Source organism: Musca autumnalis, unplaced genomic scaffold, assembly GCF_047663935.1.
Source record: "Musca autumnalis isolate F117 unplaced genomic scaffold, ASM4766393v1 scaffold_1, whole genome shotgun sequence".
In the NCBI taxonomy this organism is placed as follows: domain Eukaryota; kingdom Metazoa; phylum Arthropoda; class Insecta; order Diptera; family Muscidae; genus Musca; species Musca autumnalis.
In genome coordinates this window covers 35,337,004-35,615,102 of record NW_027411644.1, presented here as the reverse complement: position 1 = coordinate 35,615,102, position 278,099 = coordinate 35,337,004, and the positions used below count along the sequence as shown (strand labels likewise).

The following is a 278,099-nucleotide window of genomic DNA, read 5'->3' as shown; positions in this document are numbered from 1 at the left end:
TTTATCATATTTTCTACCTGAGGATAACGCGGATAGCATATTTTCATCCTTCGGATAACGTAGATAATATGTTTACGACCTTAGGATAACGTGGATAACATACTTTCAGCTTTCGGATAACGTGTTTATCATATTTGCTACCTGAGGATAACGCGGATAGCATATTTTCAACCTTCGAATAACGTAGATAATATTTGTATAACCTTAGAATAACGTGGACTACATATTTGTCAGCCCTTGGATAACGCGGATAACATATTTCCGAACTTCGGATAACGTGGATAACATATTTTCAACCTGAGGATAACGTGAAAAAAACATTTTTAACTTTCGGGTAACGTGGATGACATATTTTCAATCTTGCCATACCGTGGATAACACAGGATAAAGTTAATAACGTATTTGAAGTATTGTGGCGTTTTTTTATTGGGATAGCGTTTGCAATTTTGTTTTTTCAAAATAGTCTGGCTTAATCCCATTGTTGTTGTTTTAATATTTTAAAACAACTATTTTATTAGTGGAAAAGATTTGGCATTGTTCGCCAAGGGGTAAGGCAGGGAATACTATAGTTTCGATCCACGCCACTGGATCTCATCAGTTCCCTTGTTTCTTGTTTGTGGATATTCTCCACCGAAGTTATTTTTCAATAACTTCTTCAACAAGAAACTTTTTATACCCGAACATCAATCGTCAGCTCGAAGTATAAAGGTAAGCAAAGAAAAAAGTTCAATGAGAAGTTTTTTCTTGGCAACCTCATACAACTCCGACGAAAGTGTCTGCGAAACAATTCAAACCTCTTCCACTTGTATGTGTCGTCGAATTTTGACGAATGCACACACCAAAACAAACAAGGGAACTGATGAGATCCAGTGGCGTGGATCGAAACTATAGTATTCCCTGCCTTACCCCTTGGCGAACAATGCCAAATCTTTTCCACTAATAAAATAGTTGTTTTAAAATATTAAAACAACAACAATGGGTTAATAACGTATTTACAACCTTCGGGTAACGAGGATAACATGTTTTCAACCTTCGTATAAAGTAAATGTAATATTTCCAACATTCCGACAATGTGAATAACATATTTTGAACCTTCAGATAGCGTGGATAACAAAGATTATGATTCGGATAATGTTGATAACATAAAACATAGGTTGTAAAACCTTCGGATAAGGTGAATAATTTAGCAACAAAACCCGGATAACGTGGATAATATATTTACAAGCTCCGGATAACAATTTTATAAACCTCCGGATAACTTGGATACAATATTTCCACCTTCGGATATAGGATAAGGATACAGGACTTTCGGATAATGTGGAAAACATATTTGCTAATCTTCGGATACCGTATTTTAAACCTTAGGATAATGTGGGTAAAACAGTTTAGCTTCGGATAAAGTAATTAACGTATTTCTATCCTTCAGATAGAGAGGATAACATATTCTCAACCTTCGGTGAAAGTAGATACCATATTTATAACTTTCGGATAACGTGGATAACATATTTTGAACCTTCACATACCGTAGATAACACAGTTTAACCTTCGCATAAAGCTGATAACGTATTTTCAACATCCGGATAATGCAAATAATTTGGCTACAGCATCCGGATAATGTGGATAAAATAATTTCAACCTTCGGATAACGTGGATAATATATTTACATCCTCTGGATAAGGTGGATATACTATTTTCAACCTTCCGGTAACTTGGATAAAATATTTTTAACCTTCGGATAACGTAGATAACACGTTTTTGACTTTGAGATAACGTAGATAACATATTTCCAACCTCCGGATAATGTGGATAACACAGTTTTACCTTCGGATAAATTTAATAATGTATTTACAAACTTCGGATAGCGAGGATAACACGTTTTCAACCTACGGATAAAATATACATATAACGTAATTCCAACCTTCTGATAACGGGGATAACATATTTTGAACCTTCGCATAAAGCTGATAACGTATTTACAACCTTCAGATAACATGTTTTCAAGCTTCGGATAACGTAGATAACATATTTGCAACCTTCGGATAACGTGGATAACACAGTTTTACATTTGAATGACGAATATAACATTTTTCAACATATTTGCAACCTTCAGATAACGTGGATAAGATATTTTGAACCTTCGGATACCGTGGATAACACAGTTTGGCCCTCGAATAACGAGTTAACGCGGATAACATATTTTTAACCTTTACATGAAGTTGATAACATATTTACAACATTCGGATAACATGTTTTCTACCTTCTTACAATGTTATCCACACATATTGTGAACCTTCGGATACCATGGATAAAACAGTTTCAGCTTCGAATAACGAGGATAACATTTTTCAACCATCGGATAAGTTAGACGACATATTTGCAACCTTCGGATAACAGGTATGACTTATTTTTAACCTTCGGATAACGAGAATAACATGTTCATTAGCATTCGGATAACGTGGATAACATATTTGAACCTTCGGATACCGTCGAGAATACAGTTTGACATTAGGACAAATTTGAAATAGTATTTACAATTTTTGGAAAGCGGGGATAGCATGTTTTCGAACTTCGGATAACGTGGATAACATATTTTGAACCTTCGATTATCATGGATAACACAGCTTGATTTTCGTATAAAGGTGATAACGAAGATTATAACCTTCGGATAACGTGGATAATATATTTACAATATTTGGATAACGCAAAGAAATTATTTTTAAGCTTCGGATAACGTGGATGCAACCTTCGGATAACGGGTATAACTTACTTTTAACCTTCGTATAACGAGAATAACATGTTCTTTAGCATTCGAATAGCGTGGATAACATATTTGAACCTTCGGATACCGTCGAGAATACAGTTTGACATTAGGATAAATTTGAAATAGTATTTACAATTTTTGGAAAGCGAGTATAACATGTGTTCGAACTCCGGATAACGTGGATAACACAGTTTGACTTTCGGATAATCCGGATAACATATTTACAACCTTTGTATAACGTAAATAACTATTTTTAACTTCCGCATAACGTGTATAAAATGTTTTCCACCTTCGGATAACGTGGATAACATCTTTGCAGCATTCGGATAACGTGGGTAACACCGTTGCAACCTTCCGATAGCGCGGGTAACATCTTTGCAAACTCCGGATAATGTGAATAAAATATTTTCAACTTTCGGATAATGTGAATAACATATGTTTGGCTTTCGGATAACATAGATAAACTATTTACAACTTCCGGATAACGCGGAAAACATATTGTTAATCTTCGGATAATGTGGATAACATATTTCAAATCTCCGGATAACGTGAATAAAATTTTTTCAACATTCAGATAACGTGGATAACATATTTACAATCTCCGGATAACGTGAATAAAATATTTTCAACCTTCGGATACCGTTGAGAATACAGTTTGACATTAGGATAAATTTTAAATAGTATTTACAATTTTTGGAAAGCGAGGATAACATGTTTTCAAACTTCGGATAACGTGGATAAAACAGTTTGACTTTCGGATAACCCGGATAACATATTTACAACCTTTGTATAACGTAAATAACTATTTTCAACTTTCGGAAAAAGTGTATACAATGTTTTCCACTTTCGGATAACGTAGATAACATCTTTGCAACCTTCGGATGACGTAGATAACATCTTTACAATCTCCGGATAACGTGAATAAAATATTTTCAATCTTCGGATAATGTGGATAACATATGTTTGGCTTTCGGATAACGTGGATAAAATATTTACAACTTCCGGATAACGTAGATAACATATTTACAATCTCCGGATAACGTGAATAAAATATTTTCAACCTTCGGATAACGTCGAGGATACAGTTTGAAATAAGATTAACTTTTATATAGTACTTACAATTTCTGGAAAGCGAGGATAACATGTTTTCAAACTTCGGATAACGTGGATGACACAGTTTGACTTTCGGATAACCCGGATAACATATTTACAACCTTTGTATAACGTAAATAACTATTTTCAACTTCGGGATAACGTGTATAAAATGTTTTCAACCATCGGATAACGTGGATAACATCTTTGCAGCCTTCGAATAACGTGGGTAACACCTTTGCAACCTTCGGATGACGTGGATAACATTTTGCAACCTCCGGATAATGTAAATAAAATATGTTCAACCTTCGGATAACGTGGATAACATACTTACAATCTCCGGATAACGTGAATAAAATATTTTCAACCTTCGGATAACGTGGATAGCATATTTACAATCCGAATAACGTGAATAAAATATTTTCAACCTTCGGATATCGTCGAGAATACAGTTTGAAATAAGGTTAAATTTTATATAGTACTTACAATTTCTGGAAAGCGAGGATAACATGTTTTCAAACTTCGGATAACGTGGATGACACAGTTTGACTTTCGGATAACCCGGATAACATATTTACAACCTTTGTATAACGTAAATAACTATTTTCAACTTCGGGATAACGTGTATAAAATGTTTTTAACCATCGGATAACGTGGATAACATCTTTGCAGCCTTCGAATAACGTGGGTAACACATTTGCAACCTTCGGATGACGTGGATAACATTTTGCAACCTCCGGATAATGTAAATAAAATATGTTCAACCTTCGGATAACGTGGATAACATATTTACAATCTCCGGATAATGTGAATAAAATATTTTCAACCTTCGGATACCGTCGAGGATATAGTTTGAAATTAGGATACATTTTATATAGTATTTACAATTTTTGGAAAGCGAGGATAACATGTTTTCAAACTTCGGATAACGTGGATAACACAGTTTGGCTTTCGGATAACCCGGATAACATATTTACAACCTTTGTATAAAGTAAATAACTATTTTCAACTTTCGGATAACGTGTATAACATGTTTTCAACCTTCGGATAACGTGGATAACATCTTTGCAGCCTTCGGATAACGTGGGTAACACCGGATAATGTGAATAAAATATTTTCAACCTTCGGATAACGTAGATAACATATGTTTGGCATTCGGATAATGTGGATAAAATATTTAAAACTTCCGGATAACACGAAAACATATCGACAATCTCCGGATAATGTGAATAAAGTATTTTCAACCTTCGGATAACGTGAATAACATATTTACAATCTCCGGATAACGCGAATAAAATATGTTCAACCTTCGGGTACCGTCGAGAATACAGTTTGAAATTAGGATAAATTTGATATAGTATTTAAAATTTTCGGAAAGCGAGGATAACATGTTTTCGAACTTCGGATAACGTGGATAACACAGTATGACTTTCGGATAACCCGGATAAGGTATTTACAACCTTTGTATAACGTAAATAACTATTTTCAACTTCCGGATAACGCGTATAAAATGTTTTCAACCTTCGGATAACGTGGATAACATCTTTGCAGCCTTCGGATAACGTGGGTAACACCTTTGCAACCTTCGGATAACGTGGATAACATCTTTGCAACCCCCGCATAATGTGAATAAAATATTTTCAACCTTCGGATAATGTGAATAACATATGTTTGGCTTTCGGATAACGTAGATAAAATATTTACAACTTCCGAATAACGCAGAAATCATATCTACAATCTCCGGATAACGTGAATAAAATATTTTAAAAATTCGGATAACGTGGATAATATTTTTTTGGATTTCGGATAATGTGGAACATTTTTTGACATTCGGATAAAATCTTGCAACCTTCGGATAACGCGATAAAATATTTAGAACTTCCGGACAACGTAAATAACATTTACAACCTCCGGATAAAATAGATAACATATTTTTGGCGTTCGGATAACGTGAATAATTTTTTTTGTCATTCGGATAACGTGGATAAAATGTTTTGACTTTTGTATTACGTGGATAACATCTTTGCAACCTCCGGATAATGTGAATAAAATATTTTCAAACTTCGAATAATGTGGATAACATATGTTTGGCTTTCGGATAACGTGGATAAAATATTTCCAACTTCCGGATAACGTATATAACATATTTAAAATATCCGGATAACGTGGTTAAATATATACAATCTCTGTATAACGTGAATAAAATATTTTCAAACTTCGGATAACGTGGATAAAATTTTTTTGACTTTCGGATAAAATCTTGCAACCTTCGGATAACGCGATAAAATGTTTACAACTTCCGGACAACGTAGATAACATTTACAACCTCCGGATAACGTGAATAAAATATTTCAACCTTCGGATAACGTGGATAACATATTTACAGTCTCCGGATAACGTGAATAAAATATTTTCAACCTTCGGATAACGTGGATAACATATTATTGGCATTCGGTTAACGTGGATACAACCTTCGGATAACGCGATAAAATATTTACAACTTCCGGGCAACGTAGATAACATTTACAAGCTCCGGATAAAATGGACAAAATATTTTTGGTGTTCGGATAACGTGAATAATTTTTTGTTTGTCATTCGGATAACGTGGATAACATTTTTTGACTTTCGGATAACGTGGATAACATCTTTGCAACCTTCGGATAGCGCATATAACATATTTTGAACCTTCGGATAAAGTATATAATATATTTATATCTTTCGAATAAAGTGGGTAACATATTTCAGTCCTCCGAAGGGAAGAGATCCCTAAAATGTCAATATGGTGGATCAACAGATCGTTTATTTTTTTCGTTCTGTATTCCAAGGGTCATGGCCGCTCAAAATACCTTCCACTCCCAATTTTGGTGGCTATTAAAATATACATTCCTATTACGCCTTTCGGGTATATTTCAAACCAAGAATACTATTTTAACAACAAAATATAGGAGACCAAGAATTCCAAATGGTTTATTTACGTTATGAAGAAGTCAGGAGGGAGGAGGAGGACGAGGAACAAAAATTCCAATAAAAATAAATAAATAATTTAACGGTGTCATTCATTCGTAAAGTGTCTGCGCATATTAAACGACAAAATATTGCAAAAATAATCCGCCAAGAACAACAAAAACAAAACGCTGAATGACATCGATGCAAACATTTTGAACGTTTCAAGAGACCGATTGATTTATGCCACCGGCAAGTTATAAGAGTCGCGAAAAAGAAACCCACATTGATGTCAACGGTTGAACAAACATGGTCACCATCGAACGCTACACGGCTGGCTAGCAGCTAGCTACTCACTCCGTCATTCATTTACTCATTCAATTCAATTCAATCAGTTTTAGTTATGGACTGGGTGTTCGTTTGCTGTTCTACGAAGAAAAAAACGGACCAACAACTCCAGTTAATCTCCCCGGTGTTTGGTTGGTTGGTAGGTTGGCTGGACATGATAAATTCATTCATTTATTTAGTCATTGTATGGCGCATGCGGTCGATGTCCACATATTTTATGTTGGCCGGGCCACAGAAAAACCTCACCGAAAAAATATGATATTTCAATGATCTATGGGGGGACAAGTTAATTCCTTAAGAGAGCATGGGGTGGGGAAGTAGAGAGAGAGAATGAAGAAACATACATATGTTCAACAACTGCATACATGTATTATGGGCTATTACGCAACAGATATGAGGTATTTTTTTATGGAAGGCCATAAGAAACATTTATGTAGTAACTTATAGGACTCTTCCCCGGGCACCTCCTTCGTAATAGCCAATTGTGTTAAACATCAGACGCCGTTTGTGTTAATGTAAATTGTGTGGTGTCTTATCCAACAACATCTTCGATATCATTTAACACCAACCAACCAACCATCCACAATTTCACTGCCCTCAGAACAACAAGATCAAGAAGATCTTCGCACTTGTCTTCCATTGCCAAGCAGCCAAGTCCCTCCTCTACCACTCGCTGCTAATCGTAGGCCATACTTTCGTGATTAATAAACATTAAAACTGTTGTAATTTCAATTAATTTCCATGCTGCATCCTCTCAGCATAACACCTCATCCTCTAGGAGCGACTTCAAAAGATTGTGCGAAGACCCGACTACAGGCAGAGACGCGATGGTGCCTGCCTTCCATCGTCGCCGCATCGCATCGTATCTGTTGAACATCTGCATCTGTGTGAAATCTAACACGCACTAATCATTATAATGTTACGATTACGATTGCCAATAGGCCGAATGTCTCTCAGGTCTAGGCCAAGGAAGGGGGAGAGAGAGCGAGATCTACAATCACACACCGCACAAACAGACAAATAGTTGCGAAGACCTACAGACAGACAATCATTGGCACTGCTGGTTCTAGCCATATCGACATGAGCAACATGGCACCTGGCACCCTGCTGTTCCTTAAAGATCAATAAACAATGTTTAGCCGAAGTGTAGAAGACATCCTGCAGTGGTGGATGACGATTTCTTGGGGATAAGCAATGATACGTAAAGATACGAGGTACAATACAAAGGGAAGGGGATGAGGTTCTAACTTTAACCGAGTGTTGTCAGTATGTTATCCAAGTCGTTTCCCGAATGTTGCAAATATGTTATCCACATAATCCGAAGAGAGAGAATAGATTATCCACATTATCCGAAGATTATAAACTTGTTATCCACATTAGCCGAGTGTTGTAAAATTGTTATCCGAAGTTTTTTCCTATGTTATCTACATTATCCGAATGTTGTAAAAGTATTAACGACGTTATCCGAAGGTTGTATATATGTTATCCACATTATCCGAGTTGTAAAATTGTTATCCGAAGGTTTCACCATTATTATCTACATTATCCGAATGTTGTAAAAATATTAACCACGTTATCCGAAGGTTGTAAATATGTTATCCAGTTATCCATGTTATCCGAAGGTTGCATATACATATGTATCTTATCCACAATTTTATCCACGTTACCCGAATGTTGGAAATATGTTTTCCACATTATCCTCCGAGTATTGTAAACATGTTATCCACGTTATCCGAAGTTTTTAAATATGTTATCCACATTTTCCGAATGTTGGAAATATGTTATCCACATTATCCGAGTATTTTAAACATGCTATTCACCTTATCCGAAGGTTTTACATATGTTATGCACATTATCCGAATGTTATCCACGTTATCCGAGTATTGTAAACATGTTATCCACGTTATCCGATGGTTTTAAACAAGTTATCCACATTATCCGAATATTGTAAAAATGTTATCCACGTAATCCAAAGGTTGTAGATATGTTTTCCACATTATCCGAATGTTGTAAAAATTATACGAATGGTGTATAAAAGTTATCCACATTATCCGAGTAAAGTAAAATGTCATCCACGTTGTCCGAAGGTTGTTATCCATGTTATGCTAAGATTATAAATATGTTATCCACAATATCCGAGCGTTGTAAATATGTTATCCACGTTATCCGAAGGTTGTAAATAAGTTATCCACGTTATCCGAGTAAAGCAAAAATGTTATCCACGTTAACTGAAGAGTGTAGAGATATTATCCACATTATCCGAGTATTGTAAAAAGGTTATCCACGTTATCTAAAGATTGTAAATATGTTATCCACATTATCCGAGTATTGTAAACATGCTACCCACCTTATCCGAAGGTTTTAAATATGTTATCCACATTATCCGAATGTTGGAAATATGTTATCCACATTATCCGAGTATTGTAAACATGCTATCCACCTTATCCGAAGGTTTTACATATGTTATCTACATTATCCGACTGTTGTAAAAATGTTATCCAAGTTATCCGAGTATTGTAAACATCCAAGTGCTGTAAAATGTTATCCAGGCTATCCGTAGATTGTTAGTATGTTATCCACGTTATCCGAGTAAAGTAAAAATGTTATTCACATTGTTCGAAGGTTGTAAATATATTATCCACATTATCCGAAGGTTGTAAAAATGTTATCTACATTATCCGAGTAAAGTAAAAAGGTTATCCACATTATCCGAGTAAAGTAAAAATGTCATCCACGTTGTCTGAGGGTTGTAAACATATTATCCACATAATCCGAGTATTGTTAAAATGTTATCCACATTATCCGAAGGTTGTAAATAAGTTATCCATCTTATCCGAGTAAAGTAAAAATTTATCCACGCGAAGATTGTAAAGATATTATCCACTTTATCGGAGTGTTGTAAAAATTTATCCGAAGGCCGTAAATATATTATCCCCGTTATTCGAGTAAAGTAAAAATGTTATCCACGTTATCCGAAGGTTATAAATAAGATATCCACATTATACAAAGGTCATAAATATGATATCCACGTTATCCGAGTGTTGTTAATATTTTATCCACGTTATCCGAAGGTTTTAAATATGTTATCCACATTATCCGGATGTTGGAAATATGTTAACCACATTATCCGAATGTTGTAAAAATGATATCCACGCTATCCGAGCTTTGGAAACATGTTATCCACGTTATCCGAAGGGTTTAAATATATTATCCACATTATCCGAATATTGTAAAAATGTTATCCACGTTATCCGAGTATTGTGAACATGTTATCCACGTTCTAAGAAGGTCTTAAACATGTTATCCACATTATCCGAATATTGTAAAATTGTTATACACGTTATCCGAAGGTTGTAAATATGTTTTCCACATTATCCGAATGTTGTAAAAATGTTATCCGAAGGTTGGAAATAGTTTATACACATTATACGAAAGTTGTAAAAATGTTATCCACATTATCCATGTTATCCGAAGGTTATAAATATGTTATCCACATTATCCGAGTGTTGTAAATATGTTATTCACGTTATCCGAAGGTTGTAGATAAGTTATCCACGTTATCCGAGTAAAGTAAAAATGTTATTCACGTTAACTGAAGATTGTAAAGATATTATCCACACTATCCGAGTATTGTGAAAAGGTTATCCACGTTATCTAAAGATTGTAAATATGTTATCCACATTATCCGAGTACTGTAAAAGTGTAATCCACGTTATCCGAGTGCTGAAAAATGTAATGCACGTTATCCGTAGAGTGTTAGTATGTTATCCACGTTATCCGAGTAAAGTAAAAATGTTATCCACGTTGTTCGAAGGTTGTAAATATATTATCCACATTATCCAAAGGTTGTAAAAATGTTATCCACATTATCAGAGTAAAGTAAAAATGTCATCCGCGTTCTCTGAGTGTTGTAAATATATTATCCACATAATCCGAGTATTGTTAAAATGTTATCCACATTATCCGAAGGTTGTAAATATGTTATCCATGTTATCCGAAGGTTGTAAATAAATTATCTACCTTATCCGAGTAAAGTAAAAATTTATCCACGCGAAGATTGTACAGATATTATCCGCATTATCCGAGTGTTTTAAAAATTGTATCCGAAGGTTGTAAATATATTATCCACGTTATCCGAGTAAAGTAAAAAATGTTATCTACGTTATCCGAGTATAGCAAAAATGTATAAGAATGTTGTAAAAATGTTATCCACGTTATCCCAAGGTTATAAATATGATATCCACATTATCCAAAGGTTATAAATATGATATCCATGTTATTCGAATGTTGTTAATATTTTACCTACGTTATCCGAAGGTAATAAATATGTTATCCACATTATCCGAGTGTTGTAAATATGTTATTCACGTTATCCAAAGGTTGTAAATAAGTTATCCACGTTATCCGAGAAAAGTAAAAATGTTATCCACGTTAACTGAAGATTGTAAAGATAATATCCACATATGTTATCTACATTATCCGACTGTTGTAAAAATGTTATCCAAGTTATCCGAGTATTGTAAACATCTTATCCACGTTATCCGAAGGTTTTTAATAAGCTATTCACATTATGCGAATGTTGTAAAAATGTTACTCACGTTATCCGAAGGTTTTAAATATGTTTTCCACATTATCCGAATGTTGTAAAAATGTTATCCTCGTTATCCGAAGGTTCGAAATATGTTATCTACATTATACGAATGTTGTATACTTGTTATCCACATTATCTGAGTAAAGTAAAAATGTCATCTACGTTGTCCGAAGGTTGTAAATATAGTATCCACGTAATCCGAGTATTGTTAAAATGTTATCCACATTATCCGAAGGTTGTAAATATGTTATCCACGTTATCCGAAGGTTGTAAATAAGTTATCCACTTTATCCGAGTAAAGTAAAAATTTATTCATGCGAAGATTGTTAAGATATTATCCATATTATCCGAGAGCTGTAAAAATTTTATCCGAAGGTTGTAAATATATTATCCACGTTATCCGAGTAAAGTAAAAATGTTATTCACGTTATCCGAGTATAGCAAAAATGTGTACGAATGTTGTAAAAATGTTATCCACATTATCCGAAGGTTTTAAATATGTGATCCACATTATCCGGATGTTGTAAATGTGTTATCCACATTATTCGAAAATTGTAAACATGTTATGAACTTTATCCGAATATTTTAAATATGTTATCCAAATTATCCGAATGGTGTAGAAATAATATCCACGTTATCCGAAGATTGTAAATATGTTATCCACGTTATCCGAAGGTTTTAAATATATTGTCCACATAATTCGAATGTTGTAGAAATGATATCCACGTTATCCGAAGATTATAAATAGGTTATTCGCATTATCCAAATATTGTAAAAATATTATCCACGTTATCCTAAGGTTGGAAATATGTTATCCACGTTATCCGAAGGTTGTAAATAAGTTATCCACGTTATCCGAGTAAAGTAAAAATGTTATCCACTTTATGCGAGTATAGCAAAAATGTATCCGAATGTTGTAAAAATGTTATCTACGTTATCCGAAGGTTATAAATATCCACATTATCCTAATATTGGAAATATGTTGTCCACATTATCCGAGTATTGTAAACATGTTATGCACATTATCCGAATGTGTTAAATATGTTATCCACATTATCCAACTGTTGTAGAAATGTTATCCGAGTTTTGAAAACATGTTATCCACGTTATCCGAAGTTTTTAAATATATTATCCACATTATCCGAATGTTGTAAAAGTATTATCCACGTTATACGAAGGTTGGAAATATGTTATCCACATATCCCAGTATTGTAAATATATTATCCACGTTATCCGAAGGTTGTAAATATGTTATCCACATGGCCCGAATGTTGTAAAAATGTTATCCTCGTTATCCGAAGGTTGGAAATATGTTATACACATTATAGAACATTATGCGAGTAAAGTAAAAATGTCATCCACGTTGTCCGAGGGTTGTAAATATATTATCCACATAATCCAAGTATTTTTAAAATGTTATCCATGTTATCCGAAGGTTATAAATATGTTATCCACATTATCCGAGTGTTGTAAATATGTTATCCACTTTATCCGAAGGATGTAAATAAGTTATCCACGTGATCCGAGTAAAGTAAAAATGTTGTCGACGTTAACTGAAGATTGTAAAGATATTATCCACATTATCCGAGTATTGTATAAAGGTTATCCACGTTATCTAAAGATTGTAAATATGTTATTTACATTATCGAAGTACTGTTAAAATGTTATCCACGTTATACGAGTGCTGTAAAATGTAATCCACTTTATACGCAGATTGTTAGTATGTTATACACGTTATCCTAGTGAAGTAAAAATGTTATCCACGTTGTTCGAAGGTTGTAAATATTTTATCCACATTATCCGAGTGTTGTAAAGATGTAGTCCACGTTATAAGAGTGATGAAAACATTTTATTCTCGTTGTACAAAGGTTTTAAATATATTGTATACAATATCCAAATGCTGTACACATGTTATCCACTTTATCCGAATACCTTTAAATGTTATCCAAAGGTTGTATGTATGCTATCCACATTACTCGAGAGTTGTACAGATGATATCCACTTTACCCTAATACGTTTATATCTTATAGGAAGGTTATGTTGTAAAAATGCTTTCCTAACTACCTTCGTATGGATTCTGCAACAACTCTTTCCTGTTGACTCCTCCAACTATTTGTTCTTCTTCTGTGGCAAATAATTTCACTACGTTTTAGCATAAATGCCGTCATTGAAACCGTCTCCTTCAACAAAAGCACAGGGCGACAGAGGTCCAGCGAAGAGGGAAGATAAGTTGAACAAAAATCAATTAAAATTACAATAATCTTTAAATTATGAGTTAATCATTAGTGAAGTTCGTACAATGTTCATACATTTGTCTGTGACACATAGACGATATTCAGACGTACATACATACACATGTATGTATGTTTTCAAGTGTGTGCCTTGTTATCAGACCAAAAAAAGTTTCTGTTTCAAATAAATGGAAATTGAAATTTTACGGGCGGGGGGATAAAACTAATCGACAGGTGAATTTTTTATGTTTTCTTTGTTTATTTTTTTATTATTTTTTAAATGAGGAAGGAGATGAAAAAATTGTGGGTCTCCCTTAACCTTTTTCTTTCGAACTAATCGTTTGATTAGTCATAGTTCAAATTCCAAAATTGGTTTTTTTTTCATTGATTGAATTTTCTTTCTTTGTTTTGTTTTGGTTGAGTAACTAAAATAGTTAATGATTGAGTTTGAGTCTACTGTGGTGGCAGACAAGACCAGAAGTGTTGTGGCGCTAAGTTGGCTATTTGGTGGGTCACCATCCATGAGTCATAGAAAACTATTTTGTTGATGTAATATTATTTCCGTTTGGTGATAAGAAAGAGAGGTGGATGGAGGGAGGCTGTTACTAAATACAGCTGTTAATCACTGTCCGGTTATGGTAGTGATGGGGAGGAGGGTAGGGGAAGAGTTACATTGGTTGCAGCTTCGATGTAAAGAAGCTAAATAATTCTCTTAAGTGGTTTTGGGTTCGGTTCAAAGTCCATAGGTGTGGAAATAAATGTAAATTAACTTACAGAACAAAAAAACAGATGCAGCATATGTAACGTAGTTTTCTCGTCGGCTGGGGTAAGTCCAGTCCCGTCCAGGGTCTCCATAAGGACCCACTAAACCTTACAAAGTTAGGGACCAGTTCTATCCCTTCTATGGGTTCAATCGGATGTTTATTGATCTAAATACTAGTATGTACTAATTCAATGAAATGCGATATTGATAGGCTTGAGAATGCTTGTAGTAAGGCCGGTGATAAGGTAGGCTAGCTGCTAGCGGTGGTCGGGAATGATGATGTTGATTGATGTTTCAGTACTTACGATGTTCGTCAATGACGAACTGCGTTGATGATCGGGTTCTACGCTGATCGGGAACGACGAGCCTCATTGACAATCGGATACCGCACTGGTCGTGGAAACGAAGCTAGTTGGCATTCGGGTTCTACGATTTAACAATGATCGGGAAGGACGTGTAGATTGCTGATCATTCGGTTGACGACAACATAATGGGATTTTATGATGATCACAATGGACCTCAAGATCTCCGAGTGGAGTGGTTGCCAGCACATCAGTTTCGCATCCTAAAACCTAACCTAACTCGGCCGACGATGGCGTAAACTCGACTGATGATAATCGGGAACGACTGTATGATGGAGTTCGGGAACGACGATGATCGATGAGAGTTGTCAATGAACGGGAGACGAAGTTGGTTAATTCCACGATTAAGTGATGATCGCAAACTTGTAGATTGATGATTTCGAGAGCTCGGCTGATGACGAACGGGCACGATGATGTAATAACTAACTAACGCTACTATAGTTACTGCTACGACCTCGCAAAAACTACTACTTATCTCTATAGACAGGGAACCGACGTTCCTGCGAGGGACAGACTACCGAAGTATCAGTGTGGAACGGAAAGCCGACGCTTCCGTGTGGGGCAGAAAACCGAAATCTCTGTTTGGGACAAAAAGGCGAAAGACAGAAGACCGAAGTCTCTATGTGGGTCGGAAAGCCGTAGCTTCTGTGTGGGACAGGAAACCAAAGTATCTGTGTGGGACAGGAAACCGAAGTCTCTGTGTGGAACAATAAACAAGAATTCACTGTGTGCAATGTATCAATGGGACAGCTACAATGGATAGTCCCTACAGCAAGGAAATGACTGCCGTGGATGGAGCAGCTGCTGTGCGCATATAGACTTATTGCTACTACGATGGCATGCGAAGACCCTAGGTGTTGTTGCATATATGTGACACACGTTATACATATCGTGCGGTTTCAGTTTATATGAGGGCATATGGTGGGTAACGTGCTGTTAATCTGAGCCCAATACAAATTGAGGAGGCTGCACCGTCCGGACCAAAACCACTCGTTTTTGTCTTGGTAGCTGTACGAGTACGGCCTTCACACTATCGGGTATGTTCTGAGACACACTTGACTTCTTACTTCAAGCCTCAAGTATTTTGTTCACTTCATTTACTCCTTTTTATACCCTCAGCCTTTAGGCTAAGGAGGGTATATACACTTTGATACGATGAAAATGTGCCTCATCGAAATAATGGTTTTAGACCCCAAGTATGTTTGGAAGAAATGTGTTTCAGACAATTTGGAGTCGATCTAGCCATGTCTGTCCGTCTGTCTGTCTGTCCTGCTGGCTGGAGCGCACGATAACTCTCGAACGGATGAACCGATTCGGTTCAAATTTTGGCTTTCGTAATATTTTGCCCAAACTTAGTTTTAGTTCAAAGATGAGTTACATCGGTCCACTCCTTCCGGTACCTCCCCCACAAAAGTTCGAAAATGTTCGGAAAATTTATGCGCACGATAACTCTTGAAGGGAGTGACCGATTTGATCCATACTTTGCACATCGTAAAATTTCTACTAAACATAGATGACGTTCCAAAATGGACTCAATCGGTCCACTCCTTCGAGTACCTCCCACACAAAATTTCAGAAAAGTTCAGTTTAGGGCCATTTCTCGTATCGCTTTTATTTTTGTTTTAGCAACTTGTATTCACTGCCCTCCATACGACGGTATAAGTTTCATCAGGGGCAAGTCCATACTTCCTGAGAAAATAGCATGAAAGTTGCAAAAAACCCCTATGACACCGTGTGAGGTGGTTGGAGCGCAAGATAACTCTCGAAAGGATCTGCCGATTCGGTCCAAAATATGGCCTTAGTAATATTTTGTCCAAACATAGTTTAAGTTTGAAGATAAGCCAGATCGGTCCACTCCTGCAGGTACCTCCCCCACAAAAGTTCAAAAATGTTCGGAAAAATTGTTCGTACGGTAACTCTTGAAGGGAGTGGCCGAATTGGTCTACACTTTACACATCCTAATATATTTACTAGATATAGATCAGGTTCAAATATGGACTATATTTGTCCAATCCATCCGGTACCTCCCACACAAAATTTCGGATAAGTTCACTTTAAGACCTAATACCGAATCACTTTGATTTTTGTTGAACCAACTTGCTTTCGCTGCCTCAATTACGATGATAAAAGTTTTTTTAGGGGCAAGTCCATACTTCTTGAGCAAACAGCCTGAAGAGTGTAAAAACCCCCTATTGCATCATATGTTGTGCCTGGAGATCCACTTCCATAACGGTCAATGTCGATCCATTCCTTTTAGTATCTCCTCCGCAAAACTTTTGATCTTTAATCCTAATCAACGTTTTTGTCGGTTCAAACGCCCAACATTTTTAAAACCCCCTAAATACAGAAGTATTTTGGGAAAAAATTGCTTCAATATACAAAAGCTGAGGGTATATCTCTGTCGGCAAAGCCGACTGATACTTTTTTACTTGTTTCAAACTTCTTGGGTCTACGATTCATTTGGGTATTTAAAAAGAAGAGTAGACCCTACCTAGTCCTTCCATAAAATACTCGAAAAATAAGCGTAAATGGGGTGAACAAAGTGCTTGAGGCGTGAAGTTAGAGGTGAAGTGTGTTTCAGAACATTCCCGTATATCTTTGTACTGCCAGTGTGAATTCTACAAGCCTGGTTGATAGGCTCGTTGATTTAGAGGTTACAGTTTTGTGCCTGTGGGGGGTAGCCTGTCCACAAGATTGTGGCATGGACGTTCATGGCGACAACACCACCACCATGGCGATAACATCATAAAATGGTTACCTCCTAATGCAGATGGTGCCAGTCCTCAGGGTGGCATTATTGCAGGGCGGCATTACGCAATCTGTTCCCGTATATAAATAATTATCTGACGTTTCAAACAGGGCCGGAGTGTCTTCTCACTGTCCTCAAACAGCGTAGAGCGCTTGACGCCCGTTAGAAGTAAAGCAGAGAAAAACAATGATTCTCACGTGAGTGTAAATTTACTCTCGCTCACCATCAGTTAGAGCATCCACAAGTTATGAGCGAGAGTAAATTTACGCTCACGAAAGACCCATTGCCTTACTCTAAAGTAAAGCCTCAGGCGTCTTTGCTAGGGGCGGAAGAATTGAAATCGGTCTGTACGATTCACCTTTTCTGCCATCCTATCTTAGCTTCTGTGGCGGGAGCATCCTGCCCACAATGTGGCTGGCTAGCGACAGGTTGAGAACTTTAGTGAGATACTCAACTCCCTGTTCATTCAGCTGTTTCAGCATTATCATACATATTTTTTGATGATTTAGCGTTCCTGATGACATTGACAGGTTGGTCGGTCAGCATAAACGGAACAAGTGGCTAAATCATCTGAAGAGTTGCAAAATTGGAGCCGGAATAATAGAATTGTGGACAATGGTTAAGTCTTTTCCGAGCCCTGGGAGGAAGAAAAATAGAACCTCAGTAATGTTTAGCAACGTTACGCCGGCTGATCCAAAGAGGTACGGAAGTTATTTTAATAGACGGTGTTTCGAGCAGACCCGGTTGTGACAGGGCGAAGAGAGGAGTACTACGTCACATTAGATCTCTTCCTGCCCTGGGTGCCCGGGGGACCCAGCACAATTTACAATGCATGATCTGCTCGAAAAACCGTCTACTAAACTAACTTGCGTACCTCTTTGAATCAGCCGGCGTAACATTGCTAAACGTTACTGAGGCCCTATTTTTCTTCCTCCTAGGGTTTTGGAGTGACTTAACCATTGTTCACAATTCAATTATTCTGGCTCCAATGTTGCAACTCTTCAGATGATTTAGCCACTTGTTCCGCTTATGTTCACCGACCAACCTGTGTCAATTTCCAGTGTCATCTCCCAGACTCTGGGGTCACTGGGGTTGGCTCGACGAATGTCATCACTTTCATTTGCTAATCCAATTGCCTCTGATGGGAAGTTTGGTCTCACATCGGGTATTCGACCAGCAGGTATATATCCCCATAGATTCCATGTACGGGTCAAGAGTAAGGCTCAACATACTGGTGCAATAGGAAAGCTAGTCCCCAAGCAAATATAGTTGTAGCAACGCAAATATATTCGCTGGTTCTGGTTCCTCTGGATCCAGATTCAAAAATGCTGCAATCTGGATTGACTGCGCCCATAAATAATAAGGAGACAGGTGAGTGATGTTAGCTGGGCAGCTAAACAAATGCAGCGTGTCGTGTGGTCCCAACCCGCATGCAGGGCAGATTCAAAATTGCCAGAATGCTGCACTGAGGACTGAAACAGGTTGCCTCCTCATGACACCAGTGGACCATCTTCATGAGAAGGCGAAAATTTTACCGGAACACCAAGACAACAAGATGTTGTCGATGCAGTAGTGGAGTGGTTTTTATACCCTCCACCATAATATGGTCCGTTTATAACACATCGAAATATTCGTCGGAGACCCTATATAGTATATATTCTTGATCAGCATAAAATTCTAAGTCGATATAACCATGTCCGTATGTCCATCCGTCCGACATCAAGATACAGCTCACATTTTTTAAGATAGAGCTTTATAATTTGGTATAGACGTTTTTATTACTTCTAGAATGTTTTGAAGGTTGTGGCCTCAATATCCCAATATGGCAGAAATTTGGTACTTTGTCCTCGTTGAGGTTATAAAACTTTCCAACTGAAATTTGACGGTATAGGGCCACGTCTGCATATAGCCCCCATAGAACGGTACCTCCTGATTTTCGGTATTTTTAAGGTTGTTGCCTCAATATTACACCGAAATGGTTGTAGGCCTCCAAAGGTTTGAGGCTTTCGTGTAAAAAGGGGTCATTTTTCTAGACTATATCTTTAAAACCGTTAGGAATTTTGAATTTAGGAATTTAGGAATTTTGAATTAAGGAACAAAAATTGTGAACACATATAATCCATCAAACTTCATCTGCAAGGTCAAAATTGCCAAGGTCAAATTTCTTTTAATCCGATTAAATTTGAAGCAAACAACCAACTAGAAAAATGTACTTCAGATCCCAATAAACATCTTTCTACAACATATGAACTCTGTATAGACGGTTCTTAAAGGTCAAATGGGATTTTTATCCTGTTTTCTCTGGTTCTGATCCACAGATACTAAACCGTTCAATATTAAAGAAACCAACCAACTGCAATAATGTAGCAACGACATCAATAAACAACTTTCTGGAACATGCGAAATGTCTATGAACGGTTCTTAAAGGTGAAAATAGCAAAAAACTTTTGATAATATTCAATTTTTACACTTTTTTCTCCAATTCTGGTCCAAAGATACCACACCGCCAAAAAATTAAGGATATTGACGGTATCCTTAATTTTTTGGCGGTGTGGTATCTTTGGACCAGAATTGGAGAAAAAAGTGTAAAAATTGAATATTATCAAAAGTTTTTTGCTATTTTCACCTTGAGATCTGAGGTACATTTTTGTAGTTGGTTGTTTGCTTCAAATTTGATCGGTTTGATGGCTGTAGACCAAAACTTGAGAAAAAATTTTAAAAGAAATTTGACCATGGCGATTTTGACCTTGTAGATGAAGTTTGATGGATTATATGTGTTCACAATTTTTGTTCTTTAAGACAAGAGCTACAACTTTGCCTCCGAGATAAATTCAAATTTCCTAACGGTTTGGAAGATATAGTCCTGACTAAATGACCCTTTCTACATCAAAGCCTCAAACCTTTGGAGGCCTATAACCGCGAAAGTTGATGAGATAGGGAAAAACGGCGAGACACGTGTCTTCTCATTTTTCGTGTTCTATCACACTGCTGTGTCAGAATATGGTTAATAATTTTCGTGTTGCACAGTGTTATAGGACCTCCGGAAAAATATAAGTTTTCAATTTGAAAATTGTTTCCTATTAGGGCGAAGACCATTTTTAATATTAATTTTAATTAATTTCTTGCTGGAATCGAGCTTAATAGCCGTTTATTATTTTTGCAAGTGAAAAAGGAAAGCCGAAGATTCGAACCCACACAACCACCACTATGTGACATGCATGTTTCGCCCTTGGTAGAGCGGCTCCTCAGACATATCGTCTGTGGAATGACTCCTCTGTCATTGAACTTTCCTTCTTTCAAATGCAATTTTTTGTTTTTTACAACATTAATGGGTATTTGCCCATTCAGTTGTGCTTTCATGACTTTGAAAGTTATGTGTTTGGCTCTGAACGCTAGCACGCCGTGACAACATATTTTTTCCTGCGTCCTTCAATGACGTGGGTTCAAACCCCACAAAATTGCATTTGAAAGAAGACAAGTTCAATGAGGGAGAAGCCATTCCACAGCCGAATTAAAAGTAATATAAGTTTTCATTTGAAACTTCCGAAAACAAAAATTATTTTAGAGAAAAAACGTAGTTCTTTGTTTCAATACAAAGAACTAAGGGAACAAGTGGCGTTGGACGAAACTTGTCTTCTCTGCCCTTCCCTAAAGTAAATCAATTTGACTACACCCACTTTTAAAAACTTGCTGTTTTTAAAATTTGAAAACAACAAATTAAAAATAAGAAAAAACGTAATAATATGTTAAAGTAGCTCAAAACAAGTAAAAAAGTATCAGTCGGCTTTGCCGACAGAGATATACCCTCAGTTCGTTCAAGAGGTATCGTGCATAGCATTTTAGTGACATTTTTTAAATGTTGGGGGGAAGTACCGGAAGTTGTGGACCGGTATTGCCTATCTCCGAACTGAAACTAAGTTTGGACAAAATATGACGAAGGCCAAAATCGTGCCATAGGAGTTTTTTACACCTTTCGGGCTGTTTTCACAAGAAGTATGGACTTGCCCCTGAAAAAACTTTTACCGTTGTAATGGAGGCAGCGAATGCAAGTTTCTTCCACAAAAATCAAAGTTATTCGGAGCAGGTCTTAAAGTGAATTTATCTGAAATTTTGTGTGGGAGGTTCAAGAAGAATGCACAAATATAGTCCATATTCGAACCTGATCTATATCTGGTAGATATATTGGGATGTGTAAAGTATGGACCAAATCGGACACTCCCTTCAAGACTTATCATTCGCACAAGTTTTCCGAACATTCCTGAATTTTTGTGGAGGAGTTACCTGTAGCATTGGACCGATATGGCTTATCTTCGAACTTAAACAAAGTTTGAACAAAATATTACGAAGGTCAAATTTTGGACCGAATCGGCAGATCCGTTCCAGAGCTATCTTGCGCTCCAACCACTACACACGGTGTCATGATGGTTGTTTTTGCACCTTTCAGTCTATTTTCTCAGGAAGTATGGACTTGCCCCCGATGAAACTTGTACCGTCGTATTAGGGGCAGTGAATACAAGTTGTTACAGCAAAAATCAAAGCGATTCAAGAGCAGGTCCTAAACTGCACTTTTCGGAAATTTTGTGTGGGAGGTACCCGAAGGAGTGGACCGATTGGATTCATATTGGAACCTCATCCAAGTCTGGTAGAAATTTCATGATGTGCAAAGTATGGATATGCAAAGTTTTGATCCACAGATCCACTGGAGTTAAATGAGTAGGTTTGGCGGGGCAGTTGAATAGGTGCTTAGTATAGTGCGGGCCCATTCCGAATACTTGGCAGATGTCTTGCATGGTGCGATAAATTCCCGCCCAATAATAATTTTGGCGACTGCAATATCCTGAGCGTAGATGAGCCAAAACTACTCTGGTTTGTCGTGGCAGCTGACGCTCCTCAGCCGCGATAGATGGGAGATGTACTCTGATAACTTTATTCACGCTAAATTTGCTTATGGCCTTGGCAACTGCATCCGTGTAAATACTATTTAAACCTGCTTGATATGCCTGTTAATCTAGGGGTTCTCTCCTATATTTTTTGGACCTCCCTCTCTAGAGCATGAATATCCTTCCTCATATGCCTGAATGTGTCGGGCCTAACCAGCTGATGGTGATTGGGATGGCTATCACGGTAACATCCAAGCAAGTACTGCAACGAAAGCATCTCATTATGTTGCTTTACTGGAAGAATCTTTGGAAAAGGTGGTAAAATCGGTTAAATAGGTGTTCAGTCTCTCACAGATGCCATCAGGGAAGGTACCTGACGCCAGTATCGTGCAATTATCCGCATACGTTACGATCTCGATGCCGTCTGGCGGGGGCGGAATACAAGGGAAGGTAGAGGTTAAACAGTTCCGGAGGTATCACCCCACCTTGGGGAACTCCCTGTCTCACTCTACGGGGTTTGGACTTCTTATTCCTGAATTCCACGTACGACTGGCGTTCACACATATAGTTGACTATCCAACGTTTCAAGCTTGGCCGGAGGATTGTCTGCTCAATGTCCTCAAACAGCGTGGAGTGCCTGACTGTATCAAAGGCTTTTGATAAGTCAAGCGCCACCATCACTGTTCTATCGCACGGCCGTCTCTGGTTGAGTCCTTTACAGATATATGTGGCAATGGCGTGCAGCGCTGTTGTCGTGCTGTGCTGCTTACGGAATCCATGTTGATGATCGGCAACTTGATAGCTATTTCTGATACTGGGGAGGAGCAAGGCCTCAAGTGTCTTTGCTACGGGCGATAAAAGCGAAATCGGTCTGTACGATTCACTTTTGCAGGCATCCTTGCCTGGCTTCCGTAGTGGGACCACCCTGCCCATTTTCCAGACTTCGGGAACAACGAGGGTGGCTAGCGACAAGTTGAAGACTTTGGTGAGATACTCGACTCCCGGCTCATCCAGCTGCTTCAAAATTACCATGGAGATTCCATCAGGGCCCAACGCTTTGGATGATTTAGCGTTCCTGATGGCATTGGCAACATCATCCATTGTAAATTGTGGTGGTTCATCCTCGGCAGGAAGAGATCTGATGCGACGTAATACTCTTCTCTTCGCCTGTCACTCTCGACAAACTGTCGATTGAAATTACTTGTGCACCTCTTCGGGTCAGTCAACGTAACGTCGCCAAACGTGACTGAGGTCCTATCTTCCCTTCTTCCAGGGTTCGAGAGTAACTTAACCGTTGCCCACAATTCACCTATACCGGCTCCAATTTTGCAACTTTTCAGATGACTTAACCACTTGTTCTGCTTGTGCTCGCCGACCAGCCAGTTAACCTCCAGTGTCAGTTCCCTGACTCTGGGGCCATTGGCCCCTCGCCTCTGCTGGGAAGTTTGGTCTCACTTCGGGTATTAAACCAGCAGGAATATGGCGTGCGGCTGCAACAGTGATGATGTCTCGGTACGTTCTTTCCGCTACCCGAACATCAGAAGGATTGGACAGTTCTCTGAAGCGGTGATTGGTGAACTCTCTGAAACTCGGCCAATCAGCTTTCTTATGATTGACAAATGTGCGGCGTTTAGAGGTGATGAAATCGGGTGGTCGGCTAATGGAGACAATTATGGGGAGATGGTCTGATCCAAGGGAAATGGCGGGTTACAATGTAACGTCATTTGTCAGACCATGTTACACTCTCCTCTAATTCTGGTAGGTGCGTCCTCATTGACCGTGCAAAACGTAGAGCTATCAATCTGCTCACAGCGCTGGCTGGTCGTTTCCGAGGGCCGAATGCCACATCTCGTGATGCTCATTAAAGTCCCCCAGCACCAGACGATTATGACCTTTCAAAAGCGGGCTAATGTCGGGCTCGTAATCCGAGAGACAGCTATTGCTTGGCGGGATGTATACGTTCAGCAACTCTATTTTGGGCAGTTCTACACCTGACTGCTACCCCCAAATATTGCATGTACAGGCCATTAGAGACAAGCGATATAGGTCTGTATTGGACAGACTGGTGCAACAGGAAAGCTAATCCCCCACCTCCACTTCTGGTGCGATCCTTCCTTAGCACATTGTAACCATCACAATCACCGCAGCGACCTTAGTATTCCTCCGACTCATGAAATCTACTATTTCCTCGATCTTACCTCGGAGTCCATTGCAATTAAATTGCAAAATGGATGCATTTTCCGGGATTGGGACAACAACGGCTGGTGTTAAAGGCTGCATGTGCGGTTGTTGTCGAGGGTACTGCGGGGGAGTCTCATAATCAGACGACGAGGGAGTTTCGTAATCCGACGACGACTCACTGGGGTCTGTATTCACGCAGCATGCAGCAACATAGTCCCTGTCGTAGTCCCTCACGTGGACAAGTCCAGAGCAACCCTATAGATGTACCCACTCCTGACATTTTTTGCATCTCACCGAAGGGTGGATGTGGATGAAGTTTCGGATGTGGCAAACCGAGCACAAATATATGTATTTGTCCTGGTTTTCCTCCGTCCCGGCATGGACCAAAAGAATTCGAAGCAGGCATTCCGGGATATGCTGCTCCCAACACGGAAAAACGAAACAAATACAAACATATGTACACTGAGGTGGCTGGCCGGAACGTTGATGTTGTGTGCTTCCGGGTCAATCCGGTACGAAAGAACCGGCTGCCGTGGTATTAGTAACGTTTTGGTAACGTTTCACACTGGAATGACTGTAATTTGGATTTTGTATTATCACTGGGTAGATAACAGCGAGGTAAACTTAACAGCCTAGTAAATATATTCTACATTTTGAGTGGTGGAATTTATTTTCAGAGTCGACTTCGGAGTTGGAGTCGAAGTCGTGAAAAAAATTGTACTGGAGTCGGAGTCTGGCCAAAAATGGATCGACTCCGAAGCCCTGGATAAAGGTTTACGTTTTCATATAGCCCCCGTAGAAGGCCAACTCCTGATTCAGAAAATTTTAAAGTTTCAGACACTCAATTAAACGAAATCGTTGAAATCTGGTTTCAATTGCTTCAATTATTCCCGATTTTAAACGGGTGTTGTGTGTTTCCGGTGCAATCCGGTATCAATGAACGCGCCACCGCAGGTTTGGACGGCCCCTGGTTGAAGATTCTCCCGAGTCATTTCGGTGCATTGAGCCCCTACTGAGGTAGCGCCTTAAGATGATGAAATACTTATTCAAAAGACTTAAGACACAAACTTGACTGTGGTTCTGAGATTGTAGAATGCAGGACTCAAAGAATTTTTTAAGTTCTTCAAGTTATACGTTGATAAGTAGTGTCCTGATTGTATTGATAAATATACTTTAGCAATTAAGGAATTTTGCCCTGTAAAAAAAAATTGAAACAAAAAAATTAAATATGTAAAAAGAAGATCTGGCATCCACCATAAATATCACTGAGCGTACTCAGGCTTGGTGAACATGACTTCCTTTCCCCTTTCATATTAACCAACTTTACTACATAATTTATATTAAGTTGAGTACACATTGTTTAATTTCTTTTAAAAGAAGATTACTTTTTAGCTCATTGTGGCAAAGAACAACAACAACAATAATATGATTTTAGAAGCTTGAGATTCATTTCAAACTAAAAGACAACAGTAACACCGTCACCATCACCACCTTTTGAGAGGAGGCTCTAAACAATGGCCTCCCAAAGAAAAAAAAAAATAAGAAAAAAATTACAAATCCAAAGGCGACGAGACGGCGTCAGTATTAAAACTGATTGTCTCGTTGTCTCCAACAACAAAACTCCCCCAACATCTTCACCCTCAGCTATGGAGCAAAATTTTGGGTGAAAAAAAAAACAAAAACGAATAACAACAAAAAGGATTCTAAGAATGTAACACAACAGGCTGCAAGAAAACTTTGTGGCTTTGTAAAGTTCCTGGGAGGAAAACAAAACAAAAAAAAAGAAGTGGCCCAACGCTCTGGGAGAACTGCAATGGCCCAACCAAGGAACTTGTTAAACATTTGCTGGTGTTGTTGCTGTTGTTGTTGTTATTCTTGTTGCTGGTGTTGCTGTGGAAACAAACAAAATAAGTGTGCAATAATTTGTTATTTACAACAGCACATTAATTTCCTCTTTTGCTTTCACAATTAGCAATGCAAGTAACAGGAACAGTAACAGCAGCAACAGCAACAACAACAAACAGCATCATCAGCCGGAACAACGACGGCGGCGACGGTGGCGGCAATAGCGCCAGCTATGGCAACAATTTGGTTAATGTCCCTTAAAAGTGTTTGTGGTGTTGGGTCGGATTGGCATGGTTTGTCTAGCTGGCTGGCTGTCTGGTTGCTGGTGTTGCTGTAGTTGTTGTTGTTGTCAGTATCATTGCCATGATACTGTTTGTTGCTGTTGTTGTTCTTAATGTCTGGGGTGACGATGATGATGATGCTGCTGTTGCTGCTACTTTTGACGGTGTTGATGCCGTAGGATTTTTGCATGCCCCGTAAAGTTTGGGCATTGTTAGGAATTCTCTCATTGTGATCTCATAAAAAGAAACACCTTTTGCTTTTTTTTGGGGGCTCGGTTTTTTTTGGGGGCTTCTACAGTAGCTGGTATTTCTGGCAGCTTAATTTTTTTTGGGTGACGTAGGGGATGGAAGATACCAAGGAACGGTCCTGACCGGTTTTAACATGGCAAAGCCCAGGATTTATCTTGGTCCCTCTTTCATCCCAAGTGGACACTGACCTCCCCGTGGTGTCACCTGGGGAACTGCCTTTAACACCCGTTAAAGGTAGTGAGCTAACATGTGCCGCGCGTTCACCCATAAGAACGTTAAAAACTTGGGTTTGGGCGTCGGGTTAGTAACCCTCCCCTAGAAAAAACAGCCTACTATGAAAAAACGAAAGAAAAGAAAAACAAACCCCTCTAAAGTTGACGAACCCCGCAAACGTTTTAAGGACCATGATCTGCGAATCTGCACCTGGAATGTTCGCACTCTTTATAGAGAAGGTGCAGTCTTCGCATTGGCAGACGTACTTGAAAAGTACAAGACCGATATTACTGCCATACAGGAAATACGATGGATTGGGAAAGGCGTCACAACAACACCTAAAGGTGACGCACTGTATTATAGCTGCCATGACGTAAAGCATGAGTTTGGTTGTGGATTCGTAGTTAGTCGGAGACTAAAACATCTGGTATCCAGCTTCACCCCAGTGAATGAAAGACTTGCTGCAATTCGAATAAAAGCTAAATTCTTCAACATCAGCTTTATTTGCGCTCATGCTCCCACTGAAGAAAAGGACGAACAGACCAAAGATATATTTTACGAGTGCTTAGAAGAAACATATGACCGTTGCCCTGCCCATGACATTAAAATCATTCTAGGCGATTTTAATGCCAAAATTGGAAAGGAGAATATCTTTGGCCCAACAGTCGGGAAATTCAGTCTCCACAGTGAAACATCTGACAATGGTATGAGACTGATAGACTTTGCAGCTGAAAAAAACATGGTAGTTAGCAGTACCAGATTTAATCATCTCGATATTCATAAGGGCACCTGGCTGTCTCCAGATCAGAAAACAAGAAACCAAATTGATCATGTTGTGATAGATGGAAGACATTCATCGAGCGTGTTGGATGTACGATCGTTCCGAGGCGCAAACATTGATTCGGACCACTACCTTGTTGCAGCAAAGGTACGCACCCGCTTAAACGTAGCAAACAAAGTACGAGCAGACACAACACGAAAGTTAGACATCGGTAAGCTGCAATCACAACAGATAGCCACAGCATATTCCACTCAACTAGCCCAATTGCTTAATCAAAGCCCTCCTCATCCCGATAACATATCAGCGCAATGGCAAAGCATTGCCCACTCCATGCAAACAGCCGCAAAATCCATACTTGGATACCAGAGACCTCCACCAAGGAATCCATGGTATGATGAGGAGTGTCGTGCTGCCACCGAAGAGAAAAATGCGGCATATAAGGCTACTTTACAATCCGTAGCAACGCGTAGCGCACGAGAGAGATACAGGGAGAAAAGGAGAGAGGAGAAACGTCTTTTCCGCAGGAAAAAGAGAGAGATGGAAAAGCGGGAGTGTGAAAAAATCGAGATGTACAGGAGCCAGAATGAAGTCCGAAAATTCTACCAAAGAGTCAAGCATCAAACTGATGGCTTTGGTACAGGCACATCCTCCTGTAGAGACCAGCAAGGTAATTTGGTAACTGATACAGATAGTATACTCAGGATATGGAAAGAACATTTTTCAAATCTGTTGGTATCCAATAGCAGCGAAGAAGACGAAGATACCACAGTCCCAATCCCAGAAGATGGTATTGAATGTATACTGCCCAGCCAAGATGAGGTAAAGACAGCAATAAATCGGCTGAAGAATAATAAGGCAGCAGGGGCCGATGGCTTACCAGCCGAGCTGTTCAAAACCGGAGGCGACACGCTGATAAGGTGTATTCATCAGCTAGTTAGCACCATCTGGCAGGAAGAACGAGTACCCGACGATTGGAACCTGAGTATCCTGTGCCCCGTCCACAAGAAGGGAGATAAGACTGTATGCTCTAACTATAGGGGCATAAGTCTACTCCCTATTGCCTACAAGATCGTGTCAGGGATATTGTGCGAACGACTAAAGCCAATGGTCAACGAGATTATTGGACCATACCAATGCGGCTTTAGACCTGGCAAGTCCACCATTGACCAGATATTTACCCTGCGGCAAATCCTGGAGAAGACCCAAGAGATGCAGATCGACACCTACCACCTTTTTGTCGATTATAAAGCAGCCTTCGACAGTCCGCTGCGCTCAAAGGTATTCCAAGCCATGTCTGAATTTGGTATTCCCGCAAAGCTCATCCGGCTTTGTAAAATGACTTTAACTGACACGAGGTCCTCAGTTAAAATAGGAAAGAACCTCTCCGAAGAGTTTGGTACCAAAAGAGGTTTCAGACAAGGAGACAGCCTTTCGTGTGACCTCTTCAACATCCTGCTAGAAAAGGTTATACGAGAGGCAAACGTCAAAAGAAGTGGCACAATCTACACCAATAGTCACATGTTACTTGCTTATGCTGATGATATAGACATCATGGGTCGATCAGTAAAAGAAGTAACTGATACCTTTATAAAGGTCGAAGGAGAATCTGCTAAAGTGGGTCTGGCGGTAAACGGTGAGAAGACCAAGTTGATGGTGTCGACGCGCAATGCGTCCATTGAGCTCGGACCGACTGTGGAAGTTGGTTCCTATAATATTGAGGTAGTAAAAGACTTCGTCTACCTCGGCACCTCCGTCAACACAACAAACGACATCAGTTGTGAAATAAAAAGAAGAATTGTATTGGCCAACAGATGCTACTTTGGATTAAGTAAGCAGTTTAAAAACAAAGCCACATCTCGTCAAACAAAAATAACGCTCTACAAAACACTGATACTACCCGTGCTGATGTATGGCTCCGAAGCCTGGGTACTTGCGCAAGCAGACATGGCAGTGCTTGGTGTGTTTGAGAGAAAAATTCTTCGAAAGATCTACGGACCAATCTGCGTTGACGGTGAATATCGACGTCGCATGAACCACGAGCTGTATCTGCTATACAACGACATGAATATTGTTAAACGTATCGAGATGCAGCGATTGCGTTGGCTAGGCCATATCATAAGAATGAGCGATGATGAACCCGCTAAAAAGGCGTATGAATACATGCCACATGGCGGTGCACGCAGAATTGGCAGGCCAAGGAATAGATGGCGCAAACAAGTGGATGTTGAGATGAAAAGGCGCGGTATTCCAGAGAGCAAAGCAACAAATAGAGAGGAATGGAGATCTCTTCTTAGTTCGGCCTATAGAACAAATGTTCTGTAATGGGCCAGCTAAGTAAGTAAGTAAGTAATTTTTTTTGGTTATAAAATTGTCTGTTTTGCTGCTGCTTTTGTTTTGTACAATTGTTAGTTGTCACTGAATAAAATGAAATAAAATCAAAACACAATACCACATAAAAACAAACAAACAAACCCACAATCATACATACATAGATACTCGTACATGCAACACTGTTTGTTGTTGTTTGTGTTTGGTGTCTTGTCCATTTATGTGTTTTGTTTCTATCCTGGTGTCGTCTGCATTTTATGTTTTTTTTTCTACCGGTCTGTCCCTATGTCTTGGCTGAGAATGTTGCATGTTTAACAAAACTGTTAAAAAACGAGGCTACTGTTTTATGTGTTGTTGATCGTGGTATTCAAAACCCTAAACAGACACACACGCCGCTACAGAAACAACAACTACATTTTCCAGTTAGATTACATAAATATGTCGACGCTTTGGTTAATCTCGAATATCCAGGAGAGCAAATGATTCATTTGAATATTATTTGAATGCCGACGGAAAATGTTAAAATCAAATTTGGAGCAGAGGAGTGAAATTCCAAGTGGCGAAATGTGAGATTTACTTCAAGTAACCTTGCAACATTTTGACAATAAGTATTGGAACCTTCTACCTTTTGTTGTCTTTAGGCAAATTAGACGATCGAAAATGTGGCTCATCGAAATAATGGTTATGGACGAAACTAGTTTCAAACAATTTTTTGTCGATTTCGTACGGTCCATCTGTCTGTCTAGTGCTCACGATAGCTCTTGAACACATCAACCGATTTGTTCCAACCTTTGCACCTTGTAATACTTTGTCAAAACTTAGATCAATTCTGAATCGGTCCAATCCTTCTGGTAAAGGTGTAACTATAAAATTAGATAATCCCATCTTTACAATGATGCAAAGTAGATTGGCGTAGGTGTCCAAATAACGGAGATATTGCGAAATTTTGGTGGTTAATGGGGGTCCCAGAGAGGAAACGTGCTAGGCTATTTGAGGATATGGACAGTACTGCACTCAGGCCTTGTCTGAAACGCTGGGTCATCAACTATTTGTGTGGTCGCCAGTCATACGTGGAATTCGGAGACAGGAAGTCCAAACCCAGTAGAATGAAGCAGGGAGTTCCCCAATGAGGGGTGATATCTCCGGAACTGTTTAACCTCTACCTCTCTGCAATTCCACGCCCTCCCGATGGCATTGAGTTAATCACGTACGCGGATGATTGTACACTCATGGCGTCAGGTCCCAACATCGGCAACATTTGTTACAGTCTAAACGCCTCTCATTGATCTTGATGAGTTTTTCCATGCGAGGAATATGAAAATATCCACCACTTAGTTAACAGCCACACTGCTCACCACATGGAGGGCGCAAATGAAGCTATCACAGAATGTGCATGTCGATGGTTCAATTATTCTTATCACAAACTACCCGAAAGTCCTAGGGGCCACATTCGATAGCATGTGTGGGTCGTTCGAGCATGCTACTGTTATCTGTGATAAGTTGAGAAACAGGAACAAGGTCCTCAAGTCCCTAGCCGGCAGCACTTGGGGTGCGGATAAAGAAAACTTGTTAACCACATACAACGGGGTAAGTCGGCCCGTGGTAAGCTATGCGGCGCCAGCGTGGTTTGCTAACGTAAGTGATACGCAATGGGATAACATAAAAATCAGCCAGAATGCTGATCTGAGAACAGCTACAGGGTGTCACCTGATGTCTTCAGTGGACCATTTACAAGAGGACACCAAGATCCTGCCGGTGCGTCGACACAACAGGGTATTGACGATGCAGTACTTGCTTGGATGCAATAGGCAAGACCACCCAAATCACCATCTGGTGGATATGCCCGAAACCCCCCCTAGGCAAGTCAGGGTGGACTATCGTGATCGGGAAAGGGAGGTCCAGAGATATAAAAGAGAACCCCTAGATCAACGTTCTTATTAGGCAGTTTAGGGAGATGTTCACACTGATGCGGTCGCTGAGGCTCTAGAAGCCTGTAGTGCGAATATCGTCCTCGAAGATCATCCACCACCCATGGCAGTGGAGGAGCAACAGCTGCCATTTGCCTTGGCAGTCGTGTTGGCACAACTAAGATCTGGTTGGTGCAGCCGCCTCAATTCTTATTGGGCAAAGAATGATGGCACGCAGAACATCTGCCCAGCATGCGACACCTGTTCGCAGCATCTTTTTAACTGCCGAGCCAATCCAACTAACCTGACTCCACTCTTACTTTGGACTGATCCTATTCAGGTGGCGTCCTTTCTGAACATGGAGCTGGATGCAGAGCCGAATCAATAAAATGAAGACATACACATACATGTAGAAGCTGCTACAACAACATTCCATCAAATGGAACGATGACGTTGCTGACTACTGCTGATACTGTGAGGACGAAGAAGAGATGGAGACGATTGAGCATCTCCCTGAACACTTTTCCAATCATCACTACCCAAACTTATTTTTTCCTTAAATGTCTCCTTTTCAAAGTGACTTAGGGGTCGGTTATGGATAGCAACATACAATTAAAATAAGAGAAACGATAGAAATTTTTGTCAAATTTATTCAATATCAGAGTTTGGAACCATCGGCTATTAGTTTAACTGTAAATAAAAAAATAATTTAAAAAAAATTAAGTTTCAGTGTTTAATTTAAAAGTGCACTTAAAACTAGAAAATAATTTGTCGCTTAGCCTCAATAAATATATTCTTTCTCATAGTGGAATCTCTCAAATAAAACGCTTGCCGTTTAATTATGCCGCCATTTATAATTTACATCCAAGCGTTCTATTTGAGAGAATTTATAAAAATCATTAAAAACTGTCTTCGCCCCAACAGAGCAAAATTTCAAAAAAATTATAGTCAATTTATTCTGAAAATTTAGATAAAAACTTTAAAATGCCTGAAATAGTGGAGTACCGTTATATAAAGTCTATACTAAAACCTGGACATTTGTCCATAATTTTTGGTGGGGAAGTTTCTGTACCATTGGGAACTCCAAATGCCAAGTTACAGCCAATTCTGGCTAAAAATAAAGATAAAACTCTTAAAACACTTGAAATCGGGTGGTACCACTATATGGGGGCTATACCAAAACCTGGACCTATGTCAACAATTTTTGGTGGAGAAGTTTCTATACCATTGGGGACTCCAAATGTCAAGTTACAGCCAATTCGGCCTAAAAATGAAGATAAAATCCTTAAAACACTTGAAATCGGGGCGTACCGCTATATGGGTGCTATACCAAAACCTGGACCTATGTCCACTATTTTTGGTGGGGAAGTTTCAGTACCATTGGGAACCCCAAATGCCTAATGACAGCTAATTTGGGCAAAATAAAATCCTCAAAATATCTGAAATCGGGTGGTATCGGTCCACTCCTTCCGGTACCTCCCCAAAAAAAATCGAAAATTTTCGGAAAATTTGTACGTACAATAACTCTTGAAGGGAGTAACCGATTTGGTCCGTACTTTGCAAATCGTGAAATGTCTAACAGACTTAGATGTGGTTCCAATATGGAATCAATCGACCCACTTCTTCTGGTACCTCCCACACAAAATTTCGGATAAGTTCAGTTTAGGACCTGCTCTCGAATCTCTTTGATTTTTATTTTAGCAACTTGTATTCAACGCCCCCTACACGACGGTAAAAGTTTCATCAGGGGCAAGTCCATACTTCTTGAGAAAATAGCATGAAAGTTGCAAAAAAAAACCGTTTGAGGTGGTTGGAACGCAAGATAACTCTAGAACGGATGTGCCGATTCGGTCCAAAATTTGGCCTTAGTAGTATTTTGTCCAAACATAGTTTAAGTTCGAAGATATGCCATATCGGTCTACTCCTTCAGGTACCTCCCCCACAAAAGTTCAAAAATATTCGGAAAAATTGTTGGTACGGCAACTCTTGAAGGGAGTGGCCGAACTGGTCCATACTTCACACATCCTAATATATCTACCAGATATAGATCAGGTTAAAATATGGACTATATTTGTCCACTCATCCGGTACCTCCCACACAAAATTTCGAATAAGTTCACTTTAAGACCTGCTATCGAATTACTTTGATTTTTGTTGAAGCAACTTGCATTCCCTGCCTCAATTACGATGGTAAACATTTTTTCAGGGGCAAGTCCATACTTCTTGATAAAATAGTCCAAAAGGTGTAAAAATGCCTATGGCACCATATGTAGTGGCTGAAGAGCACTATTACCGATTTGGTCCAAATTTCAGTTCGAATTGGCCCAACTTTGGATCTTTTAATATTTTATCCAAATTTAGTTTAATTTCTTAAATGGCCCATATCGGTCCTCTCCTTAGGGTACCTCCCGCAAAAAAGTTCAACATTTTGACCTATGTACTGTTTAGGATCTGTTCGAAGAACCTTCGGACGTTGTGGTCCTATTTAAAGCGATATTATGTTTTTCGTGGACAAGTCCATGCTTCCAGGCATACTGGTCCAAAAGTTATACGATGACACACTGAAATGACTAGTGGGCTCGATATCTATCGAAAAGATATGACTCTCAAAATAAGATTCACTTCCAGAATGGACTATGTTCGGCAAGTTCAAATGTCACGCATGCTGAGGGTATATCTATGTGAGCAAAGCCGACTGATACTTTTTTACTTGTTTTAATTAAAATCACAAACATGAAAAGTTGTTTGATCACCTACGAGAACCTACTTTACATCATTAGGTGATATTTTCTATTTTCATTGTCAGGTTTTGCTTTTGGTATACCCCATACAGAAGCTGAGATATTCGCTTTGGAAGAAAACGTTTTTTGCCCATTCAATTAGTATCCGACCATGACCAAAATCAATATGCTTCTTCCCCTCCGGGACCCCCATCAACATCCAAAATTTCGTGACGATCCGATCAAAATTGCGACCTGTAGCGTGATTACAAGGTTTAGATGGACAGACGGACAGACGGACGGACACAAATAGCCAGATCGACTCACTCGTCCAGACATTCATTTTGGTATATATAAGTATGGGTCTACGATCCGTTACAAACTTTTGGGCCAAAACCAACTTATAATACCCTCCCCACATAGTGGTGAGGGTATAATAATTGTTCTACAAACATCCCAGATAGGACAAGGGATACTTCTCTCATATCAATGAGTGCACCCCGATTCATATTAGCTCAATGATATGGGACCTACTGTTTATCGCCGAGTCCGAACGGCGTGTCTTAAGACATCACTTGTAGAGAAGTTTTACATGGCTGAAATACTCAGGAAATGTCGCCAACATTACTGCATACCATTGCACCACTGTGGCACCCCAATTTACAGCAGTGTACAGGTAATAGTTTCTTCTTCCATTGACAGGCTTTGCCGTTGAAATACCCCTACTAGAAACCGACATATTCACAAAGAATAAAACTTTGAATTTGTCTCCACATGAGTTTTTCTCCATACCCAATACGACTATCACCAAAATCAATAGGCTTCTTCATCTGTGGGGCCGCCATCAACCTCCAACATTTCGTAACTATCCGATCAAAATTCCAACCTGTAGCGTGATTAGAAAAATAGAAAATTGGATATATTACGGACTTTTGCGATATCTCGGTTATTTGCCCACTTACGCCAACATACTTTGCATCAATATAAAGGAGATCTTTGCTTCTTCCATTGACGGGCTTTTCTTTTGGAATCTCCTACCAGAAGCGGAGATATTGGCGTAAGAAAAAAACGTTGACTTTTCTCCACATAAGCTTTTTGCTTATTCCGACTCCTGAATATTATCCGACCATCACCAAACTTAATAGGCTTCTTCCTCTGTGGGACCCGCAACAACTCCCAAAAAATTCGTGACGATCCGATCAAACTTGCGACCTGTAGCGTGATTACAAAAAAAAATCGGAAAATGGGATGCATTACCGATTATTGCGATATCTCTGTTGTTTGACCACCTACGACAGCCTACTTAACATCGTTGTAAAGGCGATATTTTCTACTTTCCTTGCCAGGTTTTGCTTTTGATATACCTCTTAAAGAAACAGAGATATTGACTTTAAAATTAAACGTTGACCTTTTCTCCAAATAAGTTTCTACCCATTCCGACCCCTGAATATTATCCGACCATCATTGAAATTAATAGGCTTCTTCTGCTGTGCGACCCCCATTAACTCCCAAAATGTTGTGACGATCCGATCAAAATTGCGACCTGTAGGAGGTTTTGCTTTTGATATATCCCTTATAGATGCAGAGATATTCGCTTTGAAATAAAACGTTGACTTTTTCTCCAAATAAGTCTTTTGCCCATTCCAACCCCTGAATATTATCCGACCATCACCAAAATCAATAGGCTTCTTCCCCTCCGGGATCCTCATCAACACCCAAAATTTGGTGACGATCCGATCAAAATTGTGACCTGTAGCGTGATTACAAGGTTTAGATGGACAGACGGACGGACACACATAGCCAGATCGACTCACTCGTCGAGACATTCATTTTGGTATATGGTAAATTTCAAATTTCTTTTGCAATTCCATTGGAAGAAATGTTTAAAATTTTTTTGCGAGCGCATCCGCAATTTTTGAGTGATAGATTAAGAAAAAAGTCGTGGTTTCAAATCTGTTCGTGTTCAAAAAATTGGATGCTGCGCTCCAAAGTTATGGGGGGTTTTATTCCCTTATAAAGGAAAAATATTTAAAAATTCCATTTTTGCTGTAATAAGAAAATGTATATATAAAGCGTTAACAGCATTTAATATCTATCCGTAGATGCCTAAATATTTACTAAATGAATTTTCGCGGAAAATCAAGAAATACTGAAAAAAATCTTGGAGTAAATTTAATTTATTCTAATTTAGAGTCCAAATAAAACTCGAAAAAATAAATTAAAAATATGAGACCAAAATTTTAAAGAAAGGATTTATAACTGCCATATTACAGCAACAACAAAAGACGAAAACTTATTGTTGGAATATTATTTCAAAAATGAATTTTTTTGTTCAATACAAAAAATAGAAAAACATTTTTGGGAGTTATTCTACTACTTCGCTAAATTTCGATGCAAGGACTGACGGACTTTGCTGAAACTTCTTCAGGGAAAATGCGATGACAAACCCGAAAGTGTATTTGCTTACTTTGATAAACAATACGATTATGAAATAGAAAGTAATATTAAAATTACAACAAAAGAAAAAACATAAAAGTTAAAAAACGTATAATTCGCGAATTCGTTAAAATCAGTTAAGGCGCATGCGCTTTTCAGATACAGCGAGTGCATCTCTATCAATATGTAGCGATTTTTCCACTTTTTATTCAGCGGCCAAAGTGTGCCGTCAGCTGCATCTTACTGTTCAAAAAACCTTTATGTGGGTAAAAATTGCGCGATGTACATAAGATTATAAGGCGCAACCGATTTCAGTGACCGCCTATAAAAAATACGTCATTATAACAAATTTTAAACAAATTCGTCAAGAACCGCGGATGTGCTACCAAATTCTATTTTATACGAAATACGAATATTACTCCAGAATCTCGGTAATTTATGCCACACGGTTTTGGAAAATAATATCATCGCGTATAAAGGATTCCATTTATGTAAAAATAACCAAAGAGAATCGCGGTTCAATTCGCGGAATTGTCAAAATATATTTTTGCAGATTTTCCTACTTTCAAGGTATCTATATCCGGCGTTTTAGTGGATGGATTCGAACGCGGAAGGGCTTATTAGATCCGGCACGTAAAAAAAACTAAAATCACGCGGGGTTCAGGTGTACCTGTACGACAGTTGTAAATTTTAAAGCCAAAAAATAGTTTTTTCAGAAAATTTACGCACCAAATTTTCGCCTTTGGACTCCTATTATTAGGAAGCTGTACGGAGCACACTCATGAGATATACATCAAACGACGTGGAATCGCGAGTTCTACAATCCTATATACTAGTTTCGATAATTATCTAGTTGCACCCTCTAATTATATGAAAAATTCGAAAAACACTGAAATCAAAACTTCAAAATGTCAGCATCGATTTTAGGGGGATGCAGTGTATATATCCAAAAGTCATACACTAGAACCATGTTGCCCAAGGGGTATTGTTTAGTTCTTTCTTTGAGTACAGGTTCGAATTTTGCGTGGTTTGGCCAGAAATCAAGAAAGAACACAAAAAAACTTGTTTACTTCAACACATTTTTCCCATTTTTATACCCTCAGCCTTTAGGCTAAAGAGGGTATTTACACTTTGATACGACCAAAAATGTGCCTCATCGAAATAATGGTTTTAGACCCCAAGTATGTTTGTACGATATCCGTTTCAGACAATTTTGAGTAGATCTAGCAATGTCCGTCCGTCTGTCTGTCTGTCCGTCTGTCTGTCTGGCTGGCTGGTGCGCACGATAACTCTCGAACGGATCAATTGATTCGGTTAAAATTTTGGATATCGAAATATTTTGTCCAGATTCGATTTAAGTTCGAAGATGAGCCATATAGGTCCACTCCTTCAGGTACCTCCCCCACAAATGTTCAAAAATTGTCGCAAAACTTGTGCGCACGATAACTCTTGTAGGGAATAACCGATTTGGTCCATACTTTGCACATCGTGTAATTTTTAACAAACTTAGATTAGGTTCCAATATGGACTCAATCGGCCCACTCCTTCGGGTACCTCCCACACAAAATTTCGGGAAAACTTCAGTTTACGACCTGGTCTCGAATCACTTTGATTTTTGTTTACGCAAGTTGTATTCGCTGTCCTCTATACGACGCTGTAAGTTTCATTAGGAGCAAGTCCATACTTCCTGAGAAAATAGCCTAAAAGTTACAAAAAACCCTATGACACCGTGTGTAGTGGTTGGAGCGCAAGATAACTCTCGAACGGATCTGCCGATTCGGTTCAAAATTTGGCTTTCGTAATATTTTGTTCAAACTAAGTTCAAGTTCAAAGATGGATTATATCGGTCCACTCCTTCCGGTACCTCCTCCACAAAAGTTCGAAAATGTTCGGAAAATTTGTGCGTACGATAACTCTTGAAGGAAGTAACCGATTTGGTCCATACTTTGCACATTATGAAATTTCTACCGGACTTAGATGAGGTTCCAATATGGACTTAATCGGTAAACTCCTTCAAGTACCTCCCACACAATATTTCGGAAAAGTTCAGTTTAGGACCGGCTCTCGAATCGCCTTGGTTTATGTTGTAATATCTTGTATTCACTGTCCCCTATACGAAGGTACAAGTTTCCTCAGGGGCAAGTCCATACTTCCTGAAAAAATAGCCTGAAAGTTGAAAAACAAACCCTATGACACCATGTTTATGGGTGGAAGTGCAAGATAATTCTCGAACGGAAATGCCGATTCCGGCCAAAATTTGGCCTTCTTAATATTGTTTCCAAACTTAGTTTAAGTTCGTAGATAAGCCATATCGGTCCACTCCTTCAGGTACCTACCCCACAAAAGTTCAAAACTATTCGGAAAAAATGTGCGCACGATAACTCTTGATGGGAGTGACCGATTTGGTCCATACTTTACACATTCTCATAATATCTACCAGATATAGATCAGGTTCGAATATGGACTATATTTGTCCACTCCATCCCGTACCTCCCACACAAAATTTTGGATAAATTCACTTTAAGACCTGCTATTGAATCGCTTTAATTTTTGTTGAAGCAACTTACATTCGCTGCCTCAATTACGATGGCAAAAGTTGTTTCAGGGGCAAGTCCATACTTCTTGAGAAAACAGCCCGAATGGTGTAAATACCCCCTGTTTAATTACGAATAGTTTCATTCTCTTTTCAAATTATGATGTTTCAATTCTTCCGTTAGAACTTGACAATTTAGCAGAAGTGCAACTTTGTGTTTTCGCACAAAGTGAAAGATGTCAAATTCTAATGAGAATGTACTAAAAATTGGCGCCACTTTGCAGTGTCCATCGTTTGTTTTTATTCTCACTTTGGCTAAATAAAGAGTGGTCATTCGATTTTCGTCGATTGAAGTAATATCTTGGATTTTCGTCCACCTACTATTGGATATTCGTCCACAACAACTTTGTAAACAAAAGGTACAGATATTGTTTATACGAACAATATTTCTTAAATAAAGGATTGAATCATTTTTATTATAACGAAATTGATACTGCTGTTGTTTTGTTTTTCTTTTTGGTTTTTTTTCTTTTTATTGCTCCGCAAACATTGGTCCAATCGAGCCGAATACATTGCTTCCAGCAAAAGGAAATTCGACTGGGGAAGCAACAGCACTTGGTTTTTCGTTGTTTTACAAAGGCGCTCTGACTCCGTCAGCTACCAACAAAGTCATAAATAACCATCATTATTCCTCATATTAATTGTCATCAACAACTTCATTATTTTAAGTAAGGTGAGTACCGTCAAGTAAGTGAGCATTCGCGAGTGTTTCTGTTCTCCAACAAATGTAATAGTGTTTTATTTTTTTCTAACATTCGTCCTACAACGCCGTCGCGACGTTATAGTTTTTGTTGTTATTCTCTCCAAGAATAACTACATTTCTTTTTCGGGTACTCAAAATAATTAAAGTGCAGTGATTCGTATTTGTTGGCATTATTTTCTATTCGAGAAAAAAACATTCATATCGTTGTTAGTGTTTCTTCAATGCATATTCAAATTGTCAAATAAAAGAAATAAAGAAAGAAGAAAAAACACTAACAACTCTACTAGCCACTATCCGTTGAGTTGTAACAACAAATACCCATCATTGCAGTCATCTGTTCTGTTGATCGTTCGATTGATATACACATATGTACACGTGTTATTAATATACGAGGTCCGCGCCAAAAGGTAAATATACGAGGGGTGCGTGAAAAGTTTTATTATTCATTCGGAATATTTTAATGACATTTCTTTTCGATTATTTTTTACAAAATAATTGTTTTTCTTGTTATTGTTGGTAATTAGTGTGCATCTTACAGTCCGTGCACCCTACATTAGGTCAACATAATTGAACATTTTAGGATTTTCGTCCATTTTTGAAATTTTTGGAAAGTTTGTGGTTTTTCATTTGGTTTTCAATTCAGAAATAATTTGTTTGCGTATTATTCGATACGCACAGCCGAAATTTATTGCACTGAGAGAAATTTTTGAAGGTCTTCAGTACACAGCGAAAAATAAAAATTTTACGTTTCTTGCCAATTTTGTTCTTTTTATTGTATTTTTCGGTACAATAAAATAAAAATAGTGTATTTTCGATACATTTGATGTACTAAACAAAATTTAGTGACTTTTCGATACACTTGGAAAAGAATATTTTGCAGTTTTTTTGGATTTTGGTGTATTTTTCGATACATTAAAAATAAAGTTGGGTATTTTTCGATACCGATTTTCACAATTCTTGGATTATTTCAAATTTTTTTCACTATTTTTCGTTTTACATTGATAATTTGGTACGTTTTATTGTATTTTTCGGTACATTAAGATAAAAAAGAGTGTATTTTTCGATACAAATTCAAAAATCAACACTGATTTCCGACGTTGGCTTGATAAACTTTAGTTGACAAGTTAATATATTATAGCATTTTCGTGCATTGTGAACTACTTCTTCAAGTCAGGTTGTTTTGGTCCATTTTAGAAAGGACATTTTTCAATTTCATTCAAATTTTATTTCGATTTTCATCGTTATGTCGGTTACTCCTCTAGACAGATTCATCAGAGCTACAGATGCTCTCATTACGTTTGATTCCAACTTCACTTCTCTCCGAGATGAAGATCTGGATATCTATATTCTTGAAGCTCGGGCAGCCGAATTGAAAGTAATGTGGAAAAAAGTAAAAGAGATGTTTGACGAATGTCTTAATTTCCTAAATACTGCTGATAAACCTGATCCCAATGACATTACATCAGCAGAGTGTAAATATCAGGTAGCTTTCAAGGCGTATATAAATACAATTGCAATGATCAATCGGAAAATTGATGAACATAGAGCTAGGTCGATGAATTCTTCTCCTACTTCTGGCGAAAGATTTTCTGTTCCTGAAGGTTTGAATATAACTAGATCATCAGCTGAAGTATCCGCTTCATACAGTGATATTGTTTTCCATAGTTTAAACCTTCCACCATGTGATATTGACATTTTCAATGGCGATTTTCTTTCATGGCCTAAGTTTAGGGATCTTTTTTCTGCATTGTTTATTGACAACAAGCGCATGAGTGACATAGAAAGGCTATGTCACTTATTGAAGAAAACTAGTGGCGAAGCGAAAGATATTGTTTCAAAATTCCCTTTGACGAATAGGAGTTTTAATTTGGCTTGGAATGCTTTGAAGGAGACGTACGACAATGTACGAATTCTGGTGAATAACCAATTAAAGTTATTGTTCGACCTTCCGGTCCTTGATATAGAATCATGTTCAGGATTGAAACAATTACAGCGGGGTATAAATAGTTGCATTTCTGCTATTGAAATTTATGATGTTTCGACCAACGATTGGGATCCGATTCTTGTTTTCAGTTGCATACAAAGATTACCCACAAACACTGTTCAATTGTGGGAACAAAATGTTCAAAATAAATCGGTCCTATCTTCATGGAAAGATTTAGATTCCTTTCTTACAGAAAGAATTCAGACACTTACGTGTCTTCGTGACATTAGGGGAATTGAATCCAATAATAAACATGAAAGCAAGTTTTCCAAACGGAGTCTTTCCATTTCCTCATCCACCTCTTCAGGTCGATTTTGTATTATGTGCCCTAAGTTAGTTCATCCCTTAAGATTCTGTCCCAAATTCTTAAAATGCTCGATCGATAGTCGCTTTTCGGCACTTCGACGTCATCATTGTTGTATGAATTGTCTAGCTACAGGTCATGAAGCATATAAATGCCACAGTAAACATAACTGTTCCAAATGTAACAGGCGACATCACACGCTGTTACATCGTGAAATGTCTTCACAAATAGGTTCTTCAAAATCTACGACTTCGTCACATTCTAGTTCGAGCACACCTGTATCCTCGCGGTATTCTTCAGTTCGGAACCAAGATACTTCCACTTCTTCGTCTGGTACGTCTTCGACAAATAGACAAGTGTTTCATGTTGCAGAAAATAGGAATGTCGTGCTAGGAACGGCTATGGTGAATATCGTTCACCAGGGAGTTTCACACCCAGTTCGTGCCCTTATTGACCCAGCATCCGAAGCTTCCTTCATTACTGAGGAGTTACAACAAAAAATTGGTATTTCTACCACATCAACAGCGGTTACTATTTCAGGGGTTGATCAAACTATTTCCGCCAGATCCAACAAGTGCTGTTTATTCTGTATTGGTTCCTCAAACGAGAATACATTTTGCATAGAGCTTACGGCTTTGGTAGTCCCTAGAATTGCCGAAAATCTGCCTTCCACTTCCATCGGTACTGGATTATATTCGCGTCTTCCAAATATTCGTTTGGCGGACCCACAGTTATTCGACTGTAGGCCAGTAGATATTCTAATTGGTGCTGATCTATATCCACAAATTCTTTTACAAGGAATTATGTTTAATATTTTGGGTTCTTTGGTTGCTCAAAATACAGTTTTCGGTTGGATCATTACTGGTCCACTTTCTCCAAGTATAAGAGTATATTCTGCAGTAGTGAGATATGCAAATCATGAGGAAAATAAAAGTTCGAAATGCAATTCTTATAGGAAATGAAATATTTGAATTCATTTTCTCAGACGTTCATGTGAAGCATTCGCCGTTTTTTGAATTTAGTGCTATTGACTACGTCAAAGTACTTTGCTACAAATCTTCTTCAACATAATCTTGAATCTCCTTGTCTGTCGTTTACCAATTTCACAACTGAAAACATTCATGCTGTTATACCAATACTATCTCCTAGAGGTGGAATAGTATTTGAATGAAATATTCAAAAGGACATACAGTTGTTATCGGTACACGATATTCAAATGGACGATTTCGTGGTTCTTCTGATCGGACAATTCTCGCACTTCGTGTAAATGAGTCGTTTAATATAAAACGTTTTTTCGGGCGTTAACCGTGGTCTTCAATTCGTGCAAAAGTAACACGGTGTTGTAGGACGACGAAGAAATTAGTTAATCATTCTAATTAAAATGAATTGTTCGTGATGAACATAAATTGGTTTCTTTCTTTTTTCATATAGTAGAAAAATTGTATAAGACAACCTACTCTCAGCTATTACTAGTCTGACGAGTAAAAATGTACGAATATTTATAAACCACATGTAGTTGGAAGCAGATTCTTAGTAGTGGCTCCTATTCGGGAGTTTAGAATTTGCTGGTCGATAGCGCCCTTCAGGCGAAATAAAACGAAGACTTTCCTATCCGGGATATTTAACAATTCTTCGTTTTTGATTTTTATTTAGCTGGTCGGTAGCGCCCTTCTGGCGAAATAGAACGAAGAGGCTCCTATCCGGGAGATTTAACAACCTTTCGTTTCTTTCAGTTACAAAAAAATGTTATTGTATCGAATCGCTCCTATCCGGGAGGTTTAACAACGCTTCGGTACTAAGTAGTAGTGGATGTAGCGCCAATGGAAATTGGCATGGGTCCTCCGGACCACATGGGCTTTCCGAGCCATTTATATTATAAGAAATGTACAAAAAGGAAAGAAATTGCTAAAATGCTCACTATTGACGGTTCCGCCGTTTAATGTAAAATATGTATTCATAAATATGTACTCATAACTAAAGAACTAGAAATTAAGTTGAAACATCGCTGGATATTTCAAGGTGGCCGGCAATGTTTAATTACGAATAGTTTCATTCTCTTTTCAAATTATGATGTTTCAATTCTTCCGTTAGAACTTGACAATTTAGCAGAAGTGCAACTTTGTGTTTTCGCACAAAGTGAAAGATGTCAAATTCTAATGAGAATGTACTAAAAATTGGCGCCACTTTGCAGTGTCCATCGTTTGTTTTTATTCTCTCTTTGGCTAAATAAAGAGTGGTCATTCGATTTTCGTCGATTGAAGTAATATCTTGGATTTTCGTCCACCTACTATTGGATATTCGTCCACAACAACTTTGTAAACAAAAGGTACAGATATTGTTTATACGAACAATATTTCTTAAATAAAGGATTGAATCATTTTTATTATAACGAAATTGATACTGCTGTTGTTTTGTTTTTCTTTTTGGTTTTTTTTCTTTTTATTGCTCCGCAAACACCCCCTATGGCACCCCCATGGCCTATGTCGGTCCATTCCTTTAAGTACCTTTTCCACAAAATTTTTGAACTTTAATCGTAATCAATATTTTTGTCGGTTCATACGACCAAAATTTTGAAACCCCCTAAATACATAAGTTTTTTGTGAAAAAAGTGTTTAAATTTGCACAGGCTGAGGGTATATCTCTGTCGGCAAAGCCGACTGATACTTTCTTACTTGTTTGAAATCACATGGGTATAATAAATTTGTGTTTTTTCCATACCGTTTCCCATATAAATTATAGCTTTTTTTATAAAAATGGGCATTTTTTTAATATATGAGTTTTTGTAAGAGTTATATGAGTTTTATGAAAACCCAAGGAGGATTTTTTTTAATTTTGGAAAAAAATTTAATTTTTAAAAAAATTGTTGTCAAAAACAATAAAAAATAATTGTTTGTATTTAATGTTTGTTTATTGGCGTTTGACCTCGTTTAAATAATTAGAATATATGAAAAACTCAAAAACACTCATATTTTGATGCAAAATATTAAAAAACTCAATTTTTTAATATTGAACTTGAATTCCTCTGCAACTAATAGACCTAATTCGAAGGTTTTTAATGCATCTGAAAGCTGATTATGTTATCTGTCCAACAAAGAATTATGAAAATATCTCTATCCGTTCAAATGTTACAGAGTTTTGACCAGGAAGAACACAATTCTGAACCACTGTGCGACGTAAAGATCACAATCGATTATGCACTGTATTATTGCTGCCATGTAACGAAACAAGAGCTGGGTGTTGCATTTATGGCAAATTAGAGGCATAAAACTTGATCTCCAGATATGATATCTTCGGTATATGAGAGAATTGCCACAATCCGTATAAAGCAACGTTCTTTAACATCAGTTTCATCTGCGCCCATGCCCCGACCAAAGAGAAAGATAAACAGACCATGTATATGTTCTACTAGCGCCTAGAGAGCTGCTATGTCCCGTGCATATGAAAGGAGACAACTACAGAGGCATATAGGTGACCCATCGCATATAAAGTACTGTCGGAAGTGTTGTGTGAACAGATAAAAAAACTAAAAATCGGGTCTCACCAAAATCATCGGGTCGTATCAAATCTTTACTCTACGCCAAATCCTAGAGAAGACCCATAAAAAGCAGATCGACACATGTCACTTATTCGTCGACTATAAAGCCGACCTTCGACATTCCAATAAGGTCAAAGGTGTTTCAAGTCATGTTTGTGTTTGGTATTCCTGCAAAATTAATACGACTCTGCAGAATAACATTACCAGACACAAAATCAGCAGTTAAAATAGGAAAGAACCTCTCCGAGACTTTTCATATATAACGAGGTATCACACAAGGTGACCTATTTTAATTATTGCTGTAAAATGTCATACGAGACGCAAAATGACATGGGACCTACGGTTTATCGCCGAGTACGAACGGCGTGTCCTATGATACCACTTGTTAAGAAGTTGTACATGACTGCAATACTCAGAAAATGTCGCCAACATTGCTGAGGGGTTAAACAATTAATGTTACCTGGCCAGGAAATGTTTGAGCAACAATTATATATATCATACATTTCTATTAAATACTCATGGTACAATCATTACAAGGTAGGACACAGCAAACATATGATTACAATTTTTTCCTGAGGTCCTCTTATTGTGTCAAAACTGTTTTGACAAACGACAAAATAAATTGATTGAATATAAATAAAATCAAAATATAAATAAAAACAGAAGGCAATACACACATTTTTCGAAAACAAACGTGACTTCAACATTAGCGAGGAATGCTTTTAAGTAATTGTGGCAGTTCAGTGGAGGAATACATATGCTGTGGCTATCAATTGTGGCAGTTCAGTGGAGGAATACATATGCTGTGGCTATCTTTTGTGATTGCAATTTAACGATGTCTAACCAGACCGTCAGATGCCCTTATGACGTGAAGATGCTTGAATCTGGTGCTGTTATCGTGTGTTCTGTCGATGCGAAGTCTATCAGCCTAATCCGTATTCAGATGTATCATTGTGGAAACTGAATTTCCAGATTATTGGGTCGAAAATATTCAGCTATTAAATTTTGGCATTAAAATGCTGGTCATATTTTTTTTCTAAGCCCTCGTAAAATATAACGTTGGTCCATGATAAGTCATGGGCATTATCATGTTAAAGCCGGTTAAAACCGTTGCTTTTAACTTTCTCTCCTTCGTCACTCTTACCATACAATCGTTTTTAACACCTAGAAACACTAATGCCACCTTCAATATTCCTAAAAGCGATAAGTCGCGTTATATTGTGGCTATACCAAAACGTGGACTTATGTATATAGCCAATTTTCAATACAATATACATAGTTGACCAACATTTTATCCACAACATCAATCCGTTCGGACACTAGAGTGATCTCCGCAGACAGACGGACGGACATGGCTATGTACATACATACACATATGTATGTTTATTTCATGTGGGAGCGTCAATAAATGAAAAAATAAATTATATTTAAAATTAAATGTAAACAAAACAAACTTTGACATTATTTCAAATAAACAAAACTTGTTGCTTTTGTTATTAGTAATTTTGAAGTTATAAGCAAACTGGCTTCAGAGTTGTTTTTTAAAAATTTAATCAACCTGCCCAACCTTCTAATAATTGAACCATGTTAAATACTCTCAAATTGGAAAATTGACATTGTTTAGCCCCTTCTGCTACATCATTAAATTTTCTTTGAATATCAGGTTCCTTTCTGGAATACAAATATTCCCACATTGAAGCTAACGAGGTTTTCTACGTTGCTATTCGATTGCTGGTTAAACCATTCAAATGACGGACATCTGTCCAAAGTAAAAGTAGAAGAATACAAAGTGAAGATTACGTTGCATCCACCTTTTAATAGTGTTGACATTTTGAGTTTAGGTGTTTTTATTCTATTTTTAATTAAACTGGGACGCGCATTCGGGTATTTCAAAAAACCAATAATAGGATTACGCATAATTTGATATGTGCTGCCAAAACCAACATTTAGTGCAATATTTAGGTACAGTATTTACAATATTCTTTTGAGTATGCTGGTACCCCGCGATATTTTAGTTCCGGATCATATAAATCATAGATCTCGAAAATCTATCCACTAGAGCGGCGGAAACGGCTACTGCAAAAATTAAAAAATGCGAAAAATGATTTTGAAACAAGTTAAAAAGTATCAGTCGGCTTTGCCGACAGAGATATACCCTCAGCCTGTGCAAATTGAAACACTTTTTCACAAAAAACTTATGTATTTAGGGGGTTTCAAAATTTTGGTTGTATGAACCGACAAAAATGTTGATTAGGATTAAAGTTCAACAATTTTGCGGAAAACGTACTTAAAGGAATGGACCGTCATAGACCATGCGGGTGCCATGGGGGTTTTTACACCCTTCGGGCTGTTTTCTCAAGAAGTATGGACTTGCCCCTGAAACAACTTTTACCATCGTATTTGAGGCAGCTAATGCAAGTTGCTTCAACAAAAATCAAAGTGATTCAATAGCAGGTCTTAAAGTGAACTTATCCAAAATTTTGTGTGAGAGGTACGGGATGGAGTGGACAAATATAGTCCATATTCGAACCTTATCTATATCTGGTAGATATTATGAGAATGTGTAAAGTATGGACCAAATCGGTCACTCCCATCAAGAGTTATCATGCGCACAATTTTTCCGAATATTTTTGAAGTTTTGTGGGGTAGGCACGTGAAGGAGTGGACCGATATGGCTTATCTACGAACTTAAACTAAGTTTGGAAACAATATTACGAATTTTGGCCGGAATCGGAATTTCAGTTCGAAAATTATCTTGCGCTTCCACCCATAAACATGGTGTCATTGGGTTTGTTTTTCAACTTTCAGGCTATTTTTCAGGAAGTATGGACTTGCCCCTAAGGAAACTTGTACCTTCGTATAGGGGGCAGTGACTACAAGATGTTACAACAAAAACCAAGGCGATTCGAGAGCAGGCCCTAAACTGAACTTTTCCGAAATTTTGTGTGGGAGGTACTCCAAGGAGTTTACCGATTGAGTCCATATTGGAACTTCATCTAATTCTGGTAGAAATTTCATAATGTGCAAAGTATGGACCAAATCGGTTACTTCCTTCAAGAGTTTTCGTTCGCACAAATTTTCCGAACATTTTCGAACTTTTGTGGGGGAGGTACCGGAAGGAGTGGACCGATATAATCCATCTTTGAACTTGAACTAAGTTTGGACAAAATATTATGAGAGCCAAATTTTGGACCGAAACGGCAGATCCGTTCGAGAGTTATCTTGCGCTCCAACCACTAACACGGTGTCATAGTGTTTTTTGTAACTTTCAGGTCCATTTTCTCAGGAAGTATGGACTTGCCCCTAATGAAACATACAGCGTCGTATAGAGGACAGCGAATACAACTTGCGTAAACAAAAATCAAAGCGATTCGAGACCAGGTCCTAAACTGAACTTTTCCGAAATTTTGTGTGGGAGGTACCCGAAGGAGTGGACCGATTGAGTCCATATTGGAACCTCATCTAAGTTCGGTAGAAATTACACGATGTGCAAAGTGTGGACCAAATCGGTTATTCCCTACAAGAGTTATCGTGCGCACAAATTTTGCGACAATTTTTGAACATTTGTGGGGGAGGTACCTGAAGGAGTGGACCTATATGGCCCATCTTCGAACTTAAATCGAATCTGGACAAAATATTTCGATACCCAAAATTTGAACCGAATCGATTGATCCGTTCGAGAGTTATCGTGCGCACCAGCCAGCCAGACAGACAGACAGACGGACGGACATTGCTAGATCTACTCAAAAATGTCTGAAACGGATATCGTACAAACATACTTGGGGTCTAAAACCATTATTTCGATGAGGCACATTTTTGGTCGTATCAAAGTGTAAATACCCTCTTTAGCCTAAAGGCTGAGGGTATAAATAGCGCGGATTAATTTGCGTTTTCTGTGGATCATTTCTTTTTCAGTTACGGAACCGTTACATCACTCGCGATTTGGGGAAACAGAGTTTTAAATAGTTTGGCGGTATGGAAGCTGTATCCGATTTATCCCAAAAATTGATTGTGAATGTACATCCATGGTTCTTGATAGATTTTATTAAAATACCTTCCCCAAAATTACTACTTCCAAAAAACTTTAACGGTAGCGACATCGAAAATATTTTAAAAAAAAAGGTGGCGAAGCGACCATATGCTGTAATATACATATGTATAAAAAATTCAATTGGACAATATGGCTCCACGTAAATTGCAATAATGCAAAAACTGGACTTTCTCTGTCATGATAGGGACAATTGTGGCATGGGAGGAAAATGTAATTCTCTATAAAAAAAACCATTATATATTAGGCAGCAGGCCAGTTATCTAGCAGAGATTACCCTCCAAGAATTCAAATATGTACAAAAAATATTTTTTTTAAATTTTTCATACAAAAATAATGGTCTATGTCAACCGCTAAATAATATCATAGCATCATCCAAAATTGTAGGCATCTTCTTCTACCTAAACTCTTGCCTCGTTCAAGATTTCGTGACTACTGCGCTACAATTGCGACCTCTAGCTTGTTTATGATTACACTACAAACAAATAATTGGATATATTAGGCTGTGTCTCTGTTATCTGACCATGTACACCAACACAATTGGCATCAATAGAAAGGTTAAGAGTTTCTTTTCCCAGTATAGCTTACTTACCCAAAATGTGTCTTCCAGAAATAACGTTTTAAGCTGTATATTAAAAATTTTCACAATTTTCACCCAAAAGTTGTGGTCCATTTAACCCTCTAAATATTATCTGATCATCATCTCAATATGCAACCGTCTTCTTTGTTGTATACTCTTACCTTATTTAAAATTTCGAGGCGATCGGCGATCGCTTCAAATTTGGATAACAATTATGTTTTTGGTCCATTTCACCCGCTAAATATTTCACGATCGTCACCAATTACAATAGGTGTCTATTCTGGTCTGAACCCGACCTCTATGTAAAATGTCGTGACGATCGGTCCACAATTGCGGCCTGGAGTTTGATTACAATTTATAATGGACAGACGGACGGACGGATACATATCTCAAAATCGCTTTATCTCGTCGAGATATGAGATTGGTATATCACATTGGGGATCTCCGACGAATATTTCGCGGGGTTACATGCATTTTTGCCAAAACAAACTTATAATAGGGTATAAATAGGATTGCATTTCACAATACGTTTGTTTCTTAAGTCTTTCGTTTTCTCGTCATAATTTTGGCGGTTATTGTTGCATTTATAAAGAGTAGTGAATTTTTTTTCGCAACAGTAACTAATACTTTATTTTTTTATACACTCAGCCTTTAGGCTAGAACGGGTATATATACTTTGATACGACCAAAAATGTGCTCATCGAAATAACGGTTTTAAAAACCAAGTATGTTTGGACGAAATTCGTTTCAGACAATTTGGAATCGATTTAGCCATGTCTGTCTGTCTGCCTGGCTGGTGCGCACGATAACTCTCGAACGGATCAACCGATTCGAACCAAATTTTGAGTATCATAATATTTTGTCCAAACTGGTGGTCCCAGTCTACTCTTTCGGGTACCTCCGCCACAAAAGTTCAAAATGTGTCTATGAAATGGTGTTAACCATAACTCTGGAGAGGGAACAGTTGATGTGTTCCAAACTTTGCACATCGTATTATTCTTTCTAGATATAGGTAGGTTTCGAATATGGATTATATTGGTACACTCCTTCTTCGGGTACCTCTCACACAAAATTCGGATAAAGTGACGTTTAAGAGCTCCTCCTGGATCGTTTTGAATTTTTTTCAGTAGGTTCCCTTTACGGATTTTTTTTCTTGCGCAAGTCCATACTTCCTGAGATATTGGCCTAAAAGCTCCAAGATATCCTGACGGCACCAACTCGCAGGGAGTTTCTGTTCGGTGCAGACTTTGCACATCGTATTATTTCATCCAGTCATGTATGATGTTGGAATATATACTATATCGGTCCACTCGAAGCGAAGCGAAGCGAAGTTTAAGAGCTCCTCTCGCATCGTTTTGATTCGTTTTGCAGTAGGTGGTTCTAGCTGCCTCATTTACTATGGTACGATTTTTTTCGGAGTAAGTCAATACTTCCTGAGATAATGACCCAAAAGCTCCAAAACCCTGCAGGCACATACTAAAATGGCTATTGTGCAAGATAACTCTCAAACCTTATCAATAATTTCTTTCAAACCTAGTTTAACCAAATTTTATATTTCGAGTCCTTTATGAAGAAGTTTGGTTAATAAAAATGTTTGGTATAGCCCCACATTACGGTACGTACAGATTTTAAAGCAAGCTCGTGATACAAAATCAATATATTTTATATAGGTATAATTATTGTGTTTGGTTTTATTGTTGTTTTTCCTTTTTTTGACAGTGGCTGTGCCTCTGTTATATCTTTGTCGGCACAGTTGACTGATACTTTCTTACTTGTTTTTAATTTCTTTAGAACCAATATTCGTTTAAGATAAAGCAAAATGGGTAATCCGGAAAAAAAAACTTTTTCTTTGAATAACAGGTATTTTCAAATAATAAAACTTGTATAATCGGCATCAGTATGTATGTTCGAAACCAGGGTTTGAACTAGATTTTTGCTTAATTATTGAGTACTTTTGTGATAGGGGCCTAAAGATTCCAGATCGATCATCAAGACTATCTGTTGTAAATATGTCCGAGATCAGGACTTAAACTGAACATAAGCGAAAATGTGTTGGAAAGGTACCAGAAAGAGTGGCTCAGTATAGAAGAACACCAGGATTTCCCATAGAAAACCAGTACGTCTTCTGAACAAAAAGTGAAATAGTTTTTCCATTAGAAGAACCTTTGATTAACACATATAGGAGATATAGATATCTTCATAAAATGGTCCTCCAAAAGGACTTATTTAAGAAGGCAAAATATTTTCTGATGGTAGTAAAACAGATAGTAGTAAAACAGATAGTAGTAAAACAGAAGAAGCCCTCACCTACCCCTTCGAAGATATTTGTTGAAATTAGCCTTTTCTCATGCTGTTCACCTTTGAAACTAACATTTCTAAAAATCCTTTAAATCATTACCTTAAGTTTTAATTGTTGTTATTTTTTTAAATATTGACATGACTTAATGTGAACCTTACTAACCTCATTTATACCTATTTAAATTATGTACTTCCAAACAGAAAATGATTAATGGCTCTATTCAAATGTTGGATATTCTAATTTCTCACAAAGCCAGCGATCGTGTAATGGAATTTAAACTAACAAACATTCACATTTTTTTTGCAGATTTTTATCACCAATTTACGTAAGAAACACAATTTACAATGAAACATTTGTTACAACTTCGTACCTTTGTGTCATCCCTCCACGTGTTGCAAAACTGTTGAATATTCAAATCCATTTCAAAATACATAAGTTGGCATTTTAATTAATTCGAAATCAAATCGAAAATCATTTAAACGATTGTATGAAATCATTAATTGGCGGCAATGATTAATACAAAATATTGAGGCGGCCATGAGGATAATTTCCAGCGAGGAGAGGGGGGGCACAACAAGAGAGGAACACCAAACAAGTTGCCAACATTAATAGCCATTGGCTAAGCAATGTTTAGGCCATTACATCCCAAAAACCAACACAAACTTCTCTACAATAAATTCCAATTCAAATCTGGTGATCTTAGATTGGCCATTTGTGTAGAAAATTCTCTCATGAGATACCTCAGTAACAACAACACAAACATTACAACATATTAACAATTAATTGTTAATATTTTAATAGTTTTTGATATGCCTACTTGTTGTTGTTGTCTTTGTATTTGTGTTGTTGGCTGTGATTTGTTTTGTTATTTGCCATCAAGAGTTCATTATGGCTAATAAGTTTGGTGATCTATTCGCACACACACACACAAACGCAGTTAACTACAGATACCTGTATGAAATACATACTCGTTGTATATACTCCCGATATAGGTTCTCTGATTGGTTGTTTGGTCTTAAGGTGTTTATCCACACAATGAAGAGTTGATGTTCACACACACACAGAGAGCTCAAAACCAACAGAGTGTGAAGAGGCGTTTTTACCAAAATGAGAGTTTATTGCTCTGTGATTGGTGTAGTGAGAAGATTTCTACAAAATAGAGATGCCACATTTTTAAAGGTAAGGGGTACTTTAAATTATGACCAGTGGAAATTCCTAATGTGGACCATTTGCACTTCAAGAAGAAAGACCCTAGGGACTTTTCAAGGAAGACCAAAAGGTATTCTAATAGAAGACCAAAAAGTCTTCTAATAGAAGACCTAAAGGTCTTCTCAAGGAAGACATATAGCTCTTCACAAAAAGACCAGAAAGTCTCCTCAAATAATACTAGAAAGAATTCTTATAGAATATTAAAAAGAATTCTTATCAAAGACCAGATGGTCTTCTCGAAAAACCCTAAGGTATTATTAAGGAAGACCAAAAAGGGGGTTTCTCATTGAAGGAGAGATCGTTTCTCCAGAAAAAGAAACTCCTGATAGAGGAACGAATGGTCTTTTCATATGAATGTCTTTTCATTAAACACCCCAAGATCACCCTCCATTAAGACCCCAATGTCTTTTTAAGTCTACGAAGGAAAACTATAATGTTTTTTCTAGAAATAACCTAAGGCCTTCCCAGGGAAGAACTGAAGGTCTTCTTAAGGAAGACGGGAAAGTCTTTTCAAGGAAGACTAGAAGGTTTTCCCAAGGAAAATCAGAAACGAAAACTAGAAAGTTTTCTCAAGGAAAAACAGAAGATCTTCTAAAGGGAGAACATAAGGTCCTCTCAAGGAAGAAGGAAGGAAGGCTAGATAGTCTCTCAAAGAAGGCAAGAAAAATCTTCACATAGAAGACTAAAAGTTATTCTCAGGAAAGACTAGAAAGTTTTTTAATAGAACACCAGAAGATCTTCTCTAGGAATAGCAGAAATTCTTGTCAAGAAAGACTAGAAAGTCTTTTCAAGGGGGACTAGAAGGTCTTCATACAGAAGACCACACGGTCTTGGTATAGACGACAAAAAGTCTTCGTCCAGAAGGTCTTCGTATAGAAGACCAGAAGGTCTTCCTATAGAAGACCAGAAGATCTTCGTATAGAAGACCAGAAGGTCTTCGTATAGACGTCCAGAAGGTCTTCTTTTAGAAGACCAGAAGTTCTTCTCATAGAAGACCAGAAGGTCTTCGTATAGAAGACCAGATGGTCTTCGTATTAAAGACCAGAAGGTCTTCGTATAGAAGTCCAGAAGATCTTCGTATAGAAGACCGAAAAGGTCTTCTTATAGAAGACCAAAAAGGTCATCGTATAGAAGACCAAAAGGTGGTCGTACTTAAGATAAGAAAGTCTTCGTATAGAAGACCAAATGTTCTTTTATACGTAGACCTTCTGGTCTTCTATTGGAAGACCAAAGGTCTGGTCTTCTATTGGAAGACCAAATAGGTCTTCTATTGGAAGACCAAATAGGTCTTCGTATAGAAGACCAAAAAGGTCTTCCAATAGAAGACCAGAAGGTCTTCGTATAAAAGAACAGAACGTTTTCCTATAGAAGACCAGAAGGTCTTCATACAGAATACCCAAATGTCTTTCTACAGAAGGCCAGAAAACCTTCGTATAGAAGACCAGAAGGTCTGCGAATGGAAGATCAGAAGGTCTTCGAATAGAAGACCCGAAGGTCTTCGTATAGAAGACCAGAAGGTCTTCGTATTGAAGACCAGAAGGTCTTCGTATAGAAGACCAGAAGGTCTTCGTATAGAAGACCAGAAGGTCTTCGTATAGAAGACTAAAAGGTCTTCGTATAGAAGACCAGAATATCCAGAAGGTCTTCGTATAGAAGACCAGAAGGTCTTCGTATAGAAGACCAGAAGGTCTTTGTATAGAAGTCCAGAAGGTCTTCGTATAGAAGACCAGAAGATCTTCGTATAGAAGACCAGAAGGTCTTCGTATGGATGATCAGAAGGTCTTCGTGTGGAAGATCAGAAGGTCTTCGTGTAGAAGACCAGAAGGTCTTCGTATGGAAGACAAGATGGTCTTCGTACAGAAGGCTAGAAGGTCTTAATATAGAAGGCAAGAAGGTCTTCGTTTAGAAGACCAGAAGGCATTCGTATAGAAGACCAGAAGGTCTTCGTATAGAAGACCAGAAAGTCTTCGTATAGAAGACCAGAAAGTCTTCGTATAGAAGACCAGAAGGTCTTCGTATGGAAGACAAGGTGGTCTTCGTACAGAAGGCTAGAAGGTCTTAATATAGAAGGCAAGAAGGTCTTTGTATAGAAGACAAAGAGGTCTTCGTTAGAAGACAAGAAGGTTTTCATATAGAAGACTAGAAGTTCTTCGTATAGAAGACCAGAAGGTCTTCGTATAGAAGACCAGGAAGTCTTCGTATAGAAGACCAGGAAGTCTTCGTGTAGAAGACAAGAATGTCTTCGTGTAGAAGACAAGAATGTCTTCGTAGAGAAGACCAGAAGGTCTTCGTAGAGAAGACCAGAAGGTCTTCGTAGAGAAGACCAGAATGTCTTCGTAGAGAAGACGGAAGGTCTTCGTACAGAAGACCAGAAGGTCTTTATAAAGAAGACCAGAAGGTCCTCGTTGAGAAGACCAGAAGGTCTTTGTATAGAAGACCAGAAGGTCTTCGTAGAGAAGACCAGAAGGTCTTCGTATAAAAGACGAGAAGGTCTTAGTGTAGAAGAGATAAGGTCTTCGTATAGAAGACCAGGAGGTCTTCGTATAAAAGGCCAGAAGGTCTCCGCATAGAAGACCAGAAGATCTTCGTATAGAAGACCAGAAGGTCTTCGCATAGAGACTTGAAGGCCTTCGTATAGAAGACCAGAAGGCCATAAGGTCTTCGTATAGAAGACCAGAAGGTTTTCGTAGAGAAGACCAGAAGGTCTTCGTAGAGAAGACCAGAAGGTCTTCGTATAGAAAAGCAGAAGGTCTTCGTATAGAAGAACAGAAGGTCTTCGTATAGAAGGCCAGAATGTCTTCGTATAAAAGACGAGAAGGTCTTCGCGTAGAAGACCGGAAGGTTTTCGTATAGAAGACCAGAAAGTCTTCGTGTAGAAGACCAGAAGTTCTTCGTATAGAAGACCAGAAGGCCTTCGTATAGCAGACCAGATGGTCTTCGTATAGAAGGCCAGAAGGTATTCGAATGGAAGACCAGAAGGTCTTCGAATGGAACAACAGAAGGTCTTCGTAATGAAGACTAGAAGGTCTTCATATAGAAGACCAGAAGGTCTTCGCGTAGAAGACCGGAAGGTTTTCGTATAGAAGACCAGAAAGTCTTCGTGTAGAAGACCAGAAGTTCTTCGTATAGAAGACCGGATGGTTTTCGTATAGAAGACCAGAAGGTCTTCGTATAGAAGACCAGAAGGTCTTCGTATAGAAGACCAGAAGGTCTTCGTATAGAAGGCCAGAAGGTATTCGAATGGAAGACCAGAAGGTCTTCGAATGGAACAACAGAAGGTCTTCGTAATGAAGACTAGAAGGTCTTCATATAGAAGACCAGAAGGTCTTTGCGTAGAAGACCGGAAGGTTTTCGTATAGAAGACCAGAAGGTCTTCGTGTAGAAGACCAGAAGTTCTTCGTATAGAAGACCGGAAGGTTTTCGTATAGAAGAGCAGAAGGTCTTTGTATAGAGGACCAGAAAGTCTTCGTATAGAAGAGCAGAAGGTCTTCGTATAGAAGAGCAGAGGGTCTTCGCATAGAAGAGCAGAAGGTCTTCGTATAGAAGAGCAGAGGGTCTTCGTATAGAAGAGCAGAAGGTCTTCGTATAGAAGAGCAGAGGGTCTTCGTATAGAAGAGCAGAAGGTCTTCGTATAGAAGAGCAGAAGGTCTTCGTATAGAAGAGCAGAAGGTCTTCGTATAGAAGAGCAGAAGGTCTTCGTATAGAAGAGCAGAAGTTCTTCGTATAGAAGACCGGAAGGTTTTCGTATAGAAGACCAGAAAGTCTTCGTATGGAAGACCAGAAGGTCTTCGTATGGAAGACCAGAAGGTCTTCGTATAGAAGACCAGAAGTTTTTTGTGTAGAAGACAAGAATGTCTTCGGGTAGGAGACACGAATGTCTTCGGGTAGGAGACACGAATGTCTTCGTATAGAAGACCAGAAGGTCTTCGTATAGAAGACCAGAAAACCTTCGTATAGCAGACCAGAAGGTCTTCGCATAGAAGACCAGAAGGTCTTCGTATAGAAGACCAGAAGGCCTTCGTATAGAAGGCCATAAGGTCTTCGTATAGAAGGCCATAAGGTCTTCGTATAGAAGGCCATAAGGTCTTCGTATAGAAGACCAGAAGGTCTTCGTATAGAAGACCCGAAGGTCTTCGTATAGAAGACCCGAAGGTCTTCGTATAGAAGACGCGAAGGTCTTCGTATAGAAGACCCGAAGGTCTTCGTATAGAAGACCCGAAGGTCTTCGTATAGAAGACCAGAAGGACTTCTCAAAAAAGCCCACGCGGACTTCTCATAGAAGACCAGAAGGTTTTCTTTTTCATGGAATCCCTGGTGGTCTTTTGTTAGAAAACCAGAAGGTTAGACAATCTTCTCATAAAAAGTCCAAGCCTCAGTGATCCTGGTCCGCCCTTCTGCATACGGTAGATTATCTTTGAAGGCCAGATGGTCTTCCTCAAGAAATCCACAAAATCATATTGTGGAGAATCAGGTCATAAGCTCTTTCCCTTGGTAAATCTGTTATAACAATCTGGCATTGCCAATTTTAAACGATATTACACACACACCTTCACAGCTAAGTGTAAAACCACAAAGAGGCGTAACTTTTCTCTTAACTTGGTGTTGAGTGGGAAAACAAGTTTTAACATGTTTTGGGCTTACAACTCCCGCTACTAAGGCAGTTAAGAATAATGCTTACGTATGTGTACGAGTATTGAAGCTCATCACATACCAAGTCAAACCGTATAACCAAAACGGCACACTCACACTCTTTGAAAAATAAACTAAACTTCTCTGATCACATTATGGCCTGTAATCCCGGTAAAGCACATTTAGTTTCCATTTGAAACGCTCTTAGATCATAACAAACAACAAATTCGTGCGATTAGCGGGCGATCGCTTCTCTGAAACTTGAATCGATGCGTTTGGTAGATCTTTTGTAACAACAGTATATGGCTCGTCGTTTGCCGTCGGTAAGAGTCGTTGTGTTCGTGTGAAACTATAACGTGGTCGTCGTGTGTCTTTAGGTGTGTGTGTGAATTGAAGGAGGCCAAAACTTATGCAGCCAAGAAGGGCAGTCGATGGCTTAAAAGGGTTTTCTGTTCTTTGACGGCAGCAGCAGCAGAGGCAACTGCAGCAACAGAACACCAAAGGGTTCTAAACGTTTTGTTTTGATTCTTTAGTATTGCGCAAGACGCCAAACGTAAAAGTATTACCTTTTGTGAAGGTCGCGGTGCGTGTGTGCGCCTCGTAAGAAACGAAGAACAACAACAACCGAAAAACGGATAAACGCCAAAGTGGATTATTTTACAAGAGATCAATCGGAATTGTTCGACAGAACAATCGGAATTAAATCAAAAGGAATTAGCAGTGAAGTGTGGATATAACGAAAATGTGTGAATTTTTAATCAGACCCATGACAAGAGGAAAATTATGACAACATAAAAAAATTGATCAACAATTGCTAAATAAAAAAATAATTATTAAAAAGAAAATAAAATTGATTACAAGGAAGTGAAAAAGAGAATTAGTTTTTTTAATTAAAAATTTCTTACAATTTACGTTACGTTACAAAAATTTGAATTTATAAGTGATTTTTATATAACACAAATGTGAGCTTATGAGTAAAGAGTTATAGAAATTCTGAAAATAAATAAAGAAAAATAAAAAGAAAATTAATTTATTTATTAAAACACAATATTGGATATTATTTTTTACTGGCTTGCTGCATAAGGAATTGACTCCTGATATTTGTAATTTGCAAATTGTAAGTAATGTTATGGACATTAGTATTTCGTTAAATAACACATATTTCTGCATAGTAAAACGAATAATTGCCACAGTGTTGTGTAGGGTATTGATTCATTGATATTGTTATATTTTAATAAAGAACTTCGATTTGGACTAATTGGAAATTATTGTTCTAAATATTACAATGCGTTTGTTGCTTAAGTCTTTCGATTTCCCGCACATAAACAGAGGAAAAAAATTGTTGGTCACAAGAGTTGGTCATTGGTGCATTTACAATAAGCAAAGTAAAAATTGTTGCTGTCAAAAAAACAACAACAAATAGAGAATACCATGCTAGAACAATATAAGGTATCAGCAATACCCAGCTGACTGAACTAGGCTGAAACGTTAGTGTCAAATTCCATACGACATTTAATTTATTTATTCTTATTTTCGATGTACATTAGGGATATACATATATTTTTTGAGGAAATAATATATCATTCCGAAAAAAACTATTTTTCATAAAGACTTCTTCATATCAATAACATGTAACCTCCTCCAAGTCCAAACGACGTGCCGCACACTAAAAACCGCTTATAGAGGCGATACAACATTTGTTAATATGTGTTATATTTTGTTAAATTTGAAAAAAATAAAGCCCTAATTAAAATGTGTCTCTATGATTTCAAAAACAAAAGGTTGAAACAGCTTCTCCTTTTTCAATGAATTTCCAGTGATCCCAAACATATTCGCAAGAATTCTACTATCTGTGAGAAATTATGCATTTAGTGGAATGATATGGAAACATTCAAATTGAAAATGTAACGAATTTTCATTCATGTTTTCCAAAATAGTCAATCAAATGTGAAAAATTATTAGTTTTTATACCCTCAGAATTTATGCTAACGAGGGTATATACACTTTCATACGGACAAAATGTGCCTCATGGAAATAATGGTTTTAGACCCCAAGTATGTTTGGACGAAATGTGTTTCAGACAATTTGGAGTTGATTTAGCCATGTCCGTCCGTCCGTCTGTCTGTCTGTCCGTCTGTCTGTCTGGCTGGCTGGTGCGCACGATAACTCTCGAACGGAGCAACCGATTCGGTTCAAAATTTGGCTTTCGTAATATTTTACCCAAACTTAGATTAAGTTCGAAGATGGGCCATATATGTAGGTCCACTCCTTCATGTACCTCCCCAACAAAAGTTCGAAAATGTTCGGAAAATTTGTGGGCACGATAACTCTTGAAGGGAGTAACCGATTTGGTCCATACTTTGCACATCGTGAAATTTCTACCAGACTTAGATAAGGTTTTAATATGGACTCAATCTTCCCAATCCTTCGGGTGCCTCCCACACAAAATTTCGGATAAGTTCAGATTGGAACCTGCTCTCGAATCGCTTTGATTTTGTTGTAGCATCTTGTATTCACTGCCCTCCATACGACGGTACAATTTTTATCTTTCTGAGAAAATAGCCTAAAAGTTGCAAAAAAAACCCCTATGACACCGTGTGAGGTGGTTGGAGCGCAAGATAACTCTCGAACGGATCTGCCGATTCGGTCCAAAATTTGGCCTTAGTAATATTTTGTCCAAACATAGTTTAAGTTTGAAGATAAGCCATATCTTTCGTAATATTTTACCCAAACTTAGTTTAAGTTCAAAGATGGGCCATATAGGTCCACTCCTTCCGGTACCTCCCCCACAAAAGTTCAAAAATGTTCGGAAAAATTGTGCGCACGATAACTTTTGAAGGGAGTGACCGATGTAATCCATACTTTGCACATCCTAATATATCTACCAGATATAGATCAGGTTCGAATATGGACTATATTTGTCTCCTCCTTCTCCTACCTCTCAGACAAAATTTCGGATAAGTTCACTTTAAGACCTGGGCCCTATTCCACGAAACAACTTATCAACTTTTTATTTTGCACTTAGCAATATTTTTGACAATTCTCAAATGTGGGCGTTCCACAGAACCCTTATTTTCGATAAGTGATAAGTTTTCAAAAAAATGTAGCTCTCTTTTTGATTTCTGTTCCACAAACGTTCTTTCTGCAAAGTGAAAAGTTGTAACGGCAAAGTGTATTTTGCTAAGATTTTGCAAAAAAATGTGCTCTTTCGTTCCACAGAAAACTCTGCATTTTGATTTTGCAGATCAAATTTTGATAAGTTTGCCTTAAATTTGCGAGGTAAACGTTCTCCTTGCCAATGTACATTGTTAATGCAAGTAAAGTTTTAAAAACGTTGCGACGGGAGATTTTGTTAGGAAATAGTAAAAACACGGTTATGAAAAGAAATTGTAAGGATTTTTCCGACTTCGACCCTCCGAACCTCCCCTTCTGAATCAACCATCCTTCTTCGAACTCTCACTTTCCGAAATTCCACCCTGCGAACAACCCCATTCCGAACTTCCACCCTGTGAACAACCTCACAAATCGATGTTTCTCGATTTTATTTGAGAGACTATTTTTATTTATTATTATACCCTCCATACCCACCATAATATGGAGGTTATATTAGGTTTGTCATTTCGTTTGTAACTCATCGAAATAATCATGCGACCCTATAAGGTATATACATATATTTTTGATCAACGTAAAATTCTAAGTCGATTTAACCATATCCGTCCGTCCGTCTGTTGTAATCACGCTCTCTTCCGAACGAGTTGAGATAGGGGGTTGAAATTTTGTACACACGTGTCAAGTTTGAAGATGAGCTTTGGTATAGCCCCCCTATAGCAGTGCCGTCCGATTTCAGCTATTTAAAGGTTTTTAGCTAAATTTTCAGAACGAATTAGTTATAATTTGGCGTTTAGGTTTCCTAGTGACCGAGAAACTTCTCCTCCAAAACTTACCGACATATGTCCACCTTATTTCCGCTATTTTAAGGGTTTTAGATACATTTCCAGAACGAATTAGTTATAATAGGACAAGTAACTTCTCCATCTTGTGGAGAAAGAAAACTAGTTACTCTATGTTAGCTCATGGCCCTGCCGAACACTTTTTTGCTTGTTTTATTTCGCTTTATTTTGTTTTAATTTATTGCATTTCATTTTATTTTTATTTCACTTCACTTCATTTTATTTTGTTTTATTTTAGATTAGTTTATTTCACTTAATTTTATTTGGTTTTACTTTATTTTATTTATTTATTTTTTACTTTATCTTATTTCAATTTATTTTACTTTATTTCACTTCATTTTATATTGTGTTATTTTTATTTATTTTTTTTTATTTTATTTTATTTTTTATTTTATTTTACTTCATTTGATTTATTTTGATCTTATTTTACTTTAATTTTATTTTATTGTTTTTATTTTATTTTTATTAAGTGTAAGTGCAAAATGAAAAGCGATAAGTTGTTTCGTGGAATAGGGCCCTTCTCGAATCACTTTGATTTTTGTTGAAGCGATTTGCATTTGCTACCTCCATTACGACAGTAAAAGTTTTTTCAGGGGCAAGCCAATATTTATTGGGAAAACAGCCCGAAAGGTGTAAAAAAACCCCTATGTCACCATATGTGGCGGACGGAGAACACGATAGCTCTCGAACTGTTCAACCGATTTGATCCAACATTTGGTCTTCGTCATATTATACCCAAAATTAGTTTCATGGGTCCACAACTTCCGGTACTTCTCCCCAATATTTAAAAAATGTAACTAAAATACTAGGACAATATGACTTGAATGAGGCAACCAATTTGGTCCAAACTTTGGATCTCCTAATATTTTGTCAAAATTTAGTTTTACTTGTAAAATGACCCATATCGGTCCTCACTAAGGGTACCTACCCTACAAAAGTTCAACATTTGTGCCTTAATGCAGTTAATTCCTAATCCACATTTTTGTCGGCAAGTTCAAATGACCAAAAAGGGCCACAAAATTCTGAAGAAATCTTAAATACATTCGATCTGTCCGGAGGTGAAAATCTCGCTTCACATTGGCTGAGGGTATATATCTGTCGGCAAAGCCGACTGATACTTTTTTTACTTGTTTCCTTTTCAGGTCCGTATTTACAGACCTGTAGTGCGATCCTCTAACTCATTTTTTCAGTTACCGACAAAAATCGGTAAAATTAAAATGCTTATTATTTCGGTAATCAAATATATTATTCGGTAAGTAAGCGACCAATAAAAAGTAGTCGTAAAGTTCTACCGACAGCAACAGTGTTCTTAACTTTTATTTGGCTTTTCTGTCATAATTTTGCGTTTTAATGTTACCGATTTTTGTGGGTAACTCAAAAAATGAGTTAGAGAATCGCACTACTGAGTAAGGGAACATGTTAAAAATAATTGATTAGTTTGTGAATTTCAGCTAAAAGCGTTATTCCTACAATGTTGATATTTTCTGGAAAGTTGTGGATTTTGGAGGATTTGGTATTTATGGACCAGAATCGGAGAAAAAAAGTGAAAAAGTTGATTATTTTCTGAAGTGTTTTTGTATGTTGACTTTAAAAACTTTTCACAGACAGTTGGTATGTTCCAGAAAGTTGTTTACTGATATCTTTGCTACATTATTGTAGTTGATTGCTCTCTTGAATTTTCAACGGTTTAGAATCTGTGGACCCGAACCAGAGAAAACAGGACAAAAATCCCATTTGCTTTCCTATTTTGACCTTTAAGAACCGTTTATACAGAGTTCGCATGTTTTAAAAATGTTTATTATGATCTAAGGAACATTTTTGTCGTTGGTTGTTTGCTTTAAATTGTATCGGTTTGATATCTGTAGAACAAAACCCGAGAAAAAATGTAAAAGGAAATTACATCTTGACGATTATGACCTAAAAGATAAAGTTTGATGGAGTTTATGTGTTCATAATTTTTGTTCATTTGAGATGTGCTACAACTTTGCCTCTGATATGAATTCGAATTTCCTAACGGTTTGGAAGATATAGTCCTGACAAAATTACCCCCTTTTGACATTAAAGCCTCAAACTTTTGAATGCCAATAACCGCGAACGTTGATGAGATAGGAAAAAACGTGTCGTATGTCTTTTGGTCTTCTATCACGCTGCGGTGTCAGGTTAATCATTTTCGTGTTGCATAGTGTTATTTTCGAATTTAGTGCATCGTAATATTTCATCCAAACTTATATCGGAGATGAATTGTTTCTTCCAAACACAAAAGTAAATTTTTTTCAATTAAGATAGTTTAAGGGCTGTTCGAAGATCGCTTGGAATATTCCATCGGATGTAATCCTTGTGGTTCTCATTACAACTATATAAATTTTTTCGTGAGCCAGTCAATGCTTACCGCCTTAATGGCCCAAAACTGTAATTAACTCAAATAAGTGATGCGCAGGATAACTTACGAATAGAATATCCTATTTGTCTGAAACTTTGCTAATATTTATCTTCCGCTTAAGAGTTACATATTTTCGTTTAAATGAAGTTTAAGGGCTCTTCGAGGATCAGTTTGACGTTCGCATCATAATGTTTTTCTCAAATCGGTCTTCTCCGATACAGTCCATATTCACACCTGATACCAAACTGGATGAAATAATACGATGTGAAAAGATTGAACCAATCAGAAACACCCTGCGAACGTTATCTTGCAGATTTCTGTTGGTGCGGTTAGGGTTTCTTTGAGCTTTTAGACCATTATCTCACGTAGTATGGACTTGCCCCCTAAAAAAATTATATCGTCGTAAAGGGAGCAGCAAGTACAACCTACTGAAGAAAATTTCAAAACAATCAGAGAGGCGCTCTTAAACTTCACTTTTTCCGATTTTTTTTTTTGGTGGGAGGTACCCGAAGGAGTGGACCGATAGCCAGACAGACGGGCATGGCTAAATCGACTCCAAATTGTCTGAAACGAATTTCGTCCAAACATACTAGGGGTCTAAAACCGTAATTTCGATACGCTTTCCAGCCTAAAGGCTGAGGGTATAAAAATTATATTTTTAGAACAGTTGAGGATGAATTTATTTTCAATTTCAACACACTTCATATTTTTATTTAATTGCATTTCATTATACCATCCACCATAATACATCGAAATATTCATCGGAGGTAAAATTCTAAGTCGATATAACCATGTCCGTCTCTCCGATATAACCACGACCGTCTCTCGTCCGTCCGTCTGTTGAAATCAAGATACAGCTCACAATTTTTAAGAAAGAGCTTTGTAATTTGGTATAGAAGTATCTATTACTCCTAAGGTGTTTGGTATTACAAATGGGCTATATCGGTCCACGTTTTGATATAGCCCCCATAGAACGGTACCACCCGATTTTCGGTATTTTGAAGGTTTTAGCTTCATTATCACACCGAACTGACTGAAATTTTGTACTTAATCTTCGTTGAGGGTATAAAACTTTCCCCCAGAATTTTGTCGGTATAGGTCCACGCCTTCACATGGCCCCCATAGAACGGTACCTCCCGATTTTCGGTATTTTGAAGGTTGTGGCCTCAATATTCCTCCGAAATGGCTGCAATTTGATATTTAGACTCTGTTGGTGTTATACATTTTTCCGCCGTAAGTTTGTCGGTACAGGCCCACGCCCTTATATAGCCCTCATAGAACGGTACCTCCCGATTTTCGGTATTTTGAAGGTTGTGGCCTCAATATTCCTACGAAATGGCTGAAATTTGGTATTTAGACATCGTTGATGTTATACATTTTTCCGCCGTAAATTTGTCGGTACAGGCCCACGCCCTTATATAGCCCTCATAGAACGGTACCTCCCGATTTTCGGTATTTTGAAGTTTGTGGCCTCAATATTCCTCCGAAATGGCTGAAATTTGGTATTTAGTCGTCGTTAGTGGTATAAAATGTTCCCCCATTAATTTGACAGTACAGGTCCACGCATTAATATAGCCCTCATAGAACGGTACCTCCCGATTTTCGGTATTTTGAAGGTTGTGGCCTCAATATTCCACCGAAATGGCTGAAATTTGGTATTTAGTCTTCGTTGGTGGTATAAAACTTTCCCCCAGAATTTTGTCGGTATAGGTCCATGCCTTTATATGGCCCCCATAGAACGGTATCTCCCGATTTTCGGTATTTTGAAGGTTGTGACGTCAATATCGCACCGAAGTGACTGAAGTTTGTTATTTCGTGCTCCATGAGGTTATAAAATATTCCAGATAAGAATTATTTTTATAGGACCACGTCTTCATATATCCCCCCATAGAAGCATACCTCTTGATTTTTGGTATTTTTTAGGGTTTAGCCACATTATCTTACAGAAATATTGGTATTTGTCTTCATCATAAATGAATGGACACTAATTGTTCCATTTTACTTCAATACAACTCGTGGTGGAGGGTATATCAAGTTCGGCCCGGACGAACTTAACGCCGTTCTTACTTGTTTTATTTTATTTTATTTTTTTATACTATTTTATTTCATTTTATTTCCCTCTCTGCCGGATTTGATCGAACTTCGGATTTGTAGCCCAACACACAACATGTGCACCACCATCTGTTCTTTTTTTCTCAACAAAAAGCTCGCGTGCAGACACGCTCCGTGCCATCGCACTCATAACTTAGTAAGGAGTAATATAATTGGTTATTTTTGTTTACATTACTTTGTAATGGCTTACATAATGACTAACAGATCTGATTTTTTTCTGGATAATACTTGTGACCGTGTTGCGTTAGATCGTACTTAATTTAATGTGAATCGATGTTGGCTTCTCTTTGCCTTTGAGTGTAAATAAAAATTCTCAAAATATGTGGGGAATAATATTTGAAAACCAACCTAAAGCGCTTATATAAATATAGCATAGGCTTCCTCTAAATAAAATAATTCGTCTCCGTCAAAAATATTTGTTTGGAAGAGTTTTTCTTGTCCTAATTTGGATTTAGGAAGAAATCAATTGAAACTAAAAATTCAGTACACATTAAATCTATCCATTTAGCTCTCGCAATAACCACACCGATAATCTCAATACAAAAAACTCCAAATATTAACACGATGAACAATGAGGCGCTATAACAATTAAACAAAAGGAATTGGTCGATCAATGGCTGGAGCAGAAGATCAATTACCAGATCATAAACAGCCGTTCATAAATGATTGATGAGTTTTGATAGGTTGTTGCTGTTGTTGCATTTTTTGTTTTATTATTTGGAAAGCGGCGGTATTTTGATTTCCATTGAATTCGAAAGATACTTTTCCGAATAATAGAAATCAAAACCAAATAAACGGGGAATAGAAATGATGATGGTATGAATTTGCCTTAAAAACTATTAAACAGCTCTTTGTTTATAACAATTAAATTTCAAACTCATGGGTCAAAAGGTCAGAGAGAGAGGGAGGCAGATTGCAATAGGCAACATCATTCAAAATATTTTCAAAGTAAATTTAAAATTTTGTTGTAAAATGTTTACTTATTTAACATTTTTATTATTTTTTTTTTCTAAATAATCAATGATGTTTGTTTCTTAAAAAAATGTTTAAGGAGAAATGTTCCCAATGAAGAATTTTCTGCCATAACAATAGCAGGCTTAAAGATATTGGGCTTAAACTCCAGCCTTCTGCATTAAAGCTTTTTTAGTGAACCAAATTCTTGGCAGTAGCCTCCCTTATTACCCACTCCCTCACATTCACTTCCTTTTGTTTTCGTTATTACCACAAAAGTTGATCTGTGAAGGCTACACATGAAGCCAAGGAGTCGAAAAAAGACAAAAACACATCATAAAATGGATACCATCTGATGACCTACCCCCCGAAACTCAGCGCACAACAGACATTCAATTTAAAATATTTCCATAGAACTTGCAATCACACATCGAGATAAATGCCAAACACACCAAAACGGCACTGGGACAGACAAACATTGGGCTGTGGTTGTCATTTCAAGACACAGATGAAAAAAAAAACGAAAGGTTGAAATTGAAATTGATTTTCATTTAAAAGTTCTTTAAAAGCAATTGTCCACTTTGGGTGGGGTGGGGGCCACACCACAACACAGTTACTGGCAGGGAGTCTTGGGGAAATATTTGGCGCCAATTGTTTCAAAAAGTCTTGTGTGAAGTCTAAGAGAGGCCGAGGGACAGACAGACAAACCTACTGACAGCCAAATAAATGTATCAGTGACGAAAACCAAACAAAAAGACAAAACAATGTTAAAGTGTTTTGACTGAAGAGCTTACATCCAATTTTAAACGTCAACTCATTGTCAAGTTTTTAACAACAACCACCCAAATGTATAAAAGAAGTAGAAAATAACAACAAAAATAATATTAAAAGAACAACAATAATAAGTAATAAGCGATCTTGCATTTTAAGTGCAATTAATGAAAATGCATCATAATTTTATACAGTTTTCAAAAACTGTTTATATTTTTTGGAAATTTGGAAAATTAACCCTCAAATGACTTGAGGGTGTCACAGTACCCAGCAAAAATTCGGATCCGTTAGTCATTATGTAACCCCATTACTAGACATCGGATTTTGCATATTTGCATATTTTTTAATATTAGAGATACGAAGATTCTGATTGGACCAAAATTCGTTACAAAGAAATCTAAATTCAATGGCAGGGTCATATTTTGTATTTATTTTGCATATTTGCATATTTTGCATATGCACAAAATATGCAAAAAATATGCAAAATATGCAAAAAATATGCAAAATATGCAAAAAATATGCAAAATATGCAAAAAATATGCAGAATATGCAAAAAATATGCAAAATATGCAAACAGTTTTTGGCCGAAAATCGACATAAAAGTCGTAAAATTGACAATTAAAGTTGGGAAAAATCATCAAAGTGTCCTAAATTAAAATTGTTGGCCGTTTAACGCCGCTTTTTTAGCAGATTATTATGCTATTGAGACCCCTTAACACAGTGTGGATAGAAAAATATGGTTATATGTATATTATAAACCATTTTTTATTATTAACCTATTTAAAAATATAAAATTTGTTAAATTGTCAAATATTTTATTTAAAATTCAATATTTTCTTTGTCTTAATTTGTTGCATTAATCTGGTTTTAACTCAAAGGGAGAACATCGATGTCGGATTTTTTTATGCGGTACTCCACTAAAGTGTTTAGTTTAGTTAGATTATAAGATTGTTAAAGTTTGAGCATAATTGGAATATGTTAACACATGACACTGGGTCCTCGTAGTTATGAAAATCTCGACTTTTTGGCTATTTGACGACTTCAGTTACCCATATCTATGAAACGGTTAAAACTATTTGCCCGTGTTATGCATTAAATTAAACAACAACAAAATACGTAAGTAATACTGAATTCAAGATAATAAAGCCAATGTCCCGAAAACGCCTTAGGGTGAAAATGGAGTCCATTGTGAAAAACCCTTTTTACAGTGTTTAATTTAACTTGCTTTTGTGTCTGTTTAGTTCAAATCTAGTAACTTATTTTCCACACAGTTGTAGTTGACCAATCGAACTAAAACTTTGTACACTTTTCAGACTTGGATGACAATACATGAATATGAAACCAAAACCAATATGGGTCCTTTTTTAGAGCTCCCATATAGCAGTACCACCCGATTTAAAGTATTTTAAGGATTCTGGTTAAATTTTTAGGCCGAATTGGCTATAACTTGGCATTTGGGGTTCCCAATGGTACAGAAACTTCCTTGACTCAGGTCAAGGTTTTGGTATAGCCCCTATATAACGGTACAACACGATTTCAGATATTTTAAAGTTTTTATCTACATTTTCGGCCTAAATTGACTATAATTTTGTTATGAGGTTCCCAGTGGAATGCTGCAAAGTTAAAAATAAAAAAATAGTTAAAAAATAAGTTACAGTGTTTTATTTACAAATGCACTTAAAACTAGAAAATATTTTTTAATGATTAAATGTCTCAAATAAAACGCTTGCATTTGTATTAAAAATTGTGGCAATATTAAACGGCCACCAGCGTTTTATTTAAGAGAATCATCATTAAAATTATGTTCTAGTTTTAAGTGCTTTTATAAATAAAACATTGTAACTTAATTTTTTAAATTATTTTTTATTTCTTCCCATATTATCAATTTTTGGGAATGAAAACAAATGTCTTTTACATTTTGTTCATATTTAAATTTATTTAAGGGGCTGACATAATGTGATTTAGGAGACATCTGGGTAAAGATGACTACTTGGTGATGAACTCGACTCCTTGCTCTGCTATGTCGTTCACAACTCTCAAGTTGTTTAACATCCTTTACCCTTCCTGGTAATTGATGTTCTGCGGTCAAGTTACAGGATCTTTTGCAAGAAATTCTGTAATTACGACTGGTAGACTTTTTCTGGAAATTTCGGCAGTTGTTCTTTTGTTATACCCCGGTTACACTTAGCCGGATTAACCCAGTGGGTTTGGATTTCAAATGTCAATTCCATAGCGCAAACGTCAAATAAATCCTCTCGAAGTGAATTTCGCTTTCACTATTTGTTGTATTAAACTCAATCTATTGTCTCTAATCCTTTTCAACCTCTTGATTATGTTTACCCAATCCATCCAATATTATATCTACATAACCATTATCTTGTTCATTATAGGTTTTGTAAAATCAATAACCCACACTCTCATTTATAACACTCCTTTGATACAAAATAAATAAACAAAATAAGAAACGTTCTGGGCGCGTTAAACCGGACTCGAAAGATGGAAACACAAAGTGCTTCTACGACCTCTTGTTCTTGGGAAGTCAGCTGGGAAGTAGTTTTAAAACATTCTCGCCTACATCGAACTTGGATTTGTCAATCGCAGACTATTCTTATAGAAATCGCGTGAATATGTTTGTTTGATGTCCGGATGTGCTTCCAAACTTGCAGTCAAAATATCCCTCTCAACAATACTTCTTATAAATCTGTACGCAGGTACAGAAGCTCTCGACTTAACATTTGCTCAAGCTGGTAAGACGCCATTATTCTAGGCATTCGTACACTGCTAAGTCTAGTTTCTCCCCTGAGCTACTGTCAGTTTCAGAAACGCCCAGTAGTTGTTTTTTACCCCCATACCAGATGATACCAGAACAGCAACCCGTTCATTCTGCACTGTTTTGGGAATACCTGGTAATAGTTTTCCATGCCAGTGCACGCAAATAGCCTCGTTTTGGGGTATCTTCCTTGAAGTTGTTGCTAGTATTTTTCACTGTTTATTCTCCGGAATAAACCGATAAAGCCTCTAAAGATCATATATTTGTTGGGGTCCTCTCCGAGAGCTTCTACTGTAGAAAAAATGATACGACTAACGTTCCTATAGGACACTTTACAGGGTTCCAGCAGCAATGACAATTTCATGGTTTTGGGACAGATGGTTCTTCAGATTCTACGAAGTGTTTAGCATCAAAAGAAGACCTATACCTCATTGAAAATCTATTGAAATACGAAAACATAGACAGAAAAAGGAAATAAAAAATGATAAATCACCTGTGGTATCTTAGTCCTGAACTTGTTGGCTTGGCATTGTTTGATCCGACAGTGCAAAACACCGTAAAGAGTCAAATGGCGACAAAAATCTTAACAAAGAGAAGATGGAAACTTCTACGGAAATATTCGACCCAAACTTACAAAAGAACAACTGTTCGAAATTCATAAAAAAGTCACATTAACTCCGAGTCGAGCTACCACAGATTACAACCAATTAATTACAAAGGACGAACAACTAAAACAATGCGTTCTCCAAGTAGTCGGCTATACCCAGATAGGCTCCATTTTCGCCCTAAGGCGTACGTAGTCACGTTAATCGGGACACTGGCTTTCTATCTCGAATTCAGTAATACTTACGCATTTTGTTTTTGAATATAAAATAAACAGAATGGCCTTTAATTTAATGCATAATACGGGCAAATAGCTTTAACCGTTCCACAGATATGGGTCGCCGAGAGAGAGACGAGATTTTCATAACATCGAGGCTCCAGTAGCACCTGTTAACTTATTTCAAAGGTGCTCAATTAGCAATCTTATTCTTAAATCTATCTAAAATCTAATGTAAGTAAACAGTTTAGGCGGCACCCCCGCCTAAAAAAATTCGACATCGATTTCTTCCCTTTGAGATAAAACCAGCCTAAAGCTACAAATTAAGACAAAGAAAATATTAAATTTACATAAAATAATTGATATTTTATCAAATTTTATATTTTTGCATAGTTTAACAATAAAAATAGTATTACAATACCATATACGTATCAATAACACAATAATCTACTAAAAAATCGACGTTAAATGGCCAACAGTCTTAATTTAGGACACTTTAAAGTTTTTTTGATGATTTTTCCAACTTTAATTGTAAATTTTACGACTTTTTTGACCATTTTCGACCAAAAACTGTTTGCATATTTTGCATATTTTTTGCATATTCTGCATATTTTTTGCATATTTTGCATATTTTTTGCATATTTTGCATATTTTTTGCATATTTTGCATATTTTTTGCATATTTTGCATATTTTTTGCATATTTTTTGCATATATTTTGCATATTTTTTGCATATTTTTTGCATATTTTTGATATGACCCCAAATATCGAAAAATTAACCCTCAAAACGCCTAGATCCAAAATTTGAGTCCAATCGGATGAGAAATAAAAAACATGCAAAAATCCGATGTCTACCCATTACAATGTAATAGAAACAAAAATTACTTAAATTACTCCTTACTAAGTTATGAGCACGGTCAACAAATTTATTTTATTTAACACATGTATCTATGTGGACAGTTTTTCGGATTACAGATAGTTGGGTCCAAAATACCGAAAATGGAGAGGCACCGTTATATGGGGGCTATACCAAAACATGGACTTACGTTGACAATACAAAAACATGGACCTATGCTGACAGTTTTTGGTGGAGATGTTGTGAGAGCACTGGGAACCTCAAATATCGACTTACAAATAGTTCGGTCGAAATTTGTAGCTAAAATCTTCAAAATACCGAAAATCGGGAGATACCGTTACATGTGGCTATACCAAAACATGGACCTATATTGACAGTTTTTGGTTGAGATGTTTTGTGACCACTGGGAACCTCAAACGTCGAATTACAGGTAGTTCGGTCGCAAAATGTAACTACAATCCTTAAACTACCGTAAATCGGAGGTAACGTTATATGGGGGCTGTTCCAAAATGTGGGCCTCTGTTTACAGTTTTTGAAGTTGATATTTTGTGATCACTAGGAACCTCAACTGTCAAGTTACAGGTAGTTCGGTCAAAAATATTTGCTAAAATCCCCAAAATACCGAAAATCGTGAGGTACCGTTATATGGGGCTATATCAAAACATGGACCTATGTTGACAGTTTTCGGTGGAGATATTTTGTGATTACTAGGAACCTCACCTATCAAATTACAGATAGTTCGGTCAAAAACATTTGCTAAAATCCTCAAAATACCGAAAATCGGGAGGTACCGTTACCAAAAATCGGGAGGTACTGTTATATGAGGGCTATACCAAAACATGGACCTATGTTGACAGTTTTCGGTGGAGATATTTTGTGATTACTAGGAATCTCAACTGTAAAATTACAGGTTGTTCGGTGAAAAAATTTAGCTAAAATCCTCCAAATACCAAAAATCGGGAGGTACCGTTATATAAGGGCTATACCAAAACATGGACCTATGTGGACAGTTTTACTTACTTAGCTGGCCCATTACAGAACATTTGTTCCATAGACCGAACTAAGAATGGATCTCCAGTTCTCTCTGTTTTTCGCTTCGCGTTCTGGAATACCGCTCCTTTTCATTTCTTCATCCACTTGTATGCTCCATCGAAGCTTAGGCCTGCCGATTCTGCGTGTACCGCCATGTGGCATGTATTCATACGCCGTTTTAGCGAGTTCATCATCGCTCATTCTTATGATATGGCCTAACCAACGTAATCGTTGCATCTCGATACGTTTAACTATATTCATGTCTTTGTATAGCTTATATAGCTCGTGGTTCATACTACGTCGATATTCACCGTCAACGCAAATCGGCCCGTAGATCTTTCGAAGAATTTTCCTCTCAAACACACCAAGCACTGCCTTATCTGCTTGCGCAAGTACCCATGCTTCGGAGCCATACATTAGCACGGGTAGTATCAGCGTTTTGTATAGTGTTATTTTTGTTTGACGAGATGTGGCTTTGTTTTTTAATTGCTTACTTAAACCATAGTAGCAACTGTTGGTCAATACAATTCTTCTTCTTATTTCACAACTGATGTTGTTTGTTGTGTTTATGGCAGTGCCGAGGTAGACGATTTCTTTAACTACCTCAAAATTATAGATACCAACTTCCACAGTTGGTCCGAGCTCTATGGACGCTTTGCGCGTCGACACCATCAATTTGGTCTTTTCGCCGTTTACCGCCAGACCCACTTTCGCAGATTCTGCTTCGACCTTCCTAAATGTATCAGTTACTTCCTTTACTGATCGTCCCATGCTGTCTATGTCATCAGCATAAGCAAGTAACATGTGGCTATTGGTGTAAATTGTGCCATTTCTTTTGACATTTGCATCTCGTATGACCTTTTCCAGCTAAATGTTGAATAGGTCACACGAAAGGCTGTCTCATTATCTGAAACCTATTTTGGTACTAAACTGTTCGGGGAGGTTCTTTCCAATTATAACTGAGGACCTAGTATCAGTTAAAGTCATCTTACAAAGCCGGATTAGCTTTGCGGGGATACCAAATTCAGACATTGCATGGAATATTTTTGATCGGAGGGGACTGTCGAATGCTGCTTTATAATCGACAAAAAGGTGACATGTAACGATCTGCATCTCTTAGGTCTTCTCCAGGATTTGCCGCAGGGTAAATATCTGGTCAATGGTGGTCCAATTATTTCGTTGACCATTGGCTTTAGTCGTTCGCACAATATCCCTGACACTATCTTATAGGCAATAGGGAGAAGACTTATGCCCCTATAGTTGGACAGGACACAGGATGCTCAGGTTCCAATCGTCGGCTACGCGTTCTTCCTGTCAGATGGTGCTAACTAGCTGATGCATACACCTTATCAGCGCGTCGCCTCCGGTTTTAAACAGCTCGGCTAGTAAGCCATCGGCTCCTGCTTCTTTATTATTCTTCCGCCGGTTGATTGCGGTTTTTACCTCATCTTGACCGGGCGATATACATTCTATACCATCTTTTGGGATTGGATCTGTGGTATCATCGTCTTCGCTACTATTGGATACCAGCAGATTGGAGAAATGTTCCTTCCATATCCTGAGCACGCTATCTGTATCTGTTACCAGATTACCTTGCTGGTCTCTACAGGAGGATGTGCCTGTACCAAAGCCATCTGTTTGATGTTTCACTCTTTGGTAGAATATTCGGACTTCATTCTGGCTCCTGTACATCTCGATTTTTTCACACTCCCGCTTTTCCATTTCTCTCTTTTTCTTGCGGAAAAGTCGTTTCTCTTCTCTCCTTTTCTCCCGATATTTCTCTCGTGCGCTACGCGTTGCTACTGATTGTAAAGTAGCTCTATATGCCGCATTTTTCTCTTCGGTAGCAGCACGACACTCCTGGTCATACCATGAATTCCTTTGTGGAGGTCTCTGGAATCCAAGTATGGATTTTGCGGCTGTTTGCATGGAGTGGGCAATATTTTGCCATTGTGTTGTTATTTTATCGGAACAAGGAGTGCTCTCATTAAGCAAATGGGCTAGTTGAGTGGAATATGCAGTGGCTATCTGTTGTGTTTGCTGCCTATCGATGTCCAACTTCCGCGTTGTGTCTGTTCGTGCTTTATTTGCAACGTTTAGACGGGTACGTAGGTAGTGGTCCGAATCAATGTTTGCGCCTCGCAACGATCGTACATCCAACACGCTCGATGAATGTCTTCCATCTATCACAACATGATCAATTTGATTACTTGTTCTTTGATCTGGAGACAGCCAGGTGCCCTTATGAATATCGAGATGATTAAATCTGGTACTGCTAACTACCATGTTTTTTGCAGCTGCAAAGTCTATCAGCCTCATACCATTGTCAGATGTTTCACTGTGGAGACTGAATTTCCCGACTGTTGGGCCAAAGATATTCTCCTTTCCAATTTTGGCATTAAAATCGCCTAGAATGATTTTAATGTCATAGGCAGGGCAACGGTCATATGTTTCTTCAAAGCGCTTGTAAAATATATCTTTGGTCTGTTCGTCCTTTTCTTCAGTGGGAGCATGAGCGCAAATAAAGCTGATGTTGAAGAATTTTGCTTTTATTCGAATTGCAGCAAGTCTTTCATTCACTGGGGTGAAGCTGGATACCAGATGTTTTAGTCTCCGATTAACTACGAATCCGCAACCAAACTAATGCTTCACATCATGCCTGCTATAATACAGTGCGTCACCTTTAGGTGTTGTTGTGACGCCTTTCCCAATCCATCGTATTTCCTGTATGGCAGTAATATCGGCCTTGTACTTTTCAAGTACGTCTGCCAATGCGAAGATTGCACCTTCTCTATAAAGAGTGCAAACATTCCAGGTGCAGATTCGCATATCATGGTCCTTAAAACGTTTGCGGGGTTCGTCAACTTTAGAGGGGTTTGTTTTTCTTTTCTTTCGTTTTTTCATAGTAGGCTGTTTTTTCTAGGGGAGGGTTACTAACCCGACGCCCAAACCCAAGTTTTTAACGTCCTTATGGGTGAACGCGCGGCACATGTTAGCTCACTACCTTTAACGGGTGTTAAAGGCAGTTCCCCAGGTGACATCCTGGGCTTTGCTATGTTAAAACCGGTCAGGACCGTTCCTTGGTATCTTCCATCCCCTACGTCACCCAAAATCCCTTGCCTTCATCTGTATATAATCTTTGGATGTTCCACACTTTATGAAGTTTGTGTCTTAAGTCTATTGTTTTACAATTGATTCGTTTACACCCACAGTATATTAGCCATTTCAGGTGTAAAGGAGCCTAGACAACCAGCAACAATTTGTCAACATTGGCTATTTTTAACTTTGATGCACTTCTACGAACTTATTAACCACAATCGTTAACTATTTGTAAAACAATTGCTTTAAATGTGTGATTATTTGAATAAAAATAAAAAATTAGCAACAACAACACAAATCACACCAAAAAAATCAGTTATAGAAAGCGAATAAGTTGTGACTACACAATGAAAATTTTATTTGCGTAAAATTGAACACAGCAGGCGAATAAATTATCAATGGCTCGTCAAATGGTCGTTGGTTAAACGTTGTCAATGTGTGGGTGCGTGATTGGTCAGTCAGTCATTCAGATTCCTTCAATCATAAAATATCTTAGCTAAATAAATGGCCAGCACGCTTATTTGCCATTCAGCGGTTTACTCGTATAAATGTGGCATTAAACGAAATAAATGATGATAAAGATGATGATGAATATTCCCTTTACTCAAACAACAACAAAAGCAACAATAAAAAAATAGGGAGATGATTGTGATTGTGAAGATGGATGGTTGGTTGGATGTTTTCGTTGCTTTAGTTACTCAAATAGATGGATGACTGACCAAGTGTATTGTGTGGTGGCATCAATCAGACATTGCCAGCCACTAACAAAGACAATAAAAACAAAGCCAACCTTAAACAGCCACCGACTCGACAACTCATAGTGGGGATTTCTTCTATTACTTCTTTAGTTTCCCTACAAAAAAGGCAAGACAAGCTGAGATATAGACCGAGTGGTGGGGGTGTTGAAGGTAAATGCTGCTGCCCATAGAATTCCTCCCATAAAACAAAATTCGTTACACTGATGTTTTGCCTTAATTTAAACACTTTTGTGCTTGAGTGTAAGCCACTTATCGATACTTGTAATCTATTATTTGATCTCAATTGAACAATGATGAATGGACGAAAAACACAAGACAAAACTTACAATAACTTCAAAATTCAAATATTCAAATGCAGAGTAGATATGCCAAAGCAAAGCAATCGAACTCCCCAAAGAAGAAGAAGAAAAAAATCATTAACAATAAATAGTAACAATGTAGCAAAATGTTTCAAAAAATAATAACCTTATAACAGTAATAAGACAATTTAGATATTCTACTGTCAGAATTATCAGCATATTTTGTGTTTCTTGCTAAACGGCAATGGGATTTGTATTATTCCCTAACAAATTTTTAGATTTTTAAAATTTTTTTCACCCACCCTTCGACCTTTAAGCGTGGATTTTTTAAGTAATTTTTTTCACCCACCCGTCGACCTTTAAGCGTGGATTTTTTAAGTAATTTTTTTCACCCACCCTTCGACCTTTAAGCGTGGATTTTTTAAGTAATTTTTTTCACCCACCCTTCGACCTTTAAGCGTGGATTTTTTAAGTAATTTTTTTCACCCACCCTTCGACCTTTAAGCGTGGATTTTTTAAGTAATTTTTTTCACCCACCCTTCGACCTTTAAGCGTGGATTTTTTAAGTAATTTTTTTCACCCACCCTTCGACCTTTAAGCGTGGATTTTTTAAGTAATTTTTTTCACCCACCCTTCGACCTTTAAGCGTGGATTTTTTAAGTAATTTTTTTCACCCACCCTTCGACCTTTAAGCGTGGATTTTTTAAGTAATTTTTTTCACCCACCCTTCGACCTTTAAGCGTGGATTTTTTAAGTAATTTTTTTCACCCACCCTTCGACCTTTAAGCGTGGATTTTTTAAGTAATTTTTTTCACCCACCCTTCGACCTTTAAGCGTGGATTTTTTAAGTAATTTTTTTCACCCACCCTTCGACCTTTAAGCGTGGATTTTTTAAGTAATTTTTTTCACCCACCCTTCGACCTTTAAGCGTGGATTTTTTAAGTAATTTTTTTCACCCACCCTTCGACCTTTAAGCGTGGATTTTTTAAGTAATTTTTTTCACCCACCCTTCGACCTTTAAGCGTGGATTTTTTAAGTAATTTTTTTCACCCACCCTTCGACCTTTAAGCGTGGATTTTTTAAGTAATTTTTTTCACCCACCCTTCGACCTTTAAGCGTGGATTTTTTAAGTAATTTTTTTCACCCACCCTTCGACCTTTAAGCGTGGATTTTTTAAGTAATTTTTTTCACCCACCCTTCGACCTTTAAGCGTGGATTTTTTAAGTAATTTTTTTCACCCACCCTTCGACCTTTAAGCGTGGATTTTTTAAGTAATTTTTTTCACCCACCCTTCGACCTTTAAGCGTGGATTTTTTAAGTAATTTTTTTCACCCACCCTTCGACCTTTAAGCGTGGATTTTTTAAGTAATTTTTTTCACCCACCCTTCGACCTTTAAGCGTGGATTTTTTAAGTAATTTTTTTCACCCACCCATCGACCTTTAAGCGTGGATTTTTTAAGTAATTTTTTTCACCCACCCTTCGACCTTTAAGCGTGGATTTTTTAAGTAATTTTTTTCACCCACCCTTCGACCTTTAAGCGTGGATTTTTTAAGTAATTTTTTTCACCCACCCTTCGACCTTTAAGCGTGGATTTTTTAAGTAATTTTTTTCACCCACCCTTCGACCTTTAAGCGTGGATTTTTTAAGTAATTTTTTTCACCCACCCTTCGACCTTTAAGCGTGGATTTTTTAAGTAATTTTTTTCACCCACCCTTCGACCTTTAAGCGTGGATTTTTTAAGTAATTTTTTTCACCCACCCTTCGACCTTTAAGCGTGGATTTTTTAAGTAATTTTTTTCACCCACCCTTCGACCTTTAAGCGTGGATTTTTTAAGTAATTTTTTTCACCCACCCTTCGACCTTTAAGCGTGGATTTTTTAAGTAATTTTTTTCACCCACCCTTCGACCTTTAAGCGTGGATTTTTTAAGTAATTTTTTTCACCCACCCTTCGACCTTTAAGCGTGGATTTTTTAAGTAATTTTTTTCACCCACCCTTCGACCTTTAAGCGTGGATTGTTTAAGTAATTTTTTTCACCCACCCTTCGACCTTTAAGCGTGGATTTTTTAAGTAATTTTTTTCACCCACCCTTCGACCTTTAAGCGTGGATTTTTTAAGTAATTTTTTTCACCCACCCTTCGACCTTTAAGCGTGGATTTTTTAAGTAATTTTTTTCACCCACCCTTCGACCTTTAAGCGTGGATTTTTTAAGTAATTTTTTTCACCCACCCTTCGACCTTTAAGCGTGGATTTTTTAAGTAATTTTTTTCACCCACCCTTCGACCTTTAAGCGTGGATTTTTTAAGTAATTTTTTTCACCCACCCTTCGACCTTTAAGCGTGGATTTTTTAAGTAATTTTTTTCACCCACCCTTCGACCTTTAAGCGTGGATTTTTTAAGTAATTTTTTTCACCCACCCTTCGACCTTTAAGCGTGGATTTTTTAAGTAATTTTTTTCACCCACCCTTCGACCTTTAAGCGTGGATTTTTTAAGTAATTTTTTTCACCCACCCTTCGACCTTTAAGCGTGGATTTTTTAAGTAATTTTTTTCACCCACCCTTCGACCTTTAAGCGTGGATTTTTTAAGTAATTTTTTTCACCCACCCTTCGACCTTTAAGCGTGGATTTTTTAAGTAATTTTTTTCACCCACCCTTCGACCTTTAAGCGTGGATTTTTTAAGTAATTTTTTTCACCCACCCTTCGACCTTTAAGCGTGGATTTTTTAAGTAATTTTTTTCACCCACCCTTCGACCTTTAAGCGTGGATTTTTTAAGTAATTTTTTTCACCCACCCTTCGACCTTTAAGCGTGGATTTTTTAAGTAATTTTTTTCACCCACCCTTCGACCTTTAAGCGTGGATTTTTTAAGTAATTTTTTTCACCCACCCTTCGACCTTTAAGCGTGGATTTTTTAAGTAATTTTTTTCACCCACCCTTCGACCTTTAAGCGTGGATTTTTTAAGTAATTTTTTTCACCCACCCTTCGACCTTTAAGCGTGGATTTTTTAAGTAATTTTTTTCACCCACCCTTCGACCTTTAAGCGTGGATTTTTTAAGTAATTTTTTTCACCCACCCTTCGACCTTTAAGCGTGGATTTTTTAAGTAATTTTTTTCACCCACCCTTCGACCTTTAAGCGTGGATTTTTTAAGTAATTTTTTTCACCCACCCTTCTACCTTTAAGCGTGGATTTTTTAAGTAATTTTTTTCACCCACCCTTCGACCTTTAAGCGTGGATTTTTTAAGTAATTTTTTTCACCCACCCTTCGACCTTTAAGCGTGGATTTTTTAAGTAATTTTTTTCACCCACCCTTCGACCTTTAAGCGTGGATTTTTTAAGTAATTTTTTTCACCCACCCTTCGACCTTTAAGCGTGGATTTTTTAAGTAATTTTTTTCACCCACCCTTCGACCTTTAAGCGTGGATTTTTTAAGTAATTTTTTTCACCCACCCTTCGACCTTTAAGCGTGGATTTTTTAAGTAATTTTTTTCACCCACCCTTCGACCTTTAAGCGTGGATTTTTTAAGTAATTTTTTTCACCCACCCTTCGACCTTTAAGCGTGGATTTTTTAAGTAATTTTTTTCACCCACCCTTCGACCTTTAAGCGTGGATTTTTTAAGTAATTTTTTTCACCCACCCTTCGACCTTTAAGCGTGGATTTTTTAAGTAATTTTTTTCACCCACCCTTCGACCTTTAAGCGTGGATTTTTTAAGTAATTTTTTTCACCCACCCTTCGACCTTTAAGCGTGGATTTTTTAAGTAATTTTTTTCACCCACCCTTCGACCTTTAAGCGTGGATTTTTTAAGTAATTTTTTTCACCCACCCTTCGACCTTTAAGCGTGGATTTTTTAAGTAATTTTTTTCACCCACCCTTCGACCTTTAAGCGTGGATTTTTTAAGTAATTTTTTTCACCCACCCTTCGACCTTTAAGCGTGGATTTTTTAAGTAATTTTTTTCACCCACCCTTCGACCTTTAAGCGTGGATTTTTAAGTAATTTTTTCACCCACCCTTCGACCTTTAAGCGTGGATTTTTAAGTAATTTTTTTACCTACCATCCGACCTTTAAGTGTGCATGTTTAAGTAATTTTTTTTAAGCGTGGATTTTTTAAGTAATTTTTTTACCTACCATCCGACCTTTAAGTGTGCATGTTTAAGTAATTTTTTTTAAGCGTGGATTTTTTAAGTAATTTTTTTCACCCACCCTTTGACCTTTAAGCGTGGATTTTTTAAGTAATTTTTTTCACCCACCATCCGACCTTTAAGCATGGATTTTTTAACAAATTTTTACACCTTCTTTTTTCAGATTTCTGAAAAAACTCTACTTCACTAAAAATGTTTCAAAGGTAGCGGAAGCATTACTTTGGTACTTCTAATGAACATCATCATATAGCAGAGAAGAACAACCTCCCGGCACATATGCAAGTCTACCTACAACAAAACCAACAAAAAACAGCCACCACGACAATCCAATCATCACTCCCAATCCCAATACGCAACCGTCAACAATAACCAATTGCTTTATGATGATGTATCCCGACAAATGTTTGGAGAAATCAAATTTACACAATCCATCACCACACCTGCCAGTCACATTGAATGAAATGCACCACTCGGCGGTGGTGCATCATCACCATCATCTTTCGCATGCGGCGGCGGCAGCAGCGTCGCATCATCATTCGCATTCCCATGCCGTGCAATTAGTCCAAAGTGATAGCAATACAACTAGCAGCAACAACAACAACACCAGCAATCATCAGCATCATTTACAAATTCATGCCCATCATGCGGCGGCACTGCATGCTCCACCGGCACCACCACATGCAACAATTCTAACAGCATCGGGGGCAGCAGCAGCAGCAACCACTTTACCAGCAACACTACATCAAAGTCAACAGCAGGGTTTACAACATCACCAGCAGCAACAGCACCTTTTACTGCAGCAGCATCACCAAGCAGGAGGAGTGCCTGTCCAGCAACTGCAATCACTTTCGCACCCGCATGTGCCACATGCCTCACAGCTACCACCACATCATGCGCAGCACCAACAACAACAACAACAGGCACAACATGTGGTTACTGGCCAGCAGCAACAGCAGCAGCAATCACAACAGTCACAATCAACACAATCACATGGCCAACAGCAGCAGCAACAACAACAACAACAGCATTCGGCCATGTTCACAAGGTAAGCCAGATTGTCATTTCATTGAATACAAAAAGTGTTGCTGTTTTTTTGCTTTTCAAATTGATGGAAAAGAAATGAAACAGGTGGGAATATTTTTTTCGTTCTTTCACTGTTTTTGTCCGTTTTGTTAGGATAATTGATGATGTGCGGAAATTGTGGCACGAGATTTCTGGGGTTCGTCAAAAGCGTTTTTGGTCAATTAACAGCGTTCTTATTTAATGGAATTTAAGAATCCAGTAATTAGGAAAGGTTTATTATTTAGCAGCTCCCTAAATCAAATATAGATGTTGAGATTTTTTTCAAATATTTTCAAGACTACCCAGAGCTTTATAACCGTTCATTTATTACGAGGGGAACTAAAAAGTTTCTGGCCTAGGTAACACTCAGTGTGGCCAGACGCCATTTGACATTTTTTTGGAAAGTTTGCAGGTTTTAGTGGCTTGAACGCTTTTACAGCATCTTCAGGCGATTGCTGCTATTTTTCGGGTTCATACGCATAGTTACATGATTCGTGACTTGTATCCATCTTATAAATGTCTTTTGAAGCTCCGCGATCGTATTTTTTTCGAAATTTCTTGCACCGTGTTGATCCAACGAGATAAACCCCATTTTGTCGCCAAGTATTCATGCAATATCAAATGTTAGTTTGTGGAATAAATGCCCAAGGATGCCTCTATCTCACGGTATATAACATGGCGATCTTGCAGTATGCGCTTACGCACGGATTAATTTTTTTTCTGGCACAACGGCCGTTTTTGGACTACCCTCACGACCTTAGATTTTTAGCGAGTGTCGCCCTCGATTGAATTCATTAAACCAGTTTTTCATAGTGCTATAGGATGGCCCTTTATCGACATACAAAGATCTAATGTGATCGATGCACTCTTGCCGTGATTATCCACGTCGAAAGTTGTGATCGAATGATCGGATGAAAATGTTCACAAGTAAATTCCTGAGAACGGTTATGCTAAAAAATTTCAAACTTTACAAAAAAAAATTAAAATGGCGTATGGCAACTCTGCTTGTTGCCTAGGCTTTTTTACCTTCCCTCGTAACAATAAATTTTGATTTTGAGCGTGAATATTTAAGGGACGTTTTGAAGACAAGGCCTTGATCGGTAAATGTTGCTTTTTTAAAGAATATTTAAATGCTGACCTTATTTCCATGGTTATATACGCGACTTTCACACAGAAAGCCGTGTGTATGTACTTCCAAAATGACTCTGTGTATTTTTATACCCTCAGCTTTATGGTTACACGATCAGAAATGTGAACTGGGCTTAAGACTGCAGCAAATGTTCGATGATAAAGGTCACCTCATTCTCAAAACTGAGACAACATAAAGTTTCTCTTCCCTCACTTCTCCTTAGAGAATCCCTATTGTAAGGTTTAAGCAGATCCCAATCATCTATAATGCACGCTGCTACATTGAACAATTTAAGGGGGGATTTCCTACACTGAGAACCAAAAATACATTATTACAGACAGTTCTGTTGAAAAACTTAGTTAAATCCTATGAAGTGCAGAAAGTAGATGGTAACCCTATATAGAGGCTGTGGTCAAAAGTGGACCAATGCCACATTTATTTATAAAATCCTGTTCTAAACTCTGAGTTCAGTATTAAAGCCTAATACGTTTAGAATTTTTTAAATATCTGTAAAATACATTAAATCGAGATAGAAATCATATATGGGAGTATAGTAAATCATGGACCCATATTGACAGTTTCTCGCGGGGAGGTTTACTATGAAATAACAACTCCTAGTACCGGATTACAGCGAATTCGGTTAAACAATATGTTGGCAACAATAAAATACGTCAATTCAGAATGTATGTATGTATATGTATGTTCTTAGCCCCGCGAGGACCAATTGATAAAAATTTCAGTTCAATATATCATCTAGAAGTATTTTTGTCACACATTCCCATGTAAGTGCCACCACTGTGGGCTGTCAGCGTCCGAATAATGTTATGCAAGACTTAAAGAACCCAGTAAAATTTGAATGAAGGGGTTCCATGCGATGACGTGATTTCAGGGCATCATTTGTATTGGTTTAAACGAATTCGTGAAAGATCAGATCTTTTCATTAGCATTTGAACCCATGCAAAGGAAGTCGTGAAAGACCCGATCTTTTAATCAGCATTTAAAGCCATGCAAGTGAAGTCGTGAAAGATCCGATCTTTTCATCAGCATTTGATCCCATTCCATCGAGCAAATAAAGATGAATTTTGTGTTTTTGTTTATACACATTTTTCTAAATATATAAGATTAATTATTTACAATAGACTTGATGTTGTCGGAGACTCAAAATCACAAACAACGTTGTAAAAACTATCGTCGTAATGATACTGTCATTGCAAAGTGTTGGTGAAAATGACATGCCAAAGCATTGGTGGAAATGAAATGCCAGAGCATTGGTGAAAATTACATGTCGAAGCATTGGTGTAAATGATATGCTTTGGATCCAAAAATGAATAGCATCTTTTGGGGTCCACGCTCATATAAAATTCATCGATGAAGATGCTAAAATGATGACATGCCAGATCACTTGCACCCATGATTGAATAGCATCTTTGGCATCGAACATTTTGCTGGGAATTCTTGCCTCTCTCTCAATTTTAAAACCATTTTGTGCCTGAAGGCTTTTTTATCAAATCACCGTATATCTAAGATTTTGTGATGTAATAATATGTAGGAAATGTGATACAGGGATATGAGGTTGTAAAGTGCATTTATAAGTGCATATATAAAGTGCATTTTTATAAATAAAACACTGTAACTTAATTATACCCTACACCACTAGGAGGGTATTATAAGTTGGTTTTGGCCAAAAAGTTTGTAACGCATCGAAATAAACGTCGTAGACCCATACTTATGTATACCAAAATGAATGTCTCGACGAGCTGAGTCCGGATAATATTTAGGGGTCGGAATGGACAAAAGTCAACGTTTTTTTCCAAAGCGAATATATCAGCTTCTATAAGGGATATAACAGAAGCAAAACCTGACAATGAAAACAGAAAATATCACCTTTCAAACAATGTAAAGCAGGTAGTCGTAGGTGTTCAAACAACGAAGATATCACAATAGTCGCAAATTAATTTCAAATGTTCATTTTTGCGATTTCAATTATAACGACAAATATCACAGCTTTGGTTGGGAACTTTCCAAAAGAAAAGCCTGGCTATAAAAGTAGAAAATCTCATCTTTACAATGATGCAAAGTAGGTTGGCGGAGATATCGCAATAGTCTCTAATACATCCCATTTTTTCCATTTTTTAAAATCACGCTACAGGTCGCAATATTGATCGAATCATCACGTTGGTGGTTAATGGGGGTCCCGGAGGGAAAGAAGACTACTGATTTTGGTGATGATCGGATAATATTCAGGTGTCGGAGTGGATAAAAATGCATGTGGAGAAAAATTCAAAGTTTTATTCTTTTGCTAATATCTCGGCTTCTTGTAGGGTATTCCAACGGCAAAACCTATCAATGTAAGTAGAAAACAACATCTTTACATTGATGCAAAGTAGGTTGGCGAAGGTGGTTAAATAAGGAAGACATCACAATAGTCCGCAATGCATCCAATTTTCCACCTTTTTATGCCCTACACCACTATGTGGGGAGGGTATTATAAGTTGGTTTTGGACAACAAGTTTGTAACGCATCGAAAGAATGGACTAAGGAAGTCCCAGAGAGGAAGAATCATATTGAATGTGATGATAGCCGGATAATATTCCCTAAAATAAATGTTTAGCAGTGAAAAGCTTTTGCACAGGGGTAGTGGTGTAGGGTATCACATAGTCCGCCCCGTCCCGACTATAGCCCTTCCTCACTTGTTTTTTCATTATTTTTTATTTTTAACTTTTTAGTAAATACATTTTTTGACCGCTGAATATTTTTTGATCATAACCAAATTTCAGTCAATTTAGGCCGAGAATGTAGATAAAAACTTTAAATTGCCTGAAGTCGAGTGGTACCGTTATATGGGGGCTACACCAAAATCTGACCCATGTCCACAATTTTTGGTGGAGGAGTTTCTGTACAATTGGGAACTCCAAATGCCAAGTTACAGCCAATTCGGACTAAAAATGAAGACAAAATACTCAAAACACCTGAAATCGGTTGGTACCGTTATATAGGGGGGCTATAGGAAAAAATGGACCCATATTGGTTTTGATTTCATATTCATGAACTAAAGCAGATTTGAACTAAAGCAAGTTAAAACACTGTAAAACATTTGACCTATGAGAGGTTTTTTGGTCTTTTATGGTCTCTATGAGATGTCCTTCTGGACTTTTTTTAAGTTTTTTGGTCATCTGTCAATAGCCCTTCAGGTATGCTATAAGATGAACTTCTGCGTGAAGACCTTCTGGACTTCTGTTTGAATACGTTTTGGCCTTCTATGAGAATATTTTCTTTTCTTCTGTAGCGTGGTCTCCTGTAAGATTTATTTCGGATTTTTATACCCTCAGCCTTAAGATTAAGGAGTGTATATACATACCACTTACACCAAAAATTTGCCTAATCGAAATAATGATTTGGACCCCAAGTATGTTTGAACGAAACCCGTTTCAGATGATTTTGAGTCGATTTAGCTATGTCTGTCCGTCTGTCTGTGTGGCTCAACAGTTCAACCGATTTCTTAATAATAGTCTGCTAATATTCTGCCTAAACTTAGTTTATGTTCGAAGATGGGCCATATCGGTCCAATCCTTGGGGTACCTCACCCACTAAAGTTCAAAATGTTTCTGTAAAATGGTGTGCATGATAACTCTCGAAGGGAGCAGTCGATTTGGTTTCTAGGTTTCTAGCATATCGAATTATTTTTTCCAGATATAGATCGGGTTCGAATATGGACTATAACGGTCCACGACTACGGGTACCTCCCACACAAAATTCGGAGAAAGTGATGTTTAAAAGCTCCTCTCGGATAATTTTTTAATTTTTTCAGCAGATTGTCCTTGCGACTACCTTTACCACGGTTCAATTTTTTTCGTTCGCTGGTCCATACTTCCTGAGATAGTGGCCTAAAAGCTTTAAGAAACGCTGACGGCCCCAACTAAAATGGCAAATCCGCATTATTAGTCTGGCAGGGAGTTTCTGATTGGTCCAAACTTTGCACATCGTTTTATTTCATCCAGTCATGCACCAGGTTGGAATACTACGGACTATATCGGTCCACTCTTTCGGGTATTTTCCTTACAAAATTCGAAAAAAGTGAAGTTTTAGAGCTCCGCTCGGTCAAAGGCTGAGGGTAAATCTCAGTCAGCACAGCTGACTGATACTTTCTTACTTGTTTAAGGTGCCAAAAAGTCCTCCGTTGCGTGCAGAAGACTTCAATAGGTCTCTTGTTGTCTATAAAAGACCTGAAGAGCTCTTATGTTGCCTCAACTGGTTGTCTGTTGATCTCAAGACCTCTCCTGTTTTCTTAAATGACGATTGCCTACAGAAATCTCTGCTTATAGAAGACCGCAAGGAGACTTTTTTTGTCTTTAGAAAACCTCAGAAGGTCTATTGTGTGTAGAATATCTTAGGAACCCTTCTGATGCATATCCATGAGGTCTTCGGTTATCTTTATAAAGCCTCGAAAGGCCGTATGTTGATATCAAGAGCTCTTCTGCTCTCTTTGGAGGTCCCCCAAAACGTCTTCTGTTGGCTATGACATACCTTATGGGGTCTTATTTTCTTCCCTGTGTGCCCTCAAATATCTTATGTTGCCCATATAAGACATCAAGAGGTTTTCGGTTGTTTATAGAAGGTCACAAGGGGTCTTTTGTTGTCAATAGAATATCTCAAGAGTTTTTCTGTTATATGTGGTGGATCGGAGTAGGTCTTCTGTTGCCTATAGATGATCTTAAGAGGTCTGCGGTCTATTGAGGTTTTCTGTTGTTTATAGAAGATTTTATTTGTAGAAGACAAATAGAAGTTTTCAGTCTAGTCTTTTCCAGAATAGAAGTCCTGCAGCAAAAGGTTTCTTGAGATCGATATAGAACAGTGGACTTCTTGATGTTTTCTATAGACAAAAGAAGAGTCTATAGACAACATCAAGAAGTCCACTGTTCTGTATCGATCTCAAGAAACCTTCTGCTGCCTATAGAAGATCCTTCTGTTGCCTTAAGCCTTAAGTGGTCATCTTTAAAAGATATCAAAAGCTTTTAAGTTTTCTTCAAAATACCTCAACAGGTATTCCCTTGTCTATAGAAGACAAGCCATAGAAGACATGAGGCCTCTATGTTGCCGTTAGAGGATCTCAGAAGGACTTCTGCTGTTTATAGAAGACCCCAAGAGGTGTAATTGCAGGCTTGCTTTTTTACAAATTTCCAATAGACAAAGGACCCTTCTATAAATATTGTTTCTGTAGAGAGAAGATTTTTACGAAAACGAACATATGTTCTTGCGTAAGTTAGGTACTTTGTTCCTCAACTTCTGTAGCTCGATCTAATTCGAAGGCTTGTTGAAGTGTTCGGATTGCAGCTGTTGGTGGTTTTCACACTTTATTGCACTTGAATTTCTTACCTTCACAGCAATGATGCCAAGAAATTCTCTGAATCATTATTTAGATTACTTAGAACAGAACCAGTCGCCCTCTAATCTTTCGTTCGCCAAGGTAAATGTATACTGATTTGTTTTAGTGTCTTTGGTCCTTTTCTTCATGCACTGCTCATCAATCAGTAACTGAGCTGTTGAAACCTATGGATACACTATTTCCCAACTTAATGGGAAAGGCATCGGGACCAAAGTCAGTCGTTTTTCTGGCCTGTCCTTTCTTGTATTGCATACGAAATTTGAAGCCCTCGTTATTTTAGAGAAAATATTGGATCATCATTAAGCAACTCTCATGGGATGCATGTTAATAGCCTTCTAGATGTTATTTATTTGCTCAAGAGAGTTGGCAAATCCATTCAGCTTGCTCTAAAGTAAACAGAGCAGAACATATTTTCCTTGATACCTTTCGTATTTGGAATATTGACATAATGTTCAATAATTAAAATTATGTTTTATGTCATTGTCTTGTCTTGGTGTCATGGCTTCTGTTTGTTGTTATATGTTTTCTTGTTATTGTTGTTATTCTTTCTGTGATATTTGCAAACTTTAACCTTCAAACGGCATATGAATGAAACATTGAACGGAGAAGGAGAACAAACAAAGGCAAGTTTGTTGCTGGAGTCTTTTTTTTATTGAAACGCTCACACACACACACACACTCAGACACATACATACTCACAATTTACAATGTTAAACAGCATTTTTTCTCTAACAAAAATAAAAACTATTTGTTTGAAATGCTAAATTTAAAGGTTTCTAATGACACCTCCTTCTCCTTCAAATCCACCTCCTTGATGCCTAGGCACACGTAAAGACTTTTATGTTGCCCTGTTTTTTGTTAAGGTTTTTGTTTCATTGCCGTTTTTTCGTTTTTGAAATTGTTGAAAATGTGTTGAATTTACTGACAATATTTGCACCAGGCAGGCTCAGCTCACTTGGCAAAAAAAAAAAAAAAACAACAAAACCTCCAAACAGAAAATACAAAATATCTGATAGTGTTACCGGACGGTTGCTGCTGTCGCTGCTAATGTTGTTTTTTTGCTGTTGTTGTTCTTATTGGCTGTTACTCTTGGGATTTGAGGCAGTTGAGGTTTTTTCAAATTTATTTTAGTTTTTTCTCTTGTTTCATTTCATTGTGTTGCTTGTTTTTGTTGTTATTTTTTCGTCTTGCGGATTTTACTAATGCTTATCAAGATTTGAGCCAAGTAAAGTAAGGAATAAAAACTAAACGAAACAGCAACACCAACAACGGCTTAAACTAAACTTTTCAATATCGCCAAACGCCACAGTCCGTAATGGGTTCAATTTGCAGAAAAATACAGAGGCCATGTTTTCATCAGCATGTGTTGGAAGGCAGACCCTGTACCCAAAAACCTTGCCATATTCCTTGTGGAGCAGCTATACTCCAGGGTTGTGGCGGTCATAAAAAACCAACGAACAACAGCAGTTTTCCTGGTTAGCCAATTCTGCGAAATTGTGTGTGTGTGCCTGTTTTTTTCTCTTTTTTTGTGGTTAACAAAACATAGATCAAGGTTTAAACTAATTACAAGTTCTTCAATTATTTAACCTTATTTGCCAACCAAGGAGAGAGCGAGCAGCAAAGCAGACAAAGGATACCAGAGACTCATTTCTAAGGCCTGTAATAAATTTTCATTTTGTCCAAAGGTTGTTGCCAAATTAAACACGAGTGTTATTTATTTCACACCACCACCACTGCAACTGATTTATGATTGAAATATTTATTAGATATTGGTCAGTTTAAAAACACTTGTCGATAGAAATCTAACAGCCACTGTTTTGCGGGGTTTTGAAACAAAAGACTTAAGCCACAAACCTGCTCATGCAGCCAATTCATTCATTTTTCATTTTATGTGCAGTCGTCATTCATATTGCTGCTACGGCTGCATATCTGATATCTCTGTGCGATCGAATGCGATATGTGAACACTTTAGCTCGCCAATTTATATTAATTTCATTCATATTTGCACCAAAGATAAGACAGTTAGCAAATAAATTTTGAACATTAACATTGTTTTCGGACATTAATTCGGTTTTATTAATTGTATATTTTGCGAAGATTTTCAATCTATAGAAAATTATTTCAATGGGTATTTTATGGATATTTATTAGATCTCTCAAAGATTTGTAAAATATATTGAAAACAAAATAAAACAAGTAAAAAAGTATCAGTCGGCTTTGCCAACAGAGGCACTTCTTCGAACCTAAACGATGTTTGGACAAAATATTACGAACATTTTGGACCGAATTGGTTGATCGTGCGCTCCAGCCAGCCAGTCAGCCCGACAGACATAGGAACGGACATGGCTAAATCAACTCCAAATTGTCTGAAACGGATTTCGTCCAAAAATGCTTGGGGTCTAAAATCATTATTTCGCAATTTCAATTCGAGAAGTGGCCTTAAAATGGATTAAAGTGTAAACTTTTGCGGAGGAGATAGCTGAAGAAATGACCGACATAGTTCATTTTTGGAACTAAATATAATTTGTCATGCCAACCAGCGATTTTAGTTGGTCACAGAATTTTTTAGAATTTTAAAGTCATTATGTCAGGAAGCATTGAATTGACCACAAGGAGTACCTGCGCTAAAAATTCTACAATGATCCTCGAACTTCCCTTAACCTACATTCAAGCTAAAATTTTAAACTTTTGTGAACGAGGTACCCGAAGGTATTGTCCGATATAGACCTTTCTAGAACTTAATGTAAGTTTGGAAGACATTTTATGATATGCAAAGTTTCAGCCAAATCGAATACTCAATTCGTAAATTATCGCGCTCATCACCTATTTTAGCAGGTGTCTATATGGTTTATAAGGCTGTAAACAGGACCACAAGGAATACTTCTGGTTGAAACGAACAGAATTTCAGCTTTAATTGATTTACCTTTGGACCGAATCGCCTAATCCGACCGAGTGTTGTCATTCGCATCAGCCAGCCAGGCAGACAGACATGATACTTCGAATTCAAATTGTACGAAACGAGTTTCGTCTAAACATGTTTGGGGTCCAACACAATTTTTTCAATGACGAACATTTTTGATCGACAGGACCACAAGGTATACTTTCGGTAAAAACGAACAGACTTTCAACTTTAATTGATTTACGTTTGGACCAAATCGCCTAATCCGGTCGAGTGTTATCATGCGCATGAGCCAGCCAGGCAGGCAGACATGGTACTTCGAAATTGTACGAAATGGTTTTCGTCCAAACATGTTTGGGGTCCAACACAATTTTTTCGATGACGAACACTTTTGATCGAAGTCTAAAGTCGAATTGAATTTTGGTCTTTATGAGCCTTGGAAATTATGATCTCACACATGTTAATACCAAATTCGCTTCAGGCAAAGGGGTTTTCTGCTTAGGAGATCCCCAAAAAATCTTCCGTACATAGAATAACTTAAAAAAGTTTATAGATGAAAGACCTCAAGGGGTCTTCTACGAGTGGAAAATGTTAAGGGGACATTTGTGATTAGAAGACCTCAAAGGTCCGTCTACGAATAGAAGATCTCAGGAGCTGCAAGGGTCTCAAAGGGTCTTAGAGAATCTTCTTTGCTAAAAAGATATCAAAGGCTATTCTATGGACAAAAGGGTCTTTCTGGAAGATCTCAAATAGTCTTCGGTGCTTAAAAAACCCCAAGGGGTCCTTTATTGATGGAACGTCTTAAAGGGTCTTCTATAGACAGAAGACCTCAAACTGCTGTCTTCTATTAGCAGACTTCAAATGTTATTCTGTAGACAGAAGACCTCAAACAGTCGCCTATGGATAAAATACCTAACGGGTGTTTCTGTGCTTAGAGTATCTTAAAGGGTTTTTTATAAATAGAAGACATCAAATGGTCCACTCGAGATGGAATACCTCACAGGGACTTCTATAGTCAGAAATCTTCAAACGGTCTTATATAGACATAACACCTCAAACTACTGTATTATTTTGAAGACCTAAAACGACCGCCGTTGGGTAGAAGATCTCAAAGGGCAATCATTGGACAGGAGACCGTAAAGGGTCTGCTTTTTATACCCTCCACCATAATATGGATGGTATAATAAAATTTGATAACACATCGAAATATTCATCGGAGACCCTATAAAGTATATACATATATTCTTGATCAGGATAAAATTCTAAGTTGATATAAACGTGTCCGTCTGACCCTCCGGCTGTTGAAATCAAGATACAGCTCGCAATTTTTAAGATAGAGCTTTGTAATTTAGTACTGAAGTTTCTATTACTCCTAGCATGTTTAGTATTGCAAATGGGCTGTATCGGTCAACGTTTTGATATAGCCCCCATAGAACGGTACCACCCGATTTTCGGTATTTTTAAGGTTTTAGCTTCATTATCACACCGAAATGGCTGAAATTTGGTATTTAGTCTTCATTTGGGATACAAAGCTTTCCATTTTAAATTTGTCGGTATAGGTCCACGCTTTCATGTAGCATCCATAGATTTGCGGTATTTTGAAAGTTGTGGCCTCAATATTCCTCCGAAATGGTTGAAATTTGGTATTTAGTCTTTATTTAGGGTATACAATTTTCCATATGAAATTTGTCGGTATAGATCCACGCCTTCATATAGCCCCCATAGAGCGTTACCTCCCGATCTGCGGTATTTTGAAGATTGTGTCCTCAATATTCCACCGAAATGGCTGAAATTTGGTATTTAGTCTTCATTTGGGATATAAAACTTTCCATTTGAAATTTGTCGCTATAGGTCCATGCCTTAGTATGGCCTCCATAGAGGTATTATGAAGGTTGTGGCCTCAATATACCACCGAAATGGCTGAAATTTGGTATTTAGTCTTCATTTGGGGTATACAACTTTCCATATGGAATTTGCTCGTATAAGTCCACGCTTTCATATAGCCCCATAGAATGGTACCACCTGATTTTCGGTATTTGGAATGTCAATATTCCTCCGAAAAGGCTGAAATTTGGTATTTAGTCTTCATTTTGGGGTACAAAACTTTTCATATGAAATTTGCTGGTATAGGTCCACGTCTTCATATAGCCCCACAGAATGGTACCTCCTGATTTTCGGTATTTTGAATGTTGTGGTCTCAATATTCCTCCGAAATGGCTGAAGTTTGGTATTTAGTCTTCATTTTGGGGTATAAAACTTCCATGTGAAATTTGTCGGTATAGGTCCACGCCTTCATATAGCCCCCATAGAGCGGTAGCTCCCGATTTGCGGTATTTTAAAGGTTGTGGTCATAATTTTCCACCGAAGTGGTGGAATTTGTAGGTATAGGTCCACGCCTTCATATAGCCCCCATAGAATTCCCGATTTGCGGTATTTTGAACGGTAGCTGCTGATTTACAGTATTCGGATATTTGTAGCCTCAATATACCTCCGAAATGGCTGAAATTTGGTATTTAGTCTTGGTTGGTGGTATAAAACTTTCCATATAAAATTTGTCGGTATAGGTCCACGCCTTTATATAGCTCCCATAGATTTTCGGTATTTTTTCGGCCTTTAAGGCTTGGAAGACCTCATAGGTTCTTTAATTGACCAGAAACTTCTTTCATTTTTCTCTAGACCTCAAACGACAGATATAAGACCTCAAATGGTCTTCTATGCTTAGTAAACCTCAAAGGGTCTTCTATAAGTAGAAGACCTCAAATGGTCTTTTAAAAATGGAAGACCTCAAAGAATCTTGAAGGATCCTCTATGGATGGAAGTCCTTATTTTTGCAGAAGACCTCAAACGATAAATTGTGGATAAATGACCTCATAGGGTCTTCTGTGGGTGGAAGACCTTAAAGGGTCTTCTATGGATGAAAGACCTCAAAGGGTCTTCTATAGACAAAAGACCACAAACTGCTTCCTTTTTTTAGAAGAATTAACGATCGCCTATGGATAGAAGACCTCAAAGGGTCTTATATGTTTAGTAAATCGGAAAGGAGTTTCTGTGCTCAGGAGTCCTCAAAGGGTCTTCTATGGATGGAGCACTTTAAGGTGTTTCCTACAGATATGTGGGCCCAAAGGGTTGCTTATAGACAGAAAAAAAATTGAACAGTCTTTCTTTTTTTGCTAGAAGACCTCACACGGCCGTTTATAGATGGAAGACTTCAAAAAGTCGTCTATGTTTATAAGATTTAAAAGGATATTTTATGCTTAGAAGGCCTCTAAGAAGGATCTTCTATGAGTTTGTAAAAATTGCTTTCAATAGATTGAGTTCCATCTTGTCTTTCTTTTATACTCATGTCTACCTCTATATGGGATTTTTGCGTTTCTTCTGGTTTCCTACTACGTAACACTTCTCAACCGTAACCGACCTATACAAATAAACCCTTTTTTCAGGGCGAGAATTCTTAAGTATCTATAAGTATATCACGATTGGTGCCACCTTGGTTTAATAGTAAGTACACCAGCCATTTTCAATGATGGGAAAAATAACTCCACAGCGTAATGGAGGCGACATTTCCAGAGTGTTTCAACCATTTAAAACTGTTCTGCAAGTGTTTTTATTATATGCCCTATGTATATCTTGAGAAATATATCGGAATGATTAAATATCAGCACTGTTTTTAAGTCTGGAGTATTACCTCAATGGCTTAACTTCAACATTACCTTCTATTACAGAGAGTAATGTTTTATCAAAATGTACTGCCAGTGTTGTAACATTTTACTGATCGCTAGCAATATCATGATTTCATCCCGGCGAAGGAAATTATGAATTGGCTTTTCAGCTTGATCTGTAGCTGGCGCCGAACAAGGGTATATTAATATGGCATTGGAGAATTGTAGAGAAAAAAAAACTTTGTTAGTGGGCAAGATTTGGCTCTGTTTACCACTAAAAAGTTATTTTAATAAAATATTTAAAATTAAATAAATAAGTACAAATTTTGTAGTTCATTTAGTTTATGTAAATGCCAATTTATAAATAAAACACCATAAATAGCTCCACGTGCCATTCGTTAAAAACAAACTCCGCATCATAAATGGAATTTTTCGATAAGAAAAAAAACTTGTTTTGAAAATAGCAATGCCATAGAATTTTAAAATCGCTAATCGCTATGTTAATTGAAAATTTAATTATGCCAAATATTAAAGTGTAGCGCCAATTAATAACTTCATCAATAAAAATGAAATATTTAATTCGAATATCCCGATTTCCGTTTCGAAATAACGACGCGTGTCAGTCATTAGCCGATAATAATGTTTATGTTTTTTTATTCTTTTTCTTTTTGCGTTTTATATGGTTTCAGTTTTCTTCTTTCGTTTCAAACAAACTCCTTGGCAAACAAACATTCGCAAACAAAACAATTAACAAATCAAAATAGAAGGTGTGAAAAGTTAATGACCTGTGTTAGACCACCAAGAATTTTCACCTTCCAGGTGTTTGGCAGGGCAAATAAAAAAATGGGGCAGCAGAGATAAGAAATTTCATGGAAATTTCTTATCATGTTGAAATTGTTGTTGACAACTTTATCCACCAGCAAGCAGCAGGATAAGAAAAGGATAACACTCTGACATTAGAAATATTTTTGCTATCCCTTCGGGAGGGCTCTGAGAGGTTTTTTCTTCTATGCCCACTAAATTTAATTGGTTGGTATGATAATAAATGTCTATTTTCACACCTTCTGTAGCTGTGTGGTGTGGTGTAGCGTGGTTGTTAAGACACCTAGTAAAGGGCAAATAACAGCTAAAGGAAATTTGCAATAATCAGTAACAAACATAAGGTAAGGTAAGAAGAGAAAAATGGGGGTAGAAAATGCGATAATAAGGTGGGTACTAATAGAGAACCTCAATGGACCCAAAGAAATGTTTTATAAATTTGAAAGATTCTTGATAACAGCTATGGGAGCATTGTTGTCTTTATAAATAGGAGTGTATGGGAGATGTTCGGAGGTTAGGCTGTGTGGCAGTTTTAGGTATAAAGAGTAAACTAACTTCCAACTTCTAGTTTCATCAGAACGTCGTTTGAACTCCGAACTTGACCTTTGGGACATGTTTTAATTCGATGAAAATCTTGTCATCGATTGTTGAGAGCGTCGAACTGTCCCTCTTGGTAATCACATTTCCGTGTCAAAAGTTATTTTTCACTTACCCACTCTATGTTGCTGATTCTCTGCTATCTCCTTGTGCCAGGCAAATACCTAATATGATTACATAAAACTGGACCAGACCTAAGGAAACAACAACACTGAAAAACTTTAAACACCTTCTGATAGAAAAATACTGAAAATACTTTTGGTTATTTTGGTTTTCTCTTGACCATTGCAGTATTATCTGCTTTTGATGTTGTTTTTTATTTTTGGTTACCACCATCAAAGACTTCAATTCTGGTGAAACCAGTAAAAAACAACAACAAAGACAGTATATAAGTACGCGTTACAGTGGGTTCACTCTCAATAAGACAGATAGGCTTATATAGACCCCAAAGAAGACATCAAAGGGTATTCCTTACTGGAGACCTCAAAGGTTCATCTATGGATATAAGACCTCAAAGAGTCTCCTATCCTTAGAGACCTCAAAGCTCTATAAAGAAGACCTCAGAGGATCTTCTGGGGATAGAAGACCTCAAAGGGTCTTCTATATAAAGAAGACTTCAAAGGCGATCTCAAAGGGTATTCTGTTTCTAGTGAACCTCAAAGGGTCGTCTAAATAAAGAAGACGCCAAAAGGAGACCTCAAAGGGTCGTCTATATAAAAAAATACCTTAAAGAGTCTTCTGTGGAACGATCTTCTCTATAAAGAAGATCTCAGATGATACATCTAAGCTTCGAATGGACATGATATATCAAAGGTTATCCTATGGTAGACATTAAAGGGTCATCTGTGGATAGAAGTCATCAAAAGGTCTATGGAAAGAAGATTTCAAAGGAGAAAAGGTTCTTCTATGGGTAGAAGTCATCAAAGCGTCTTCTATGGATTGAAGACCTCAAAGTATCTTCTCTGGATAGAAGACTCCTTCTACGGATAGAAGACCTCAGTAGGTCTTCAATGGATAGAAAACCTTTTGTATGGATAGGAGACCTTAGTAGGTCTTTGGTGGATAGAATACCTTATCTATGGACATAAGACCTCAAAGGGTCCTCTATAGAAAGAAGACTTCAAAGGCGATCTCAAAAGGTATTCTGTTTCTAGTGGACCTCAAAGGGTCGTCTAAATAAAGAAGACCCCAAAGGAGCATTCAAAGGGTCTTCTATATAAAAAAGACCTCAAAGAGTCTTCTGTAGATAGGATACCTCAAACGATCTTCTCTATAAAGAATATCTCAGATGAGACCTTTAAGCTTAGAATGGACAGGAGACATCAAAGGTTATCCTATGGAAGACATTAAAGGGTCATCTGTAGATAGAAGTCATCAACGGGTCTATAGAAAGAAGACTTCAAAGGTGAAAAGGTTCTTCTATGTATAGAAGTCCTCAACGCATCTTCCATGGATTGAAGTCCTCAAAGGATCTTCTCTGGATAGAAGACTTCTTCCACGGATAGAAGACCTCAGTAGGTCTTCAATGAACAGAATACCTTTTCTATTTATGTGAGACCTCAAAGAGTGCTCTATAGAAAGAAGACTTCAAAGGAGACCACAAAGGTGCTTCTACGGATTGAAGACCTTAAAGGGTCTTCTCTGGATAGAAGACCTCAAAAGGATCGTATGTGGATAGAAGACTTTGAAGTGTCAATAAAAGGATAGACGACCTCAAAGGTCTTTTATGTAGAGGAGACCTCAAAGGATCTTCTCTGGATAGAAGACTTCATCTATGGCTAGAAGACTTCGTCTACGGATAGAAGACCTCAGTATGCCTTCAATGGATAGAAGACCTCAATACGTCTTCAGAGGATAGACGACAGTAGTCTTCAATGGATAGAAGACCTTTTCTATGGATAGAAGACCTCAGTAGGTCTTCGGGGGATAGAATACCTCTTCTATGGACAGAAGACCTCAAAGGGTCCTCAAAGGAGACCACAAACGGTCTTCTGTGGATTGAAAACGTCAAAGGATCTTCTATGGATTGAAGACCTTAAAGGATCTCCTCTGAATTGGAGACCTTTAAGGATCTTCTCTGGATAGAAGTCTTCATCTATGGCTAGAAGACTTCTTCTACGGATAGAAGACCGTGGTATGTCTTCAATGGATAGAAGACCTCAATACGTGTTCAGAGGATAGAAAACCTCTTCTATGGACAGAAGGCCTCAAAGGGTCCTCCATAGAAAGACGATTCCAAAGGGTCCTCTATGGATAAAATACCTTAAATTTTCTTGTAAGAGTAGAAGACCTCAAAGGGACTTCTTTATACGGAAGACGTGGGAGTGCCTTCTATGGACAGAAGACCTCAATGGGGTCTTCTACGGATAAAAGACCTCAAAGGGTCTTCTGTGGGTAAAAGACCTCAAAGTGTTCTTCAAGCGATAGGAAATCTCAGATTGTATTCTAGGGATGGAAGACCTCAAAAGTTTTTCTAGGAATAGAAACCTCAAATGGATAGAAGACTTCAACGGTCTTCCATGGATTGAATACTGAAAGGGTCTTCTATGGATAGAAGCCTTCAAAGCGGCTTCTATGGATTGAAGCCCTCAAAGGGACTTTAATGGATAGAATACCTCAAAATATCTGCTATGGGTTGAAGTCCTCAAAGGTTATTTTATGGTTAGAAGACCTCAATGGGTCTTCCAAGTATAGAAGACCTCAAAGGGTACTCTTTGTATAGAAGACCTCAAAGGGTATTCTAGGGATAGAGACCTCAAAGGGTATTCTAGGGATAGAAGATCTCAGATTGAATTCTAAGGATGGAAGACCTCAACATTTGTTTCTCAGGATAGAAGACCTCAAAGGGTCTTGTATGGATAGAATATCTCAAAAGGTCTGTTATGGGTTGAAGACCTGAAAGTTTATTTTATGGATAGAAGACCACAATGGTTCTTCTAAGTATAGAAGACCTCAATGGATGTTCTTTGTATAGAACACCTCAAAAAGTCGTCTATGGAGAGAAGACCTAATAGGGTCTTCTTCACTTCAATGGTATGGATAAAATACTTCAAAGGGTCTTCTGTGGACAGAAGATCTCAAGGTATAGAAGACATCAAGGTGTTCTTTTAGGAATAGAAAATCTCAGATTGTATTCTAAGGATGGAAGAACTCAAAAGTTTTTCTCGGAATAGAAGCCCTCAAAGGGACTTCAATGGATAGAATACCTCAAAAGGTCTGCTATGGGTTGAAGTCCTCAAAGTTTATTTATGGATAGAAGACCTCAATGGGTCTTCTAAATATAGAAGACCTCAAAGGGTATGGAGAGAAGACCTCATAGGGTCTTCTATGGATAGAAGATCTCAGATTGCATTCTATGAATGAAAGACCTCAAAAGTTTTTCTCAAAGTGTCCTTCTATGAATAGAAAATCTCATATTGCATTCTAAGGATGGAAGTTTTTCTCTGGATTGAAGATCTCAAAGAAGATTTCAAAGGATAGAAGACTTCAGGGTACGCTGTGGATAAAACCCATGAATTCGTCTTCCATGGTTGTACGACCTCCAAGGTTATTGTAGGTTTAGAAGGGCTCCAAAGATTTTCTATGCAAATCAGACCTCAAAATGACCTTTGTGCTACGAAGCAGAGTCTCTTCTGCTTAGAAGATCTCAAAGGTTCTTCTCGTTTCAGGTTATCTTTATTGACCTTTTTAAGCTTAGAAGACCCCAAAAAGAGCCTTCAAAGGGATTTCAATGCGTAGAAAACCTCAATGTGTGTTCTATGTAAATAAAACCCCAAATTTTCAAATATTTTCCCCACTGTAACCAATTTAAAATAAGAGCAGCAAAGATTCCAACCGAAAACAAAATAAAATATATGGTGCAAATATTTGTGGGGGAACAACAAAGTCAACGTCATCATTCTACGCTGTACATCAGTAAAAGGTTTCTTCGTCATCAGCACCATCATCATCAGCAGCAGCAGCAGTGGGCCATTATCCGTTAGCAATATCAGGAACAACAAGCCGTTCTTTTTTCTCAAAAGCCTTGACCAAAGTCAAGACACATTCGCACACAAAAAGATTCACAGGCCTTGGCAAAGTACCTAAAGCGGATGGCGTTCAATTTCTGGTGCTGTCTTCTTCAATTGTTGGAAAAGAAGGAAATTTATTTCGTTTTTTTTCGTATCGCAATGAGATGGGATTTGTGTTGAGGGGTTTTCTACTCGAAGACATTGTTGTTTTTGTTCGTTTTCTTTTGTGTGGCAGAGTTGCGAAAACTTTAACTTATTGGATTGCATTAAAAGCACTAATTAATTGGAACAAAATAAAATGGCTTAAAACGTTTTATTTTCGCAGCAGCAACCGCCATCGCCATCGCCACCGTCGCATCATCGTCCTCGTCATCATCAGCCACATCATCGCCAATGACCACGCAAAACAAAAGCAACAACTTAAGGCGACTTTTTCACACAAAGATTACAAAGTTTAGATAAATTCCAAGTTACAAGCTGCGGTTACTGCTTCTGCTCTTGTCGTTGTTGTTGTTATTTTCCTTTCCACCAAAGGTCATTTAATGAACAACCGCAACAAAGCAATGCGCCACCACCAAAAAGCGAATTAACTAAAAGTGTAGCGAAAAGAAGTGTCCTTTTTTTCTTTTGTCACAGAAAAGGGCCACTTAACTAGAATCGCGCTCACAAAAAAAAAAAAATCATCAGCCCTAAACCCTGTGGTGACAAACGAGCCGAAGAGCAAGGCAACAGAAATCAAATTAGATTCATGTCGCAATTGAATAAATGCTACCACCACCAAAAACATTTGTAGTCGAAATAGAATCTGTTTTTAGTTTTGTGAAACAGATTTTAATTAATTTTAAACTAATTAGAGGCTTCTCAAAGAGGAGTAGAATTTCTGTCCACAGAAGATCTTCTCATAGAAGACATAAAATTCTTTTCATAGAAGACCACAAGGTCTTCTTATAAAAGACCACAAGGTCTTCTTATAGAAGACCACAAGGTCCTCTTATAGAAGACCACAAGGTCTTCTTATAGAAGACCACAAGGTCTTCTTATAGAAGACCACAAGGTCTTCTTATAGAGGACCACAAGGTCTTCTTATAGAAGACCACAAGGCCTTCTCATAGAAGACCACAAGGTCTTCTTATAGAAGACCACAAGGTCTTCTTATAGAAGACCACACGGTCTTCTTATAGAAGACCACAAGTTCTTCTTATAGAAGACCACAAGGTCTTCTTATAGAAGACCATAAGCCCTTTTTATAGAAGACCACAAGGTCTTCTTATAGAAGACCACAAGGTCTTTTTATAGAAGACCACAAGGTCTTCTTCTTATAGAAGACCACAAGGTCTTCTTGTAGAAGACCACAAGGTCTTCTTATAGAAGACCACAAGGTCTTCTTATAATATACCACAAGGACTTCTTATAGACGACCACAAGGACTTCTTATAGACGACCACAAGGTCTTCTTATAGAAGACCATAAGGTCTTCTTATAGAAGACCACATGGTCTTCTTATAGAAGACCACAAGGTCTTCTTATAAAAGACCACAAGGTCTTCTTATAGAAGACCACAAGGTCTTCTTATAGAAGACCACAAGGTCTTCTTATAGAAGACCACAAGGTCTTCTTACAGAAGACCACAAGGACTTCTTATAGAAGACCACAAGTTCTTCTTATAGAAGACCACAAGGTCTTCTTATAGAAGACCACAAAGTTTTCTTATAGAAGACAACAAGGTCTTCTTCTTATAGAAGACCACAAGGTCTTCTTATAGAAGACCACACGGTCTTCTTATAGAAGACCACAAGTTCTTCTTATAGAAGACCACAAGGTCTTCTTATAGAAGACCACAAGGTCTTCTTATAGAAGACCACAAGGTCTTTTTATAGAAGACCACAAGGTCTTCTTATAGAAGACCACAAGGTCTTCTTATAGAAGACCACAAGGTCTTCTTACAGAAGACCACAAGGTCTTCTTATAGAAGACTACAAGGCCTTCTTATAGAAGACTACAAAGTCTTCTTATAGAAGACTAAAAGGTCTTCTTATAGAAGACCACAAGGTCTTCTTATAGAAGACCACAAGGTCTTCTTATAGAAGACCACAAGGTCTTCTTATAGAAGACCACAAGGTCTTCTTATAGAAGACCACAAGGTCTTCTTATAGAAGACCACAATGTCTTTTTTTAGAAGACCACAAGGTCTTCTTATAGAAGACCACAAGGTCTTCTTATAGAAGACCACAAGGTCTTCTTATAGAAGACCACAAAGCCTTCTTATAGAGGACCACAAGGTTTTCTTATAGAAGACCACAAAGCCTTCTTATAGAGGACCACAAGGTTTTCTTATAGAAGACCACAAGGTCTTCTTATAGAGGACCACAAGGTTTTCTTATAGAAGACCACAAGGTCTTCTTATAGAGGACCACAAGGTCTTCTTATGGGAGACCACAAGGTCTTCTTATAACAGACCAAGAGGTCTTCTTATAGAAGACCACAAGGTCTTCTTATAGAAGACCACAAGGTCTTCTTATAGAAGACCACAAGGTCTTTTTATAGAAGACCACAAGGTCTTCTTATAGAAGACCACAAGGTCTTCTCATAGAAGACCTCAAGGTCTTCTCATAGAAGACCACAAGGTCTTCTTATAGAAGACCACAAGGTCTTCTTATAGACGACCAAGAGGTCTTCTTATAGAAGACCACAAGGTCTTCTTATAGAGGACCACAAGGTTTTCTTATAGAAGACCACAAGGTCTTCTTATAGAGGACCACAAGGTTTTCTTATAGAAGACCACAAGGTCTTCTTATAGAGGACCACAAGGTCTTCTTATGGGAGACCACAAGGTCTTCTTATAGGAGACCAAGAGGTCTTCTTATAGAAGACTACAAGATCTTCTTATAGAAGAAAACAAGGTATTTTTATAGACGACCACAAGGTCTTCTTATAGAAGGCGACCACAAGGTCTTCTTATAGAAGACGACCACAAGGTCTTCTTATAGAAGACGACCAAAAGGTCTTCTTATAGAAGGCGCCACAAGGTCTTCTTCTTATAGAAGACCTCAATGTCTTCTTATGGAAGACCACGAGGTCTTCTCGTAGAAGATCACAACTTCTTCTCATAGAAGACCACAAGGTCTTCTTATAGAAGACCACAAGGTCTTCTTATAGACGACCACAAGGTCTTCTTATAGAAGACCACAAGGTCTTCTTATAGAAGACCAAGAGGTCTTCTTATAGAAGACCACAAGGTCTTCTTATAGAGGACCACAAGGTTTTCTTATAGAAGACCACAAGGTCTTCTTATAGAGGACCACAAGGTTTTCTTATAGAAGACCACAAGGTCTTCTTATAGAGGACCACAAGGTCTTCTTATAGGAGACCACAAGGTCTTCTTATAGGAGACCAAGAGGTCTTCTTATAGAAGACTACAAGATCTTCTTATAGAAGAAAACAAGGTATTTTTATAGACGACCACAAGGTCTTCTTATAGAGGACCACAAAGTCTTCTTATAGACGACCACAAGGTCTTCTTATAGAAGGCGACCAAAAGGTCTTCTTATAGAAGGCGCCACAAGGTCTTCTTATAGAAGACGACCAAAAGGTCTTCTTATAGAAGGCGCCACAAGGTCTTCTTCTTATAGAAGACCTCAATGTCTTCTTATGGAAGACCACGAGGTCTTCTCATAGAAGATCACAACTTCTTCTCATAGAAGACAACAAGGTCTTCTTATGGTAGTCATGAACTTCTTATAAAAGACCGCAAGGTCTTCTTAAGGAATATCTAAACGCCTTTTTAAGGAAGACCTCAAGGTCTTCTTATAGAAGATCTCAATGTTTTCTTATGGAACACCCTTTGAGATCTTCTGTACATTGAAGAACCTTCCCTTACTACTCCACCCTAATGCCACTCATCTCATTCCTAGTAAACAATCCCAAAACATCATTCCAAACATCATAGTTGACAAATTGCTACTGTCACAACTTATCATTTATTGTCAATGGATATTGACTGTCGTCAAGAGGCAAACACACAGACAGTCAGCTAGTCATAACAAAAAAGCTAACACACAAACTTTATGCGGGTACAACAATGGAGGGACAAATCGAGAAAAAAAAAACGAGAATCAATGTTTGATAGATGTACCAGATTTTCAATGTTTACACACACGACTATGACGGCTTCCAGCTCTAGGCTTAGCCAGCCAACCAGCCAGCCGTTTAAACACTCAGAGATGTGTTTGCGGAGAAGAAAAAAAAAATGTGCCTTGTCATTTCATAATTTAGAGGTGCGTCGTCGTCAACAATTCAAATGTGGCAGCTTTGATGTGTTTGCTGCGATTCTATGTGCCAGTCGGTCGGCTTGCTGCTCATGCGCGCACCTTCTATTCGTGTTTTCTTTTGTTAAGCGTTTGTCAACTTTTTTCTCCTATTGTAATGGAAAATGTCTGCTACTTATCACTTGTCAACTCAGTGAGTAGTGGCGTACACACACTTCTCTACACACTCTCTATGGTGGAATGGTGACAAAATTTATCGCTGGTTGTATCTGTAAAAAAACGCTACAATGACTTTTGGTAATTGAAAACATTTCAGCAACAGAAACAAACTATTGATGAATGTTTCTATTGTTGTTGTTGTACTTTTTGCTGTTGTTGTTCTTGTCGTCATTGAGATCAGTAACTCCAGTAACAATGAAAACATAAGGACTTATGAGGTATTTATGTTGTTTTAAACGCCACTATTTGTTTATGGCGTTTATTTGGGTGGGGTATGTTGGACACACACACATACGGAGACAAAGGAATTATGACATGGCAAGAAGCTTAAAGGTATGGAACAATATTGTTGTTACTGTAGGAATCTTGGGACAGTGGAGCCTTTGTGTAGAGGGGGAATTTAGGGGTACTCTTCTTCTTAATTAGGTGGCGAGAATGGTTTAGACCTATTTTATAACAGTGGGGTGGCAAAAACCCTTCATCGTAGTACAGACGACATTTTTTGAATAGAATGTATCTAGCAGAAGTGTCTGTTCAGACACGCCTTTCGGACTTTCGGCGATATAAAGGAAGCCCTATCTGGCCCTATGAGCTAATATGAATCGGGGTGCATCGATATAATAGAAGTTTTCCTATGTTCTTTATTATGGAGCCGCCACTGTATTTATTTGTATGATGTGCTCATCAAGAATGTCGACTTGTTTATGCCCTTCACTGTATGTTTTATTAACGTAATAATTCTTAGGGTTGGTGCGGAACTGGTCATATAATAAGGTTCGTCAACGTAAATTAATTGATACAAATTGCAATGGAATAAACAAGGAGAGCTTAAAATGGCCAACCCTTAGTTAACAAGAGATAATTAATTAGCGGCAAATAAAAGCTGACAAATTAGCATTAATAAATTGTAAGAAGAAAATTAATCATGCATGACTCACAACAAGTGATGTTGTGATTATACCCACGGACTTATGGCTACAGAAGGTATACATATATACTTTATCACGAGCAGAAATATCTCAATACCAAATCCATTCCAGACAATTTTGTGCCGATCTAGCCATATTTTCTGCCAGTACATCGTAATATTTCTTCTAAACTTAGAGAAGTTCGGCTATGGTATATATCGTTTCATTCCATAGGGCCCCACCCCACCAAATTTCAAGAATGGTACTGTAATTTTTACCTAAGGTAATAAATAAGGGTCTGGTTACAATGATATACTTTTTTCTCGTGGATAAGTTCAACACTTTTTCAGAAAATGGTCCAAAAGCAATAAAAACCTTACCAAAAGCAACTAAGCTCAGAAACTCTAGAAAATATATTACGAATAGAGTATCTGATTTGACCGAAGCTTCACAAATCGTAATTTTTCATCAAAAGGTACATGAAGTTCGGGTACCTCCCCACAAAAGTTGAACACTTTAAGTGAAGTGCAGTTTAAGAGCTGTTCGAGAATAATTCGATGGGCTTTATGACCGACTAAATTGGGCCCTTTTTTGTGGCCAAGTCCATTCTTCATGACGTCATAGCCCGAATGTTGAAAAAAATCCCACGGTGATCAATTAAAATGGTTCGTGGGCACGATAACTATCGAAAGGAGTAATTGCCAAATTAGGGATACGTAGTAAAATGTAATAGTCGGTTTTTCGGTTTTAGCCCAAAACTTAAAACTCGATTTTCGGTTAATCGGTATTTTAAGGGTTTTCCAATAGTCGACTTTCGATTTTTCATTAACAACCGAAAACCGATTATAATCGATCGTTTCCGTTTCCATTAGTCAACTACGATTAATAGTTGACTACGATTAAGAGTCAATTACGATTAATGACCAACTACGACTAATAGTCGACAATAATCGATTGATCGGTTAACCGAAATCAACTTTACGTATCCCTATGTCAAATGTAAATCAAGTTTCATAAATGACTATGTCGACCCATCCTTCAGGTATCTCCCCCACAAAAGTTCAACACTTTTGCCATTAAATCCTGTTTAAAGTCACTTTGGGGAATCGAATACTTCTCAAGATATGAACTTGGAATTGTCCTAATATTCCATTATGGCGTCTTATTGAGTAGCCTTTATAGGCTCCTATTTGAAGTTTTTATAATCTCCTATTTAGTATCCTTAGCAGGATCCTATTAAGCAACATTAGTAAAATCCTATTAAGGAGCCTTTATATGCTCGTATTATGGAGTTTTTAAAGGTTCCTATTACGGAATTTTTATAGGTTCCTATTAAGTAACCTTTATGGGCTGCTATTAAGGAGCCTAAGTAGGCTCTTATTAAAGAGTCTTTATAGGCTCCTATAGAGAAACCTTTCTAGGTCCTTTTTAAGGACCCTGTTGTTGTGGTGGTAGCAACACAGATATGTTCATTCCTGTATTATTTCAGTTATCAAGTTGTAGCTCCTGGGGCAGGAGACAACTGAGTGGGGTTAGGAGAGCAGCTAAACAACGCTGCATTTGTTGTGTGGTCCCAATCGTGGCATCAAGCGTCTGCATCGTCCGGATCTTAACTTAGCTAAAACCACTCGTATTTGCTTTGGCAGCTGGCGATGGTGAGGGTGTGGTCCCTCTGTGCTGCGTGCGCGACTGCATCAGGGTAAATGCAAGCCAGGAGGTTCTCGTTTATACTTTTTGACCTCTCTCTCTCTCTCTAGATCATGAAGATCTCTCCTGACGTGCTTGGGTGGGGAAGCCTGTCCATTAAATCAGGGATGCTCACGGCGATAACACCCAAGCAGGAAGTGCATCCACAATATCTTGTTGTGCTGATGTACTGATAAAATCTTCATCTCCTCATGATAATGGTCCACTGTCGTCATGAAGAGGCACTTATTGGAGTCCTTATTTCAGCATTCTGGCAGGTTTGAATATGTTTCCACTGCGTAGCGCTAACATTCGCATATCACACTAGCATAGCTCACCACAGACCGACAAATTCGTTACAAGAGGTTAACAAGGTGTATTTGTCAACGTCTTGAGAACCTTGTTTCTACTTCTAATCTTGTCGCAAATTGCTGTAACTTGCGCGGACGACTTAAACATGCTGTTGAACGTTATGCCCAATATATTGGGGTAGTTAGTAATCGGGATCAGGAAAACATAGACCAATATGTTCAGGGGAACCTCATTTCAGTCGTCCAGGTGGTGAGCACTGTGTCCATGGATTTAGTGACAGCTATTTTCATATTCATATGGGTGCCACCGTGGTGCAATGGTATGCACACCCGCCTTGAAGTTCGGGCGGGCAACATCAAATTTTCAACGGTGGCAAAATGCCCTCAGTGATGTTGACGACATTTCTTGAGTATTTCAGCCATGTAAAACTTCTCTACAAGTGGTGTCCTTAGGACACGCCGTTCGGACTCGGCAATAAACAGTAGGTCCCATATCATTGAGCTAATATGAATCGGGGTGCACTCATTGATATGAGAGAAGTCTCCCCTGTCCCGTTTGGGATGTTTGTGGAACAATTATATTACTATATTTTCATATTCCTCAGGTGGAAGAACTACACTATGTCAGCTATATTGATATTAAGCCTATTAAAAAGCCATCTGCAGGGTGTGGAATTTCAGAATGGTATAGCTTAAACAGTCTCGGAGATATCACCCGCCTTGAGGACCTTCTTGTTTCACGCTACGGGTCTTGGATTTTTTATCTCTGGGGAGGAGTAGTGCCTATAGAATTTTTTCTACTGGCGTCAAGAGGGAAGTCGGCATGTACGATTAACCTCTGTGGGCAGCAGAACCATCCTGCCACCTTTCCAGGCTTCTGGCACAATGTGTGTGGGTCTAACGATATATTGAGGAGAATTGTTAAATACTCAGTCCCGAGTTCATCCAGTTGCTTAAGCATTACCATTGAAATTCCGTGTGGGCCTATCGCTTTCGATGATTTCGCATTTTGGATGAAGTCTGCAAAATCGCTCATCGTAAATTATGGTGGTACCTCTTCGGCTGGGGGTCTTTTATATGGCGTAGCACACTCCTCTTTCCCTTATCATGCTCGGGGTGCGCTATAAATTGCCAGCTAAAATAACACGCACACTTCTTCGGATCTATCATTGTCAGGCTATTAAATGTAACAGCCGTTCTATCAACCTTCTTTCCCGGATTCAAGAGGTTCTCACAATTTACTTAATGCTTTACCAATGTTGCATCGCTATTTAAAAAAGGTCAAAACCCAATAAAAAAAAAACAAAAAAATAAAAAAAAGTAAATAATTTTTTTTAAAAAAGTTTTTCGACAATTTTTTTTCAAAAAATTTAATTTTTTCCACAAAATTTTATTTTTTTCCAAAATTGAAAAAAAAATCTCCTTGGGTTTTCATAAAACTGTTATAAAAACTCATATATTAAAAAAAGTCCATTTGTGTGAAAAAGCTATAATTTATATGGGAAACGGTATGGAAAAACACACATTTTTACCCATGTAATTTCAAAAAATTTAAAAAAGTGGGACGGAACGGGACGGTTACAAAAGTTCATATGGGCTGAAAGAGGAGTCTCTCGAGCATCATTCTGTAAAGACGGAACTTTGTTCCAAGCTGTTCCCTAAAAGTTCTAGTCCACTAAACTTGGAATTTCACTAAAATTTTGTACTTGAGGAAAAATAAAATAGCTCACTTCGTGTAAACGCTACAGCAATTTTAAAAAACGACTCTTAAAGGCAACAATTCTACCTACATAAAAAAACAGTGAACACAATATCTTTTACAGTTTCTGAGAAATAGCTGTTTCTTTCTTTCTCCAGAAATATCCCAAAATTGCGTATTTTCCAAAATTGGGGAACATTTTTCGTCTTCAGGAGCACGCCACGCCCGCACCTTCCAACATTTTGATCCATGTTTTTGCTTTCTTTAGTTTCCACATGTTTACTATCGAATCCCATATAGAAATTAACAATCGGTCACAAATCAAAACATTTGTTCTCTTTTGTACGCTCTTTCTGTGCATTCGGGTCGTGTGCGTGTAAATTGCCGAAAATCATCGGCACCGCCGTGCCAAATGTGACCATGCTTGCATTAAATGAAAGGTGCTTATACCTGGGAAGTTTTTGCGGATTCTGAAACTACAATGTTCATAGATGAGAAAAATAAAAAAAAAAACAAAAAAATCGCCGGAGCGCGTTTTAAATAAATAGCGACTGAAGTTGACATTTTTAGGGGTTTTTTTAGATTTTGCTTGGAAACTGCAAGTCCTATCGGAATAAGACTAAAGAAAATGTTGTTGCTATGACAATTCTCTACAAGATTAACCTTTATGGTATTTTCATAGGTTTTACCGTTTTTGAGATGTAGAAGTTTAAATTGGGACAATGCACGATACAGTCGGTCTCCTTATAAAACAGTGTCATGACCACAGTTTCCCAACTTAAACTTATATATCTGAAAAATGATACAAGCTAGAAAAAAGATACTAAGGCCAATCTTGTAGAGAATTTTCACAGCTACAACATTTTCTTTAGTCTTATTCCGATAGTCTTATTGCGGTTTCCAAGCAAAATCCTGAAGACCTGAGAAAAAAATCTGCATGATTGATCTGAACTTCTATATCTCAAAAACGGTGAAACCTACGTAAATATGCAGGTCAATATTGTACAGACTTTCCACTGCTACAACATTTTCTTTAGTCCCATTTCGATAGGACTTACGGTCTCCAAGCAAAATCGTGAAAACCTTAAAAAAAACCTACAAACACAAACTTTGACCGCGATTAATTTAAAAATCCTTCCAGCGATTTTTCTTGTTTTTGCATTTTTCCCACCTATGAACATTGCAGTTTCAAAATCCCCAAAAACTTCCCAGGTGTAAGCGGTTTTCACTTAAAATTGGTTAAGGCGCATCATGAATAACATTGTTTTATAAGTTAGCGATACAGTCAATGCATTGTCCCAATTTGAACATCTATATCTCAACAACAGTAAAGCTTACGAAATTATTATAGAGGCCAATCTTGTAGAGAATTTTCATAGCTACAACATTTTCCTTTGTTCCATTTCGATAGGTCTTGCGGTTTCCAAGCAAAATCGTGAAAACCTAAAAATCCCTGAAAATGTCAACTTGAATCACGATTTATTTAAAAAGCACTCAGGCGATTTTTTGTTTTTTTATTTTTCTCATTTATGAACATTGTAGTTTCAGAATCCGCAAAAACTTCCCAGGTGTAAGCACCTTCCATTTAAAGTTTCTTCAAGAGCACCGTGTTTCTTTGTGTCCGAGGCTGAGGGTATATCTCCGTCGGCACAGCTGACTGATACTTTCTAACTTGTGATCATTATAAAATACGGAAAATAATACCTTACGTTTCCAGTAATGACGGCGTATGTATGTTCTATATCTCTGCTACGTGACCATGTATATCAACTTATGTATGTATGACCGGATCGGGTAAAATGTGTCGCAATCATATAAAAGAAATTCTTTGGAAAATAGTGCCCAGGTGTAGTGGAGTAGGCTATCACATGGTCGACCCTTTTTTCTTTCGATATTTATACGACATTATTCCGAAATCGTTCAGAAATCTTTACGAAGATTCGGAAAGTACCTCCGATTTTCATACGACATTATTCCGAAATCGTTTAGAAATCTCTACGAAGATTTGGAAAGTATCTTCGATTTTCATACGACATTATTCCGAAATCGTTCAGAAATCTGTACGAAAATTCTGAGGATCAAACTCGCTTTCCAAATTTTCCAAAGATTTTCTTTCGATTTCGGACCGAAATCTATTCGTATTCGCTCAGACATTTCGTTCCCAACCACTTCATACAACTTTTGTTAAGATATCCTTACGATTTTGGATCCGACATCGGATGTAGCGTGCGAATTTCGTGCCGATTTCTTTACGATGTGGGTACGATTGGTTTGCTGGGTTCATACTACTCTCTATTACAGACAGCAATGTTTACGAAAGCAAAGGTACGTACCAGATTAAACGTAGCAAACAAAGTGCGAACAGACACAACACGGAAGTTGGACATCAGTAAGCTGAAATCACAATAGATAGCCACACAATATTCCACTCAACTGGCCCAACTGCTTAATCAAGGCACTCCTCGTCCCGGTAACATATCAGCACAATGGCAAAACATTGCCCACTCCATGCAAACAGCCGCAAAATCGGTACCAGAGACATCCACTATCCATGGTATGAACACGAGTGTCGTGCTGCTACCGAAGGGAAAAATGCGGCATATAGGGCTACTTTACAATCAGTAGCAACGCGTAGCGCACGAGAGAGGTATCGGGAGAAAAGGAGAGAGGAGAAACGTCTTTTCCGCAGGAAAAAGAAAAAGATGGAAAAGCGGGAGTGTGAAAAAATCGAGATGTACAGGAGCCAGAATGAAGTCCGAAAATTCTACCAAAGAGTCAAGCATCAAACTGATGGCTTTGGTACAGGCGCATCCTCCTGTAGAGACCAGCAAGGTAATTTGGTAACTGATACAGATAGTGTACTCAGGATATGGAAAGAACATTTTTCAAAACTGTTGGTATCCAATAGCAGCGAAGACGACGAAGATACCACAGTGTCCCAATCCCAGAAGATGGTATTGAATGTATACCATCCGGTCAAGATGAGGTAAAGACAGCAATAAACCGGCTGAAGAATAATAAGGCAGCAGGAGCTGATGGCCTACCAGCCAAGCTGTTTAAAACCGGAGGCGACACGCTGATAAGGTGTATGCATCAGCTAGTTACCTCCATCTGGCAGGAAGAACGCGTAGCCGACGATTGGAACTTGAGCATCCTGTGTCACGTCCATAAGAAAGGAGATAAGACTTTATGCTCCAACTATAGGGGCATAAGTCTTCTCCCTATCGCCTACAAGATAGTGTCAGGGATATTGTGTGAACGACTAAAGCCAACGGTCAACAAAATAATTGGACCATACCAATGCGGCTTTAGACCTAGTAAGTCCACCATTGACCAGATATTTACCCTGCGGCAAATCCTGGAGAAGACCCAAGAGATGCAGATCGACACCTACCACCTTTTTTCGATTATAAACCAGCCTTCGACAGCCCGCTACGTTCAAAGGTATTCCAAGCCATGTCTGAATTTGGTATCCCCGCAAAGCTCATTCGGCTTTGTAAAATGACTCTAACTGACACAAGATCTTCAGTTAAAATAGGAAAGAACCTCTCCGAAGAGTTTTGTACCAAAAGAGGTTTCAGACAAGGAGACATCCTTTCGTGTGACCTCTTCAACATCCTGCTGGAAAAGGTTATACGAGAGGCAAACGTCAAAAGAAGTGGCACAATCTACATCAATAGCCACATGTTACTAGCTTATGCTGATGATATAGACATCATGGGACGATCAGTAAAAGAAGTGACCGATACCTTTATGAAGGTCGAAGGAGAATCTGCTAAAGTGGGTCTGGCGGTAAACGGCGAGAAGAACAAGTTGATGGTGTCGACGCGCAATGCGTCCATTGAGATCGGGCCAACTGTTGACGTTGGTTCGTATAATTTTGAGGTAGTAAGGGACTTCGTCTAACTCGGCACCGCCGTAAACACAACCAACAACATCAGTTGTGAAATACGAAGAAGAATAGTGTTGTCCAACAGATGCTACTTCGGGCTGAGTAAGCAGTTTAGGAATAAAGCCACATCTCGTCAAACAAAAACAAGGCTTTACAAAACACTGATACTACCCGTGCTGATGTATGGTTCAGAAGCCTGGGTACTTGCGCAAACAGACAAGGCAGTGCTTGGTGTGTTTGAGAGAAAAATTCTTCGAAAGATCTACGGACCAATCTGCGTTGACGGTGAATATCGACGTCGTATGAACCACGAGCTGTATCTGTTGTACAACGACATCAGTATAGATACACTTATCGAGATGCAACGATTGCGTTGGCTAGGTCATATCATAAGAATGAGCCACATGGCGGTGCACGCAGAATTGGCAGGCCAAAGAATAGATGGCGCAAACAAGTGGATGAAGAGATGACAAGGCGAGGTATTCCAGAAAGCGAAACACTAAACCTAGAGAATTGGAGATCTTCTCTTAGTTCGGTCTATGGAACAAATGTTCTGTAAAGGGCCAGCTAAGTAAGTAAGTAATGTTTACGAAACGAACTGACAGCATTGCAAAATTTGGTGATCGCTACCAATAAAATCACGAATTTTATCCCGGATTGTTCACTTGGCATTTTCAGCTTTTTTGTCCAATTTTTAAAGTCTCAAAAGAGTTTTTAGTTTTTTTAATTGATTTTCAAAATATCTTAAAAGCAAACGATCTTCTAGAGAAAGTGTCAGAGCTAAAGTGTATTTCTCTGAACTATAAATTGAGATGTTAAAATTTTATTTTTTTTGTAAATTAATTATATTCATTAGCATTGTCATCAAGAAAACTTATTTCTGCGTCGGATTTGTGAGGCGAAAAATCATAACAACAAATTAAACAAATTTACAAAAGGTGAGTGCTCTACCACGTCAAAGTGATAGTAATGCCTAGGTGGCTGGCTAGCTGGCACATTGTTGTTTATGTAAATGTAAATAACTGTAAATGCTCTAAATATTAAATGACTCTAATTAAATGGAGAAAATGTAACACATCCCCATCCATCGATCCATCCAACATGCAGATACACACTGGAGTTCATAATACTTTGAATGTGTAAAAATTATCAGATCAACCTGAACCTACAACAACCTACCACAAATAAAAAAAAATAAAAACAACTAATGTGTAAACGTTAGCAGATATAATTCCCTATGCTCTCCAGTGGTATGTCTGAATATCTGTCTACCGTTTATACCTACTCCAGTCGTCGAGTAAGTTAAAAACAAATAGAAATTTCCGAAGTGCGAATGCACTGTGAATTCTGGCAATTAACACCCTGAAAAACAGCTACATTTTGTGTTTACATTTTGGTTCCGAAGTAGACTGGACTGGATTTTGAGATGTGTATAGAGGAGAAGAAAAATAAAAACTTCTACATGAAGAATGAGAGTTCTCTGCTTACAACAGCTACAAACCATGCCAAGAAATGCAGCAGCAGCACCAGCAGACACATCATAGAGCCCAGAAGGGTTGCTAATTTCATTAACACCAAAGTGTTTTATTTGTTCGGTGAAATACGGAAGAGTTGTTGCTGCTGTTATAATTTAGGTATTGAGATACATACATCATGTAGAAAAGCTGTGCATATGAATGGCATGGCATTAGATTGGGTTTCAATGAACTCCACAAGAGGGCGAGTAGTGAGACTGCATCTTCTGCTGCCAAGCAATTTCACTCCATCATAATATTAATTCATTATTCCACTATTGGTCTAGTTCTTCTCCGTAAACAAATAGAGGAGAAAGAAAACAAATAGAAAAATATTATTTCAGTGTAAATTGTTAGAATCAACAATTGATTTGATGTTAATACGTCTCTGTTCTTTTGTAGCCATAGAAGCGTGGAATGGCTTTATATTTTGAAAATATAAACTACACAACTATTTTCAATTCAATATGCCCCAGATACTTGTTGCTGGTGTGGAGAGGGGGTGGGGGAAATGTTTTAATTACTTACATTGATTAACATTGATATGTAAGTGTTAGAGTTATTTAGGTTAGGTCAGGTTAGGTTAAAGGAGAAAAATAAATGCTATTTTATCCCCAAGATAAGTAGAAAATATTCTGAAACGCAACACTGGCTTACAGCATAAAAATGTGTTCTAGCAGTATCCACTTCTGTACTATTCCGCCTAACACTAAGCTTGGAAATGAGTTTTTGCACCAGCACCTTCACTAATTCCTTGAAGGCTCCTTAATAGAAGCCTATTTAGGATCGTTGATAGACTTCTATTAAGGAGCCTTCAATGTCCCTTCCCAACAAACCAAATGTCGGATGTCTGACACATCTGAACAATTTTGGAAGCAAAATCTTTCAGATTTCGTTCCGATTTCTATACGATTTTTCCTAGGGGAATTCGTTCAGATTTCGTTCGATTTTCGGAGAGAATGTCGTAGGTAAAATTCCATCCGAATATTCCAATGGTTTTCTTCCGATTTCGGTGCGAATTGTTGTCAAAAAAAGTGGTTGGTTATAAAATTCGCATATACAATTTTTAAATATAAATGCAACACATAATAATTCAACGAGTACTGACCCAGCAAACCAATCGTACCGACATCGTAACGAAATCGGAACAAAATTCGGACGCTACGTCCGACGTCGTATCCAAAATCGTAACGATATCTTAACGAAAGTTGTATGAAGTGGTTGACATAATTTCGGATTCGATTTCGTTCAGAATTCGGAACGAAATCGAAAGAAAATCCTTTGGAAATTCGGAATGCGATTTTTTTTCCGAATTTTCGTACAGATTTCTGAACGATTTGGAATAATGTCGTATGAAAATCTGAGGTACCTTCCGAATCTTCGTAAATATTTCTGAACGATGTTGGAATAATGTCGGGTGAATATCGAAGGAAAAAAATTTTCTCTGACGTCTCTTTATACCCTCAGCATTTATGCTAACGAGGGTATATACACTTTCATACGGACAAATTGTGCCTCATCGAAATAATGGTTTTAGACTCCAAGTATGTTTGGACGAAATCCGTTTCAGACAATTTGGAGTTGATTTAGCCATGTCCGTCCGTCTGTCTGGCTCCAGCCAGCACAGTAACTCTCGAACGGATTAACTGATTCGGTTCAAAATTTGGCTTTCGTAATATTTTGTCCAAACTTAGTTTAAGTTCGAAGATGGTTTATATCGGCCCACTCCTTCCGGTACCTCCCCCACAAAAGTTCGGAAATGTTCGGAAAATTTGTGCGCACGATAACTCTTAATTAAGTAAACGTTTTGGTCCATACTTTGCACATCGTGTAATTTCTACGAAACTTAGATTAGGTTCCAATATGGACTCAATCGGTCCACTCCTTCGGTACCTCCCACACAAAATTTCGGAAAAGTTCAGTTTAGGACCTGGTCTCGAATCGCTTTGATTTTTGTTTACGCAAGTTGTATTCGCTGTCGTCTATACGACGCTGTAAGTTTCATTAGGGGCAAGTCCATACTTCCTGAGAAAATAGCCTGAAAGTTACAAAAAACCCTATGACACCGTGTGTAGTGGTTGGAGCGCAAGATAACTCTCGAACGGATCGGCCGATTCGGTCAAGTTCAAGTGCAAAGATGGATTATATCGGTCCACTTCTTCCGGTACCTCCCCCAAAAAAGTTCGAAAATGTTCGGAAAATTTGTGCGTACGATAACTCTTGAAGGGAGTAACCGATTTGGTCCATACTTTGCACATTATAAAATTTCTACCAGACTTAGATGAGGTTCCAATATGGACTCAATCAGTAAACTCCTTCGAGTACCTCCCACACAAAATTTCGGAAAAGTTCAGTTTAGGACCTGCTCTCGAATCGCCTTGGTTTTTGTTGTAACATATTGTTTTCACTGTCCCCTATACGAAGGTATAAGTTTCCTCAGGGGCAAGTCCATACTTCCTGAAAAAATAGCCTGAAAGTTGAAAAACAAACCCTATGACACCATGTTTATGGGTGGAAGCGCATGATAATTCTCGAACGGAAATGCCGATTCCGGCCAAATTTTGGCCTTCGTAATATTGTTTCCAAACTTACTTTATGTTCGTAGATAAGCCATATCGGTCCACTCCTTCAGGTACCTACCCCACAAAAGTTCAAAAATATTCGGAAAAATTGTGCGCACGATAACTCTTGACGGGAGTGACCGATTTGGTCCATACTTTACACATTCTCATAATATCTACAAGATATAGATCAGGTTCGAATATGGACTATATTTGTCCACTCCATACCGTACCTCACACACACAATTTTGGATAAGTTCAGTTTAAGACCTGCTATTGAATCACTTTGATTTTTGTTGAAGCAACTTACATTCGCTGCCTCAATTACGATGGTAAAAGTTGTTTCAGGGGCAAGTCCATACTTCTTGAGAAAACAGCCCGAAGGGTGTAAAAACCCCCTATGGCACCCCCATGGTCTATGTCGGTCCATTCCTTTAAGTACCTTTTCCGCAAAATTGTTGAACTTTAATCCTAATCAAAATTTTTGTTGGTTCATACGACCAAAATTCTGAAACCCCCTAAATACATAAGTTTTTTGTGAAAAAATGGTTTTAATTTGCACAGGCTGAGGGTATATCTCTGTCGGCAAAGCCGACTGATACTTTTTTACTTGTTCATATGTAGTTCGAAACATTTTAGTTGTAATTCGTAACATTTCATTTGTAATTCGAGAATTCTATTTGTAATTCGTAACATTTCATTTGTAATTCGAATTATTCCACTTGTAATTCGAAATGATCCACTTGTAATTCGAATTATTCTATTTGTAATTCGAATTATTCCATTTGTAATTCCAATTATTTCATTTGAAATTCAAATTATTCCATTTGTAATTCGAATTATTCCATTTGTAATTCGAATTATTTTATTTAAATTAAATTCTAATTGCAAATGAATTAATTCGAATTTCAAATATAATAATTCGAATTTCCGAATTACAAATTGAATAATTCAAATTTCAAACGAAATAATTCAAATTACAAATGGAATATTTCGAATTACAAATGGAATAATTCGAATTAAAAATATAATAATTCGAATTACAAATGAAATTCTCGAGTTACAAATGAAATGTAACGAATTACAAATAGAATTCTCGAATTACAATTAAAATAATTCGAATTACATCTGAAAAGGTGTAGTTCTGACCCAGCAAACCAATCGTACCGAAATCGTAACGATATCTTAACGAAACTTGTATGAAGTGGTTGACATAATTTCGGAACGAAATGTGGGAGCAAAATCCGATCGATTTCGTTCAGAATTCGAAACGAAATCGAAAGAAAATCCTTGGGAAATTCGGAATGCGATTTTTTTCCTCCAAATTTTAGTACAGATTTCTGAACGATTTCGGAATAATGTCGTATGAAAATCTGAGGTACCTTTCGAATCTTCGTAAAGATTTCTGAACGATGTTGAAATAATGTCGAGTGAATATATAAGGAAAAAATTTTTCTCTGACGTTTCTTTTTTATACCCTCAGCCTTTAGGCTAAAGGGTATATATACACACGACCAAAAATGTGCCTCATCGAAATAATGGTTTTAGACCCCAAGTGTGTTTTACGATATCCGTTTCAGACAATTTTGAGTAGATCTAGCAATGTCCGTCCGTCTGTCTGTCTGGCTGGCTGGTGCGCACGATAACTCTCGAACGGATCAATCAATTCGGTTCAAATTTTGGGAATCGAAATATTTTGTCCAGATTTAAGATTTAAGTTTGAATATGGATTATATCGGTCCACTCCTTCAGGTACCTCCCACACAAAATTTGAAATAAGTGCAGTTTAGTAACACCTCACGAATCGTTATGAATTTTTTTGTAACAGGATGTTCGTGCGGCCCCCGTTACGTCGTTGTAATTTTCTTCGAGGGCAAGCCCATAGTTCCCGAGATAATACACATAACCTCAAAAACGCTGCACTATGTCGCGAGTTCAAATAAACGGTGGCCAAATATAAAAGGAGTTGGCGTTGGCAGATGAATTTTGGTATAAATACTTATAGTTCACCGACAATGTCGAGAGCAAAAAATTAGGAAGGTCGGTCCACGTTTTGGGATAGTCCCCATGCAACGGTACTTCTTAATGTTTCGGTATTTCAACCAAATTGGTTGAAGTTTGAGATGCGGGGTTTTCACTTTACAAAAAACTTTTCCGATAAAAATTATAGACATAGGCAATTTGGAGTCGATTTAGCAATGTCCGTCCGCCTGTCTGTCTGTCTGGTTGGTGCGCACGATAACTCTCGAACGGATGAACCGATTTGATCCAAAATTTTGTTTCGCAATATTTTGTCCAAACGTAGTTTAAGTTCGAAGATGGGTTATATCGGTCCACTCCTTCCGGTACCCCCCCACAAAAGTTCGAAAATGTTCTTGAAAGGAGTAACCGATTTGGTGCAAAGTTTGCACATCGTGAAATTTATACCAAACTTAGATGAGGTTCCAATGTGGACTCAATCGGTCCACGCTCTCGGGTACCTCCCACACAAAATTTCGGAAAAGTTCAGTTTAGGACCTGCACTCGAATCGTTTTGATTTTTGCTGTAGCATCTTGTATTCACGGCCCCCCATACGGCGGTACAAGTTTCATCAGGGGCAAAACTCTACTTCCTGAGAAAATAGCCTAATAGGTTCAAAAAATCCCTATGACACCGTGTGTAGTGGTTGGAGCGCAAGATAACTCTCGAACGGATCTGCCGATTCGATCCAACATTTGGCCTTCATAATATTTCGTCCAAACTTAGTTTACGTTCGAAGATAAGCCATATCGGTTCACTCCTTCAGGTACCTCCCCCACAAAAGTTCAAAACTGTTCCGATTTGGTCCATGCTTTACGTATCCTAATATATCTACCAGATATAGATAAGGTTTGAATATGGACTATATTTGCCCATTCCTTCGGGTACCTCCCACACAAAATTTCTGATAAGTTCACTTTAAGACCTGCTCTTGACTAACTTTGATTTCTATTAAAGCAACTTGCAATCGCTGTCTCAATTACAACGGTAAAAAGTTTTTTCAGTGGCAAGTCTATACTTCTTGGGAAAACAGCCCGAAAGTTGTAAAAAAACTATGGCACCATATGTAGTAGTTGGAGAGAACAATATCTCTCGAACTGATAGACCGATTTAGTCCAAAATTTGGCCTTCGTCATATTTTGTCCAAACTTAGTTTAACGTCTAAAATGGTCCATATCGGTCCTCCCCTTAGGATACTTCCCCCACAAAAGTTCAACATTTGTGTCCAAATGCAGTTTAGGGTCGGAGATCCTTTGGAAATTTATACCGATGATGTACATCCATATTATGTTTTCCGTGGACAAGTCCATGCTTCCTGGCATACTTGTTTATATACCCTCCACCATTATATGAGGGTATAATTAAATTTGTTATTCCGTTTGTAACACATCGAAATATTCATCGGAGACCCTATAAAATATATATATTCTTGATCAGGGTAAAATTCTAAGTCGATATAACCATGTCCGTCTGTTGAAGGTTGTGGCCTCAATATGCTATCGAAATGGCTGAAATTTGGTATTTAGTATTCATTTGGAGTATAAAACTTTCGCCCAGAATTTTGTTGGTGTATGTCTACGCCTTCATTTAGCCCCCATAGAAGGGTACCTCCAGATTTTGGGTATTTTGAAGGTTGTGGCCTAAATATTCCTCCGAAATGGCTAAAATTTGATATTTAGTTTTCGGTGGGGGTATTCAACTTTCCCCTCTAATTTTGTTGGTATAGGTCCACGTCTTCATATAACACCCATTGAACGGTACCTCCCGATTTTCGGTATTTTGAAGGTTGTGTCGTCAATATCCCAACGAAATGACTAAAATTTGGTATTTAGTTTTCATTGGGGGTTATAAAGTATTCCTGAAAAGAATTATTAGTATATGTCCACGTCTTCATTTATCACCCATAGAAGCATACCTCTTAATTGTTGGTATTTTTTAGGTTTTAGCCACATTATCTTACCGAAATATCGGAAATTTGCTAATTAGTCTTCTTTGAGTCATCCAGAAGGTCTTCATATCAAAGATCCAAATATCTTCTAATAGAAGATCAGTAGAATTTATCGAAGAATACCAGTAGGTTCCCTCATAGAAGATAAGTAGGTGTTCTCGAAGGAGATTAGTTGGTCTTCTCGTAAAAGATCAGAAACCTTTATAGGCTCTTATACAGGAGCTATATAAGGTCTTATAAATTAGCCTTTACAGGCTTATATGAATCAGGTTTATAGACTTCTAAAAAGGATTCGGTAGAGTAAGGAGTCAATATGAGGCGCTCAGCGCCAAAACGGCCTAACACACATGCTTAAAAAAAATCAAACTGACGAAAAAGATCTAACCGAAACCTTTTAGGTTATACTACCAGCTAAAATCATGCAATGTGGAGTTTTTTAGTATTTACTTAAAAAAGTTCCGGTTGAATCTTTGTAGTCATTTTTTTTTTTTTTGGGAAAACATAAAAAAATTCCGTAATACCCAATTATTTCTGAAGTCGTTCTTTACCCGATAGTACGAGGGCAGTTCGGAAACTTCTTAGCCTAGCACAAAAAGCGCGGTATAAACAGAAAAAAGTTAAGTGTTTTGGAAACTTCCATCTCTGTTATGAACACATGTTAAATTTTGTTTCGATCTGGCAACTCCTTCATATAGAAACAGGTGTTCAAAAAAGACGCATCCGCAATTTTTTACAATGGAAAAATTGGTAATGCGTGCTGTCATTAAATATTTACATAAAAAAGGTTTATCGGGACAAGAAATTCATAATGATATGGTGAATGTGTTAGGAGAAAGTGCTCCTTCATATGCAACAGTAAAAAATTGGATTGCTGAATTTAAACGTCCAAAAACAGCAACAACAAAAGAAATTGTAGCCAAAGTGCATGATATGGTACTAAATGATCGACGAATAAAAGTGCGTGAAATTGCTAATATCATGGGCATCTCAAATGATCGAGTCCATTTAATTTTACATGAAGAACTACAGATGAAAAAGATTTCTGCAAGATGGGTGCCGCATTTGTTAACAGTCGATCAAAAACGCATAAGAATGAACATTTCTCAAGCTTGTTTGGATCGTTTTAAGCGAAATAAAATGGATTTTAAGCGTCGTTTCATAATTGTTGATGAGACATGGATCCACCACTATACTCCAGAGACAAAAGACCAATCCAAACAATGGACTGAAGCTGGAGGAAGTGCCCCAAAGAAGGCAAAAACAATTCATTCGGCTGGTAAGGTTATGGCAACGGTTTTTTAGGACTACAAAGGTATTTTATTGATTGACTATCTGCAAAAGGGTAAAACAATAAATTCAGACTACTATTGCAACCTTTTGGATCAATTAAATGTACAAATTCGAGAAAAACGTCCTGGCTTACAACATAAAAAAATAATTTTTCATCAAGACAACGCACCAGCGCACAAGAGTGTTTTAACAATGGCTAAAATCAACGAATTAAAGTACGAGTTGCTTGACCACCCACCTTATTCTCCTGATTTAGCTCCCAGTTTTTACTCGTTCCCAAATCTAAAAAAATTCCTTGCTGGCAAGCGTTTTACGTCAAATGAAGATGCAATTACAGTTGTAAACCACTATTTTGAAGACCTTGAGGAAAACTATTTTAATCAAGGGATAAAATTGCTAGAAAAGCGTTGCGCTAAGTGTATTGAAGTTTCAGGAGATTATATTGAAAAATAAAAATATTTTTGAAAAACTAACTATTCTCTTTCATTGATAGGCTAAGAAGTTTCCGAACCGCCCTCGTATATTATAGTGCTAGTGGTAAGTGATATATGTTTTGGGAATGGATTCCTTTTGAGTTTCTCTTCTGAGTGAATATAATTAATCTGGAGCTCAGTTCAATGAAGCATATATTCCTCTTCTTATTATCTTCAAACTTATGTTTGTTTTTGTCCACATTATTTTTCGAGATTTACCCAACAAAATATTAATGTAGAATAATATTGGTTTAGGTTTAACAAAGCTAAATAGTTTCCAACATAAAAGACTTAAGAAACAAACCCACCTTTTAAGTGTGTCGCTCTCTCGCTCTCTTTCTATGTCTTTCTCTTATTTGTACCTCATCATAACACAAAAGACTTAAGACGCAAACATGAATTTGCAAAATTTTACCATATCAACGGTTAAAAATAACTTTACTAAACAATTTAAAATTAGCCATTTTTAAATGTGCCATTAATTACTATATTTTTGCTAAAATAGCCAATACCAACGAGACACGAAGCTATGATCTTAAACTGTGTGAGTGTATGTGTTTTCCCCCACAATTCTTTATTAAAGTTTATTGGGCAGATACGCATTGAAGTCATTGATGCGTGTGACATATTACATACAAACACACAAGCACACATAGTTATATACAATGGCGCCACACGAGCTTACTCTCGTGCTGTTTCTTTTTAGACACTGAAAATGCCACTGCCACCGAACCATACATATAACACATATTAGTCACGGTAATTTAATGCCACAAGTGGCTGAGTGGTTGGCTGACTGGCTTCAATGGATGGATGGATGGTATTCGGTTGGGCGTGTGCGTGTGATTATGTTTTGTTGTTTATGTTAAGCTTTACTTGATGTGGAGAAGAAGTAACAATATCATACTTAAACATACATACATATGTAATACAATATGTGAGAATATATGTTTTTGGCTAAATGAAATAAAAGAGAGATCAGCTCATTTTTATAACCATGTGAAATGGCTGTTGTTGCAATTTCAACCAATTAATCTGTTGTTGTTATATACATATGTATCTTAACTTTATAAATGAATGAAGCGTGTGTAGAAAACGACAAAAACAAAAACATGAAGATGTGACTGACGTTGATCACCCAAACAAAGCGCATGACATTCAAACACATCCAATCATGATGATAATGACGAAAATTATGATAATCAAAATACTGTGGAAAGTAAACACACGTGAGCTGGACTAGATAAATATCTTCGTCTGTTTTTTGTTTGTAGTTTAGCCCGTGCCAAAATGGTAAACAAATAAAATGTTTTTTTTTTTTAATTATTATATGCCGTAAAAAAGAGTTAAGAATTTCATATAGACACATTATTTTTTGTTTTCTAAAAATTGTTTGTGTTAATTGAAAGCAGTTTGTTTTGGTTATGAATTTTACTGTATTCAAATAATTTATTGCAATTATAACATTGTAAAAATATACATACATATATATTTTTTATTATAGTGTGAAATAGCTGTCTCATGGATGGCGGTAGTTTTATCAGGTGGATTTTCAAAAAAATATACATTGTTTTTTTGTTTTATTAACATAGGATATACATAGATTAGGATTAGGGTTATTTTTTTGCAACCTCATATCCTTGTATCATATGTTGGAGAGTTTTTGCCTAAGATTAGATAATAACTTAATTATAAGTTGATTCGATAAAAAACTTTAGGAGTCTCTTTAAGCAAATACATAACTGAAAAAATCTTTGAAACATTTTTTTATAAGAGCTTTTTGACAAACCTTGAAGTCTCTATAAGCAAATACATAACTGAAAAAATGCTTTGGAGCCACAAGAAATAACCAAAAATTAATCTGGAGCTGTGAAACGTATAACACTAAGCAAGCATAATCAATGAAGACGCTCCGGATTAATCCAACTCATTGATAATTCACTCAGAAGGCGAAGTTAAAAACATGTATTCAAACATTGCCAGATTCTACTGGAAGCTTCGTGTGTTAATGTACATTAGGGTTATGACTTTTTTACAACCTCATATCCCTGTATCATAGCGTGATGAGGTTTGCCATAAGATTACATAAAATCTTAATTATAAGGTGATTCGGTTAAAAAACCTCACGCACAAAATGATTTTAAAATTTGAATTTATCAAAATTATGGACAATTTTTTGAAGTCACTGAAAATAGATATATAATTGAAAATAAACTTTAGAGCCACATGAGATAATTAAAATGACATAAAATTTATTTCTCACTAATTTTTCTTCAATTCTGAGAATTGTAAAAATGTCATAAACGCTTTTATTCAAAAATATAATTTTTTAACAAAAAACAAAAAATTTAAAATTTTTTCAAAGTGACTTTTTTCGTGACTTTTTAATATTTGAATGAAATAAACGTTATTATAGTTATTAGTAGGCTTATATTTATTCATTCGTGCAACAAAAAATAATTTTTTGAGAAAAAAAAATTTTTCATTTCATATACTTTTTCAAAAAATTATTTTTTTAAAATCGATTTGTGCGTGAACTTTTTTTATATTTCAATGGAATAAACGATAGCATAGTGATTAATAGGCAAAAGTTCATTCATCCCTGCTACAGGAAATCATTTTTGAGGAAAAATGTCAAAAAGTCATAACCCTAATGTACATACCACCAACATGGTCTTTTGACGTGGCTAAGCAACAAAGCAACATATATAGGCTATTTTATAAAAATATACCTAATTTAAATTTTTCGGTGGAAAATGTTTAGGTGTTTATGATGAAATTATTTCACTGACAGATCCAAATGAAATCTTCAATCCTTTATATACTATACGAACACATTTCAATGGGTTTTTAAGAAGTTTCGGGACATTGTCGATCGACGCATGGAGCATAATAGTATATCATTGTAATAGAGATCAAAAAGGTGACGTGGACGCAACTGAAAAGTGGCTTTAAACTGGAATTAAGCGAAAAATTGGGAGCATAGAGTTCATCTGGGAACTTGATTTCGGTTTAGGGTTCTTTAATTTCCCAGCATAATGTTCGATGCCAAAGATGCTATCCAGTCATGGGTGAAAGTGATCTGGCATGTCATCTTTGAATTGTGAACTTTATATGAGTGTGAACCCCAAAAGATGCTATTCATTTTTGGATCCAAAGCATGTCATTTACACCAATGCTTTGACATTTTATTTTCACCAATGCTTTGGTTTGTCATTTCCACCAATGCTTTGGCATGCCATTTTCACCAACCCTTTGCAATGACATTATCATTACGAATAGAGTTTTAACAACGTTGGTTGTGATTTCGAGTCTCCGACAACATCAAGCCTATTGTAAATAATTTATCTTATATATTTAGAAAATGTGTATAAATAAAAACACAAAATTTATCTCTATTGGATCGATGGAATGGATTCAAATCCTGATGAAAAGATCGGATTTTTCACGACTTCTTTGCATTGGTTCAAATGCTAATGAATAGATCGGATCTTTCACGACTTCGTTTGAACCAATGCAAAAGATGCCATGAAATCACGTCATCGCGTGGAACCCCTTCCTTCAAATTTTGCTGGGTTTCGTAAGCTATTTTTTTAGTTAGTCACCTTAGGAGTTTTCACAACTTTCGCACATTTAAGTCAGGAAGTGTGGACATGGCGAAGTCAAACAGTGAGTCATGTTCGATTTAGCTGCCAGACTTCAATACCACAACCATACAATTAACTTTCTCAAATCTAGTTAGGTGGGATTTTTAAGCTTACTTAACTTCTTCTAACAGTATAAAGAATACCAGAGATCTCCTCATGAAAACTCAGAAGATCTTCTAGTAGACGACGAAAAATCTTCACGTAAAATATCAGAATACCTTCTCATCTAAGATCCGTATATCTTCTCAAAAACGATCCGTAGATCTTCTTATAGAAGATCAATAGATCTTGTTATAGAAGATTAGTAGGTCAGTAGAGCTTTTTATAGAAGATCAGTAGAGCTTTTTGTAGAAGATCAGTAGATCTTCTTATAGAGGATCAGTAGATCTTCTTATAGAAGATCAGTAGATCTTCTTATAGAAGATCAGTAGATCTTCTTATAGAAGATCAGTAGATCTTCTTATAGAAGATCAGTAGATCTTCTTATAGAAGATCAGTAGATGTTCTTATAGAAAATCAGTAGATCTTCTTATAGAAGATCGGTGGAGCTTTTTATAGAAGATCAGTGGATGTTTTTGTAGAAGATCAGTAGATCATTAGAGCTTTTTATAGAAGATCAGTATACCAGTAGAGCTTTTTATAGAAGATAAGTAGAGGTTTTTATAGAAGATCAGTAGATCTTCTTATAGAAGATCAGTAGATCTTCTTATAGAAGATCAGTAGATTTTATTATGGAAGATCACTAGATCTTCTTATGGAAGATCAGTAGATCAGTAGAGCTTTTTATAGAAGATCAATATATCTTCTTATAGAAGATATGTAGATGTTCTCCTAATATATCAGAAGATCCTCGCATAGAAGATCACAAGATTTTCTCATAGAAGATCAGTAGTTCTTTTCATAGAGATCTGTAGATCATTAGAGCTTTTTATAGAAGATCAGTAGAGCTTTTTATAGAAGGTCAGTATAATCTATCTAACAGTATAACCTCTCAAAGAATACCATAGATCTTCTCATGGAAAGTCAGAAGATCTTCTAGTAGACGACGAAAAGAACTTCACTTAAAATATTAGAAGATCTTCTCATGTAAGGTCCGTATATCTTCTCAAAAACCGAACGTAGATCCTCTCACACAAGATAAGTAGATCTTCTTATAGAAGATCAGTAGGTCAGTAGAGCTTTTTATAGAAGATCAGTAGATCTTCTTATAGAAGATCAGTAGATCAGTGGAGCTTTTTATAGAAGATCAGTAGATCTTCTTATAGAAGATCACTAAATCTTCTTATAGAAGATCAGTAGCTCAGTAGAGCTTTTTATAGAAGATCAGTAGATCCGTAGAGCTTTTTATAGAAGATAAGTAGATCTTCTTATAGAAGATCAGTAGATCATTAGAGCTTTTTATAGAAGATAAGTAGATCTTCTAATAGAAGGTCAGTAGATCATTAGTGCTTTTTATAGAAGATCAGTAGATCTTCTTATAGAAGATCAGTAGAAGTAGATCTTATCATAGAATATCAGTAGATATTTTTACAGAAGATCAGTAGATCTTCTTATAGAAGATCAGTAGATCTTCTTATAGAAGATCAGTAGATCTTCTTATAGAAGATCAGTAGAAGTAGATCTTATCATAGAATATCAGTAGATATTTTTACAGACGATCAGTAGATCTTCTTATAGAAGATCAGTAGAAGTAGATCTTCTCATAGAAGATCAGTAGATCTTCTTATAGAAGATAAGTAGATATTCTTACAGAAGATCAGTAGATCTTCTTATAGAAGATCAGTAGATCTTCTTATAGGATATCAGTAGAGCTTCTTATAGAAGATCAGTAGATCTTCTTATAGAAGATCAGTAGATCGTCTTATAGAAGATCAGTAGATCTTCTTATAGAAGATCAGTAGATCTTCTTATAGATGATCAGTAGATATTCTTATAGAAGATCAGAAGATCTTTTTACAGAAGATCAGTAAATCTTCTTATAGAAGATCAGTAGGTCTTCTTATAGAAGATGAGTGAAGCTTTTTATAAAAGATCAGTATATCTTCTTATAGAAGATCAGTAGAGCTTTTTATAGAAGATAAGTATACTTTCTTATAGAAGATCAGTAAAGCTTTTTATAGAAGATCAGTAGATCTTCTTATAGAAGTTCAGTAGATCTTCTTATAGAATATCAGTAGATCTTCTTATAGAAGATCAGTAAACATTCTTATTGAAGATCAGTAGATCAGTAGAGCTTTTTATTGAAGATCAGTAGATCTTCTTATAGAAGATCACAAGGTCTTCCTATAGAAGATCACAAGATCTTCTTATAGAAAATCAGTAGGACAGTAGAGCCTTTTATAGAAGATCAATATATCTTCTTATAGATGATATGTAGATGTTCTCCCAGAATATCAGTACATTTTCCCCTAATATATCAGAAGATCCTCGCATAGAAGATCAGAAAATCTTCTCATAGAAGATTAGTAGTTCTTTTCATAGAAGGTCAGTAGAGCTTTCATAGCGGATCAGAATATAGAAGATCAGTAAATCTTCTCAGCGAAGATCAGTAAATGTTCTCAAGGAAGATCGATGGACCTTCTCACAGAAGATCAGGAGAGTTTCTCACAGAAGATCAGCTGGTCCTCTCATAATGATCAACAGGTCTTCTTTTAGATGATCAGAAGGTCCTATGGAAGATCAGTAGGTATTTTCATAGAAGAGCAGTAGATCATCTCATAGAAGATCAGTAAGTCTTTTCATAGAAGATCAAAAGATCTTCTCATATAAGGTCCGTAGATCTTCTCAACGAAGATCAACAGGTCTTCTCATAGATGATTGGAAGGTCTTATGGAAGATCAGCAGGTCTTTTCAGAGAAGATCCGTAGATCTTCTCATGGAAGATCAGTAGGTTTTCTCGCAGAAGATCAACAAGTCTTCTCACAGAATATGAACTGGTCTTCCCATAGAAGATCAGTAGATTTTCTCATGGGAAATCAGTAGGTCTTCTTACAGAAGATCTTCTTATCTAAGAACGAAACCGGTCACATAATTTGGTGACTGTGTGGGTTCGAGTCCTTGATCATCAAGCTTAACTCTAAACGAGAAAATTAATAAAAAATAAGATCCGTATATTTTTCTCAAAACTAGGACGGCGGTCTTGAATCAATTTTAAATGGAAGGTGCTTACACCTGGGAAATTTTTGCGGATTCTGAAACTACAATGTTCATAGATGAGAAAAATCAAGAAACAAAAAAATCGCCGGAGCGCTTTTTAAATAAACCGTGATTCAAGTTGACTTTTTTAAGAGTTTTTTAGATTTTCACGATTTTACTTGGAAACCACAAGTCATATCGAAACGGGACTAAAGAGGATATTGTATCTTTGAAAATTCTCTACAAGATTGTCCCTTATGATATTTTCGTAGGTGTTGCCGATATTGAGAATTAGTTCAAATTGGGACAATGCATTGTCCCATTATAAAACAATGGAATGACTGCAATTTCCCAACTTAAACTTATATATCTCAAAAATGGTGCAGCCTAGGAAAAAATTACGAAATCTTGTAGAGAATTTTCATAGCTATAAGATTTTCTCTAGTCCCATTTCGATAGAACTTGCAGTTTCCAAGCAAAATCGTTAAAACATAACAAAAAAAAAAAAAACTTACAAATGTGACCTGAACTTCTATATCTCAAAAATGGTACAACCTAGGATCAAATCATAACGGTCAGTCCTCTAGAGAATTTTCACAACTACAACTTTTTCTTCAGCCCCGTTTCGATAGGACTTGCGGTTTCCTAGCAAAATCGCGAAAACCCAAAATAAACCTAAAAATGTGAATTTTGACCGCGATTTATTTAAAAAATCCCTCCATCGTTTTCTTTGTTTTTGGATTTTTTCATCTATGAACATTGCTGTTTCAAAATCTACAAAAACTTGCCAGTTGTAAGCGGTTTTCACTAAAAGTTAGTTAAGGCGCACAATGTATGACATTGTTTTATAAGGAAGCGATACAGTCAATGCATTGTCCCAATTTGAACCTCTATATCTCAATAACGGTAAAACCTACCAAAATATCATAAAGGTCAATCTTCTAGAGAATTTTCATTGCTGCAATATATTTTTTAGTCCCATTTCGGTAAAACTTGCGGTTTCCAAGCAAAATCGTGAAAACCTAAAAAACTCCTAAAAATGTCAACTTGAATCGCGATTTATTTAATAAGCGCTTCTACAATTTTTTGGTTTTTCTCATCTATGAACATTGTAGTTTCTGAATCCGCAAAAACTCCCTAGGTGTAAGCACCTTACATTTTAAGTTGTTTCAAGAGCACCGTGCTACATCTTATTATAGAAGATAAATGGAACTTCTCACAAAAGATCAGTGGATCTTCTCACAGAAAATCAGTTTATTTTCTCACAGAGGATCAGAAGGTATTCCTATCGAAGATCAGCAGATGTTCTCATAGAAGATACGAAAATATACTCATGGAAAATCGGTAGTTTTGCACACAAAAAGCAAATCTTCTCACTGAAAATCAGTAATTTTTTTTCATAGAAAATCTGTTGATTTTCTCGTACACGATCAGAAGGTATACTGAGCTTCTATGAAACGACCTATGGATCTTTCATGAGATCTCCTACTGATCTCATAGAAGATCATTAGATCTTCTTATAGAATATGGGTAGATCTTTTCATGGAAGATCGTCTTTCCTTCTCGTAAAAGATCAGCAGATCTCCTCACCGGTCTTATAGGAATTTAGTAGACATTTCCACAGAAGAGCAGTATATCTTCGCATAGAAGATCAGTAGATATTCTCATGGAAGATAAGTAGATTTTTCTATCGAAGAGCAATGTCCAATAGGTGTTACCACAAAATATCAGTAGACCTTCTGATAGCTAATCAGTAGGTCTTTTCATAAAATATAAGTAGGTCTTCCCTGAGAAGGTTAGTAGCTCTTCTCATAAACTATTAATATATCCTCTCATAGATTATTTATAAATCTTCTCATGCAAGGTCAGTACATTTTCTCATTGATAATCAGAGTCATTGCAGATCTTGGTCTTTTCACAGAGGACCAGTAGATCTTCTTATATCATCATGTAAAATGAGTAGACCGTTCTTATTTTAGAAGATCAGTAGGTTTCTTCATCTTCAGAACGATCTTCACACAGGAGATAAATATGTCTTGTTTCAGAAGATCAGTGTGTCTCAGCATAGGAGATCAGTAGGCTCTTGTAAAATGCATAAAAATCAAGATTGAAGAGCATAATCATATTTGTTATTCATATGATAGCATTAAAAATATTCTACAAATCCCTGTTTTAAGAGTTCGGGCTTCCATTGACCCACATTTTAAGAACTGAAAATAGCCTACGGATGGCAATGGACTAAATTCTAAACAAAACTACATACCTAAATAAAGCTAAGAATGGTCCTGATTACGTTTTTTAAGTAACTATTTTTAAACTAGTCACGTTTGTAGAAACTTGTTTTTCAAAATCCGCGATTATAAAGCTGAAGATGGCGAAGGAATTTGCTTGGAAATATTCTTAAAAATCAGAAAAATATTTCTTCGTTCCTAAATCTAAGCAAGAAGCTTGAAAATAGAACTGCGGATTAAAAAGTTGCCTCTGGAAACCAACATACATATATCCCTCATGTCGTCATGGGAACAAAAATTCCTTAACATTCCGGCAAAACACCAAAACAAACAACAACAAAAAAGACCCCAAAATAATCTTTGAACATTTATTAAAAACTTTCGCACGCAAATTAAAGCAATCATTGTGGTGGTTATACACAAAGTCAAGCTTACGGAAAATGCAAGAGTATACAAAATATGTTGAAGAAGTGAAGATTTGTTTTTTTTTTGTGTCCTGTATAAGTATTGCCTGCGGTAGCTACCGAACTGAAATCCAAAAATATGATTATGCGAGGAGAAATACTAACAACCACCACCGCCACATCACAATGCAACAATCCGTTATTAAAAGCTGTATGCGGCGATGGCTAGTGACCGCAAAAAGTGAGGCTATAATGCTGAGCTTCTTCCTAAGCAAGCCACAAAGTTGAATATTACCAGATTATGTGTGCAGAGTGAAGCGCCGATCAATATCACGCATAAGCGTTAGGTTTGTTTGCAATATTTTCCTGGTACGAACGAGCAGAAATATACCCGAAACGATGCTTTATGCTGTGCTATGATGATTTCTTTTGTTGCTGTTTTTGTTTAAGGCTAAATGAGAGGAATTTATAGTTACTTTTTTCCGTACATTGCTACCTCACTTTGCTAAGGTTGCTAGTGTGTGTGTGTGAATATCATACTCATAAATCCATAAACAAAATACCCAGGCAAGCTAAGGCTAAAATTCAATACCGGTAGCTAAACCTAAAAAGTCAGGATAATTGACCACCATGGTGATTGCCAGCACAAAAGCAGCAACAAGCATTTGCTGCTGCTCTTCGGAACAGCGATACTTGTGTGTGCTGTTATTTTGTTGTCGTTACACAAAAAAAAGTGTGAGAGTTCCTTGGATTTTTGTTTTAAAGTTGATACCTCCTCCACCAAGCTGTAGATCCTATTTCATTTTTACTTCAATAAAGCAGCATATTTCTGTTTATTGTTGTTGCCAACTGTGGTGAAGCAACAACAACATCGTCCCAACACATCACTTAGTATGGAGAGCTCGTGTAATAACAGCAGCAGTAGTCTACCAACCAACTCAACAGCACAGCCATGGTTCAGGGGCAATTTTTTGCATATCGCAGCAGCCACCGCCACACCACCACCACCGGCTGAGTGATACATCTCGAAAATCCTAAAAAACAACAACTACAACAACATTGAATGTTTTCAACGAAAATCATAAAGAAACATTTTGTTGGTATTCCGGCAAAATGATGTTGCTGACGTTGATGATGGTCATGATGTCGGTCGTCGGCAGACACACCAATGCTGATTTGGATGATGATGATGATGAGAACGTTGTACTGTCGGTTTGGGCTACCAGTGTTACGCGTTGTATTTTAAACGTTTTATTTTGTTTTCTTTCTTTGGCAATATGGGCAATTTATGGCCCGGGCTCGAATCGACAATTTCAACATCCCAATGAAATTAAAGACTTAAGATAGATACTTGATTTTTTTTTTTTAATTTTGAAGACAATAAAATAAAAAAAGAAGAGGACATTCTTCGTTATTTATTCCAAAGAGGAACAAATTACTGACTATTCTTATAGAATTCCGTTTTGCCTTTAGCAAGTAAAGCTTCTGCTGATCGTCCGTGAGAAGATCCACTCATATTCTATAAGAAATTCTCCTGATATTTTATTAGCTGATCAAGCTGATCTTCAACTTCTATGAGAAGATCAACTGATCTTTCATGAGGAGAACAACTGATCTTCTGTAAGAAGATCTACTGATATTCTATGAGAAGATCTAAAATTTTATGATATCTTCTATGAGAAGATCAACTGATTTTCTATGAGAAGATCTCCTGATTTTCTATGACATCACCTGATTTTATATCCAGCGATCTTTTATGAGAAGATCATATGATCTTCGACAAGAAGATCTCCTGATATTCTATGAAAGATCATATGATCTTCTATGGGAAAATCTACTGATATTCTACGAGAAGATCAACCGATCTTCTATGAGAAGATCTACTGATCCTCTTCTATAACAAGATCATCTGATCTTCTTTTTGAAATATCTACTGATCTTCCACAAGAAGATATCCTGATATTCTATGAGAAGATCTTCTGATTTTCTTAAGAACATCTGATATTCTTCTAGAATATCTAATTATTTTCTATAAGAAGATTTCTTGATATTCTATGAAAAGATCATCTGATCTTCTATGAGAAATTCTGCTGATCTTCTGTGAGAATATCTACCGATCTTCTGTGAGAAGATCTAATGATCTTCTATGGGAAGATCAACTGATCTTCTATGGGAAGATCAACTGATCTTCTATGGGAAGATCAACTGATCTTCTATGCGAAGATCAACTGATCTTCTATGCGAAGATCAACTGATCTTCTATTAGAATATGTACTGATCCCCTTCTAAAGCTAGATCATCTGATCTTCTTTTTAAAATATCTACTGATCTTCTATAAGAAGATATCCTTAAATTCTATGAGAAGATTGTCGGATCTTCTATGAGAAGATTGTCTGATCTTCTATGAGAAGGTCTACTGATCTTCTATGAGAAGAGCGATTGATCTTCTGTGAGAAAATCTACTGATATTCTATAAGAAGATCTACTAATATATTGTGGCGAGATTTACTGATCTTCTATGAGTAGATCTACTGATATTTTGTGAGGAGGTTTACTTATCTTCTGAAAGAAGACCTGCTGATCTTCGGTGAGTAGATCTATGATATTTCGTGGAGATATCTACTGGTATTCTATAGGTGGTCTACCGATTTTCTAAAAGAAGATCTATTGATCTTCTTTGAGAAGATCAACTGATCTTCTTTGAGAAGATCGACTGATCTTCTCATCGATCACATCGTCTTTTGTGAAATGATCTACTTAACTTCCGTGATAATATCCACCGATCTTCTATAGATGATCTACTGATCTTCTATGAGAATATAAACTGATGTTCTATGAAAATATCAAATCATCTTTTATGAGAAAATCTACTGATCTTCAATGAGAAAATCAACTGGTCCTCTATGAGAAGATGATTTTATCGTCTATGAGAAGAACGACCGATCTTCTAAGTGAAGAATTCCTGATCTTCAATGAAAATATCAACTGATTTTCTATGAAAAGATCTAAAGATATTCTATGGCAAGATCAACTGATCTTTTGTAAGAAGATCAACTGATTTTTTATGAGAAGATCAACCCATCTTCTATGGGAAAATCTTCTTATCTTGTATGAGATAATTTACTCAGCTTCTATGAGAAGATCTAATGATCTTCTATAAGGAAATCTATTGATTTTCTGTCGGAAGATTTAATGATCTTCTATGAGAAAATCTGCTGTCCTTCTATGAACAGACCGAATGATCATAGAAAATCAACTGATCTCTTTTGAGAAGATCAATTGATTTTCTGTGTGTGAGAAGGTGAACTGATCTTCTACAAGAAGATCCACAGATCATCGATGAGAACAACTAGTGAACTTCAACATCAGCCACACAACATCAGCGTTCCGGCCAGCGGCTGTCACCTCAGTGTACATGTGTTTGTATTTGTTTCGTTTTTCTGTGCTGGGAGCGGCATATCCCGGAATGTCTGCTCCGGATTCTTTTGGTCCGTGCCGGGACGGAGGTAAACCCAGGACCAACATATTTGTGCTCGGTTTGTCACATCCGCATCTTCACTCATATCCAATCTTCGGTGAGATGCAATAGATGTCAGGAGTGTGTGCATTTAAGGGGTTGCTCTGGTCTTGCACGCGCGAGGGACTACGATAGGGACTATGTTGCTGCATGCTGCACGAACAGAGCCCCCAGTGAGTCGTCGTCAGATTACGAAACTCCTTCGTCGTCGGATTACGAAACTCCCCCGCAGTCCCCCCAACAGCAGCCGCACGCGTAGCATTTAACACCAGCCGTTGTTGTTCCAATCCCAGAAAATGCATCCTTTTTGCAATTTAATTGCAATGGGCTCCGAGGTAAGATCGATGAAATAGTGGACTTTATGAATCGGAAGAATATCAAGGTCGCGGCGGTGCAGGAAACCATGCTGAACGACCACAGCTCAGTACGTTGTGATGGTTACAACGTAATAAGGAAGGATCGCACCAGATGTGGAGGTGGGGGATTAGCTTTCCTCTTGCACCAGTCTGTTCAATACAGACCTATCTCGCTTGAACCTGTCTCTCATGACCCGTACATGGAATGTATGGGGGTAGCAGTCAGGTGTGGAACTGTCGAGGTAGAGTTGCTGAACGTATACATCCCGCCGAGAAATAGCTGCATCTCAGATTATAAGCCTGACATTAGCCCGTTGTTGGAAGGTCATAATCGTCTGGTCCTGGGGGACTTTAATGCGCATCATGAGATGTGGCATTCGGCCCTCGGAAACGACCATGAGGTATAGCCCTGGCTGAGCAGATTGATAGCTCTACGTTTTGCTCGGTCAATGAGGACGCCCCTACCAGCATTAGAGGAGCGTGTCAAAGTTCGCCGGACATAACCATCGTGTCACCAGGTCTGACAAATGACGTCACCTGGCAACCCGTCAATTCCCTTGGTTCAGACCATCTCCCTATAATTGCCTCCATCAGCAGACCACCCGATTTCATCACCTCTGAACGCCGCACATTCGTCAATCATGGGAAAGCTGATTGGCCGAGTTTCAGAGAGTTCACCAATCACCGCTTCAGAGAATTGCCCAATCCTTCTGATGTTCGGGTAGCGGAAAGGACGTTCCGAGACATCATCAATGCTGCAGCCGCTCGCCATATACCTGTTGGTCGAATACCCGAAGTAAGACCAAATTTCCCAACAGAGGCGCCGGGATTAGCAAATGAGCGTGATGGGCTTCGTCGTATCAACCCCAATGACCCCAGAGTCAGGGAGCTGACACTGGAAGTTAACAGGCTGGTCGGGGAGCATAAGCGGAACAAATGGTTAAATCATCTGAAGAGCTGCAACATTGGAGCCGGTATAGGTGAATTGTGGGCAACGGTTAAGTCACTCTCGAACCCTGGAAGAAGGGAAGATAGGACCTCAGTCACGTTTGGCGACGTTACGTTGACTGACCCGATGAGGTGTGCAAGTAATTTCAATCGACAGTTTGTCGAGCATCCCGAGAGTGACAGGGCGAAGAGAAGAGTATTACGTCGCATCAGATCTCTTCCTGCCGAGGATGAACCACCACAGTTTACAATGGATGATATTGCGAATGCCATCAGGAACGCTAAATCATCCAAAGCGTTGGGCCCTGACGGAATTTCCATGGTAATGTTGAAACAACTGGATGAGCCGGGAGTGGAGTATCTCACTAAAGTTCTCAACCTGTCGCTAGCCACCCTTATTGTTCCCGAAGTCTGGAAAATGGCCAGGGTGGTCCCGCTACTGAAGCCAGGCAAGGATGCCAGCAAAGGTGAATCGTACAGGCCGATTTCGCTTTTGTCCTCTGTAGCGAAGACTATGAGGCCTTTGTCCTCCCCAGCATTAGAAATAGCTATCAATTTGCCGATCATCAGCATGGATTCCGTAAGCAGCACAGCACGACAACAGCGCCGCACGCCATCTCCACACATATTTGTCGAGGACTCAACCAGGAGCGGCCGTGCGATAGAACAGTGATGGTGGCGCTTGACTTATCAAAAGCCTTTGATACAGTCAGGCACTCCACGCTGTTCGAGGACATCGAGCAGACAACCCTCCGGCCAAGTCTGAAACGTTGGATATTCAACTATATGTGTGGTCGCCAGTCGTATGTGGAATTCAGGAACAAGAAATCCAAGCCCCGTAGAGTGAAACAGGGAGTTCCCCAAGGAGGGGTGATATCTCCGGAACTGTTTAACGTCTACCTTTCCTGTATTCCGCCCCCTTCAGACGGCATTGGGATCGTAACGTATGCGGATGATTGTACGATCCTGGCGTCAGGTACCTACCCTGATGACATCTGTGAGAGACTGAACTCCTATTCAACTGATCTTACCACCTTTTTCCACGCGAGGAATATGCAGATATCCGCCACTAAATCGACGGCCACTCTGTTCACCACATGGACGGCGCAGTATAGAAGAGAGTTGAATATCAGAGTCGATGGTAACAGAATTCCGACCACAAACTGCCCCAAAATTCTAGGGGTCACATTCGACACCACTTTCGCGTCGTCCGCGCATGCCACATCTATCTGCGATACACTGAAATGTAGGAACAAGGTCCTCAAGTCCCTAGTCGGCAGCACTTGGGGTGCAGATAAAGAAACCTTGTTGACCACGTATAAAGCGATAGGTCGGTCTGTGGTAAGCTATGCGGTGCCAGTTTGGTCCCCGAATTTATGTGACACGCAGTGGGATAAGATTCAAATTTGTCAGAATGCCGCCCTGAGAACAGGAACAGGGTGCCTCCTCAAATCTACAGTGGACCATCTACATGAGGAGGCAAAGATTCTTCCAGTACGACAACATAATGAGATGTTATCGTTGCAGTACTTGCTCGGGTGTTACCGTGAGAGCCATCCCAATCACCATCTGCTGGCCACCGATACACCCAGGCATATCAAGAAGGATATTCATGCTCTAGAGACGACGGTCCAACAATATAGGAGAGTACCTCTAGATCAACAGGCATATCAGGCAGGTTTGAACAGCATTCACACGGACACAGTTGCTAAGACCATAAGCAAATATTGTGTGAATGCAGTCATCGGAGCACATCCCCAACTATCGCAGCTGAAAAGCGTCAGCCTCCACGACAAACCAGAGTAGTTTTGGCTCAATTACGCTCAGGATATTGCAGTCGCATAAATTCCTATTGGGCGGGAATCGATAGCACCGTGCAAGACATCTGCTCAGTATGCGGCATGGGCCCGCACGATACTAAGCACCTATTCAACTGCCCCGCCAAGCCTACTCATCTGACTCCAGTGGATCTGTGGTTACATCCCATCGAAGTAGCCAACTTCCTGGAACTGGAGATAGACCCAGAGCCAGATTGAACAGAAGAACGAACATAAAAACATAATAATAAAACACAGTTATAACAACAACAACAACTAGTGAAATTCTATAAGAAAATCTACAGAGATTCTACTTCTGTGAGAAGATCAGCTGAAGGAAGATCAACTGATCATCTATGAGAACATCTACTGATCTTCAATGAGAAGATCTGCTGATCTTATGTGAGAAAACTTACAAAGATTATATGAGAAAATCAACAGAACATCTTTGAGAAGATTAACTTTTATTCAATGAGAACATCTACTGATCTTCTATGAGATCTTCTGTAAAAGATGAACTTAACTTCTTTGAGAAGATCTACTGATCTTCTGTGAGAAGGCCTACTGATATTCTGTGAGAAGATCAACTGATCTTCCGGAGACCTTCATGAGAAGATCATATGGTTGTCGTTGATAAGATCAACTAATCTTCTATGGGAAGATTCCCTGATCTTCTATGAGTAGATCCATTGATATTCTCTGAGAATGTCTACTCATTTTCACCATGTCAAGATCTACTGATCTTTTTTCAGAAGATCTATATTAAAAGATCTTCTAAAAGAAGTTTCATCTTATTTGAGAATATCTGCTGATCTTCTATGATAATATCTACTGACTTTCTATGTAAAGCTCTATTAATCTTCTATGAGAAGATCTACTGATCTTCTGTGAGAAGGCCTGCTGATATTTTGTGAGAAGATCTACTGATCGTCTATGAGAATATCAACTGAACTTTTATGAGATGATTTACTGATCCTCTCTAAGCAGGTCAACTGAATTTCATTGAGAAAATTAACTGAACTTTTGTGAGAACATTTGCTGATCTTTTCTGAGAAGACCTGCTGAGATTCTGTGAGAAAATAGACTGTTATGAGATCTACTGATCATTTGTAAGAAGATGTGCTGATCTCTTTGAGACATTCGATGGTAAGATCAACTGATCTTTTGTGAGAAGATCTACTGATCTACCGGAGACCTTCATGAGAAGATCATCTGGTTGTCGTTGATAACATCAACTAATCTTCTATGGGAAGATTTCCCGATCTTCTATGAGTAGATCCATTGATATTCTCTGAGAGTATCTACTCGTTTTCTCCATGTCAAGATCTACTGATCTTTTTTCAGAAGATCTCTATAGAATGATCTTCTAAAAGAAGTTTCATCTTCTTTGAGAAGATCTACTGATCTTCTATGATAATATCTACTGACTTGCTATGTAAAGCTCTATTAATCTTCTGTGAGAAGATCTGCTGAACTTCTATGAGTAGAAGTGAAAATATTCTTTAGGAAAGCCTTTTACTGATCTCCTATTTACTGATCTTCTGTGACTAGAACTACTGAACTTCGGTGAGAAGATTGACTGATCTTCTGTGAGAAGTTCTAATGATTTTCTTTGACAGGATCCCCTGATCGGCTGTAGGAAGTTCTAATGATCGTTTATGAGAAGATCTTGCGATTTTCTACGAGAAGATCTACTGCTTTTCTATGAAAACCCTTGCTAATCTCTTTTAAGAAGATATACTGATCTTCTAATGAGAAGATCTTCTCTGCAAAAATCCCCCTATTAAGGCAAAGTTTGTTCCTTCCAGAATATTATTTAGAAAGTTAAAAATACCCCTCCCACAAAAAGTATCGACAAGTTGCGCGTATGTTTAAAGAAAGTGAATTGTCTGTTTTGCGAAATCGCACATCCCTCAACGATATGATGCCTACTACTGTTGTGGTGGTGGTGCACTTGCCGATGATGACGCCGCCACTCATAATGATGATACTCTTGTTGCTGGCTGATGTTGTGGCAGTTGTTTGTGCTCGATTGTTAAGGCTTTCATTGGAATTGTTGTAAATTCTGGGAATTTTTTTCTCCCAAACTCCCAAGTCATACGGCTAATAAAACGTAATCAATAAAGTGAACAATAACTGCAATGGAGTTTAGTCTGGGTAGAGCGAAAAATTTCAATATGATCTATATTTCTATGATAGCCAACACAAGTAGACCGGCCACGGGTATTGGGAATTCCACAAAATCATAGTTCTAATTTAACCGCATAATAATCTGTGGCTGTAATTGCCAAGGCAATTCAATTGTCCAAAGTACTTGAAATGAAGCTGAAATGGCCTGTTCAAGAAGCTATTCAAAAGTGCAGGGGGGGTGTGGGGGGGAAGAGAAAATTTACCGTGTGCGTTTTGTTGCTGTTGCATTGTTGATTTGTGGGAGCCAGTTTTGTTTTTTTACTTTTTTGTGGAATTTGTAGCGTGGGAAAAGTGAACATAAAACTCATTAAAAAACCTGGCTGCCTGGGCTTAAGATGCCAAAGAACAAGAAGAAACAGATTTTCCTGCAGCTACCACACCAAATGATGCATCCTCTATTCTTGCCAACACACACCAAGGCCTTCAACCTCAATGTTGAGCCAGTGAGTGACCGTTCGATAGTTGGTTTGGGTAGGTAGACCGGTAGTTAATGATTAGCTTAGTTTGCTGCAATGCATCAATTTGATCCTCTAAGAAGAAGACGACGAAGTTTCTTTGATTTGACTTGCAAAATTCATTGCCAAAGGCGCTAAAAATCGTTGTGCTTGGATTACACATGCCGGTAAATTATGGCAAATGTGTGTGTTAGTGTATATGCATTTGAATAGCCAACATACCACCCTCTATAATAAGTTGAAGTGCAGGGGGAGATATGGTTTAAATTTATATTTTACTGCAGCTTGTTGCTCTTTGGTATACCATCAGAGAGCTTTATTTAACGCATCTCTAATTGTTTTCCAATCATAATTTAATAGCTTTCTAATTACCACTCTCACTTTAAGCGAAACGGAATGCCATTAAAATATTCTTAAGAAAAAGCAAATCCCGTCTGTTCTGTTTTGTTTTTAAAGTTTATGACTCACTAAACGCCGGCTGACAGCCTTTGCAAAACTTCCCTTTTTTCTGGGGAATTTTTTTATGATTTTCACCAATTTTCTGTGTATCTTTTCCTTCGCAATAATTTCCACCTTTATTGTTTTTTTTTTTGCTATTGCAGGTTCGATGCCAATAAATCTACAAAAGGTGCCTCCAAATTACGCCGAGATTTAATTAATGCCGAAATTGCCAATTTGCGAGATTTACTGCCGCTGCCCCAGTCAACGCGGCAACGTTTATCACAGCTCCAGCTCATGGCCTTGGTATGTGTCTATGTCCGAAAGGCGAACTATTTTCAACAAGGTGAGTTTTAAGTGCCACAAACTGTATTTTTAGGAAACAATTAGAATAAGGAAGAAAAATCATTCCACAGTGGAATTTTGTCTTAAGACGCCAGAAAAGCACTGAACTTTGTCTTAATTGAAATAAATTTCGAAACATTATTATATAGAAATATTAGTTATCTAATAGGAAAACCAAAATCTCAAGTTTTTGGAAGAGAGAGGTTAGGGGAATAGATATTGGAAAAATTGCTTGCACGGGCAATTTTCTGGTAATTTCCAATATTTTGAATATAAACCTTTAAAAAGGATTTTTAAAAGAAAAATTTTCGCAAGAAAAAATGCCTAATGTTAATCGGCACTAAGAATCTACAAAAGCAAGGTAATACTTTTTGTTCAAAGGAGGAGCAAAATTCGACTAAGATCACCGCCTTGTTGCAGCAAAGGTACGTATCGATTAAACGAAGCAAAGAAAAAATTCTCAATTTAAACAAGGCCATGTATAGCGACTTAAAATTCGAGTTCTTCATGATGGTAAATTATCAGATCCTTTTGAGGTCAAAACAAGGATGTATTCTGTCACCAATACTTTTCATCCTTGTCATCGACGATGTAATGCGTTAAGCTTTGAATGGCAGGCGTGTAATCCAGCAACAAGGCATTCCTATAGAAGTCAAGGTCAAGTCAAGGACAACCTTTAACACTTTGTATATAAGACCAAAAGGTCTTCCTATTTTTCCTATTTGAGAACAAAAGGTTTTCCTATTGAAGCTCTTCCTATAGAAGCCCAAGAAGTCTTGCATAAGACCAAAAGGGGTTTCACAACGACTTCATATAGAAGAAGACCACAAGGTGTTGCTATGTAAGACCAAGAGGTTTTTCTAAGAAAGACCAAGAGGTCTTCCCACAAATCATAAATAGGTCTTTCCACAAAAGGTCAAGAGGTCTTCCTATAAAAGACAATGAGGTCTTGCTATGGAAGACCATAAGGTTTTAAGTTCAAGAGGTCGTCCTATATAAGACCAAGATCTTTTCCCTAAGGCAGACAAAGAGGTCCTCCTACAGAAGATTAGGAGGTCTTCCTAAAGAAGGCTAAAATATCACCCTTTATGTAAGACAACGAGGTACTATGGAAGAGCTTTTCTTCAGAAAGATTAAGAGATTTTTTATAGAAGACCAGGAGGTCTTCCAATACAAGACCAATTGGTCTTCCTAGCGAAGACCCAGAGGTTTTTCCATAGGAGACCAAGAGGTATTCTTGTGGAAGATCACAACGACCTGTAGAGGATAAAGAGGCCAAGTGGCCTCTAGAAGACCAAGAGGTCTTCCTAGAGAAGCCATAGATGTCCAAGACGTTTTCGTATAGAAGACCAACATTTTTCTTTAACAAAAACATAAAGTTATTCCTATGGAATGGCCTTCCTATGACAGGCCTTTCATTTGGAGGACCTTAAGGTTTTCTTTCCATAGAAAACCAAAAGGTCTTCCTAGGGAAGACCAAGAGGTATTCCTAGGGAAGACCAAAATGTCTTTCTATAGCACACCACAAGGTATTCCTATGGAATACAACCTGGTCATGTAGAAGAACAAGAGGACTTCGTGTGGAAGATCGCTAGATCCTGTAGAGGACAAAGGGGCCGTTCTATAACAGATCAAGAAGTCTTCCTATAGAAGACCACAAGGTCCTATAGAAGTCCAAGACGTTTTCTTATAGAAGACCCAAATTTTTTCCTATAGACGGACACGTCGATTTCCTATGGAAAGTCATGAATTCTTTCGGTATAAGACCAAGAGGTTTTCTTATAGAAAACCAAAAAATCTTCATAGAAGATTAAACGTTTTTCCTATATTACTAAGGATACAACTGTACTGTTAGATGGTATTCTATGACTAGAAAATCACCTTAAGGGTTTTGTTTACAAATATGTATATATGTCCTCCTAAAGTTGCCTTTCATATATAGAAACCCTCCTAAAAGGATGGTTTGGTTTGGTTTTAGGACGCGCAGCTACCGTTGTTGGCAGCTACTTCACTCGGAGACCTTGAGGCCCATTGTGATCATCCTTAAAGAAACTGTGTGTTGTGGTTGGTCATTGCGGATTTTGTTGACGTAGAGTGGTTTGGTGTGATGAACGTGATGAGTAATGGATATGGGTGTGTGACTGCTGAGGTTGTGGTTCAGTGTTGATCCAATTTTTATCCCCCTGTGTGAAGAAAAATAAAAGCAAAGAAGTTAATTAGTTTTGTTTGCCAAGCCGTTTTTCCTATAGAAAGGTCTTCTTGTGACCGAACTTCATGTTTTCCTATGGAGGACTTTAAGGCTTTCCAAGAGGTTTCCCCATAGCAGACCAACAAGTCTTCTTATAAAAGATCAAAAGATAGTTCTATAGAAGATAAAAACTGCTTCCGAATGTAATCCAAAAGGTTTCCTATTGACCAATTGCTCTTCCAATAGACAAATACGGTCTTCCTACGGAAAGGGAAGAAGACCACAAGCTCTATCTCTGGAAACTATGTTCTCTCAGAATGCATATCTGTTTAAAATTTCCTTGAAGCATAGGTAATTCCAGCCATCTCGTTTCATTTGTGACTTTGCTCTATATCCACATTAATGCACAAGATAGAAAGCCTTCTGGAAGGGTCTTCTATTGATAGAAGGTTTCCTAAAGGTGTATTATATAGATAGAAGACAAATGTTGCTCCTAGAAGAGCATTCTTCCTAAAACGGTCTTCTACCGACTGATGAACAGATGTACTCCTAATGGGTAGCCTAAGGATACAAAGTCTGCTAATGGAATTGTTCTGTGGCTGGAAAATCACTTTAAGGGTTCTTTTACATATATTTATAAGACCTCCTAAAGTGTATTTCATGGATAGAAACCTTCCTAAAATTATATTCTATGGATAGAAAACCTCCTTAGAAAACCTCCTCCTCCTGTAAAAAGAAGGGGCCTATATAAAAAACCACCTAATGGGGCCTTCTATAAACAGAAGACATTTTAAAGGTCCTTCGGTCCATAGAAGAGGAGTATTTAATACATAGGGAACCTCCGGTTTGAAAAATTGAAAAATTTAGTGGCATGGAAGCTGTATCCGATTTATCCAAAAAATACTGTGTGATGCTACATCCACGGTTTTTGATGGATTTTTTTGAAATATGTTTATATCGATGTATTTTTTCACGGTTGATAGTGAAATCGGATGCGCATTAAAAGTGTATGCACTTTGTGCAAAATATAAGCGTTATACAGTTTGTTGCACACTAAACTGCAGACGATGCTACATCTTAGCGGCCAAAGTAAATCCTGGCAAATGTGTACAAATTAAAAGAGAAAAATTCGCTGTATTGGTAAACCGCATGCGCATCACGTGATTTTGAGGATTTCGCGATTTACACGCATTTCAAAATGAACATTACCCGATACAATTTTATTTCAAGATTATACCCCATTTAAAGGAACCCAACATTTATTTGAAAGATATCCATATCTTCTGCTAGATGTTAGCGTGTTTTCGAGAAGTGACTAGAATAAAAAATGTGATTCATTGCGTGAAATTTAACTAAAATAGAAGAAAAACTCCGACCTATTTTTTACATTTTGTTCAACTCACAATATAAATTTTAATAAATATTTTCTCTTACAAAAATTTTATAAATTCCCTCAATATATTTTTTGTTTTTTGCTATAATATGCAAACCGCTAAACAGATTTGTATAGTTTTGGTTTCATTTGAATCTTAGCGATGTTTAGATTACGTACATATTTTTTTATATATTTTTCAGATGCATAAACAGCTTGAATTTTATTAGAACAAGTTGTAAACTACCAATTGTTTTGAATGCTTTCCTAATTTCCGCGAAAATTTACAACTTTTTCACTAAAGTTATGGGACCTCAGTAAACATATAGTATGTAGGGAGCCCCTAATTAAGAGAGTTTCTCAATATAATGATTAGAGTCTTTTAAAGATTTTTTTCTTTTTATCAGAATTGAAACCGCCATAACTTTTGCGCGCAACAACCAAAATTAGCATCTCGAACAGATTTAAGAATGGGATTTTTTTCCCAATCTGTGTACCAAAAAACTTTCATGTAGCTTAAAAAAATTTTTTTAATTTTTTTTTATGGAAAACTAAAAAATTTTGTCTTTTCTTCATATACACTTTTATACGGGCAAAATGTGCCTCATCGAAATAATGGTTTTAGACCCCAAGTATGTTTGGACGAAATGTGTTTCAGACAATTTGGAGTTGATTTATCAATGGCCGTCCGTCTGTCCGTCTGTCTGTCTGTCTGGCTGGCTGGTGCGCACGATAACTCTCGAACGGATGAACCGATTCGGTTGAAATTTTGGCTTTCGTAATATTTTGTCCAAACTTAGTTTAAGTTCGAAGATGAGCTATATCGGTCCACTCCTTCCGGTACCTCCTCCACAAAAGTTCCAAAATGTTTGGAAAATTTGTTGGCACGATAACTATTGAAGGGAGTAACCGATTTGGTCCATACTTTGCACATCGTGCAATTTCTACCAGACTTAGATAAGGTTCCAATATGGACTCTATCGGCCCACTCCTTCGGGTACCTCCCACACAAAATTTCGGATAAGTTCAGTTTAGGACCTGCTCTCGAATCGCTTTGATTTTTGTTGCAACAACTTGTATTTACTTCCCCCTATACGACGGTACAAGTTTTATCAGGGGCAAGTCCATACTTCCTGAGAAAATGGCCGGAAAGTTACAAAAAGCCCCTATGACACCTTGTGTAGTGGTTGAAGCGCAAGATAACTATCGAACGGATCCGTCGAATCGGTTCAAAATTTGGTCTTCGTAATATTTTATCAAAACATAGTTTAAATTCGAAAATGGGCTATATAGGTCCACTCCTTCAGGTACCTCCCCCACAAAACTTCAAAAATGTTCGGAAAAATTTTGCGCACGATAACTCTTGAAGGGAGTGACCGATATAATCTATACTTTGCACATCCTAATATATCTACCAGATATAGATCAGGTTCGAATATGAACTATATTTGTCTACTCCTTCTGGTACCTCTCACACAAAATTTCGGATATGTTCACTTTAAGACCTGCTCTCGAATCAGTTTGATTTTAGTTGAAGCGATTTGCATTCGCTATCTCCATTACGACGGTAAAAGTTTTTTCAGGGGCAAGTCCATATTTCTTAGGAAAACTGCCCGAAAGGTGTTAAAAAATCCCTATGTCACCATATGTGGCTTTCGGAGAACACGATAACTTTCGAACTGTTCAGCCTATTTGGTCTAACATTTGGTCTTCGTCATATTATATCCAAACTTAGTTTCATGGGCAATACCGGTCCACAACTTGCGGTACTTCTCCCTAATGTTTAAAAAATGTCATTAAAATGCTAGGACGATATCACATGAATGGGGCAACCAATTTGGTCCAAACTTTGGATCTCCTAATATTTTATCAACATTTTGTTTAATTTCTAAAATGGCCCATATCGGTTATCCCTAAGGGTACCAGCCCTACAAAAGTTCAACATTTGTGTATTAGTGCAGTTAATTCCTAATCCACATTTTTGTCGGCAAGTTCAAATGTCCAAAAAGGGCCGAAAATTCTGAAGAGATCTTAAATACATTCGATCTGTCGGGAGGTGAAAGTTTCGCTTCACATTGTCTGAGGGTATATATCTGTCGGCAAAGCCGACTGACACTTTTTTACTTGTTATAGAATAACTTCTAAATCAGACTTCTATAAATGGAAGCCGTCCTAAAACGGTCTTCTACAAACTGACGACTTCCTAAACGAACAGAAGTACTCCTAAAGGATAATCTGAGGATACAAAGATCATATTAAAGATAAGATCATCTTAAAGTTTCTTTCATGGATAAAAACCTCCTTAAAAGGATCTTCTATGTATAAAAAACCTCTGTAGAAAGAAGTCCTTCTAAAAGGTGGAACACCTCGTAGGTAGAACACCTCGCAAAAGGGACTTCTACAGACATCTCCTAAGCAGACCTGCTTTAGATAAAAATAACTCTAAAGGGGGTCTTCTATAGACAGAAGACTTCAAAATGTGGTCTTCTGGAGATGGTCCCGTGGAGGGGTTTTTAGGGATTTAGGGCATATATTTATACCCTCCAGCATGTGGAGGGTATAATTAAATTTGTGATTCCGTTTGTAACACATCGAAATATTCTATATATTATTGATCAGCATTATATTCTATGTCGATTTGAGCATGTCCGTCTGTCCATCCGTCCGTTTGTCTGTCTGTTGAAATCAAGATACAGTTCGCAATTTTAAAGATAGAGAGTCACAATTTGGTAGAGAAGTTTTTATTTCTTGCAGGATGGTTGGTATTGAAAATGGGATATATCGGTCCACGTTTTGATATAACCCCCATAGAACGGTACCTCCCGATTTTCGGTATTTTTAAGGTTTAAGCTTCATTATCCTACCAAAATGGCTGAAATTTGATACGTAGTCTTCTTTAGGGGTATAAAACTTTCCCCCAGAATTTTGTCGGTATCGGTCCACACCTTCATATAGCCCCCATAGAACGGTACCTCCCGATTTTTTGTATTTTGAAGGTTTTAGTTCATTATCACACCGAAATGGCTGAAATTTGGTACTTAGTCTACCTTGGTGGTATAAAACTTTCTCCCAGAACTTTGTCGGTATCGGTCCATGCCTTCATATAGCCCCCTTAAAACGGTACCTCCCGATTTTCGGTATTTTGAACATTGTGGGGGTATTCAAACTCGAACTTCCCCTTAAATTTGTCGGTATAGGTCCACGCCTTCATATAGCCCCCATGGAAAGGTACCTCCCGATTTTTCGTATTTTGAAGGTTGTGTCTTTAATATTCCACCAAAATGACTGAAATTTGATATTTAGTCTTCAATGTAATATAAAACTGTTCGCCAGAAATATGTCTGTACAGGTCCACGCTTTCATATTGCCCCATTTCTGACTAAAATTCGTCGGTATAGGTCCACGTTTCGATATAGCCCCCATAGAACGGTACCTCCCGATGTTCGTAATACTGAAGATTGTTACGTCAATATCCAACCGAAATGGCTGAAATTCGTTATTTCGTCTTCCAAGCGTTATAAAATATTCCAGAAGTGTATTATCAGTATAGGTCCACATCTTCCTATATCCCCATAGAAGCGTACTTCTTGATTTTCGGTATTTTTTTAAGTTTTAGCCACATTCTCCTACCGAATTATAGGAAATTTGGTATTAAGTCTTCTTTGAGCCTAAAAACTTTCCGTCAGAAATTTGTCGGTATAGATCGACGTTTTGAAATAGCCCCCCTAGAATGGTGCCTCACATTGTTTTACCGAAATTGCTGAAATTTAGTATTGATTCTTCTTCATACACGAAAGGAAACTAATTATTCCATTTTACTTCAATACAACTTGTGGTGGAGGGTATAACAAGTTCGACCTGGCAGAACTTAGCGCCGTTCTTACTTGTTTATATATAGAATACCTACTAAAGAAGTCTTTTATGGATAGAAAATCTCCTCAAGGTGGCTTTTATAATTAGAAGACCTTCTAAAAATGCCTCTAAAGGGGTATATTACTGAGGATACAACTGGACTGTTAGATGGTCTTCCATGGTTAGAAAATCACCTTAATGGGGTTGTTTATAAATAGAAACCCTCCTAAAAGGATATTCTATGGATAGACGACCTCCTAAAGGGACTTTTGCACAAATAAGGCCTTCTAAATGGGTCTTCTATAGAAAGAACATTATATAGGGAAACCTTCTATCACTATATTCTATCCTAGCAATGTTCAAACGGCAACATTAACGCAAGAACATTTCTAAGCCCTTCTTCTTGGCATCAAAAAATACAAAAAAAACAACAACAAAATCAACAAGTTGAACGCACTTTAAAAGCAATTTACAAAGAGTTCATAGATGAAAGCTGTTTTTTTTCATTTTTGAGTTTAGAAAACAATTCAACAAATGTTGGTAATTTCAAGTGTAGGAATGGTAAAATTGCCGGTAATTTTAGATATCAGCGGTGGAGCTGCCTCTATCTTGCTTTTCCTATTCAATGGCTGGTTGGCTGGCTAGCTGGACCTTTACCTCCCACCATCACCACCACCTGTACTTGAATATTTGAGAGTTGCGAGATAATTTGGAAAATTGTTCTCTAAATTAATGTGAGTGTGTGTGTGAGTGTTTGTGGGAGAAAATAACATCCAGCCAGAAATCGGGAAATACAAATTAAAGCGGCTGTAATGCAGGCAGGCTTTCATTGGCAAACAAAAAAATTCCTTTAAAATGTAATTTTCATTCTAATCACCATTGTTGGGTTATTAAGCGAGTAAATCAAGCAAATTGGTAAAACAACAACCAAAGAAACTTAGCTGACAAATAGTTACAAACAACAACAAGTATTTTAATGGTTGCTAATAAATATTATTGTTGCTATTATTATTGTTAGAAAAATAATTATATGAAATTAATAACACAAAAGCTTGAAAGAGTTTTGAAGAAAAAAAAAATAGACAAGACGAATGACATTTTACGAGATTGCAATTGACAACATTGAACTTGAATCGGCGGCAAAAAATGACAAGGTTTCGAAACAATTGTGTCACTCTAAAAGCATTTGCATCTTCAGATTACACATCTTCTTTGGAGGGTTTTGTGTGAGGCAATTTATATGGCACTCCTAGAAAATGACAGATTTATTGTTTTCTTTGTTATTGTTTTTGTTGTGGATATCAGTTACAGAGATTATCAACAAAAGCAATTAGTTCAAGTTTCTATTTGCATCAACGTCATCATCATCATCATCAGTTTAAAGATCATCTTATGGTGGCGCATCTAAGCTAAGCTGTTTTTCCCATCATAAAGCATCCAAACAAGCGCATACCGCCAAAGCTGCAGATCTAGAAATGTTGATGATGAGGATGACGCCCACAAGAATATTCTACATTTTGTTGACAAAGTTAAGATCTTTTTGTGTTCCAGACACACTTCAAAGAAAAGAAGGAGAAATAAATTCTGGGTACACCTGGAATATAAGGTGCGTCACCGTGATAGGGATTAAATGACTTTTTTTACTGGAGAAATTAGCTATGTTTCCGATGCAAATATTGTTAGTAGAGATATTTGAAAGTTATATGCCGAAAGTAGCTAAGAGAAGATTGCGAACAGCATAGCATTTACCCATGAAAAAATTAGAAAAAGTACCTTAAAGTGATAACACCAAGTTGATCATATCAACACACTAGTCGTCCAATAGACTTGGACCAACTGTGAAAGTTCAACAACTTTTCCCAAATGGACTTCTGTGGATAGGTGACCTTCTAAAGGGTACACGATTTTCTAAAGGGTTCTTCTGTAGGGTAGAGTATCTTCTAAATGGTTCTTCTCTAATATAGAATACGATCTATAGAAGTCTATATTCTATTCTATAAAAGACCTCCTAAAGACCTTCACTTATGGGGGTCTTCTACACATGCAAGACCTCCTAATGGGTTGTTTTCTTGAAAAGAGTCTGGTCTTCTATAAAGGTGAGACCTCCTAAAGGGGTATTCTATAAATCAAACCTCCTAAATGGGTCTTCTAAAAATATAATACCTCCTAACGGGCTATCTTCGGGATAAAGTAACTCCTTAGACCTCCGAAAGGGATCTTCTATAGATGGAAGACACCCTTAATTGATCCCCTATAAAAGTGAGACATACTAAAGAGGTCTTCTGGGGGCCTTCTACACATGTAACGGGTTATTTTCTGGAAAAGAGACCTCATTAAGTGGTCTTCTATATAGGTGAGACCTTCAGAAGGAATATTCTATAAAGCAAACACCTTCTAAAGCGGTCTCATATAAAAACAATACCTTCTAACGGGCCATCTTGTGGATAAAATAACTCCTTAAGTGGTCTCCTATAGAGAGAAGACACCCTTAATTGATCTTCTAGAAAGGCGGTGAAACATACTAAAGGGGTCTTCTGTAAATAGAAGATCTCCTATGGAGGCCTTATGTAAATAGAGGACCTTCTAAAAGCGGCTTCTGTCCTTGGTGGTGTTAGAAAACCTCTTATAGTCGTTTTCTAAAAAAGTAAGACATCCCAACGGGTTATTTTCTGGAAAAGAGGTCCCATTAAGTGGTCTTCTATAGGGGTGAGACCTCATAAAAGAGGTTTTATATGTAGAAATCCTCCTAAAGAGGACGTCTAAGGGTCTTCTATAGATAGAATACCACTTTAATTGCTCTTCTATAAAGGTGAGACCTACTAAATGCGTCTTCTATAAATATAATACCTCCTAAAGGGGGATTTTGTGAATAGAAGACGTCCTTCGTGGTGTTAGAATACCTCTTCGGGGAGTCTTTTACAACAAGTAAAAAAGTGTCAGTCGGCTTTGCCGACAGATATATACCCTCAGCCAATGTGAAGCGAAACTTTCACCTCCGGACAGATCGAATGTATTTAAGGTCTCTTCAGAATTTTGTGGCCCTTTTTGGACATTTGAACTTGCCGACAAAAATGTGGATTAGGAATTAACTGCACTAAGACACAAATGCTGAACTTTTGACCGATATGGGCCATTTTAGAAGTTAAACTAAATTTCGATAAAATATTTGGAGATCCAAAGTTTGGAGCATATTGGTTGCCCCATTCAAGTGATATCGTCCTAGCATTTTAGTGACATTTTTTAAATATTGGGGAGATGTACCGAAAGTTGTTGACCGGTATTGCCCATGAAACTAAGTTTGGATATAATATGACGAAGACCAAATTTTGGACCAAATCGGTTGAACAGTTCGAGAGTTATCGTGACATAGGGGTTTTTTACACCTTTCGGGCTGTTTTCCCAAGAAATATGGACATGCCCCTGAAAAAACTTTTACCGTCGTAATGGAGATAGCGAATGCAAATCGCTTCAACAAAAATCAAAGATATTTGAGAGCAGGTGTTAAAGTGAACTTATCTGAAATTTTGTGTGAGAGGTACCAGACAAATATAGTCCATATTTGAACGTCATCTATATCTGGTAGATATATTAGGATGTGCAAAGTATAGATTACATCGGTCACTCCCTTCAAGAGTTATGGTGCGCAAAGTTTTTCCGAACATTTTTGAAGTTTTGTGGGGGAGGTACCTGAAGGAGTGGACCGATATAGCCCATCTTCCAATTTAAACTATGTTTTGATAAAATATAAAATACGAAGGCCAAATTTTGGACCGAATCGGCAGATCCGTTCGAGAATTATCTTGCGCTCCAACCACAACACAAGGTGTCACAGGGGCTTCTTACACCTTTCCGGCCATTTTCTCAGGAAGTATGGACTTGCCTCTGATGAATCTTGTACTGTCGTATGGGGGGAAGTGAATACAAGTTGTTGCAACAAAAATCAAAGCGATTCGAGAGCAGGTCCTAAACTGAACTTATCCGAAATTTTGTGTGGGAGGTACCCGAAGAAGAGGGCCGATTGAGTCCATATTGGAACCTCATCTAGAAATTTCACGATGTGCAAAGTATGGACCAAATCGCTTACTCCCTTCAAGAGTTACCATGCCCACAAATTTCCCGAACATTTTGGAAGTTTTGTGGGGAAGATACCCGAAGGAGTGGACCGATATAGCTCATCTTCGAACTTAAACTAAGTTTGGACAAAATATTATGAAAGCCAAAATTTGAATCGGAATCGGTTCATCCGTTAGAGAGTTATCGTGCGCACCAGCCAGCCAGACGGACGGACATTGCTCAATCGACTCCAAATTGTCTGAAACACATTTCGTCCAAACATACTTGGGGTCTAAAACCATTATTTCGATGAGGCACATTTTAGTGTATATACCCTTTCTAGCCTAAAGGCTGAGGGTATAAAAAGAGACCTTATTAAGTGGTCTTCTATGAAGGTGAGACCTCCTAAAGGGGTCTTCTTTATATAAAATTCCTCCTTCCTAACGGGGACTTCTATGTATAAAAGACCTCCTAAAGTTGTTTTCTGTAGGCTGAAGACTTTTAAAAAGAGTGTTGTATTAAAAGAAAACCTTCTTCTTCTGTTGAATAGTACCTCTTAAAGGGGGACGACCTCCTAAAGGTGTCTTTTATATATAGGGATATTTTATAAATCAAACACCTTCTAAAGGGGTCTTCTATAAATATAAGACCTCCTATAGAGATCTTCTTTAAATAAAGCACCTTCTAAAGTCGACTTCTGTTAATAGAAGAGCATTTATTAATAGAAGATATCCTGAAGTGGCCTTCCATACATTGAAGATTTTCTAAGGGGGTCTTATATAAATATAAGATAGATAGAAGATCTCTGAGAGGTGTCTTCTACAAATATAAGATCTGCTAATGGGTTATTTTCTGGATAAAAGACAATCTTAACTGGTTTTTTATAAAAAGAGACCTCCTAAAGGTGTCTTCAATTGATAGAAAATATCATAAGAGTGTTTTTTAAAACAGAAGACATTCTATAAATAGAAGATCTCCTATATTGGTCTTCTATTACTATAAGACCTTATAAGGGGGGCTTCTATGAATAGAAGACTATAAAGTTGATCATGTCAACGCACAAGTCGTCCGTTTGACTTGTAGCAACTGTGTAAGTTCAAGAACTTTAACTTTCTTTATACATATAACTAAGAAAGCTTACGTTTCTCTCAGGTCTGCTGCTTCCATCAAAGTTATTGTCTTAATTTCCAGGATTCTCAAAGAGATGATTTCATTGACCATATGGTCTGGTCAATTGACTTACATACTCAATGACAACGCCACCACCACCACACACAATTGGCGAAAATCTATTTGCTAACATGGTGGCTGTCTCCACCACATCTCAGCCATGTTGGGTAAAATTGACTACCCCATTGTTGTTTCCCAGCAAAAAAAGCAGATGCGATGACAGTGTCGAGATAACAACCATAAATTAAAAATAAACAAAACTTTTCCAATAAACAAATGAATCATTGAAAATGTGTCATTGTCATAATAACAATGTTTTCAGTTTTTTTTGCGCAACTTCTAGCTAAACTTGCAAACTGATTATAATTGTTAGTTTGGTAAGATGCTGATTTAAATGTCAGTTATTAAAAAACAGTGGGATGAAATCTTATTGGCATAAAATAATTTTTTTACAGGTGCAAAAGAAATCTCGAAAAAAAACCTGGTCCTCAGAGTTCCTCGCGAAAAATGGTATTGAAACTTAGAGTTTAGCATCCCATCAGCTGAAACCCGGAGGCGAAATTCTGAAAATGGCTGTGAAACGAAACTTTCACCTCCGGATGTATTTAAGGTCTCTTCAGAATTTTGTGGCCCTTTTTAGACATTTGAACTTGCCGACAAAAATGTGGATTAGGAATTAACTGCACTAATACACAAAAATTGAACTTTTGTAGGGCAGGTACCGTTAGGGAAGACCGATATTGGCCATTTTAAACTAAATTTTGATAAAATATAAGGAGATCCAAAGTTTGGACCAAATTGGTTGCCCCATTCAAGTGATATCGTCCTAGCATTTTAGTGATATTTTTTAAACATTGGGGAGAAGTACCGAAATTTATGGACCGGTATTGCCCATGAAACTAAGTTTGAATATAATATGACGAAGATCAAATGTTGGACCAAATCGGGTGAACAGTTCGAGAGTTATCGTGCTCTCAGACCGCCACATATGGTGACATAGGGGTTTTTTACACCTGTCGGGCTGTTTTCCCAAGAAATATGGACTTGCCCCTGAAAAAACTTTTACCGTCGTAATGGAGGTAGCGAATGCAAATCGCTTCAACAAAAATCAAAGTGATTCGAGAGCAGGTCTTAAAGTAAACTTATCCAAAATTTTGTGTGAGAGGTAGCAGAAGGAGTAGATAAATATAGTCCATATTCGAACGTGATCTATATCTGGTAGATATATTAGGATGTGCAAAGTATAGATTACATCGGTCACTCCCTTCAAGAGTTATCGTGCGCAAAATTTTTCCGAACATTTTTGAAGTTTTGTGGGGGAGGTACCTGAAGGAATGAACCGATATAGCCCATCTTCGAATTTTAACTATGTTTAAATAAAATATTACGAAGGAAAAATTTTGGACCGAATCGACAGATCCGTTCGAGAGTTATCTTGCGCTCCAACCACTACACAAGGTGTCATAGGGGCTTTTGCACCTTTCCGGTAATTTTCTCAGGAAGTATGGACTTGCCCCTGATAAAACTTGAACCGTCGTATGGGGGGAAGTGAATACAAGTTGTTGCAACAAAAATCAAAGCGATTCGAGAGCAGGTCCTAAACTGAACTTATCCGAAATTTTGTGTGGGAGGTACCTGAAGGAGTGGGCCGATTGAGTCCATATTGGAACCTTATCTAAGTCTGGTAGAAATTTCACGATGTACAAAGTATGGACCAAATCGGTTACTCCCTTCAAGAGTTATCGTGCGCACAAATTTTCCGAACATTTTCGAACTTTTTTGTGGGAGGTACCAGAAGGAGTGGACCGATTTAACCCATCTTCGAACTTAAACTAAGTTTGGGCAAAATATTACGAAAGCCAAAATTTGAACCGAATCGGTTCATCCGTTCGAGAGTTATCGTACGCTCCATCCAGACAGACAGACAGACGGACGGACATTGCTCAATCGACTCCAAATTGTCTGAAACACATTTCGTCCAAACATACTTTGTGTCTAAAACAATTATTTCGATGAGGCACATTTTGCCCGTATGAAAGTGTATATACCCTCGTTAGCATAAATGCTGAGGGTATAAAAACGATACCTAATGATCACCTTCACCACTGTAAAAATATGCCATTATTTTATCTAGTCTTTCGTCAAAAATACCGTTATGTCACTCTTCATGCCTTCAGAGTCACTACTTATGTATCAACAGTTTTTCGTCTCTAGTAACAAGTAGAAAATTTTGAGTTACTACCATTTTGTTGAACAGGTGCGATTTGTTCTAGCAGAGAAGAAATTCGACCATTTACAGGTTAAAGAAACTACGAAAAAGTGGCCCAGTCGACAGACACAACTCCAAAAGATGTTATGGAATTTATGTATACCGTCTATCCAAACTTATACAAAAATGCAGTAAGTTGACGAAAAATAATAATAAGGCAGGCGACATAATCAGAGGTATAAGTCGAAAACCGGAGGCAACAACAACATGCTGAAAAGGGATGGACTCTATAATGTCCATATAAATTTTCCGATTCCAAACAACATGTCTTAAGAAAGCACATTAAAAGTAGTACTCAGCAAATCTCGCGTACACTGCACAGAGGTGTGTTTTTTACACCATTGTCGTGATGTTGTCCGGCCTGGATTTAGAACCCGGGCATTCAGTGTGTGCTTACCATAGCATCCCGGTGGCTCTTAACTGGTAAATTCAGATGGCCATTATCGCAGATGTAAAGGGATTCCCAAAAAAAAAAAATATATATGGGTGTAATCCCCACCACGTGGAATACCTATGGTACATATCAAGACGATCCTCCAACCGATACCAAGGACCCTAGATTTGGTAGTTGTAGGGAGTGTACTAAACTTGTATAAGTGCTTTGTGAAACATTGTGTCGGGGCGAATTTGTACCGCCCACATTCATGTAGTCTGTCATGGGGATATACCTTAAATGAGGTATGAAATGGAGGTGACGACATCATTGTTTTTTCCTAGTCAAACACCTTCACAAGGAAGAAAATGAAACACACATCTAAAGCCTGCAGAATCTTGACCGTGGCATTACTGTAATACCATTTGAAATTGATGGACCCTGGGCTGGCGGCTGTGGTATTCTGGAAACCGAGTATGTTGGCGTGGAATCGTACAGAAACGGTTTTCCGGCTCCTGCATTCGTCCCGTTAAAGACTGGAAAATCTCATAGTTCAAACTTCGTCCCAGTGAAGTGCACATAAACTCCCGTATGGACCTAGAAATAGGAACCTATGGGGTCTTTGAGAAATCACACTAAAAATATGCTCGGATGTACTAGCTGAAACTGTGGGAGGTGTAGATTCCCATATCCGAAAAAGTTCGGGCATAGTAAAGGTAACGTCTAATAATAATCCAGTAAGGAAGTGGAAAATAATAAGAAAAGATAAAGATAAAGAAAAGATAAGGGGTCTTCGGTAGATAGAACACCTCCTAAAGATTTCACCTATAGAAGAAAAACCCCTAAAGACCTTCTAAAGGGGTATTTTTAGGTAGAATACCTCCTAAAGGAGACTTCTATGAATAGAATACCTCCTAAAGGAGACATTTATGAACAGAAAACCTAAGGCGGCATTCTTCATGTTGTGGGCGGGGAAGTTGAGGGGGCCAAATGGTGGGCGGTGAAGTTGAGGGGGCATGTTGAGGGGGGACAGGTTGTGGGCGGGTATGTTGAGAAGGGCAAGTTGAGGGGGAAATGTTGGGGGGGGAGGTGAGTGGGGACATGTTGAGGGCGAGGAAGTTGAGGGGTGCAAGTTGAGGGCGGGGAAGGTGAAGTGGGGCAAATTGAGGGCAAGCAAGTTGAAGGGGGCAACTTGAGGGCGGGGAAGTTTAAGACGGGGAAGAAGAGGGGCAAATTAATGGCGTGGAAGTTGAGGGGGGCCAAATGGAGGGCGGTGAAATTGAGGGGGCATGTTGGGGGGACAAGTTGTGGGCGGGTATGTTGAGAAGGGCAAGTTGAGGGGGAAATGTTGAGGGGGTGCAAGTTGATGGCGGGGAAGGTGAAGTAGGGCAAGGTGAAGGAGGGAAAATTGAGGGCAAGCAAGTTGAAGGGGGCAAGTTGAGGGCGGAGAAGTTGAAGTCGCGGAAGAAGAGGGGCGATAAGTTGAGGTGGGCAAGTTGATGGAATGGAAGTTGGGGGAGGGGGTTTAATTTTTGGTGGCTGCCATTTTTTTTGGATGTAGATACTTTTTTTGGGGAGGACAATTTTTTTTTTTTTGAATGGGGGCTGGCCCTTGTGGTGTCCAAATTCGATATTCTATGACGAAAATGCGTCATATATTCAACTTGTCAACCCCTCAACTTCCCCGCCCTCACTTTCCTCGCACTCAACATGTCCCCCTCAACTTTCCCCCCACAAATTCCCCACCCTCAACTTCCCCCCACTTGACCCACCTCAACTTCCTCCCAAAACTACACATAAAATTTAAAAAAAAAAAAATATCAATTCTTTATCACTCGATTTTACTCTTCGAGTAAACTCTTAAGCTAGGGTCACACTAGGCAAATATGTGCTCCAGCGACAGGGAGTGTGTGTTTACTGAGCATAAATTTCAATGCATTACTTACGCTCATTTCTCAGTAAGCGCACACTGGCGGTCGCTATAGCAAATATTTGCTAATGTGACCCTATCTTAACTCTATTTCGAGCATTTTCACTCCCGCGAGTGCTCCCAAATAAAAAGAAAAGAGTGGAGAGTAAACTTCTATTAAGACTCGTACTCTTCGAGTACTCCCACTCGCAGATACTTTTGACTCGCGAGTAAAAACGAGCAAATCATACTTTTTGTTCACACTCTTCGAGTACTCCCACTCGCGAGTAAAAACGAGCAAATCGGAGCTCTGGATTGAAGACCTCGTCAAGGAGTTTTCTGTGGATATTAAAGCTCCTAAAGCGGTCTTCTATAGATAAATGATCAGCTAATGGCTCTTCTGTAAATAGAAGACCTTCTAAAGGGATCTTCTGTTGACAGAAAACCTTCTTAAGGGGTATTCTGTAGATATAAGGCCTTCTAAATGGGTCTATTGTTGATAGAATACCTCCTAAAAGGCCACTTCTGTTTATAAAATACATCCTAAGGGGATGTTTTATTGATATCAGACTTCCTTAAAAGGGTTTCTATTGACAGAAGACTTCCTAAAGGGGGCTACTATTGATAGAAGACCTCCTAGAGAGACCTTATATTGGTAGAAGATTTCCTTAAGAGGTTTCCTGTTGATAGAATATTTCCTATTATTAATAAACTAAAGGGGGTTTCTGTTGATAGAAGACCTTCAAAAGGGGGCTTCTGTTGACAGTATACCTCCAAGAAAGGGCTTATATTGACAGAAGACCTCATAAGCGGGTCTTCCTTTGATATCAGACTTCCTAAATGGTGTACCTCTTCATAGAAAACCTCTTAAAGGAGATTTCTATTGATAGAACACCCTCCTGGAGGGGTCTTCTATTGATAGAAGTCCTCCTAAAGGGGTCTTCTATGGATAGAAAACTTCCTAGAGGGGTCTTCTATTGAGACATGTCCTCCTTAAGGGTGCTTCTATTGATCAAAGGCCAACTAATGGTGGCTTGTAGTGAAAGAAGACCTCCTAGGAGAGTCCTCTATTGATAAACGATTTCGTGAAGGAATCTTCTACAGATAAAATACCTCTTAATGGGGCCTTCAAAAAGTTAAAATACCACCAAATAGGGCCTTCTATGGACAGAAGACTTCATAACGGAATCTTCTATGGATAGATGACTTTCTAAATGAGTCTAATATAGATTAAAGACTTCCTAAATCAACTTTTATAGGTATCGTCTATGAATGGAAGACTTAATAAATGTGTGTTCTATGGGTAGAAAATATGCTTAAAACGTTTCTATGGATGGAATGGATCTTCCATAAATACGAGACTTTCTAAAGGGATCATCTAGAGATTGAGACTTCCTATTATTCTATAGACAGACTTCTTAAAGGGGTCTTCTATAGATAAAAGAACTCCTAATTTATCTTTTATAGATAAAAACAAGTAAAAAAGTGTCAGTCGGCTTTGCCGACAGAGGTGTACCCTCAGCCAATGTGAATTGAAACTTTCATCTACGGACAGATAGAATGTATTTAGCGTCTCTTCAGAATTTTGTGGCCCTTTTTTAACATTTGAACTTGCCGACAAAAACGTGGATTAGGAATTAACACAAATGTTAAACTTATGTGGGGGAGGTAACATTAGTGAGCTATTTTAGAAGTTAAACTAAATTTTGACAAAATATTAGGAGATCCAAAGTTTGGACCAAATTGGTTGCACCATTCAAGTGATATCGTCCTAACATTTTAGTGACATTTTTTAAATATTAGGGAGAAGTACCGGAAGTTGGGGACCGGTATTGCCCCATAAAACTAAGTTTGGATAAAATATGACGAAGACCAAATGTTGCACCAAATCGGCAGAACAGTTCGAGAGCCACATATGGTGACATAGAGCTTTTTACACTTTTCGGGATGTTTTCCCAAGAAATATGGACCTGCTCCTGAAAAAACTTTTACCATCGTAATGGAGGTAGCGAATGCAAATCGCTTCAACAAAAATCAAAGTAATTCGAGAGCAGGTCTTAAAGTGAACTTATCCGAAATTTTGTGTGGGAGGTACCAAAAGGAGTGCACAAATATAGGCCATATTCGAACCTGATCTATATCTGGTAGATATATTAGGGTGTGCAGAGTATGGATTACATCAGTCACTCCCTTCAAGAGTTATCGTGCGCATATTTTTTCCGAAGATTTTTGAATTTTTGTGAGGGAGGTACCTGAAGGAGTGGACCGACATGGTTTATCTTCGAACTTAAAGTATGATTGGACAAAATATTACGAAGGCCAAATTTTGGACCGAATTTTTGCACCTTTCTGGCAATTTTCGCAGGAAGTATGGACTTGCCCCTTATGAAACTTGTACCGTCGTATGAGAGACAGCGAATACAAGTTGCTACAACAAAAATCAAAGCGATTCGAGAGCAGGTCCTAAACTGAACTTTTCCGAATTTTCGTGTGGGAGGTACCGGAAGGAGTGGACCGATTCATCTAAGTATGGTAGAACTTTCACGATGTACAAAGTGTGGTCGATATCGGTTACTCCTTTCAAGAGTTATCGTGCGCACAAATTTTTCGAACATTTTCGAACTTTTGTTGGGGAGGTACCGGAAGGAGTGGACCGATATAACCCATCTTCGAACTTAAACTAAATTTTGGCAAAATATTACGAAAGGCAAATTTTGAACCGAATCGGTTGCTCCGTTCGAGAGTTATCGTGCGCACCAGCCAACCAGACAGACGGACGGACATGGCTAAATCAACTCAAAATTGTCTGAAACACATTTCGTCCAAACATACTTGGGGTCTAAAATCATTATTTTGATGAGGCACATTTTGCCCGTATGAAGGTGTATATACCCTCGTTAGCATAAATGCTGAGGGTATAAAAAGGCCTTATAAAGGGTCTGCTATGGATTAAAGACGACTAAAGGTGTGTTATATGTAGATATAAGGCCTCATTGAAAGGTGTCTTCTATAGATGGAAGACCTCTTAAAGATGCCTTTTGTAGATAGACCTCCTTAACGAGTCTTCTACTTATAGAAGGATCCTAAAGGGGTCGTCTATTGAAAGCATACCTCCTAAATAGGGTATCTATAAATAGAAATTCTCCTAAAATGTGAGGTGGTCTTCTATAAAATGAAGGCCTTCTAAGACGGTCTTCAACAGCTAGAAAACCCCTAAATGGATCTTATATATAGAAGACCTCTTAGATATGTCTTCTACAGACAGAAGACCTCCTCACGGGTTATTTTCTGGATAAAAGACTTTCTTAAGCGGTATTTTATAAAGGGGAGACCTCCAAAGGAGTTTCCTATAGATAGACGAACTTTTTAAGTGTCTTCTATAAAGTGGAGATCTTCTAAAGGGATTCTCTATAGATAGAAGAACTTCTAAAATAATCTTCTCACAGAGGTGTCTTCCTGAAATAGAATACCTCCTAAAGGGGTCTTCAATAGATAAAAGACCTCTTATAAGGGTCGTCTTTGGTTAGAAGACTTCCTAAAGCCGTCTTCTGAGTATCTTCTATACTCCCTTGTGGATATATTTTTTTATAAAATAATTAGTTTTTCTAATAATTTGTTTTCCTTAATCACGTCTATAGAACTTCCTATTAGTTCCTACCTACCCTTTCGTCCATAAAGACTCCCTTCAGCTCGTTTATAAGCCCGCTCCTCCACTAAGGAATTTCAAACATCCCATTGTGCAGTGCACACAATACTCAGCCATCACAGCATCTCTATTCGTCTGATAGCAAAAATATAACCAGAAATATTCTAAAGAATAAAACTTAGAGGACCTTAGAAGACCTTGTAAAGGGGCCTTTTATAAATAGATGATTTCGTAACGTGGTCTTCCATAGATAAAACACTTTCTGAAGGGGTTTTCCATATGTAGAAGACCTCCTAAAGGGATCTTCTAAAGATAGAATACCTTCTAAATTGGTATCCTATGGATTGAAGGTGTCTTCCTCAAATAGAATACCTCCTAAAGGGGTCTTTTATAGATAAAAGACCTTCTATAAGGGTCGTCTTTGGATAGAAAGCATCCTAAAGCAGTCTTCTGATTGCAGAAGCCCTTGTGGATATATTTTTGTATATTGGACCCTTCTTGGATATTTCTAATAAATTTTTATTACAAATACCCAAGAACTTCCTTCATCGGGACTATAAAACTTCCTATCAGTTCCTACATACCCTTTCGTCCATAAGGACTCCCATCATCTATAAAGACACCCTTGAGCTCGTCTTTAAGCCCGCTGCTCCACTAAGGAATTTCAAAAAGCATCCCATTGTGCAGTACACACAATACTCAACCATCACAGCATCTCTATTCATCTGATAGCAACAATATAACTTAGAATGCGGCAACTTAGAATGCGTTCTTTAGATTCATTTTAATTTTTTGCCAGCTCAAAGCTGCAAACACACCTAAAATTCACTAAAACACCCGCTAGCGCTCATTTCCCTTAGAACAACTTTTTCGAGGAAAACAAATGTTAAAACCAACAACAACACCAACGGCAACAAATAATAAATAGAATTACATTGAACTTGAATTAGCTGTAATTTCTGCAATCGATTAAAGTTTAACAACAACAACGACAACAACAAAACCAACCAAATTGAAAACTAATAATTACAATTAAACAATACTTGGAGGGTGTTCAATTTAACACCCTCTCCCTATCTCTTTTTCTCTTTTAAAGACAGAGGCGTGGTAAGAATTGAATTCCGTTTGAAATAAAAGATTTAAGTGAATAAAAGTTCTAATTTATACATAAGACAGGTAATTGTATTTCCCCAATTACCTTTGATTACGTCTCTGCTCTTACAGCATCTACTGAAATAAAGCAGTAGCACAAAATCAGTTGCCTCTATGACTACAGCTTGCTGTGTTCAAACGTTTGTCTTATTTTCTGATTATTTTTATTTTATAATTGTTTCTTCTAACAATTCCAAAAGGTGCAGCTGAATGGAATGAAAACCAATAACAACAACTGAACAACAAAAACCTTATTAAAATATTCCACTCATTATCAGCAACACACTTTTTATTTGTCTTTTTTTTTTGCAATACTCCAATGAGCGCAAAAAATTGAAAATAAAATAAAAAAATATATTAGAAATAAATAAACACTTGTTGCCCCCGTGTCGGCGGTCATTCGCGTGGAGATGTCTGAGGAAAAAAAACCCGGTTGTAAATACCAACATCAGTACGGTCAACTATTACCAACTGACTTCTCACCGAGAGATTCTAAATTTATGCATCAGTTGTTGGCTGTTTGGTTTTCCAAAGGTAATTTGTTGCTTTGCTTTTGTTACATCCGTATATGTTTTGTTGTCTTTGTTGTTGTCACTGACGTTATGTGATTTCCATATTATTTGTCTTAGAAAAATTATTCATGCAAATTTCCCCTCCAATTCAATATTGCTTTGATTCGATTGATTTTGATTTTGTCTCATGCAGTTGGTGTTAGAATTTCCGTACAGATGTTTGGTATTTTGGGGAATTTCCACAAAGTATGGGAAAAAATCAAAAGACTTAAGACACAAACTCTTTAAAAATGCAAAAACAAGAAAGGATGTAGATTATCGAAATAATCTCAAATCGTATACACACAATATTTATAATCCAGTGAGGAATTCCATAACAACATACATGTTTCCATATTAAGAAAACTATCTCGTTGGCTGACCACATCCCAAAGGAGTCTTCTAACGATGGAAGACTTCCTAAAGAGGTCATCCCCTTCTAAAGTAGTCTTCTTAAGGTAGAAGACCTCCTTACGGGGTATTCCATAAATAGTAGAAGACATCATAAAGGGGGTCTTTTATAGATAAAAAAAACCTCCTAATGGGGTCTTATATAGATAGAAAACTTCCTAAAGGGTCTTCTACATTCAGAAGTCCTCCTAAAGGGGTATTCTATAGATATAAAACCTTTTAACGGCGTCTTCAATAAACAAAATACTTCCTAAAGGGTCCTATATAGATAAAAGAACTCCTAAAAGGACCTTCTATAGAGAGAAAGCCTCCTAAAGAGGTCTTCTATATATACAAAAATTCCTACAGTGATCATCCATAGATGTACGACCAACTTATGGGAGGGAACACCCTTATTAGGTCTCCTATAGATACAAGGGGTCCTCTATAGATAGGAGACCTCCTTATGGAGCCTTCTATAAATTGAAGTCATCCCAAGGGGGTCTTCTCTATATATTAGAGCCCTAAAAGGATCTTCTATAGATAGAAGGGGTCTTCTATATATAGATGGCCTCCTAAAGAGGTCTTCAATAAAAAAAACTCCTAAAGGGATCTTCCATAGATGTAAGACCTCCTTATCGGGTCTTCTATAGATAAAATGCTTCCTAAACCGTCTTCTATAGATACAAGGGCTCCCTCATATATAAGAAAACGCCTAAAAAGTGTTCTATAGATGGAAGACCTCTGTAGACAGAAGCCCTCCTAAAGGGATCTTCTATAGATGGAAGATCTCCTAAAATGGACTTCTATATATAGAAGGCCTCATAAAGGGGTCTTCTCTAGACAGAAGACCTCCTAAAGGCTTCTTCAGTATAGTATAGGTGTCTTCTATGTATAGAACACCTCCTAAAGGGGTCTTCTTCAAATAGAAGACCTCCTAAAGGGGTCTTCTTCAAATAGAAGACCTCCTAAAGGGGTCTTCTATAGATAAAATACCTCCTAAAGGGGTCTTCTACAGTTAGAAGTCCTCCTAAAGGGGTCTTCTACAAATAGAAGACCTTCTAAAGGGGTCTTCTATAGATAAAAGACCTCCTAAAGGAGTCTTCTACAGATAGAAGACCTCCTAAAGGGGTCTTCTACAGATAGAAGACCTCCTAAAGGGGTCTTCTATAGATGGAAGATCTCCTAAAATGGACTTCTATATATAGAAGGCCTTCTACAGATAGAAGACCTCCTAAATGGGTCTTCTATAGATGGAAGATCTCCTAAAATGGACTTCTATATATAGAAGGCCTCCTAAAGGGGTCTTCTGTAGATAGAAGACCTCCTAAAGGGGTCTTTTATAGATAAAAGACCTCCTAAAGGGGTCTTCTACAGATAGAAGACCTCCTAAGGGGGTCTTCTATGGATAAAAGACCTCCTAAGGGGGTCTTCTATAGATAGAAGACCTCCTAAGGGGGTCTTCTATGGATAAAAGACCTCCTAAGGGGGTCTTCTATAGATAAAAGACCTCCTAAAGGGGTCTTCTATAGATAAAAGACCTCCTAAAGGGGTCTTCTACAGATAGAAGACCTTCTAAAGGGGTCTTCTATAGATAAAAGACCTCCTAAAGGGGTCTTCTACAGATAGAAGACCTCCTAAAGGGGTCTTCTACAGATAGAAGACCTCCTAAAGGGGTCTTCTACAGATAGAAGACCTCCTAAAGGGGTCTTCTACAGATAGAAGACCTCCTAAAGGGGTCTTCTACAGATAGAAAACCTTCAAAAGGGGTCTTCTATAGATAAAAGACCTCCTAAAGGGTCTTCTACAGATATAAGACCTCATAAAGGTGTCTTCTACAGATAGAATACCTCCTAAAGGGGTCTTCTATATATAAAAGACCTCCTAAAGGGGTCTTCTATAGATAGCAGACCTTCTATAGGGGTCTTGTATAGATAGAAGACCTACCAAAGGGATCTTCTATAGATAGTAGCCATCTTAAAGGGGTCTTCTACAGATAGAAGACCTCCTAAAGGGGTCGTCTATAGATAGAAGGGCTCCTAAAGGGGTCTTATATAGATAGAAGGGCTCCTAAAGGGGTCTTATATAGATAGAAGACCTCCTTAAGGGGTCTTCTATAGATAGAAGACCTCATAAAGGGGTCTTCTGTAGATAGAAGACATCCTAAAGTGGTCTTCTATAGATAGAAGACATCCTAAAGGGGTCTTCTATAGATAGAAGGGCTCCTAAAGGGGTCGTCTATAGATAGAAGGGCTCCTAAAGGGGTCTTATATAGATAGAAGACCTCCTAAAGGGGTCTTCTATAGATAGAAGACATCCTAAAGGGGTCTTCTATAGATAAAAGACCTCCTAAAGGGGTCTTCTACAGATAGAAGAAAACCTAAAGGGGACTTCTATATATAGAAGGCCTGCTAAAGGGGTCTTCTAAAGATAGAAGACTTCCTACAGGGGTCTTCTATAGATAGAAGACCTCCTACAGGGGTCTTCTATAGATAGAAGACCTCCTTAAGGGGTAGATAGAAGACATCCTAAAGGGGTCTTCTATAGATAGAAGGCCTCCTAAAGGGGTCGTCTATAGATAGAACGGCTCCTAAAGGGGTCTTATATAGATAGAAGACCTCCTTAAGCGGTCTTCTATAGATAGAAGACCTCATAAAGGGGTCTTCTGTAGATAGCAGACCTCATAAAGGGGTCTTCTATAAATAGAAGACCTCATAAAGGGGTATTCTATAGATAGAAGACCTCCTTAAGGGGTCTTCTATAGATAGAAGACCTCATAAAGGGGTATTCTATAGATAGGAGACCTCCTAAAGGGGTCTTCTGTAAATATAAGACCTTTAAAAGGGTTTTCTATGCATAGAAGACTAAAGGTAGAAGACTTCCTAAAGAGGTCTTCTATAGATATAAGACCTCCTTAAGGGGTCTTTTATAGTTAGAAGACCTCCTAAAAGAAGTCTTCTATAGATATAAGACCTCCTTAAGGGGTCTTTTATAGATAGAAGACCACCTAACGGGATCTTCTATAGATATAAGAACTCCTAAAGGGGTCTTTTATAGATAGACGACCTCTTTAAGGGGTATTTTATAGATAGACGACCTCTTTAAGGGGTCTTTTATAGATAGATGACCTCCTAAAGGGGTCTTTTATAGATAAAAGACCTCCTGAAGGGGTCTTCTACAGATAAAAGACCTCCTAAAGGGGCCTTCTATAGATAAAAGACCTCCTTAAGGGGTCTTCTATAGATAGAAGACCTCATAAAGGGGTCTTCTGTAGATAGAAGACCTCATAAAGGGGTCTTCTGTAGATATAAGACCTTTTTGAAAGGGTTTTCAATGGATAGAAGACTAAAGGTAGAAGACTTCCTAAAGGGGTCTTCTATAGATATAAGACCTGCTTAAGGGGTCTTTTATAGATAGAAGACCACCTAACGGGATCTTCTATAGATATAAGACCTCCTAAAGGGGTATTTTATAGATAGAAGACCTCTTTAAGGGGTCTTTTATAGATAGATGACCTCCTAAAGGGGTCTTCTATAGATAGCAGACCTTCTAAAGGGGTCTTCTATAGATATAAGACCTCCTAAGGGGGTCTTCTATAGATATAAGACCTCCTGAAGGGGTCTTTTATAGATAGAAGACCTCTTAAAGGGGTCTTCTATAGATAGAAGAGCTCCTAAAGGGGTCTTCTATAGATAGAAGAGCTCCTAAAGGGGTCTTCTATAGATAGAAGTCTATAGATAGAAGACCTGCTAAAGGGGTCTTCTATAGATAGACGACCTACTAAAGGGATCTCTACAGATATAAGACCTTTAAAAGGGTTTTCTATTAAGGAAGCCCTCCTAAAAGGGGCCTTCTATAGATAGAAAACCTCCTTAAGAGGGGATTCTAAGGAAAAAATCTCCTAAAGGGGTCTTCTCTAGATAAAAGTCCTCCTAACGGTGTCTGCAGAAGATAGAAGTCCCCCTCAAAGGGTCTTCTATGGATAAAACATAAAAGTTTTCCTAAAGAGGTTTCCTATACATAGCCTTCATTCCTAAAGTCTTTACTGGAACTGCATTCCCTTAGTCTGGTCGTTCATAAAAACTATAATTGTTCCACAAACATCCCATACGGGACAAGGGAGGCCTCTCTCATATTAATGAGTGCACCCCGATTCATATTGAGCTCAATGGTATGGGACCTACTGTTTATCGCCGAGTCCGAACGGCGTGTCTTAAGACACCACTTGTAGAGGTGTTTTACATGGCTGAAATACTCAGAAAATGTCGCCAACATTACTGAGGGGTATTTTGCCAACGTTGAAAATTGTTTGATGTTGACTGCCCAGGGAATCGAACCCACGACCTTCAGCGTGCAAGGCGGGTGTGCATACCATTGCAGCACGGTAACACCAGCAGTTAATATGACTACCTGCTGGACCTATATAAAGAGAAAGTCTGCAAAGTTCTCTTCTGCTAAATTTTTAGTTGGAACTCTTTATTTATACCCTCAGCCTTTAGGCTAACAATGGAATATACACTTCGATGCAATCAAAAATATGTCTCATTGAAATAATTGTTTCGGACCCAAGACACTTTGGAGTCAATTTAGCCCTGGTTGGTGTGCAATATAACTCCCGAACTAATCAACAGATATGAACATTGATTTTCGTAATATGTTGACCAAACTTAGATCAGGTTCAAAGATGGACCATATCGATCCACTGCTTTGGATAATTCCCCCATCAAAAGTTAAAAATTGTTCACTTATATTGTTCGCACGATAACTATCGGTGGTAGCAATCGTAAATTGCTCTAAACTCTTTGTGATATTTCTTCCAGACGTAGAGTAGGTAGTAGGAGACACATCATAAATTGTGGTGGGACTTCCTCGGCTGATAGGGTTTTTTTTATACGGGGTAGCACACTCCTCTTCGTCCTATCTCAACCAGCGGTCTCTATAAATTGCCGGTTAAAATAACACGCACATCTCTTCTGATCTGTCACGGCGTTGAAAGTAACAGCCATCCAAATTGGCCCTGGATTTTCTTCTACTGTGCGAGGTTTTATTGTATTGCTAATTAAATTTATAAAACATAAATAACAAGAATTTTTAAATAAACATTTTTTATGCAAAGTTTCCCACTATAAAAATAATTATTACGTGACATTTGACAACTGTTTGGCGGACACTCGATGCCACCCAATGAGTTGCTTAATTTGCACACGATAAATAACGCGCCGCCTGTTTCAAGCATGCATTGAGTTCAGTCCCATTTAAAGTATGTAAAAGTACAACAATTTGTTTGAACTAACTCAGCACACCACCTCCCGATGTGAATAAGTTAAACGCCAAAGGCTCCTTTGAGTACAACTCTCGCCCGCTGGGTGAGATGGCGTTGACGATGGCGTGTAAAATTCCGTTTCACCTGTGACATGTTTGTTTCTCAAGTCTTTTCTGCAGTTATCAAATGGCCTTTGGCTGTGAATGAGTGGAGTCGAGTCGAGTCATATGTGGGGGAGCGAGCTAGTTATCCGAATTCGTGTCTGCCTTTGTCGAAGTGATATCAGATGCCTGGTCATACAAATAAGCGAACAATTGTTCAATCGTCCATTCATTCATTCATCGATCTGTTCACATTGCATAAAAATCATCTCATATTTAAAAATAAATACAAAATTGTTTTAATGGCAACCACACAATAGAGCTGCAGCAGCAACATACCATTGCTATGGTGGCCGATCCGAGGTGATTTTGCGATAGCCTTTTTTTATGTAATTAAATTAAGCGCAAAAAATGTATTATGGACGGTTGTAATGTGTTGTGGGGATATCTTAGAGTATATTTAGCTTCTTTGCTATTAGCTGTCATGTTGTTGTTTTCTTTGCTGTTGTTATTTCATTTATTTTTATACATTTCAATGTCATTTGATTATATTGTATACAAATAAATACATATCTTTAGCATTAAGAAGCAAACTATTGAAACTGTGGGAAAAACAAATTTTATATAAACGAAGCCGCGTTTTAGGTGTACAAGTGGTTACATTTAGTTGGAAAAGGAAGGACTGTTTGTAAAGGATAATAGCTAAATCAGCATGACTGCAAATACACACAGTGCTGCCAAAAGTTTAGCCAAAAAGTTTGTAACGCATCGAAATAATGGTCGTAGACATACTTATATATACCAAAATGAATGTCTCGACGAGCTGAGTCGATCCGGCCATGTGTGTCCGTCCGTCCGTCTGTCAATCTAAACCTTGTAATAACGCTACAGGTCGCAATTTTGATCGGATCGTCACCAAAGTTTGGGTGTTGATGAGGGGAAGAAGCCTATTGATTTTGGTGATGGTCGGATAATATTCAGGGGTCGGAATGGGCAAAAAACTTATTTTGGAGAAAAAGTCAACTTTTTTTCAAAGCGAATATCTCCGCATCTATAAGGGGTATATCAAAAGCAAAAGTTGCTATGAAAGTGGAAAATATCACCTTTAGAACGATGTATAGGCAATAATAATATCTCTGCGGAAATGCTTCTTTGTGATGCAGAACAATCAGCAACATTATGGAACCTATTTATTTTAAAAACTTTGGGAGAAGAAGTACTTCCTTCCTCTTGGCATGAAGGTATAAAAATACCGGATTTTTTTGCAATACCAAAAACGGGGGATACCAAAAATTGGAATAACTACAGGGGAATTACATTACTACCAATCCCAAGCAAAATATTAAGCCGCATAATTCTAACCCGAATATCTGACTCGGTCATTGATACACTCCGAGAGAATCAGTTTGGATTCAGAGAGATTCGTTCCTGTGTTGACCTTATTAACACTGTAAGAATAGTATTGAAGCAGTGCTATGAGTTTCGCACACCAGTATACTTGGCATTCATAGACTTCATGAAAACCTTTGATAGTATTAACCGACTCTCTCTCTCTATGGAATATTCGGGAACGACGTAACATACCATCTAAAATTCTCAATTTAATCAAGGCCATGTATACCGATGTCAGATGCCGAGTTCTTCATAATGGTAAATTATCAGATCCTTTTGAGGTCAAAACAGGGGTAAGACAAGGATGTATTCTGTCACCTATACTTTTCATTCTTGTCATCGATGATGTAATGCGTTCAGCTTTGAAGGGCAGACATGGAATCCAGTGGACGCCGTTTAATAATACGCTGATGACGTATGTCTACTGAGCCAAGTAACTAGTCACCTGCAGGAAAATATGTCGGAATCACACATCCGCGAACTCGGAATCACACATTGACAATGTTGACATCGAATGGGTGGAAAAATTCAATTACCTTGGTAGCCAAATAACGATACTGGGTGGAGCTGAAGAAGACATCAACGCTCGATTAAATAAAGCAAAGGCTGCTTTCGGCATGCTTCAGCCTATTTGGAGATCTCGACAAATCTCAACACACACCAAGCTTCGCATATATAATTCGAATGTGAAATATGTCCTTTTTTACGGATGCGAAACCTGGAAACGTACGAGTTCAATAGACGGCCGTCTACACAGTTTTACGAACAAATGTCTGCGGCAAATTTTTAAACATTTGGTGGCCGAACCGAATAAGAAATGCTGAACTATTGAACATCGGCAATCAAATTGCAGCTCCCGTTGAGGTTAGTCAACGGAAATGACGCTGGATAGGCCACACGCTACGAATACCTGCCGAAAACATTGCTCGTCAATCGCTTCGTTGGAATCCCCAGGGTAGAGGCCGGCGTTTTGGTGTACCAGCTAAAACTTGGAGAAGGTCGATCGACGCAGAACTACAGGCTGCAAACTATTCATAGAACGACGTCAATCAAGCATCGCACAACAGAGTTCGATACAAAAGAATGGTTGGAGTGAAGGATAACAGAAGAAGAATAGTAGGTTGTCGTAGGCGATCAAACAACGAAGATATCGCAATAGTCGCTAATACAGCCCATCTTTTCATTTTTGCGATTTTAATTATAATGACGAATATTACTGCTTTGGTTGGGGAGCATCCAAAAGCAAAACCTGCCAATGAAAGTAGAAAATATCACCGTTACAACGATGTAAAGTAGGTTGTCGTAGGTGGTCAAACAACAGAGATATCACAATAGTCGGTAATGCATGCCATTTTCCGATTTTTTTTTGTAATCACGCTACAGGTCGGAATTTTGATCGCATCGTCACGAATTTTCGGGAGTTGATGCGGGTCCCACAGAGGAAGAAGCCTATTAAGTTTGGTGATGATCGGATAATATTCAAGAGTCGGAATAAGAAAAAAGCTTATGTGGAGAAAGGTCAACGTTTTTTTTTCTTATGCGAATATCTCCGCTTCTGGTAGGAGTATTCCAAAAGGAAAACCCGTCAACGGAAGAAGAAAAGATCTCCGTAATATATGCAATTTTTACATCACGCTAAGGTTGGAATTTTGATCGGATAGTCGCGAAATTTTGGGGGTTGATGGGGACCGCACAGAGGAAGAAGCCTTTAGGGGTCGGAATGGGGAAAAACTCATGTGGAGACAAATTCAAGGTTTTATTCTTTGTGAATATATCGGCTTTTAGTGGGAGTATTCCAACGGCAAAGCCTGTCAATGGAAGAAGAAAATATTACCCTTACATTGGTGTAAAGTAGGTTGGCGAAGGTGGTCAAACAAGGGAGATAACACAATAGTCGGCAATGCATCCAATTCTTCCATTTGTTTGCAATCACGCTACAGGTCTCAATTTTGATCGGATGGTCACGAAGCTTTGGTTACTTATGGGGGTCCCAGAGAGAAAGAGGCATATTATGTTTGGTGGTAGTCGGATTATATTGCCTAAAAGAAATGTTAACCAGCGAAGAGCTTATGCACACCACTACCCCGGTGTAGGTTACCACATGGTCGGCCCCGTCCCGACTATAGACTTTCCTCACTTGTTCATATTTTATATAGTTCTGAGGTAGTTTGTGGTTTTGAAATTAATATGCAAAAATTGCACTTATTTTACAAAAATATACAAAACAAACCTCGAACTCACTCTGGTCCTGCTCAAAAAATTGGCAACTGAGAAAATTAGATTCAACATCTGAAGAAATTATTTTTGTTTTAATAATATATTGGGATTTAAATCTTTTATTTATTAGCTGAAGGAATCATAAAGGAATCTGTTTAACTAAATAAGTAAATATATCCTTTGGAATCCTGTGCTCTAGGGATAATTGTTAAATAACAAGGTTTTATTATATATTTAATAGTCTAGTGTCCAGCTTAGAGTCCCGTCACCTCCTATATGAATTTACTACATTTTGGGTCAACTTTTTTTGATAAGGGGACAAATTCTATTATCTTTCGACCTGGGTATCAGAACATTTTTTATACCCTCAGCATTTATGCCAACGAGGGTATATACACTTTCATACGGGCCTCATCGAAATAATGGTTTTAGACCCCAAGTATGTTTGGACGAAATCCGTTTCAGACAATTTGGAGTTGATTTAGCCATTTCTGTCCGTCTGTCCGTCTGGCTGGAGCGCATGATAACTCTCGAACGGATTAACCGAATCGGTCCAAAATTTAGCTTTCGTAATATTTTATCCAAACTTAGTTTAAGTTCGAAAATGGGTTATATCGGTTCACACCTTCCGGTACCTCGCCCACAAAAGTTCGAAAATGTTCGGAAAATTTGTGCGCTCGATAAATCTTGAAGGGATTAACCGATTTGGTCCATACTTTGCACATCGTGAAAGGTTCCAATATGGACTCAATCGGTCCATTCCTTCGGGTACCTCCCACACAAAATTTCGGAAAAGTTCAGTTTAGGAGCTGCTTCGGATCGCTTTGATTTTTGTTGTAACAACTTGTATTCACTCCCCTCCATATGACGGTACAAGCTTCATTAGGGGCAAGCCCATACTTCCTGAGAAAATAGTCTGAAAGATGCGAAAACCCCCTTAGTAATATTTTGTGAAAATATAGTTTAAGTTCGAAGATAAGTCAGATCGGTCCGTTCCTTCAGGTACCTCCCCCACCAAAGTTCATATATGTTCGGAAAAATTGTGTGCGCGATAACTCTTGAAGAGAGCGACCGATTTGGTCCATACTTTACACATCCTAATATATCTACCAGATATAGATCAGGTTCGACTATATTTGCCCACTCCTTCTGGCACCTATCACACAAAATTTCGGATAGGTTCACTTTAAGACGCCACCGTTGTGCAATGGTATGCACATCCGCCTTGCACGCAAAAGGTCGTGGGTTCGATTCCCAGGCCAGGCAACATCAACAATTTCAACGGTGGCAAAATACCCCTCAGTGATGTTGGCGACATTTCCTGAGTATTTTAGCCATGTAAAACTTCTCTACAAGTGGTGTCTTAAGACACGCCGTTCGGACTCGGCATTAAACAGTAGGTCCCATATCATTGAGCTAATATGAATCGGGGTGCACTCATTGATATGAGAAAAGTCTCCCTTATCCCGTATGGGATGTTTGTGGAACAATTATTATTATTCACTTTAAGACTATCTCTCGAACCACTTTGATTTTTGTTGAAGCAATTTGCATTAGCTGCCTCAATTATGTTTCAGTGGCAAGCCCATTCTTCCTGAGAAAACAGCCCGAAAGGTGTAACAAACCCCTATGGCACCATATAGTGGCTGGAGAGCACGATAACTCTCGAACTGATCAACCGATTTAGTCCAAAATTTGGACTAAATTAGTTTCAGTTCGAAGATGGGCAATACCGGTCCACAACTTCCGGAACTTCTCCCCAACATTTAAAAAATTTCACTAAAATTGTATGCATGATATCTCTTGAACGACACTAATTTGGTCTAAACTTTGGATATCCTAATATTTTGTCCAAATTTAGTTTAACTTCTAAAATGGCCCATATCGGTCCTCTCTTTAGGGTACCTTCCCCACAAAAGTTCAACATTTGTGTCTGAGTGTACGAGTAGTTTAGAGTCTGTTCGAAGTAGACCGCAGCCGTTCGTTGTGGCCCTGATTACAGCGATAATATGTTTTCCGTGGACAAGTCGATGCTTCTTAACATACTGGTCCAAAAGTTATACGATGACCCACGAAATAAGGCCCACTTCCATAATGGACTATGTCGGTCCATTCCTTTAAGTACCTGCTCCGCAACACTTTGAACTTTAATGCTAATCCACATTTTTGTTGGAAAGTTCAAATGTCCAAAAAGGGCCACAAAATTGAAAGGGCCACAAAGATGAACGTTTCAATTCACATAGGCTGAGGTATATTTCTGTCGGCAAAGTCGACTGATACTTTTTTTACTTGTTTCAAGTCATATAACTTAAATATTGATTTAAATCGATGAGAAGTAGTCGGTTTTACTACTCTAGAAACAATAGCACACATTTTTTTTTGCAAAATTTCTATGATAAATTCCATTTTTCCCAAAATTTGCCTATTTTTGTGTACCGGTATCCTTGGTATGTATCGGAGGGGTTTGTATAGATTTAATGGTGTCACGTATTTTTTTAACTTCTGTTGATGACCTTTTAGAGATCTGCTTAATAATTATTAAAAATTATTTGATCATCTCCTGCAGGATATGTTGTTGTGCTTACACCTCCGTCCCATCTTATAGCTATTTTAGTTCTTTTTAAGCGGTATCCACCTTTGTTTTAGATATCGTGATGTTCCTATCTTTATTTTTGGACTTCGTTGGATTCACAATTTTCAAAAATTACCATTTTAGCAAAGCTTTTCTGGTCATAATTTACATTTTTCTTTTCTTGTTTTCGGCATACATGTCTGTCAAAAGTAATCATAGGTGGGATAAAATGTACTCCTCATAAAAGCTTTTTGCCCCCTTCTTCTGACTAAAAACAATCTGATGCCAATCAATACAATAAACTCGTAAAAATTGAACAAATAGATATACATACATACGGAGTTGCAAATGTTTTGGGCAGGCTAAAACATGTGTTTCTCCGATATTTCACACATTTTTGTAACATAAGTGTTCATAACTGAATAATCATTTTTAAATCTTGAAAATAGGGTCAGAAAGGAATCAAATTACAAAAATATATTTCAAAACTCAAAGTGTCCCTAAAAATAGATTGAATCTGATATAGTCATCTGAGTTATAGTCATGAGAGTTGTTTTGAAGTAGAATATGGAGAAAAAGTGAGCGTTGTGAGAGAAGTATTATTTGTCTCTTCTGGGATGAGAATATTTGTATGTATGTAGACCATTGGTGCTCATGTCTTTACGGTACCGTAAATGCAAGATTCTCTTATATTTAGTTAATCCGCCAGCACTTAAAATTAGTTGAAATTATTTTTAATCAGGTATATTTGGAAATAATTAAGATTACGATAATGTTTTAAAAATATAAAAATATAAAATATAACGACACTGAAGGTTTCTCTTAAATACAATTGTGAGACCTTCATGGAATCACTCGCTGATAACTATAGAATCTCCTAACATAAAACCTATATTTTACAAAAGCTAACCGCTCGCTTTACTTGTGAATAAATCCCTATTTTTTGTTACTTATAATTTATTATCTCATCAAAAAACTGACATAATATAGGAAAACGTAAAATATTGCATCTGACATTTTCAATAAATTACGCAAACCGCAAATATCTGTTCTTCCATAAATTAAAACATATGACGTCTTTATAAATAACAGACAATAAGCTTAAATTGATGCCCTACACGAATCAGATTGCAGCTATTGTTTCATAAAGCCATGTGTTCACCATTTTAGGCAGGGATGCTCTTCTTTGCAAATGCAGTATACTCAGCAATCCCACTGAGTTGTCTTTGCATTTGCCTTTCTCCCTCACCTACACTGTTCGTGAATAAAAACAAACAACAAACATCATTTGGTGGTTGTTTTTTCACTCAAACATTCACACATACTTTCGTTTTGGTTGTATTTCTACACGCAGAAAAATATATGTATGTTAGAAATATGTTTGGATCCAAACAGCGTAATGGTTGGATGCGTGGGACTTCGGTAGACTCCTAATTTTCCAATGTACATATCTCTTAGGTCATGAAAGCTCAACTCGAAAGATAATTAATTAAGTAAATAAAAATTCACTATAAATGACCTTCGCCTTAATAAAAAGGCAAACATAAAATAACTTGTTTGTGTCCAAACAAATATATGTTTGCAACATTTTGTAACATATCTCAATTTTATTTGTTTGTGTCTGTTGTTGCTTTTGCTTTTTTCTGTGCCTTTCAATAAACCACATTGAAATTTACGCTCCCTTGCTCTCAGAAAGCACCCACTGGAGCATGTGTTTGTTTTTTTTTGTGGCTTTTGGGTTTGTATTAGTTTGCACCCAAACATATATTTGCAGGACCCAACGTATGTTATGTTTGGGACTGATTGAAAACAAATATATGTTTACTGCAAAATATGTTTGGGACATATGTTAGAGAGGCGTTTTTTTTCTTCCAGTGTGGTCGTCGCTGATTTAAGGTGACATCTTAGAAATTTTTAAAATAAATGTACAAATATATATTTGTTCACACAAACATACCCCAAGGAACAAGGGGGACTTCTCTCATATCAATGAGTGTACCCCAATTTATTTTAGGTCAATGACATGGAACCAACTTTTTATCGCCAAATTGTCTTAAGATACCATTTGTAAAGAAGTTTTACATCGCTGAAACACTAAGTATTTCAGCCATCTATGCACAGGTATAGCACGAGGGGAACTAGAAAACTATCTGGTGTAGGCAACACGCAGTGTCGCCATGCGTCATTTGACTCTTTTTTTTTGGAAAGTTTGACAGTTTTTAGCCTAACCATACTCAGGACAGTTTGACATTCGACCATGTGTTGGGTTGTTTACAGCGACTTCAAAAAATCACTTTGCAAAAAAAAAATGGAATTTACTTGGTAACATTTTAGTCCGATAATTTGTCACAACTTTCGACACGGATAATCACGGCAAGACTTCATCGATCAAATTAAATCTTTGTATGTCGATAAAGGACCATCCTATAGCACTATAAAAAACTGGTTTAATGAATTCAATCGGTGCCGACACTCCCCAAAAAACGAAGATCATGAGGGTCGTCCAAAATCGGACGTTGCGCCACAAAAAAATAAAGCCGTGCGTGAACGGATAATGGAAGATCACCATGTTATATACCGTGAGATAGAGGCAACCTTGGATATTTCTTTCACCAACTAACATTTGATATTGCATGAACACCTGGCCGCAAAATTGGACTTTTCTCGCTATATCCAGTAAAATTGGTCAATCGCTCAAAAAAGGCTTTTGTGGATTGGTGCAAAGAAATTGTGAATAAAAACAATCGCGGTGCTTCAAACTACATTATTAAGATCGCAACAGACGACGAATATGGGATATATGCTTAGGAGCCCGAAACGAAACAGGAATCGACCGTTTGGGTCTTCGAAAGCGAGCCAAATCCAACGAAAGTTGTTCGTGAATGAAGGCCTTCGAAGCAAATGGTCGCTTGTTTCTTCGGCTGAAACTGACCGTGTGGCGACTATACGGTTTGAGAAATGTAGGATGGTTAATTCTGAGTGTTATACTTCAATTTGTTTGCCTAAAGTCTCCTGAGAAATTCGAAAAACGAACAAGAGAAGACCAATCGTTCTGCACCATGAGAAGGCGAGCTCTCACACAGCGATTCAAACCAGTGCCTGCTCGACCGGACAGAACGTGGAATTGATGGGTCTTGCGCCGTACAGCCCTGACTGGGGATCCAATAACTTCATTTGATTCCAGCACATCAAGAAAAAACAAGTAAAAAAGTATCAGTCGGCTTTGCCGGCAGAGATATACCCTCAGCCTGTGTCAATTGAAATTATTTTCTTCTCGAAAACTTTTGTGTTTAGGGGGTTTTCCGAATTTTGGGCGTATGAACTTCTCGACAAAAATATGGACTAGGATAAAAGCTCAAAGCTTCGAGAGTTACCGTGCACTCCAGCCACTATATTTGGTGCCGTAGGGTTTTTTACAACTTTCGCTGTTTCTCAAGAAGTATGGTCTTGCCCCTGAAAAAATTTGACCGCCGTAATGGAGACAGCGAACGCATGTTGCTTCAACAAAAATCAAAGTGTCTTAAAGTGAACTTATCCGAAATATTGTGTGGAAGGTACCCGAAGGAGTGGACAGATATAGTCCATATTCGGACCTGATCCAATTCGTAGATATATTAGGATGTGTAAAGTATGGACCAAATCGGTCACTCAATTCAAGAGTTATCGTGCGCACAATTTTTCCGAATATTTTTGAACTTTTATGCGGGAGGTACCAGAAGGATTGGGCCGATATGGCTTATCTTCGAACTTAAACTATATGAGTAAAACTATATATGCTGAGGGTATAAAGACGTGACCAACGATTTTCGTCGCCAGAATATGCTCTAAAAACGTTCAAAATCCATTTTTTGGTGGTGTCTCCATCAAGCCACTGTAAACAACCCAACACATGGTCGTATATCAAACTGCCCTGAGTACGCCAGATAGTTTTCTAGTGCCCCTCGTACCCATACTTTGAGATCAACATCCTAACTCTTATGATTCATTTCTAATTCTTTCCCGAAAACAAAAATCGGAAACAGTAGATCATTAGCATACTAGGACCAAGTTGTACCACATCACTCATTTCATCCTCTTAGTCATAATCGAAATAATGGTTTATACCGCAATTTTGATTGGGCGAAATCCGTTACAGACAATTTGTCTGGCCGGCAGTTACGAACGATAACAATGGAAGGGAAACACCAATTCAGTCTAAACTTTCCACTTCGTAATATTTCCTCCACACTTAGACCAAGTGCGAAGATGGACTTGACCTGTACATTCTTTGGGGTACTTCTGCCGCAAAGGATAAAATGTTTATACCCTCAGCTTGTAGGCGTACGATCAGAAATGTGCCTCATAGAAATAATGTTTTTTGACCCAAAGTATTAGCCACAGCTTCCCGTACCTACCTCATAACTAAAGATAAAAAATATATCGTAATCTTTTTCCTCACATGGAATATTGACTATAGCCGTCCACATCTTCGGGTATTTCAACACAAAATTTCAAAATATGTTCACACAAGTTCAGTTGCTTTGAATTTTTGACTTCGAAATGCTCTATAGAAACCTGCAAATATACGGCACTAAGTCTACGTCCACCCTCTTTACAACATGAATTGTCTACAGAGTTGAATGTTTATGTCGATGGTAAGAAGATGAATTCCCACAACCCCAAGTTTCTAGAGGTTAAATTCGATTATCTGCGAAAAGTCCCTAGCCCGTACAAATTGGGGTGTATACTAAGGACCTTATCGTTCGCATATAACACGATAGGTCGGTCTGTGATAAGCTATGCGGCGCCAGTGTGGTTTTCGCGAACATAAGTGCAACGCGATGGAATAATATTCAAGCCTATCAGAACGTCATTCCGAGAACTACAACAGGGTGCTTCTCATGTCATCAGTGTACCATCTATATGAGGAGTCGAATATTTTTCCAGTGTATTCTTCCGTTGCAGTACTTGCTTGGGTGTTACGATAAGAGTCACCTGAATTAGCATATGGTGCCGTCTAAATTTCGCAATAATAATTTCAAACTTATATCCTCTTCGCAGATGGACATAATCGGCCTACTACTTCTTATACTTTTATTAAAGGTTTAAAAATAAACTTCTTAAACAATGGAACCTGAAAGTTCCGTAGAAACCTCTACAGGGTATTCAATATAACAAGGGGCTTCCGTGTACAAAAGACATCTTAAGAACCCCCAAAGGTCTTAAAGGGCCCTCAAAGGTCTTAAAGGTCTCTAAAGAACCACCGAAGGATCTTCTATGTATTGAAGACCTTTAAATGGTCTGCAATGTATAGGAGCAGCTTGAGGGGACTTCCATGTAATGAAAACCTCTAAGGGTCTTCGGACTATATAAGATCTCTGAAGGGTCTTCTATGCTTAGACGATATCTAAACTTTTGTGCACAAGGAAACCCACTAAGGCCTTCTGAGTAAAGAAGAAATCTGAAGGGTCTTCGGATTACAAAAGTTTTCAGTTGATATAAAGGATATTCTTTATATATGAAAAACCTTATATGGTCTTCTGTGTATAGTTGGCGCCTGAAAGATTTTTATGTTTAGAAGATCTATATGGGGAACTCCAAAGAGTCTACTATGCGTCTAAAGGATCTTCCCTGTATAAAAGTCTTCTGAAATGTCTTTTATTTTTAAAAACACTTAAAGAGTCATCTATTTTTAGAAGACCTTTGTCTAGAAGACCTGTAAAGCACCTTCTACACCTCTAAAGGGTCTTCTGTGTAGAGAAGACCTGTGAAGGGTTCTCTAAAGGACTGCCTACGCCTAGAAACCCTCAAAAGAGTATCCAATTCCTCTAAAGGGTCCTCTATGTGTATAAGACCTCTGAAAAGTCTTCTATTTCTAGAAGACCTCTGAATAGTCTTCTATTTCTAGAAGACCTCTGACGGTTCTTCTATTTCTAGAAGACCTTTACCAAGTCTTCTGAACGTCTTAAGTTTCCTCTGTACACCTCTGAAGTATCTTCAATGTCTAGGTAACATCTAAATGGTCTTCTTTTGTGTTTTGAAGACCTCGGAAGGGTCTTCTGAAGGTTATTCGACGTACAAATGACCTCAAATTAGTCTTCGGTGTGTAGAATAAATCTTAGGTGTATAGAATACCTCTGAAGGGTCTCTGGTGTATAGAAGACCACTGAAGGTTCTTCAATGTATATAAAACCTCTAAAGCGTCCTTTGTATAGAGAAGTCGAGTGAAGGGTTTTAATGAATAGGGTCTTCTATGTAAAGAAGTCTTAAGCATCTGCTGTATACTGTAAACCTCTGAAGTGTATACAATATATAGAAATTCTCTGAAGAGTTGTCTGTGTATAACAATGGGTCTTTAATGTATAGAAAACCTCCAAAGGGTCTTTTACGTATTTAAGTAGTCGTCCGTGTATAGAAGGTTCTCCTCTGATGGATATTTTGTAGGGTCTTCAATGCATGGGTAACCTCTGTAGGATTTTCATTGTAAAGAAGACTTAAGAGTCTTCTAAGAGATTTCTGTATATAAACTATCTCTATAGAAAAGCTCTGAATCACATTCAAACGATAAAAGCCCTCTAAAGAGCTTTCTATGAAAAACTTTTCCATAAGTGATGCAGTATTATGCACGACATCCGGATCCAACTGCACTCATTGATACGGAATAAGTATCGTCATGCCACTACCGAGAAACATTATTTTTTAGATCAAATTATTGTTCTATCCAATTTTTGGAAAATAGAAATCAATGATATATCGGACTCCAAAGCAATTATTTTTTAAATAATTCGTGACAGATATTCCACTAATATGTTTCGGTGAGCAAATCTATGTATATATTTTTTACAAATTACAACCAAAACGATAATCGGATTATCGATAGTTTGGCAGCTCTAGGACAGCATTCACAGTGCTTTTGGACTCTGACTTACCACAATCTCACAGTAAATCTCATGTCTAGTTTTATGTCAGCTTTATGGTTAAGGGTCGGCCTTGTGTTGATGGGTTGATACCTTTCCATGCTGTTGCATTTCCTGTAATAGGTATTTATAGGCTTTGAATTTTTCCAATCTATTCTTCAGAAAATATACGATCTTTTGAAAGGATCCTTTGTAGATAAAAGACGTCTCAAAGGGGTTGTCATACCTCCTGAAGTGCTCTTTCGTAGATACAAGACCTACTGAAGGGATCTTTTGTATAAAGAAGACCTGTGGGAATATTCTCCTGTATATAGAAGAACGGTTTAAGTTGCCTTATATACAAAGAAAAACTATATGTGATCCTCTATATACAAAGGTCTCTTATTGGGGTCTTCTACACCTAGAAGTTGTTTCGCAGATGTCTTCTTTAAGTAGAAGACCTTATAAATAGATACACTTTAAAGGGATCATCTTTAGTTGGAAAACATCGCAAGTGTGACTTTATTAGATAAAGGAAGACCATTTAGAGGGGTCTTTTTTAGACAGATGACCTAATGAAGGGCTGTCTTTGGTATATATTTGTCCACTAAAGATACCTTCTAATGATAAACTACTTCCTAGGAGGTTTTGTTTATGATGAAGTCTTCTTATATAGTCTTCTTTAGATAGAAGACTGCCTAATGGGGTCCTTTTTAGGTAGAATATTTGTTAACAGATCTTCTATAGATACGGGTGTGTCGTTAAATTAGAACACCTGTTAAAATGATCTTCTTATGATAGTATCTTTCTTGGTAAATAACCAGTCATTCCAGGAACATTAGAGATCTTTATTTCTATTTTAATAACATGGTGTCTCTTTCTGAGCGTCAAGTCCAAGCGGCATGCCGAACACTTCTAGAGAGAAGCTTTAAATGACTGAAATACTTATGCCGTTGAAAAACTCGTTATTACAGGCTCGAACTGTCGACTCCCTGTATACATGGCGGGCTTGGAAACCACTATACTACGCTGGCAGCAATTGTCTTCTATAAGGTTCCCTAAAAATCTTCAACAATTCCCGTTTGCTGTCCCGTTATTATTCCCTGCGGGTCTATCAGAAATCCATTTAAAATACCTTTATCTGTGGGCCTTACTGGAACATCTTTAATAATTCTAATTTTTTACATTCTCTGGATCCTCCTAAAATGTCTTAAAAAATCCACGCTTATTGTGTTTTAGCTCATCACACAGTCGCCTAAAGCAACTCCTCAACTCACCCTTTATTCAACAGCCATAATAAATAAAATGTTTTGATAATAATTTGTACTCCCACCCCCTCGTCCTCCTCCATTAAATAACTACATTCAATGAGCATTTTGTTAAATGTTTATAACAATTGTAGATATTTTCACGTACATAAATAAAATAAATATCTCCATAGACTGATTCCATGACCATTTCAATTTGAAACAAACACTTGTTTCAATTCATACCGTCGGCGGCATTGGCATCAGCATCGCCACCAGCATCAGCACCAACAACACAGCATCCAACTGATGTCAGTGCAATATTTTTGCGAGTGTCAGCTGTGTGGCTAGTATTTATGAGCTGGCAGCCTAAGCTAAGACGGACAGCATGGCTGCCAGTTATGTGCACCAGAGTCAGATCATAGCTCCATGACCAAAAGAATATTATTAGCAAAACATTTTATTTGCAATTGATATTGTTGTAATAAATATTGTTTTTTTTCTGTCTTTGCTATTGTTGTTGTTGTGGAGACCCCTACCTATTTTTGTGAGGCTTGTTTTTGCTTCTACTATATCATATTGGGACTTTGACATTTTACCAATTGACATGAATATTTTTTTACTTGTGAACCAACCGGCGGTATTACTTGTTGTTCCGAAACCGAAAGGAGGTATGGACACTTGACAGAGTGTGTTCTCTGGTCGCCGCATGGCTAATGAAATATTAACAGAAAGAAAAAACCAACAACAACAATGTTCTCCCACATTGACAATGAGGCCATTTAGAGTTTTGACAAACCAAAAAAAAAAAAAAAAACTTAGAGCACAGTATTGAAATATTGGGATGCTTTAATTTAAAAAAAATCAGCAATAATCCACAAACCAAAATAAGTGTGGATTTTTAAAGATTTTTTAGGACCAACCACAGATCAAAATAAGCGTGGATTTTTAAAGATTTTTTAGGACGAACCACAGATCAAAATAGGCGGGGATTTTTAAAGATTTTTTAGGACCAACCACAGATCAAAATAAGCGTGGATTTTTAAAGATTTTTTGGGCCAACCACAGATCAACATAAGCGTGGATTTTTAAAGATTTTTTAGGACCAACTACAGATCAAAATAAGCGTGGATTTTTAAAAATTTTTTAGGACCAACCACAGATCAAAATAAGCGTGGATTTTTAAAAATTTTTTAGGACCAACCACAGATCAAAATAAGCGTGGATTTTTAAAGATTTTTTAGGACCAACCACAGATCAAAATAAGCATGGATTTTTAAAGATTTTTTAGGACCAACCACAGATCAAAATAAGCGTGGATTTTTAAAGAGTTTTTAGGACCAACCACAGATCAAAATAAGCGTGGATTTTTAAAGAGTTTTTAGGACCAACCACAGATCAAAATAAGCGTGGATTTTTAAAGATTTTTTTTAGGACCAATCACAGATCAAAATAAGCGTGGATTTTTAGAGTTTTTAGGACCAACCACAGCTCAAAATAAGCGTGGATTTTTAAAGAGTTTTTAGGACCAACCACAGCTCAAAATAAGCGTGGATTTTTAAAGAGTTTTTAGGACCAACCACAGCTCAAAAAAAGCGTGGATTTTTAAAGAGTTTTTAGGACCAACCACAGCTCAAAAAAAGCGTGGATTTTTAAAGAGTTTTTAGGACCAACCACAGCTCAAAATAAGCGTGGATTTTTAAAGAGTTTTTAGGACCAACCACAGCTCAAAATAAGCGTGGATTTTTAAAGAGTTTTTAGGACCAACCACAGCTCAAAATAAGCGTGGATTTTTAAAGAGTTTTTAGGACCAACCACAGCTCAAAATAAGCGTGGATTTTTAAAGAGTTTTTAGGACCAACCACAGCTCAAAATAAGCGTGGATTTTTAAAGAGTTTTTAGGACCAACCACAGCTCAAAATAAGCGTGGATTTTTAAAGAGTTTTTAGGACCAACCACAGCTCAAAATAAGCGTGGATTTTTAAAGAGTTTTTAGGACCAACCACAGCTCAAAATAAGCGTGGATTTTTAAAGAGTTTTTAGGACCAACCACAGCTCAAAATAAGCGTGGATTTTTAAAGAGTTTTTAGGACCAACCACAGCTCAAAATAAGCGTGGATTTTTAAAGAGTTTTTAGGACCAACCACAGCTCAAAATAAGCGTGAATTTTTAAAGAGTTTTTAGGACCAACCACAGCTCAAAATAAGCGTGGATTTTTAAAGAGTTTTTAGGACCAACCACAGCTCAAAATAAGCGTGGATTTTTAAAGAGTTTTTAGGACCAACCACAGCTCAAAATAAGCGTGGATTTTTAAAGAGTTTTTAGGACCAACCACAGCTCAAAATAAGCGTGGATTTTTAAAGAGTTTTTAGGACCAACCACAGCTCAAAATAAGCGTGGATTTTTAAAGAGTTTTTAGGACCAACCACAGCTCAAAATAAGCGTGGATTTTTAAAGAGTTTTTAGGACCAACCACAGCTCAAAATAAGCGTGGATTTTTAAAGAGTTTTTAGGACCAACCACAGCTCAAAATAAGCGTGGATTTTTAAAGAGTTTTTAGGACCAACCACAGCTCAAAATAAGCGTGGATTTTTAAAGAGTTTTGAGGACCAACCACAGCTCAAAATAAGCGTGGATTTTTAAAGAGTTTTTAGGACCAACCAACGCTCAAAATAAGCGTGGATTTTTAAAGATTTTTTTGGACCAACCAACGCTCAAAATAAGCGTGGATTTTTAAAGATTTTTTTGGACCAACCACAGATCAAAATAAGCGTGGATTTTTAAAGATTTTTTTTAGGACCAATCACAGATCAAAATAAGCGTGGATTTTTAAAGAGTTTTTAGGACCAACCACAGCTCAAAATAAGCGTGGATTTTTAAAGAGTTTTTAGGACCAACCACAGCTCAAAATAAGCGTGGATTTTTAAAGAGTTTTTAGGACCAACCACAGCTCAAAATAAGCGTGGATTTTTAAAGAGTTTTTAGGACCAACCACAGCTCAAAATAAGCGTGGATTTTTAAAGAGTTTTTAGGACCAACCACAGCTCAAAATAAGCGTGGATTTTTAAAGAGTTTTTAGGACCAACCACAGCTCAAAATAAGCGTGGATTTTTAAAGAGTTTTTAGGACCAACCACAGCTCAAAATAAGCGTGGATTTTTAAAGAGTTTTTAGGACCAACCACAGCTCAAAATAAGCGTGGATTTTTAAAGAGTTTTTAGGACCAACCACAGCTCAAAATAAGCGTGGATTTTTAAAGAGTTTTTCGGACCAACCACAGCTCAAAATAAACGTGGATTTTTAAAGAGTTTTTAGGACCAACCACAGCTCAAAATAAACGTGGATTTTTAAAGAGTTTTTAGGACCAACCACAGCTCAAAATAAGCGTGGATTTTTAAAGAGTTTTTAGGACCAACCACCGCTCAAAATAAGCGTGGATTTTTAAAGAGTTTTTAGGACCAACCACAGCTCAAAATAAGCGTGGATTTTTAAAGAGTTTTTAGGACCAACCACAGCTCAAAATAAGCGTGGATTTTTAAAGAGTTTTTAGGACCAACCACACCTCAAAATAAGCGTGGATTTTTAAAGAGTTTTTAGGACCAACCACAGCTCAAAATAAGCGTGGATTTTTAAAGAGTTTTTAGGACCAACCACAGCTCAAAATAAACGTGGATTTTTAAAGAGTTTTTAGGACCAACCACAGCTCAAAATAAACGTGGATTTTTAAAGAGTTTTTAGGACCAACCACAGCTCAAAATAAGCGTGGATTTTTAAAGAGTTTTTAGGACCAACCACCGCTCAAAATAAGCGTGGATTTTTAAAGAGTTTTTAGGACCAACCACAGCTCAAAATAAGCGTGGATTTTTAAAGAGTTTTTAGGACCAACCACAGCTCAAAATAAGCGTGGATTTTTAAAGAGTTTTTAGGACCAACCACAGCTCAAAATAAGCGTGGATTTTTAAAGAGTTTTTAGGACCAACCACAGCTCAAAATAAGCGTGGATTTTTAAAGAGTTTTTAGGACCAACCACAGCTCAAAATAAGCGTGGATTTTTAAAGAGTTTTTAGGACCAACCACAGCTCAAAATAAGCGTGGATTTTTAAAGAGTTTTTAGGACCAACCACAGCTCAAAATAAGCGTGGATTTTTAAAGAGTTTTGAGGACCAACCACAGCTCAAAATAAACGTGGATTTTTAAAGAGTTTTTAGGACCAACCACAGCTCAAAATAAACGTGGATTTTTAAAGAGTTTTTAGGACCAACCACAGCTCAAAATAAGCGTGGATTTTTAAAGAGTTTTTAGGACCAACCACAGCTCAAAATAAGCGTGGATTTTTAAAGAGTTTTTAGGACCAACCACAGCTCAATATAAGCGTGGATTTTTAAAGAGTTTTTAGGACCAACCACAGCTCAAAATAAGCGTGGATTTTTAAAGAGTTTTTAGGACCAACCACAGCTCAAAATAAGCGTGGATTTTTAAAGAGTTTTTAGGACCAACCACAGCTCGAAATAAGCGTGGATTTTTAAAGAGTTTTTAGGACCAACCACAGCTCAAAATAAGCGTGGATTTTTAAAGAGTTTTTAGGACCAACCACAGCTCAAAATAAGCGTGGATTTTTAAAGAGTTTTTAGGACCAACCACAGCTCGAAATAAGCGTGGATTTTTAAAGAGTTTTTAGGACCAACCACAGCTCAAAATAAGCGTGGATTTTTAAAGAGTTTTTAGGACCAACCACAGCTCAAAATAAGCGTGGATTTTTAAAGAGTTTTTAGGACCAACCACAGCTCGAAATAAGCGTGGATTTTTAAAGAGTTTTTAGGACCAACCACAGCTCAAAATAAGCGTGGATTTTTAAAGAGTTTTTAGGACCAACCACAGCTCAAAATAAGCGTGGATTTTTAAAGAGTTTTTAGGACCAACCACAGCTCGAAATAAGCGTGGATTTTTAAAGAGTTTTTAGGACCAACCACAGCTCAAAATAAGCGTGGATTTTTAAAGAGTTTTTAGGACCAACCACAGCTCAAAATAAGCGTGGATTTTTAAAGAGTTTTTAGGACCAACCACAGCTCGAAATAAGCGTGGATTTTTAAAGAGTTTTTAGGACCAACCACAGCTCAAAATAAGCGTGGATTTTTAAAGAGTTTTTAGGACCAACCACAGCTCAAAATAAGCGTGGATTTTTAAAGAGTTTTTAGGACCAACCACAGCTCAAAATAAGCGTGGATTTTTAAAGAGGTTTTAGGACCAACCACAGCTCAAAATAAGCGTGGATTTTTAAAGAGTTTTTAGGACCAACCACAGCTCAAAATAAACGTGGATTTTTAAAGAGTTTTTAGGACCAACCACAGCTCAAAATAAACGTGGATTTTTAAAGAGTTTTTAGGACCAACCACAGCTCAAAATAAGCGTGGATTTTTAAAGAGTTTTTAGGACCAACCACCGCTCAAAATAAGCGTGGATTTTTAAAGAGTTTTTAGGACCAACCACAGCTCAAAATAAGCGTGGATTTTTAAAGAGTTTTTAGGACCAACCACAGCTCAAAATAAGCGTGGATTTTTAAAGAGTTTTTAGGACCAACCACAGCTCAAAATAAGCGTGGATTTTTAAAGAGTTTTTAGGACCAACCACAGCTCAAAATAAGCGTGGATTTTTAAAGAGTTTTTAGGACCAACCACAGCTCAAAATAAACGTGGATTTTTAAAGAGTTTTTAGGACCAACCACAGCTCAAAATAAACGTGGATTTTTAAAGAGTTTTTAGGACCAACCACAGCTCAAAATAAGCGTGGATTTTTAAAGAGTTTTTAGGACCAACCACCGCTCAAAATAAGCGTGGATTTTTAAAGAGTTTTTAGGACCAACCACAGCTCAAAATAAGCGTGGATTTTTAAAGAGTTTTTAGGACCAACCACAGCTCAAAATAAGCGTGGATTTTTAAAGAGTTTTTAGGACCAACCACAGCTCAAAATAAGCGTGGATTTTTAAAGAGTTTTTAGGACCAACCACAGCTCAAAATAAGCGTGGATTTTTAAAGAGTTTTTAGGACCAACCACAGCTCAAAATAAGCGTGGATTTTTAAAGAGTTTTTAGGACCAACCACAGCTCAGAATAAGCGTGGATTTTTAAAGAGTTTTTAGGACCAACCACAGCTCAAAATAAGCGTGGATTTTTAAAGAGTTTTTAGGACCAACCACAGCTCAAAATAAGCGTGGATTTTTAAAGAGTTTTTAGGACCAACCACAGCTCAAAATAAGCGTGGATTTTTAAAGAGTTTTTAGGACCAACCACAGCTCAAAATAAACGTGGATTTTTAAAGAGTTTTTAGGACCAACCACAGCTCAAAATAAACGTGGATTTTTAAAGAGTTTTTAGGACCAACCACAGCTCAAAATAAGCGTGGATTTTTAAAGAGTTTTTAGGACCAACCACAGCTCGAAATAAGCGTGGATTTTTAAAGAGTTTTTAGGACCAACCACAGCTCAAAATAAGCGTGGATTTTTAAAGAGTTTTTAGGACCAACCACAGCTCAAAATAAGCGTGGATTTTTAAAGAGTTTTTAGGACCAACCACAGCTCAAAATAAGCGTGGATTTTTAAAGAGTTTTTAGGACCAACCACAGCTCAAAATAAGCGTGGATTTTTAAAGAGTTTTTAGGACCAACCACAGCTCAAAATAAGCGTGGATTTTTAAAGAGTTTTTAGGACCAACCACAGCTCAAAATAAGCGTGGATTTTTAAAGAGTTTTTAGGACCAACCACAGCTCAAAATAAGCGTGGATTTTTAAAGAGTTTTTAGGACCAACCACAGCTCAAAATAAGCGTGGATTTTTAAAGAGTTTTTAGGACCAACCACAGCTCAAAATAAGCGTGGATTTTTAAAGAGTTTTTAGGACCAACCACAGCTCAAAATAAGCGTGGATTTTTAAAGAGTTTTTAGGACCAACCACAGCTCAAAATAAGCGTGGATTTTTAAAGAGTTTTTAGGACCAACCACAGCTCAAAATAAGCGTGGATTTTTAAAGAGTTTTTAGGACCAACCACAGCTCAAAATAAGCGTGGATTTTTAAAGAGTTTTTAGGACCAACCACAGCTCAAAATAAGCGTGGATTTTTTAAGATTTTTTAGGACCAACCACAGATCAAAATAAGCGTGGATTTTTTAAGATTTTTTAGGACCAACCACAGATCAAAATAAGCGTGGATTTTTAAAGAGTTTTTAGGACCAACTACAGCTCAAAATAAGCGTGGATTTTTAAAGAGTTTTTAGGACCAACTACAGCTCAAAATAAGCGTGGATTTTTAAAGAGTTTTTAGGACCAACTACAGCTCAAAATAAGCGTGGATTTTTAAAGAGTTTTTAGGACCAACTACAGCTCAAAATAAGCGTGGATTTTTAAAGAGTTTTTAGGACCAACTACAGCTCAAAATAAGCGTGGATTTTTAAAGATTTTTTAGGACCAACCAAAGATCAAAATAAGCGTGGATTTTTAAAGATTTTTTAGGACCAACCAAAGATCAAAATAAGCGTGGATTTTTAAAGATTTTTTAGGACCAACCAAAGATCAAAATAAGCGTGGATTTTTAAAGATTTTTTAGGACCAACCAAAGATCAAAATAAGCGTGGATTTTTAAAGATTTTTTAGGACCAACCAAAGATCAAAATAAGCGTGGATTTTTAAAGATTTTTTAGGACCAACCAAAGATCAAAATAAGCGTGGATTTTTAAAGATTTTTTAGGACCAACCAAAGATCAAAATAAGCGTGGATTTTTAAAGATTTTTTAGGACCAACCAAAGATCAAAATAAGCGTGGATTTTTAAAGATTTTTTAGGAACAACCAAAGATCAAAATAAGCGTGGATTTTTAAAGAGTTTTTAGGACCAACCTAAGATCAAAATAAGCGTGGATTTTTAAAGATTCTTTAGGACCAACCACAGATCATAATAAGGGTGGATTTTTAAAGATTTTTTACGACCAACCACAGATCAAAATAAGCGTGGATTTTTAAAGAGTTTTTAGGACCAACCACAGCTCAAAATAAGCGTGGATTTTAAAGATTTTTTTTTGGACCAACCACAGATCAAAATAAGCGTGGATTTTTAAAGAGTTTTTAGGACCAACTACAGCTCAAAATAAGCGTGGATTTTTAAAGAGTTTTTAGGACCAACTACAGCTCAAAATAAGCGTGGATTTTTAAAGATTTTTTAGGACCAACCAAAGATCAAAATAAGCGTGGATTTTTAAAGATTTTTTAGGACCAACCAAAGATCAAAATAAGCGTGGATTTTTAAAGATTTTTTAGGACCAACCAAAGATCAAAATAAGCGTGGATTTTTAAAGATTTTTTAGGACCAACCAAAGATCAAAATAAGCGTGGATTTTTAAAGATTTTTTAGGACCAACCAAAGATCAAAATAAGCGTGGATTTTTAAAGATTTTTTAGGACCAACCAAAGATCAAAATAAGCGTGGATTTTTAAAGATTTTTTAGGACCAACCAAAGATCAAAATAAGCGTGGATTTTTAAAGATTTTTTAGGACCAACCAAAGATCAAAATAAGCGTGGATTTTTAAAGATTTTTTAGGAACAACCAAAGATCAAAATAAGCGTGGATTTTTAAAGAGTTTTTAGGACCAACCTAAGATCAAAATAAGCGTGGATTTTTAAAGATTCTTTAGGACCAACCACAGATCATAATAAGGGTGGATTTTTAAAGATTTTTTACGACCAACCACAGATCAAAATAAGCGTGGATTTTTAAAGAGTTTTTAGGACCAACCACAGCTCAAAATAAGCGTGGATTTTAAAGATTTTTTTTTGGACCAACCACAGATCAAAATAAGCGTGGATTTTTAAAGATTTTTTAGGACCAACCAAAGATCAAAATAAGCGTGGATTTTTAAAGATTTTTTAGGACCAACCACAGATCAAAATAAGCGGGGATTTTTAAAGATTTTTTAGGACCAACCACAGATCAAAATAAGCGTGGATTTTTAAAGATTTTTTAGGACCAACCACAGATCAAAATAAGCGTGGATTTTTAAAGATTTTTTAGGACCAACCACAGCTCAAAATAAGCGTGGATTTTTAAAGAGTTTTTAGGACCAACCACAGCTCAAAATAAGCGTGGATTTTTAAAGAGTTTTTAGGACCAACCACAGCTCAAAATAAGCGTGGATTTTTAAAGAGTTTTTAGGACCAACCACAGCTCAAAATAAGCGTGGATTTTTAAAGAGTTTTTAGGACCAACCACAGCTCAAAATAAGCGTGGATTTTTAAAGAGTTTTTAGGACCAACCACAGCTCAAAATAAGCGTGGATTTTTAAAGAGTTTTTAGGACCAACCACAGCTCAAAATAAGCGTGGATTTTTAAAGAGTTTTTAGGACCCCGTTTAAGTAAAAAGTTCTTTTAAAAAATTATTTTAGAAAAATAATTTCCCTTATTTATTGCCCCACTATTTTATTATATTTTTCTAGCAGCATCCTAATGTCCACCTCTATGTTGCCCCTAACATGAATTATGTTTTATAAACCAACTAAACATGGTTAAATGTGTGTCGTTCGAACTCAATTTACAAAGTCAACAGAATAAAAACTGTGCAAAAACTACAACAATAAAAATCAATTGAAACACACAAAAAATACTCCCCCTCCATACCCTTCTTTATTCCACAAAAAAAAAACTGTCTAGAGATAGCTACCAATTCGCTTATAAAATAAAATTAAATTGTGAATATTGTTTCATTGCTTATAACTTGAACTAATATTGTTGTTATTATTATTGTGGTTTACAACAACATCTCATAACAATGCTATAAATGTTGTTGTACACAAAAAATTAACATGTGTTAAAAGTTTTTTTTTTTTTTTGTCGATTACTTTGGAGCTTTTCTATGTTGCCGTCGTATTTTAATAATAACTACTCTATACAACAAAACAAATAACAAAAACAACAACAATAAACAACATTTATTGACATATTTATTTTTTGTTGTTTAATTTTTTTTCTTTTCTTCTTTTTTGCAGTATTTAAACGTCATGACATTTCCATGCACCAAGCACCAACACCAAATATAGGATTTTCAAAGGTGAGTCATATCGCAAATTTTTTTTTTCAGAAACTTGCAAATTGTAACCTCTATTACCTAAAATGAAAACGAAGAACAACTAAAAATGCAAACAAATTTTTGAAAACCAACAATTAAAAAAAATGGAATTACCAATGGTAAATTGGCACAGTGGCATGTTCGTTAAAAGTCTGAGACTATTGTAAGAACTTTTTGTTATTATACTTAAGTCGAATATATCAAATCATAAAGAGTCTTCTTTGGTTGAAAGACGCTCTAAAATAATACTCACCAATCCGTCTAAAGGAAGGTTCTGTAGAATCTAATTCATTAGATAGAGCACTTATTAAAGGATAAAAAACATAAATGAGGGCTTCTGTGTTCAAAGACCTTACACATTAGAACGAACACCTTGACAGGATGTTCTCTATAGATAGAAAATCTCTCTTTTATCTACAATGTGGTCAGGAGATTTTTAATTTGCAGAAAACCATTTCAGAATTTTACAGAAGACATTTGTTTGCAGATGTCTTCTGTAAAATTACTGAAATGGTTTTCTGCAAATTAAAAATCTCCTGACCACATTGTAGATAAAGGATCTCCTGAAGAGGTCCTCTGTAAATAGAAGATCACCTAAAGTGTTCTTCCATACATATGTATAACTACTCTTGCAAGGGTTTTTTTTATTCAGAAGACCTCTAGATGAATAATCGCCTGAAGGGATCTTCCGTAATTAAAGGACTTCTTGAAGGGTACGTGAAGATAGAGGTCCTACTGCATCGGTCTTTAGTAACTTAAAGACTTCCTGAAGAGGTTTAATGTTGATAGAATACCACCTGAACTGGTATTCTGTAGATAGAAGACTTACTGCAGGGCCCTTCTGTAGATAGAATTCTCTACTCCTTCTGAATGGGTCTTCTGGAAATAGAAAAAAATCATAAAGGAGTGTTCTATTCAGTCTCCACAGTGAAACATCTGACAATGGTATGAGGCTGATAGACTTTGCAGCTGCAAAAAACATGGTAGTTAGCAGTACCAGATTTAATCATCTCGATATTCATAAGGGCACCTGGCTGTCTCCAGATCAAAGAACAAGTAATCAAATTGATAATGTTGTGATAGATGGAAGACATTCATCGAGCGTGTTGGATGTACGATCGTTCCGAGGCGCAAACATTGATTCGGACCACTACCTTGTTGCAGCAAAGTTACGTACCCGTCTAAACGTTGCAAATAAAGCACGAACAGACACAACGCGGAAGTTGGATAGGCTGCAAACACGATAGGCTGCAAACACAACAGATAGCCACCAGGAGTGTCGTGCTGCTACCGAAGAGAAAAATGCGGCATATAGAGCTACTTTACAATCAGTAGCAACGCGTAGCGCACGAGAGAGATATCTGGAGAATAGGAGAGAAGAGAAACGTCTTTTCCGCAAGAAAAAGAGAGAAATCGAAAAGCGGGAGTGCAAAAAAATCGAGATGTACAGGAGCCAGAATGAAGTCCGAAAATTCTACCAAAGAGTGAAACATCAAACAGATGGCTTTGGTACAGGCACATCCTCCTATAGAGACCAGCAAGGTAATCTGGTAACAGATACAGATAGCGTGCTCAGGATATGGAATGAACATTTCTCCAATCTGCTGGTATCCAATAGTAGCGAAGACGATGATACCACAGATCCAATCCCAGAAGATGGTATAGAATGCATACCGCCCGGCCAAGATGAGGTAAAAACAGCAATCAGCCGGCTGAAGAATATAAAGCAGCAGGAGCCGATGCCTTACCAGCCGAGCTGTTTAAAACCGGAGCGACGCGCTGATAAGGTGTATGCATTAGCTAGTTAGCACCATCTGGCAGGAAGAACGCGTACCCGAGGATTGGAACCTGAGCATCCTATGTCCCGTCCACAAGAAAGGAGATAAGACTGTATGCTCCAACTATAGGGGCATAAGTCTTCTCCCTATTGCCTATAAGAGGGATATTGTGCGAACGACTAAAGCCAATGGTCAACGAAATAATTGGACCATACAAATGTGGCTTTAGAACTGGCAAGTCCACCATTGACCAGATATTTACCCTGCGGCAAATCCTTGAGAAGACCCAAGAGATGCAGATCGACACATATCACCTTTTTGTCGATTATAAAGCAGCATTTGACAGTCCCCTCCGATCAAAGGTATTCCATGCAATGTCTGAATTTGGTATCCCCGCAAAGCTCATCCGGCTTTGTAAGATGACTTTAACTGATACTAGGTCCTCAGTTAAAATTGGAAAGAACCTCTCCGAAGAATTTTGTACCAAAAGAGGTTTCAGACAAGGAGACAGCCTTTCGTGTGACCTATTCAACATTTTGCTGGAAAAGGTAATACGAGATGCAAATGTCAAAAGAAATGGCACAATTTACACCAATAGCCAAATGTTACTTGCATATGCTGATGACATAGAGATCATGGGACGATCAGTAAAGAAAGTAACTGAAACCTTTAGGAAGGTCGAAGCAGAATCTGCGAAAGTGGGTCTGGCGGTAAACGGCGAAAAGACCAAATTGATGGTGTCTACGCGCAAAGCGTCCGTAGAGCTCGCACCAACTGTGGAAGTTGGTACCTACAATTTTGAGGTAGTTAAAGACTTCGTCTACCTCGGCACTGCCATAAACACAACAAACAACATCAGTTATGAAATAAGAAGAAGAATTGTATTGGCCAACAAATGATACTATGGTTTAACAGCGTGTTTTTGTAAAAAGTTTTTGCCCATTCGTTCGTCGATTTCATGAACGAAGACACAATTTGGTTTTCATAGCGGTTGACGTTTGTATTCGTGTGACAAACAAATGAAAGCTTTTTATTTTCGTATTTTTTTTGGTTTTCGTAACAAAATCAGACGAACGAATACGTCAAAAATAAACGAATGGAAAAGAACCATCGTTTTGAATGAAAATTAAATAATTTGAGTAATAAATGGCACAAAACACACGAAAACTGGAAGGGAATGCAATTTTATTTATTTCCATAGAAGCACACGCGTATATGTACATCCGTTTCTTCATATTATCACAATTATTTTTGGACAAATTTGATTACATTTTTTTCTTATTTTTTGTTTGTCATCTGTTTATCGGGGTTGCCATCAAGTAACACATTTTACGTGCAGATGCCTATGCAAAATTCACAAAATAAGTATCATGGAAACCCTGAAATATAAAAGCTTTTATGAAATAGACGTAAGCTTTCAGATAAAAACGAATGGTTCGTAAAATTTTACAAGAACCAAATTTTGAACGTATACGTTTTAGTACGAACGGTTCGTGTGACAGGCAAGCATTTTTACAAAAACACCCTGTTAGTAAGCAATTTAAAAACAAAGCCACATCTCGTCAAACAAAAATAACACTATACAAAACGCTGATACTACCCGTGCTAATGTATGGCTCCGAAGCATGGGTACTTGCGCAAGCAGATAAGGCAGTGCTTGGTGTGTTTGAGAGGAAAATTCTTCGAAAGATCTACGGGCCGATTTGCGTTGACGGTGAATATCGGCGTCGTATGAACCACGAGCTATATAAGCTATACAAAGACATGAATATAGTTAAACGTATCGAGATGCAACGATTGCGTTGGCTAGGCCATATCATAAGAATGAGGGATGATGAACCCGCTAAAAAGGCGTATGAATACATGCCACATGGCGGTGCACGCAGAATTGGCAGGCCTAAGCTTCGATGGAGCATACAAGTTCATGAAGAAATGAAAAGGCGCGGTATTCCAAAAAGTCAAGCGAAAAACAGAGAGGAATGGAGATCTTTTCTTAGTTCGGTCTATGGAACAAATGTTCTGTAATGGGCCAACTAAGTAAGTAAGTGTTCTATTAAAATAATATACATATATGTATATAGAAAGCCTTGTAAAGTTTTATAAAGACAGAAGACCTACGAAAGGAGTATTCTATAGATAGAAGACTCCTAAAGTAGACAGCAGACCTCTTAAAAATGCTTCTTTAGATAAAAGACATCCTATAGGAATATTTTATGTATAGAAGTCCTCCAAATAGAGTCTTCTATTTGGAGGACTTCTTCTCCTAAAGGAGTCTTCTTTAGATAAAAGTCCTCCTAAAAGAGTCTTCTAAAGATATAAGACCTCCTAAAGTAATATTCTATAAATAGAATTTCTCCGAAAGGAGTATTCTACAGATATAAGTCCTCCGAGAGATTTATATAGACAGACATAAGACCTCATTAAGGAGTTCTGTATAGACAGAGGACCTACTATAGGCGTTTTCTATAGATAGAAGGTCTCCTAAATCATTCTTCTATAGGAAGAACCCCTCTTAAAATATTCTTCTATAGGAAAAGACCTTCGAGAGGGGTCTTCTAAGATAGTCCTCTATAGGTAGAAAACCTCCGAGTGAGGTATTCTATAGATATAACGCCTTCGATAAGACAATTTATATACAGACAGAAAACCTCCGAAAGGATTGTTTATAAAGGAGTCTTCTATAGACAGCAGAACTCCTAAAGAAAATCTACTAGAGATAAAACATATTTTAAAAGAATTCTTCTATAGATAGAAAGCCTAAGAAAGTGGTCCATTATAGATAGAAGATATCCGAAAGAAGTCTACCATAGATAGAACACCTCCTTAAGGAGACTTCAATAGATAGAAAACCTCCTAAAGGAGACTTTCATAGACAGAAGACCTCATTAAGGAGACTTCTATAGACTGAAGACCTCCTTAATGAGACTTATATAGGCAGAAGACCTCCTTAAGGAGACTTTTAGAGAAAGAAGGTCCAATAAGGGAGTCGTCTATAGAAAGAAGTCCTCCTAAAGGAGTCTTCTATATATAAAAGAACTGTGAAAAGAGTCCTCTACATATTGAAGACAACCGAAAGGAGGCCTATATAATTAGGAAGCCTGCTATGAATCTTGTATAGATAAAAAGCCTCCGAAAGGAGTCTTTTATAGACAGAAGACCTCCTAATGGGATATCCTAGTAATGGAAACCCTCCTAAAGCTGTCTTCTATTGATAGAAGGCCACCTTATGGGGTATTCTTTTGATAGAAGACCTCCTAAGTGGGTCTTCGTGTGATAGAAGACGTGCTGAGTGGGTCTTCTATTGATGGAATACTTCCTAAATATACCTTCTATTGATTAAAGAACATCTAACGGTATAATCTATTGATTAATGACCTCCTAATGGGGTAATACATAGAAAGAAAACGTCCTAATGGGGTCTGCTACTAATATAAGACCCCCTTAAAGGGGTCTTCTTTTGTTAAAAGACCTCCTAAAGTGGTCTTCTATGGATAGAAGGCCTTCTAAAGGAGTATTCTATTAGTAGAATGTCTTTAATTGATAGAAAACCTCTTTAAGGAACCTTTTATTGATTTAAGACCTCCCAAAGGGGTAGTCTATTATATAAAAGCTCCTAAAGGTGATAGAAGTCCTCCTAATGGTGTCTTCTTTTGAAAAGAGCTATAGACAGAAGATCTTCTAAAGTGGTATTCTATTAATATAAGGTATCAGAAATAGGCCTCCAACTGATAGAATGGCTCCTAAAAACGACTTTTATTGACTGGGAATCTCCTAAATGGTTATTATACCCTCAGCATTTATGCTAACGAGGGTATATACACTTTTATACGGGCAAAATGTGCCTCATCGAAATAATGGTTTTAGACCCCAAGTATGTTAGGACGAAATTTTTTGTTTTAGACAATTTGAAGTCCATTGAGCAATGTCCGTCCGTCTGGCTGGCTGGTGCGCACGATAACTCTCGAATGGATCAACGGATTCGGCTCAAAATTTGGCTTTCGTAATAATTTGCCCAAACTTAGTTTAAGTTCGAAGATGGGTTATATCGGTCCACTCCTTCCGGTACCTCCCCCACAAAAGTTCAAAAATGTTCGGAAATTTTGTGCGCACGATAGCTCTTGAAGGGAGTAACTAATTTGGCCCATACTTTGTACATCGTGAAATTTCTACAAGACTTAAATGAGGTTCCAATATGGACTCAATTGGTCTACTCCTTCGGGTACCTCCCACACAAAATTTCGGAAAAGTTCAGTTTAGGACCTGCTGTCGAATTGCTTTGATTTTTGTTGTAGCAACTTGTATTCACTGTCCGCCATACGACGGTACAAGTTTCATCAGGGGCAAGTCCATACTTCCTGAGCAATTAGCCTGAAAGGTGCAAAAAACCCCTATGACACCGTGTGTAGTGGCTGGAGCGCAAGATAAATCTCGAACGGATCTGCCTATTCGGTCCAAAATTTGGCCTTCGTAATATTTTGTCCAAACATAGTTTAAGTTCGAAGATAAACCATATATCTCCTTCAGGTACCTCCCTCACAAAAGTTTAAAAATGTTCGGAAAAATTGTGCGCACGATAACTCTTAAAGGGAGTGACTGATGTAATCCATACTCCGCACATCTTATTATATCTACCAGACATAGATAAGGTTCAAATATGGACTATATTTGTCTACTCCTTCTGGTACCTCCCACACAAAATTTCGGATAAGTTCACTTTAAGACCTGCTCTCGAATCACTTTGATTTGTGTTGAAGCGATTTGCCTTCGCTACCTCCATTACGACGGTAAAAGATATTTCAGGGGCAAGTCCACATTTCCCGAAAGGTGTAAAAAACCTATGTTACGATAACTCTAGAACTGTTCAACCGATTTGGTCCAACATTTGGTCTTCGTCATATTTTATCCAAACTTAGTTTCATGGGGCAATACCGGACCACAACTTCCGGTACTTCTCTCCCAATAAAATTTCACTAATATGCTAGGACTACATCTCTTGAATTGGTCAACCAATTTGGTCCAAACTTTGGTTCTCCTAATATTTTGTCAAAATTTATTTTAACTTCTAAAATGGCCCATATCGGTCCTCCCTAAGTGTACCTCCTCCACAAAAGTTCAACATTTGTTTCTAATTCTTAATCCACATTTTTTCGGCAAGTTCAAATGTTCAAAAAGGACCACAAAATTCTGAAGACACACTAAATACGATCTGCCCGTAGATGAAAGTTTCACTTCACATTGGCTGAGGGTATATCTCTGTCGGCAAAGCCGACTGACGCTTTTTTACTTGTTTTATTAATAAAAACCTCCTTAAGGGGTATTCGTTTGATAGAAGACCTCCTAAAGGTGTCTTCAATTGATAGAAAACCTCAAGATTAAGTCTCCTATGTTAAGGGATCAACTAAGGAGTTCCTGAAGGGGTCTTCTATCAGAAAAAGACCTCCTAAATTGGTAATCTATCGATATAATGCCTCCTTAAGGTGGTATTTTATTGATAGAAATTTCTCCTAATGGGGTCTTCTTTTGATAAAAGACCTTTTGAAGAGGTCTTCTATTGATAGAAAACCTTATAATGAAGTCTCCTACTGATGGAAGATCACCAAGAAGGACCCTCATTTTGATAAAAAAATTCACGAAGGGGTCTTCTATTGATGAAATACCTCCACAAGGGGGAAATCTATTGATATAGTACCTTCTAATGGGGGTCTTCTATTGTTGGAAGTCCTTCTAATTGGGTCTTCTATTGATAGAAGACCTCCCCATGGGATCTTTGCTGGTGGAAGGCCTCTCAAAGTCATTTTCTTGGAGGGGTCTTCTGCTGATAGAAGTCATCCTAAAGTGGTATTCCATTATTAGAATGTATCCTAAAGAAGTCTTCTACTGATAAAATACAACCTGTGGGGTCTTCAATCGATAGACGACCTCCTTAATGGGTCTTCTTTTCATAAAAGACCTGCTAAAATGGTATTCTATAATTGGAATGTCCCCTAAAGGGGGCTTCTATTGACAAAAGACCTCTATTGACCTTCTATTTATGGAAGACCTCCCGATGGGGTCTTCCAAGGGCCTTCGTTTGATAGAAAACCTCCTAAAGCGGTCTTCTGTAGATAGTAAGCGTCATAAAGGGGTCTTCAATTGATGGAAGACCTCCAAATGGAATCTCCTCTTGACGGAAGACCACTTAAAGCTATCTTATTTTAATTAAGACCTCCTAAAGGGGCCTTCTATTGATACAAAATATCCTAAAGGGACATTCGTTTGATAGAAGGCCTCATTAAAGGGTCTTATACTGGTGAAGACCTCATTAGGTGGTATCTTACGCGTGAAGACCTCCTAAAGGGGTTCTCTTTTGATAAAATGCCTCTTAATGGGGTCTCCTGTTGATAAAAGACTTTCTAAAAGGGTCTTCTGTTGATAAATAACCTCTTATATCTAAAGTGGTCTCCTATTGTTAAAAGGTCACCTAAAGGGTTCTTCTAATCAAAGAGATCTCCTTAAGGAGTCTTCGGGATACCTTCAAAGACGTCTTTTATTGATAAAAGACTTCATAATGGAGTCTCCTACTAAAGTAATATCTGCTTAAGTCGTCTTCTTTTGATAAAAGATCACCTAAAGGGTTATTCTGTTAATAAAAGGTATCCAAAAGGGAAATTCTATCTATATAAGACCTCCTAGATTAGGTTAGGTTTGGGGATGTGCAGCCACTAACTTGTGACTGCGTCACTCGGAGACCTTGCGGTCCATTGTGATCATCCAGTAGAAAAAAGAGGAAAATACTGTAATGAAAAGAGGAGTAGGGAAGGAGAGGAGAGAGGGAAGAAATAAAGTTATTAAAAAGTCAAGAACAAATAAATTACAATAAAGTTTAAGAGGGGAGGAATAGTTTTAGGGAAGGAAGAAAAAGTTTTATTTTGATGGTAGGCAGAATAATAGAAACATCATTTACGCGTTCAGGTTGCGCTGTCTCAGCCACTTCAGATTTTTGATGATGTTGTAGATCACAGCAGGTTCCACAGTTGAGTAGAAAGTTAGACACGGTGGAGGGTGAACACCTACTAACCTATGTCGACACAGGAGGTGCTAGTTCGTCTCCAACTCCTCCTCATCCTCACAGAGTCTGCAGTAGTCAGTAACATCCTCATCCCATTTGATGGTAAAGGCCCTGATATAGCAGTGTCCAGTGATGACTCCCGTCGTTACTCTAACTTCAGCTTTACTCAGGTTCAACAGAGAGTTCGTTCTTTTGACTGACAGAGACGGCCATATGGATCTAGCCACAATGCACCTAGGTTCATTATGCCACAATTCACTGGCTCATTCGTCAGAGAACGCTTCAATTTTTTGGAAGAAATGACAAATGGGTGGTTTGATGGAGTCAGCGATAGCTAGATCTGTAGACTGCGATCCTCGTCTAGCTAATTCATCTGCTCTTTCATTACCCAGATAGTCACGGTGTCCTAGTACCCAGCATAGTCGAAAGCCGTTAGTTAGCGTTCCCAAGGCTGATCTACACTTAAGGACGATATCGGATTTGATGTTGCAGGATTTGATGGCTTTAAGAGCCGCTTGACTATCCACAAAGATAGTCACCGGTTCAAACATTAATGCAACCAAACTTTTTATCAATTCCGCTGCCTTCCAAATCGCGAAGATTTCAGCCTGGAAGATACTACAGTTGCTGTCTAGCCTGTAGGTGTACTCAAGAGATAGCCTTTCACAGTAGACGCCAGCCCCGGTACCTTCCTCCATCTTGGAACCGTCTGTATAAAAAGCCAGACCGTCCAGAGGGGGGTTACTGCGGTTCCAGTCGTGTCTACTAGGTATAATGACGTCAATATCGTCAAATATCTGGACTGGTGATATATAGTCCCTCAATTTGCCGCGTTGGTTCACATTTATACCTGATTCGTTCAGGATACATCCATGCCCATAGGCACAACCGCGCAAGAGATCCTCTTCATGCAGCCGTAGGGCACTGAGAGTTGCCTGACACTTAATGCTGAGACTCAGTGGTTTTAAGTTCAGCATTGCGTTCAGCGCAGCCTGTGGTGTGCTCCTGGTGGCTCCAGTTATGAGAATCGCGGCAGCTCTTTGCAACTTGTCAAGCCTACTGGATGGCGCAGTGAGTGCCACCAAACAAGAGAACCATAGGATAAGATGGGTCTAACCACGGTGTTATACAACCAGTGTATAATCGATGGGTTTAGACCCCAACTTTTCCCGATAGAATTCTTACATGAATAAAGCGCAATCAATCCTCTCTTCGCCCGCTCCTCAGCATTCCTGTTCCATCGCAATTGACAGTCCAGGATTGTGCCAAGGTACTTTGCCTCGGGCGAGAGCTGAAGCTGTACTCCATCCAGTGTTGGTGGTACAAAAACGCCGAGCTTACGCTTTCTCGTGAACATTACCAGTTCTGTCTTGGTTGGGTTTACTCCAAGGCCATTGGCCTTAGCCCAGCGCGACAGCGTCGATAATGCTCCCTGCATAAGCTCCGAAATGGTTGACGGAAACTTACCGGAAATCAGTAGTACTTCGTCGTCCGCATAAGCAACGACTTTTATACCTTGATTGTCCAGATCAGTCAAAATATTGTTTATAACAAGTAGCCACAGTAACGGTGAGAGCACCCGCCTTGGGGGGTGCCTCCAGTAACTGTTTTCCTAATTTTTGTCTCCCCTATGCTGGAGTTTATAATTCTGCTTTCTAGCATATTATTTATCCAACAAGTTAGAGGTTCAGGTGTGTTAACTTTCTTAAGTGAGAGTTTTATGGACTCAATTTCTACGTTGTTAAAAGCTCCTTCTATGTCCAGAAAGGCAGCCAAAGTAAAGGTTGAGTTTTCAATATTTCTCTCAATGAAGCCAACCACCTCATGCAAGGCAGACTCCACGGATTTGCCTTTGATGTAGGCGTGTTGTGAGTTCCTTATAGAAGCGGTGTCTACGTGGCTCCTTATCTCCAGATCGTCCCTTAGATAGAAGATATTTTAGCTGGGCGCTCTTTCCTTCATGGACTTTCTTCAATAGTTGCTTCCTTAAAACTCATCACTCACCACTGTTCATCAAATAACATTTCATGACCCCACAACCAATTACACTATACTTTGTTGTTTTTTTTTGTATTTGTTCCTCATGGTTTTGATTACTTTAAGAAAATCAGCAAGCAACTCAGCCAACAACCATATGCCGCCGTCGGAGTCAAGAAAACAATTTGAACTTTGGATGTTGTTTTCGCCAGGGAAATTATTACCAGGAGCAAACATAACAGAAACCCCAACATAATAATGGCCAAGTGAATCCATCACTTGGAAGAATATGAGAAAGAAAACAAAAAAAAAACAACTTTTGGAAATTCCTCAGAAATTCTAAAAACACAAAATGGCAGACGGACAAACAGACACACAAAGAGCGCAGCAGTCTTCCAGTCATTAACATGGAATTTCATTGATTTTCACAAATGTCTGGCAAGCGGGTAATGATGCGACAGCAGGTACCACTCATTGGCTTGAGGGAGCTTTCATTAAAATCAACATACAAATGGTTTGGAAGTTTTCAGTTGTTTGTGTTGTTGCCATTTTCAATTTTATGTTTGTTATTTTTCCTTAAAAAAGAAAAAAACCCGAAAGAGACTGATTAGAATGGTTTAGAATTTAGTTGGAATTGGCCTTCAAAGTCAAGTCAAACATTTAGAGACTCTGTTGGAGTTAAAGTAATGGAAGTGCTGACAAACCACCACATGCCTGACTTATATGTCCATCTGTCAAGTTCTCTCATAGCCCATTTACAGCGGAGCTTACCACATAAATGACAATCATTCTTAGGAAACAACTCTATTAAGTCACCAGTTTCTGTTGTGGTTGTTGTTGTTTTTGTTGTTGCTATGATTGGTTGCGTTGACATTTACATATCACAAAACTAAATTCCAAGGAAGTATTTAAAAGTGGCACCCCAGTCCAAACCAAACTAAACACCCAAATCATAGTTATCGCCAAAAAGTGGAATATATGCAACAAAATTGAATGGTCAAAACAATGACACCAATGACTGGCGAAAAAATGTTTTGTTGTAGGAGTAGAGCAAAAGGAAACCTATCCTGTTTTTGTTTTATGTTTTTTTTTTCAACTTTTTTCAACTAGCCAGGCAGGCAAGTGAATGGCTACTGGGTTAAGTACCGGGCAGGCAGCCTGTCTAGCTGTGGCCAATTCTGGCGAATTGAGGGAAAAATGAAATTGTTTATTAGCAGACCTTGACGTTGTGACCAAACTAAGTGACTAAGTGAGCGAGTTAGGGAGATTGATCACAAATCGATAACTGGACGAAGCAAAAACTCAAACTCCATTCGTGACCATATAAATATGTAGATTGAATAACCAACCACCACCTACTGCCAAAAGCAAACTGTAACTTCCAAATTGCCTTTTAACATTAATGGTCGGCTTTTGTTAATTTACAATATGTGTGATTTATTGCTTTAATGTGGCCCTAACACCCAACCTGGCTATTACCTAATACCTTTAAAGTAAATTATTTCGTTTTGTTGTTTTTATTTTCCTTTAAGGCTTTATCCGGTTTCCTAATGATGTTAACCCAAAATGGCAAACTGTTATATATCTCGGATAATGCGGCGGAATATTTAGGCCATTCAATGGTAAGTAAGAATTAAAATTATCTATTTATTTAAATTCTATTGAATTGAATATATTAAGGGCAAAGTAGCCGCAACATAAAAATTTTTATTGAAGTTTGTGTCTTAAGTCTTTTGTTTTTACTCACTGTTACAGTGGAGAAATATTCTAATTTAATGTTTGTGTCTTAAGTCTCGTGATTTCAATGATGAAATGTCAATGATGACGATATCCAAAAGTCCCAAATCTCTGGGGCCCTTTATAGCCCTATCGCTTATAACGACATATCGGTTATAGCGACGAATTCCGTTGGTCCCTTGACCGACGTTATAAGCGATTTCGACGTACGTCAAAAACGTATCCAGATAAATTTTTACCAAAGTAAAATGACAGAAGATTAGGTGGCTTCAAACAAAGAGAGGACATTTTTAGAATGTTGGAAGATAACAGTTTATCCAGTAGTATAATTTAGAAAAGGACTTGACGTTAAACTAAAAGTGCTAACGATTCACCCCCACCACGGACTGCAATGATAAATAAGTTTAAGGAAAATAATATCAAAGGACATATTAAGTGGAAGGAAGGACTGAAGCTCAGCTATGTGAAGTGTATGGGAGTCAACTCGATCCATCGATTGTTCTATCCTTACTGGGTAGGATACAAGACCTCATACATGGGTGCTCTATATATAAACGACATCTTAAAGGGGAATTATATAGAAGCCATTTTAAAAAGGTCCTCTGTAGAAAGAAGACCCCTTTAAGAGGTATTTTATCTACAGAGGACTCCTGTATGAGGTATTCTATAAGCAGAATACCCATTTATGAGGGCTCTTCCATCCCTATAATACCCCTTAAGACGGTCTTCGCGTCATAGAATTCCCCTGTAGGAGGTAATTTATTTACAGAAGACCCATGTAGAGATCTTCTATCAATAGAAAATCCCCTTAGGAGGTCATCTACCAACAGGAGACTTTTTTAGCAGGTCTTCTAAGTATAGAAGAACACGTCTTCTATTTATATAAGACTCTTTAAGGAGTTCTTCAGTTAAAAAGACTCCTCTAGGGGGTCTTCAGTCTATAGCATATACCTTTAGACCTCTTTCTTCTATCAATTGCTGACGCCTTTAAAAGTTCTTCTATTGGAAGACACCTTCAGGAAGGCTTTTATCTATAGAAGACGCCTTTAGAAGGTCTTATATTTATAAAATACCCCACCAGGATGTTTTCCATCTATAAAAGATTTTTTTGGGAGGCCTTCTGTATCCAGAACACCCCTTAAGAAGGATTTCTATCTACAGCAGCAGACCCGCTTTAGTAGGTCTTCAATCAATAGGAGGTCACTCTAGGAGATTTTCTATCAATAGAAGACCCCTTATGATGTCTTTCACTTTCACTTTCGGAGGACTTATATCTATATAAAACAAGTAAAAAAGTATCAGTTAGCTTTGCTGACAGAGATATACCCTCAGCCTGTGTATATTGAAAATATTTTTCCCAAAAAACATATGTATTTAGGGGGTTTTAAAAATTTTGGATGTATGAACCGATAAAAACGTTGCTTAGGATTAAAGATCAAAAGTTTCGAGGAGGAGATACTTAAAGGAATGGATCGACATTGGCCATTATGGAAGTGGATCTCCAGACACTACATATGGTGCCATAGGGGGTGTTTGCTCAAGAAGATGGACTTGCCCCAGAAAAAGAAATTTTACCACCGTAATTGAGGCAGCGAATGCTAGTTGGTTCAACAAAAATCAACGTGATTCGATTGCAGGTCTTAAAGTGAACTTATCCTAAATTTTGTGTGGGAGGTACCGGATGGAGTGGACAAATATAGTCAATATTTGACCCTGATCTATATCTGGTAGATATATTAGGATGTGTAAAGTATGGACCAATTCGGCCACTCCCTTAAAGAGTTTCCGTACGAACAATTTTTCCGAACATTTTCGAACTTTTGTGGGGGAGGTACCTGAAGGAGTGGACCGATATGGCTTATCTTCGAACTTAAACTATGTTTGGACAAAATATTACTAAGGCCAAATTTTGGACCGAATCGGCAGATCTGTTCGAGAGTTATCTTGCGCTCCAACCATCTCACACGGTGTCACAGGGTTTTTTTTGCAACTTTGGGGCTATTTTCTCAGGAAGTGTGGACTTGCCCCTGATGAAACTTGTACCGTCGTATAGGAGGCAGTGAATACAAGTTGCTAAAACAAAAATCAAAGCGATTCGCGAACAGGTCCTAAACTGAACTTATCCCAAATTTCGTGTGGGAGGTACCCGAAGGAGTGGACCGATTTAGTCCATATTGGAAACTCATCTAAGTCTGGTAGACATTTCACAAGTTGAAAATTATGGACCGAATCGGTTACTTCCTTCAAGAGTTATCGTACGTACAAATTTTCCGAACATTTTCGAACTTTTGTGGGGGAGATACCGGATGAAGTGTACAAATATAGTCCATATTTGGACCTGATCTATATCTGGTAGATATATTAGGATGTGTAAAATATGGACCAATTCGGTCACTCCCTTCAAAAGTTACCGTACGAACAATTTTTCCGAACATTTTTGAAATTTTGTGTGGGAGGTACCGGAAGGAGTGAACCGATATAGCTTATCTTCGAACTTAAACTAAGTTTGGACAAAATATTACGAAAGCCAAAATTCGAACCGAATCGGTTCATCCGTTAGAGAGTTATCGTGCGCACCAGCCAGCCAGACGGACGGACATTGCTAAATCAACTCCAAATTGTCTGAAACACATTTCGTCCAAACATACTTGGGGCTTAAAACCATTATTTCGATGAGGCACATTTTGCCCGTATAAAAGTGTATAGGGTACATATCTATCTAAAGGCTACCCTAAAGGCTGAGGGTATAAAAAGCATGGAAGCTCAACCATACGAGGAAATGTATCATTTTATCCAAACCGGTAGGAGGAAAATTATAGAAAGATATTGCGGGGACCTCATTGAGGAAACAACACCAAGTTCGAGCTTGATTGGGAGATAAGATTCTACAATGATTGATTGTTGTTATTCCGATTAAGCTTTGTGGCCCGAGAACTTTGGCCTCGATATTTACAAGGTTTCGAATACATTATTATCAGGACAATCGGCCAGAGTGTTATTATGGCGACATCGGTTAAACGTACAATGTATGGTATAAAACGGTATTGATACCTCAGAACCCAGAAAAAATTTCTATACATCCTTCTTAAGAGGATACTCAAATAGATCGTTATCTTTGTTTCTTTGACGTCAATTGCCTCCTAATTGAAATTGTAAAAGGGATTTTCTATAAATAGACAACCTCCTAAAGGGGTCTCCTAAAGATGTACGTCCCCATAATGGGACCTTCTATGTGAAGAATACCTCCTAAATGGGTCTTCTAAAAATTGAAGGCCTCACAAGGGGTTTCCTATAGGAACATGACATCCTAAAGGAATCTCCTAGAGATTAAAGACCTTCTTCAGGGGTCTTCTATAGAATGGGGTTTTTATAGAAAACCCCATAACGAGTTATTCTATAGATAGAATTCTAACTAAAGTGGTCTTATATATAAAATACCGCCTGAAGGGGTCTTTAATACACAAAAGTCCTTACAAAGGTGTATTCTATAAATAAATGACCTCCCGAAGGAGTCTTCTTTGAATAAAAGATCTCCTGAAGTAATCTTCGTTGAATAGCAGACATCCTAAAGGAGTCTTCTTTGAAAAGAAGACCTCCTAAAGGGATTTCAGTGAACAGAAGAACTCCTAATGAGCCTTCTTTGAATATAAAACCTAGTAAATGGATCTTCTACAGATAGAAGACCTCCTAAAAGGTTATTCTATAGATAGAGGACATCCTTAAGGGATCTTTAATAGAAAAATACCTCATAAAGGCGTTCTCTATAAATATAAGACCTCTTAAAGGAGTTATATTTGAATAGAAAACCTCCTAAAGTAGTCTTCTTTGAATAGGAGTTCTGTGAATAGGAAACTTTCTTAAATAGTCTTCTTTGAATAGAATAGCTCCTAAAGAGAGACATATATAGAGGACCTCTTAGATGGATGGCATTGATGGAGGACATCCTTAAGGTGTCTTAAATAGACAAAATACCTCCTAAAGGCGTCTTCTATAGGTAGAAAATCTCCCAAAGGAGTCTTCTTTGAATATAAGACCTCCTAAAGGAGTCTCCTTTGAAAATTTAACCTCTTAAAAGGGTTTCTGTGAACAAAAGATTGCCTTGAAAATTCTTGTTTGAATAAAATACCTCCTTAAAGTGTCTTCTATACAAAGAAAACCTCAAAGTATTAATAAAAATCTCCCAAAAGGGCCTTAAATAGACAGAAGACTTCACAAAGACGTCTTCTATAGGTTGAAGTCCTCCTATAGATAAAAGAACTACTAAATTGGTGTCCTATAGATAAAATACCTTTTAAAGGGGTCTTCTACAAATAGAAGGTCTCCTAAATGGGTCTTATGTAGTTGGAATACCTTCCGAAGCTGTCTTCAATAGACTGAAGATCTCATAAAAGCGTTCGCTATAAATATAAGACCTTCTAAGGGAGTCTTCTTTGAATAGAAGACCTTCTTAATTAATCTTCTTCTAATAGAAGACTTCCCTGAAGAGTCTTCTTTAAATAGAAGACTTCCCTGAAGAGTCATCTTTAAATATAAGACCTCGTAAAGGAGTCTTCTTGGAATATAATAACTCCTAAAGGGACCTTCTTCTAAGATATGCCCTAAAGTAATCTTCTTTGAAGAAGTTCTGTGAATAGGAAACATCCTAGGAATGTCTTCTCTGAATAGAAGATCTCCTAAAGCTACCTTCTTTAAATAAATTTTCTTCGAATAAAAGACCTGTTTAAGGAGTCTTGTTTGAATAGCAGAAGAAAGGAGTATTCTATACATAGAAGATCTCCTAAAATTGTCACTTTTAGATAGAATACCTCCCATAGAAGCCTATAATAGACAGAAAACCTCATAAAGGCGTCTTCTATAGGTAGAACACCACCCAAGGAGGGTTTTATACCCTCAGCACTTATGCTAACAAGGGTATATACACTTTCATACGGGCAAAATGTGCCTCATCAAATTAATGGTTTTAGACCTCAAGTATGTTTGGACGAAATCCGTTTCAGACAATTTGGAGACGATTTAGTCATGTCCGTCCGTCTGTTTGTCTGGCTGGCTGGAGCGCACGATAACTCTCGAACGCATCTACCGGATTCGGTCCAACATTTGGCTTTCGAAATATTTTGTCCAAAATTAGTTTAACTTCGAAGATGGGTACCCCTTCCGGTACCTCCCCCACAAAAGTTCGTAAATGTTAGGATTTGGTCCATACTTTGCACATCGTGAAATTTCTAACAGACTTAGATGATGTTCCAATATGGACTCAATCTGTCCACTCCTTCCGGTACCTCCCCCACAAAATTTCGGAAGAGTTCAGTTTAGTACCAGCTCTCGAATCGGTTTGATTTTTGTTGTAACAACTTGTATTCACTGCCCCCCATACGACGGTACAAGTTTCATCAGGGGCAAACCCATACTTCTGACAAAATAGACTGAAAGTTTCAAACAACCCCTATGACACCGTGTGAAGTTGTTGGAGCGTAAGATAACTCTTGAAAGGATCTGCCGATTCAGTCCAACATTTGGCCTTCGTAATATTTTGTCCAACCTTAGTTTATGTTCGAAGATAAGCCATATCGGTCCACTCCTTGAGGTACCTCCCCCACAATAGTTCGAAAATGTTTGCAAAATTTGTGCGCACAATAACTCTTGAAGGGAGTAACCGATTTGGTCCATACTTTTCACATCGCTAAATTTCTACCAGATGAAGTTCTAGTATGGACTCAATTGGTACACTCCTTCGGTTACCTCCCACACAAAGTTCAGTTTAGGACCTGCTCTCGAATCGCTTTGATTTTTGTTGTAACAAATTGTGTTCAGTGCCCTCCATACAACGGTATAAGTTTCATCAGGGGCAAGCCCTTACTTCCTGATAAAATAGCCTGAAAGGTGTAAAAAAACCCTATGACACCGTGTCTAGTGGTTGGAGTGCATGATAACTCTCAAACGAATCAACAAATTTGCTCCAAAATGTGGCCTTCGTAATATTTTGTTCAAACATAGTTTAAGTTCGAAGATAAGCCATATCGGTCCACTCCTTCAGTTATCTCCCCCACAAAAATTCAAAAATGTTCGGACAATTTTGGCGCACGATAACTCTTGATGGGAGTGACCGATTTGGTCCATACTTTTCAGATCCTAATATATCTACCAGATATAGATACAGTTCGAATATGGACTATGTTTGTTCACTCCTTCGGGTACCTATCACACAAAATTACGGATAAATTCACTTTAAGACCTGCTTTCGAATCACTTTGATTTTCGTTGACACAACTTGCAATCACTACCTCCATTACGACGGTAACAGTTTTTTCAGGGGTCCAAGTCCATACTTCTTGAGAAGGCCGGGAGCACGGTAACTCTCGAACTGTTCAACCGATTTGGTCCAAAATTTGGCCTTCGTCATATTTTGTCCAAATTTAGTTTTAGTTCGAAGATGGACAACACCGGACCACAACTTTTCGGCATCTCCTGAAGGGGGCAACCAATTTGGTCCAAACTTTGGATCTAATATTTGGATAAATTTAGTTTAACTTCTAAAATGGCCCATATCGGTCCTTCCTTAGAGTACCTCCCCCACAGAAGTTCAAAAATGTTCGGAAAAATTGTGCGCTCGATAACTCTTGAAGGGAGTGACCGATTCGGTCCATACTTTGCACATCCTAATATATCTATCAGATATAGATCGAGTTCGAATATAGTTTCAGTTCAAAGATGGGTAATACCGGTCCACAATTTCCGGTACGTCCCCCAATTTTTAAAAAATCACACTAAAATGGTATGAACGATATCTCTTGAACGGGGCAACCAATTTGGTCCAAATTTAGGTTAACTTCTAAAATGGTTAATATCGGTCCTCTCCTTAGGGAACCTCCCCCACAACACTTAAACATTTGTGCAGTTTAGGGTATGTTCGAAGAGCCTTTGGAAATGAATACCGATGCTGTTCGTTGTGGTCGTGTTTACAGCAGTATTATGTTTTCTTTGGACAAGTCCATGCTTCCTGGCATACTAGTCCAAAAGTTACACGATGACCCACTGAAATGACTAGTGGGCGCGATATCTATCGAAAAGATATGACTCCCAAAATAAAATACACTTCTATCATGAACCAAGTCGGTCCCTTCCTATAAGTATCTCCTCCGCAACACTTGTGAACTTTAATCCTAATCCACATTTGTGTCGCCAAGTTCAAATGTCCAAAAAGAGCCACAAAATTCTGAAAAGCCCTAAATACGATCTGTCCATGAAATTTTAGATTCACATAGGCTGAGGGTACATCTTTGTTGTTGTTGTTGTAACAGTGTTTTTGTTATGTTTATATGTTCGTTCCTCTGTTCAATCTGGCTCTGGGTCTATCTCCAGTTCCAGAAAAGTGGCTGCTTCGATGGGATGTAGCCACAGATCCACTGGAGTAAGAGGGGTAAGTTTTTCGGGGCAGATAAAAAGGTGTTGTGTGTCGTGCGGGCCCATGCCGCATACTGGGCATATGTCTTGCACGGCGCGAATGATTTCCGCCCAATACGAATTTAGGCGACTGCAATATCCCGAGCGTAGTTGAGCCAAAACTACTCTGGTTTGTCGTGGCAGCTGACGCTCCTCAGCTACGATAGATGGAGTATGTACTCCGAGTACTTTATTCACACTATAATTGCTTAAGGCCTTGGCAACTGCGTCCGTGTGAATGCTATTCAAACCTGCTTGATATGCTTGTTGATCTAGGGGTTCTCTCCTGTATCGTTGGACCTCTCCCTCTAGAGCATGGATATCCTTCCTGATCTCCCTGAATGGGCCGGGCCTACCCACAGGATGGTGATTGGGATGGCTCACACGGTAACATCCAAGCAGGTACTGCAACGAAAGCATCTCATTGTGTTGCTTTACAGGAAGAATTTTTGCCTCCTCATGTAGATGGTCCACTGAAGATTTGAGGAGGCACCCTGTCGCTGTTCTCAGGGCGGCATTCTGGCAAGTTTGAATCTTTTTCCAGTTCGTATCACACAATCTCAGGGACCAGACTGGAGCCGCATAGCTTACCACAGACCGACCTATCGCGTTATACGTGGCCAACAAGGTTTCTTTATCTGCACCCCAAGTGCTGCCGGCAAGGGACTTGAGGACCTTGTTCCTACTTTTCAACTTGTCGCAGATAGCTGTGGCGTGTGCGCACGACGTGAATGTAGTGTCGAATGTGACTCCTAAAATTTTAGGGCAGTTTGTGGTCGGAATGCTGCTACCGTCGACCACGACATTCAACTCAAGTCCAAACTGCGCTGCCCATGTTGTGAACAGAGTGGCTGTTTATTTTGTGGCGGAAATCTGTATATTCCTCGAATGGAAAAAGGTGGTAAGATCGGTTAAATAGTTGTTCAGTCTCTCACAGATGTCATAAGGTTAGGTACCTGACGCCAGGATCGTGCAATCATCGGCATACGTTACGATCTCAATGCCGTCTGGAGGGGGTGGAATACAGGAGAGGTAGAGGTTAAACAGTAAACAGATATCACCCCACCTTGGGGAACTCCCTGTTTCACTCTACGGGGTTTGGACTTCTTATTTCTGAATTCCACGTACGACTGGCGTCCACACATATAGTTGACTATCCAACGTTTCAAGCTTGGCCGGAGGGTTGTCTGCTCAATGTCCTCAAACAGCGTGGAGTGCCTAACTGTATCAAAGGCTTTTGATAAGTCAAGCGCCAGCATCACTGTTCTATAGCACGGCCGTCTCTGGTTGAGTCCTTCACAGATATATGTGGTAATGGCGTGCAGCGCTGTTGTCGTGCTGTGCTGCTTACGGAATCCATGCTGATGATCGGCAACTTGATAGCTATTTCTGATACTGGGGAGGAGCAAGACCTCAAGTGTCTTTGCTACGGGCGATAAAAGCGAAATCGGTCTGTACGATTCACTTTTGCTGGCATCCTTGCCTGGCTTCCGTAGTGGGACCACCCTGCCCTGCCGGCAAAGCCGACTGATATTTTTTTATTTGTCTTTATCTAACATTGGTAAGAGATCAAAAATCTGTTCTTCTCAACAATCATCAAAATTTCTATAATATGTTTTACATATTTTCCAACGCCTCTATGGTCGGCCAATACATGTTCCTCCTTTAGAATATATCTCGAGGTCATATTGAACTGAATTGTACAATAACTGCCACTAAAGTGTCATATCTCTACTAATTGGCATTCACATTTCATTTATAGAAATGTCATGGCGATTGGCCATGACCACTCATTCTCCTGCACAACGATGATCTTCTTTAGAATAATTCAAACAAATTGGTGGCTGATGGTTTGGCTAAACTGGTAATGACCATTCAGAGAAGCTGTAAATTGTTAGACAGGCTGGCAATTGCAACGCCAAAGACAACGACAATGATGACGACGACACGCCTTAAGACACCATTTAATTAAACTGTACCATTATGTCATAGTTATGATACATTTGTTGTTCTTGTTGTAATGTTAGCCAGCAAGACTAGTGGCTTGTCGCTGCTGTTGGACTGAAATATGCCAATGGAATTAAACCTATGACCAGCTATGCAAAGACAGGCCATAAATTTTCCTGGTAACCGACAAGCTTAAGAAGAACAACAGCAACGAAACAGAACAGAACAACGGACAGCAAAGCAGTCACTTCAATTATTTTTGCAAATTAAAAATTGCATTTGAAGAACAAGAAACAACAACATCACAACTTTTTTATGCTGCAAATGGGCTTTATGACAAAACCAACCTCACTCAATTTGGTGTGTGTTAACTGGGGGGAACTGGGGGAGGATTCTTGTAACCGGCATATTTATTTGAATATCATCAAAGCTAAGGAAACAACACTTTTAGGCCATGAATGGTGGCTGTGGCCATAATTTTGATACTTTTTTTATTTTTATTTTTTTTTTTTTTTGCCAAAAAGGAAATGTTTGCGACTTAAGTAAATTAAAAGTACTTTACCCCACCCCAACATTTCGGTCCTGAAATCTATTTCTTATATGTGAACTAGAAAAAATTTATATGTAAAACAAAAAGACCACAACACCAACAACAATATCAATGAATTTTTAGTTCATTTGGGTGTGTCGTTATGTGTCTGTTTGACTTTGCCTGGCCCGGCTTGTTGGCCCGTCCAGGCCATTGCCAAAAGCCACATATCCAAGATTTATTGATAAGTTATAAAACTTTGAAAGGGTGCTGCTCGTTCGCTCGTTTTTTTCTTTTTGTTTTATTTGACGGGGTTTTTTCCTTTTTGTCCGGTCTCTCAATAAATTGTTGTTGGTGAGCTGAGAATTAATTATGAACTGGCAAAAATTGAATTTGAACTATTGACACTAACACTCATGAAGAAATATGTGCTCCCCCATCTCCCCTAAAAGGGAGAGAGGGGTCATTACTATTCAAATCAAATGTCTACAAAGGAGACCAAATTATTTTGCAATTTAATTGAAATTGGTTGGTTTTGCTTTAGGGTATATTTGTATTTTATGTGAAATTGATAGGCAATAGAAAGGAAAACAAAGTTGCCTATTTTGAGAGTTATTAGGATTAAAATAATTAGGGCATACCTGAAGCACGAATTCAAATTTATTTCAAAATAAATATCAATCGATTGGTGGTTATGTTGCAAACATATTTGGAAATGAAATTTGATTCAAATATATCAGCCGATTTAAGTGAAATACGTCAAGAGTTATCCTAAGCGGACCCCACTAGCCCAAGCCGGGATTACAGCGACAAGTATGTTGCTGCTTGCTGCGACAGCACATCACCCAGTGCGTCTTCTACGTCGTCGTCTGTTCAACGGCCCGGAAATGCATCATTCCTGCAATTCAATTGCAACGGTCTCCGCAATAAGGTCAGTGAAATTGTGGACTTTATGAGTCGAAAAAACGTCATGGTCGCCGCGATACAGGAAACAAAGCTCACCGCCACCTGTAACTTACGTTGTGATGGTTACAACGTTTTGCGGAAGGATCGCACAAGAAGCGGAGGAGGAGGACTTGCCTTCCTAATACACCAGTCTGTCCAGTACAGACCTATCTCGCTTGAGCTTGACTCTAGTGACCCATACATGGAGTGTATGGGGGTAGCAGTAAAGTGTGGTACTGCCGAGGTAGAGCTGCATAATGTGTACATACCGCCGATGAATAGCTGTGCCCGGCGTTCTATGCTCAATATTAATTTGCATTTAGAGGGCGATAACCGTCTGGTGCTAGGTGACTTCAATGCTCATCATGAGCTTTGGCACTCCGTCCTAGGTAATGACCAGAGGGGTACAGCGCTGGCAGAGCAAATCGATAGCTTCACGTTTTGCGCGGTGAATGAAGAAGCTCCTACGAGGATTAGAGGAAACTGCAACAGCTCGCCAGATATCACCATTGTGGCACCAGGTCTGATAAATGACGTACTCTGGCAATCCGTCCTTTCACATAGTTCGGACCACCTCCCTATCATCGTCTCCGTAAACAGACCACCCGACAAACCACCCACATAACCTCTGAACGCACTCTCGAGTCCGGAAAAGAAGGATGACAGAACGGTTGTTACTTCCAACAACGTGACAGTAACTGACCCAAAGAGGTGCTCGTGTTATTTTAACCGGCAGTTCATAGAGCAACCCGAGAGTGATAGGGCGAAGAGAAGTGTGCTACGCCGTATAAGAAGAGCTCTTCCAGCCGAGGAGGTACCACTACACTTTATGATGACCGATGTTGCAGATGCCATCCGAAACGCTAAATCATCCAAAGCGTTGGGCCCGCACCGAATATCGATGGTAATGCTTAAGCAGCTGAATGAACCTGGAGTTGAGTATTTAACCTTCGATTCCGTCAACCATGCCAAGCTGTTCGAGGATATAGAGAAAATTAATCTCCAGCCATGTTTGAAACGTTGGGTAATCAACTATATGTGTGGACGCCAGTCGTTTGTAGAATTCAGAAACAAGAAGTCCAAAACCCGTAGAGTGAAACAGGGAGTTCCCCAAGGAAGGGTGATATGTCCGGAACAGTTTAAGCTCTACCTTTCTGAAATTCCACACTCTCCAGACGGCATAGAGATCGTGATGTATGCGGATGATTGTACGATCTTGGCGTCGGGTCCTATCGTCGATGACATATGTGATAGGTTAAATGTCTACATAGCTGACCTAGTGCAGTTCTTCCATCTGAGGAATATGAAAATATCCGCCGCTAAATCCACAGCCACGCTGTTCCCCACATGGACGGCTGAGATGAGCATCCCTGTCACGATTTAATGGACAGGCTCCCCCACCCAGGCATGTCAGGAGAGACCTTAATGATCTAGATCAACGAGCCTATCAGGCAGGCTTGAATCGCATTCACACCAACATGGTTGCGCAAGCAATACGAAGATACAGTGTGAATGCCGTACTTGGAAACCATCCCCCATCCATCACAGCAGAAGAACGCCAGCTGCCAAGGCAAACACGAGTGGTTTTAGCTCAGTTAAGATCCGGACGATGCAGCCGCCTCAATTCGTATTGGGCCAGAATTGACGCCACGATACCCAACATATGCCCAGCATGTGGATTGGGACCACACGATACTCTGCATTTATTCAACTGCCCAGCTAACCCCACTCACCAGTCTCCTCATTCTTTATGGACGCAACCAGTCCAGGTTGCAGAATTCTAGAGTCTGGATACAGAGGAACCTGATAACTGAAATAATACACGAACCAACATATATGCGTTGCTACAACAACAACAACAGGCTGTAAGATCTTAAAATAATTAATTCTATAAGCAGATCATCCTTCCTATAGAAAAATAGGTGATTTATCAATCAAAGACTAGAAGATATTTTTATAGAAGACCAAAAAGTCATCCCATCGAAAGCTGCAAAATACCACAAAACATTCTCAGAAACGATCAGATTGTCTTCTCTAGGTAGACGATATTTAGTGTATTCCATAAGGTTATCCTACTTAGGACCAAAAGGTTTTAATAGGATTTTTCAAGGGATTCCTATAGAGAAATAGAAGGTATTCGCATACAAGACTAGAAAGTAATACCACAGAATATCAACAAGTCTTCCTATAGAAAACTACTACAGACCATAAAACTTCCTCATAGAGACAGACAAAACGGTCATAGGTTCTTCTACGAGAATATCGAAGTGATTATTTAAAATATTCTTAATCAATAAACTACCACCGGTAGTCTATTAAAGAAATATAGAAAAACCTTCTAGTATGTTATACGAGGGTAACTAGAAAACTATCTGGCCTAGGCAACACGTAGTGTCGCCAGGCGTCATTCGATTTTTTTTTATACCCTGGTAAGGGGTATTATGTGTTAGTGCATTTGTATGTAACATACAAAAGGAAGCGAGATAGACCCATAGTTCCTTCTAGACCCATAGTTCCTTCTTAGTCGATTTATGCATGTCCGTCCGTCCGTTCGCAACATACAGGTCGCATTTGTTGACCGATTTCGCTGAAAATTGGGGAATACCATTTTTTTAGCCGTCGGAAGATCAAGTTCGAAGATGGGCTATATCGGTCCAAGTTTTGGTATAGCCCCCATATATATTTTCGGCCGATTTCACGTATTTTCTGTAACACACACGCTATATATGTCCGATTTCGATGAAATTTGGAATGTGTGACTGAATTTGGTCTAAAAATAAATGTGCCAAATTATATCGAAATCGGTTCAGATTTGGATATAGCTCCCATATATATGTTCGCCCGATTTCACGTATGCGATGTACCAATCACGCTATATACGTCCGATTTTAATGAAATTTGGAATGTTTGACTGAATTTGGTATAGAAAGTGTGCCAAATTATATAGAAATCGGTTCAGATTTGGATATAGCTCCCATATATATTTTCGGCCGATTTCACGTATTTTCTGTACCAAACACGCTATATATTTCCGATTTCGATGAAATTTGGAATGTGTGACTGAATTCAGTCTAGAAATAAATGTGCCAAATTATATCGAAATCGGTTCAGATTTGGATATAGCACCCATATATATTTTCGGCCGATTTCGCGTATTTGCTGCTCCAAACACGCTATATAAGTCGGATTTCAATGATATTTGGAATGTGTGACTGAATTCGGTCTGGAAATAAATGTGCCAAATTATATCAAAATCGGTTTAGATCCGGATATAGCTCCGATTTATATTTTACATATTCACAGTGGTGTAGGGTATCATATAGTCGGCCCCGCCCGACTTTGATCCTTTCCTTACTGGTTTTTGTTTTGGAAAGTTTGACAGTTTTTAGCCTAAGCGTACTCCGGACAGTTTGACATACGGCCATGAGTTGTGTTCGACGCGGATAATCGGTGCAATAGTACATCGATCAAATTGAATCTATTTATGTCGATAAAGGACCATCCTATAGCACTGTGAAAAACTGGTTTAATGAATTAAATCGTAGCCGGCACTCGCCGTAAAAACGAAGTTCGTGAGGGTCGTCCAAAAACGGCCGTTGTACCAAAACAAAAATTAAGCCGTGTGTGAACGGATAATGCAAGATCGCCATGTTATATACCGTAAAATAGATGCATCCTTGGACATTTATTCCACCAACTAACATTTAATATTACATTAACACTTTGTGGCAAAAATGAGTGTGAAAAATGCGTGTTGATCGGTGCAAGAAATTTCGAAAAAATACGATCGCAAGGCTATAAGATGGATCCATGTGACGAATCATGGAACTATGCGTATGAACCCGAAAAAAGCAACAATCGCCAAAAGATGCTGTAAAAGCGTTCAAAAACCATGTTTTGGAGGTGTCTCAATCAAGCCACTGTAAACAACCCAAACACATGGTCGTATGTCAAACTGTCCTGAGTACGCTTAGGCTAAAAACTGTCAAACTTTCCCAAAAAAACCAAGTAGGAAAAGCGTTAAGTTCGGTCGGGCCGAACTTTTTATACCCTCCACCACAAATTTCAGCCATTTCGGTGGATTAATGTGACCACAACCTTTAAAATACCGAAAATCGGAAGGTACCGTTCTATGGGGGCTATATGATGGCGTGGACCTATACCTACAAATTTCTGGGGGAAAGTTCTATACCCCCAACGAAGACTAAATACCAAATTTCAGCCATCTCGGTGTGATATTGAGGCCATACCCTTCAAAATACCGAAAATCGGGAGATATCGTCCTATGGGGGCTATATCAAAACGTGGACCTATATAAACATTTTATGGTAGAAATATTTCTTAGCCTCTGGAAACACAAAATACAAAGATACAACCGATTCTGTTGTCAAATGGGACTAATACATTCAAAATATATTAAAATGACGCGTACTTTATATGGGGGCTATACCAAAACGTGGACCTATATAAACCAACTTTGGTAGGAATTTTTTTGGCCTCTGGAGACACAAAATACAAAGTTACAACCAATTCGGTGGTAAAATGGGACAAATATCTTAAACATTCCTTAAAACGACGACGCGTCACGCGTCATTTTGTATGGGGGCTATACGAAAGCGTGGACCTACATAGCCCGCTTTCAACACCAAAAGTCCTACGTACAAATAATAGATTTTGCCAAAATTTCATCCACCTACGTCAATCCGTTCGGACGCTAGAGTGATTTCCACAGACGGACGGGCATGGCTATATCGATGTAGAATTGCACGCTGATCAAGAATATATATAGTCTGTGGGGTCTACAAAGATTATTTCGAGTAGTTACAAACGTAGTGACAAACTTAATATACCCCCATCCTATGGTGGAGGGTATAACAAGTCAAATGACGCCTGGCGACACTGTGTGCTGCCTAGGCCAGATAATTTTCTAGTGACCCTCGTAGGAAAACCATCTGATCTTCTATATTAAGAAAACATCTACAAGATTCTCTATACAAATGGTCTTCTATATATAGAAGACCTTTAGAGGGTCCTCTTGATATGTTAGATATGTAACTAGTATTCAATGTAAGACCTATAACGTGTATTCTATGTACTGAAGACCTGTAGAGAGTATTCTACATCTGAAACCCCATTTGAAAATCCGTAGAAGACCCCTAAAAAGTTTTCTTCCATATATAGAAAATCTCCAAAAGATCTTCGAGGTGTAGTATACCTCTAAAGGGTCTTCAATTTATAGATTATATCAAAGAGTTTTTAATTACACTGTGCAACATTTTTAAGGTGATCTTGTGCAAACAATACGAACTGAGGATTTTTTGAAAGTACAGACCCAAACTACAAGAAACCCTAGTTGGATTTTCTTGTGTCAGATCCAGCTTGTATTTTATGGCCCCATCTAAACAGGGTTAAATATTGAGTTTTTAATGAAATTCGGGGCAATATCTCTGAAACCGAATCCGAATCTTCTTCTGACCTCTGAAGCAAATTTGTAGATAAGGACAAGAATAAAATATTTGGAGAAATAATGAACTCGAAAAACTGCATTTATTGCCTCAAATTTCAAAATATATGCAAAAATGCCACAAATTTTTATACATTTCGCACCGTATCTCCAAAACCGTTAACTTTTTCTGAATATTTTTTTTGGAAAAATATTCCCTGGAATGCAATACACAACTCTTCAGAACATGTCATTGCTGTAAAATGACTCTATCCCGTTGTTTTCACTACATTTTTCAACGACGATTTAATAAAAATGTCAATAATGTGGTGAAATCCGAAATGCGAGAATAAACTGTTGGTGTGAACTGTGTTTGAAACACGTGTTGTAAAAGATATGATGCAAAATACCGCTGAAACAACATGAAGAAAGCATTTTAGAGTTTCAGAATGTTCTAAAGAATTGTTGAGAACTTTATTTGGAAGATTTTTGCGAAATGTTACTTGATTTAACTCCCAATAGTTTAGCCGATACTGACCAGAATTTTAGAAATGATGTAAAATGTTCTATATTTTATAGATTTTGATGCCCTAGTTTTTTTTAAAAGATAAGTTCTACTAGTTTAGAGCTACAATGTTGCTAAAGACAGCAAGGCCAAATTCCTATTCGTTTCTGAGATAAAGGCCTGATAAATGCAATAACGTGTAGATTTAGCCCGGTTTAGATGAGGCCATAAAATCCGAACTTGATCTGACAGGACAAAACCCTACTAGGGTTTTTGTAGTCTAAATATGTACTTTCAAAAAATGCATACTAGAAGTTGTTTGCATTTTCAGTGTTGCATAGTGTTATCAAAGACTTTAGGGTCTCCTATTTACAGAAGGCCTCAGAAGAGTTTTCTATTTGTAAAATACTTTTATAAGGATATTCTGTGGTAGCCTCTAAGGGGTCAACAAATGTACAGGAGACCTTTTAAAGGTCTCGTTTTTATTGGAGAAACCCTATAAAGAGCCTTCGATGCCAAAATTCTTCTATTTAAAAGAACTTTTCTCCTTAAAGGCTTCTAAAGGGTCGTCTGTTAACGGAAGACCTCTTAAGGGTCTTCTGTATAAAGAAAGGGACCTCTAAATGTCTTCGTCGTAAAGGGTCTTCAGTATATAAAAGACCTTTAAAGGGCCTTCGTGTGTCGAAAAGCTTCGTTGTATGGGAAGACTGGAGATACCTCTAATAGTTTTCTTAAGGGTATTCTGTTCATAGAAAACCTCTTAAGAGGTTTCATTATTAAGAAGAACTCTAAAGGCTCCTTTGGTTATAAGATGCATGTAAGGTGTCTTCTGTATATATAACACAACTTAGAGATACTTTACACTAGCTATCAATATCATATGACCCGAAATAAAAACATTCCATATCTAATTTCACTACATCTTTGCTGGTATGGTGTGGACTGTAGGTCCCATATCATTGAGCTTAATATTAATCGGGGTGCACTCATTGATATGAGAGAAGTCTCCCATGTCCCGCCTGAGATGTTTGTGGAACAATTACACTGTACAACACAAACAATAATTACAAGACAATTCGGCCAGATTATGAAAGAGGACCGACAAAAAGAAGACACGTGTATTGGCGTTTTGAAAGTTTACGTCGGGAAGTAACCTAAATAGGCGCGACAAGTTCCGCTCATCTCTGCAGGTTTTGAAATATTCGACATCAGATTCCTTAGAATCCTTGTGTTTTAGGTATAAAGTGTTTTTGGCAATGCGGGGTACCTTTTTATGAAAAAAAAGTAAAAAAGTATCAGTCGGCTTTGCCGACAGAGATATACCCTCAGCCTGTGTATATTGAAACAATTTTTCCCCAAAAAACATATGTATTTAGGCAAAAATGTTGAGATCAAAAATTTTGCGGAAAAGGTACATAAAGGAATGGACCGAGATAGACCATGGGGGTGCCATAGGGAGTTTTTACACCCTTCGGGCTGTTTTCTCAAGAAGTATAGACTTGCCCCTGAAACAACTTTTACCATCGTAATTGAGGCAGCGAATGTAAGTTGCTTCAACAAAAATCAAAGTGATTCAATAGCAGGTCTTAAAGTGAACTTATCCAAAATTTTGTGTGGAAGGTACGGGATGGAGTGGACAAATATAGTCCATATTTGAACCTGATCTATATCTGGTAGATATTATGAGAATGTGTTAAGTATGGACCAAATCGGTCACTCCCATCAAGAGTTATCGTGCGCACAATTTTTCCGAATATTTTTGAACTTTTGTGGGGCAGGTACCTGAAGGAGTGGACCGATGTGGCTTATCTACGAACTTAAACTATGTTTAGACAAAATATTACTAAGGCTAAATGTTGCACCGAATCGGCAGATCCGTTCTAGAGTTATCTTGCGCTCCAACCACCTCACACGGTGTCATAGGGGTTTTTTGCAACTTTCATGCTATTTTCTCAGGAAGTATGGACTTGCCGCTAATGAAACTTGTACCGTCGTATGGGGGGCAGTGAATGCGAGTTGCTAAAACAAAAATCAAAGCGATTCGAGAGATGGCCCTCAACTGAACTTTTCCGAAATTTTGTGTGGGAGGTACCCGAAGGAGTGGGCCGATTGAGTACAGTATCTAAGTCTGGTACACATTTTACGATGGGCAGAGTATGGACCAAATCGGTTACTCCCTTCAAGAGTTATCGTACGCACAAATTTTCCGAACATTTTCGAACTGTTGTGGGGGAGGTACCGGAAGGGGTGGACCGATATAACCCATCTTTGAACTTAAACTAAGTTTGGGCAAAAAATTACGAAAGCCAAAATTCGAACCGAATCGGTTCATCCGTTCGAGAGTTATCGTGCGCTCCAGCCAGACAGACAGACGGACGGACATGGCTAAATCAACTCCAAATTGTCTGAAACACATTTCGTCCAAACATACTTGGGGTCTAAATCCATTATTTCGTTGAGGCACATTTTGCCCGTATACATAACGTCTTGTTTTGGCGACCAACAACTCTGAGCATGCGTTCCTTTTCGAACTTGGAGGTTTTTCAGATCGAGTTTGCCGCTTGCACTCAGCTAAAAATCGACTTTCGATCTTGCCAAATTTTCCAACTCAAGGTCGACAAAAAGTGTCTTCGTAAACTATTTTAGGGGTTTTGATATAAATATTCAAAACGTGTCCTCTAAAAAATCGAAACTCGATCACGAAAAGTCGACTTCTTGATATTCTCAATAACCAAAAGTCGATTTTTTTATTTTTCATGGCAAAAAGTCGACTTACCTCTCCTCTCTTTGCGTAGCATACTGAATCTCTCCTGGCATCGATCACTGCATGGCAGAGTATGTTCCAGTAGCATTTTTGGCTAACTTTTCGTAGAACGACAGTTTCTTTCTTCTGAAAATTGTCAGGCTCTATATACAATTTCGCGGTTGGGATTCGAACTCACTTTGTTTCTCTCTGCCGAAGGATTCTCGAAACATTATCCTTTGCATGGTTCTTGAACTGATTTACCCCGCAGCATTTGAAGGTGCGGAGCTCTTTTTCTTCTTTGTCGACTTTGCAGTGTTCTTCCCCTCAGGAGAACTGATCCTCGCTTCCGAAGAACTGTAGGAGGTGTTCATAATACCTTTGGGAGCATGTTGCTATATACACTCAGAGAAGAGATATTGAAGGAGCAATCATATTCTAAGAACAAAATTGTGTATTTTAAGAATCAGAAAATATGTATTGTTGTTTCAACCACATATTTTGTGTCAGGCACCATAACAACACAAAATATATTGTTGTACCAACAATATATATTTTCAGATTTTTACAATACACTATTTTGTTCTTAGAATATGATTGCTCCTACAATATATCTTTTCTGCGTGTAGTCTTGTTGCTTATCCGTTGTTGCCTCACACGGTGTGCCTTAACAAATTTAAATGGAATGTGCTTACACCTCGGAAGTTTTTGCTGATTCTGAAACTACAATGCTCATAGATGAGAAATATCAAGAAACAAAAAAATCGCCGGAGGGATTTTAAAATAAATCGCGATTTAAGTTCACATTTTTAGGGGTTCTTTAGGTTTTCACGATTTAGCTTGGAAACCGCGAGTTCTATGTAAATGGGTTTAAAGAAAATGTTGTAGCAGAGAAAATTTTCCACAAGATTGTCCTTTATGATATTTTTGTAGGTTTTACCGTATTTGAGATATAGAGGTTCAATTCAAATTTTTAGGTTTTTATCTAAAATCTTCACGATTTTGCTTGAAAACCGCAAGTCATATGAAAATGGGAATAAAGAAAATGTTGAAGCGGTGAAAATTCTCTACAAGATTGGATGATTTATTTTCTAGGTTGTGCCATTTTCAAGATATATAAGTTTAATTTGGGAAATTGCAGTAATGACATTTTTTTATAAGGAGGCGATACAGTCAGTGCATTGTCTCAATTTGAAAATCTATATCTCAAAAACGGTAAAACATACGAAAATATCATAAAGGTCAATCTTGTTAAGAATATTCACAGCTACAACATTCTCTTTAGGCCATTTACATAGGACTCGCGGTTTCCAAGCAAAATCGTGAAAACCTAAAGAACCCCTAAAAATGTGAACTTAAATCACGATTTATTTGAAAATCCCTGCGGCGATTTTTTTTGTTTCTTGATATTTTTCATCTATGAGCATTGTAGTTTCAGAATCAGCAAAAACTTCCGAGGTGTAAGCACCTTCCATTTAAATTTGTTAAGGCACACCGTGCTCAGGCAGTTGTTTTTTGTGTGCTGTGAGATTTGCAATGCTCCTCCTCACTTCGTCTACTATTGTTCGACCTTTTCCTTATTTGGGATTTGTATTTGTGTTGCTGCTGCTATCGGAGTCGTTACCTGTCTCTGAATGCTGGGTCGAGCTTGAACATCCCCCGAATTTCTCAGTCTCCTACGCCCTGTATTTCCACGCACAGTAGCTTCGACAACAAATAGCAAGGCTCCACCGCACATCTGTGGGAGAAATTTGCTCACTGTTGCCGTATGACGATGGGGTGTAACTAGTAGGCAGATCAATAACACAAGCCGGTACTGCGTTATTTACGCTCCACCACAATTTGGAAGGTATAATTAAATCTGTCATTCCGTTAGTAACGCATCGATCTTGATCAGGGTAAAATTCTAAGTCGATATAACAATGTCTGTCTGTCCGTCCGTCTGTTGAAATCAAGATACAGCTCGCAATTTTTATGACAGAGCTTTGTAATTTGGTACAGAAGTTTCTATTACTCATAGAATGTTTGCTGTTGGAAATGGGCGATATCGGTCAACGTTTGAATGTAGCCCCCATAGAACGGTACATCCCGATTTTCGGTATTTTGAAGATTTTGGTCGCCATAACCCACCGAAATGGCTGAAATTTTGTATTTAGTCTTCGTTGGGGATATAAAACTTTCCATATGAAATGCATCGGTATAGGTTCATACCCCATATAGCCCCCATAGAACAATACCTCCCGATTTTCGGTATTTTGATGATTGTGGCCTCAATATTCCTCCAAAATGACTGGAATTTTGTATTTAGTCTTCGTTGGGGATATAAAGCTTTCCGCACTAAATTTGTCGGTACAGGACCTCGCCTTTATATAACCCCCATAGAACGGTAACTCCGGATTTTCGGTATTTTGAGGGTTGTGGTTGCAATAATCCATCGAAATGGCTGAAATTTGGTACTTAGTATTTGTTGGGTGTATTCAAATGCCCCCTCTAAATTTGTCGGTATAGGACCACGCCTTTATATAGCTCCCATAGAACCGTACATCCGTATTTTTAAGGTTGTGGCAACAATAACCCACCGAAATGGCTGAAATTTCGTATTTAGTCTTCGTTGTGGGTATAAAACTTTCCGCACTAAATTTATCGGTACAGGCCCACGTCTTAATATAATCCCCATAGAACGGTAACTCCGGATTTTCGGTATACAATAATCCATCGAAATGGCTCAAATTTGGTATTTAGTCTTCGTTGGGGGTGAAAACCTTTCCGATTGAAATTCGTCGGTTTAGGTCCATGTTTCAAAACGGCCCCCATTGATCGGTACCTCCCGATTTACGTAATTCTGAAGGTCGTGAAGCGAGAAGCGTAGCTCTTGATTTTCGGTATTTTGACGTTTTAGCCACATTATTTTCCAAAATATCGGAAATTTGGTATCTAGTCTTCTTGCGTCCAAAACTCTCCACCAGAAATTTGTAGGTATAGCTCGACATTTCGATATAGTCCCAATGGAACGGTACCTTCTGAATTTCGGTATTTTGGAATTTGGTATTTAGTCTTCCATAGGTCTTTACCACACTCACAGTAAGCTCGACAACACTTGATATGAGATAGGCATAAACTGTGTCGTTGTGTTGTAGCATATTTCATAGTCGATCCCGCCTACGAAACAGCTAAAATAATTTTCTCTCCTTGCTGGTTGTTATAATTAAGAAATCTTCTATTCAATTTTATATTGTAATTATATACAAGTCTTAAATAATTCAATTTCATTTTTACCCAATTCTTTTTTCTTTAATTTTATTTTCTCCTGTAGGAGGACCTTCTAATTCATGGCGATTCGGTGTATGATATTATCGATAAACAAGATCATTCCGCCATACAGGCTGAACTGAATCGTAATGTGCCGCCACAGCCCGGTCAACATATCAATTCGGCGGCAGCAGCTGCTGCGGCAATATCCAATTTGGAGGGGGAGCATCGAATGTTTTTGTGCCGCATGAATGTTAGTCGCAATGCTCGCAGACAAATGCGTTTCGGAGATCAAAAGGTAAGCTGGTTGGCAGGCTAGAAATCTGGCTGCTTAGCCTAATGCCATAATGTGCGATAAAATTACTTTGGAGCGACGAGAAAATCTTTATTAATATTATTTTTCTGGTTATCTATTGCAAAAAGAATAGTATTGAATAAATCATGAGGATACTGGGGAGATTGGAGGATTTTATTTCCCAACTTATACATACATATGTATGTATGTGTGGTTTTTGTGATGAAAAAAAAAAGAAGAAGGAAGAAAGAAAAAGGGAATTTATTTTATTTTCGATTTTATGATTTAATAAAGATAAGATTAAATTTTATAGACTAATGAAATATTTATTAAAACCGCGATTGCGTGTTTAGGGCCATGCGCCATCACAATGAAGCCATGCGCCATGGTTACAAAACGAAAAACCAAAGATAGCTGTTTTGAATTCAGTGAGCCAAGTTTAAAAAAAGTAAACGTTAATTAAAAACAATAAATTCATTTTCGTTCTTTTTCCATTTAAATTAAAAAAATGAGAGTGTATGGCACTCCCTTAACTCCAGAGGGTTTCAAATTAAGATAAAATACAATTTAAAATCCAACCAAGAAGTAAGGGGTCAAAAAGCCACTTGGCAATTTATGTTTAATTTGAATTCTTTCCATGGCTCCAATACAAATGAAGACATCTCCCAAGTTAACAGGTGGTGGTGCTATTGCTGTTAAATATTTCCTCGGATTGACATTAAACAAGCTTCGGAACAAACGAAGAATTTTAACAATTTATCAACATTAACTTCAATATGTTGAAACAAGCACGTTTTTGGATACCCCTCCTCCCATCTTCAGTTATTCCTTGGACAACAAACACCACAAATAAAGCTCCAACAAATATGCGAGTTGGATGGTAGTAGCGTGGCATGCCATGCCATCCATGGCAGCTCACTCTGCATGTTAAAATTTTATGCTGAATTATTCATCATTCAAGCATTGTCTACCAAGGACAAGGGATGTGAAAAGGGGTATTCGCAAATCATTGCATCGGTCCGTCTTGGAGTTTGCCATACCATACCGGAGATGAGTTTCAACATGGTGTTCGGAGTTTATGCTTTAGTTTACGAAGTTAAACTCTTCAAGTGATTTATAAACTGACAAACGATGACAGTTGTTTGTTGTGTGATGTTGGCGTTTTGTTGATCGCACACAAAACAAACAAAACCTACATGCGGTTGAATTGATGTGAGCCGAGGGAATGGGCGTAGTTTTAGAGAAGGGGTGGGATTTTTTTCTACACTTAGAAGACTCTATATAGGTCTTCTGAACATAGAAAGCCCTTTGGAGGATATTTGTAAAAATCCACACCTATTGGCCACAGTACTACCTTAAAAAAGTAATTGTAAAAAATCAGGCCTATTGGCCTCAGTATTGGCATCAAAATAATTTAAAAAAATCCAGGCCTATTGGCCTCAGTATTGGCATGAACATAATTTTAAAAAATTCAGGCCTATTGGCCTCAGTATTGGCACGAAAATAATTGTAAAAAAATCGACTCCTATTGGCCTCAGTATTGGCATGAAAATATTTGTAAAAAATCCAGGCCTATTGGCTTCAGTATTATCATCAAAATACATAATTGTAAAAAACGTGAATTTTTTCAAAATATTTTTTTTCGAAGCTACAACAAACGTGGACTTTTTAAAGAATATTTTTTTCGAAGCTGCAACAAACGTGGATTTTTTAAAGAATATTTTTTTCGAAGCTACAACAAACGTGGATTTTTTAAAGAATTTTTTTTCGAAGCTACAACAAACGTGGATTTTTTAAAGAATATTTTTTTCGAAGCTATAACAAACGTGGATTTTTAAAAGAATATTTTTTGCGAAGCTACAACAAACGTGGATTTTTTAAAGAATATTTTTTTCGAAGCTACAACAAACGTGGATTTTTTAAAGAATATTTTTTTCGAAGCTACAACAAACGTGGATTTTTTAAAGAATATTTTTTTCGAAGCTACAACAAACGTGGATTTTTTAAAGAATATTTTTTTCGAAGCTACAACAAACGTGGATTTTTTAAAGAATATTTTTTTTTTCGAAGCTACAACAAACGTGGATTTTTTAAAGAATAATTTTTTCGAATCCACGCCTATTGGCCTCAGTATTGGCTTGAAAATATTTGTAAAATATCCACGGCTATTGGCCTCAGTATTGGCTTGAAAATATTTGTAAAATATCCACGGCTATTGGCCTCAGTATTGCCATGAAAAAATGTGTAAAAAATCCACGCCTATTGGCCTCAGTATTGCCATGAAAAAATGTGTAAAATATCCACGCCTATTGGCCTCAGTATTGCCATGAAAAAATGTGTAAAAAATCCACGCCTATTGGCCTCAGTATTGCCATGAAAAAATGTGTAAAAAATCCACGCCTATTGGCCTCAGTATTGCCATGAAAAAATGTGTAAAATATCCACGCCTATTGGCCTCAGTATTGCCATGAAAAAATGTGTAAAAAATCCACGCCTATTGGCCTCAGTATTGCCATGAAAAAATGTGTAAAAAATCCACGCCTATTGGCCTCAGTATTGCCATGAAAAAATGTGTAAAAAATCCACTCCTATTGGCCTCAGTATTGCCATGAAAAAATGTGTAAAAAATCCACGCCTATTGGCCTCAGTATTGCCATGAAAGAATGTGTAAAAAATCCACGCCTATTGGCCTCAGTATTGCCATGAAAAAATGTGTAAAAAATCCACGCCTATTGGCCTCAGTATTGCCATGAAAAAATGTGTAAAAAATCCACGCCTATTGGCCTCAGTATTGGCATGAAAATAATTGTAAAAAATCCACGCCTATTGGCCTCAGTTTAGAATACCTTGTTAGTCAAGCTCCCTCCCAATATCTAAAATATGCTCACGCTCTATCTGTTCCCAACAATTGACATCAACTCATTCATTCAGTCAGTCACTCATCATGTTTTCGGAATCGCTCGCTTGTTTGGTTGCCTGGCTGGCTGGCTGGCTCACTTGACACTTGTGTGCGTCAGGATCACAGCAGTAGTCTATCTGTGCACCGCCACCAGACTCAGTAGTCATCACATTATGAGTTGCAAACGTCAAAAATTGCCATGATCGCCCATAACAGATAATGTCATTCGGAACAACGCAATGAAGTTGTGTGGCTGAGGTTGTTATTTCAGGCTTTCAAGACATCTTTTGAATTGGATTGCTTGCGTTTTTAACAGCTTACTGTTTACAGATGCTTATGGTATGGTGGTGGCTGGTTGATTGCCTGCCAAAGGAAGCTGTTGCCACTGTTAACAATGTGTGCCACATTAAATTTGTTGGTGACAGCATGTGGGCGTCATTTTTATCAGACAACAGAGTTGCTTTATTTTGGAGCTCTCCGCAGCAGCAGGCACAACGACCAAGCAACATCAGGGCGATAACAACTAATTTAACATGAGGCAACCAACCAAGTCAGACAGCAACCGACATTCAGTTGGGCAACTCAATTTTTCGTTACGTTTTCAAATGATATCGCATTGTTGCATTCAGACATACATACATACTTATAATAATTATTTTTATTATTAAGTGTTTATTGTAGGTATGTGTGTATTAGTGTGAGTGTGTGTATTTTAATGATTTCTACTATTTCAAGAATAATTGAATAGCAAAAACAAAATTGGAACATCCTTTGCGTTGAAGTGCCACAAAATTGCCAAATCAAATGAAGACAGAAAAAAACAGAACAACAAAAAAGCAACAAGAATCTGCGAACCAATTATTTCAACACCCACTATCGTTCATTTTTTTATTTTCATCCAAGAACTATGCAGGTTGGAAATCTTCTTTAGGTTAGTTGAGTTTTGAATAGGTGGTGGCAGGCATTAAAGCTACAACAAACGTGGATTTTCTAAAGAATATTTTTTTCGAAGCAACAACAAACGTGGATATTTTAAAGAATACTTTTTTCGAAGCAACAACAAACGTGGATTTTTTAAAGAATATTTTTTTCGAAGCAACAACAAACGTGGATATTTTAAGGAATACTTTTTTCGAAGCAACAAAAAACGTGGATATTTTAAAGAATATTTTTTTCGAAGCAACAACAAACGTGGATATTTTAAAGAATACTTTTTTCGAAGCAACAACAAACGTGGATTATTTAAGAAAATTTTTTTTGAAGCTACAACAAACTTGGATTTTTTAAAGAATATTTTTTTCGAAGCAACAACAAACGTGGATTTTTTTATAGAATATTTTTTTCGAAGCAACAACAAACGTGGATATTTTAAAGAATACTTTTTCGAAGCAACAACAAACGTGGATTCTTTTATAGAATATTTTTTTTCGAAGCAACAACAAACGTGGATATTTTAAAGAATACTTTTTTCGAAGCAACAACAAACGTGGATTTTTTAAAGAATATTTTTTTCAAAGCAACAACAAACGTGGATTTTTTAAAGAATATTTTTTTCATAGCAACAACAAACGTGGATTTTTTAAAGAATATTTTTTCATAGCAACAACAAACGTGGATTTTTTAAAGAATATTTTTTTCATAGCAACAACAAACGTGGATTTTTTAAAGAATATTTTTATTTATAGCAACAACAAACGTGGATTTTTTAAAGAATATTTTTTTCAAAGCAACAACAAACGTGGATTTTTTAAAGAATATTTTTTTCAAAGCAACAACAAACGTGGATTTTTTAAAGTATTTTTTTTTTTCAAAGCAACAACAAACGTGGATTTTTTAAAGAATATTTTTTTCAAAGCAACAACAAACGTGGATTTTTTAAAGAATATTTTTTTCATAGCAACAACAAAGGTGGATTTTTTAAAGTATTTTTTTTTTTTCATAGCAACAACAAACGTGGATTTTTTAAAGAATATTTTTTTCAAAGCAACAACAAACGTGGATTTTTTAAAGAATATATTTTCAAAGCAACAACAAACGTGGATTTTTTAAAGAATATTTTTTTCGAAGCAACAACAAGCGTGGATTTTTTAAAGAATATTTTTTTTCAAAGCAACAACAAACGTGGATTTTTTAAAGAATATTTTTTTCAAAGCAACAACAAACGTGGATTTTTTAAAGAATATTTTTTTCAAAGCAACAACAAACGTGGATTTTTTAAAGAATATTTTTTTCAAAGCAACAACAAACGTGGATTTTTTAAAGAATATTTTTTTCAAAGCAACAACAAACGTGGATTTTTTAAAGAATATTGTTTCAAAGCCACAACAAACGTGGATTTTTTAAAGAATATTTTTTCAAAGCAGCAGCAAACGTGGATTTTTTACGAATATTTTTTTTCAAAGCCACAACAAACGTGGATTTTTTAAAGAATATTGTTTCAAAGCCACAACAAACGTGGATTTTTTAAAGAATATTTTTTAAAAGGCACAACAAACGTGGATTTTTTAAAGAATATTTTTTAAAAGGCACAACAAACGTGGAGTTTTGAAAGAATATTTTTTTCGAAGCAACAACATACGTGGATTTTTTAAAGAATATTTTTTTTCGAAGCAACAACAAACGTGGATTTTTTAAAGAATATTTTTTTTCGAAGCAACAACAAACGTGTAGTTTTGAAAGAATATTTTTTTTTCGAAGCAACAACAAACGTGGATTTTTTAAAGAATATTTTTTTCGAAGCAACATAAAACGTGGATTTTTTAAAGAATATTTTTTCCAATCACAATAATCAGAAATATAAGCCACTGAGGGGATTTGCCACCGCCGAAAATGTTCTGGCCGGCTATTGAATCGCAGACCTTCTGAGTACAAGGCGGGCGTGCTTACCACTGCACTAAGGTGTCAAAAAGGCCTACATTCCACGTATAGAAGCCCTGTTAAAAGGGTTTACTATATAAAGAAGGCCTTCTAATGGTTTCTTCTGTAGATAGGGGCCAACTATAAATAGAAGGGGCCAACTATAAATAGAAGACCCCCAGAGGTGGTATTTTATAGACGGAAGACAGACTGACCTATCGCGTTATATGTGCTGCCGGCCTCGACCTTGTTCCTACATCTCGGCTTGTCGCAGATAGCTGTGGAATACGCGGACGACGTGAACATGCTGTCGAATGTTACCCCTAGGATCTATAATGGTATATAATGGTCGGGATTCTGCTACCATTTATCAGGACAGTCAACTCTGAGCTCATTTCCGCAGTCCATATCGTGATTAGACTGGCCGTTGATTTAGTGGCGGATGTTTGCATATTCCATGCTTGGAAATAGGTCATAAGTTCAGTGAAATAAGAGTTCAGACTTTCACAATTAACCGGTGCTACGAATACTTCCTCGATCGAATTCGCTCGAATTTCATTCGCTGGTGAAACTCTTCTCGAACTCGAGCAAGTTTAGGGAGGCAATTAACCTCCCCCACAACCAAACAAAAACTTATCCCACCCCCAAATAAAATTGCCCCAAACCACACCAAAGAAATTGCACCAAAAAAAAAAAAATTACCACCTCCTCCTAAGTTTTCACTCGCGAGTAAATCGGAGCTCTGCAAGTACGAGTAACACCAGGGAAGGTAACAGACGCCAATATTTTACAACCACCTGCATACGTAACGATCTCAATACCGTCTAGAGGGGGGTTGAAAACAGGAAATGAAATACCACCCCACCTTGGGGAACTCTCTACTTCACTCTACCGGGCATCGATTTCTTGTTCCTGAATTCCACGTTCGTCTGGCATCAACACATATATTCGATTATCAAACGTTTCAAACTTGGTCGCGGAGCAATCTGCTCAATGACTCAAAACAGCGAAGGGTGCTTGACAGTATCGAAGGTGATAAATCGATCGCCACCAACACTACCCTGTCTCACGGCTTGTTTTGGTTGAGTCCTTGACTAATATGTGTGGAAATGCCGTGCCGCGCTGTTGTAGAGCTATGCTGCTTATGGAACCCATGCTAATAATGATCGGCAACTGGATAGCTATTTGTGATACAGGGAAGGAGTAAAGCCTCAATAGTTTTTTGAAATCGGCCTCTACTATTTACCTTTCCTGGCATCCTTGCCTGGCTTCAGTAGCGGGGCCATCCTGCCCATTTTTCAGACTTCGGGAACCATGTGGGTGGCTATCAACAGGTTGAGAACTTGCACGTGAAATACTCGACTCCCGGCAACTCCAAATGTTTCAGCGTTACCATGGAGATTCCATCAGGGCCCAACGCTTTGGATGATTTAGAGTTCCTGAGTTTCTATCTCCCTTCTTCTCAGGGTTCGGGAGAGACTTAACCGTTATCCACAATTTATTTTTCCTGCTCAAATATCTTCAGATAATTTAGAACCTTTTTCCCTTTATGCTCACCCTTTATGCAGCTCCCTGACAATGGGGTCACTAGAGTTAGCTCGACGAAGCTTATCACGTTCCTGCCGCCTCTGCTGAGAAATTTGGTCCCATTTCGGGCATTCGACCAGCAGGTATATTGCGAGCGGGAACAGCTGTGATGATGTCCCTCATGTTTGTTATCCGAATATAATAAGGGTTGGTTTGCTCTTTGGTCAGTTAGTGGGAGCTAGCAAACTGTCAATCAAAATGACTTGCTCACCTTTTCGGATAAATCAGCGTTACATCACCAAATGTCTCAGAGGATATATGTTCCTTATTTTGCAAGCATCGAGATTGACTTCTCCGTTGCCCACAATCCACTTATTCCGGCTCCAATGTTGCAACTCTTCAGATGATTTAGCCACTTGTACCTCTTATGTCCACCTAACAACCTACTAACTTCCAGTGTCAGCTCCCGAAGGTGACTAGGATTGATTCGACGAAGCTCATTTGTCTCAGGGGGAAATTTGATGTATAGCGAGAGACTGCAGCTGTTATGATGTCTCGGAATATGTTATCTGCTACCGGAACATCAGACGTGTTGGCCTGTTCTCTGAAGCGGTGATTGGTGACCTCTCTGAAACTAGGTTAAATAGCTTTCTCATGATTGATGAAAGTGCGGCGTTCAGATGTGGTGAAATCGAGCGGTCTGCTGATGTAGACGATTCGTCAGATCAGGCGACAGGGTGGTTATGTCTGGCGAACTATGGCACTTTCCAACCACCAAAGTACACAGAAATCCCGCGCTCGCTAAAAACCACCCTGCGTATATGCTTGGCTTTCTTCGAGAATTCCGGTAGGAGTGTCCTTATTCACCGTAAAAAAGTAGAGCTGTCAATCTGCTCAGCCAGCGCTATTCCCCACTGTTAATTTCCTAAGATCGAATGCCACAACTCATCAAGTAAAAAAGTAGCAGTCTGCTTGGCCGACAGAGAAATACCCTCAGCCTCTGACCTAAAGAAAAGAAGTAACGCACAATACTTCTGACGTCTATATAATACGATGTTCAATGTATCGACCAAATCGGTTTCTCCCTTCGAGGGTTATCTTAAGTACTACCCAGTTCTGTTGGTGCCGCCAGGCTTTTTGGAGCGTTTGGACCATTACCTAAAGAAGTAAGGACTTGCCCCAAAAAAAAGCATGTACCTTCGTAATGGGGAAAGCGAATGCAAGCGAATACATGACGCCATAGGTTTTTTTACAGCTTTCGGACCATTATTTTTAGAAAGAATGAACTTGCCCTGAAAAAATGTGCACTGTCGTAATGGGTGCAGCAAATACAAGATGTCACAAAAAGAAGCAAAGCGATGCGAGGGCAGGCCTGAAACCGCACATTTCCCAAGTTTTGTGTGGGAGTTGCTCGAATGAGTGAACCTATACAGTTCATATTCAAACCTGATATATGTCCCGTAGAGATATTACGATATGTTGTCGTGCGCACCATTTAACCGGAAAGTTTTGAACTTTTGTGTTGGATGTACCAGAAGGAGTGGACCGATATGGCCTATCTTCGAACTTATACTAAAATTGGACAACATTTTATGAACGCCAAATTTTTGATCGAATGGGACGATCCGTTCGAGAGTTATCGAGCCCTCCAACAATTACTCATGGTACCGTTGGGGTTTTTACAGCTTTCGGACTCTTTTCTCAGGAAGTATAGACTTGCCCCTGATGAAACTTGTTTTGTCGTAATTGGGGCCGTGAATACAAGTTGCTACAACAAAAATCAAAACCATCCGAGAGCAGGTCCTAAACTGCACTTTTCCGAAATGTTGTGTGGGAGTTACCCGAAGGAATGGACTGTTAGAGTCCATATTAGAATTTTCACGATGTGCAAAGTATGGACCACATCGGTTGCTCGTGCGCACAAATTGTTCGAACATTTTTTAACTTTTGTGGGGAAAGTACCTGAAGGAGTGGACCGATATGACCCATCATCGAACTTAAACAAAGTTTGGACAAACTATTACGAAAGCGAAATTTTGGACCAACTTGGCTCATCCGTTTGAGAGTTATCGTGCGCACCAGCCAGCCAGACAGACAGACGGACGAACTTTGCTAAATCGACTCCAAATTGTCTGAAACGGATTTCCTCCAAATATACTTGGGGTCTAAAACTATTATTTCGATGAGGCACATTTTGCCCGTATGAAAGTGGATATACCCTCGTTAGCATAAATGCTGAGGGTATAAAAAACAAATAAGACTGAACCTCGAAAGGTCCACACCTGACTGCTACCCCCATACATTCCATGTACGAATCATTAGAGATAGCGTGATAGATCTGTATCTTCTTGTGCGATCCTTCCTCAGTACGTTGTCGAACTAAGTTTCCTGCATCACCGCGACCACAATATTTTTTCCGACTCATACAGTTCACTATTTCCTCGATCTTACCTCGGAGTCAATTGCAATTAAATTGGTGCATTTCCAGGGATTGGTTTTAAGTGCTGTGTGGGCGTGAATGCTGTTGGGGGATTGTGGGAGAGTCTCGTATGACGACGACTCAGTGGCGGCTGTGTTTGCCAGCTGCTGGCAAAACGCTTCGGCTGTCGAAGAGCCCACCTCCGAGGGATAGGATACAGACCGTATTAAAACTTGGAATAAGGAGTATTTAACGTTTGGTTAGTTTTAAAGCTCATATTTATTCCGTCGATTTTTTGTAAGCTTTTAGCTCAGCTTGGGTGACGTAGGGGATGAATGATACCAAGCAACGGTCTTGACCGGTTTTAACATGGCAAAGCCCAGGATTTATCTTGGTCCCTCTTTCATCTCAAGTGGACACTGACCTCCCCGTGGTGTCACCTGGGGAACTGCCTTTAACACCCGTTAAAGGTAGTGAGCTAACATGTGCCGCGCGTTCACCCATAAGAACGTTAAAAACTTGGGTTTGGGCGTCGGGTTAGTAACCCTCCCCTAGAAAAAACATCCTACTATGAAAAAACGAAAGAAGAGAAAAACAAACCCCTCTAAAGTTGACGAACCCCGCAAACGTTTTAAGGACCATGATCTGCGAATCTGCACCTGGAATGTTCGCACTCTTTATAGAGAAGGTGCAGTCTTCGCATTGGCAGACGTACTTGAAAAGTACAAGGCCGATATTACTGCCATTCAGGAAATACGATGGATTGGGAAAGGCGTCACAACAACACCTAAAGGTGACGCACTGTATTATAGCTGCCATGAAGTAAAGCATGAGTTCGGTTGCGGATTCGTAGTTAGTCGGAAACTAAAACATCTGTTATCCAGCTTCACCCCAGTGAATGAAAGACTTGCTGCAATTGGAATAAAAGCTAAATTCTTCAACATCAGCTTTATTTGCGCTCATGCTCCCACTGAAGAAAAGGACGAACAGACCAAAGATATATTTTACGAGCGCTTAGAAGAAACATATGACCGTTGCCCTGCCCATGACATTAAAATCATTCTAGGCGATTTTAATGCCAAAATTGGAAAGGAGAATATCTTTGGCCCAACAGTCGGGAAATTCAGTCTCCACAGTGAAACATCTGACAATGGTATGAGGCTGATAGACTTTGCAGCTGCAAAAAACATGGTAGTTAGATGTACCAGATTTAATCATCTCGATATTCATAAGGGCACCTGGCTGTCTCCAGATCAAAGAACAATTAATCAAATTGATAATGTTGTAATAGATGGAAGACATTCATCCAGCGTTTTGGATGTACGATCGTTCCGAGGCGCAAACATTGATTGGGACCACTACCTTGTTGCAGCAAAGGTACGTACCCGTCTAAACGTTGCAAATAAAGCACGAACAGACACAACGCGGAAGTTGGACATCGATAGGCTGCAAACACAACAGATAGCCACAGCATATTCCACACAACTAGCCCAATTGCTTAACGCGAGCACTCCTTGTCCCGATAGCATAACAACACAATGGCAACATATTGCCCACTCCATGCAAACAGCCGCAAAATCCATACTTGGATTCCAGAGACCTCCACAAAGGAATTCATGGTATGACCAGGAGTGTCGTGCTGCTACCGAAGAGAAAAATGCGGCATATAGAGCTACTTTACAATCAGTAGCAACGCGTAGCGCACGAGAGAGATATCGGGAGAAAAGGAGAGATGAGAAACGTCTTTTCCGCAAGAAAAAGAGAGAAATGGAAAAGCGGGAGTGTGAAAAAATCGAGACAAGGAGACAGCCTTTCGTGTGACTTATTCAACATTTTGCTGGAAAAGGTAATACGAGATGCAAATGTCAAAAGAAATGGCACAATTTACACCAATAGCCACATGTTCCTTGCCTATGCTGACGACATAGATATCATGGGACGATCAGTAGAGGAAGTAACTGATACCTTTAGGAAGGTCGAAGCAGAATCTGCGAAAGTGGGTCTGGCGGTAAACGGCGAAAAGACCAAATTGATGGTGTCGACGCGCAAAGCGTCCATAGAGCTCGGACCAACTGTGGAAGTTGGTACCTACAATTTTGAGGTAGTTAAAGACTTTGTCTACCTCGGCACTGCCATAAACACAACAAACAACATCAGTTGTGAAATAAGAAGAAGAATTGTATTGGCCAACAGATGATACTATGGTCTAAGTAAGCAATTTAAAAACAAAGCTCATCTCGTCAAACAAAAATAACACTATACAAAACGCTGATACTACCCGTGCTAATGTATGGCTCCGAAGCATGGGTACTTGCGCAAGCAGATAAGGCAGTGCTTGGTGTGTTTGAGAGGAAAATTCTTCGAAAGATCTACGGGCCGATTTGCGTTGACGGTGAATATCGACGTCGTATGAACCACGAGCTATATAAGCTATACAAAGACATGCATATAGTTAAACGTATCGAGATGCAACGATTGCGTTGGCTAGGCCATATCATGAGAATGAGCGATGATGAACCCGCTAAAAAGGCGTATGAATACATGCCACATGGCGGTGCACGCAGAATCGGTAGGCCTAAGCTTCGATGGAGCATACAAGTGGATGAAGAAATGAAAAGGCGCGGTATTCCAAAAAGTCAAGCGAAAAACAGAGAGGAATGGAGATCTTTTCTTAGTTCGGTCTATGGAACAAATGTTCTGTAATGGGCCAACTAAGTAAGTAAAGTAAGTTTTAGCTCAACTTTCTTCAAAGAGCTTAAATTTTAAGAGTTATGTATGAGTTCCTGCGTAAATGAACAATCGATCACAAAATCGGGACATTAGCTACTCTTCGTATGTGAATTTTGGAGATTAGCTTTCCTTCATTCTTCGGATACGTCTGGAGCTTAGTTTCTCTCCATAGGAGAACTCTAGAGAATAAAATCTATTTATATATGAGACTCGGAACTCAGCATCTTTGAATAGGTGATCTGTGGTTCTCAACTTCGTTTTGATAAATAACTCAAAAGATTTCATGCGCTAACCTCAAAAACGCACCGCTCTAAAATTGCATCTAAAAACCTACAAATTAAACTGCCATAAATTAAGCAAATTATCTCCATTTTACGTACATTAATCAATGATTATGAAATGACATAAACAAATGCCTACCCTTTTCAATAAATATTACCAGTTCGTATAAACTTTAATTCGGAACATGCAAACAAAAACCTACGATTTAAAAAAAAAATACAACATACTTCATATCAATTTTACAACATCGATTAGAATGTAATAACATTTCGTTCGTTTTTTTTTGTTGTTCTTTGGGGACATAAAGTTGTAAAATTTTTACAAAACACAATCACTTTTTTATACAAAACAAAAACAACAAGTGATTTGAAACAACAAACAAACAACTCCCAAAAAATAAGCGACTGTCATAAACATTTGCTCTGTATTTTGTCAATTAAACTCCAGCTTTTTTTGTGATTTCTATTTCTATTTACATTTTCATGTTTGTGTTTTCATTTTTGGTTTCGTTTTTTTTTTCTTCTTTTTTATCTTCTATTCTCTAGGTTGTACTGGTTCAGGGTCATTATTTGTCATTTCTGCCACTTTGCAGCCGCAATGAACCCGTATTCTTGGCCACATGTACACCGATTGCCATGCCCGAGACCAGGGAATGTGTGGTGCAGGGTGCCACCAATGTGTTTACCACCATCCACTCCATGGATATGAAAATAGCTCACATTGACAAAAAGTAAGTTGGACTAGTTTCGGATTTTATGATTTTTTTTTTTTTGCGGTTTGTTATTCTTGTTGTGACCTGCCTTAACTACCTCTGAGTATTAGCACCACCAGTCACCAACCAGTCTCTCTCCAGTGGCGTGTCCACCACTGGTGATATTGGCCCACAGAATGCTTTGCTCGGTGGTTGTTGCAAAGGCTTAGTGAAGGTCAGTTATTTATGTCTGTGGACTTATGTTTGTTTTTTTTTTCTTTTTTTTCAGTGGCGAATTTCATTTAGGCTATTCCAGAGGTGATATTCAGGGACAATCCTGGTATGGCCTAATACATTCGGATAATTTACGTGAGGCTCAAAGCAAACATAGACTAAGTAAGTAAAAACAAAATATATTTCATAAACAATTAAGAAAAGCTTTGTTGACTTCTCCAGACGAGTCCCCATTGAATGTAGAGAAGTCATTATCGGGATGTTATTATTGGCTCTTGGAGAGGAGTCATCATTGACTTCTATCAAGAAGTCATTATTGGCATCTGTAAAAAAGTCATTATTGACTTCTATGAAGAAGTCATTATTGACTTCTATAAAAAAGTCATTAATGACATCTATAAAGAAGGCATTACTGACTTCCATAAAGAAATCATTATTGACTTCAATAAATAAGTTATTTTTTAATTCCATAAAGAAGTCTTTATTGACTTCTATGAAGAAGTCATTATTGACTTCTATAAAGAAATCATTATTGACTTCTATAAAGAAATCATTATGACTTCTATGAAGAAGTCATTATAGACTTCTATATAGAAGTCATTATTGACTTCTATAAAGAAGTCGTTATTGACTTCTATGAAGAAGTCATTAATGACTTCTATAAAAAAACTCATTATTTAATTCTATAAAGAAGCCATTATTGACTTATGTAAAGTAATCATTATTAACTTCTATAAAGAAGTCATTATTAACTTCTATGAAGAAGTCATTATTGACTTCTATAAAGAAGTCTTTATTGACTTCTATAAAGAAGTGTTTATTGACTTCTATAATGAAGTCATTATTGTCGTCTATAAAGAAGTCATTATTGACGTCTATAAAGTAGTCATTATTAACTTCTATAAAGAAGACACTATTGACTTCTATAAAGAAGGTATTATAGACTTATATTAAAGTCATAATTAATTTCTATAAGAAGTCTTTATTGACATCTATAAAGTAGCCATTATTGACTTCTATAAAGAAGACATTATTGACTTCAATAAGGGAGGATTTTTTGAATTCTATAAATAAATCGTTATTGACTTCTATGAAGAAGTCATTATTGACTTCTATAAAGAAGTCATTTCTGACTTCTATAAAGAAGTCTTTATTGACTTCTATAAAGAAGTCATTATTGCCTTATATGAAGAAGTCATTATTGACTTCTACAAAGAGGTTCTTATTGACTTCTATGAAGAAGTCATTATAGATTTCTATAAAGAAGTCATTATTGACTTCTATTAAAAAGCCATTATTGATTTCTATGACGAAGTTTTTATGGACTTCTATAAAGTAGTCATTATTGACTTCAATTAAGTAATCGTTATTGACTTCAATTAAGTAGTCGTTATTGACTTCTTTAAAGAAGTCATTATTGTGTTCCATAAAGAAGTCATTGTTGACTTCCATAAAGAAGTCATTATTGAGTTTTATGACTAAATCATTATTGACTTCTATGAAGAATTCATTATTGACTTCTTTGAAGAAGTCATTATTGCCTTATATGAAGAAGTCATTATTGACTTCTACAAAGAGGTTCTTATTGACTTCTATAAAGAAGTCATTACTGACTTTTATAAAGAAATCATTAGGGACTTCTATAAAGAAGTCATTACTGACGTCTATGAAGAAGTCATTATTGACTTCTATAATGAAGTCTGTATTGACTTCTATAAAAAATCATTATTGACTTGAATAAAGAAGTAATTCATTATTGACATCTATAAAGAAGAAATTATTGAATTCTATAAAGAAGGCATTATTATTAAAAAGTCATAATTAACTTCTATAAGGAAGTCATTATTGTCTTCTATAAAGAAGTCATTATAGGCTTCTATAAAGAGGTCATTATTGACCTTTAGGAAGATATCATTATTGACTTGAATAAAGAAGTCATTATTGAATTCTTTAAAGAAGAAGGCATTATTGACTTCTATAAAAAGTCATAATTAATTTCTATAAAAAAGTCTTTATTGACTTCTATAAAGAAGTCAATAATGACTTCTATAAATAAGTCGTTATTGGCTTCCATATAGAAGCCATTATTGATATATATAAATAAGTCATTATTGACTTCTATAAATAAATCATTATTAACTTCTACAAAGAAGTCATTATTGACTTCTATAAAGAAGTTATTATTGACTTCTGTGAAGAAGTCATTATTGACTTCGGTAAAGAAGTCATTATTGACTTCTGTAAATATGTCATTATTGACTTCTATAAAGAAGTCATTATTGACTTCTATAAAGAAGTCATTATTGACTTCTATAAAGAAGTTATTATTGACTTTTATGAAGAAGTCGTTATCGACTTCTATAAAGTATCCATTACTGACTTCTATAAAGAAGACTTTTTTGACTTTTATAAAGAAGTCATTGTTGACCTATTATTGACTCTGGCATAGGAGTCATTGCTGACTTCTTTCTACTGAAGTCCTAAAGAGGTATTCTGTCTAGAGGAGGCCTGAAGTTTTCTGTCTAGAGTAAACTTCAAGATAGAAAAACTCTTGGGGTTATATATGTTTAGGCAGCATATAGGCAACAGGCCTCAACAAGTCTTCTCTCTATTGAAGACCTCAAGAGGTATTCTCTCTATAAAAGATCTCAAGATGTCTTTTGTCTATGGCAGACCTTAAGACCTCTGCTGCCTATGGAAGAAATCAAGAGGTCTTCTGCTTATAGAAGATCTCCGAAGGTAATCTGTATGGAGGTCTTCTTTTTGTAGAAGACTTTAAGAGGCCTTCTGCCTTCTATAGAAGACCTCAAGAAGACTTTTCTCTGTATAGAAGACATCAATATGTCTTATGTTTATATAATCCCTCGGGAGTTTTTTCTTTTCTCAAGAATTCTTCTGTCGAATGAAGAACACAAGAGGCCTTCTATCAATGGAAGACCCCAACAGGTGGAAGATCACAAGAGATTTTATGTCTACAGAGTCATTAATGAGTCATTAATGACTCCTGTAGTGCAGTCATTAATGACTCCTCTAGAGGAATCATCATTGACTCCTGGTGGGGAGTCATTATTGGCTCATGTGGAGGAGTCATTAATGATTCCCGCAGAGCGTTCATTATTGAATTCTGTAGAGGAGTCATCATTGACTCCTGTTGAGGAATAATCTTGACTCCTGTAGAGTAGTCAGTAATGACTCCTGTCTCACTTCACTACCGTTGCTTCGACATTGGTATTTCCTATTTTTCCGCTTCAAACTTAGTATTTTGTTTATTTCTTTGCAGTAACCCAATCAGAACAAGATCGTTCATGTATTTTATTGGTACGCATGCAACGACGTCAGGGAGATTTTATTTGGGTACATGTGGTGCTGCAGGTACGCGATGCCCAGGACACGAATCAACAGCCAGTCATAGTGTGTACCAATCAGGTGTTAAAGTAAGTTCAAACAAACCTTATTTCTCCCTTTAAAAACATAACAATAATTCCCCTTCTCCCCAACCATTAATTTCTTCCTTCCCCAAACAGTGAACGTGAAGCGTCTGTGATGCTACTGAACTCGTGGCTCTATCACTATTACACGGTGCAATCAAAAATACAATTTGGTTTGCCCTATGATGGTGGTACCCGGGTGCCGGCCACAACACCTGCCTCGGGGAATCCTGCTTCGGTCTACTATCATCATCACATACACCATCACAATGCCACTTCAGCGTTTTCACCTACCTCTGTGGTGGGTTCACCCTACTCAGGACTACATCATGCCACTAGCAATCATCATGCCCACCCACTGCAGCATCAATATCATCCGCATGCCCATATGCCGCCAACACATTATGGCTCATTTCATGCCAGTGGAACGGGTGGTGAAATCAGCATGAATGGTGCCTCCTTGCCAAATCGAACAAATGGAGAGATATTAATGGATTCGCCTGAGTCTAGGACGCTAAATGGTGGCCAATTAACGAATGGCACCCATTTAAGATTGGAACCTGTGGATTATAGTCAATTGGGTGGCAGCAGTGGCTCCAATCACTCAATATCCCCTGCACGCTCCCCCTCCTCACAGAAATCAAATGGTCCGGATTTACGCTGTGAAAGTGCCAATAGCTCCATATCAAGTCAGGTATCCGCTGCCACTAGTTACACCTTGTCCTGTACAAGTCATAGTCGTGTTAGTTCGCCACCACCTCCAGCCAAACGTAGAGCCTTGGGTAAATTGGAACCCATTTATGTACCCGATACCTCTGAGGAGGGTAGTCATTATGAAATCTGTGAACTTGATCCTGTCTACCATCGTACCCCGGAGAGTCATTCATCGGTAATATTTGCCACTGTCGTGCCAACAAGACCACGTTTACTTAATAAGCTATTACCTCCCGATCCAGCAGAATTTATGGATCAATGGAATCCCAGCCCGCCATGGTCAGAGAGTGCCCAGAAGCTAGATAACTCCTCATCGTCACAGCAAGAGCTAAGTCCCTGCATAACAACAACACCACCCACACCCACAAGTGCCCCACCCACCATGGGTGGAATGGGTGGAAATTGCCAGGCGGGCATTGCAGCCACCTTGGGTTCGGCTTTTTCCTTTGAGTGGATGCCGGAACAGTTGGTACCCGTTGTCGATAGCTGTGTAACTTGCCTTAATTCCGAAGGCTTGCCAACAATGGTGATGAGTCATCATCACCATCATCATCATCATCCTCATCCGTCGCCAAATCACCATCCTCACAATCATCATTCACATCATTGTGCACCACCACCCGCCTGGACTTCTCACATGATAAGTTCCGATCATTATAATCATCTACTGAGCACACAAAATCATCAACAACGATTACTAAGTCTAAGTGAATCGAGTCATCATAGTGAACACCAACTTGAGGGCCTTGCAGCTGTTGGTACTGCTGCTGAGAGTGTTATGAAACGTGAGCGACCAGATGAATTGAATAAATCGAATGGTAAGTTTTAGAAATTTTTAAATTAAGTATAAGTATAAGTATAAGTATAAGTATAAGTATAAGTATAAGTATAAGTATAAGTATAAGTATAAGTATAAGTATAAGTATAAGTATAAGTATAAGTATAAGTATAAGTATAAGTATAAGTATAAGTATAAGTATAAGTATAAGTATAAGTATAAGTATAAGTATAAGTATAAGTATAAGTATAAGTATAAGTATAAGTATAAGTATAAGTATAAGTATAAGTATAAGTATAAGTATAAGTATAAGTATAAGTATAAGTATAAGTATAAGTATAAGTATAAGTATAAGTATAAGTATAAGTATAAGTATAAGTATAAGTATAAGTATAAGTATAAGTATAAGTATAAGTATAAGTATAAGTATAAGTATAAGTATAAGTATAAGTATAAGTATAAGTATAAGTATAAGTATAAGTATAAGTATAAGTATAAGTATAAGTATAAGTATAAGTATAAGTATAAGTATAAGTATAAGTATAAGTATAAGTATAAGTATAAGTATAAGTATAAGTATAAGTATAAGTATAAGTATAAGTATAAGTATAAGTATAAGTATAAGTATAAGTATAAGTATAAGTATAAGTATAAGTATAAGTATAAGTATAAGTATAAGTATAAGTATAAGTATAAGTATAAGTATAAGTATAAGTATAAGTATAAGTATAAGTATAAGTATAAGTATAAGTATAAGTATAAGTATAAGTATAAGTATAAGTATAAGTATAAGTATAAGTATAAGTATAAGTATAAGTATAAGTATAAGTATAAGTATAAGTATAAGTATAAGTATAAGTATAAGTATAAGTATAAGTATAAGTATAAGTATAAGTATAAGTATAAGTATAAGTATAAGTATAAGTATAAGTATAAGTATAAGTATAAGTATAAGTATAAGTATAAGTATAAGTATAAGTATAAGTATAAGTATAAGTATAAGTATAAGTATAAGTATAAGTATAAGTATAAGTATAAGTATAAGTATAAGTATAAGTATAAGTATAAGTATAAGTATAAGTATAAGTATAAGTATAAGTATAAGTATAAGTATAAGTATAAGTATAAGTATAAGTATAAGTATAAGTATAAGTATAAGTATAAGTATAAGTATAAGTATAAGTATAAGTATAAGTATAAGTATAAGTATAAGTATAAGTATAAGTATAAGTATAAGTATAAGTATAAGTATAAGTATAAGTATAAGTATAAGTATAAGTATAAGTATAAGTATAAGTATAAGTATAAGTATAAGTATAAGTATAAGTATAAGTATAAGTATAAGTATAAGTATAAGTATAAGTATAAGTATAAGTATAAGTATAAGTATAAGTATAAGTATAAGTATAAGTATAAGTATAAGTATAAGTATAAGTATAAGTATAAGTATAAGTATAAGTATAAGTATAAGTATAAGTATAAGTATAAGTATAAGTATAAGTATAAGTATAAGTATAAGTATAAGTATAAGTATAAGTATAAGTATAAGTATAAGTATAAGTATAAGTATAAGTATAAGTATAAGTATAAGTATAAGTATAAGTATAAGTATAAGTATAAGTATAAGTATAAGTATAAGTATAAGTATAAGTATAAGTATAAGTATAAGTATAAGTATAAGTATAAGTATAAGTATAAGTATAAGTATAAGTATAAGTATAAGTATAAGTATAAGTATAAGTATAAGTATAAGTATAAGTATAAGTATAAGTATAAGTATAAGTATAAGTATAAGTATAAGTATAAGTATAAGTATAAGTATAAGTATAAGTATAAGTACCTTCGATATATCTCCTAACAGGGTCAATTAGTCACATTTCTTATCGCCATAGAGCTGAAAAAAAATATTATATATTTCATGTATTTCTAATCCTAACACATTGTTTGTCATTATATTAATTTAACACTATCCCGATTTTCTTTCGTTTCTTTCTTTAGATCCCGATCAGCATCATCAACCCAACAAACAGGAAGGCCATTAAAACACACCACCCCACCTTGGGCTTATTTGGTCATCAAAGTCAATATGCAACATGCCTAGCCTATGTTAACCTCTCTCTCTCCACCTCTCCATTAGCTCTTACCCGCTAAATCGAAGATTTAGTAAGGTCTGGGCAAAGCCAATTAAGAAACAACAAAACAAAAAAAAGTAATCAAATTTAATTTATTTTCCATTTTGTTTTTACTTTACTCTAATTTTTTAATTTTATTGCCAATTTAAGTTTTCTTTAGTTCGTAAATTAGCTTTTAAATTGGAAAAAATAGTGCAATTGTTTTTCTAAGTTATAAACTAAAGTAAATTTTCACTTCATTTGAGATAAGCAAAACAAAAAAGTACAACAAAATATTTTTACATATCGCTACGAAATTGCTTTAAGTTTCACATAGTACACCCATACTAGGGGAAGCTTAAGAGACATACAAACTTATCTATGCCAGTGGAACATACATTTCTAAAATTGTATAATAAATTAATAAGAAAATATTTCTAAATGTCATTTTTTTGTATATTTTTGTAGAATTTTATTATTCTCTCTGTGTAGTAGTAGACATTAGTTATAAGCAACAATAAAAGAAAATGCAATAAAATTTGAAATTTTATTTATTCTTAAATAGAAAATGTTTATAATTGTTTACAATTAGATGAAAATATATAAGGTAAGTACCGGAAATCTGATCTTTAAATTACACTGTACAACACAAACAATAATTACAAGAGAATTCGGCCAGATTATGAAAGAGGACCGAAAAAAAGAAGAAAGTTTACGTCGGCGTGGCAAGTTCCGCCCATTTCAACGGGTCTTGCATTTTAGGTATAAACTGTCTTTGGCAATATTACTGACAACAATGCGAGGTATTTTTATGAAAAATTTACCCTAATGCGAGTCACTAAAAAAACGTTTAAAAACTCCTTTATAATGTGATCGTATCAGATCGAAATATTCCACAAAATTATTTGTCATAAAATTTTACTATAGGTCCCTGAATACAATAAAACTCTAAATCGTACATAAACGCCAGGAATCTTCCAAAAGTAAAATCACGTTTTAGGGTTAATGTTGTACTTTATCTGAGTTTATTAAGTTTTGTCCCACAAAACTTCATTCTAGATAGAAGACGTCAAAGACAAGAATATTCTCCATCAAAATTCAATATAAGTCACCGAACAAATGAAATATGTATTTACAATATATATCTAGAAAATACAATACATCAAGTTTACCAACAAAACACACAAAATTTGCTTTCGTAATATTTTGTACAAACTTAGTTTAAGTTCGAAGATGGGCTATATCGGTCCACTCCTCCCCCACAAAAGTTCGAAAATTTGTGCGAACCATAAATCTTGAAGGGAGGAACCAATTTGATCAAAAGTTTGCACATCGTGGAAATCGTAGCAGACTTAGATTAGATTACAATATGGGCTCAATCTGCCCACTCCTTCGGGTACCTTTAACACAAAATTTCGGATAAGTTCAGATAAGGACCTGCTCTCGAATCGCTTTGATTTTTGTTGTAACAACTTGTATTCACTGCCCCCCATACGACGGTAGAAGTTTCAAAACGGGCAAGTCCATACTTTCTGAGAAAATAGCCTGAATGGTGCAAAAAAACCCTATGATACAGTTTGTAGTGGTTGGAGCGCAAGATAAATCTCGAACGGATCTTCCGAAGCGGTCCAAAATTTTGCATTCGTAATATTTTGTCCAAGCACAGTTTAAGTTGGAAGATAAGCCATATCGGTTCAATCCTTAAGGTACCTCCCCCACAAATATTCAAAAATGTTCGGAAAAGTTCTGCGCACAATAACTCTTGAAGGGAGTGGCCGATTTGGTCCATACTTTACACATCCAAATAACTCACGATAACTCTCGAAATGATCAACTGATTTGGTCCAAAATTTGGCCTCCGTCATATTTTGTCCACCGGTCCACAGCTTCCGGTATTTCCCCCAACATTTAAAAAATTTCACTAAAATGGTATGCACTATTTCTCTTGAACGGGTCAACCAGTTTGGTCCAAACTTTGGATCTCCTAACATCTTGTTCAAATTTTATTAAACGTCTAAAGTGGAGATGACCGATCTCCCCCACAAAAGTTCAAAAATGTTCGGAAGCTTCAAAAATGTTGCGCGCGATAACTCTTGAAGGAAGTGACCGATGTAATCCATACTTTGCACATCCTAATATATCTACCAGGTATAAATCAGGTTCGAATATGGACTAGATTTGTCTACTCCTTCTGGTACCTCTCACACAAAATTTCGGATAAGTTCACTTTAAGACCTGCTCTCGAATCACTTTGATTTTTGTTTTTTTTTTTCAGGGGCAAGTCCATATTTCTTGGGAAAACAGCCCGAAAGGTGTAAAAACCCCCTATGTCACCATATGTGATGGTCGGAGAACATGATAACTCTCGAACTGTTCAACCGATTTGGTCCAACATTTGGTCTTCGTCATATTATATCCAAACTTTGGATCTCCTAATATTTTATCAAAATTTAGTTTAACTTCTAAAATGGCCCATATCGGCCCTCCCTAAGGGTACCTGCCCTACAAAAGTTCAAAATTGGTTTCTTAGTGCATTTAATTCCTAATCCACATTTTTGTCGGCAAGATCAAATGTCCAAAAAGGGCCACAAAATTCTGAAGAGACCTTAAATACATTCGATCTGTTCGCTTCACATTGGCTGAGTGTATATATCTGTCGGCAAAGCCGACTGACACTTTTTTACTTGTTTATTCACATTATTACATATATATAGGGAAAATATTGTACCTAAAATTCTCCTAATATCGAAAATCGGTAGATACCGTTTTATAGAGTCTATACCAAAAAATGGACATGTATTGACGATTTTTGGTGGATAAGTTTCGTGGCCACTGGGAACCTCAAATGTCAAATAACAGCTAGTTCTATTAAAAATTATAGCTAAAATCCTCAAAATACCGAAAATCGGGAGGTACCGTTATATGGGGGCTACACTAAAACATAGGCATATGTTGACGATTTTTGATAGAGTAGTTTCGTGACCAATAAAAACCTCAAACGTCAAATTACACCTAGTTCGGCGAAAAAATGTAGCTAAAATTCTCAAAATACCGAAAATCGGGAGGTACCGTTATATGGAGGCCATACCAAAACATGGACCTATGTCCATAATTTTTGGAATATAAGTTTTTTGATCACTATGAACCCTAAATGTCAAATTATAGCTAATTTGGTTTGAAAATGTGACTAAAAACGTAAAAATACCTAGAATCGGGTGGTACCGTTATATGAGGGTTACACCAAAACGTAGTCCGATATAGCCCATCATCGAGCCTGACCTGCTGGCAAAGAAAAGACGCATATTCCCAAAATTTCCTATCTCCATTTTTGTGGATGATAGAGTGATTACCGCAGACGGTCAGACGGACATGCATAGATCGACTCAGAATTTTGCCATGATCAAGGATATATATACTTTATAGGGTCGCAAATGATTATTTCAATGCGTTACAAACAGAAAAACAAACTTAATAATAAGATTCTATGGTTATTGCTTGTTGAACTAAGGGAAAGAATAATAAATTTCGGAAAAATTTCTGCTTTTTAGTAAGAAAGAGAGAGAGAGCAATTTTGTGATTTTGCTAAGCCATGTTCAGTGTGACCAGATTTGAAAAAGTGTTGCAGCTAAATCAGCATTAAAATAATGCTAAAAAATGCTAAAATAAATATTAAAATGCCAAAAAATAATGCTAAATTTAAAAACATTGGGTCTCATGCATAAAAACGAGTAAAAGTGATGAGTTGAGTCAAGTAAGCAATTGCTCGTAAGTTGAGTTAGATCGAACAGCAACAGCTTTTGCTCAATTTCTTATGCATAAAAATGAGTTCAAACCAATTGCAATTACTTGAGTAAATTGAGATCAAACCTCTAATTGTTATTGAAGTGCAAACATGTCGTCAAGTGGAAGTGAAATAGAAGTAGAAGCAAATAATAATAAAATAGAAACTGACGATATATCTAAATTTTTAGTACAAAAAATGAAAGAAAATAAGTATTTACTTGAAAAAAGTCAGTTACCAAGCATTAAAAATAAGAAAAAAGAAACAATAGAAACATGTGTCAAACAAATGAAGCACACATTTGGAATAGAAATAACGGAAAAAATAAAATAAAAAAAAATAGCTAATATGAAATGTCGCATAAAAGATAAAATAGACATGAATAAAACAGGCAATAAGAAAATTATTTTAAAAAACTGCCATTTCCTTTGGCAGTATCTTATTTGATCTGCATCTTTCGGGAATTTTATCCATTCGCTTGCTTTGGCAGATATAAGTTTTGCAACTTCCGCAATTTTACGCGACACAGTTGACTGATGGACTCCAATCTCTGTGGCTATACCATTTTGGAATCCAGGATCTGCACAGGATCTTAAATAGAGTCGAATTCTTTCTTCTGACTCCTCAAAAAAATAATTCGCTAACCAGCAAATGCTACTACCATCAAATTTATGTATTTATCATTTTATTATTAACTATATAAAAAATAATAATTAAGATTACAAGCCTATACAATTTTTTATCCTCACTTGCTAAATTGGTCTTACGCTGTTGATAACATTTTTTATTTATTTGTGGTACAAAATATTCAGCCATGATTCCTTTTTAGTGTACGCGAGTCAACTAAAAGGCATGCTCCACAAAATTTAAGCAAGAGCTCACAAAAGTAAGCAAAACCTTGTTTTTATGCATATGAAGATGAGAACAATCTCATCTAACTTCAACTTCTAAGTTCAAACTGAGCAAGAAGAGATCAAACGTGAGCAGTGAGTAAAAGCAAATACATCAAATTTTATTATGCATACGACAAGCACCATTTACTCAAAAAATCGAGTCCGAGCTCAAGCTCACGTTTTATGCATGAGACCCATTGGGTCTCATGCATAAAAACGAGTAAAAGCGATGAGTTGAGTCAAGTAAGCAATTGCTCGTAAGTTGAGTTAGATCGAACAGCAACAGCTTTTGCTCAATTTCGTATGCATAAAAATGAGTTCAAACCAATTGCAATTACTTGAGTAAATTGAGATCAAACCTCTAATTGTTATTGAAGTGCAAACAAGTCAAGTGGAAGTGAAGTAGAAGTAGAAGCAAATAATAATAATAAAATAGAAACTGACGATATATCTAAATTTTTAGTACAAAAATGAAAGATTTGTGGGTTTGATTTGTGTTTTTTTTTTTTTTAATTTTTATGTGAGTACAATCAATAACTCCAATTGCAAATGGAAAGCAATAATTTGCCTGCCATTTCCTTTCACAATCTTTTATTTGATCTGCATCTTTCGGGAATTTTATCCATTCGCTTGCTTTGGCAGATATAAGTTTTGCAACTTCCGCAATTGTTCGCGACACATTTGATTGATGGACCCCAATATCTGTGGCTATACCATTTTGGAATCCAGGATCTGCACAGAATCTTAAATAGAGTCGAATTTTATCAATGTTGCTGAGGGCACCACCACGTCTTTCTTCTGACTCCTCAAAAAAATAATTCGCTAACCAGCAAATGCTACTACCATCAAATCTATGTATTTATCATTTTATTATTAGTTATAAAAAAAATAATAATTAAGATTACAAACCTGTATAATTTTTTATCCTCACTTGCTAAATTTGTCTTACGCTGTTGATAACATTTTTTATTTATTTGTGGTACAAAATATTCAGCCATGATTCCTTTTTAGTGCACGCGAGTCAACTAAAAGGCATGCTCAACAAAATTTAAGCAAGAGCTCACAAAAGTAAGCAAAACCTTGTTTTTATGCATATGAAAATGAGAACAATCTCATCTAACTTCAACTTCTAAGTTCAAACTGAGCAAGAAGAGATCGAACGTGAGCAGTGAGTAAAAGCAAATACATCAAATTTTATTATGCATACGACAAGCACCTTTTGCTCAAAAAATCGAGTCCGAGCTCAAGCTCACGTTTTATGCATGAGACCCATTATTTCTTAATAAAATATATCCTCCACCACAGTATAGAAGGTATATAAGATTGGTTTTTCCGTTTGTAGCGCATTGAACTAATCATATAGTATATATTCATGATAAAATTCTTAGTCGATCTATTCAAGTCTGTCCGTCTGTGGTAATCACCCTAGCATTCACAAAAACTAAGATATGATACTGAATTTTTGAAAAGATGGGTCTTTTGTTTGCAGTCGGGTCAAGTTCGAAGATGGACTAGATCGGTCCATGTTTTGATACAGTCCCTATAAAACGGTTACATTTTACATTTTATTAGCTATTATTTGGTATTTAAGGTTCCAAAAACCTTCTCCACCAAAAAATGTGGTATAGGTGCCATAAAAAGGTACCAGCTAATAAAAGTTATTTTGGGTGTCATTTGGGTTCAAAGTGGTTAAACAACTTCTTCACCATAAATCAAGGACACATGCCCAATTTTTGGGTATGGCTTCATATAACGGCACCAGCGGTTTCAGTTTTTTTTTTATTTTTTTATTTACATCTTCGGGCAAAATTGGATATCAAAATTGGACACTTCTCCATCGAAAGGCTCAAGTTTTGCTATAGCCCCCATATAAGGGTACCGCCCGATTTCAGGTGGTTTCAACTTTTTAGATGACGGAATTATTAAGTATTTAGGGGTTCCCAGTGGTCAAAAAACTTCTCCACCTAAAATAGTGGTATTGGTACTTTCGTAACAGAAAGAAAAACTAACTATTCCATATCAGTTCTGAATATTTCGTGGTGGAGGGTATAACAAGTTCGAACCGGGCAAGCTTAACGTTTTTTTACTTGTTTTATTTTATTTGCTTATTCACATTTTTATTCCCTTAAATCAGAGCAAAGACGAAAAATTTGGTGTTTTGAGCTGTTCAAACAGCAGTTCTATTCAATTCAACCAACATTTATCAGATTTTTAATAAAAAAGTACTAAAATATCTCAGATTTCGTGGATAGAATAATGCTAAATTTATAATGGAAAAATGCTAAGAAAAATGCTAAATGCCAAATGGAAAGTTTGCTGCTAAATACAAAAAAATAATGCTAAATTTAGCTGCAAAAATGCTAAAATGGCAACACTGGCCATGTTAGAGTTTTGACACATTTAAACATGGTAATGGAATCTATATCTGACAAGAAGCTGAGAGTATCGATCTCAAATCAACTCAGTAGTCGGTGTCTTCTTGTGTGCAGTCAGATCATCTGCAAAGTAGTTGCTAGACCGTTTCTATATCTTCTGTCACTCTACATCAATGGTGGGCTTTCATACACGCCAGCGTTGATTGTCAACCCTCACGCATTCTTACGCTCTTCGAATCAGTTGCTGCTGAGAAGCCGAAGAATGAACACAAGTGTGAGGTGTGCGCGTGATTTTCTTGTGTACACACAACGAAATCTACAATTATTTTTCAGGGAATTAATTATGTTGTTAAAAATGTATATAACAACATAATAAAATTTTTGTTATTTTACAAAAAGTATTACACGTTTTAAGAAAACATTTTTGCGCATATTAACATAAATTAAATACGCATAATGTTATGGAAATATAATATTATGATGAAAAATATACAAAAGTTTAAATATTTTTTAATGTTTCTCCAAACAATATATACATGTGTTTAAAAGAATAATATTATTTTCTTATATAATTTTTAAACGCATAAAGCGTACAATATCATGTACATGTTTACAGATCATTAAGGCAGCGACCACATAATGCTTGCACTTAATTTCTTTCAGTTCATTGTCATTCTCTCTCTCTCACTCATACACTCAATTTAATTTTGCCCATCTATGCTCTACATCAAACCCGTTCGTGGGTATTGATTTGGTTACGAAGTTTTTCGGCAAACCACACACACGCGACCCGAACGCAAAGTAAGAGAGCAAATGTTTTGATTTTTTTACTTCAGTTTTGTACTGAATGTCATGCAAGCAGGTTGATGCCGCTTTATTTGTTTTTTTTTTGGGTACACTGAAAAGATTTTGCAGGTGTACTTCAAATATGTGGAGGGAAGTATTTGAAAATGATTTGTTTTGTATTAATATTTTTAATGACGCAGAATGCCTCGTCTGCAATGCAACAATAATACGCATACAAAATATCATTTAATGACGGGAAATGTGCGAAAAAAATAATATGAGTTGATAATTTTCACTGTGCGGTTGAAATCGATGTTGTTTAACAATTTTTATTTTTTTTATCTAAATTTACCCGAATTTCGTTAATTTTATTTTATTATATTTAAGTTAAGACCCTAATGTACAAATATAAAAAGAACGAAATCGCAATCATTAATCAACTCTTAGCAATCGCAGTTTTAATAAAAGAAACTGAAGTGGATACTTTTGATTGTGATTCACTGCATATTATTTTTAATTTTAGTCATACAAAGCGAACGCGCCAACAATATATTTTTTCTATTTGAAAATTTTGCCTTTTTAGGCGAAGATCATTTGTAGTATTAATTTTTTTTTAATTTATTAATCGAGCTTTTTTATGATCTATAATGCAAATGAAAAAGGAAAGCCAACGATTCGAACCCACACACCCACCACTATGTTTGGCTCTGAACGCTAACACGCCGTGACAACTTTTTTCCTGTGTTTTTCATTTCATACTCAATATGAAAATCATCACCCTGTTCTGTTCTGTCAGTGTAATTTTACCCACACATAAACAATTTAAGCGCTTGCTCTTCTTGGTCGGCTATGCTCTACATTTGTCGACGCCACTGTCATCCCATCTTGAAGTTAGATGTCTAACCGTACATAAGGGATGCACAAAATAATATACATATGTGACTGTAGTGGTAAAAGCACCAAATTTACTCTCCGATTGAGCACAAAATTTAAAAATTTTGTTTTGAATAGATTTTCTTTATTTTTATACTCTCAGCCTTTAGGCTATCGATGGTATATACACTTTGCTACAACCAAAAATGTGCCTAATCGAAATAATGGTTTTAGACCCCAAGTATGTTTGTACGATATCCGTTTCAGACAATTTTGAGTAGATCTAGCAATGTCCGTCCGTCTGTCTGTCTGTCTGTCTGGCTGGCTGGTGCGCACGATAACTCTCGAACGGATCAATCGATTCGGTTAAAATTTTGGGTATCGAAATATTTTGTCCAGATTCGATTTAAGTTCGAAGATGGGCCATATAGGTCCACTCCTTCAGGTACCTCCCCCACAAATGTTCAAAAATTGTCGCAAAACTTTTGCGCACGATAACTCTTGTAGGGAATAACCGATTTGGTCCATACTTTGCACATCGTGTATTTTCTACCAAACTTAGATGATGCTCCAATATGGACTCAATCGGTCCACTCCTTCGGGTACCTCCCACACAAAATTTCGGTAAAATTCAGTTTAGGACCTGGTCTCGAATCGCTTTGATTTTTGTTTACGCACGTTGTATTCGCTGTCCTCTATACGACGCTGTAAGTTTCATTAGGGGCAAGTTCGTACTTCCTGAGAAAATAGCCTGAAAGTTACAAAAAACCCTATGACACCGTGTGTAGTGGTTGGAGCGCAAGATAACCCTCGAACGGATCTGCCGATTCGGTCCAAAATTTTACTTTCGTAATATTTTGTCCAAACTTAGTTCAAGTTCAAAGATGGATTATATCGGTCCACTCCTTCCGGTACCTCCCCCACAAAAGTTCGGAAATGTTCGGAAAATTTGTGCGTACGATAACTCTTGAAGGGAGTAACCGATTTGGTCCATACTTTGCACATTATGAAATTTCTATCAGTCTTAGATGAGGTTCCAATATGGACTCAATCGGTAAACTCCTTCGAGTACCTCCCACACAAAATTTCGGAAAAGTTCAGTTAAGAACCTGCTCTCGAATCGCCTTGGTTTTTGTTGTAACATCTTGTATTCACTGTCCCCTATACGAAGGTACAAGTTTCCTCAGAGGCAAGTCCATACTTCCTGAAAAAATAGCCTGAAAGTTGAAAAACAAACCCTATGACACCATGTTTATAGGTGGAAGCGCAATATAATTCTCGAACGGATATGCCGATTCCGGCCAAAATTTGGCCTTCGTAATATTGTTTCCAAACTTAGTTTAAATTCGTAGATAAGCCATATCGGTCCACTCCTTCAGGTACCTACCCCACAAAAGTTCAAAAATATTCGGAAAAATTGTGGGCACGATAACTCTTGATGGGAGTGACCGATTTGGTCCATACTTTACACATTCTCATAATATCTACCAGATATAGATCAGGTTCGAATATGGACTATATTTGTCCACTCCATCCCGTACCTCCCACCTTGGATAAGTTCACTTTAAGACCTGCTATTGAATCACTTTGATTTTTGCTGAAGCAACTTGCATTCGCTGCCTCAATTACGATGGTAAAAGTTGTTTCAGGGGCAAGTCCATACTTCTTGAGAAAACAGCCCGAAGGGTGTAAAAACCTCCTATGGCACCCCATGGTCTATGTCGGTCCATTCCTTTAAGTACCTTTTCAGCAAAATTTTTGAACTTTAATTCTAATCAACATTTTTGTCGGTTCATACCAGACCAACATTTTGAAACCCCCTAAATACATAAGTTTTTTGTGCAAAAAAAGTGTTTCAATTTGCACAGGCTGAGGGTATATCTCTGTCGGCAAAGCCGACTGATACTTTTTTACTTGTTCTATTTTATATATAGATATTTTATGTTTTATATTTTATACTAGCTGACCCGGTTCCGCGTTGCTGGCCCGTCGTTTTGGATTTCCGTGTAAGTCTAAGTAATATATCTACAATTTATCTATCTAATATTGATCCCTTTCGAATCGAATTGACAATAAGTCGATGTTTTGGTATAAGCCTCATGAAATGGTATCTCCAGATGTAAAATAGAAACTTACTTTTATTATAGCCTCCACCATAAGATGTGTAAGGGTATAATTAGCGTTATGGTTCTGTTTGCAACACATCGGAATATTCGTCGGAGAACCTATAAAGTATGTATATATTCGTGATCAGCATAAATAATAAATCGATATAATAATGTCCGTCTATCTGTTGAAATCAAGATGCAGCTCCCGATTTTTTTATTTATTACTCTTAGCATAGTTGGTATTAAAAACTGGTTGACATGAAATGACAATAATTTGGTATTTAGTCTCTCTTAGAGGCATAAAACATTTCTGCAAAGAATTATAGGCATATGCCCACGTTTTGATAGAGCTACCCTACTATAGTACCTCCTGAGTTTCGATATTTTGGAGGTTTTAGTCTTATTATCCATCCGACATCGCTACAATTTGGTATTTAGTCTTCAGTGTGGGTATAAAACATAGAGTATTTGGTACAGTTGCTTGTTTTCATAATCTTCATGTAACGGTAGCTCTCGATCTTCGGTACTTTCAACTTTATATCCACATTATTCATACGAAATGGCTATAATTGGTATTTAGTCTTAGAGAATTAGCTGCATATTCGGCATTATCCACGTTCTAACACAGCTACCATAGATAGGACGGTACCTTCCGCGTTTCGATATATTGGAATTTTTAGTGTCATTATCCCACCGAAATGGATACAATTTGGTGTTTAGTCTTCATTGTGGGTATAAAACATTCCCGCATAGAATATTCGGTAGACGTTTTGTATGTAGCATCCATTGAACAATACCTTCCGTTTTTTCAGTATTTCAGGCATTATTCAACATAAATGGCTATATTTGGTATTTAGTCTCCCTTGGAGGTATCAAATATTTTAGCAGAGAATTGTGGGTATAAATACACGTTGGATACCTATCGATTTGTTGGCGATTTTGGATGTTTCAATATAACTTATGCTGGTGGGTATAAAAGTTGGGGCCGGTCGAACTTAACGTCGTTTTTACTTCTTGTTAACAGAGATATGTTTCATTGAACACGTTATTATTTTGCACTCCTAAACATAAAAACATCTGTGATTCATAAAAGTGACTTCAAAATGCTATTGGGTTTATCTAGACTTTGCTGTATTAAAAAAACGTGGTCTTGATCGAGTTATTCCAAGCACTGAAGTCAATGTTCCTGCCATGTTTGCTGTCTTACTTACTTAATTTGTAAATCTAATCAGTAAGAATAAAGCTTTCAAAAATTGAACGCAATCGCGGTATTCTGCTTCAAAAACACCCATTAATGGCACAGGCCACAATTGCAATTGTATTAAGTACCAATACGTCTAATAATCTCTGATATTTAGCGATTTGTTAAAACCCGTTGTTGGGGTGGTCCCCCACACCCTCCATTTTCGGTATTCTACCACCTTATGAGCCTACACATAATTTCATCCAATTCGGTCCAGCCGATTTGGAAGTTTAATTTAGAAAATCATGTCAGTCTTAAAGTACCCTATATACATTTAGATAGGTTATAGATGCACTGAATTTCTGGCCCATCGCTTTAGTGACCAATGTAAATTTTTTAGACGTTTTAGTTATTTAACCATCTTTGAAATTATGTTTGGCCTGATTTCTCAATCGATGTTTTGGAATTTCGGTCAAAGGACATTTAACGTTATTTGGGTTGTACTGTATTCCAAAATGTGGGGTTGATCGCGCTTTCCCAATTATTGAAGCCAGTGTTTATAGCGTTTTTGTAGTCCGGCTTACTAAAATTAAGGACATTACCTATAATTAAACATTTTTAAAAAATTGGGCTGACCGCGATATTCCACTTCCGAGATGACCACTCAGGATCAAGACAGTTATTACTATAGTATTGCAATCAATTTTTAAACAATACGTTCAAAATTATCTTTGATTTCACGTTTTTTTTTGTGGGAGGTACCCTGGTCACTCCACTTACCAGTATAAAAAATAGCTAAAAACCTATTCTCAGACCCAAAAACTCCACATACAAAATTTCATCGAATTCGGTCCAGCCGTTTCGGAGGAGTTTAATTTCGATATATATAGATTTTATGTTTCATATTTTATATTTTATGTTTTATATTTTGGGTTGGGTGCCACCGTGGTGCAATGGTATGCACACCCGCCTTGCACACATAAGCTCTTGGGTTCGATTCCCCGGCCAGGCAACATCAAAACACTTTTCAACTTTGGCAAAACACCCCTCAGTAATGTTGGCGACATTTCCTGAGTATTTCAGCCATGTAAAACTTCTCTACAAAAGTGGTGTCTTAGGCACGCCGTTCGGACTCGGCGATAAACTGTAGGTCCCATATCATTGAGGTAATATGAATCGGGGTGCACTCATTGATATGAGAGAAGTCTCCCTTGTCCCTTATGGGATGTTTGTGGAACAATTATATTATATAGATCACATTTGGGCAGTTTTCTTCAGATGGAACTTCTTTAATTGGTCGTCTATAAAAAAATACATTTGGAAGACATTCGTGTATAGAAGGCCTTCATAGATTGAATACTATTAAATGGCACGGTGCTCTTGAATCAAATTTAAATGGAAGGTGCTTACACCTGGAAAGTTTTTGCGTATTCTGAAACTACAATGTTCATAGATGAGAAAAATCAAAAAACAAAAAAAAAATCGCCGGAGCGCTTTTTAAATAAATCGCGATTCAAGTTGACATTTTTAGGGGTTGTTTAGGTTTTCATGATTTTGCTTAAAAACTGCAAGTCCTACCAAAATGAGACTAAAGAAAATGATGTAGCTTTGGAAATTCTCTACAAGATTGACCTTTACGGTATTTTCGTAGCTTTTACCGTTTTTGAGATATTGAAGTTCAAATTGAGACAATGCACTGACTGTATCGCCAAATTGGGATAATGCACTGACTGTATCGCCCCCTTATAAAACAATGTCATGAAGGGTGCGCCTTAACTAACTTTTAATGAAAACCGCTTACACAGGGGAAGTTTTTGTGAATTCTGAAACAGCAATGTTCATAGATGAGAAAAATCCAAAAACAAGAAAAAATCGCTGTAGGGATTTTTAAATAAATCGCGGTCAAAATTCGCATTTATAGGTGTTTCTTAGGGTTTCACGATTTTGCTTGGAAACCGCAAGTCCAATCGAAATGAAGCTAAAGAAAATATTGTAGCTGTGAAAATTCTCTACAGGATTAACGTTTATGATTTGTTCTCAGGCGGTTCCATTTTTGAGATAAAGAAGCTCAGTTTACATTTTTAGTTTTTTTTGTTAGGGTTTCGCGATTTTGCTTGAATACGGCAAGTCGTATCTGTATGGGACCTGAGGAAATCGTATAGCTGTGAAAATTCTCTACAAGACTGGCTTATGTAATTTTTTCTAGGTTGTACCATTTTTTTAGATATATAAGTTTAAGTTGGGAAATTGCAGTCATGACATTGTTTTATAAGGAGACGATACAGAATTGAATTGAATTTGAATTGTCCCAATTTCAACTTCTATATCTCAAAAGTTCAAAACCGGGAAAATATCATTAAGGTCAATCTTGTAGAGAATTTTGGTAGCTACAATATGTTCTTTATTCCCATTTTGATAGGACTTGCGGTTTCCAAGCAAAATCTCAAAAACCTAAAAATTTCAACTTGAATCGCGATTTATTTAAAAAGCGCTCCGGCGATTTTTTTTGTTTTTTGATTTTTCTCATCTATGAACATTGTAGTTTCAGAATCCGCAAAAACTTCCCAGGTGTAAGCACCTTCCATTTAAATTTGATTCAAGAGCACCGTGATGGTTTTTTAATAGTCCTTTAAAAGGTGTTTTATATCAGCACATGTTAGGCTCAATACAGTCGAATCCAGATAGTTTGTAATCCAAGGGACCGACAAACTGTTACGAATTATCGGGCACCTCCATTTGATGGGGTTAAAATGTAAGGATATCAATTCAGGATGCCGACAGTTTACTAAAGATTACTGAAGATTTATATTCATCAGGGTAGGTATTATGGCGATTCTACGGTGAATGTAAAAGGGAGTATGTTGGGGCATGCATTGTTCATAAAGGAATTCCTTCCAAGTATTCCTTATTGGCAAGAACAATTTATTAGAATTCGAGTTATTAGATCCTTAAGGAATTTTTATGGGAATTTATGTGGGTAGTCTGGTGCAGTGTTTATTAGATTTTAATTTTATCTAACAATGGGGAAGTGTGTTGGCCATTTGTAGCCGTCATCTTCGGGATGGTCTTCACTTTTTACACCGTAATCCTTCAGATGTTCCCTTATTTTGTTTTAGATTTGAATTTAACTTTGGAGCTGCTAAACTGCTGCTCAATGCTCTACTTGATACCCCCACTCTCTGCTGTGCCTACTAACAAATGAAACATTCTCCATACAAAACTATGTTAAATCTGTTTTGAATGTTTCGAATCCTTTGGATGAATTTGAGTTTGGAGTTATTTTTTTGGCATTTTTTCCAACAGCCAGGCCAGGCCGGGAAGTTAAGCAGCCACCGTTTAACAATGACGACAAAAAGCAGAAAACAAACCAAAAAAAAGTTATCCAGGGCCAATGTAACCATAAGTATGGAGCTTAAGCAGAAGCAGTGTTTCTACCAACAACAACAGGAACAACAACAACGACAACAATAACATTAGCCAACTACAACAATAATAATAAAGAGTTCGCGACTATTTGGCAACATTTAAATCGCATAAAAACGCATTCACGTTGGGGTCACGACATACCTTTTGTTCTGAATGATTTCAATATTGGGTGTGAGGGTGAGTTTTGTCTCTCAGCTTGGCAACTGAATGTTGTTGTTGTTGGTGTTGCTGTTATTGCTATTGTTGTTATTGTGGACAACGTTTTGTTTCGTTTTGGGTTTATTATTTGAATTCATGTCTGTCCATTTGTAGCCTCAGTCGTCTGTCCGTTGCAATCCTTTTACCCGGTAAGTAGATGGAGTACCTCTGATGTTACATTAAATGCTGGAGTAGTAGCCATGAAGACTGGCCTCTGACTGACACGAGTGCCACAAATATGTTTAAAGAAAACAGCCAGTTTTTGCTGTTGCTGTTGTTGTTGTTGTCGTTATAATGTTGTTCCACTGAATTTCATTTCATAGCTGAGGCTTTCCTTTTGCCTAGAAGAAGCAACAGCAGCAACAACAACAATGCCAATACCTTAGCACCCGCAGTGGAGTGGAAATAGTCTGTTCTGGACAGACAAACATTCAAATGTGATTTGAATTTTCCAAACACGAGTATTTTGCCAAGTTGAACACGTTTTCTTCACTTTTCCACTAAAAATTACCTTTTGGGTGACAAAGAAATGTTATTTTCATTTCATTGGCGGGTTGGTTGGCTGATTGTTTGCTTGTTCTGCTTGTGGGTGATGACTAGCAAGGATGTGAATTACTTGTGTTGAAGTGAAGTGCTGGAAAACAACAACAAGGAAAAAATTTGCAAAAAAAACCTCCGGAAAACAATGTACACATATGGCGAAGAAACGATCATATTTGTAAGAGGAACGCTTCGGCACTGCAATGGGTCTTATATTGACAAAACACTCTCAAGGCATATGTTTTATATTGGAAACTTTCAGCAGCGACCTCTATAAAGATAAAACCTTAATACGATCCTCGGGTAGGTTTTCTATCCAAGAAGGTCTGTATTTAAAAAATCTTTTAGCGTTTTTCTTCAGAAGACATTAGCAGGATACCTTATCCGTAGAAGACCTATTAAAGGAGTTCCATCCAAAGAAGTTCTCACAAAATTTTCTATTTATAGAAAATCTTCTAGAGATCTTCTTTCCATAGGAGACCTCCTGACGATATTTAATCCATAAAAGACAGGTCTTCCTCTTAAGGATTTCTATGCACAAAAGAACTCCTTAAGATCTTCTCAATTTCCTAACTGTCTTCTGTTAATCTAGGACCACCTAAAATTATTCTCTCTGCAGAAGATCAACTGAGGTCTTCCATACATAGAAGATCTCTTAAAGGTTTCCTTTCCATGGAAGTTCTGCTAAAGGTCTCCTATCCATAGTTGGCTTAGTCCATATTTATATTAGGCAATTTTCCTTGCGGCAATTGTCAGTTTTTAGGTGAGAGAGAGTGTTGAGAGGCAAAGGGTTACTATATGCCTCACCTCTCTCTACACCAAACTCACCCACATTTTTAACGACTTCTTTCCATAGAACACCTCCTCCGGTCTCCTATCCATACAAGACTACCTAAAGGTCTCCCTTCCATAGAAACCCACCAGGTCTTCTTTCCATAGAAGATCACATAAAGGCTTCCTTCCCGTAAAAAGATCTCCTAAAGGCCCCTATTAATAAAAGACTTCCTGAAGGTCTCCTATCAATAGAAGGCCACAGGAAGATCCCCTACTTGCAGAAGACCCCTTTAAGGTCTTTATACCATAGAAGACCTCCTTAAAACTAGAAGTTCTCCTGCAGTTATTTCATCCATATTAGTCCTACTGAAGCTCTTCTGTCCATAGAAGACTTTCTAAAAGTCTTCTGTCAATAGAAGACATTATAAAGGTCTTCCACAGTAGACCTCACAAAGGTATTCAATATATAAAAGACCACCTAAAGGTCCTCCATTTATAGAAGAACTTCTGAAGGATTTTAATCCATAGAAAACCTCTTAAAGTTCTTCATACCATAGAGGACCTCTTAAAAATACTAGACCTCAAAACGTCCTTCAATCTATAGATGATCTTCCGTATGCAGAAAACCTCCTTAGAAACCCTGCTAAAAGTTTTCTTTCTACAGAAGGCCTCCTAAAGGTCCTTTGTGAAAGAAAGAAATTTTCTATAGAAAACCGTGGTCTACACCAAGTTTTCTATAGAAAACCGTGGTCTACACCAAGTTTTCTATAGAAAACCGTGGTCTACACCAAGTTTTCTATAGAAAACCGTGGTCTCCACCAAGTTTTCTATAGAAAACCGTGGTCTCCACCAAGTTTTCTATAGAAACCGTGGTCTCCACCAAGTTTTCTATAGAAAACCGTGGTCTCCACCAAGTTTTCTATAGAAAACCGTGGTCTCCACCAAGTTTTCTATAGAAAACCGTGGTCTCCACCAAGTTTTCTATAGAAAACCGTGGTCTCCACCAAGTTTTCTATAGAAAACCGTGGTCTCCACCAAGTTTTCTATAGAAAACCGTGGTCTCCACCAAGTTTTCTATAGAAAACCGTGGTCTCCACCAAGTTTTCTATAGAAAACCGTGGTCTCCACCAAGTTTTCTATAGAAAACCGTGGTCTCCACCAAGTTTTCTATAGAAAACGTGGTCTCCACCAAGTTTTCTATAGAAAACCGTGGTCTCCACCAAGTTTTCTATAGAAAACCGTGGTCTCCACCAAGTTTTCTATAGAAAACCGTGGTCTCCACCAAGTTTTCTATAGAAAACCGTGGTCTCCACCAAGTTTTCTATAGAAAACCGTGGTCTCCACCAAGTTTTCTATAGAAAACCGTGGTCTCCACCAAGTTTTCTATAGAAAACCGTGGTCTCCACCAAGTTTTCTATAGAAACCGTGGTCTCCACCAAGTTTTCTATAGAAAACCGTGGTCTCCACCAAGTTTTCTATAGAAAACCGTGGTCTCCACCAAGTTTTCTATAGAAAACCGTGGTCTCCACCAAGTTTTCTATAGAAAACCGTGGTCTCCACCAAGTTTTCTATAGAAAACCGTGGTCTCCACCAAGTTTTCTATAGAAAACCGTGGTCTCCACCAAGTTTTCTATAGAAAACCGTGGTCTCCACCAAGTTTTCTATAGAAAACCGTGGTCTCCACCAAGTTTTCTATAGAAAACCGTGGTCTCCACCAAGTTTTCTATAGAAAACCGTGGTCTCCACCAAGTTTTCTATAGAAAACCGTGGTCTCCACCAAGTTTTCTATAGAAAACCGTGGTCTCCACCAAGTTTTCTATAGAAAACCGTGGTCTCCACCAAGTTTTCTATAGAAAACCGTGGTCTCCACCAAGTTTTCTATAGAAAACCGTGGTCTCCACCAAGTTTTCTATAGAAAACCGTGGTCTCCACCAAGTTTTCTATAGAAAACCGTGGTCTCCACCAAGTTTTCTATAGAAAACCGTGGTCTCCACCAAGTTTTCTATAGAAAACCGTGGTCTCCACCAAGTTTTCTATAGAAAACCGTGGTCTCCACCAAGTTTTCTATAGAAAACCGTGGTCTCCACCAAGTTTTCTATAGAAAACCGTGGTCTCCACCAAGTTTTCTATAGAAAACCGTGGTCTCCACCAAGTTTTCTATAGAAAACCGTGGTCTCCACCAAGTTTTCTATAGAAAACCGTGGTCTCCACCAAGTTTTCTATAGAAAACCGTGGTCTCCACCAAGTTTTCTATAGAAAACCGTGGTCTCCACCAAGTTTTCTATAGAAAACCGTGGTCTCCACCAAGTTTTCTATAGAAAACCGTGGTCTCCACCAAGTTTTCTATAGAAAACCGTGGTCTCCACCAAGTTTTCTATAGAAAACCGTGGTCTCCACCAAGTTTTCTATAGAAAACCGTGGTCTCCACCAAGTTTTCTATAGAAAACCGTGGTCTCCACCAAGTTTTCTATAGAAAACCGTGGTCTCCACCAAGTTTTCTATAGAAAACCGTGGTCTCCACCAAGTTTTCTATAGAAAACCGTGGTCTCCACCAAGTTTTCTATAGAAAACCGTGGTCTCCACCAAGTTTTCTATAGAAAACCGTGGTCTCCACCAAGTTTTCTATAGAAAACCGTGGTCTACACCAAGTTTTCTATAGAAAACCGTGGTCTACACCAAGTTTTCTATAGAAAACCGTGGTCTACACCAAGTTTTCTATAGAAAACCGTGGTCTACACCAAGTTTTCTATAGAAAACCGTGGTCTTCACCAAGTTTTCTATAGAAAACCATGGTCTTCACCAAGTTTTCTATAGAAAACCGTGGTCTTCACCAAGTTTTCTATAGAAAACCGTGGTCTTCACCAAGTTTTCTATAGAAAACCGTGGTCTTCACCAAGTTTTCTATAGAAAACCGTGGTCTTCACCAAGTTTTCTATAGAAAACCGTGGTCTTCATCAAGTTTTCTATAGAAAACCGTGGTCTTCATCAAGTTTTCTATAGAAAACCGTGGTCTTCACCAAGTTTTCTATAGAAAACCGTGGTCTTCACCAAGTTTTCTATAGAAAACCGTGGTCTTCACCAAGTTTTCTATAGAAAACCGTGGTCTTCACCAAGTTTTCTATAGAAAACCATGGTCTCCACAAGTTTTCTATAGAAAGCCATGGTCTCCAACAAGTTATCTATAGAAAACAATGGTCTCTACCAAGTTTTCTATAGAAAGCCATGGTCTCCAACAAGTTATCTATAGAAAACAATGGTCTCTACCAAGTTTTCTATAGAAAAAAATAGTCTCCACCAAGTTTTCTATAGAAAAAAATAGTCTCCACCAAGTTTTCTATAGAAAACCATGGTCTCCACCAAGTTTTCTATAGAAAACAATGGTCTTCAGCAAGTTTTCTATAGAAAACCAAGGTCTTCACCAAGTTTTCTATAGAAAACCGTGGTTTTCACCAAGTTTTCTATAGAAAACCGTGGTCTCCACCAAGTTTTCAATAGAAAACCATGGTCTCCACCAAGTTTTCTATAGAAAACCATGGTCTCCACCAAGTTTTCTATAGGCCTGCTCTTCAGAGAAGACCTTAAACAGGCCTTCTATCCATAGAAGACCTCCCACAGACCTTCTATTCAGAGAAGACCTCCTTAAGGTCTTCTAACCATAGGAGAGCTCTCAAAGGCCTTGTATCTAGAGAAGAAGTCCTAAATTATCTTTTTTACGGAGAATGAATTAAAGTCAGAACTTTCGACCTATGTATTTTGTAACGCCACATACCAACAACAACAATTCTCAATAAATTCAGCAAAAACCGTACATATGAATATACATTTGTATTACAATTTTGGCATCCTTTAAATGCCAAACAAAAAATTGTATAATAGCAGCCCTATTTAAGCGTTCCACATCATACACAAAAGCACAGCTTCACATCATCAGCCTTTGGTACAATGGAAGATTTGTTTACTTTTTTCTAAACAGACAATATTAAAGTTCTATTTTCAAATCCTACTAAAGCTTATTTTTGATCTTCAACAACTCATTATTTCCCAACTTTTTTTTGTAAATCCCCCCACTGTTTTCTACCACAATATGAGTAACCATCCAAACTTCAACGCATTTAAATGCAATGACGACAACAACGTCAGGAGCAGAAGCAAATAAAACAAACTTCTGCAAACCATCCAAACAGGCAGCCAGCTATCCATCCAGATCCTCCAAAATATTTACTACGGACGTATGGCCTACTAGTCTCCCCCGGTAAGTTAAATACTTGGCTTTTAAACAAAACAAAAAAATCATCCTCAGCTTTTGTTTTGGGGGTTTCTACGGTGTGTGTGTGTTTTTTATTGCAATTGTTGTTCTTACTGTTGTTGTTGTTGCTTGGGTTCCTTACTTTTGTTGTATATAAAATTTTTACCTTTTGCCTCGTCCACTATTTGCATACAATGCTCAAACAAAAAATAGCTACACACAGCATGTTATCTTTCTATGACCTACACCAATATTTCTGAGAATGATTGTGTCTGTCTGTAGGATTGTCTCTCCGTCTGTCTGTCCAGTATCAGTTTCGATTTGGAAAACGTCCATCGTTTAACACACCAAAAACAAACAAAAACGCCACAACAACTTTGGCACTTTAATATCAACAACGTTTCGCACACACACACACAACAAGAAGAAGAATAGGAAGAAACAGTTGACTTGGTATTGGACACACCAAAATAAGGAACCAAAACAACAGTAATTTTTGGGATGACTATGACCAGCCACATTATGTTTGCATATGTAGGGAAATTATTTTGGAAATATTTACTGGGGAGGGAGAGAGGTAAAGTTGCCAATAAAAAGGCCTTTTGATGCTCAAACTATTGGGTTCGGTATTCCGACATTTATAGGCTCCTTAATAGGAACTTTTAAAGGAGCCTATAACAGCTCCTCCATAGGAGCCTCTAAAGGCTCCACAATAGAAGCCTATTAGGTCTGCTCAATAGACCCATGAAGCTCCTCAATGGGATCTTATGAAGGCGCCTTACTGAAAAATTCTGAAAGATGTTTAATGCTCAATAGGAAGCGAAAACCATGGTCTCCACCAAGTTTTTTATAGAAAACGATGGTCTCCACCAAGTTTTCTACAGAAAACAATGGTCTCCACCAAGTTTTCTACAGAAAACAATGGTCTCCACCAAGTTTTCTACAGAAAACAATGGTCTCCACCAAGTTTTCTATAGAAAACCGTGGTCTCCCCCAAGTTTTCTATAGAAAACGATGGTCTCCACCAAGTTTTCTATAGAAAACATTGGTCTCCACCAAGTATTCTATAGAAAACGATGGTCTCCACCAAGTTTTCTATAGAAAACGATGGTCTCCACCAAGTTTTCTATAGAAAACGATGGTCTCCACCAAGTTTTCAATAGAAATCGATGGTCTCCACCAAGTTTTCTATAGAAATCGATGGTCTCCACCAAGTTTTCTATAGAAAACGATGGTCTCCACCAAGTTTTCTATAGAAAACGATGGTCTCCACCAAGTTTTCTATAGAAAACGATGGTCTCCACCAAGTTTTCTATAGAAAACGATGGTCTCCACCAAGTTTTCTATAGAAAACGATGGTCTCCACCAAGTTTTCTATAGAAAACGATGGTCTCCACCAAGTTTTCTATAGAAAACGATGGTCTTCACCAAGTTTTCTATAGAAAACGATGGTCTCCACCAAGCTTTCTATAGAAAACGATGGTCTCCACCAAGTTTTTTATAGAAAACGATGGTCTCCACCAAGTTTTCTATAGAAAACGATGGTCTCCACCAAGTTTTCTATAGAAAACGATGGTCTCCACCAAGTTTTCTATAGAAAACGATGGTCTCCACCAAGTTTTCTATAGAAAACGATGGTCTCCACCAAGTTTTCTATAGAAAACGATGGTCTCCACCAAGTTTTCTATAGAAAACGATGGTCTCCACCAAGTTTTCTATAGAAAACGATGGTCTCCACCAAGTTTTCTATAGAAAACGATGGTCTCCACCAAGTTTTCTATAGAAAACGATGGTCTCCACCAAGTTTTCTATAAAAAACGATGGTCTCCACCAAGTTTTCTATAGAAAACGATAGTCTCCACCAAGTTTTCTATAGAAAATGATGGTCTCCACCAAGTTTCTATAGAAAACCATGGTCTCCACCAAGTTTTCTATAGAAAACGATTGGTTTCTACTAAGTTTTCTATAGAAAACGATTGGTTTCCACCAAGTTTTCTATAGAAAACGATTGGTTTCTACTAAGTTTTCTATAGAAAACGATTGGTTTCCACCAAGTTTTCTATAGAAAACGATTGGTTTTCACCAAGTTTTCTATAGAAAACGATTGGTTTCCACCAAGTTTTCTATAGAAAACGATGGTCTCCACCAAGTTTTCTATAGAAAACGATGGTCTCCACCAAGTTTTCTATAGAAAACGATGGTCTCCACCAAGTTTTCTATAGAAAACGATGGTCTCCACCAAGTTTTCTATAGAAAACGATGGTCTCCACCAAGTTTTCTATAGAAAACGATGGTCTCCACCAAGTTTTCTATAGAAAACGATGGTCTCCACCAAGTTTTCTATAGAAAACGATGGTCTCCACCAAGTTTTCTATAGAAAACGATGGTCTCCACCAAGTTTTCTATAGAAAACGATGGTCTCCACCAAGTTTTCTATAGAAAACGATGGTCTCCACCAAGTTTTCTATAGAAAACGATGGTCTCCACCAAGTTTTCTATAGAAAACGATGGTCTCCACCAAGTTTTCTATAGAAAACGATGGTCTCCACCAAGTTTTCTATAGAAAACGATGGTCTCCACCAAGTTTTCTATAGAAAACGATGGT

The 278,099-nt window shown here is 37.6% G+C and overlaps 1 protein-coding gene and 1 long non-coding RNA gene across 3 annotated transcripts; one reads left to right on the top strand and one right to left on the bottom strand.

Annotated features, from left to right (window-relative positions):
* Nucleotides 1–59,725: 59,725 nt before the first annotated feature.
* On the top strand, nt 59,726–254,880 carry dysf (neuronal PAS domain protein dysfusion). 2 transcript variants are annotated; one of them, XM_073972924.1, is made up of 11 exons: nt 59,726–60,661; nt 83,651–84,532; nt 145,133–145,314; nt 197,927–197,988; nt 210,342–210,431; nt 233,412–233,645; nt 246,901–247,085; nt 247,336–247,442; nt 250,561–250,714; nt 250,805–252,240; nt 254,199–254,880. In XM_073972924.1, exons 2-11 carry the CDS (start codon nt 83,868–83,870, stop codon nt 254,240–254,242), a joined length of 3,159 nt encoding a protein of 1,052 aa, XP_073829025.1. In that variant the 5' UTR covers nt 59,726–60,661; nt 83,651–83,867; the 3' UTR covers nt 254,243–254,880. The 2 variants fall into 2 exon arrangements, with proteins under 2 accessions (XP_073829025.1, XP_073829034.1); XM_073972933.1 differs by lacking the exon at nt 254,199–254,880 and having other exon boundaries at nt 250,805–251,597; nt 251,668–251,857.
* A 4,591-nt stretch (nt 254,881–259,471) lies between these two features.
* On the bottom strand, nt 259,472–259,996 carry LOC141390482 (uncharacterized). Its single transcript, XR_012409367.1, has 2 exons — nt 259,895–259,996; nt 259,472–259,836 (listed from the first exon to the last, which is right to left on the bottom strand). It is a non-coding gene; the product is annotated as an uncharacterized lncRNA (long non-coding RNA).
* Between the last annotated feature and the right edge of the window lie 18,103 nt (nt 259,997–278,099).

What these genes read in the sequence shown, in the direction of transcription:
- dysf (XM_073972924.1), top strand. Translation starts at nt 83,868, where the DNA reads ATGATGATGTATCCCGACAAATGTTTGGAGAAATCAAATTTACACAAT. An exon ending in AATATTTAGGCCATTCAATG is followed by an intron (nt 210,432 to 233,411) that starts GTAAGTAAGAAT and finishes TTTCTCCTGTAG; the next exon opens with GAGGACCTTCTAATTCATGG. An exon ending in ATAGCTCACATTGACAAAAA is followed by an intron (nt 247,086 to 247,335) that starts GTAAGTTGGACT and finishes CTTTTTTTTCAG; the next exon opens with TGGCGAATTTCATTTAGGCT.